General features: G+C 29.0%; 18 protein-coding genes, 1 long non-coding RNA gene and 2 pseudogenes across 42 annotated transcripts; 14 read left to right on the top strand and 7 right to left on the bottom strand.

The window, feature by feature from the left end:
• The first annotated feature begins 2,936 nt into the window (after positions 1–2,936).
• Positions 2,937–15,921, top strand: LOC107168110 (esterase FE4-like). Its single transcript, XM_015517409.2, has 11 exons — positions 2,937–3,216; positions 11,244–11,384; positions 11,823–11,963; positions 12,033–12,183; positions 12,301–12,486; positions 13,237–13,436; positions 13,917–14,079; positions 14,704–14,864; positions 15,002–15,167; positions 15,244–15,376; positions 15,525–15,921. The coding sequence occupies exons 1-11, from the start codon at positions 3,127–3,129 to the stop codon at positions 15,697–15,699; spliced, it is 1,707 nt and encodes a 568-aa protein (XP_015372895.2). The 5' UTR covers positions 2,937–3,126; the 3' UTR covers positions 15,700–15,921.
• On the bottom strand, positions 15,700–20,375 carry LOC107168109 (pre-mRNA-processing factor 39-like). The gene is made up of 2 exons (XM_015517408.2): positions 20,057–20,375; positions 15,700–18,490 (listed from the first exon to the last, which is right to left on the bottom strand). The coding sequence occupies exon 2, from the start codon at positions 18,475–18,477 to the stop codon at positions 15,946–15,948; it is 2,532 nt and encodes an 843-aa protein (XP_015372894.1). The 5' UTR covers positions 18,478–18,490; positions 20,057–20,375; the 3' UTR covers positions 15,700–15,945.
• Positions 20,376–22,426: 2,051 nt separating this feature from the next.
• Sgt1 (suppressor of G2 allele of skp1) lies at positions 22,427–24,271 on the top strand. The gene is made up of 2 exons (XM_015517406.2): positions 22,427–22,675; positions 23,442–24,271. The coding sequence occupies exon 2, from the start codon at positions 23,447–23,449 to the stop codon at positions 24,023–24,025; it is 579 nt and encodes a 192-aa protein (XP_015372892.1). The 5' UTR covers positions 22,427–22,675; positions 23,442–23,446; the 3' UTR covers positions 24,026–24,271.
• A 3,019-nt stretch (positions 24,272–27,290) lies between these two features.
• RpL10Ab (ribosomal protein L10Ab) lies at positions 27,291–28,480 on the bottom strand. The gene is made up of 4 exons (XM_015517398.2): positions 28,323–28,480; positions 27,986–28,243; positions 27,586–27,834; positions 27,291–27,521 (listed from the first exon to the last, which is right to left on the bottom strand). The coding sequence occupies exons 2-4, from the start codon at positions 28,217–28,219 to the stop codon at positions 27,351–27,353; spliced, it is 654 nt and encodes a 217-aa protein (XP_015372884.1). The 5' UTR covers positions 28,220–28,243; positions 28,323–28,480; the 3' UTR covers positions 27,291–27,350.
• Positions 28,481–28,613: 133 nt separating this feature from the next.
• Positions 28,614–32,949, top strand: fy (fuzzy planar cell polarity protein-like protein). Its single transcript, XM_015517404.2, has 9 exons — positions 28,614–29,008; positions 29,428–29,549; positions 29,729–29,870; positions 29,961–30,074; positions 30,158–30,361; positions 30,673–30,839; positions 30,943–31,058; positions 31,171–31,291; positions 32,586–32,949. The coding sequence occupies exons 1-9, from the start codon at positions 28,934–28,936 to the stop codon at positions 32,635–32,637; spliced, it is 1,113 nt and encodes a 370-aa protein (XP_015372890.1). The 5' UTR covers positions 28,614–28,933; the 3' UTR covers positions 32,638–32,949.
• Positions 32,950–33,545: 596 nt separating this feature from the next.
• On the bottom strand, positions 33,546–38,903 carry LOC107168105 (RNA-binding protein 28). Its single transcript, XM_015517403.2, has 11 exons — positions 38,697–38,903; positions 38,466–38,636; positions 38,161–38,329; positions 37,607–37,871; positions 37,283–37,535; positions 36,915–37,083; positions 35,846–36,060; positions 35,401–35,550; positions 35,093–35,335; positions 33,796–33,936; positions 33,546–33,724 (listed from the first exon to the last, which is right to left on the bottom strand). Exons 2-11 carry the CDS (start codon positions 38,556–38,558, stop codon positions 33,611–33,613), a joined length of 1,812 nt encoding a protein of 603 aa, XP_015372889.2. The 5' UTR covers positions 38,559–38,636; positions 38,697–38,903; the 3' UTR covers positions 33,546–33,610.
• Positions 38,904–41,350: 2,447 nt separating this feature from the next.
• LOC149056279 (E3 SUMO-protein ligase ZBED1-like) lies at positions 41,351–44,721 on the top strand. The gene is made up of 4 exons (XM_089227049.1): positions 41,351–41,568; positions 42,299–42,404; positions 42,859–44,274; positions 44,354–44,721. The coding sequence occupies exons 2-4, from the start codon at positions 42,308–42,310 to the stop codon at positions 44,719–44,721; spliced, it is 1,881 nt and encodes a 626-aa protein (XP_089083175.1). The 5' UTR covers positions 41,351–41,568; positions 42,299–42,307.
• Positions 44,722–57,188: 12,467 nt separating this feature from the next.
• Positions 57,189–58,116, bottom strand: LOC149056278 (uncharacterized). The gene is made up of 3 exons (XM_089226569.1): positions 58,010–58,116; positions 57,901–57,939; positions 57,189–57,825 (listed from the first exon to the last, which is right to left on the bottom strand). Exons 1-3 carry the CDS (start codon positions 58,107–58,109, stop codon positions 57,614–57,616), a joined length of 351 nt encoding a protein of 116 aa, XP_089082695.1. The 5' UTR covers positions 58,110–58,116; the 3' UTR covers positions 57,189–57,613.
• A 5,624-nt stretch (positions 58,117–63,740) lies between these two features.
• On the top strand, positions 63,741–69,420 carry LOC107170846 (uncharacterized). 9 transcript variants are annotated; one of them, XM_089225457.1, is made up of 6 exons: positions 63,741–63,873; positions 63,947–64,040; positions 67,730–67,894; positions 68,571–68,661; positions 68,767–68,885; positions 68,958–69,420. In XM_089225457.1, the coding sequence occupies exons 3-6, from the start codon at positions 67,744–67,746 to the stop codon at positions 69,095–69,097; spliced, it is 501 nt and encodes a 166-aa protein (XP_089081583.1). In that variant the 5' UTR covers positions 63,741–63,873; positions 63,947–64,040; positions 67,730–67,743; the 3' UTR covers positions 69,098–69,420. The 9 variants fall into 9 exon arrangements, with proteins under 9 accessions (XP_089081583.1, XP_089081584.1, XP_089081585.1 ...); XM_089225458.1 differs by having other exon boundaries at positions 63,756–63,877; XM_089225455.1 differs by lacking the exons at positions 63,741–63,873; positions 63,947–64,040 and adding exons at positions 66,532–67,000; positions 67,078–67,167.
• LOC107170850 (uncharacterized) lies at positions 69,352–71,328 on the bottom strand. The gene is made up of 5 exons (XM_089225451.1): positions 70,895–71,328; positions 70,683–70,817; positions 70,430–70,509; positions 70,187–70,338; positions 69,352–69,628 (listed from the first exon to the last, which is right to left on the bottom strand). Exons 1-5 carry the CDS (start codon positions 71,015–71,017, stop codon positions 69,438–69,440), a joined length of 681 nt encoding a protein of 226 aa, XP_089081577.1. The 5' UTR covers positions 71,018–71,328; the 3' UTR covers positions 69,352–69,437.
• Positions 71,329–71,494: 166 nt separating this feature from the next.
• sws (patatin like phospholipase domain containing sws) lies at positions 71,495–90,480 on the top strand. 4 transcript variants are annotated; one of them, XM_015521054.2, is made up of 23 exons: positions 71,496–72,022; positions 73,179–73,254; positions 73,354–73,451; positions 74,097–74,210; positions 74,376–74,473; positions 74,584–74,824; positions 75,468–75,677; positions 76,640–76,712; positions 76,826–77,034; positions 77,382–77,590; positions 79,005–79,136; positions 82,587–82,710; positions 83,247–83,403; positions 83,550–83,929; positions 84,100–84,282; positions 86,471–86,626; positions 86,702–86,821; positions 86,957–87,143; positions 88,199–88,315; positions 88,638–88,754; positions 89,174–89,385; positions 89,477–89,566; positions 89,964–90,480. In XM_015521054.2, the coding sequence occupies exons 1-23, from the start codon at positions 71,921–71,923 to the stop codon at positions 90,069–90,071; spliced, it is 3,513 nt and encodes a 1,170-aa protein (XP_015376540.1). In that variant the 5' UTR covers positions 71,496–71,920; the 3' UTR covers positions 90,072–90,480. The 4 variants fall into 4 exon arrangements, with proteins under 4 accessions (XP_015376542.1, XP_015376540.1, XP_089081576.1 ...); XM_015521056.2 differs by lacking the exon at positions 88,199–88,315 and having other exon boundaries at positions 71,495–72,022; XM_015521055.2 differs by lacking the exon at positions 88,638–88,754 and having other exon boundaries at positions 71,498–72,022.
• A 3,675-nt stretch (positions 90,481–94,155) lies between these two features.
• LOC107170847 (eukaryotic translation initiation factor 4H-like) lies at positions 94,156–101,409 on the top strand. Its single transcript, XM_015521051.2, has 6 exons — positions 94,156–94,494; positions 95,590–95,695; positions 95,840–96,047; positions 97,185–97,256; positions 98,084–98,287; positions 100,202–101,409. Exons 1-6 carry the CDS (start codon positions 94,454–94,456, stop codon positions 100,363–100,365), a joined length of 795 nt encoding a protein of 264 aa, XP_015376537.2. The 5' UTR covers positions 94,156–94,453; the 3' UTR covers positions 100,366–101,409.
• Positions 101,410–102,850: 1,441 nt separating this feature from the next.
• On the top strand, positions 102,851–105,054 carry LOC107170848 (aurora kinase C pseudogene; annotated as a pseudogene). The gene is made up of 2 exons (XR_016191466.1): positions 102,851–103,055; positions 103,469–105,054. The product of XR_016191466.1 is annotated as an aurora kinase C pseudogene (transcript).
• A 3,997-nt stretch (positions 105,055–109,051) lies between these two features.
• Positions 109,052–109,865, top strand: LOC149056277 (uncharacterized; annotated as a pseudogene).
• Positions 109,866–110,186: 321 nt separating this feature from the next.
• Positions 110,187–140,051, bottom strand: LOC107170849 (uncharacterized). Of its 3 annotated transcripts, none has more exons than XM_089226566.1 (4): positions 139,924–140,051; positions 117,892–118,102; positions 117,307–117,512; positions 110,187–114,817 (listed from the first exon to the last, which is right to left on the bottom strand). In XM_089226566.1, the coding sequence occupies exons 3-4, from the start codon at positions 117,475–117,477 to the stop codon at positions 113,096–113,098; spliced, it is 1,893 nt and encodes a 630-aa protein (XP_089082692.1). In that variant the 5' UTR covers positions 117,478–117,512; positions 117,892–118,102; positions 139,924–140,051; the 3' UTR covers positions 110,187–113,095. The 3 variants fall into 3 exon arrangements, with proteins under 3 accessions (XP_089082692.1, XP_015376538.2, XP_089082691.1); XM_015521052.2 differs by lacking the exon at positions 139,924–140,051 and adding an exon at positions 124,960–125,201; XM_089226565.1 differs by lacking the exon at positions 139,924–140,051 and having other exon boundaries at positions 117,892–118,251.
• LOC149056276 (uncharacterized) lies at positions 121,630–129,685 on the top strand. Its single transcript, XM_089226567.1, has 7 exons — positions 121,630–121,666; positions 127,450–127,658; positions 127,860–127,899; positions 127,976–128,145; positions 129,018–129,086; positions 129,212–129,371; positions 129,493–129,685. The coding sequence occupies exons 2-7, from the start codon at positions 127,581–127,583 to the stop codon at positions 129,570–129,572; spliced, it is 597 nt and encodes a 198-aa protein (XP_089082693.1). The 5' UTR covers positions 121,630–121,666; positions 127,450–127,580; the 3' UTR covers positions 129,573–129,685.
• LOC149056275 (uncharacterized) lies at positions 133,317–135,681 on the top strand. Its single transcript, XM_089226568.1, has 5 exons — positions 133,317–133,386; positions 133,463–133,629; positions 134,397–134,465; positions 134,540–134,696; positions 134,818–135,681. The coding sequence occupies exons 2-5, from the start codon at positions 133,555–133,557 to the stop codon at positions 134,898–134,900; spliced, it is 384 nt and encodes a 127-aa protein (XP_089082694.1). The 5' UTR covers positions 133,317–133,386; positions 133,463–133,554; the 3' UTR covers positions 134,901–135,681.
• Positions 140,052–143,160: 3,109 nt separating the features above from the next.
• LOC107170448 (helix-loop-helix protein 15-like) lies at positions 143,161–153,386 on the top strand. Of its 6 annotated transcripts, none has more exons than XM_015520569.2 (3): positions 143,161–143,281; positions 152,293–152,387; positions 152,483–153,386. In XM_015520569.2, exons 2-3 carry the CDS (start codon positions 152,299–152,301, stop codon positions 152,736–152,738), a joined length of 345 nt encoding a protein of 114 aa, XP_015376055.1. In that variant the 5' UTR covers positions 143,161–143,281; positions 152,293–152,298; the 3' UTR covers positions 152,739–153,386. The 6 variants fall into 6 exon arrangements, with proteins under 6 accessions (XP_015376055.1, XP_015376058.1, XP_015376056.1 ...); XM_015520572.2 differs by lacking the exon at positions 143,161–143,281 and adding an exon at positions 149,831–150,025; XM_015520570.2 differs by lacking the exon at positions 143,161–143,281 and adding an exon at positions 151,958–152,113.
• A 7,348-nt stretch (positions 153,387–160,734) lies between these two features.
• On the top strand, positions 160,735–166,660 carry LOC107170446 (tyrosine-protein kinase CSK-like). 2 transcript variants are annotated; one of them, XM_089225121.1, is made up of 11 exons: positions 160,735–161,029; positions 161,449–161,578; positions 161,684–161,853; positions 162,140–162,359; positions 163,533–163,667; positions 163,732–163,868; positions 163,952–164,113; positions 164,193–164,388; positions 164,472–164,558; positions 164,631–164,723; positions 164,791–166,660. In XM_089225121.1, the coding sequence occupies exons 2-11, from the start codon at positions 161,543–161,545 to the stop codon at positions 164,875–164,877; spliced, it is 1,323 nt and encodes a 440-aa protein (XP_089081247.1). In that variant the 5' UTR covers positions 160,735–161,029; positions 161,449–161,542; the 3' UTR covers positions 164,878–166,660. The 2 variants fall into 2 exon arrangements, with proteins under 2 accessions (XP_089081247.1, XP_089081248.1); XM_089225122.1 differs by lacking the exon at positions 160,735–161,029 and adding an exon at positions 161,042–161,171.
• A 726-nt stretch (positions 166,661–167,386) lies between these two features.
• On the top strand, positions 167,387–171,438 carry LOC149056274 (uncharacterized). Of its 3 annotated transcripts, none has more exons than XR_016191299.1 (4): positions 167,592–167,813; positions 169,924–170,273; positions 170,772–171,009; positions 171,149–171,438. It is a non-coding gene; the product is annotated as an uncharacterized LOC149056274 (long non-coding RNA). The 3 variants fall into 3 exon arrangements; XR_016191298.1 differs by having other exon boundaries at positions 169,924–170,281; XR_016191297.1 differs by having other exon boundaries at positions 167,387–167,813; positions 169,924–171,009.
• Positions 168,238–217,212, bottom strand: LOC107170447 (phospholipase A1). 2 transcript variants are annotated; one of them, XM_089225123.1, is made up of 10 exons: positions 216,743–217,212; positions 216,307–216,497; positions 194,363–194,471; positions 190,472–190,617; positions 187,498–187,743; positions 173,597–173,854; positions 171,558–171,605; positions 169,957–170,122; positions 169,286–169,360; positions 168,238–168,496 (listed from the first exon to the last, which is right to left on the bottom strand). In XM_089225123.1, exons 2-9 carry the CDS (start codon positions 216,368–216,370, stop codon positions 169,303–169,305), a joined length of 1,095 nt encoding a protein of 364 aa, XP_089081249.1. In that variant the 5' UTR covers positions 216,371–216,497; positions 216,743–217,212; the 3' UTR covers positions 168,238–168,496; positions 169,286–169,302. The 2 variants fall into 2 exon arrangements, with proteins under 2 accessions (XP_089081249.1, XP_089081250.1); XM_089225124.1 differs by lacking the exon at positions 171,558–171,605 and having other exon boundaries at positions 173,657–173,854; positions 216,743–217,203.
• Between the last annotated feature and the right edge of the window lie 3,275 nt (positions 217,213–220,487).

The following is a 220,487-nucleotide window of genomic DNA, read 5'->3' as shown; positions in this document are numbered from 1 at the left end:
TCGAATTGCCTACCATCTAACCATCGAATTAACTCCCGTGAATTCCCCCCCCACGATTTCAAAATTATCATTTACTTGAATTGCCTCCTACTTTAGGTAGTGATCCCTTATACTAGAATCGTGTGCGATAGTTATAATGAATCGATTTAGAGGGAGATAGTAAACTGCGACAAAATTAACCTTTTTCTAAAAGTCGATATGTAAACTGCGGCAAAAAAAATTAAGATTATACAATCTGCGGCAAAACCGATAAGATACATTATGCAAACTGCGACTATTTATTTTATATACCTTCTATGTATAAACCTACCATATACGTATATCGTTTAATTTGTCTTGCGTACAAATTGGTAAGGTAAATCCAAATGCATTTTTAAGATTTAACGAAACATATATCGGTAATATCGATTCCTTTACATTTGATAATACTAGTGGCTTAGAAAATTTCAAAACTTGGGTCTATCTAAACTTTACATTGAAGGAGACACAGATGAAGGAAAATTTTTAAATTATATTTTTGGATTCCCGTTCCTTGACCCTGACGAAGTTGAAGATTCGTTTGTTTTTGATTTAATTGCAGATATGCCATCTAATAATAAAATAGAAAAATTTTGCGATTATTTAACAGAAACTTATATGTAAGACTTATTCCCTCCTTGTTTGTGGGCATTAAAAGAAGAAGTTATAACAAATAATGTATGTGAATCTTTCCATTCAAAATTTAATGCGTATTTTTATCATCATCATCCATCACTATATAAATTTATAGATGCTCTACAGGATATTCAAGTTGACACATATATAAAAATTAGAAGTGTAGAAGAAGGGGTAATACAAAAAAGAAATAAAGCGACAACGCAAAAATACAAATTTATTAACGAACAGCGAAAAATGAAAGAAGATGGACGAATTTCAAGATATGAATTTTTGAAAAATGTATGTTTTAAGAACAGACGACAAAATGTTAATTAGGTACCTATTGTATTATTATTTTATTTTTTAAATTAAGTTTTTTTTTGATTATAAGAGCCCTATACGATCTTTTAAATATTGTTTAATAAAATTAATAATATTTTTGAATTTTTTTTTTTTGATTATAGGTACGATCATTAAGATCTCTTAAAATAATTTTTAATAATAATAATAATATTTTTCAATTTTAAAAATTGGTTTTTCTTTATTTTTACGCCTAATACTCTAATAGTCTCCAGATAAATAGATGTCATAACTCATATTATACACGATATGTATGTAATTTAGTATATATAGAAGGTATATAAAATTAATTTCCGCAGTTTGTATAATGTATCTTATCGTTTTTGCCGCAGATTGTATAATCTTAATTTTTTTTTTGCCGCAGTTTACATATCGACTTTTAGAAAAAGGTTCATTTTGACGCAGTTTACATACAGCCGATTTAGATAGGAACCTATATATTATAACGTTACATTATAAAATATAAATTAACTATAGGTATACACTGTCAAAAAGTTTGTATAATATAATAAATGTCTTCAGTCAAACAGACCGACATAACAATAATAATGAATAATAATTAAATTCATAAACACTCAATATATAAAATAATCTAGACGAAATATCAATATATTAAAATATCAAAAACTTAAGTTTGTATATAAACCGACGCTGCATATACTACACATACAACTATCCATATTATATTACTTAATAACCAGGTATATGGGAGGTAATTCTAGTAGACATTTTGGTTATAGTAAGCTTAGGTAAGTCTATTTATTCAATATTTTAACCACGGGGGTGGTGGTGAATGAGTCCGCATCCAATGAGAGATCTAGAGAACCTTGAGTACGGTGACCGGGCCTGTAGGCGAAGTCAAATCCGCTTGGTTTTGACGAACGGAGTCACTTTATTTGTGATAATTTAACCAATAAAGTTAAGTTTACTTAATAGGTTTTCCGTCTGCGCGAAGGACAGGATTGCTCTCCTATTCGCGACCCCAAAGGGGTCACTCTCTCCTTACACCTCCCCAAGGTTTGCTATTTTAGCCCTGAGGGGCATGAGGGCTGAGCCCCCATCCAACTCGTGACCGATTCTGATAGGCGAAAGGAGCCAATATAATATACTGACGTTGTATTTAACAGACAAGGTTACAAGTTACAATTCTTTCATTAATCTGTTGTTTACTTAAACATAATTACAAAACAACTTAATATAGCATTATAACTTATTCTGAAAAATCAATAAAAAAAATCATACGTGTTGTGCGTGGTAGTAGTGTTCCGCACGTCGCGCATGCGTTTAAACGTAAAATCACAAACTTTGGAAAGCTATAACTTCTAAAATAATAATTTCCGGTAAAAATATTTGCACCATCGTTTTAAGCATAAAAAAACAAGTCGTTAAATAAAAAAAATTTAAAACAAGAGAGGGTTGGTAAAGTGCATTTATATCTTAAAATGTAAATATTAAATGTATAAAAGCCTTCATTTATTTTTTCAATTAATTTACAGATATTAAAAAATAAAAGAAAGAATTGAACACCCGATGAATGGAGAACCACAGATCATCACCAGCATTTCAATTCTTAACTTGATTTTAATTGTAACATTTTTTTTCCTGGTGTATTATAGTATTCAACTTTTTTTATATATATCTCTTACCTGGTTAAAAGCGTAGTGGCTCATCGCCACTTTTGAGTTGAATTTTTCAAGGAAAAATGAACACGCCAACACGGCGAACACGCAGAGCGAAACGAATAACGATGAAGCCGATTGAAATTAATAATAATAATAATGTTATACCACTACCTAGGTTCCTACCTCGGAGTAAATATCTATACCCAGTGTACAATTTAAAATAATGGTAATAACAGAAATATCGTTTGTGGCGGCGGTAGCAGCACGATGGAGGGGAGAAATGCCGCGCATGGTCGACATTCGACACAGATCCTGTGAGCAGTGTGAGCTGTGACAGTGAGCAGTGTCAGCAGTGAGTGCATCTGCTTACCGTGGTTCGGTTCTCCGCCGTCGTCGTTGTTCGCGTCGGTATACCGCAATTGTGTCACACAATTTGGATGGCCCACCCGCACAATATCGAATAATAATATTAAAATAATCAAATATTCACTACTGTCACGGTAATATCATGGGCAGATTGTCGTCAACGTTCATCATATTCCGCATCGGTGCGATTGTCGTGTTCAACAAGCTGATGGTGTTTTTGACCAGCATCATTGTAAGCATAACATTATACCTAAATTAAGTAAATTATTATTATATCGTACCAATATACCTATAGGCTATAATATTATTATAATAAATTATTAAGAATCTTATCGATCTTGTTCCCTGATAAAACGCGTCTGACCGCCTAACGTGACTATCATTATTATCTTATTTTATCGTCACCACCCAGCTTACAGGGTGTTGAAAATGGTAGTGACAATCCTCTACGGCCTTATCAATATTAATTATGTGGTCGTTGTATTATTTTATTAACTTCCCCGACAATAAAAATAATATAAATCAAAGTGTTTCGTTACGGTTACGGTCTTACGGAAACGTTCAAAGATGCATCACTCGTATTATTATTATTATGAGTATCGTAATTAATAATTTTACACAGTTCTCACATAAAAAAATTATTACGCATTCGAAGATAGCAAAACATCTGATTTATTATCTCTGCGCTCCGCCACCAAAGATAGTCAGTTGTAGTGTAGATAATGGTTTTTTTTTAATGTCTGAGATCATAGAACATAGAACCGGGTTGCGTAGAAAATTGATTAATTTAATGGTAAAATAAAATATAATGCGCCAGTCATGAACCATTAATACATATTTAAAGGACCATTAGCACTATTGATTCGCTAAATGTTTGATGATTGTTCATGCAACCGACAGTCTACGTTCGAGACATTTATACTATACGTCATAATGGTATTCAATAGTTAATATCGTACGGTTCGTGATAGAAGCCCCGAAGCATAGCTCGTCAGTTATTACTGTTATCATCAGTAAACGTGATATATATAGAAAATAATGAACGCTCCCTCCCCCGCCTTCCATAGGGCTCTTCATTTTTATCCTTTGACGACACCAGCTGGTATACCGTGGCAAAGCACCATCTATATTATATTATTTTTAATAAAAGCATATATTAAATGATTAAAAATTCAATAAAAACAAACATGACATGCTTAAAATTGTTCGCGAGCTATATATAGGAATGATAAAAGCATAGGCGCCAAGTACATGGGTGCTCGGGTGCTCGAGCACCCATTGAAAATATTCATTGGGTGTGGAGCACCCAATATAATTAAAATAGGTAAACCGTTATCACCACGTTCATTGTATGATATCAGTGGCTACAAAGAAAAACTACAGGATATAAAAATCTATTTCATCTATAATTCTGTGGCAAAACCTCGGAAGTCAAAATTAGAAAAAAAAAATTGGGGGTGGGTACAACCCATTACTCCCTCCCCGCCAATGCTTGCGCCACTGTTGTTTTACATTGGTAAGAGCACCCAATAGCTTTTTGAAAACCTGGCGCCTATGGATAAAAGAGTATTAGACACAAAATATGCATCTAAAAGCATTAGAAAAAAATATAAATTAGGTAGGTAGTTATAAATTAAATTTTTTTGAAAAGTGATAAAGCATATAAACATGTAAGTATACAGCTTTGTAGGTATCTATTCTGCCATCAACGAAAAATTACAAAATTATTTTAAATATTTTTAAGTTATAGTATCCATAGTAGTATGCGATGGGGAGAAGAGCTTATATATTTTTATTTGTTCCAACCGTTATGAGGACGTTATTATATTCTTATAAATATAAATATATTATACCATATACACACGTATTATTATTGTATGTTCTATCTTATATCCATTTCACTGAGAGTACCTACCTAATAATCTAAAATGTTTTTATGTTAATAATGTTACGTCTGTATTATATGATAATTTGTAATTAATTCTATCGTTTTATAACTCTCTATATCCAACACGAGCAATATGCTTACAGGAGATAGATAAATCAATGTTTAAATTAATATGTTATTCTGTCAAATATATATTTCTGATTTAATAAAAAAAAATTATATTATATTATACAAATTATACACACAATATGATATATCCATCGTACGTATGATTGTAAAAATTACCTAAATTGTGCCTATTTCTATATTTCTCGGTAAAATAGAAAGTAATTTTATTTTTCAATCATCTAGTCTTATGACTAAAAATGTTTGTGTGTAACACGAACTCGTTATTAGGCATAACTCTCTACTTATACCACTGTACATATTATATTATACTGCTTTATTGACTGTATTGCCACCTAAATCGCATAATATTACAGCACCAATGTATTGTATAATTACAAGGTATAGTGTTACTGTATACCTATCTATAAAATTTTATGTTACGTATAAACATCATATATAGGTATGTAGGTAATATTATAAAGATACCTCATTCATACTATAGGTACATATCTAAAGTCTCCATCATATTATGATGTATACGCCTGGTTACCAATAAATAAAATAACATAAATAATTACGTATTGTGTCGTATAAAATTACACTGAAGTAGATACAATAAAATTGGAAATAACTTAGATTCTCTACTACCAATATACATAGATCAGGTAGGTATATATTTTCGTGCGTAATGTGTAGGTTTATCGCAAAATCTAATATAATTGTGTTAGGATGTGAAGTGCAGAACTGAATTTGTATATGTTCAGTAAACAATAGAAGTACTTTTGAATATTGTTTGGAAGAAAACATGAGTAAGAGACTCGGAGCGTGAAAAATTAAATGGAATTAGAAAAAAATACTACGAATCGCTGGATATCACGGGCAAAACTCTTAAGATTAAATATAATATTGTATTATGATGTTGTTTATTGCATGACTTATATTCAGTGGTAGATTTAGAGGGGGACTGCTTAGGATCTGAACCACTCACAGTTCCGCATATTGAACTTTTTACTTATAGATATCATTTATCGCGTTGAACTGAACGTGTTAATTGTAGATCACAAATATATAGACTATAGACTACCTACTTACAAAAAATATAGGTTGATTATTTTATTCCTACCCCTAAGTTGTGCATGATAAATATGGGTTATAGGTACTAGGTACCTATAAAGGCGCTTTATTATCAACATAGCACCAACCAAAAAAGATTTTAGATACACCACATGACTATATCAGTAGTAATAAAACATTTTTATTTTTAGATGGTAAACACTAGACCCACTTTTTGACACTATAGATATATATCCATTCAATCTTTATTTTTAAAAACCATTAAGCAATATCCATTACAGCACCATATACTATATAATGGATTTATACCAATTGACTTTAATGACTAAACTACTAGGTAAAGCTTGATGTCTGAACTCTGAAGTTCAAATTAATACAAAATTCAAGATCTAGGTATGCATACGTAGAAAAACTATTTTTGTTATTTAGTTACAACTTAAAAAATATTAATAGTATTAACTTGATACATACCACCATTCTTATAAATTATAATAATTATTTTTTATAGAATGAAAGTTACAAATAATATTTGCGGTGACTTGAAACTTTTCACCATTGTGTATATTATTATTTTTATTAAAAGTTGATATGTAGTAAATTATATTTTCAAAATATTAGTGCAAACTATATCCTACGATCCTCCCGTATAATATTAATATAAAATTAGATATAAAAAATGTATATATAAGCACTGAAGTTACAATAAATTGTGTCCACGCGAACATATCTAGCTGTATATACAATACGAAGGCTTTCATATACTTTTTTGTTATTTTTATAACGTATCACCAACATATGTACATAATATCAGTGGCCGTTAATATAAGTATTATAACCGAGTAGATTTTATTATACATGCACCTTCGTTTTAATTTTTTCTTAAATTCACGTACAACTAAACAAGTACAAACATTATTACTATACAATTCATTTTCGATATATTATAGTGGGAAACGACCAAGGTGATCCGGAGGAATGAGAAAGGAAAAACGTAATGAACACTGAACAGATATTATTATGTCCAGTAATCAATTAATTATAAATCGCGTAAACACCCGATGTTAAATTTAAACATAATATAGGTATTTAAACACATTAGATATATATTGTATATATATAAGTTAAAATTATATCTAAAATTACTATTTTTGTCTAATTTAGCATAATATAGATTTTTATTTTTGGGTATAATCTACAGTTACTTATCTGCTCGTAAAACTCAGTAAAAAGAATGCTCTAAAAATGTTGTTTGACCTCTGCATACTTATGGAAACAGGTCACAACTATTTATAAAAATATAGGTACAATTTTAAATTTTTATACGGTAAACCAAAAATGTGTGTGTTACGAGTAAACTGAAAATAAACATAAATTTTTCAAAAAGAAATTTCAGAGAATCAAGCATTAACATCAATATAACATTATAATGTTATAAACTTAAGCCCCTCCCCCTTCCATTATAAAAATTAAAAAGACGTGGAGGCTACTCTACAACTATATTTTTGTTATCGATGTAAAACAACAAATTATTATTAAAAACATTCAATATTTATTTTACACGATTGAAAAAATGAGAACATCTGTGATAAAATATTTCATGATCGATTCATATATTATTATACTCTTACATTTTACCACATTTTCTAACGGAAAATGGAACACTTCTTATCGTCTGTGTATACAGTGTATATATATTATATATTATTATCTATTTTGAAAATACTATACCAGGGGGACCAACATGAATACCTACGTCTACGAGCTACATGGATAAATACATTGATATATCAAGAGCCAAAATGTTTATAAATACATTTTATAATTTTATCGTTAATCAGTGAATATTAGTTTGTTTATTTTAATAAGACGCGATCCGCATACAATAACTATGACGAAAGCCGCAAGTTGTCCACTTTTGCACTAAAAACAAAATCTTCAATCTTGAATGATATTTATTAATTATTTCACTTGCCCGATGGAGACTATTGATTTGGGGGGGGGGGGGAGTATCTTGGTGTAGATTTGTGTGACTTAATGACTTAGTGACTCAATTTGTTTCCTACATATGAAATATTTTGTGATATCATTGCCGAGAAACACCTATCGGATACTACTAAGTCTCAGGTACCCAAATAATATATGTACAGCGCTATACGTAATTTATGTATTTTACCATATTATTATAATGTCCTTAGACCTTAGCAACATATTATTACGAGTATAATACAACATCATCAATAAGTCGGTCATTGCTAACGGATTATACAAGTAATAATTATTGTACTCGTAGGATAATAATAATATATAGATGCATACACATGCAGTATATGATGTACATAATATGTATAGGTATATACTGCCACAGTGGCGGATTCTTTATAGAATTGAACCAAGTCAGTCATCGGACTTGCCAAGGCAGATGCCTTCTACCGACATCCACATTGCACATACCGACCATCGTCCAGATGGGTGCACGAATACGAGTGAGCAATAGCCCATTAAGTATAACCGTGCAAGATAAAACTTACAGTAATTTTTTCTAAAACCAAAATGTGTAGTAATAACTCTGGGCCAAAGACCGTCAAGTCCGCCTCCGATATTATGCAAGTACCTATATATAGGAGGTACATAATAATTAACAACGATAATAATACTGGTATTTAAGTGCTTTAATAATATGTACGTGTCAATAGGTATACCTATTGGTACGTTTCGCTACTATTATACAAATTATAAATCCATGATTGTCGTAAATATGTCGAAGAATAACAACGAGCCTAGAATAACATTATTATTCGAAACGATTTCGAGTTCTAGATTAACCATTGAGGATTGAGCTATAACTGTTATACCATCCTAACTACTTACCGCAACCTGTAGGATAGTCGGTATAGTCTGCACTACAACTGGCCTAATGATAATATTCTCTTGTTAATCGTATCTACCTAGAACCTAATTGTATTATGCTCAATTATAATATTAAGTTATACATTATCGACGGTTGCCGTTTAAGGTTATATTTTAATTGCTTTGATAATTGTGTAAGTACTACAAACATTTTTTACTTGGAATAATCATATGGTTTGGTATAATATTCATCAATTCGTGTGACCCACATAGGTATACCTATTTATACAGTTATATTTAACTAATACATTAACTACACTTAATTATCAAGGCCTGGATTAAAAATGCTCTGATAACTATTAAATGCTCTAAATAAAACCCAAAAATGCCTTTCAGCACTTAAAATATAACATAAAACATTACAAAAATTATAAGAAAAAATGAACTCTTCGCTCGAACACAGATTAGGTTACCTACCTATGTTTTTTTCTTAAAATGTTTATCTGTAAACATCGTCTTGTTGCTGTAATCCTGTATTCGTTTTAAACATACAATACAATAAATTATAATAAGTAGGGTTCAAAAGTTATAGGAGCTAAAAAAGGCAAAATATGTATTTAAAGAATAAAATGTAAACAAAAAAATTACAAAATATGCATGAAATTGCGAAATATGCAAACAAAAATTCTATAAATATGCAAAACAAAAGTTGGTACATTAATCAAAAAAAATATAAAGTCGTTATTACTAATGAATTATTATTTATTAATAAACAAAAGAATTATATTATTGAAAGTTAAAATATGGCGCGTAACCGTTTGGCATTTAATTGAATTAAAAAAATTGGTAGTAAAATAATAATATGTTTTCATTATTTGTGAAGTTAAATACGAAATTACTATTAAATAAATAAATACATATATGTTTTATAATACATGTTAAGTTGTTGCATTGAACCATTTTATTATTTATTATATCAGTTTATTTAAAATACTTAGTTTAAGAAAGAAAAAAAGATCAATTTTATTTGAAAATATTAAATATGCCTGCATAATATGCGTATGAAAACCTAGAAATGTACATTTATCTCTTTAAAAATCGATGAAATATGCAATCTATTTATTTTTTATTTTTTAACTCAACATTGTATAGCTTGGATTTAAAGGTTAGTCTGCTATAAATCTAAAGCATACAGAATAATATGCAACTCCTAAACTTCCGAACCCTAATCAATAATCATCATCAATATCTACTATCTACGATATTGATAAGCAAATTGAGATAAAAACTAAACAATGATAACTGTAAATAACCAGTTTTAATTTTTACACTTTTACAGTGACACCTGTTGAACTTCAAATATAATTAATTTCAAATTTAATCAAACAAAAGTTCTAATTTAATATTATCGTCAATTATCGTAATGTTATTAACTATATTGTCTAGGGTTTTATTTAAATCCCAGTTTATTTCTGGTTTAGTTTAAAAAAAAAACTGCTCAAAGATTCAAGCATTCAAGCCAAATTGGAAATTTCTACCTTAGTGTAATTTATTAAAAAATTACAACTTAGGCAATATTACCTATTCTGTCATTCATGTAACTTTGTTAATATATTATTTTTTGTGTACTTTAAAACAACACAATTTCTTTTTTTATTTCAATGGCTTCAATTAGGTACTTACTAGTTTTATTTACAAATGTGTACCTATTAATTTGTATTGCCTGAGGGCTGAGGTACAGGTAGGTAGGTACTTAAGAGACAAGAGTTTTAAAATCATTAGATATTACCCTTGATATTACAGTGGATAATTAATCTTGGGATTTGGACTTTAAATTAATGATACCTGTGTTTCATTTCTATTACTAAGTACTTGCAGCAGTACCTATTCTGTTTATGGATAAGCAGATAGCTATAGATACAACACTTGTTATATTTACAAATATCAAGCTACTCACAATGAATAATGATTTTGATTTATGTACATAATTCTGTCAATGATTAGAGCTTAAACACTACTATAATAGAAAGACCGTACATGATTAATGAAGTAAATTACCCATGTTCACATTCATGTAAAAAACCTACAATAATGAATAAATACTACCTGTATTCATGAATGAATGAAATGTATTATTTTTATTCTCTATTATTATTCAAATGAAAATTGTAAAGTTAGGTGTGTTAATGTATTGTTTAAAAATATAATAACTGTTTGTGAATAATAAAAGTTTCTCCTAATCCATACATCTTATAACAATTATATTATTGTCTTATATGTTTATATATTATATATGCCACTTATTATTCTCATTTTATAATAAAAATATTCAATTTTTTCAGCCCAGAAAAAAAATGACAGTCGTTATTGATCAAGGTACTTTACAAGGACTTCACTACAAAACACGATTATCAAATAAATCGTATGTCAGTTTTTTAGGCATACCCTATGCTTTACCACCAATTAAAGACTTAAGATTTAAGGTGAGAATTTTCAATAGCATATAATATCAACAATCAAATATATTATAGATTATATATTGCTTATAACCAGAATGATTATATTTCTAAAATAAATATTAATAAGTTTTCTTGGTTATTGAATTCTACATAACTTTAAGAAAACGAAATACCTGAGAGTTACCAGCAACTCACACGATACACACATAATGACGATTTGTGAGTCCCCCGTGACTCTCATGGTAAATAACCAGAGATCGTCAAAATTATATCTATTGCATCATGGTGTGAGAGTGTGAGACACTCGTGATACTCATGGTAGCCAACGTGTTAAATTAAATACTTATATATTAATTATATAATAATCAAAACAAAATACAATGTTTAAAATGTAACATATTTTTTACTCAAATAATAAATAGCTGAAATAATAATACCTAAATTAACTTAATTTTGTTTTAGCCTCCAGCCAAACATCCAGGTTGGTCTGGAGTTCTAAAAGCATTTTCATGTAGTAAAGTATGTATGCAGTATGATGTTTTCATGACCAAAAAAATTGTTGGAAGTGAAGATTGTTTGTACCTTAACATATTTGTGCCACAGGTTGTAGAAGAATTTTGTTATATTATATAGATTATAAAGTAATAATTAATTTTTATCATTATTTATTAGGAGGAAGTGGATGAAAAAAAAGCTGTTATGGTATTCATACACGGAGGTGCATTTAATTATGGATCTGGATCATTAGATTTTTACTCACCTGATTATTTGCTCGATGAAAATGTAATTGTTGTGACGATCAACTATCGATTAAATATCCTAGGTAAATATACACAAAAATCTAGTTAATAGTTTTAATTGATTACTGTTATAGGATATTTCAATTTATATAGGTAGTTAACGAATTCTGAATAAAATTGAAAACAGATTTTGTTCTTAGGATTTCTGAACCTTGGAATTGATGAATGTCCAGGTAATATGGGCTTGAAAGATCAATTGTTTGCATTTAAATGGATAAAAGCCAATATATCAGCATTTGGAGGTGATGCTAACAATATTACCATTTTTGGAGAAAGTGCAGGATCTGCTTCTGTTCATTGTCATTTACTTTCTCCACAATCTACAGGTTAGTTTTTAATTTATTTAGTGTACTGTTATGTACAGTTAAGTACTGTACTAAAGTATAGTGCTCTATTGAACTATGATCATATTTTAGTGAACTGTAGTCTATAAACCATGGTTCAATTTTTGAACAATGGTTCAAAATGAATTTACGGCTTTTGGGTGTAATACTTGTTACAGAGATTAAATTACTCTATAAGTTAAATCGGAATGATTCAAGGAAATTATTTGTGAAACTTATTCAGTTCTAAATTATAATTTTTTTTTTCTAAATCCAATTCATTAAGACAAACTACAACAAAAGAAATAAAATATCCATAAACTTTTATCATACAAATCTTTATCTTGTTGTTAAACATTTAAATCAAATTATATTTATATGTGATATATGCATCAATACTGCCATGGTCTTAATATAATATGGTATGCTCTTAAATGGTTATTTAACATTTTAGAATTCAGTTATAATTAATTTCAGTATTCTAGTATTACGAATTGTAGAATTTTCAATGTAGTATTAATTTCACGAATTTGGTCTGTAGAAAAACATGCATATAATATTTTGTATTATTATTTTTTGATTTATATTGTTATGATCGCCAAACTTTATTAAAAACTATATTTGACAGTATTGACACATAAAAAAAGTTAGTTTATATCATTCATTTTATATTGGGTTTGATTTTTTCTATGAAATCACTATTTTAATTATGATCTAAATACCTATATAATATTTAGGAATTTTTTTTTTAAGGATCATTTAACAAAGCTATAATGCAAAGTGGTTGTGTTTTTAACCCATGGGCTTTTAATGTAAGACACACTGAAGTAGCCTTTAAGTTGGCAGAAAAATTAGGATGTCAAAAAGACAATCCTAAAGAAATATTAAAATATTTACTAAATCTTCCAGCAATTGATTTAGTTAAATGTTCAACATTGAAGATAAAATTTGAAGTATGTGTGATAGTAGATTAATAATTTACTTTTTGTATGTATAATACATTATACTCAGCCCACGAGAGTCTGACCGTAAACCACACACTTCCTACAATAGGCACCATTCCCACTAATCTGCAATGTGTATGCAGTGGTATGGTTTGATATGTGGGAAGGGGACCGATGCGCAGTGACGGACAGATTTTTGTGGTAGGTTTACAGTCAGACTCTTGTAAGCCAGAGTATATTTAGTTTACTTTATTGGATTTTTATGCATCTCAATTCAATAATTTGTAGGGCAAACTGTCCAAAACCATACAAAATTGAAAACTAATTTTTTTTTACAATTGTGTGAATTTTTACTTTCCATCATAAATTATATATTTTAGCACTGATATTATTGATGAAAAATATAAATCTATCTAGATATTTTTGGTTTATGAAGTTTATTTTTATAAATAGTTTTAATACTTATTTTGTTTTATTTAATTTTAATAGGGCCAAAGGGATTTGCTAAATTTCCAGTTCGTTCCAACTATTGAAAGTGAAGCTGTTAGTGACAGATTAATACCGGCTCATCCAGACATTTTAATCAAATCAGCATCGCCAGTGCCTTTAATTACTGGAATTAACAATATGGAAGGAATGATAGTGTTTGGAGGCAAATTATTTTTTAGTTGAATTACCAAATTAATGGCCATATATTTAACTAAACAAAGTAATATAGTAAAAGTAATTTCGGATAAGTTTTATATACAATTATAACAATTAGTCACTAAATATTTCAATATCATGTTACACACATAATCATTAAACATTTAATGAATCAATAGTGAGATACTGGTTTCTTAAACATCATTCAGTGGTCCATGATTGGTCCACTAATATTTAATGAACCGCTGATTAGAAAATTATTTTCATAACTCTACCTTAGACAGCTGGTATTTGGGTATTCCAGAAAACTATTCTGTTCTGTTTTTTTTTTGCAAAAAAGTAAAAGTTTGCTTGTTAATCAAAATATATGTACATTTATATAGTGTTTTTTAGAAAACTATGTTTAACTTACCTTCAGTTTTCTTCAAGTTTGAATGAATGCGCTAGGAGGAACAAAATATTGTGGAAAATGATTGCTGTCAATGTTGTTTTTTTTTTAAATTTAAATGAATATCATAAATTTCTGTTTATGTACTGACCTTAAATATATAGAGTTTATTTTTTATGGCCATTTAAATAAAAATGTGGAAGTTTATTAAATATAACTAATAATTATTATTGTTATTTTCAGAACACAGATTAGGAAAGTTATTTGACTATCACAAATTAGAAGAGATTAGTAAATTATTTGAAAGTGATTATTCTGAAGAAATCATTCAAAAAATAAAATGCTTTTATTTCAACGAACACGAGCAATTTAGTGATATAATTAAATTGGAAAATACATGTCGTGTAAGTATGCTTTACTTTTTTTTTGGAATACCATATTTATTCCTAATGAATCTATACATATATTCATAGAGTTTCATTTGATCTAATGTGATTTTTCAGTATTACAATCTAATGAAATAAATAATACATTTTTTCAGTTGTTTACCGATGTATTCTTTACCAAAGACTTTTATCGTGGTTTTAATCATTTACTTAAAAAAAATGAAACGCCAATTTACAACTATGAGTTCAAATATGATGGAGAACTCAATGCTTGCAAAAAACTCTTATTTGCTACACGGCCAATATTTCATTCATTAAAAGGTAAAGTATTAATTATTTAATTGTGTATATTTTTGAACCACTTTTTAACCTCACTTAAAAATAATAAAATTCATAGGTGCGTGTCACGCAGACGAATTAAATTATTTGTTTTACGGACAATTGTTTGGATTCTTGCCCAAAGCTGATACCCCAGAATACAGAATGTGCAGAACAATGAGTAAACTGTGGTGCAATTTTGCAAAAACTGGGTATGTTATAAGAGAATGAACTCAGTCATTTAATTGATGATCGATTTAATTTTACTTAAATGTATAATATACACATATTGGTACATTTAAATCTGTGATTACGATTAACAATGTCTTATAAACGTTTGATATTTTTTTTTCATTTTAGAAATCCAAATTCATCGGATTTGAACATTGTGTGGGATAATACAAATGTGGACAATCCCAAATATTTGTCAATAGACGGTGATAACACATGCATGGTCGATGGCCTAATAAATGTTTCCAGTACACACTTTTGGGAAAACATATTTGAAATCATGCAATTGAAACAAAAACTGTGATTTTTCATACTTAATTATGAACATTTAATTAAAGATAAATATACTTACAATTATCTTACAAAAATGTTGTCCTTAACATCAAAAACAAATAACATGTGGATTTTTTTTAAAACGCACTTATTATTATTCTATGACATAATTGTTTATACTATTATTTTTTTTTTGTATAGATTATACATATATATTTTATTCATACATAAAATCATTATTTAACGTGTTAGACTTAAAGAGTTTTTACTATGTACATTAATATCCTCCACTTCCACCACTTCCAGTTCCACCATAATTGTACGATCCCCACGTCTGATTGTAGTTAGTTGTCGCTTGCGGGTAGCTCCAATTTTGATACTGATACGAATAATCTTGTCCAGTAGGAGTGTACTGTTGATAAGCTGTCTGGTTGTATCCAGTGGTATATTGTTGAGGGTAATATCCGGTTGAATTATACGGCTGGTAGTTGGTGGTCACTGTCTGAGAATTCGAAGATGCTGCAATCTCTTGTGCCTGTTTCACTTTCATTTCTTTTTCGATTCTAGATTTTTCTTCCTCGACCGCAGCCAATGCTTTTTTCTTCTCTTTGGCGAGCAACTCTGTGTAACTCTTAAACTCATTGGTGGCTTTACGCAATGATGTATAATCGCAAGTATAATCCTCAATAAATTCCAATTTGCGTTGAGAAAACAATATTTTTTGCTCTAAATTGACACTGCTCATTGATAATATTTCATCAAATATTTGAATAACTGATTTTTCATTTAAGGGTTTTACACTCATTTTCAGCTCAACGAGCTGTAATAATAGCCTGGCATTGTCTTGCATGTTATCCTTATCTTTATTTATTATTTCTGCAATCAATTCGATGGCTTTGTCAATTTTATTTGCACATTTCCAAAGGAAACGCGCATATTTTATAGCAATATTAGAAGTAAGGAACTTTGTATGGGAAGTATTTATATAATGTTCATACAACTCACATACTCTATCTAATTGGTCTCTTCGTTTTTCCAAATTAATACGCCTGTAAATAATTTGCAACATATGTGGAACAGCTTCGTCGAGATTCTTTAGGATTTCAGCGGCTTTATCCAAGTTACCTTTGCTTTCTTCAAAAGCTGACCACTTCAAATGTAACTCTGGTGACTTTCGATGATGAACCAAACAGGCCCGTACATATAAACTTTTTAATAAATCACTTACATCAAAATCTAAAGATTCTAAATAGTCCAAATAACTCAACCAAAAATCTTCATACAAAGCACATGGTATTAGACATCTTTCATAAAGAACAACAATTCGTTGATGGTCCCCAGCTTCCTTTTCTAATGCGATATAATTTTTCCAATTTTCTATTTGGCATTTTTCTAAAGGTTTTACATGGAAATAGGGTCTCTTAATACCTTCTTCAAATGTCTGACGCTTAGCTATTTCTTTACCAGTTTCTTTATTAATTTTTTGTTTTGACTCAATAATAGTTTCTTTTAATAATGACAATTCTTTTTCTGACACATCAGATAAGAAAGTGTTTTCTTCTTCTCCTGGTGGTGCAGAATCATCGGTCAACAATTCTCCATTTCCACTCAACCTCACTCTTTCAGCTACTTGCTGTCTTAGTTCGAGATATTCTTTAGCACTCAAAATCTTATCAGGTGCATTCTTGTTCACAAACTCTTTAAAATTTTCAAAATGTTGCAAATATCCCAAAGTTTGTGTAGCAAGAAGACGACTATAAATGTTAAAAGCATTGACTAACTTATTCTGTTCGATTTCCCACTTAATGTAATGATCCCATAACCGATCTGAACGATACTCGAGTCCACACGTCTCTAAGCCTTTCTCAAATTTGCCACGAATACGATCCACATCATCGGAATGCTGCGTTTTAAGGTATGTCATGTAATGAATCCATAAATCAACACTCAGTGGTATAGCAATCAAACCACGTTGAAAGACTTCTTCACACTCCTCTTTGTTGTTGTTTCTTTTTTCAAAATCAGCAAATTTTCTCCAATAGCCGTAACAGTATGGATATAATTCCAAAAATTTATTATAAGCTTCTCTTGCATTTTCAACATTATTCTCTTGATCAACATATTGTAACAGATAAGTCCATCCAGCAAAATCTGAAGGGTCGTCTTTAACTGCTTGCCAAAACTTATCTAATTCAGTAATTGGTTTGACTTCTTCAGTTTTAATCTTTTTTACAGGCTGTGATTCATTTTCATCTTCTTTTTCCTCAGGAATTTGACATCTTTTTGTTTTTGTTGCACCATTTTCACTAGGCAACTCTTCATCAGATACTATTTCAGTTTGGTCAGCTAAAGTGGTTGGTGGCAATTCATCTTCAGATACAGCTTCAGTGTCAACAGGCATATTGTCAACTGGCATTTCATCTTCTGATATCACTTCAGTTTCAGGTTCTTTGGGCTCCTCTTTTAGAGCTTTAATTGTTGGTGTATCTTTAATATCATCAAAATTAACTTCAACTTCACTAATTTCATTAGTTTCTTCCAAAGTTTCATTTTTATCGCAAATATCATCAGTAATATCAATAATTTCAGTCTTGGGTAAGATAATCTGACAATCATCTGAGTCTTTGTTATCAGATTCTTCACTTGGCTTTTGTAATTTATTACTAATCATTTTTATAGCCATTGTCGGAGGAGCAGTAATTATAACCTTTGGTGGTTCAGTATCATCTAATTCTGGAACACTATCATTCATTTTACCGTTTTCTTTAGATTTTTCATTTTTCAACACTGTTTCATCTTGGTCAGCCATAATTCAAAATATTCTGCAAGTACATAAAAAAATTTATATAATTTTAGTTACATATTGTTTAATATAACCATAGACCTATTACTAGTTAATCTTAATAGGTCTATGAATATAACACATAATATGCCCTACATCAATAAATAACTAGGTACAAGTATTATTATCTGTAATCATAGCATTACATTTTTACAAATAAATAACTCGATTTTCAAATCTTATTATTAAATTATTCGCTTATTTTAAATGTTTAGATTAGTACTGACCTAATAGCAAAAATGTAAAATGTAAGTAAAATAAAACACTAAGACACAGATAATTAGAGGTCGGATTTTTATGATTCTACATATTTGTTTCTAGTCTATGCAGTTAAATGGGAGTGAGAAATCTTTACGATTCATGAAACACAGAATTCACAGTAGAACATTTATTTTGCATAAAAAAGCATATTTTAGGGGTTAGAGAATATTTAACACGTTAGAGAATATTTGAGAATATTTTTTTAACATCGGCATATAATGAACATATTTCACGTAAATCAGCACTTTGATAAATACAATGTTCACTAAATGATTTATTTCTGGGTTTTAATACAAATTAATCTCCATGTATTCCTTATCGATTGCGATACCAAATCGATTATTTCGTTAGCTGTCACGACTATTCTCGTCGTCTACTAGTCGTCCGTCGTGTCTCGTCGAGTGTTGATATCTGAGTGCGATATATTATTGCATACATACTATTTTCTTTCTACTCGTCTCATATTACTATAACTGTCTATAACATACAAATATGCCGAAAACTTCAAGCAGTTTAAAAAGTTTATTTGCTCAATGGATTTCGTCGTACAATAACCAACAAACAATTTTCACGACAGATGGTGCAACAATTTTTTGTCAAGTTTGTGACAAAAATATTCCTTGCACCAAAAAATCACAGGTAACACAACATGTACATACTAATGTCCACATAAATGGTTTAAAACGTAAATTAAATACTTCATCAAAACAATTATTTTTATCAGAAGCTACTCCCAATGAAAACAACTTAAATGATTATTAATTGTTATTGTAAAATTAATTAAATTAAATACATTTAAAACCAAATAATAAAATATAAATTTAAACTGAATTTTTTTTTTAATATTAAAAGAATATTTTGCATATTTAAAGACATAAAACATCATATATCTGGTAATTTAAAAGAATATTAAGAGAATATATTGCCTATTTTATGTGACATAAAAACATCATATTTTAAGGATTTTAAGAGAATATAAATCCGACCTCTACAGATAATGTTCTCAATTTTAGGGCCACCAATTAATCAAGTTGATAAACTCCAGAATCCCTTGCTGATGTTGGGAAAACAAGTAATATATAGATAAATTAGATTTAAGATCAGAAATATCTAGGTATATGCGTGCATATTAACTTATTCAATAATCACCAACGATATACTTTTCTACAAAATATGTTTAAAATGTTTATTGCTAGATCCAATTATTTTATTGCGATACAATTTGTTTCTACTCAACAACCTTCGATATGAAAATTATAATAATATATTATAAATAAATACTTACTTAGAATTTTGGTTTTGGAAAATAAATCTAATACGTTCTCATTATAAATGCGAGCAGCCGCTGAATCGGTGCGATAGGATATTGTGATAAACACAGGCCGGAATAACGTAAGATATTATGCTTAGGTTTTGAGACTCCAGGTACAAAATAAAAAACATATAAATACTACCCCTCTGTGCTAGCATAAATATAAATATTATATTTATTATTTAATCGTGCCACAAAACAAGGATAGAAGAATACGACAGAATACGGTTCGCGACGTTCGCGTAGGACGCCAAAAATGATATTTATTGTATATCTTCTGCACGGTATCGCTGTCGAGTGTCGACTGTTATCAGTATTTGTCAGTAAATAATAAATAAATGATTTGATCAATTATTATTATTATTATGGTGACAGTTTGTCGGTTTAGACGTAGTGAACCTATAGAGTAAGTAAACACTAGTTACTATTATAGACTTATAGTATATAACTACATGGCTCTATGAGCGAACAGAACTACAGACTAGACATTTAAATTAAAAAATAAAGTTTTAGATCATCACCATATTATACACTTCAAGATTTAAGAAGCAAAAAAAAATCTTCGACTGGTTGAGTCACTGTTTTACTGGTTGTATATATAATATATTATATGAGACAGAAACAATTGGATAGATGAAAATGAAATGGTGAAATTGCATGTGCATGAAATATTGAAAAATCATCGCGTTTATGACCTCGTAAAATGAAGAAATTATATCTTAAGAGGACGCTACACCCGCATGTATTGTCTCCGTCTTACAAGTGCGTAACATTGCAAAAACTGTTTCGCGCGGGAAAGAACCGAGAAGGCTACAGCTATAACTAAGAAACGAAATTTTCACCACATAATAAGGAGAACATTTACTGTGCAACGTTGTTTTCAATTTTTCGATATCACAAATAGAAAAAAAGTTCTTATTGTTTCAAAATGCATTATTTTTGCATTTTTCAAAATCGAATAACTTTTTTTTCAGTTCTAATATCAAAAAAATAAAAACAACGTTGCACAGTCGAAATTCCCTTTTATCTGTGGTGAGAATTTCGTTTTTTAGTTATGAATGTAGCCTTCTCGGTTCTTTCCCGCGCGAAACAGTTTTTGCAATGTTACGTACTTGTAAGACGGAGACAACACATGCGGGTGTAGCGTCCTCTTAAAACAGAGTAAATACGTAATTTTTAAAGCGTGATTGCATTTTTACGGCCGATTAAGATAGCGGTTAAGGCGATTTGGCTAATTTAAAAAAAAAAAAATGTTTGTAATATTCCGATGTCCTAATGAAATTTTATAATAAAAAATATTGAAAAAGTTGCCTGGAAATTCGGGGATAACTTTATTAAATTTTCAAGTTTTTTTGGTCATCCAACATTTTTTTACCGGCACTTCAAAAAAATGTTCTCAAAAAAATTGAAAATTTCAGTGGTTTATAAATAACTTTAAAAAAAGTCAAAAATGTTTGATAATTAAACTGTATATAAATATCACTAACATAAACATTTGGTGAAAATTTCAAGTATTTACAGTGATTAGTTTTTGAATTACAACCATATAAAAATATCGATTTGTTCGAAAACTGGTTTTGCGTAAAAATTCCCGTTTTTCTATTTTTTTTTTTGTTTTTCTCAATTTTTTTGAAAACTGTTAGAAAATGTTTACTTTTGACCTTTAATGCACCAAGGATATTCACTTTTACATCGGAAACCACCCCCAAAGTTTGAAATTGAATCATTATTTCGACTAGTTATGCTGTACACAGACACAAAAAAAAAAAAACACACATCATTGTAAAATCAATACATTCATCACTTCGTTCAGAATCCAATACATCATTATAAAATTAATGAAATTAAGTATGTATACAATAATTTTACAAATATTAAAGATTTTATTGAATAAAGTGCATTTACCCAAATATAAAAAATTTCATTTTTATATTTTGACTTATTTGCTTAAAGAAATTAGTAATTTTTTGCCTTAAGTATCACAGTAACCAAGGGAATTTGATATTTTGTTTACAATATTTATTTTAATTATTTAAATTATAAGACTGAAACACCCCTAAGCAACTAAGCAATAAGCATCCCTCTGGCTGGCACAACTACCTATAATAATTAATAAATAATTGCGATAACACATCAGAAATATGCAGTTTTGCTTTTGGTACTTATAACTCTGTATATCTGTGGTATAACTACGGAATATAATATAATATAAATTGGTGCAGAAAGATATGTTATTATTATTACTCTGAGATGTACATGAAAATTCTAATTTTTAACTTGTTATCACCATAGAATTTATCACATTACTTTAGCTGTTATCTCACATATTTGTTTATATATTCGTTGTGTTCTAGAAGATTCCAATAATCCATGTTCGATTGCTGTAGGGTTGTTGTTCTTATTTGTTACTTTATTTTAAGTCGGTAAATGTAAATAATATATTCTTACGAACAATTGTTAAGGCTGTGATTTTAGTTTTCCCTTTTCTAATCAAATTATTATTTGTCCGTTGCGACCGAAGAAAAAGCTGCGTCCATTGTATTTTATTAAACTACGTAATTAAAATCATAAGAATTCAATCATTACCTACAGGTATGTCTACGTGTGTATAATACCAAGACCTACTTTAAATATCTAATTTTATAATTATATTTAGTTCTAAAAAAACGTATAATACTTTGGTATTCGCAAGAAAAAAAATTCTAGCTTCAACCAATACATAAACGATTAATTTATATTCAGTATACCCATTACAATTTGCATTTATCATAAATACTGCAATAAGAAATAACATATTTTCAAAAAAAAAGTATTAAGTATTTCTCCTTATACTAGAAAAATAAATTATTAAGAGTATAATATTACATTTTCCCCCGTCTTACAGATACATAATAATAAACAATAATATTCATTACAATTTTTAAAAATATAGCTGAATTACTTTGATAATGTAATCACAATGAAGAATGAGTGAAATACAAAAATGATTTTTCTATATTTTAGTTAGTATTACAACAGTTTAGTTACTGGTCCAATATAAAAATCCTTGTTGCGATTCTGAATATAATATTAATTGTCTTTTTGTTTTTTTCACTAAACAAAAAAAAAACACTTATGGTATCGTTAATTGATTCATATAAATCAGTTTAATGTTTCCAACTGGTATTGTAATGCCTTTTAAAATATCTGTTATTGATTTTGTTGTAATAGATTTTCAATTATTTTAATAAAAAGGAACTTATAACTTTTTCAAGTGGGGTTTATTGACTTTGATTTAGTGAGATAGTGTAGATTATTTTATCAAATAATTTTGTCGAATAAAAAAATAATAGCTGTTAAATATTTATTTTGGTTTTAGTATTTATGATGGCTTCTTGTGTGGGTGAAGAAAATAAAGTTGTCATCAAAAAAGATTGGTACCAGTCAGAATCCCAAGTGATTGTTAGCATTTTGGGTAAACATACATCATCAAAAGAAGACTGTAACGTAAAATTTGATACACATGAAGTAACTGTTCAAGCCAAATTTGCCACTGGTCAACCCTACACTGTTCATTTAAAACTTAGCAAACCTATTGTACCCAACTTCAGTACCTATAAAGTTCTCTCGTCTAAATTGGAGATACGCCTTGCAAAGACTGAAGGGGGAATGTGGGACGTACTAGAGAGAACTGTAGTTAAAACAACTAAGCCTTCCACTATTCAGCCCCGTAATTGGGATAAGGTTGTCAAAGAAATGACAAAAGAAGAAGAAGACGGTGATGTTAACACTTTGTTCAAAAAAATTTATTCAGACGGTTCAGATGAAGTGCGCAAGGCTATGAATAAATCATTTTTGGAATCCGGAGGCACTGTTCTAAGTACCAACTGGAAAGATGTCGCCAAAGATAAAGTAGATATTAAACCTCCGGAAGGAATGGAGTGGAAGAAATGGGATGAATAAACAAAACTGTATATACTATTATGTTAATTAAGTGTTTGACTTTCTCTGAAAATAATATAATAAAAAAAATGATTTTTTACTTATACATAACTTGAAAATTATTGTTATATTATTTACATATTACAATATTATGTTTTTATGTGATTATGTGAACAAATCATATTTGAATTTATTAATTTTTCAAATTGATCTATTAGTCTTTATAGTCCTTTTTTTTCTTAAATAAATTATTTGAAATTAAACATAGATGACAAGTTATCTGTTGATTATTGTATGTTAGTTTTATCCTATACAATTAAGTACTTAACCTTTTTAATACATTCTTACTATCTTTACAAAGCTTATGGTAAATTTGTGTCAACCCTTACATGGTTCAACTATCTGATAAAATTTATTAGTATTTATTTTGAAATAATGTTCAGTTACATAAAGGGCTAAAAGTTAATGATCTATTAATGTTCAAAAATCCACTCAAAACATTTTAAATTCATAGAAATACTTAGGTAAATGATACTTTTATGTAAGTACTTTAATACTTCAATAGTTTTTAGAAACAACTAGTGACTAACATAATATTAAAATCATTTTTCTACATTTTCTAATCCTTCATATGTTTAGGTACATATTTTTTAGACAAATTACAATTAAAAATAGTTCCAAAGGTTAAATTTGAAACAAATCCAAATTTTGAAGAATGTGAAATATTAAAAATAAACATATATTATAAGATTCACTAACATGGTGCAACTAGATCAAAATCTTCATAGGGTACACAAATTGTAAATAATTTCTTGCCCACCTTTAAAACTGTATATCTATTAACAATAATTTCAAATGTAAATTCATATAACTTATTATATGAGTGAAACAGTAACATATTAAGAAAAGAAAATTTTACAAAACAACTATTTTAACATGATTTTTCTATCAATAAATATTATTTATATTTAAATTACTGCTAGTTCAGACTCCAAGACAATATGATTCGCCTCTTTCAATTGCATCCAAATCAATAATGCCATTACAATTTTATTCAGTTGAGTACTTTTTAAATCTGACTGATTTGAACTAGAAGTAGAGTAATTTGAAATTAGAAAACTTGGATCATTTATTTCCTGTGGAATTATATAATATGTACTTATAGGACCTATAGGCTATAGAAGTCTAATTATTTTTTTCATATTATTATAAAATGTTGATATTAACATAAAAATTAAAATGTTTAATATTCATAAAACTGTTTTAACATTATTTAACTGTTAACTTATTTCATATAAGTTACACCTAACAAATATTATAAGCAACAAAATAATGTAACCTGTAGACACTCTCACATTAATAGGCCTTTCTGCATCTTGCCATTGCAATAGATAAATAAAGTATTTATATTATATTTTCTAAGTTATTTTATCAATTTATGATATAATTATGATTATTGTTACATAAATAAATACTGTGGCTTGACCTGCTGTAGTGTTGAATAGGACATTAAAAAAACTAAATATAATTTCAAATAAAAAATAAAATTTTATAACTTATACTTGGGAGCTAACAAAGCTCAAACACCGAATAAACCTATTATATTTTATTTCTCAATATAGGTATGGATAATTTTTACTTAAAAATAATCAAAATATAACAAAAAAAGGCTTTTAATTTTTAGGTGTGCATTATCTTAGTTGCGTAAAATAGTGTTAGTCAATGAAAAATTTTAAATATAAAGCACAATTAAAAAAAAAATTGGAATGACATGAAACTATAATATTGTGTCATGATATAGAAAATTGTAATTTTCATCAGTATAGATAGATATAAATTGCACTGACAACTGACTAGACATTCTAGTAAAAAATGTTTTGTAGTGTTGTGTTATGTAATGTTGAGTACTAGTTTGAATTGAGCTTTAACAAGACCATATCTGAGAAGGAATCCTTGTGGGTACTAGAGTGCTATTTATACGTTTTTAAAATCGTTAACAGCCTAAATATTCTTAGTCATTTATAGGAGTTTTCAAATTTCAGTTACATAAACTACTATTACCATATCTTAATTATGGGTATTCCCGAATATATATATTATACATGAGTACTAAATACGAAACTTAAATTGTCCGGATTAGCGGGACTCTACTGTATTTACTGTTTTTTATTATGACAGTATAATTATATTGTTATTTAAAACTAATTCAAGACATGTAGATTTGGTGTTATTAGTAACTAGTTAGTTATTGCCTCAAAAGGTGTTAATTATTTTTTGGATATTTTAGCAGTACATCAAATACAAATTTAATATTAAAAACGATTATATTTTATAACATTTATATAATTATTTTTTTATAAATTCATGTATGTAAATGTTCGACATAATAAAAAAGAAGTGGTGTTTTAGAGGGTATATGCCATATGCTTATGAACTATTTGGTAAACAGCGTAAACACTGTAAAAGTAAATAAAATGTACCTACATTTTTATTTAAATCTAGTGATACATATTTTGCGTTTTTATTATTTATTAACATTCATATTAAATTTATTAACCATCTATAAATATAAGTTAGAACCTTATAACAAATAATTAATATTGGTGATTACCAAATGTCAGTGTATCTATGGGTTTAATTGATCATTGTAACCAAAAACCTATAATTATTGATATTTGTGGATAAAAAAATGTTGAGTAGCTGCCATCAGAGTAAAAAAGAATTGACATGAAAATTATGAAGTTCATTATCATAAAATGTTAAATCTGCCTTATAAAATAGTTAACACTTATTAGGTGAATGAACTCCGTAAAAGCTTAGTAAAATATTTAATCACGAATCATAAACAGCTTTTAGAAGAGTTGAATCTCATTAGTTGTGTTTATAAAATTTGGTTATTTAAGATAACTTAATGAACCAACAATGAGCTCAGGACATATGTAATAATGCATTCTGAGATAATTTTTAAACCTTATAACTAACCATTAATAAATTGTGTAGATATATTAAATTTACAATTATTTGACGCTTCAATTGAGTTAATATTACTAATAGTTGGTTATATAAATTAACTTAATTAAAAAAAACTAATACAAAGTCAATTTCATTAATAGAAAGTAGTTTCACAAACTAATATTTAATACACGGTTGACAGATTTGGATTTCCAAGGTAACTGAGAAAACAAAAATTTAATAATTGTTTCAACTAAAATTTTACTAACTTGTAATTGTCAAATTATAAAATCAAAAGAAACATCAAGTAGGTAGAAACAAATTAACTGAACGATTATTTCAACTTTGATATTAATGTGGTCTTTATTTAAAAAATTAAAAATAGAATTACACATTAGTACAAACGTTGTGGGGCTCCCATCGTTGATTTGATGTGCAATGACCTAACGTTTTGCCAATGTTTCTTCAACAATGAAACTAAGAAATTGATTGAAAGATGAATGTTGTGAGCCAATTCATCAGATTTCATGTCAACATGACCAACGGCAACACACAGACACAATACCTATAAATAAATAATCACACAATTAAGTAACGAAAAAACGTTTAAGTGAACAGTAATATAATACCTTTTTCATTTGGAATTTAATGGTGGCTTTTACTTCATCGATTTTCATGTTCATAGATTCTTGATGGGACAAAAGACCAGGAAACTTGCCTGCTTTGTTTAAACCGGGTCCTAACAAACGTGGGATTTGTTTGATAAGAGCTTCACTGGCTAAGAACGCATCATATCGTTTGGCCAATTTCTTCACCAACTTCTTGTTCTTGTTGAGCTTCTTCAAGGCTTCAACATCCATGAAAGGCACCTTGTTTACCTACAACACACATACATAAATTATTAAATGCAATTTAAAAACGCACCAGCATTTAAAATCTACATGACAGTTTTTTGTTAACATGACAAACGAGAATATCGTTGTCTAAAACGAGTCTGGTTAAAAGTAGCAGACAAAGAAAAGCGTTTACCTCGGCTTCGTCGCAATGCTGTTGGTCACCAAGAATGCACACCTTCATCTTGGGCCTGGGGATGTGCTTCAATTTGATAGTGCCGGAAAAACGTTTGTCCTTTTGGGGGTCGTAGTTCTTGAGACCAATTTGCAATTCGACCGTTTGCAAGAAGTTTTTCTTGTTTATCTTGGCCTGGCTCAACACCTCGTTAACGGCCTCGTAAAGCGTATCCTTCGATACTTTTGACGACATTTTATGTTTGTGTACTGACGTTCACTGTGAGAAATTCAAAATGAATTTTGAAACGTGGACGTCAGGAAACTACAGTAATAAAAGTAATGATCAATATACTTACCCAAAAGACACGAGTGAGAAAATGAAAGAGTCGACGAGATACTCTTCCGAAAAGAATTTTTAGGTTATAGACTAAAGAGTATCTACTCAATTTGATTCGATAATCTACCAAGCGCCAAGTTTAGTAACCTGGTATAAATCACAGCAGGACCGTGGTTTAAAATCCTTACCGTGGTCACAGTGGAATGTGCACTCCCAAAAACTGATAGTGACAGTGATAACTGATAATGGATTTAGTATTATTTACCTGGTATTTATATAGTAATTACTAATTACTAATTATTAATTTACATCAAATTAATATGAATATGAAAAGAATTATTATTTCTTATTTTTAACAATTGATTTTAATTACATTAAAATATATTAAATAGATAATCAAAATTTGAATTTAAAATTCAAAAAAACGCTATATTCTACAATATTAATGTATTTTTGTATTTTAAAATGCAATATAAACATGAAGTTTCGAATGAAAAATTCATGTCTTTAAAAATCTAAATCCTATACCAACAGCATTAAAAGTTAAGGTTCAACCATTTTCAATCGCATTTTTTTTATGCCAAAAAGTATAAAATACACTTAAAGTATAGAAATAAATATATTCTAATAATGTTCGACGTGGTGTGCACTACAGTGAATGGTGGAATTCCCATATTTTACCGAAAAAATAGTAAAATGGATTCAGTAAGTGATTAAACATGACAATCAGTGTTCATCATAGTCGTTGTACTCTGTTAAATTTTATTGAGTTGATAATTTGTCAAATAAATGCAAAGAAATAATAAAAATAGACATTTGAATAACACATTTATACTGTTCAAAGTACTAGGTATTTGATTACTAAAAATAAAATTAAAATAACTTTTTCATCACAGATATATTTACTAAAATACACGACCTTCATCTTTTTCTTTAATTTGGTACTTAAAATTTTTTATTAATTTAAAGCTTATACTTTTGGATATGTCTAAAAGTTACAATAGTCTTTTCATCAATTTTTTTTATACTTGAAATTCATCAGTATTTACTTAAATATATTAAAGAAAAAATTTTAAGTAGAATGTTTAAAGTCACTTAGCTTACAATACTTTGTATTCTTTTAGGTACCATTTACTACATTTTCAACACTGAATGCTGTTATAACATTTGCAGATGTACAAAATGTACAATTTAAAACTATTCATACAGATAAACATTCTTTTATTTGGCATGCCATTGGAGATAGGTATGAAATTATATAATAAACTTTATCATTATAAATTCTATACCATAATGTATTTCTAGATATTTTGTTAAATTACCTTAACAAGTATATACATTAAAAATTATGTTCTGTATGAATTATGAGTATATAACTAATAAGTTTTGTTCGTATTTTTATTAAACTTAATCAAATGTTTATAGTTTAATTATGGCAGGCATTGGTGATTTGAAAGATTCTACTATAAAAACTGGTCTAGAACTGATATCAAATTTAATAAAAATGATTATTGGGGATGAAAACATTTACAATAAAAATGCAGATAGAATAAAACGGGAAATAAAAGTATGCTCATAACCAACTTACATTTAATCACTCTTATAGGTAACTGAGCTGATTGTATAGCTTGAAATATTATATTTAATTATTTTTTAGCCTTGTTTACCTATTATTGATTATATATTAAGGAGTCTTACATCAATAACAATAGAAACAAACTTAATAAACATAATTGAAACACAGTCTATGAAGGATAATAAAGCAATAAATGTAACTACTAACTTTTAATAATTCTTTAAATTGTGACTTATTGCACATTTTTAAACTCTTGTAAATTTTTTCTACGTTTTCAGAATTGTTTATGCAATTGGTCTGAATCAATCTGTAGTGATCTTTGTTGGGTTATTGTGGATAAGAAATTGTGCGCAGCAACAAAAGATTGGTGGGAATTACATATAAGCGATAGAAAATTATTAATAACAATTATTTTAGCTAATTGTTATGACCAAATTTCATCGGCTGATATTCCAATTTTCCTACCTCATTCAAGTACCAAGGTAAACAAATTTTCTATTAATATAAATTTAAATACCTATATTAATATGTAAAACCATTTTTTTAGGAAACCTTAAAAAATTAAGTTAATATTGGCCTTTTAATATCTTAAAAGTATTGAATTTTCTCACAATCTCTTTTATATAATATGTATTAACAATACTTTGTAAATAATTCATTGGACTAATTTCCTGTATAAACAAATTTTACCAATAGGTATATCCTAAAGATAATTTTGCATACAACAAGTTTTTCATGTCGAGCCGTGTAAATAATTATTCTATCTATATTTCAATAAATTCTGTATTTCTAGGTTCTTTTAAGGCTAGTATGTTGCATGGTAGTACAGGGTGTTTGGACAGCAGCTATTTGTGGACCTACTCCAAATCTCGATGATGTTGAAATGAGTGCTGCTAAAAGTTTTAGAACAGTTATCAATTATTTTCGACCTAACTGTACTAAATTTGAATTAACGTCTGGGTAAATTAATAGTTGTAAAATATTAATATTTTGTTTAATAATGTATTAAGCAGTTTCTTAAAACTTATTTACATTAAGTTTATTCTTATTTGTTATAATTTAGATATATCATAGTAAACACAAACTTGTTTAAGTTTATGCAAAATTATTACTCAAATACTGATGTGCAACGTGGAATCGTACAGTTTTATAATAAAATTGCATCTCGTCTAATGAACGGTACCTATTAATTTACCTATTCCATTTGTTATTTATTGAGTTATTACTGACAATGATTTCAAAATATCTTTTTTTAAATTTGATGCATACATATTGTGTTTTTTATGTTTAGATGATGTAATGGGAAGTGAAGTCTCGTGTATGGGGAAAAATTATAACTATTATGCTATAAATTTAAATGGTATCACATTATGTTTAGCATATCCAAGTAAACATAATATGGTAACAATCAAGTAAATATGTTTTAAATTTTTAATCATTATAATATAATATCACAGATTATACAAAATATTATAAAATCTGTGATACCATCTACAAGTTATTTAAATTTATTCTTATAATTTAATTATAATCACAGAAAAACTTATATTATAACTTAAATGTTCTGATTGATAATTAACTATCACTAATCATCATATTATACCACCATTTGATCGCTATTTTATCATTAGATTAAATTAGAAAATTACTTTAAAAAAAATGATTTTAGATGATTAATATTATGGTAAAATAAATCAAAATGTTTAATATTATTACAATTCGTAATTATTATATTAAAAAAACCCAAAATGGCTGTACTTTTGATGGCGGTGAGTAATGAAAGATGGAACACTATTACTAGTGTTAAAAGATGGTATAGTAAAATATATACCTCCCAATAATTCAGAACAAGATATTTTATTGAAAATTAGATTATAGATAAAAAAAGATTTCAAAATATTTTCTTCTCAATAATAAGAGTAAATACCTAGTTTAGAATTTAAAATAAAACATACAGAAAATATGATTTTGGACCAAATCTAAACTATTAATTAGCATGAATTGATAGGGATTCCATTTAACCAAACCATACTTAAAAGTTAGATGTTGGTATATTTATTTCTGACAGGCCAGATCATTGAAATCATATAAATCTCTTTGCATATAAACTTAGGATTCACATTAGCTTAATATATGTAACAGTAATGGGCCTAGGGCCAATGAACAAATCAATTTTTTAGCACCGAAAGTGGTTGAATGCGTGCTATGCCGTATTTGTGGTGCTACTTAAAAAACAACTAACTTAAATGTCAGACGTCTGCCGAAAATATATTTTTTAATAGAGTTATAACAAGATCCTTTTCATGATTTTCTATTTTCAAAGTTTTTTAGATTATGTTATATTTGATTTGTCTGCATACAACATTAAAAGCTTAAGTGAAAAATAATTTATCTCATAACAGCTATGTAAGTTATTTAAGTTATCTAAATCTAGTTGCAAATTCAAATAGTCATTGTAATCATAAGTTGCTTAATACTGTTTTAAATCTTAAGTGAATAAAAAACATGTACAGTGACAAAAAACAAAATTTATATCATTAAAATAATAAAAACAGTTAAGTAGGCAATTCCCTCCTGAATGAAGTTTATATATTGGCATTTTTATTTTATTTGATTATTTCACAATTAATCTGTAATCTCTGTATCTTTTCTTGTACTTATATTTTGTTTGTTATAGAATAAAAACTTTGATATTTTCTTTTATAGATACTATGCAAAGCAAACATTTCAGCAACTTTTATCTGATATCAACGCTTAAATAAGTATGATTATATATATGTATATGTATTATACATGGTACATTCCACAAACTTTATTGTTCAATTTTAACAAGTTTAATCTTTAAATTTATTCCGTCCAAAATGTAAATATGTGATTTCAAATTAAATATTTTCTGTTAAGTTGAATGTTTATATTTTATAACTTATGATTAAGATGTAAGAAAATTTATTTTATAGTAAATAATTGTTCATATTATATTCTAACAAAATATATTGTGTATTTATTTTATATTTTTTTTATCATAGATGATAGTCTAACCCAAATAAAAGATTATCATAAATATTTGTCAGCCGACTACGTTTAAATACTTTATAAGTTAACAATTACTCGCCAAATATCAATAGCAGGCCACATCATAGTTTGGGCCCCTGTACTAAATGATTTTGCAGGCCCTATAAAATAAATATTCCTATCAAGATTCTAAAAATTACAAATTAATTTTAACAAGCCCCCTAAACTCCCAGGCTAAACAGCCTCCTAAGATTAAAACATCCAATCTTCATTTGAAATTTAAGAGAATTCATACTCGTGCATGTTGTCTCCAACTTAGAAATAGATAAAATAACAAATTTTCAGATTCCTATTTTGTTGTTTAGAACATTAAAAATATCTAAAATATAGCTATCATATAAGAGCATAATCTAAATTTTTTTATGGTTCTACAATGTTTTGATTTTAATCGAGTTATGAAAATTTTCAACTATTTTTATTTTACTTGTACATGAGGCTTATATTCTGATATTAAATATTTTACAATATGCAAAAGTATACATATATTTTATAACTTCACACAACCTAATAGAAATATTTTTGTGACCTAATTACAGTTTGAGAACCTCTTAAATTAACTACAATAATGGCAAAAATAAATAAATTAGATAAAACTCGATTTAAAGAGAATTATATTTAATAATATACAAATATCCAACAGAAAATAGACTAAATTCTCATTATGCTTCATACCATTTTTTCAAAGTTTCTGGAGCTGAAATTTTATTTTTATATTTGTTGACTAATTTTGAAAATGATGCATCATTCTTAGTATTTTTCTTTTTGCTCTTTACCTTAAATACAAAAAATAAATCACTTAAATTATACCTCGTTTTTGTTATATTAAATTATATATTGAACATACTTTTGGTTCTCTCTTCTTCTCGTTCCTGATGGCTAAATCACGTTTCTTTTTCATGGTGATTTTCTTCTTTGTTTTGACGTTTTTTTGGTGAGCTTCAGATTGAATTTTAAGTTTGAACTTAGATCGAATTGCCATGTGACCCTGATTAAATTTGTAACATATATAATTAATATATTGAAAACGATTAAATTGAATGTTTGATTATTATGATTAAATTTATTGTGTTGAAATTATTACTAATAATCAGGGCTCAAGACTTATAGCACTAAAATATCATGAAATATGCGCTATTATATGCATCGAAAAAATGTAGAATATGCACCTAAAATATGCTTTAAAAATTATTTATTAAAAATTTTTATTTAGACATTTATGAATTTATAATTATTAAAATTTAAAGAAAATTTTTTATATAATTTTACAGTTATAATTTTCTACAAATTAAAAACTCTTTCCTGTTCTCATTAATTTGTATGTGTCAAATTTTACTGATTCTTCTTGTTTATGTTTAATTGCTTTTATATGTTTGTCAGTTTTAAGATGTTGTGTTACATTGAATTTTTTTCACAATTTACTTTAATTTCACAGTATTTGCAGAAAAGAATAGATGAATCGAGTGAAAACGTATCTGAACCGAATTCTTGTATATAGCTTCTTAACCGTCAGGCTAGTGATAATTTATCTTTTGGCATGGTATGAAAAATATGTTTTAATGAAGCACCCAAAGCTGAACAAAGAAAAATTTATAAATTCACTATATGGATAAAAACGTACATACGAGCGCAATCAAAAGTCGACATTTACTAATCGATTACGTCGTTGTAAATCGGAACAGTCTATAATTATGGGGTATATAAACAAGTATGGTCGAAGTCGATAACAGAAACAACATTAAGATAAAAGATATGATAAACACAATATTGTCTTGCATTGGGATATTTTAAGATATATCTATAAATTATTATCTATTTAAATATTTATTTTTTTCAATCGACAATGAGTTTTATAACGTCCCGAAACTGTCGATCACTGATGAGTGGCCGAAATATGTATTTTTGCAGGACTGAGTTTTCGATTTTTACATTAATTGCCAAATAAATAGCAAAATAGTCGAAAAAATAGCAAAACCTCTAGAATATGCAAAAATATTTAAAATATGCACTTAAAACTTTTGGTATTGAGTTCATTTTTATCTGAAATGGATTTATTGCTTACTCTGCTATCTTTTCATAAACTATAAAAAATATGCAAATGCTACAAGTCTCAAGCCCTGCAAATAATGTTTTTTTTAAATTACCTCTTTCGCTGTTATACCAGTATATTCCGGGAGATCTGCTGTTTTTTTTTTAGATAATGCAGTACTTCTATTATCTTTTCTATTATTATCTGCATTAAATTTTTTATTTTTATTCTCAACAGTTGATGAAGTACTTGGTAGTTGTTTGTTGAATAATGGATTACTAGTTTTACTTTTGTCTATTCTCCTTTGTCTAGCTTGTAAAACTAACCTATTTTCAATAGAAAACGCCACTATTGGTCTCTATAGTTAAAATATTAATTAATTATGTTTATACAGAAATATAAAATAATATCTGAAAATCTTACTTTATTTGAATTGAAAATCTTTGGGTTGTTATTAATGGATCTGAGTGCTTTTAAAGCATCATCGTGTTGCTTGAATGTTACAAAAGCATATCCTTTTGAAATTGCTACTCCATTGGGGTCAACTTGTTTTAAATTTCTCATAACAACTACCTTAAATATTATAATATTATAAGCAATAGTATTATTAGATTTAACAGTACTACATTGAAAAAGTTTTTTGAAATACCAATTAAGAATTACTATTATTAACTATTAAGTATTAATTTAAGACCAGACAATTAAATTAAAATTTGAGAGAAAATCATAACTTAAAGATGTAGAATTTGCAAAACAGTTTCAAGATGGTCATTGGTTCTTAGTAGGAAAATTGTTCTTAGTAATAATGTTATTTAAATTTAGTACAACATATAAATACTAAATAGATATGAACGATATCTTTACTCACTTTCAATACAGCTTTGGGATGTGTATATTTTGTAAATAAATCTTTTACGGATTTATTATCCATGTTTGTTGGTAAGTTGTGGATGATAAGTCGGTTACGTGCCACAAACATGTTTAAATTTTTTAAAACTTGGGATTTCCATTGTTCCAACTCAAGTCTCTTGTTCATATCATGAACAGATACACCATTTGCAGCAGCTGTACCAGCAATGATGACTAGAACATATTAATTCCAAGTATTTAATTTCATTAATTGTATAACAACAATAGTATGTGCTTATATCAGAAATACTACCATTAGGTTACACGAAAAATTTACAAATGTAAAGGATCAATTGTGGGCCACAGGGGATTACTTGCAGAGAATTAGCTCACTAGGCAAAATATACTTTTGGTATAAATATGCCACTGACCATTGAAAAATTTGTTTCTCCCATCCCATCCACATAATATAATACATTTTTATGAAATCCTTTAATATCAATGATAAGGAATGGATTTAACGAAAGGCATAATGAAAAATTGTCCAGGACCCTGATTTTTTGAAGGCCTAAGCAAAATCACCTTTTTTTTTTAAGAAAAGATTTAAACAATAATTCAAAATATTTTAATGTATTATGATTGCCATGTAATAGAAATATTTTATTTATTAGTAAATAGTCAATATGATTTTAATACACTAAGTCAATCATAATGATCATATTATATTATCACATAACACAATTTTCTAGTTTATTTTGATGTCAACATTAGTTAAGTTAAAATCTCTGCAAAGTTATTTCTTTCACTTTCATGACTGTACCTAAGGTAACATCGCACAGGGTGACAGTTTTTCAAAATTTCACCATTTTGGCCATAATCATAGAAATTAATTAACACAAAAGGAATTTTTTAATTTATTTTAATAATCCAAGTTAAAAAGAAAAACTTTACCCCTTCTGGATGTCCCTTATGGGCTACCGTGGTGCTAAATCATGATTAAGGGATCATTAGCTCATTATGGATTCATTAAATGTTTCGTGATTGTTCATGCAACCAGACTTAAAAAAAAATAAAAAATATCACAATACCTCCTTCTTTGATTAAATACAAATTCCTGTTATCCTTATGAGTAATTTTGTCATCTTTATTTTTATCTAAAACTTCTTTATCAATTGCCATTTGTGGTTCCATTGTAGATCCATTAAGAGTTAGATCTTCAGGAGAACTAGACATACAAGCCTCTACACTGCCAGCATCCTGATTAATAAAACCAATTAATTATTACTACTATTTTTATTTAAATTTAAATATTTATAGGTAATGCATAAATTAAAACTATCTTGAAAAGACAAATAATGCTTTACACAACTTAAGAACTTACATCAATTATGTATTTAACATATATATTAATACCAAATTAATCTTATATAAAGTTATAGTTTATGTTAATATTTACCGTGAATTTGACAAATGCTGTTCCTTTAGAATGTTCAGTCAAACGATCTACGCAAACAAGTGCATAATAAATTGGTCCAAATCGTTCTTTAACAAATCGCTTCAGTTCATCGTTGTTGACACTAAATGAAACATTCTTGAAAAATACTGTTAAGCCTTCTTTAACATCATGAGATTTAAAACGTTTTTTGTTTGATGTAGAAATTACAGACTCATTGTCATCAATGTTTTCTCTTTTTCGTTTAACATCATTTCTAAAATGATACATATCAAATTTATAATTTTTAAGTTATTTGATAATTTAATACATATATATATAACTTACTCAATATCTGTAGTCTCAAAATCTACCAAATTGTCATCTTCATCTTTTATTGAGTCAAGAGTAAGATAATCTTCAATGGTTTTTGAAGGTTCTTCTATATTGACTTGATCATTAAATACATTTTCTTTAATTTCTTCTTGATCTTCAACAATAGCCTCTTCGACATATTCTTCTTTGACAGAGATATTTTCTTCCTTTTCTTTAGTAGTATGAATAGTTTCATACTTATTTTTTGGTATAGCCCAATCAACAACAATACATCGACCTTTGGATATTTAATAAAACAAAGATAATTAATAATAATACTTGAATTATTTTTTAATATTCATAATATTAATTAAAAAATATCACCATTCTGGTGTAAATATATAAATATTTAAAAATGAGATAAAAATGAAATTAAATATTATAAGTGAGTTAAATACAGAGAAAACATTTATAAGCTTTAGAAATATTTTAAGTACCTAAAACCTAACTTTAACTTTTAATTTTTGGTTATAAAATACCTTTTAGATATCCATAAATGCATAATTAATTACAAAATCTATACTTACCACCAAAGTCTTTGCCACTAGTGTGGGCAATCGCTTTAGCAGCGTTTTGTTTAACAATAAATTGTACAAAACCACAACCAATAAGTTTTCCATCAGGTTTACGTAGAAGTTTAATATCATTTATTTCACCAAATTTGGAGAAATGTTCTTTTAATTGTTCTTCATCTGTCTATAAACAGTATAAACAGTAACATATTATCTCTGGTATTTCATTAAGTATGCTCCAATATTTTCACAAATAAATATATAATGTTAAATTTCACATGATTTCAGGCAAAAATAATTGATTGATCTTGAACACTCACTGTAAACGGAAGATTTCGAATGATAAGTCTCCCACGGCGATTGTTTGGACATTTCGAAGCTTTGTTTTTTGCAAAAAATATTTTATTTTTCATGATTACGTCTCGGTATCGACGGAGTATCAGTTCATTTGCTGAACACTTTTCAAGTTGGGTTGTAGTTGTCACCAAATACTAAAATTTAATTAGTATAATTTACCAAATACTATTTGTTGTCACTAACACTCGTCTCACGTCAGTCGAGAGTGGCACATAGCAGTTTTGCCTGTTTTCAATCCTTAAGCCCACTGATCACTAGTCACTAGTCAGTTAGTACTTTACTACTTAAGTAGTCGAGTCTCGAGTTCACAACGACGACGACAACCGGACAACGCACATGGTACATGTCATAGGAATTATATAGATATTATATCTATATTATGTCTATGGTACAATACATATTATAGTCATGTAGATTATCTGTTGACTTCTGCATCTTTTAGTGATAATGCTTATCATCACTTAACCAACATAAACCATCACAGAACGTTGGTATAAATCAAGGTTTGATAGAAGGTTTGATCGTGTAAGATGGAGAATAAATAACAGGTGCGGGGTAGATAATAAAATGACGTCATAATAGTACAGTTTTAAATATTAAATGCAGCCATACTGGAATATATTATTTAATTTATTATTTTGTATTTATTTATATCAATAACAGAAGATTTGTATTTATTAATTTAAAATATAAAATAGATAATAAAATATGTCCCACTGTATATATTATATTAACATTATTAACCTTTAACGAGTTTAACGTCAATAAATTAAAATATTATATTAGTAATTAGTATATTACAAGGAATGAGATTTTGCCGATTTTGGTATTGTTATAATACTGAAATTAAATAAAATACCATATAATTTTTTTTATTGAAATTGATTATTCAAGTAATTAGTATTTATGACTTTCAACAAGTTCTTCTCATTAAGGCCCTATTTATATTAACCTTGGGTATAAATGGTAAAATTAACAAATCACATTATCACTAGCCACCGAATTTGAATATTTTTATTTTTTAATATTTTAATGCGTTTTAATACTACTTATAATAAGTAACAAATTATTTATTGATTCATTTATTCGTAGTCAATAAACAATGTTTGATGAAGTTTTGGGCATACATAAAAACAAAACGCACACATCATTGTGAATACAAATAATACAATACATTCATTCGCTACACTCAAAATCTAATAATAAAAAAATAATAAAGTACCTCGCAATAAATAGAATAAGAACGTCTGGGTTTTAGATGGTTACATATTATACCAACCACTGAGAGCGCTTTATTCTATACATAGGTTAATATTATTGTCCTACTTCATATTTTTAACATGGAAGTTGCTATAGAATGCCTCTTACCTATCCGTAGAGGTGGGCAAAATACATCGATTTTTTTAAAAACATCGATGTTTCTGACCGATACATCGATATTTTCATTTCAATATATCGAGAAAAAAACCGATTTTTATCCCGATGTCCGATGTTTTTTTTTTTTTTCAAAAACGTATTTATTTAAATTTTTTAATTATATTCATAGATTGCCGATAATATTGTTATTTTTATTAATTATTTCCATGATGTCCTCGCCTCTCGGGCATAAATTTGGGCTTCTAGTGAATTGGCTAGTAAATTTCTCGGCCTCTTCAGTAAATTTTTCGATGTTATCGTCTGCTGTACAACATCTCCAAAACCACGAAATTATACCTTTATCGTGCATCATTCAATTGAATATATTAACTTTTGTACTACACTACTTCCTAATTCCTATTTCCTATATAAATAAGTACTTAGTAGTTAGTACTTACCTTATACATACATAATATTATTATGTTCCCACTTCCCAGCTATACAAATATTTTGTATTATGAAGTAATTATATTTATCTAATGTCTGTATTATGTACAAATATATTATATAATATGATACAACTTTATAAGTTGTAAGTTATAACATGTCACATATACATAGTTATTTGTGGTACAACAATTAACAATCATTATTATATATTTATACTTTACAGCCGAACATGCTTAATTCAAACTTCTTTCTCGAAATCAAGAAATAAGTGGTGTGGTGGCAAATCTGCCACGGGTCTGTGAGTTCCTCACTTTTTGTGCATCCACAAATTATTTTTTATTATAATTGATTATGACATCATTATAACACTTAATATCGGACATAACTGTTGTTTATACAATATAATATACGAATGGTTTTTATAATAATAAAATATAATGTAATATGATATAATTTATTGACTAAAATTGCTATATTTTTGTATATAGAACAGTATAGAAAATTATCTATATGGTTATAATAAAATAATAATTTTGTTTTATAATAATTACACAAAGTACACGATATAGGTATTGTCCATTTCATGAAATGGATTTCCAAATAATGTACCTATTTTCGTCAAAATTCATGAACTGGACAAATTTCACTATCTGGATATCCAATTCATGAAATGAGCAGTTTCACTATGTGGATGCGACATATACATATTATTATTAGCTATGCGTAATATTAAGACTTTTAGAATTCCAATTAATAAATACCTGGAACACACGACTGTAATAGACCGCTATTGAATTCTTATAACCGGGTGCGGGTCCAATTATATACGTACTATATATGTACCTGAAGATTATTGTCCCTTTAATCTTTATTGACTCTTTAGTCTTTTGTCTCATTGTCTCTACTGAAATACTAAGAAGTAAGAATAAGAATATTCTATATAACACTAGTATTACATTTAATTAAGTGGGGTAAATTGTTTCATTATATGCATATTGCATAGTATATTTATTATTTTGTAATTTTATATTTTATAATTCATTTTATCCTTCGACTTCGTAGTTCGTGCAACATGCGTCGCTCAGTAAAAAACGTTTATATTAAATAACATTTAGTATTCGTGATTTCTGTGTGAACTATTTCTAGTTCCAAATACTTTTCAGTTTTTTTCATTTTCTTCAGGCATCAGAGAGAGAGAACACAGTACATTTTTGTTACTACTTATTTGTTATTCTAACAAATTTTGTATAATACCCAAAGGTAAGTAAATAAATAAAAATAATTAAGTTAGTTTAAAGTAAATGAGCACAAGTTCGTTATATTAATTGTTGTATTGGGGTTTACCAAAGATTAGTAGGTGCACTCATTTTTTTTTCTTTATATTAGGCTATTAAAGTTCAAGTACAGGGTCCTTATAACAGTTTTCGCATCAGGGCCCCACAAAACCTAATTAAGGACTTTTCTTGACTTTTATAAATGATGTATGAATGTTGTAGAAGTTAGGCCTGTTAGGGAGTAATTTAATTTATTAATTTAAATAAAGTAAGTAATTTAAATGTAATTTAAGTAATTATTTCTAAATTACTCGTTACTTTTTTTTGGTTTGATACATTTTTAGAACTTAAGCTCCAGTGATATTTTTGAAGAAATAAAAGAAACTTCTTTTGTAATTGAGATTCTTTTTTAACTCAAAAGTAATGTAACTTGACCAGATAAAAAAGTAACTTAAAAATAATTTAGTTACATTTTGATAAGAAATTAGTAGTGTAATTTAATTACTTACCCGAAATAAGTAACTACTAACTACTAACTTTCTACACTGGAGAATGTAGAATGTATTAATAACAAAATTTAATGTACACTTAATTTAAAATTTAAATATTTAATACAAGGGATGATATATTGTAATGTATAATACAAATCTTAGTTATAATAATTATTTATAAATAATATGTATTTAAAATAATATACATTGTAAAATACTTTTTAGGTAAATAACATGACTAATAGAACTAGCAATGTGTGGAAATTTTTCACTAAAGACAATGATAAAACTGCAACATGTTCACTATGTCAAAAAAAGATCAAAACATCAGGTAAAGTATCTGAATTTTATTGTATAATCAGAAATCTTATGAACACTAAATTCCTGCTTATTTTATAATTTTATGCATTCTTAAATTAATCAATTTACTTTTTTTATCTCAGCTAATCTTTTTTTTTCTATGGAAAAATAATTTACATATTTAAAATAATTTGTATTTTAATAATATTAAATATGTTTATTTATTATACAGATAATTCAGATAAATAGTTATATTTTTTAATTATTCATCAATACCTTCTTGACTTTATAAAACGATTTTTGAATATTATAGAATGTAGACTAAATTAATAGGTAACAACTGTAATTAATTTTTTAATTGAATAATATTATTATAATAATATTCAATTAAATTTTTTAATAAAAAATATCTTTGTTAAAATAATTAGGTATTTGTAAATTATATTATAATGTTTGTAATAAATAATACTGATTAATGATTTTAGGTAACACATCTAATTTGAACGGCCATTTAAAAAGCAAACACAAAAATGCTTTGGCTAATATTGCTAATAAGGATAATCTGGATAATCCTGAACCTGAGGCATCGACTTCTAAGATCCCTGATGTACCTAGTACACCTAGTACTAATGAAAAAACCAAGGACAATCATGTATCAAATGAAACGTTTATGGGCTCATTTAAGCGGCAAAAAACAATTGCTGAATCATTTGGTGTTATGACAAGTTTTAAAGAAGGTGGAGTAAAATCGGATAAACTTATTCATGCTATAATGTATATGATTTGTAAGGACAACCAGCCTATAAGTATTGTTGAGGATGAAGGATTCAAGTACTTAATGAAAACAGTATCTCCAAATTTCAAAATACCTAGTCGAAGATACATTTCCCGCAAAATTTATGACAAATATGATACTATGAAGGAGATTGTTATGACAAAATTCAAAAATATTCAATATTTTACTCTTACAACCGACATTTGGACTGACATTCAAACCAGAAGTTACATTGGTGTAACTATTCATTTTGTTGAAGAATATACACTAAATTCTGCTTTGTTAGGAGTTTATGAATTAGATGAAAGGCATACAAGTGAATACATAGCAACCAAATTAGTGGAGGTCTGTAAAGAATGGAACATTTCCAAACAAAAAATAATTGCTGTGGTTACTGATGGAGCAGCTAATATGTTGAAAGCAATTGATTTATCATATGGAAAAAAACGCCATATATTATGTTTTGCTCACACGTTAAATCTTGTTGCACAGCATGCCATTTCAAGTGTCCCTGAACTCACACATTTAATTTCAGATGTAAAAAACATTGTGAGATGGTTTAAACAAAGTGTTGTAGCAAGTGATGAATTAAGGAAAGCGACCCAAGGTGAGGGAAAATTACTCCAAGAAGTACCTACAAGATGGAATAGTACTTTTTACATGCTTGAACGTTTCATTAGTTTAAGCAACATAGTTAATGATATTGTGCATAGACACATTGCAGCTCCACCTATGATTTCAGCCAAAAAAATTAAAGATATTTCTGAAATAATCGACATTTTAAGACCAATAGAAGCAGCTACCAAACAACTTTGTGGCCAAAAATTTGTGACAACCAGTATGGTTATTCCCATGATCTACATGATGACAAAAAACATTAATCAATTTAAACCTACACAGCAGATAGGTACTCAGCTTAAAGCAGAAATTTTGTACTGCTGTGAACAGAGATTTCGTGCAGTGGAGAATGTTGCTCTTTTAGGCATGTCAACAATTTTAGATCCACGTTTCAAAAAAATTTATTTCAAAGATCCATTAGCTTTATCTAACATGCTAAAATATATTTCTGATGAGATAAAGCAAAACAATTATGTTAGTGAGAGCTCTTCTGATGATGACATCATAGGTATAAAAAATTCAAGTCAAAATAATAAATAAACTGTATTATAATATATTTAATATATAATATATATAATTTTTTTTAGAGCATGATGTGGCAAAACCATTCGATTTGTGGCAAGATCATGAACAAATTGTACAACAATCTTCTGGTCGCAGGGGACAGCGACAGTCAGATGAAATAGGATTCCCAAGCGAACTTAATTTATATTTAAAATCCAGTGTTGCACGGTTATCTGACAACCCTCTCCAAATTTGGAAAGAAATGACAAGCGTCTATCCAATTTTATCAAAAATTGCGATCAAATACTTATCAACAGTAGCTACTTCTGTTCCTAGTGAGAGATTGTTTTCAAAAGCTGGACTGACATTAAATAAACAAAGAAACCGTCTTACTTCCAAACACCTGAATAAATTATTATTTTTGCAATCCATTGATAGCGCATTGTGGTAATTATGAATAGGTAATTGTTTTTGTTTCACAAATTAAATAATATAATGTTATAATTTTTTTTTTTATTAAAATGTTTTTGTAATTTTTAATACATTTATGAAAATCAGCTATGTTTTAAATATAATAGTATATTATCTTTAAAAAAAATGTATTTGTGATTTTCTAATAAATTTATATTCAAGAAGTTATATTTTAATCTTTAAAAAAAATTTATTTGTTGTTTTCTCATAAATTTATATTCAACCAGTTATGTTTTAAGTATAATAGTATATTATATTATTATCTTTAAAAAAAATGTATATTTTGTTTTCTTATAAATTTATATTCAAGGAGCTATATTTTGAATATTATGTTATATTTTAATCTTAAAAAAAAATGTATTTGTTGTTTACTTATAAATTTATATTCTAAGAGTTAATATTTTGAATGTATGTACTAATATTAATATGAAAATTACAATTAAAATACAAATTTTTCTTTCTTATAAGATGATGACTATTCTTAGAATTTTTAAAATTTAGATGTTCTGTGCATTTTTTATATTAAGTAAAACATCGATGTTATTCCTATGAACATCGATGTTTTCACTATTAGAATCGATTTCAAGAACTAATCGATGTTTTAAATTTCGATATATCGATACATCGAACATCGATGTTCACAAAATGTTGCCCATCTCTACCTATCCGACTATCCAGTATCCACATGCCTAAGCCCCCCCCCCCCATATCATATTTTTGACTCTAGTACAGAACTCAATCCGGGCCCCTCTTAAATAACAATTAATTTTTAACATTTTTATAATATATATTGAAGTAATTATTTGTATGAACGCGCCCCTCAAAGATGCTGGACTCAGATCCTATTGGATCCTGCTGACCTTCTTCTGTAGTGGCCCTGCACATCAGTGTTTATTTCAGACCTTCTATCCCGGGGGGGTATCGTAAATTTTCAGCGGGGTATGTCTAACTATACCTAACCTAACCTATATATAATCGCACCATCAGGCCCGTACTGGTCCACCGGGACACCGGGAGTTTTCCCAGTGCGCCCCATGATCAATTTAGAAATTAGCGCCCCTCTTGGCCTCTTCCCATTTTTTTTATATAATTTTAATATATATTTACTATAAATTAGAGCGTACCTATTTTGTTATGTGTGTATTATATTATACAAATTATATATTTTGTAATTGTTATGCATAAGTATTAGTATTACTACTGTTACAGTAATATTATGTAAATAATTGTTTTGTAATCATTTATTATATTATAACTATTGAGCTAGTTATAGATATGACTTGTGAAATCCAAACACCGTAATCGATGTAAGACGTGTGTGTACATTGATTATTGTGTTTATTTCGGTTTTTCCACTGACCATATAAAATAGAACCATGAAGTACGTCGTAATTTTGTTTTGATAGTACTATTTTATCATAATAGAAAATATTATTGGATTATTGACAGTTGTATTTTTGTCCCATTTCTTCGTGAACTATCGTCAAGCGACAACTACGATTATTACGATTTACTGCCTGTAAGACGTTATACTTATACGTAAGGTAAGAATATACTTGAAATAATTTTTCAGGTTAGGTTACCTGACTTCGCCCAAGAAAAATGAACATAATAAATAAAACACAACGTTGATTTATCTCGTTTTTAGTTAGGTACCTCAATTATAAAATATAATATTTACGTTCAATAATCGGCGTAGATACACCTCATTTTTTGGAATAATTCGACTGACATGGCACTTGGTATATTTTCAAACGTGATTCAAACTACTCTTTAAACTTTCCCGATAACTCGATGAACAAAATCGGCCTAATACTTTTAGAGTATATTACAATCTACAAGCATATCTAAATCTGTATTATGTATTATAATTATAATCCGACGTGTCCTTACTGATTCACTGATCAACGAAGGGTTTAAACGTGATATAGCTAGGTATTTTAAATTTTGACATAACTTTTTAACAACATTTAGTTGCATTAAAAAATGGATTTTCCAAAATTTGCGTTTTTAAAGGAGTACTCAATGTGGCAAAATTCATAGGAAGACTTGGATATTGTAATAGTAAAAATGAATATTTTTTTTTTATTAGAATGGTTTCCACTGGTTACTTAAAATAAAATTGTTATACGATTATGATTGGATATATCATTTTAACCTGTATGTTTTATAGCTATATTTTGTACCTGGTGAGTGTATATTAACATATACTAAAAAATAAAAACATTCTTGTTCTTATAATTTTCACCATTTTTTCTTCGACATTCACCCATCCGTACAAAGTTAAAAATATAACCGTAGGTACTATTCAGACTAAATTGTATTAAGGTTAGTCTTTTTAAATGGAATTAACTTGTTTAAATTTATCCTAATTATAAATTTGACCATGGATGAATAATAGTGGCCCAAGATGGACTAAATAAGTAAAACGCAATTTACAGATATGTATGTATATTATAATAATTTATTATGTAGATTAGAAAATTTAACATACATCTGAACATGTTTTGTACTATCAATTTTTATATAAAACGTCTCATTCAATGAGTATTAGTGTAAGTTTTTGGAACTTTTCAAAACGATAGATATTAGTAAAAAAAAAGAATTAATAAAAATTAATACTTACGTTGAAAATTTGATGCTGCGACACTTGCAAAATGGTTTTAAATATTTCTAAGATAACAACATAATACTTGTCTCACATTAATTAATTTAGAAGAGACCGTTATGGAGGTAAAACTAAAAGATAATATTTTTGCCTCAAGTTAAACATGCGCCCCAAGTTGGCCTGTTTGATGGTAATTATAAGGAAAATTAAAATCTATGCATGCAAGGTTTAGGTAGAAAAAAAAGTTACCTACTGATAACTATCCGTTGATTTAAAATCGTAAAATAATATTTTCTTTTTCTTTTTTTCTAAATTTTTTTTTAATTTTTGATCACCCGAGTTTTAAATATCTTACATACAACTAAATGCTTGGGGCAGATAGTATAATATGTATATAAATTATATAAAATTCTCTTTAAAAACCAATGACAACCTTTTAATATATAATATATACATATATACATATATACATATATACATATATTTATGTATAAAAAAACAATATTCGAATTTGTGAGCCAAAACAAATATCATATGTGAACCACAACTTATTAGGAGTTGAAAAACGAAGGTATGAACACTCTTCGAATATCAAGGAATATTATGTGTGCAAAATTGAATACCGCGGTTAGTTCTTATCCAAGGAAGGTAGAAGGTATAATATGGTGGTAGTCAGTTACCAGTATTTATGAGCTTCGCATACAAACTTACATTAATGTATATTAGATATTTGGATATGTAGGTATAATTTGTACATATAAATATTGAGAGACCACGAGGTCAAAACAAAAACAAAAACTGATAGATCGCTCCACAGCTGTTGATGGTATTAAACGAAGTTATAAGGATTGTGATTTTTTTTTTTTAATAAACAATATTTGCGTCTAATGTGATTAATATGTTGTATTTCATTTAAAGTGTGATCGCCACCATAGTTCGCAATGAATTCAAAAGCGGAGTGATAATATTGCACCGTAGTTGCTTTTTCGCCGAAACACCCACACGCACATTATACGATCGCAGAGGAGTTATTACATCTGAGGAGATACGCTCGCGCCTGAACAAGCGCTGATAGCGCAACAGCCCACATTCGTGTGCGTTAATGTTTACTACAGTTCCTCGCACGTTTCACGTTTATATTGGGTGGGTACCTCACCTATTAAACGTATACGTAATGAAAACGGCCACGGTGTAACGTCTACGGTATTTTTTTTTTTTTTTTGCAGACCGTCGTACGAACCGGTAGTAAACGATTGAGAACGTTTTACCTTTTTAGCAACGCGATTGAGAACGATTGTCGGCAGATCAAAGAAACAGTATTTCGTACCTTAAAATCAAACGATTGAGAACGATTTTTCGAGCAACGTTGCCATTTATCTTAACTGTGATTTTGATGCGTTTCATTTTTTGCATTTCTTTGACAAAATTCACCTTAAATGCATTTTTCACAATTTGTTTATAAAATGAACGAAAATTCTTGTGATTAACAAAACACTTTCAGAAAACTGTCAACGGTTAATAATAAATTATTATATAGCACGACAAGGTATCATCGATGACCATTTTATCATAGCCAGGCCTTTCCGCTCAAATTACAACCGTTATAAACATATAAACCATACATACATACATAGGTACAAGTTATCGTCGATAACAACAGCTAGGCCTCGACAAGTATTACTGAATTAGTAACCAATTAGTACGTCCAGAACTAAGCAAGTAACAATACTATAAAATATAAAACTTAATATACTTATTTAGTAATAAAGATAGTAAATACGAAACGCGGTTTACGTATCTGCGTAAAACCAAAATATTGCCAAATTCAGTTGTTTGGTGGACAGTGAGCGCGGTAACAACGCATTATAGGTAGTGTTATAGTGTAGGTATGGTATAGTGTCGTATAATGGAAAACTTTAAAATCATAACGTCTGAATGCGGAAAAGATCTTATATTATTAAATAATGATAAATATTTATTCGCAAGAACACGCAAAGACGGATTAATGAAATGGAAATGTTCCAATAACAGTTGTAGTGCCGTTTATTAACGGAAATAGATAAAACTTTTCATTCGTCAAATGGCGAACATGTAAATCATGCAAGTAATAACAATCAAAAAACTGAAAGACAGATTTTGAGGGAAAATTGTAAACGAAAAGCTGAAGAAAACACATCGACAAGACCGTTAAAATTGTAATCTTGAAAAAATGCCTTAAGCTGAAAAATAAGTGATAAATGTATTGATTTTACAATGATCCGTTTGTTTACTTTTATTTATCAAATTAATTTAATTTATTCTGTAACCAAAAACTCAAAGTAATATAGTAATTGATATCTTTTATATACATATATTGTATATTTTATTTCTATTTTGTATTTTTAACTAGGAAATGTGGCAACGTTGCATAAAAGTTATCAGGTAAAAACGTTCTCAATCGTGTTATTAAAAAAGGTACTGCCGATAAGGACCGTTCTCAATCGTGTTCTACCCGTACGAACCTCGGCGCAAGTCACCGACCTCCCTAAACCCACAACCGATGACCCACCCACCCGCCCGCGCGCACAGTACCACCTATACAAATATTATAATGGTGCGCAGATATATTTTATACGAGCGTTTTATTATTTATACGTGAATCGAGTCCACTGGCGTCCATCGCACCCGCAACGGAAGCGATGGAATAGTACCGTGTAGGTATTATATCGTAAGTTGGTCACGGCTGCAGCAATATTGGGTGGAGGGTAGATGGGTGAGTGGTGGAAACGAAAAGAGCGGTTTGCCCGCTTAGGTATATCCAAACTGCAGTCGTGTTCTACCTACCCATGATAATGTTATTAAATTGTGTGCGTGTGTGTGTGTGTGTGTGTGTGTGTACCTACGTCGTCGTAAGTATACTTACCTATTATATATTAATATAATATGATTCCGGCCGTTGTTACGGACTCGGGGATTTCCGCGGTATTCTCCGAATCTCCGGTCAGAACTTATTAGACATTTACCTACCCGTGTTTATTCCACAACAATCGGCGTAATATGTAAACAGCCCTGCAACGTTCTTATGCCGACAACGTCGACATAAATCACAATTATATTAATCACTAAAGGGCTGTGTTTAAAAATCGTTGTAAATGGAAATAAAATGGTTGCCTTTGCTAACCCGCGGAATGATCTGCAGTCCAATACTAATCGCAGTGCCTACTCTCCACATTGCCAATGATCCTCTGCCAAAAACATGAAAATTCAAAACATCATCCGTAAACGAAAAACAACTACAAATACACAACAAAATTGGCCGAAACGAATGACGCCATGACTTTTGTGGGAAAATGGGTTCGGAGGCACTAAATTAATACAAAATTGATATTTAAATGGCCGATGATGAGCTATGCAGCAATTATAAAATTGTCCATTACATATTATTTTGAACTTGACGTGTTTTTTAGACAACTTTTTTATTTCGACCGATGATTGAAATATGAAATGGCCTTTACCTGTGCATATTATATCGTACCGTGTGGATGATTCGGGCTCGGTGCGGCGGCGGCCACCTATAGGAGACGAATAATAAACAGCTCAGGATCGATTTTCCGTATAAAATAATAATAATATCATGTTTGTTATTTCAACTCATGATCGTCTTTCGTTTAGGATGCAACATAACGAATTAAAGGCGTTTTGGGTGCACAATATACGTCGTATTCGTCTATTATACTGTGTTTTTATTCTTTACATCGGCTACCGCTACTTCACCACCCATATAAAATTCACAAAACAATTATCCCCCGAGAAGTGATATCCGAAATAGTTCGTTTCCGATAAAATAAGCTCTATATAATCGTCACAACATTTATTCCCGGTAATTACATATTCCGTGAAAACCGATTAAAAAAATAAAAAATCCAGGGCCTAAAATACTGTGTCCCCTGACACACATTGTGTCCCCTGAATGACAAATGTGTGTCCCAAGTTTTATGACACGTTTTTAGTTTTAATTGCGGAAATAAGTAATGATAACAATTCAGGAATTTCAACACAATTTTATTATAACTTCATTTCAAAATTTATGAAGATACGCTCCCCGAAGAGTTATTACAAAAGGGACGATAATTTAATTTCTCAAGTATTGAGGCATAATTTTTAAGCACAGGAGACGCAACGATGTCTAAGCGATTCAACCTTCCGCACTCAGCCATTGTGTGTCAGTTAATCAAGAATTTATTGATTTAATTCACTGGTATCAGCTTTCCCGTTTAATTTTCGTAGGTAGGTAATATAATTAATAGTTACGCGAATGACAGATCAAAATATGTTTGTCGGAATTATATATGTTGATCACACCAAATTTCATCCACAGCCACAGAACACGTATATGTTATAGAAATAGAACTTGGTCAATACCCTCCAGAGTTAAAAGTATGCATAATATCAGTAGGTAATAATTAGTTTTCATAAATGTGCCGTAAAATTCAAATCAATTTACTGCTTCTAAATATTTTTCATTTGCGTGAAATGATATTCAAAATATAATTATAAATTCATGCACAATATATTACCATATTTTTAGAATAAAATAAGATACTGTTAAAAAAAAAAACAATATAAATAATTGAAGTAAAAATGAATTGAATTAGATAGAGAGTTTATTATTATGAATTTTGAAATACATTTTATAGACGAATTCAAAATAAATATTAAATAATATGAAATGATAATTTACTCTACAATTAGACAAATAGAAAATAATGTTTTAGGAAAATCTTGTTTTTAACCTAACCTATTATTGTGATATGTTTCAATAAAAATAATTGTATTGTGTCAACGTTACAACCTATTAAAATGGAATATTCAGTAATTAAAACATAAATTCTACCCTTACCAATCCAAATTCGTCTAGTCCTTGTTTTCTCTACCCTCTAAATCTCTCAATGCATGTGGTGATTAAAACGTCTAAAACCGTAAATAATCGCCGGCAAAAGTTTTATGTCTTTGGGATGGTTTAGGTGAACCGGAGGTATAAAAAGGGGAGAATGCAGATACTTTTCGTTCGGATAAAGATAAAATAAACACTAACTGATAGGATTTGAGAGCGTACAGGATTTATGTAAAAAGGAAAACCCAAAGGATTCCCCTTTTTTCAGTCACAAAAATAATATTCAATATTATTTAATTTTGAAATCAAAATAATAAAATGTTCAATAATAAACTTTACCTTACGATTTAAAATATTATTTTTAAAAAATGATTTTTCTTCACATTCAACAACCAGAAGTAAGGTATAATATATAGTGATATATTATTAACATATTTACATAATATTCAGAATTATTTACTTATACTATCTCAATATACATATAACAGTATACATCAGATAATTATCATTATTATTATTATTTTGTTGGTTAGCTTCAACTACACAGATTATTAGCTTTAACAAAAGTATTAAATTCTTACAATGCTACATGTTATTGACTTATTGTACAATTCGATTACAATTATTATTATATTAGTTAACAATATTGTAAAGTATCCATGTTTGGGCGTTGTGAGAACGTCACACCCGCATTTAATTTATCTGTCTTACAATTGCTTAACATAAGAAATTTGCATTCATCAGTTGTAATTACTAAAAGACCCATGACGTGTCGCCAGTTATCGTTTACACATCACTATTATTAATTTTGACCTATTTTGTAAGACAATTGATTTTTAGGTCGTGCATAATCTGTGCATCAATATTATTTAAAAATAAAACGAAAAAAAAGCAGGTAAGTGGGTACTGCTCTGCTGTACAGTAAGGGATGGGGTGGACCTCTAACTTGGGTAAGTTAGATTTGAATGCAATGATAGGTATCATTGTACACGATAAACCATTCCGAACGGAGATGATTTGTCAGTCTAGGATATATTATATTTAAATATTGTCCTAAATTCTATTTTGAAACAAATATTTTATTTTTCAATTAGGACGCATTTTGCTTAAGGTATGGTTAATCAATTTTTCCAAAAACATTGCATGTAGTTATCATAATTCATAATACCTTATATTATCATAGACATACATATACCTAGTTTGAGGATATTCGTTATCGTTACGCGATTTCATAAAAATTTAAAACCCAAACGCTCAAAACATTTTTCCTATAATGACGCTTCGAGTTTCACTATACCTAGCTACTTGAAGGAAAACTTAGTGTTGTATTTTTAATCCTTAGTTATAAACACAAAAAATTTTATGATTTTTAAACTTAAAAATTACTTAAAAATTTTCGCGTTTACGACAGATTTCGTAAACATTTGAGCTATAAGCGCTTATAAAAAAAAAATTGTAACTAACGATTTTTAATTTCTTTTAGCCACAATAATAACAACTCATAAAGAACCTTGTATTAAATTTTCAAGTTTTTTTGGTCATCCGAATTTTTTTACCGACACTTCAAAAAAAAATTCTCATAAGAATCGAAAATTTCAGTGTTCTATAAATAAAAAAATATATCAAAAAAAGAAAATTAAACTACATATAGATAACACTAACATAAACGTTTGGTGAAAATTTCAAGTATTTACAGTATAATTAGTTTTTGAATTACAACCATATAAAAAAATCGATTGGGTCGAAAACTGGTTTTGCGTAAAAATTCCCGTTTTTCTATCATTTTATTTTTGTTTTTCTCGAGTTTTTTGAAAACTGTTTGAAAATGTTTACATTTGATTTCTATAATACACCAAGGATATTCACTTTTACATCAGAAACCACCCCCAAAGTTTGAAATTGAAGCATTATGTCGACTACGACTAGTTGTGTTGTACACAGACTCAAAAAAAAAAACACACACACATCATTGTAAAATTAATACATTCATCACTCTGTTCAGAATCTAAAAAAAAGATATGATCTTGTATTCATTTATTTTTAACTAATGTTTACCTTTGTGTTCAGTTCAATTAGTTTTAAATTTTATTGACCTGTTATTTGCATATTCAATGATAACAACATAATCCAAGATTTCCAACGGTTTTATTTGAAGCTTTAATTGAAAATCTTAATAAAAGAAAACGTATATACACTTGAGATTTTTTATTTTAATTTTCAAGCTCGACAACAAAATCAAATTAGCTAACATAAATATTGTGATAGGTACGCTATATTCTTCTCTTGTTAAGTTCAATCAATAAATGATTTAAAATAACTAAAAAGGTATTAATTTAAAATTTTTCTTTTCCAATTAAATCATTATTTCGAGTTTCATCGCGAAAAATAGATTTTGTTTTTTTGTCTTTATATTCTTTTAAGACAGATTTTTCAAGTGATTTTATTTCAAATTCATCAAAATGTTTGTGAGTAATTTGTAATTTGCCGAATTAATAATCATATAGCTCATTCACGAGATTACGATCTATATTATATTCAGCTCTTGGTTACTTCTCATTATCTGCATAATAGTCCTTATTACTAATATTATTAATAATAAACGAAACTATATAGAAATAAATATGGTGTAGATTGTCAAAACTTATTGGTTAACCTTGTCTATCACCCTAATAACATTTTTTTTTTTAAACATTGAATTTGAAAGGTACATCTTACCTACGATATATATATATACATGCTATATGCTATACCTATATGCTATAGGACTACATAATATTTTAATATATGATATTATATTATTGAATAATTTGACGCACAGGTTTTCAACTCTGAGAGTCTGAGAACGTAATAGTATTTTTATTATATCAAAGAAAACTAATTAGTAGTATTAATATGTATTATTACTACAACAACTGTACAATATAATAAATTATGGGATTATATATTCTCTACTTCATCTCTAGTAAAAACCATAAATATTTAGCTTAGGTATTAGCTTGGTAATTTTGGCATATTTACTGCAGACTGCAGCAGTTATGCATTGCAAGTTTCCACACCACCTTAGCTTATCAAACGATGACAATCTACGTCGTGTTTAATATCACATGAGGTATTGCAAAAGGCGCGTTTTTTTTAATGTGGTGTCCCCATGTAGGCCTATTCCACAAAGAGGAGACTGGGAGTTAACTGCCGGCCAACGATAATAAGAGAAACTGAGAAACCGATTTATTATATTATTAAAATATTATTTTAGCCAACATAATAATGTAGGTTAATATGAATATAAAGACTTGTAAATTTAATAATTTATCTTTTCGCTAACCGCAATTCTCCCAATGTCCCCTGTACTGTATTAAATTCAAGACGAGGATATCGTCATCGGTAATCCTTAAAACGAGACTGACCCCAGATCAAAGAAAATAATTACAAAATAAATGTATTCTATATACAAAAAATAAATGATTAGTTGTTTACTGAATTTAATACAGCAGTATTATATTTCTACCTATACATAATTTAGATTATACATTGAATACAAAATGTAATAATAGTAGCTACTATTTTTTTTTATTTTTTTTTTTTATTGAGCATGTTTACATCGGCAATAAAGGCCATTAGTTACACTTATTTATACAGTAATTATATAATGTAATATGTATTGATATAATGGAAAGTTATTAATTTGGATAAAACATTTTTAGTAGCTACTATTATTTTATACTTTATCTAAATAATACTATACTACTTATAGCTAATTGTTGTAAATTACAGTTAATAATATTATTTCTGGGAAAAACAAACCAACAATAACAATAAACTCAAACAAATGAAACCATCTACAAAAAAATGGCTAAACCAATAATCAAATTCACACGACACGAGAAAATCATGGTTACCAGAGTACGCATTGGACAAACTAGGCTCACACATTCCTACTTAATGTGTAAGGAAACAGAACGCCTGAACACAGTCAAATATTATAAACACCATCTCAACCAAAGAACCATTCGGCCCCGGACAAGAAAAAAGAATAATCGAACTTCATCAAGATTTTTGAGTTTACATCGAATATATAGGACCACGAGTCCACGGATCAACGATAACTCCACACGACTAGTTAAAATTTAAAAAAAAGGAATGTTCAAAAGTTAAATTAGTTAAATGTAATAACACGTATGTAATAATTGTAATCTAATAAACTATGTAATTATTTTAAGACTTAATAATAATAAAAATAAATAAATATTATTTCTATTAATTATTATTTCTAATAAAACCAAACATATAGCTGACTACCACTATTATCACCGTCAACTGCTTTTCTTTAATTCTGCAAATCTTTACAACGATAGTAAGTTATATAATTTAAATTTTACTCACGCACCGTTTTTAATCCAGTGTACATTTTTTGAATATATATAACTATAGCTTGATTTGTATATTTATAAAACGCAATACATCTGAATTATAATCTTGTCATATTATTATATATTCTTGTATGTGAGAAATAATTCCCTACAATAACTGAATCAGAAAACATTAAAATACATTTTTATAATATACAATATTTAATATATTTATTATATATACCGGGTGATTCTTTTATCATTGAACACTCATTATTTCAAAAATTATTAATGTTTTTGAAAATATTATTTTACATGGTTTATAGTTGTTAAAAAACCAACGTTTTTATTAAAAAATTATATTAAAAAATATATTAAATATAATTTTTTAATAAAAACGTTGGTTTTTTAACAACTATAAACTATGTAAAATAATATTTTCAAAAACATAAATAATTTTGGAAATAATGAGTGTTCAATGATAAAAGAATCACCCGGTTATAATAATAAATAATAATCATATACCTATATATTATATATTATATATTATATAGGTATATGATTATTATTTATTTATTATTATTAATAATATATAAGTAGTACTGTATAATAATGTGAAAATTATGTACAATTAGTGTTTCTTACAGTTTCAAATATTATATAAAAATGTCAGAAATAAATTTAAATAAACGAAATCGAAACGACGAAAATGAGAAATGCTCTTTGTGCAATAGTATGTTTAGCAATATAGGTAATAGGGATAAACATATGCAAAAACCCCATGGTGTGGATAATAGAAATAGTGTCCGTTTGGTGAAATGTCCTTATGCGAAGCATACTTTAAAACTCTCACAAATGTATGTGAACATATTTCCAACGAACAAAATGTACAATTAATAAAAGAAACTACAGCGTTTGACTCTCTCCATGGTATTAATATTAATTTTGTAACTTATTAATAATTAATATTTTACATGGTTTACATGCTAGATTATTTTGTAATTTTCACATTATTATACAGTACTATAATAATTAATAATATAAGTTATTGATAAGATATTATGTTGATAGTAGGAATTGGGGCGGACGCGCATGCGCGTGCGGAACTCGGAACTAGCTGCAGTGATCCGCTCGTCAATTTTGATGGCATTTCCAATATTTCCATGTTAGTTGGTTTGGTCGGTTGATGGATTTGAATGCGTGAGTTTGGTAAATCATTGTAGAAGGGAATTTCAAGTATTTTCCTCGATCCGCTTCCTAGACGAACGTTATGTTAAAAATATTGTTAATTACTATGTAGGTAGGTCGATATAATATGTATTATAATATTACTTTTTTTGAATTCCACTTTATTCCAGGATAATTTTTTATCTAATATGAAAATATGTTTGGTTAAAATATAATCAATACTCAATATATTTTATGAATATGAAAAACTAACCTTCTACAAAATTCAATCTTTGTTTTCTTATGATATTATTTGAGTTTTTATCTATTATTTTAATTCTTCTTCCGGACTTTGTGTTATAAGATTCGACCATTCCCCTATCATCCTATTAATACAAAAAGTTCTATCAATATTTAGTTGTATAAAATAAGTAATCTCATATATACCTACTACATTACACATTATAGTTTTTACTTTAAACAATATATTTACCTACCTATGAAGCTATCTTAAAATTAACGAATAACGAATCATATTATACATTTATATATCAGATTTAGATAGTCAAGAATTTTAATTTTAAGATACTATTCAAAAAGTACTATAAAGTATAAACTTTCTATTATAAACTAAAATCAATTGTTACCACGAATAATGGAGATGAAGACACTGGTCTTGTAATCTTTTCCACTATGGTCGATTCTGATGGCATAACTATTTCCACGTCGGTTGGCTTGGTCGGTTGATCTATTTGAATGCTTGAGTTTAGTAAATCCTGGTGAAATGGAATTGCAGGTGTATTTTCCGATTCGCTTCCTAAACGAACGTCATGTTAAAAATATTGTTAATTAATATTATAGGTAGGTCGATATAATATGTATTATAATATTACTTTTTATATATTCCACATTGTTGGTTACACCATCGTCCTATTAATAGAAAAGTTACTGTCAATAGTTAGTTTTACAAAAAAAGTAATCTCATATTGAAAATAAGAATAATGCAACCACCAATAATTAAATCATGTAATCGCCGGCTATTAAGATAGTCAAGAATTTTAATTTTTAGATACTATTCAAAAAGTACTATAAAGTATAAACTTTCAATTATAAACTAAAATCAATTGTTACCACGAATGTTGGAGATGGAGACACTGGTCTTGTAATCTCTTCCACTATTGTCGATTCTGATGGCATAACTATTTCCACGTCGGTTGGCTTGGTCGGTTGATCGATTTGAATGCTTGAGTTTGTTAAATCACCATCTTTTAACAATTTCTTCTGCTTGGTTATATAATTATACAAAAATCCTACTGCACTAATAGCGCCAAATGCAAGACTTGCACAGATAATTCTTCTTGACATATTTTTTAATGCTATTTTCAAAGTAAACGCATGTATTGAAATGAACAATAATATTAACGTTTCAATTGAATCAAATAATGGCTCATTCGTTGTTATGTATTTAATATAATAATATATTTTGTCTCCAATCAGCGTTGCCCGGACAAAATTTTTTTTTGTTTAAACGCATAAGCATTTATTATAAATAATGTACAATAACATTATTATTTTTTTTTTTATTGATTCTTAGTTCGAGAACTATAACAATTATTCAGGTGGTGGGGACAAATATGAAAAGTGGAACTATCCAAAGTGGATCACTTTCTGTAATTAGGGATTAAAATACAATAATGTATCTTCCTCCTATGACAATTATATTCCATAATCTGTATGCCGTATCCAAAAGCAACTATGGATTTTCATCTTAAATCTTAAAATATTATTTCTTAAACGTTCAATAAATACATTGAATGTCACCTATCGAGGTTAAGATTGTTATGACTTATTATTATCAGTGGATTTGTAATTGTATGTTCCCTTATGTCTAAAATAATTTTTTTTTATTAGCTCAAAACATAGAAGTTATTAAAAATTAAAATTACACACACACACACACACACACATATATATATATATATATATATATATATAATACAATAACATGTTATCCGCTTAATAATTGATACTTCTTTTCTTATAGAAGTTAAAGTCAGAATTATTATGATAATCAATATTTACTTTAAAAGTAAAGCCTGGACAAAAATAAAAATAAAAAAAAGCGGGTAAGTGGATGTCGCTCTGCTGTACATTATGTGGTGTAGTGGACGTTTGACTAGGGTAGGTTAGATTTGAATGCAATGATAGGTATCATTGTACACGAAAAACCATTCCGAACGGAGATGATTTGTCAGTCTAGGATATATTATATTTAAATATTGTCCTATATTCTATTTTGAAACAAATATTTTATTTTTCAATTAGGACGCATTTTGCTTAAGGTATGGTTAATCAATTTTTCCAAAAACATTGCATGTAGTTATCATAATTCATAATACCTTATATTATCATAGATATACATATACCTGGTTTGAGGATAATTCGTTATGGTTACGCGATTTCATAAAAAATTAAAACCCAAACGCTCAAAACATTTTTCCTATAATGACGCTTCGAGTTTCACTATAGCTATTTGAAGGAAAACTTAGTGTTGTATTTTTAATCCTTAGTTATAAACACAAAAAACACTTAAAAATTTTCGCGTTTACGACAGATTTCGTAAACATTTGAGCTATAAGCGCTTATAAAAAAAAATTGTAACTAACGATTTTTAATTTCTTTTAGCCACAATAATAACAACTCATAAAGAACCTTGTATTAAGTTTTCAAGTTTTTTTGGTCATCCAAAATTTTTTTACCGACACTACAAAAATAAATGCTCATAAGAATCGAAAATTTCAGTGTTCTATAAACAAATCAAAAAAATTAAATTAAACTACATATAGATAACACTAACATAAACGTTTGGTGAAAATTTCAAGTATTTACAGTATAATTAGTTTTTGAATTACAACCATATAAAAAAATCGATTTGGTCGAAAACTGGTTTTGCGTAAAAATTCCCGTTTTTCTCGAGTTTTTTGAAAACTGTTTGAAAATGTTTACATTTGATTTCTATAATACACCAAGGATATTCACTTTTACATCAGAAACCACCCCCAAAGTTTGAAATTGAAGCATTATGTCGACTACGACTAGTTGTGTTGTACACAGACTCAAAAAAAAACACACACACATCATTGTAAAATTAATACATTCATCACTCTGTTCAGAATCTAAAAAAAAGATATGATCTTGTATTCATTTATTTTTAATTAATGTTTACCTTTGTGTTCAGTTCAATTAGTTTTGAATTTTATTGACCTGTTATTTGCATATTCAATGATAACAACATAATCCAAGATTTCCAACGGTTTTATTTGAAGCTTTAATTGAAAATCTTAATAAAACAATTAAAATAATAAAACAAAACGTATACACTTGAGATTTTTTATTTTAATTGCATTTTAGGTATTAGTCTTAAATATAAAATATAACAGTTACGTAAATGCATGATTTATATATAATTAATTTATTTGTGACTTTTGTATTAAGGCTCCGTAAAGTTATGCAAGCTCTAATTATCTTTAATTTTTCAAATAAAACACAAGTCATGCAATATCTCTATAGATCTTAGCTCGTTAGACTGAGATTAATTGATCATTTGCTCCTGATCCATTTATTACTACATGACTATATTGCTAATTATTTAACCAAATCATTAACCATTGATATCAGATTTTAAAAAACATGAATTTTTTAACAAGTATTACATTATTCAATAGGCTGATGTCAACTTTCATTATTCAAGAATTTAAAATTTATTTCATCAGTAAAAGCTTAAGTTGTTCTCTTTGAATAGTTGTAGTTGCATTAACTATTAATATTTTTCATCATATCAATTAATTTTTATAGTATTTTTTTATACCTTCATTTACCTACCAAACTGATAATTAACATAAACACTTGATTTTTAAAGTGCATACCATAACAATATTTCGTTTTTAATCGTATCAATTACTATTATATTTTTTAAGATGTAAATTTATAATAATTAAGTTTAATGAGATGTAGTCGTAAAAATAAATGACATGAGAGATTACATTAGAGTACCTTTAACAATTTTTATCGGTACCTACCCAGCATATTAAGATGTTGTTATTAACTCAGAGTTAATAAATACATTTTTCAGAAAAAGGCTAATTTCAGCGATTCTTACTCTGAATTAAATAGACTTTTTGTACAACAATTAGATTATAAATTTATAATATATTTTATAGATTATATACATATATATGATTTAGACAGAATATTATTGCGCCTTCGGTAATACAACGCTGTGGATACGTATTGCCATCGAAATGATAAAACATGTTCTAAAATGCAACGTATTTTCAAGCGATAGTGTTCTGAAATTCAGCGCATCGAATGCGTTGTTGCATCAAAACATCGTAGTTTCCATCATAACTAAAACCCGATTTGTCTGATGGATATGCGCTTAAAATCACTGATAAGGCCCGTTATTATCACTAACCATTGTCATAATTATTATTATTATTTATTGTATTTATCATGTAATAATTGCCTTGAGTCTTGACGTCTGATATTATAGTTTAGTTAAAATAATTTTGATTTCGGAAACAAGCATTCTTCCAACTGTTTTTCTGTTTCAGTCGTTTGAATAAAAGTCACTATATACTTTTAGCAACAGCAGCTAAAACTTCATTACTTGAGTTTATTCTAACGTTTATTCAACAAATACTAGGTATAACCATAATATAATATACTTAAACGTAATTATACGTTCCGAGATCGAGCCACGGGGCAGTGAGTTTTTCATATTCTTGATAAGAAACTCTACCGCCGAAATATCAGACCTCGTCGCTTAACCATGATTCGATGATTCTATCTTAAACCGTGCTTTTCCAGATAATAATATCTTATATTCTTATCACATTAACATTATAGAATGCAATTGATATCACGTGTTATCAATTAATAAATTATGTTTCTAACTTCCTAAGTCTGTATATAACAGATGATGTTTGTTTTCACTTACCGTGGCGTATGAAATAGAAATTACATAAACCCCAGGATAAAGCTACTGATAAATTAAAATATGACGTCAGTTACGCCTATAAGACTCTATTTATTTGAGAAATATAATTTTAAATTTCTTGTATAATAAATCGACTGAAGCGATGGTAATTTTCTTGTTCTTGATGAAAATCACTCACCGCACAGTTTCTTATTTACTTAGTTAATTGTTTTTTAACACTTGCTGCATATTTACTATATTTGCCCTTTATTGCTTATAATTATTTCATGAATAAAACACATATGCATATTTTAGAAATTAATTTTATAAGAATTTGAACCTACAATGATATAGGTATAAGTTGAAAATGTTATACTTTATACTTCAAAAAGTGTTAAAATAGTGTACATTTTTTTATCATGAAAGGTAACGGATTTAGGTTGTATTTTATTATTTTACGTAATTACTAATAACGCAAACCAAGTTCGTGTATGATGAGTCCAAATTTAATTTTTCTTGCATTTTTATTTTCGTTAGGTTCGATACTTATTCATAATATTATAATATACAATAGTTAGTATTGGTACTAGATTAAATGTTTTAGATATATTTATTCAATATTTCAATCATTTAATTATACTAATAAACACTAAAACTGCACCATAATATATTATTTACGTAATAATGTCATACTTTTTTTCGGGGGGTATTACCCCCCCCCCCACCCGGTCAACCCTCTGGTCCCTCTGAAATAAACACTGCTGCACATGCCACAGCGCACACATCACAATGGCACAATGTCGTTTTATTACTCTGAGATTTAGATTATTACCTGCATCGTGCCGCAGAGGCGCAGACTAAGAATCAGTATGCCTGCTGCCCATCTCATTGATGCCATAGCCCACAATAATACAATTTCGAATGTTTATACTCAGTTCAGTGAAAGAACATTCAAATTCTACGCATATCCCCGCGTCAACCTGCTTTCGAAATCTGCTCCTCTACTGCGAGATGGTGCGTGGGGAACCAGTTTTAGTCGGTGGCTCAGAGCGCTGGTGTTCTCTCGCCAAACAGAGAATAATAATTTACCATATACTATGGAAATATGGAATATACGCTAATCAGTAATCTAATTTGTGATAATATCACAATAATACTGTGTAGGTACTTGACTCTGTTTATACGTTTTTTTGCAAATAGCACATTAGCATAGCATTTTGTTTTGATTTTCAGTGTTAGTTCTGAAAATACACCTACGATGAGTGATGTACCTTCAACATCTGCAGATGGTTAAATTATACCAATAGTGAATAATCCAAAAAAAAAGGTAAGACGTGTAACAATCAAAGATAGTAGTATTAGTATAGTTATATAGACCTTATACAAGTATAAGGTATTAAGTTCTATGAGAGCGATACTCTTTTCGCCCAAAAATGACCCTTCGCTTTTCGCCCAAATATTTTAAAACTACTTTCCCTTTTCGCCCAAGAATATTATATAGCACTTTTTGACCAAATTTTTATAATACACACTTTGGGAAACACTAACTTTAAATTATTTATATCTAACATAATAATAAATTTGTTATATTAAAATTATTAATTTTGTTACGAACCATCAAGAAGGTTTGTGCACAAATAAAATAACGAACACTTTACTTTCAATATTTAAAACTCGAAAAGAAAACTTACAATTACAATAACTGAATTAATATTATGAATAAAATGGTCTGACAATTAATAAGGTTCTGGTGAGAATAACAATGTTCTGTCTTACTACTCTAGAATCCAACTTCCACAGTGCCACGGCTTGCTATACAAGCCGTGACTATATAGCCAGCGCTTGCCTGGAATTGCTGACGCAGCCATCCTTCCAGACAGTCGCCGTCTTACAATATTATTATCTACTATTTGTTTTTATATTATAATATAATATATACTAACTAATATAGCCAGGGGTTCATAACAATTTGTGTTAATTAATTGTATAAAGCCATTTAGCATTACCCAGAGGGCAGAGAGTACCACGAGGAGGCGGCTTCTGTATTACTCTCCAAAAATGTATTGTGTTTTTGTACAGTTTTTGTACATTAATATCATTTTTATATAATATAAGAGTAAGTTTATATCAAAAATATAAATCGTCAAAATTTTAAATAGAATAGTTAAATGAAATTGATTTAATAAAATCATACCGATTAATTGTTCCTGCTTGACCTGTTTTATATTTTTGTATTTTTAACTAACGCGTTTGAACCTTTTCATTCTTTTTTTAACAAAAGTTTTAATCATATTTCTCCACTAATAAGTGCCTGGTTAAGTGTTATTAATGAAATTCAAACTGAAGTCTACATCAGTGGCGGTTATAAGGGGGAGGGGGGATAGGTGGATCGCCCCCCCCTTGGTCCGTGTTTTTTTATAATAAATTATTATTGAAATTTTATAATAAATTATTGAAAGAAGTATTAATCATGGTACTATTTTTTTGTGTTTCTAATTTATAGAAGTATCAGCAATTGCCAATTTGTAAAGTTGTCTTGCGCATTATAATATGGTATATTTTTAAATGATTGTAGTACATTTTATTAATTTTTGTTATTATAGTATATGTACGCACGTATTATGTTATTCGGAACGTCGCGTGTCATTGTTTATATATGTATATATTATATATATTATATATATGGCTGCTATAGGAATAATCTCAATAATGTAATGGATTTCCCATTCTGATATTACAATAATTTTAAGAGGCGCGTAGCCAGGGGGGAGGGTGTTACAGGTGTAATAACACCCCCCCCCCTCTAAGCCGTGGTATAGTTAATATTTTTTTATCAAGATAAAGATGCATCATAAGCACGAATATATATTAAATCGTAATTTACACTTATTTATCAAAATTAAGTATATTAGTAGTTTATATTACGATAACAATAATGTAAAGCACTAAAGCCGGGATCCGGCATTAATTACTATTTTAGACCGTTCTGAGAGTTTTATCGATTACTCGTTCCATGCACGATTTAATATATCTTTTTATGCAGCGTGTAAGAAAACGTTTACATCTTCTTAATTATTGATTATCATGATTAACTATCGTATACCTACGTAAAGTTATCAATTTTGTGTTTATAATTTTTTCAATTAATTTTGAATAACACCACCCCTTAGAAATTTCTAGCTACGCGCCTGCGGCGGGCCGTACCCGACACTCGTATGTGTTGTCTCCGTCTTACAAGTGCGTAACATTGAATGGTGATGAACTGATGAATGATGATAGAATTTTAATGTTTTAACTTGGTTTGTCAACGTAACATTTTGAGATCGCTCCTGAATTTTTTAAGCAACATTATAAATATCTAAATGTCGCTCTGCAAAGCTACAAAAATATTTTTTTGGAATCCTTATGACGAAAAAAATAATTTAATATTAAAAATATATTTTGCTGTTTTTATCATTTGTGTCAATTGAGAATAATTGACACCTAGAAAATTTCATAAACTTGTTATATTATATACTTTATCGGCAATATAACATAAAGATAAACCATATTATATTATTATAGTAATATTATAGAAGACAGAAGCAGATTGCCTTTAAATAAAGTTTACGTTAATCGTTAATCTAGTTTAATAGGTATCACAGAAACATAAACATTATAAATCTGTGAGTATCGTTCAGTGTTCACAGACTTGTCAAACTTCTATTTATATTTATAGAAATCTGTGGTATCGTTGGCCAATCCCGGTGACCGTGATAAGCCGAAATCAGATTCGAAACCCTTAACCAGGGTAAAGTAAATAATAAACATATCTAAAAAAATGTATTGTAAATACTGTTACTGTTGTTACTTGTTAATGTCGTTCATAGTATTTCCGAGCAGTTGATTAAACAGTACAAAATACACATTCAATATACATATTCTGTTAATTTGTTTTACTCTACCACTCATTTCACATTCGAATAATAATCATATTAATTGATAATTCGTTGTCGGTGTGACAGGCCGGCGCCGGCGAATCTCGGTGTGGTGCAGTTGCAGCCCTCAATTGCTCAATTCTTTGATTCCGAATTGCTGTTGCATCCGGATTCGGTGCATCGTCATTCGTCATTTGTCAACAACATTACACAATATAAATACCTAACACATATCACAATAATATTATCATATCATGTCGTGCGCTTCCGCCTTCGCATTTCAGCAAGACGATCGATGTCGGCGATGTTGCTATTGTTGCTGACTATCGACTCGCCGCTGTATTTGTTTGTTTTCGTCCGGCAGTGACGGGTGAATTTTTATTGGCCACAGAAATTAATATGACGATCATACCGAAAATTAAATAACAAATTTACATAATATTTTAGGGAAATAATCCATATCTGTGTGTATACTTGAGACTGTCGAGTGTCGGGCGTCAGCGTGTGCCGTGTGTTAAGGTGCACGCTAGCCACTAGGTAGTAGGTATAGTACGACATTTAATAATATTAATCAGTAATCACGTAGTGCCGTAGTAGTTACTAGAAAAGTAGTCTACAGAAAAATAACAAATAGTATTAAGACGTAAGTCACTCTGGGCAGGATTAACCAAAGCACAGTGTCTACGACTTAAGACATAATATTACTGTCTGCCTGCCTACCTTAATATGAAATAGAAAACAATTTTACGCTAGACACCTACAATAAGCATATGTGTTGTAGGCATTTGTTTATTTTTAAGTAATTTAAAAATTTGACTCAAATTGGTCATCATATTTTAACTAATGAAAACGACTCGATAGTTGTTTAGCTACAGTGCTCCAAAATGTTCAGGGCCTAGCTCTTACGAATAGTTTAATCTGACACTGTGGATGCTGATTATAGTATATTATGTATTAGATGTCAAAAAATCGAACCAAGAGCGTTAGTCGCTAGTACACAGACCAGGTCTGCTTCTATTGTTCAAAACAGAGTCTAGAATATTATTTACACTCGTAGTAGTATCTTCATGATTGTGTTAATGTATCGTCATTGTTGTAGTTTAACTTGGAATCATGGTGGAAGACAAAATCCTGTACACTTTCCGGGGGTGGTTGGCATTTGTGGCTTTCATGGACCTTGGCGTAACGTTTCGATCATTTTTTGAGAACAAATGTATCATTGGGACGCAGACAAATTTACAGGCAGATGAACACTTTATACACGGTACTTACATTAGTTTTTAGATCTGACTAACAGCATTGATAATAAATGCTAATAGTCTACTAAATCTAAAACTAACAGAAATATTATTTGCAATTTGGGTATTTTTAAAACACGCATATTTTTTTAAAGTTTATGTTGAAGAACCTAAATAAAAGGATTGGTATAGTCGGGAGTAGCTAATCTAGTATTTACAATGATGTAATTTCTGTCAATAACGGTTGATATTTTAGAGAAAATGCAGGTTAAATTATAAAATGTAATTGTCACTGAATACTGATTAAGGGCAATGCACAAATTTTGTAAAAATCTATAATTATATTTCTTTTATTCTACACTAAAATAATAATAATTAAGTTTAACTGTAGTGAATAATAAATTATTCAATAGGTAATTATTGAAACTCAAATGAGAATTTTCAAAATTATTCAATGAATAAGAAAAATTTTAATTTATAAAATATCTTAAATTTACATTCATAAATGCTGAAATAAGTCAATAGAACAAATTGAAAACAATTGATGAATAGTTAGGATTTATTATTCTATGAAGAACAACTTTGAATAATATTGGTAGATATGGTTTTGTATTATAATTATATATTATATCTATTTGATTTAGAATGAAAATATATACCAGATGGAATATTAATCTTATTTTTTATTTAAATTATTCACAGAGGAATTAACATTACCAAGAGTGCTGGGTATGTTTTCACTTCTTAAAGCTCTATGTTTGATACATTGCTCATTATTTATTCACTATAAGCCGTAAGTACTAAAAAAGTAGTAATTTTGTACTTAGTATTGAGCACATATTTTTTACGATTTTATACTGTTCAATAGAATTAATTTGTTTGTATCATTGATTTGTAGAATGGTCAGTATTGGTGCTATGTCTATGGTTTTATCAATTGTTTTGTATCTCAGTGAAGCAATACATTACCGTTCAACTACTTTAAATTTCTTTATTGTTTTTCCAAGCATTTTAAATGGTAATGTAATACTTTTGAAATAGAATATTGAAAAAAAATCACTTAACCTATTTTTTTTTTAAATTTTCAAAGGTTTAACATTGATTGGTTTATACTTAATTGTACGCAAGATTAATAAGCCACCATCAGAATGTGTTGAAGAAAATGTTGAAATGTTAATGAGTAAACTCAAATATCAAAAAAATAAAAAATATATTTGTAAAAAAAAATAATTTATAGAATACAAGAAGAACCATTCAAAATTTGTTTTTTCAATTTTATAAATTTTAAAATATTGAACTTTCTTAGTTTTTAATTGTACTTAATTAAGTGTATTTATATTTAATTAAATGCATTTCAGTTTGTAATTAGTTATGATTCAATACTTCTTAGTAAGTTTTCTCAAAGTTATTAGTTTTTTTACTCAGTTTTTGTCAAAAATAATTTAAAAAACAACCTCTTTTAGACTTTTTGAAAACAAAAATAATTAAAAAAATATTATTTATGTAATAGAAAATTCCAAATAAAAATTTGATTTATATATATTTTTTTATAATTATATTGTTTATTTTCTTATGCTGATTGTTTCTGAGTATTTTCTGCTTTGTTTTGAGCAATAACAAATTCTGGATAATCTATAAAACCATCAAAATTAGTGTCATCCATAGTTAGTATAGGATCAATTAACTGCATTAATTCTTCATCAGTAAAAATCTTTTCTTGAGGAGGTGTTCCACCCACTGCGGGATCATGACCACCTTGAACTAAAATTAAAAAATAGTAGTATTTAATAAAGTAAAATTGAAAGAACAATATACATTTTTTAACAATGTTTATTCTAAAATGTACTACTTATTTTTTTGAAACTATTTGTTTTTGGGAAATCTAAGATGGTATGTATCTTACATAAGAAATTCTAACATTTTATATTAATTTTTCAACACTATTTTTGTTTGTGAAACCGTTATCAATTTTAAAATGGTAGCCTACATTTTGAATTCTTCGTCTTTGAAGCAGAGTTTTCTTAGAAATATTTTTGTATAAAATATAATGATTAATTTTTTTTCTAATTATAATTAAAAATTTGGAGAGTATTATGTAAGTGAAAAAAATGTGATTGGTTAAGTAAAATTAATGAAATTGAATTTTTCGATTATGAAAATTTCGATCTCGAAAAGAATTGACGACAAATTCAAATCAGAATTTTTATCCTTTAGTAGATCAATAAATATGTATGAATAAAATACGTCTAAATTTCATTGTGTGTGTACAATCAGATTTAAAATCACCATTTCCAACACTTGTAATCAATTAGTAATTACCATGCCAATGTATAAGAGACTTGATAAGTTCACATCCATCCAATTTATTGTTATTATCTGCATCATGCATTTTAAAATAATGAAATTGTAATTCTTGCTCAGACATTTTGCTTGTGTCTAATGTTGGTATATCTAAATGTTTTTTTATGTGCCTAAAATAAGGTAATATTATTAAAAAAAGCACTAATTATATCATAAGAATAAACAGTTTACTATTTGTTAGAGATTTTAAATTATATTTACTCGCTTTCTTCTGCTAAATTTGGATTATGTAATACTTGTTGTGCATGGGGTTGATGTCCTTGGGAACTGTGACCATGATTCTAAAATATTATTAAATATCATAACAAATTATTGAACAGTTTTATCCCATATATATTCGCATAGATTATTTATATAACTTATAAAAAATATATAATTTTTCTTATTTATATCTATACTTATTTCATCTACTATGATTAATTTAAATATTTTATTGTGTAAATTTGGTACCTACCAATGGTGGTTGTTGTTGCTGTTGTTGTTGATGATGTTGCTGCTGCTGCTGAGGCGATGGCGGTGAAGGCGGTTGCTGTTGATAAGGTACTTGGTGAGGAACGTTTTGTTGTGGAGGTAAATGTTGAATAGGTACCTGGAATAAAGCAATTATTCAAACAATTTTATAATGTACAATTTGTTTACTTGCAAATAATTTATTAATCTATTTACTTGTTGCTGTTGCTGATACAATTGTGGATTCACACCAGGCGGTGCTGGTGCATATTGTGACAATGATTTAAGACACAATACTACAAGAATAGAAAAAGTAACTAAAAGCGTCTTGGAAATCATTTTTAGTAGAAACACTCATGTACACTTTTTAACGCCGAACAACATATAGTATAAATAACGAATGTATTATGTATTTGAGTTATTTTTTTATGTACCTGAAATGTGTCATCGTCATTTGTCACCAACTTATGTAATTTAATCTAACAAATAACAATATCGTTTCAAGCCATGTCATATCATAACAATTAGTATTTATTCAGATAATTTCACTCGGACTGCCAGACGTCATTATCAGTATTCAGTGGTTGGAAGGTGCCCCCAAATCATCGTACACCACGTCCTCAAGTCACTTGTTTCCATGTAAATCGTAAATGTGATACATAATTTTTACTAAATTTTCTCCTATCAATGATTTCCCTACTCTTTTACAAGAACGGATATTATCACTATAAATGGATGAGTGATAATAAAAACACATGTTCGTTATCATTGTGTATTTCTGTCATCTAAATATAGTATTAATAAATAGTAAATACAACTTACTGATACATAGTTAAAAAGTAAAGAACTGTTTAATGACAATGACAGTGAATGACTATAATCAGTATAATCTCATCGTGCTATCGTAGTTTTACTCTGAAGATGTCCTCTATGAGCTATAGTTATTGTTAGCTCTATTAAGTGTGAAGTTACAAATATAATTAAATCTTACGACTTACAGTAGTTGAGCAGTAGTGCCGTAGTGGTAGTCAATAGTCAGTAGTGAGTTGTTTTGAATGTTCCCTTGAATATTGAATTCAATTTAAAAACATTAAGTTTTACACACAACAATAAATATTTCATTTCATGTCTTAATATTTGACTTGTAATTCGTTAATAATGTGATGTAATAATTAGTTTCGTGGATATTAAATGTTTTTAACTATTGTAATTTGTCTTACAAACCATTGACACGTTTATGCGATGGAATTATTTGACTTCACTAATTCTTTCCGGGCTATAATTTACAGTCCTTCTTTTCAGCAATGGATAACATCCACTTACTCTTTCATGCTGTTAACAGAAGTAAGTATCATTCATAATGTTTTATTTAAATATACCATTATTTAAAATACAATGTATTATATTAATTGCCCCTCCTGTGTTATATGTTACTTAGCTGTTAATTATTGTTGAAAATCACAAAGGAATACATTTTTGTAATTATAACGATTTTTGGGCCAGTTTATAATGCAATCCATAACAATTGTCTATAATTACATGTTGTGACACATTTTATGATTTTAAACTATAGTTGCTGGGTACCTAATCTCTTCTGTCTTTGTATTTAACATAATTTAACATTATAGGTATAAGTAGAATGGACTTTTAAAAATGAAATGTATGTAAATAACTATTATTTTATTATTATTCTTGATAATTAGATGAAGAAATACTTGAATAATATTAGGTACAATTTTAAATAATTATGCTAATTAATAATTTGTTAACATTTGTATAATAATTTTGACCCATATTTCTCATTTCATTAACAATAAATACATATATCGTTATACATTTTATTAACTTTAAAATTCTTGAATTAGATTTGTACTTTTGAACTATACTCGTTAAATAACCAACAGTAGCGTATACAGGATTTTAGTTTAGTTTGGTTAAGGTTTTACATGAGTAAATAATTTAAATAATAATAAACAATTTAAATAATTTGCCTAACAGTTTTTGTATAATTAGTTATAACAAATTAACAACAATTTATGGACTCTGTGTATTGAAATAGTGGTAAATAAGATTTTTTTGTAAAATGAAAAAATTCCAGCGAGGTTAGAACCCTAAAACACTATGTCACTACCCTCCCGCATATGCCACGTATAATTCAAAATGAGTCACTTGACAGTTTTAATACTTTTCAAGAGAGAAAATATATCAAATGTGTCAAGAATTCAAAAATTTGATGAGAATATATAGTTTTATTCCAAAAATTAAGAATTTAACTGTTCATATTGATGTTTTGTATATAATATATTAAATAAAGCTCAGTCCATGTAATTTAACCCATCTATAAGTACCTACCTATTTAATATATATTTTTTTAATTTTTTTATAATTTAGTGTCACGCCTTTGAGTAGATTTGTAATTAAATGTTATTCAGATTTAACATATAATAAGATGTATTTATACATCTAATTATTTATTATTATTATTTTTTTTTTTTTTAAGAACTTGTTGATAATAGTTGCATGCATAATAGCATCAATGGTTTTGAGATTTGCCTTCTACAAATGGAAATCAAAATGTAAGTTATTTGCTAAAAAAATAAAACTGTTATTCAATAATCAATTATTGAATCTTTTGACCAATAATTATTTGTTTACACATTTATATTTATTTATAGTTCATGTGATTCGAAGGAGTGACATCTGTGCCGTTCCGAAAGCAAGGTTTCGAAAACGTGATAGAGTTTTGTTCTATGGCAGAAAAATGTTGAGAAAGGTATATATTTATGATTATGATTGAAGTACCTAAATTAATTTTATGAAACATGGAATAAGTTGTTATAATTTACAGCTTCAAATGATTACTACAATCCACCCGTTAATAAAGATAAATAAATAGCGAAATATACATATAGGACTGTCCTTAGAGGCAGCGCACCCTCGTCTTGAGCTTCCTCACCACAGCTAGTCAGCCCCTACTATTATAAATAAGTACAATAAAAATGTCAAGCTTTTGAGCAAAAAAAAAATGTTTACAAAACATTTATATTTTATACAATATATTATTGTATTTTTTACTACTTACTAACCATGTTTTATTACATTTATCAATTTATTTTATTTGTATTACTAAGTATACAATGTCTATGTCTATTTACTCATTTGTGTAGGTACAAGGTACTTTATTTTTAAAGTCTATTTGTGCCTTTGCCTCTTTATTAAGAGACAACTGGCAATAATAACATTTTAGACCCTGAAATTTTACTCTGCCTTGAGCCTTGTAAATCTTCAGGACAGTCCTATATACATACTTCTTTTCAACGTGTATTTGTACAATTCTTCATAAAAAATACTTGAATTCCTTTTTTCCAACAACAATAATGCATGTTTATTATTTAATTTTCATATTATTTTGTTTAAGGTGAAAAGTATATCTGGACAAGTACACGGCCAGGGAAAAAAAAGAAAATTGGTAATAAAATTTGCTAGGCGTTTACTACAAATGAGAAAAGAAACATTACCTCAGAGATTAAATGTATGTTTTTATTTTATCTTTACTCGGATACAGTATATATAATTTAAAATTAAGATGTAGTAGTAATTAGATAAATTTAAAAAACTTAAAATAATTAAATATTTTTTTCAAGATATTAAAATTGTATATTTTGTTAATCAATCTCAATTGATTTTTCTGTTATAGGTATTGGAACCACCTGCTGAGTATTTAGAGGAGGAATTAATAACTAAAGACGGGCAAAATGTTCCTCCTGATGCTTTTTATATGCTTCAAAGTATTAGGTTAGTTTGTCTTTTTTGTTAAATGTGAATAAATCACTATACCTAATATTTAGATTTTTTATTCAATAGTTTTAATATGTTTTAATTATTTTATTTTATTATTATAACAGAGTTTTTGGCCACTTTGAAAAACCTGTATTTTTAAGACTCTGTCGTCATACTGAAATCTTAAATGTACATGCTGGATCACATTTGTTTAAAGTTGGTGATTCAGATGAAAATGTATTTATTGTCCAAAGTGGTCTTATTAGTGTGAATATCACTTCAATAGATGGCAGTATTATACCTCTGAAATTAGTAAAAACAGGAGATTGTGTTACATCATTATTAAGTTTTACTGATGTTCTCACTGTAAGTAACTATATTAGCTATACAGTCACTCGAGAGAACAGACCCGAGTATTGACTTAAACATGTCAATCTAGCTTTTTTCTCACTGTGATCAGTTGTGTAACAAGGGTTTGAATGAGGATGACAATGTTTTTAAATATTTAACTGTTATTCAATATACATACAATCTATAACTTTGATTTTAATTTACAAAAATATTTTGTATTATGTCTATTTTTATTAATAGATAATAATAATAATAATAATAGCTAATTACATTTGTTTTTAATCAGACCCTCCATATACATCTTGATATTTTAAAAATAGATGAAGCTTTCTATAAATGTTTTTTTGTTCCAAAACCATAAATATTCACTAATAAATATTCCTTTAAAGTTTAATTCGTGCAATAATTTTATATGACTCAAGGTACCACAACTCAAATGTCTAACTCCCAAGCACTTTGGATACACCATTAATACCTCTCTGCTTTGTACTTAGTATCAGTAAGTGATTACATAAATAATTAAAAAAGACCTTATAAGGCCAAGAAGCTCTTTATTTAACTAACACCATGTACAAAACGGGTCTGTTCTCCTATGACATTATGAGAAAAAGTATAATAAATTGTTTATTTAATTTTTATTGAATAAATATGTAACTAGGGGCATAAAAAGAATTATAAAACTGTTAGTGCCCAAGCACTCGAAGATAGTACAATAGTTAGATTACCAGTTGCTGCATTTCAAGAAATCTTTCATGATGATCCAGATTCATTAGTCCAAATAATCCAAGTAGTTATGGTCCGTTTACAGAGAGTTACGTTTACAGCGCTTCATCAGTATCTGGGACTATCATCTGAGTTGGTTCAAAATGTAAGAATAAATAATGGTTCAATTAGATACAAAATGTAATTTGTAGTATTCAGTGTAAGATTCTAAGAGGAGGAATGAATATATTGCTTTTGCTTTTACAATAATGAGCTTTGTTTTAATTTTAAGATTAGATCTAGTTAGTACTTAAAATAATTATAATTATTCATTAACTAGAGTGAATCAACCTATTATAAAACTTGAAAGTAAGAACATTTTTTTTTTTGTATATTTTTATAGGATAGTTAAATTTGTAGTAATTTTTGCAAATATTCATAACTCACATATAAACTACTGAATTATCTTTTTAAAAAAAACATGTATAAACACAACTAACATTCTTAGTATCAAGTTTCATTATAGGTTGATTCACTCTACCTTTTAAACTAATGGACCTAAACGTTGTCTGAACATTATTTATTGTAAATTTGTTATCACTCATTTCTAAAACTGAGATAATATCTGTACCATCCTTTTAAGAATGACACATTTTCAGGAACTTGAAGGGAATCAGTGGCGGAAACTTTCCAAGGAGTTTGAAATAAGAACTTTTATATTTTAACTTTGTATGCAAGCAGATATTGTAAATGTGTGCATGTATAAAGCATGCTATTTAAAAATTGATTATTTGAATTTCTTTCAAAACTGTCTCCCACCAATCCCCTTAAACTAGAGTCCTAATGAGTGATATAACGGTTTTGATTTTTTTCGCTACTTTATCTGAAAAACAACATATAATTTCTTTGAAACACAGAATAAGTTCCAATTTTGTATACTTGAACAAAATTGTATGTATTATATACAATATTAAATATTATAAATTGTAAATTATACTTTTTATAATTATATCCTGATATCCTGAATAGTAATAAAAAATTATAGGATTCAAGTTGTTCCTATTTAATATATTAGTAACTCATATTAATATTGATATGTGTATAAAAATAAAAATATTCATGTTTTAGGGTCTTGAAGAAAAAAAAATGAGTCCTTTCATTTCAGCAACTAAAAATGAGTCTTCCATGTTTTTAGAACAAGGTAGGTTTTAGAAAAATAATTTTAATCTGGTTTACATATGAAATATTACGTAACTATTTTTTATAAAAACTTATTTATCATTTTGATAAGAGTACACATTTTGACTTTTGTAGAAACTTCTATAGACGACAAAAAATTTGAGTCAATTTTAAATCAGCCTAAGACTGACCCAAAAACTGAACCAAAAGATTGGTACCTCAAAATTGCTAGGAAAATGTTTGTAAAAAAACTTCAACTTGACAATGAAGATTTATTATTGGGAAAAGTGGAAATTCGCAAAATACCTACCAATACATTTGTAATGCAAGAGGATTCTCATAAGGTATGGTTCTTGTTATTAATTTATCCTTAAATTCTAAAAGGTGTTATGAAAACAAAACAAAAAAGAGAATATATTATATTTACAGTAAAAATAATATATATTTATAAAAGCATTAAATATCAATAGTAACAAAAACATTTTAATATTTAGAATTTAAAATTTCCTTTAAAACAGATATCTTAATAGATATTTAAAAAAAAAAGTTATTTTGCATATACAAGCATTCCTTAGTTTAATATAAATTCAATTTTCTATTTAACTCTTATTGGGTTTCTATATTATTATTTGTAATTGTAATCTAAGCAATCTTTTATCTTGGATAATCTATAAAATCAATAATTTTTCAGGATGCTGGATTAGTTTTGTTGTTAAATGGATCAATTATAGTATCACAAAAAATGGACCCTGAAGGATTAACTGAAGCTCATATGTATTCAGTTAATCCTGGTGAGGTTATTGGTGGATTAGCTGTATTAACTGGAGAACCTGGATTTCTAACATTTAGAGTCGATCGCCCCAGTATAATTTCTATATTATCAAGAAATACTGTTTATGAGTAAGATATTAATCATTGTGACATCAATAACTGTATATAAGTTATTTTAACACCTAGAAGTTTGATGATTGGTGTTTTTTATGCAAGTTACCAATTTGAAGCATATTTTAAATTGACTTTTTGAAGAAATAAATTAATAATGTTGTAATTTAAATTTTTATGCTATTAGACTTAAGATAAAAAAATATAGTAAATGTTGAGTATAATATGTAGGGAATATGGTTTGGGACTTGTTGTATTAAAAATCTTTAGAGTGGTAAAAATATGCAGTTAAAATTATTTATTAATTTGTTAAAACCTAAACTACATATCGTAAAAATGTTAAACACATTGAATAGTTAAAAATTAATTATAATTGTGTATCTATGTCCCCTATATGTGTTTTCTCCGTCTAATTGATGCATAGTATAATAACATTTACATTCAGCTGTTAGAGAAACATAAGAACATTATTTGTACTGTTTTATTGATTTCAACGTTTTTTTAATTTTTAAGTGAGTTATTTGGTTAGTCAAATTAAAAATTGAATCCATTTACATTGCTTATGAAAGGAATTTGTTCATGTTGATACTTTTTAAAATGAATTTGTTGACATTCTTTGAAAAGAGATTACATTAATGCATTCATTTGGTCATTAATTTAAATTTTTGTATTTTATTTTAAATGAAACGTTTAAATACTATTATTAAATCGTGAAAATCATAATATAATTGTTATTTTATGCCGAGCCGTGCTCACTGAAATTCCATGTACAGTGAAACCTCTAAATACCGGACACTCTCGGTCGCTTAAATGTCGTCTGTTATTTGGAGTTGTCCGCTATTAAGAGAGGAAATACAGTGAGCACACATTTCACCGTTTCCAAAATTCCATCCATTATTTGGAGGTGTCCGTTAAAAGAGGTTTCACCGTATCTTATTTGTATAATTTGTAATCAAATAAATATAATAGAAAAATGTTACTTCATAATATTATAATATCGTTATCATTATTTACCTATTAAATGGTTAGTAAAATTGAACATCATCGAAATATTTCAAATTCATTAAAAATATATGTGTCATTCATATGCATGTTTTATTTGAAAAAAACGATAAACATTTATGCATTTTTCAATAAATATGAACATAAATGTGTATTCATGAAAATCTTCTTTCCAAACACATAAAATATGCAAATTCAATCTTTGTTTGATTTTTCATTTCACAAAACCATATTTCTTAACATATCAAGATCTATTCCACTACAAAAAAAACCTTGCAAATACTAGAAGTCCTGAACCCTAGGTCCCTAGTTATGTCATATTGGAATTTTTGTCACTATTATTATTACATTATAATTACTTCCCAAAACAATTTCTTGAAAAGTATATTATATGATGTACAAATAATAAATTGTTATATTTTTTTGACAGAATTATGAAAATAAAACCACAAATTGTTTTGCCTATTGCAAATACAGTGGTTACTCGGTTATCATCATTTGTACGTCAAGTTGATTTTGCATTGGATTGGTTGTTTTTTGAAAGTGGACGAGCAGTTTATCGGTGAGTTAAACAATATTTTTTTATTTTAATAAACACAAATAGATAACAAATAGTTTTTAGTGGAATCCTTTTGTAATATCCCTAACCCTAATATATGGCTTATAATTATCAATAATTATTTTATTCACCTTAGTGTTGTTTAAATTGAGTTAAATTCTACTAAGTATTATATTATAGTTTATTGATTATACACCAAAAAATATGTCATAATGTTCTTACATTTTAATTTTCATACTTAATAATTTTAGGCAATGTCATTTTCTCACTTAAAATAGTATCTCGGTTGAATTGAATAATCTCTTCATATTAATTTTTACTATTTATTCGATAATCAAATGAACACTTTTAGTTAAGACTTAAATTAATAAGTACACAAATAGTCCATAACTATCTATAAAACTGCAACTGTAAAAACATATGGTAAGTACCACAATTCACAACTAATTTATTTAGAATACAATTATTAAGAGGAGAATTATTTATGACTGTTGAAAATGAGATTGTCAATCAGCAGTTTAAAGTAAAAATTCCTTTATGATCTTTCAGTCAAAAATGTGGTTGTCAATTTTTAATATAGTATGAAGTATGACAAATCTTAATGTAGTATTGCTACTTAAATATTTTAGCATTAAAAATGCAACAATTGATATACTAAAATATTATATAGTTCATATTTCAATAAAAATATTGAATCATAGAAAAAGAAATGGGTCAATTAAAAAGCTAATATTTTTTTCATTTAATGTATAATCTAAAATTTTAAATTAATTAAGTATAAATCATGGTCATAATATTTTTCTATTGTATCTTATTTTACTCTTAACACAAAAATAAAAGAAGCGGGTAAGTCGTGGATGTCACTCTACAGTAGGTTACAAGTGGGTTACTGTAATGGATGAAATTAATTTTGAATCCAATGATATTATATCATTACATACGAAAAACGATTCTGAGCGGAGACAGTTTATCTGTCTAGGACAGTGGTTCTCAACGGGGGCAATATCGCCCCCCAGTGGGCGGTAAAGTGTCACCGAGGGGCAATGAACTAGTTTTGGGTGGTAGGGGGGCGGTGAACTAATTTTGGGTGGTAGAGGGGCGGCAAACGGTTCACGCAAAAACGTTGTAGATGGTGTCGGTGTGACCTAAAAATAATTCATACTTGATAATCCATATAATAACTATCAGTCACTACTCAATCTATGCAATACACAATAACTTATCTACAAATTTGTGTGTCGTGACAAGAGGAGATTTACGACTTAAGTTAACAAACATCGAACCTAATATAAAAAAACTTGCTAAAAACCACCAAGTTCAACCATCTCATAGCAATATATTTTTAAAGAAACTAAAAAATGTATTTATATTTATATTTTTTTAAATAATTAATTTAATTTTTATTTATTTATTTATCAATATTTATTTTTTTTAATTAATTACCATAATACTAGAACTATAAATAAAAAATATATCAAATATAAAAAATAAATGAAAACATGAGTTATTAGATAATTTCAATTTTTTCTTTTAAATTTTCCAAATACCCTTAACCTAACCCTTATTATAGAATTCTCACATTGTAGGGGCCGTTAAAAAAAATTTTGACACTCAAGGGGGCGGTAACTTAAAAAAGGTTGAGAAACACTGGTCTAGGATAATATTATAGATTAATAAAAATTTTCAAATCTTATACTTAAAAAGAAAATTTTTATAAATTTCTAGCATAAAATAATTTGCAAATTTTTGTGATTTTTACGTATTTTATCAAAATATTCAAACTTTGAATGCTTATAAAAAAATGTGACTATGAATTTATTTTATTTTTCAACTGCTATTGTGAAAATATGTTAGGAACCTTGTATGAAGTTTTCAAGCTAGAAAAGCTTGATAAAAATTTAAAAAAAACTAATAATGATTGAAAATTGCATAATTGCCTATGAATAGTTCAACTTAGTCGAAAATTTTTGAAAATTGCATGGTGGTTGAATATATATATATATATATACTTATATAAACATTCGGTGAAAACTTCATGTATCTATGGTTATTTGTTTTAAAGTTACATCAAAAACCAAAATTGATTTTGTTGAAAACTAATTGTGTGTAAAATTCCCGTTTTCCCCTTAATTTTAGATTCTGAGCGGAGCGATGAATGTATTGATTTTACCATGATGTGTGTTTTTTTTTTTTTTTTTTTTTTTTGTGTCTGTCATCATGTTTTGGGGCAGTAAAAATGCTTCGATATTTGACTTCAGTACCTCGTTCGATCAGAAAGTGAATCTAGTTGGTACTTTGGGGGGTCAAAAGTAAAAAATTCTTAATACTTTTCTAAATAATTCAGAAAAACAAACTAAAAATTAAGGGAAAAACGGGAAATTTTACGCACACTCATTTTTCGACAAAATCGATTTTGGTTTTTGATGTAACTTTAACACAAATGACCATAGATACATGCAATTTTCACCTAATGTTTATATAAGCATATTCTATCCACCATGCAATTTTCAAAAAAATTCGACTTAAGTTGAACTATTCATAGGCATTTCAAATTTTCGATCATTATTAGTTTTTTTAAATTAATATCGATAAAAATTTATTTGTTAGGCAGAAAAGCTTGAAAATTTAATACAAGGCTCTTAACATATTGTAACAATAGAAGTTAAAAAATATTAAAAATTCGTAGGCACGATTTTTTTTTATAAGCATTTAAAGTTCAAATTTTGACTAAATACGTAAAAATTACGGCAATGTTCAAATTATCTTAGATAGAAATTCATAAAAGTTTTTCTTTTTAATTCTAAGATTTGAAAATTTAATACAAGGCTCATAATATATATTTTTACAATAAAAATTGAAAAATAAAATAAATGCGTAGTCACAATTTTTTTTTTACAAGCATTCAAAGTTTGAATTTTGACAACATATGTAAAAATCACGAAAATTCGCAAATTATTTCAAACTAGAAATTCATAAAAAATTTTCTTTTTAAATCTAAGATTTGAAAATTTTTAATAATCTATAATATATCCTAGACAGATAAACCTTCTTCGCTCAGAATCGTTTTTTGTATACAATGATATAATATCATTGGATTCAAATTTAATTCCATCCATTACAGTAACCCACTTGTAACCTACTGTACAGCAGAGCGACATACACGACTTACCCGCTTTTTTATATTTGTGTATCTTGATTATTTAGAAAAATATTGAGAATTTCTTACTTTTGACCCCCCAAAGTACCAACTAGATTCACTTTTTGATCGAACGAGGTACTGAAGTCAAAAATCGAAGCACTTTTACTGCCTCAAAACGTGATGACAGACACAAAAAAAAAAAAATAAAAAAAAAAAAAAAAAACACATGGTAAAATTAATACATTCCTCGCTCCGCTCAGAATCTAAAATAAGAAATTAATGTGATGAAATTGTATTTTATTTATTTACTACAGACAAGGTGAAGAATCAGACAGTACATTTATTGTATTGAGTGGGCGGTTGCGTTCAGTTATCACTCATGAAAATGGTAAAAAAGAGTTGGTTGCTGAATATGGAAAAGGAGATCTAGTAGGAATTGTGAGTTAATTTTAAAATGTTCGTTTGATATTGATTATAAAATAAGCTAGAATGTTATTAGTCTCCCTCAAATAAATAAAGTATAAAAAACTATAATATAACCATTTTATGAGTCTGTATTTTAACCTAAATATCAGGGTATTCAAAATTATTTTTAGAATTTTCTTTTTTAATGTTATGTATTACAATTTTAGGGTAAAACCTTTACTCCGCAAAAAATATAAAATAAATGATCAAGAAAATTAATGTATCAGTTATAAATTGACTATGTATTAATTTAGTATGTAACAAAAATTCTATATTAATATTTTTAGGATTAAAAAAACTAAGGAAAGTTTTAAATGAACCAATCTCTAAGGCTCATATTTTGAATAAACCATGCCTGTCACACATAGATTTGTTTTTGAAACTGGTTTGTTTTTATTCCTAACATTTTTATATTTTTAATTTTTTACAAATTAATGAAAATGTTATTTTGTTTTATTTGTATTTATTCTTTCATAATCTATTATAGTTACAATTATTGATCTTTTCAGGTAGAAGTTATCACCCAAACACCAAGAGGAACAACAGTCATGGCAGTAAGAGATTCAGAACTAGCCAAATTACCAGAAGGATTATTTAATGCTATTAAAAAACGCTTTCCCGGAGTTGTTTCTACACTTATTAATCTTTTGGGACATAGAATTTTGGGTAATTTAAAAAAATGTATATTTTTTATCCTGTGTAACCTTATTCTTTATAATAATATGCTCTTTTAATAGTAAACCAATAATTAATTTTATACTCAAAAATGAATTTGTTAAATTGTTGTTGGCATTAAAATAATTAAATTCCAGGCACTTGGCAGAAGCCTACAATTAGTAAAACACTAGATACAAGACCAACACAAAGTAATTTTTCAACTATTGCTATTGTGCCTATATCAGATGATGTACCACTAACAAGTTTTACATATGAACTTTACCACTCATTATGCTCTATTCGATCAACTGTACGGTTAACTTCTGAATTTGTTAGAAGTGTATTAGGAAAATCAATAATGGATTTGAATAATGAGTACCGCTTGACCACATGGTTAGCTCATCAAGAAGACCAATATAAAATTGCACTTTATCAATGTGATTATTCATTTTCCTCTTGGACTCAACGGTGTATTCGACAAGCCGATTGTATATTGCTTGTCACACTAGGAAATAAACAACCTATTTTAGGAAAAGTAAGTTTAAATGCTAAATCTTTTTTTATATTTTATAATGTTCATTATTATAAAGGTCTGGTTACTAATAGCTGTTAATAAATTAATTTTGATTATTGCTGTGAATATTTTTAACTAATATTTCTAATCATTACCTGTTGTATCAAAAACAATTTATTTTATGTTTTTAGTATGAAAAAGATATTGAACGCCTAGCATTACGTACCCATAAAGAATTAATTTTGATACACAAAGAAGATTCAGATTTGCCATCTAATACAGTTGAATGGTTAAATATAAGATCGTGGGTATCTTCACACCACCATGTACAGTGTCCTAAACGAATATTTTCTAAACGTTCTGTTTCAGTAATAGTAAGTGTTTTATAATTAATGTCTATACTCAGTCTAGTCAGGCTGACTAGAGAATATGCCTATTTTATACTCCCCCCTGTATACCCTGCCATTGTGACAAATTTTACTATGGCAAGGTACAGTTAGGTAATTTTTGTCAGGTTGCTGTGTATTTTCTCTCGGGACAGAGTGTAGTATGCATTGCAATAATTCACATTTCTATCTACATTTTATCTAATTATTATTTGATACCTTATAAACTAAATAATATGCTATAAAATAAAATTATATATAATGTATGTTGGGGCCTGGTGTGGCACGGTGTTTGTCCATAGCCATCAACCAGTTTTGAGATCAAACATCAACTGACATTGATAGCTCCTGGATGAATGGCGGACATTTTCCCCCCGGCTGTTTTCGGCGTAGTAGGACATTTTCCCCCGAAAAATTTTTGGATGCGGACATTTTCCCCCCGTATTTTTTTCTATTATTTACCTTCGAATATAAAATTATTATCTTTAACACATATTTTTTAGCTTTTGTTCATATATTTTTTTTTTATTTTTGTAAAAACTGTACGTTAACTAAAAAGTCTCTAATCTTAATTTCAATAAAAAAATAATGAATAATATTTAAAACAAGTTAAGTAAAAATATAATTTTAAATAGATTGTCTAAATAATATAATATAGTACAATACAACTGGCCAAAAAATCCGACATAAAAATAAAAAAAGATTGTATAAACAATATATAATTAGTAACTAAAAATCCGACTTAAAAATAAAAAAAGATTGTATAAACAAAATATAATTAATAACTAAAAATTTCGACATAAAAATGATACAGTTTGTAAAAAATTCTTTATTTCTGATTCATTGGTTATCCCTAAACACATATTTTTTAGTCTTTTTTCATATTTATTCTTTTTTTTTGTAAAAACTGTACCCGTTTGAATATTTAATAATTTAATATTTGGGTTTGGACACAATTTTAGATTTCAATGTTAACCATCTAATTCAATATTAGTATACTACAGTAGGGTCTCGATAATCCGAACGAGATTGGGGAAAGGGGTCGTTCGGATTAGCGATTTGTTCGGATTACCTATGGCTTAAAAAAAAAACATCAATTTTATTTTTATTTAAAATATGAAATTTTATTTTTATTTGTATTAATCGTGTAAAAACTCGTTATTTCAAAAGACATTGAATACATAAAAATATTAATATTAATTATGAACTTTACCATTTAAAATATTGATTTTTTTTTGTACATTGGTTCCCGTTATGAATTGGTAGCCTTGTCCCACATAATTGAAAAACTTTATTACCGGAAAATATTATTTATAAATACATACATAATATGTACATATTATGTAGTATGTACATATTATGGCGATAAGATAACTCTCAAGCCCGTTCGGATTACCGCGTCTTTCGGATTAGCCTGTGTTCGGATAATCGAGACCCTACTGTACTATTTTACTTTTATTTAAAATTATATTTTTACTTAACTTGTTTTAAATATTATTCATTATTTTTTTATTGAAATTAAGATTAGAGACTTTTTAGTTAACGTACAGTTTTTACAAAAATAAAAAATAAATATATGAACAAAAGCTAAAAAATATGTGTTAAAGATAATAATTTTATATTCGAAGGTAAATAATAGAAAAAAATACGGGGGGAAAATGTCTGCATCCAAAAATTTATCGGGGGAAAATGTCCTACTACGCCGAAAACAGCCGGGGGGAAAATGTCCGGATACCCTCCTGGATAGGTAACCACTAGGATTTTTAGTGATAAATCTTTGCCCCTTAACATGTGATTCAAACCAATAATAGTAAATCTTTTTATCTAGTTAAATGTCTTCATTGTCTTAGTAATAAACTGATATGATTAAATTTGTATGTCATCCCCGCACAATTCAATTTTAAAAACAAAGAAATAGACAAACAAAACATTGCTTCTCAGAATTGTTATCATTGAATTCAAATATAACACACCCATTACAGTAATCTACTCAATTAAGAGTAATAAACAGCTTTTATACAGTTTAATGATTTCTCTGCTTTTCAAGAAATACTTAATTTTTCTAATTTGCTAAATAAGAAGTATGATTAACAACCTACTACATTTTAAATCTACAAATTATAACATATATAAAATCTTGATAAATAAATAATAAAACAAATTTTAATATTTTTAGTGTGATCAGTATGAAAAAATATTACAAACAGAAGTCAACATACATTCAGATTATTCTCGTTTAGCCAGATGGTTAACAGGGACTTCGGTGGGTCTAGTGTTAGGTGGTGGAGGAGCAAGAGGTGCAGCTCATATAGGAATGATAAAAGCTATACAAGTATATGATTATTTTATTTTTCTACTTAGTGTTTCATTGTTTAAGAAAATATGTTTGTATTTTTTTGTTCATCAGGAAGCTGGTATTCCCATAGATATGGTTGGTGGTGTGAGTATTGGTGCTTTTATGGGAGCTGTATGGTGTGGCGAAAGAGATATTATTGGAATGACTCGCAAAGCTAGCTCTTGGGCTGAGGTATAAAATACCCTAATTGAAATTTATAATACTATTCCTTGGATAAATTATTTTAACTAACCAGTTAATAATAATAAGAATTTGGCATGCATTAAAAAAAAAATGTTTGATATTAAATTCAAAATTATTTTATAGTCAATGACAAATCGGTGGAGACAAGTATTGGATTTAACTTGGCCATCTACATCTATGTTAACTGGTCAATATTTTAATCATACATTGATTTCTGCTCTTGGAGAAACACAAATTGAAGACCTGTGGTTGCCATATTTTACAATTACTACTGATATATCAGCCAGTAAAATGCGAATTCATACTCATGGTATCATTAATTTTTTATTTAAACATATTTATTTATTATATATAATGTTTTTGTTTGATAATAATTAACTATTAATGACAATTATGTATAATGTGTGTTAAACATATTTATTTGAGTTTATTCAAACAAAATTAGATATGATTAATGATTTTATTATACTTATACTATGTTTATTCATTGGATTTATAACTCTGCTATAAATTGTTTAAATTTTCTTAAAAAATAACTTTTATTTTAATAACTTACAAAATACTTATTTGAAAAAATTTAGTATTTTTTTGAAATGTTGATTTGTTATTAATTAAAAAATAAATTTTTATATTGATGCTAATGATAGTTACAGGTTAGTCACATGCACTTATCATTTTAGATCATATACTATATAATTTATATTCATGTATAATATATGGATGGGCTTATGTTCCAATAACTTGAAGAACATATCAGCGAAAAGTCTCTGACTGAGATGCTTGACTTACACATAGAAATGTCATATATTTATGTGAATTAATTTATTATATATATAAACCAACAGTTAAATATGTGATGATTCGCCTCCAACATCAAGCATCTCAATCAGAGGCTTATCGCTTATGTGTGCTCCAAATCCTTTTCATGGGCGAAATGGACATGGCTGCATCCATAGTATATGATCTGACTGATCTGAGTTTATAATCTATGATCAATTATTATTGACACACATATATATATGCACACAATATACTGTGTACATAACAAACTAAACAAACTAAATGTTTTCTTGAAAATGTAAGCTTAAGCAATAAATATAAATATTTTTTATATGGTAAAATATTGCAGTTTACGTATATTCATGTTTTTAAAACATAGATTAACACATAAAAATGTTTATCGCACATACATATTTACGATGACTTAAATTTTATTATTCTTCTACTCAATTAATTTACTGAAATTACTGTGATTCAATTATACAAAGTTATGTCAAGTTTTGATAATGTAAATTATTCAAAAAAAAATTAACATTATGTTTAAGATAATTCTTTTTATTTTGAATAAGCGGTTTTATATTCTAGGATCTCTGTGGCGTTATGTTCGGTCATCAATGTCTCTATCCGGTTACATGCCACCTTTATGCGATCCAATTGATGGGCACTTATTATTAGATGGTGGATACATAAATAATTTACCAGGTATATTAATCACTAGTTTTACATAAATAGATCATTTTAATTAATATAAAGCAAACAGGTTTAGTATATTAATTTAAATTATACAGATGGTATAACATTTAAATAACATTTTATAATACTCAAATTTCCAATATGTAACATGGACACTATTTAAAATTTTTAATTAACTTTTAATTTTAAAACTTTAACTTCTTGCAAAAATTTCTATAAGTATGTATGTAGCAATTACAAATTTGATATTGGAGAAATGTATGTGCGATAAGCATTTATGGTTAGTCCTAAATCTTAGCCAAGATGACCTTAATTAGTGTGTGGTAAATAGGTTATGTTTGGAGGTATGTGCGAGCAAGTATGTCAATTGCTGGTTTATTTCCTCCCATGTGTAATCCTGATGACGGACATTTACTTGCTGATGGCTGTTATGTAAATAATGTACCAGGTGAGTATTTAATAGTCTAATCTTAAATATCAATTATATTAGTTCATATTTTTGAAGATAATTGGACTGATCTATTTTGAGAATAAAAAGTACAAAAATGAAAAAAACACCCTCTTCTCATATTTGGTGAAACTATAGACATTGTATATTGTTCGATTGCACCAATGTGTTATTGAAGTCTTAGATGATTGCACATACTTACTCCAATAATCAAAATAATATTTAAACACAGTAATACTGTATATATATATATATATATATTTGTCTAAATGTTTAATGTATATATAATTTATTTTTCATATTTGATTAAATATATTTCAATTAGTAATTTAAGTAAAATATTACTGAATGAAGTACCTATTTTCATGTTATAATATTGAATGCAAACTGCTCTTGATTAAAATGTGTATACGATTTAGCTGACATTATGCGTAACCTCGGAGCAAAGCATGTTCTTGCTATTGATGTTGGATCTCAAGACGATATGGATTTTACTAACTATGGAGATAGTTTATCTGGGTTTTGGTTAATGTGGAAAAGATTTAATCCGTTTACTGCATCAGTTAAAGTTCCAAATCTGGAAGATATACAATCTCGACTTGCGTATGTCTCTTGTGTTCGTCAACTTGAGGTAAAGTTTTACTGTTTTATTTTTATAAATATTTTGTTATAATTGTTAACAAATTTATTATTGAAATGTTGTTTTCCATTTTTAAATAAAGGTGGTAAAAACAAGTGATTATTGTCAATATATAAGGCCTCCAATTGACAAATATAAAACACTTCAATTTAAAAGTTTTGAAGAAATAAAGGTAATTATGGTGTTATAAATTAAATAACAATAACTCAACAACAAAAAGACATGTGATGTAGCTCACAAAGTTAAAAATATCCAACAATAATAATTATGTGTTAACAATTTGATGAAAGTCACATTTTTTTAGAATTTTCAAAAAAAAAAAATTATTTAAAAGTTCTATTACTTGGAAAAATGTGTTGATTTATTTTTATCAACGTCAATCTCTATTTTTTTGATGGTATGGGTTACATCAACTGTCCTTTACACCATAATTATGTAAGATTAATACAGTAGTTTAGGTCATTAATCGTAAATTATTAATCTTTGATTTTTATACTTATTTTACTTGTAGTTCTTACACTTCAATGAATATAATGACAAATTAACCCATAGTTATGTTTATTATCTAGGAAGTAGGTTATCAACATGGCAAGACATATTTTGCAGGTTTAAAGTTGGCAGGAAAAATTCCGTTTGGAAAACAAGAATCCATGATGTCACATATTAAACCTGAATAATGTTTGCATCTAGATATTGTTCAAACAATTCCATTCTGTTACCAATTAGTTGAAAGTATTTACAATTTTATCATCAAATTATTTCTATTTGGATAATTTATGTATAATATTATGTAATTAATGAATCAAAAAGAATTATAAGTGATAAACTATTGTGATACATAAATTAATCTTGTTTCATCTATATCCTTACATTAATTTAGATGTTAATATTGTATATATTTATTTCATGACTGTGAAAGTTTTGTATGTCAATGAAACTTGAAAAAAAGAAGAAAAAATGTTTTTAATTTATCAGTATGTGGTATTTTATATTTATATTTTTCTTACTTCAGATTGTAAACTTTTATGGTTTTATTATGATAATGTCTAATTTATATATATGTGAAATATAAATCTTTGTCAAGCATGTTCTCAGAAACCACTTATCCAAACATCCAATTAACTTTATCCTTTTTTTAATGAAAGAATACAATGTGAAGAAGGCACAGAATAGATAAAAATAGATTTCATCTATTCTGTAGAGGATCTTTAAAGCATATTTGTATAGGCCTAACTTCTGTTCATGAAATATTAATAGAGATAAAATAGAAATTAACTAATGGAACTATCTGTCCAGTAAAATAAAATTAGAATTTTTTTTATAAAATAATTTTTATCGGGTAACAAAGTGCATAGAATCAACTAGTACTTTATATTATAAAAAAATATTTTAAATATATTATGTGGTACAGAAATTTTCCCAGAAGACTGGAATGCTGCAGTAATATGTCCAATTTTTAAAAAGGGGGACCCGATCAAAGCTGAGAATTATAGAGGTATATCTTAGACACATGCTACAAAGTATATATGTCATTATTATTAAAAAGGATTAACCCTTAGTCCCTTACGTTAATAAAATAGTCTGAGACTACCAAAGTGGATTGAGAAAAGGAATTCGACTCATTACCATATTTTTACATTGCGACAGATAATGTAAAATTTCTTTGAATTTGATAAAGGGTTTCACCTTATATTTATAGACTATAATATATAAGCTTATGACACTGCAGGGGCAGATTGGTGAATTTTTTCGGCTCGGAAAATATGGATCAAACTGGCCATGCACCTTTGTGTTAAATATATTAATAAACTTATCTGTGATGAAATCAAAAAGTGTGGCATTTATAGTATTGAGGATTGATGAAGCAAGGTAATATGAAAAATATGAATACAAATCAAATATTCCAAAAACAAGTTTTACAGGTCTATTAAAGCTCAACATTATCATTATGTACCTATAAGATTTACAAATAATTTTAAAGAAGTGGAACAATTTTTAACTTTTATTGATGTATCACAAAAGCAAGATGGAAGCTCTTTATGCTCATTTATATTCAACTATTTGGATCATAGAGTAATATTACTCTATGATTTGGATACAATTTCAATGTTCGATGTACCTATTGTAGCACAGTCGTTTGATGGCGCCAATGCCCATGTCCGCCCGTTGTCCGGACAGTTTGTGGCGTGCAACAAAAAGTGAAAATAAATCATCCATTTGCAATCTATACCCTTATTAGACGAAAATTGTAACACACGATTCCATTATCTGTTTAGCTCATCTGAGCCTTGTATTTAAAATATTTATTATTTAGGTATTTTTATCATCTTGTGTAGAGAGCGCCGCCCACCTTTAATATTATTAGTTATTATTGAATGTTGTCATTATACGTTTTATACGCATTGCGATATATTTAAATTTGGCATTGTACTTTTCATATATTAGGTATATTTTATTGTCTGGGTAACCTTTCTCCGTCCACAACATTAGCGTGAGTCGCTGCCTCTAACCGAATAGAAAAGTAGATGTAGAGCGGCGAACAGTTTTGGTAGCAGAGCGTGATTCCCCGACTTTAGTGTGACAGTGTGAGGGCTTGGTAGCGTTGTGTTGTGGAATTTTTGAATTTTTAAACGGTCTCCTACGGTATACTTAGTATCAGTCTCAATGGCGGGTGATCAAGAAGTCGAGCATGAAACTCGTGCTAAAGCATTCGCTTTAGTTAAGCGTTCTATCGCGGAGTTGAACATTAGGGAAATTCATATGACGCTACGCGTCAAAGACGAACCGGAGTTAATTCCCCAATTTTTGTTAATAGGTATATTTATATGTTATATAAGGGTAAGGGCGTAACTAAATTATCTATAATAGTATAATTATAGTTTAATATAAGGCATGTCGTAACGGGAAAGTCCTTGCGGACTGCGGTAATCTCATCTAATGTTATATTCATTTTTGTTGCATTTGAAATATAACAATATTATTCCTTCTATTTTTTTAATTTTTTTTCTGCTTGCCCCATGTACCGAATATTGACAACATGGGGCATTCATATTTTTCTTATTTTATAATTTACATAAACCAACTTGGGGCACTATTCTACATTTAAAAAAAATTCTAGACAATTTTCTGAATTTAACAAATATACTTTGTATATTTGTTAAATTATATTTGTAACCCACCTCTATTATAATCACGTATATCCATTATCCAATCAAAAACAAGTAAAAAACTTTATAAATTGATAGCAACGTAGGTAGTAATGTGAATTAATTTTATAAATACTTATAAGAATATAAAATGTAAAATGTTTGAGTAGTAGAGTAGTTTGACCATCACGGCTTTAGAATCTTTAGATAGAATGGTTGCGCGTCGACGTATGTTAAGCTTACTCTGCTTACTGAGTACTGACTTAAACCGACTAACAGACTAATTGACTACTGACTAGTCTGACTATGCAATGTACTCACATGAATTGACTGACAGTTAGTGGCATCTAGCGTTGACTTCTATATGTTTTACTAAATTGTGCTAAAAACAGTAATTTTATTTTTGGGTATCTCAAATCTCAATTATTCACTGACTGTTTCACTTTACTTCGTTGCACATTATCAACCATTCACTATTCTATGGATTACAGTGTTACACATTTTTATAGTAGGTAAATCGAGCAAATAAATTCCTAATATATTTAATTATACACTGAAATACAAGTTATAAGTGCAACAGTAATTATTAAACATTTTGAAAAATAATTTAAATATAATATACACTGTGTTAAATATTATATAGTCAATCTATAACTCAATAATACAGTTTAAATTAATTAATTAAATAGGTACCAAGTAGCTAGTCATGAGGACAGTTTAAGCTAAATTATAATCTACTAATCAAGATTTTTTTTTATAATATTTTGATAATTAAAAATTAAAAAGCGATTTTGGCAATAAAAAAATCGTGGTGCACATTCCATGCAGAAAATAAACATTATAAATAATAGTAATATCCTATAGTTTATAAATATGACCGCTAGATCGCGTTAAGAGGTAGTCAATTGATGTAAGCACTTTCTCTTGCCACTATTTTTCGCCTTTTCGGTCGACGCGCAACCATTCTATCGAAAGCCGTGTTGACCATAGATAATCTTATATGCATAATATATTATCTAAGAGTTTGACATTTAATTTAATTTTTTATCGTTGTTCAGTTATCACTAGCCATACGGTCTACGACTCATCACTTATCACATAAAAGAATTTAGAAAAACATAAATAAAATAAACATATACAAAAAATTGCTACTATATTAGAGTGCAGTTACGTAGCGAACGTACGACCACAGAATAGATGAAAATATAATATACCTATTATATTTTATATTTTATTATAAAATTATATATAATTATTATTAATAATTAAATAATTATTTTTTTATATAATCTGTGCCTCTGTGGTACAACTTACTTTGTAGCCATCTTATATTATCTATGGTGTATTTTTTTTTTTTATATTTGGTCACGGACTAAGATCACAGACTTCTATAATAAGTATAGAAGTCTGTGACTAAGATAGACTTAAGTTGTAGTTCGTGATATTTGTGGCATTTGTGCGTTTCCTTATCTACTATCTAGTATTCCTAGTTATCACAAGTGTCTGTTCGATCGTTTCATCCATGGAATAACGCGCTCACACAACCGTTCACTCCATGGTTAACCTCATGTTTCTCTACTCGTACGATTATTATTATTATTATTATTGCGTTGGGCTTTGGTTACCGTGTGCTTATAGGTACTGCTATTAGTTATTACTATAACTTGTAAGCGAGTTTCACCACTCGCCACTGCTAAAACGCGAAGCTGATTCTGTTACATTTGCGTTACATATAATTATTTTGTACTGATTGTGGCGATAATTCATTCGTTCATTACGCAGGCCACGTGTGTTCTGCTTTTTTGTGATCTCCGAGCGTCCCGTGACCATCAGATCGGCGGCGCCAACGTGTGTGTGTGACACCGTATTTTGTTTGATTTATTCGATATCGTTCCGAACCTCACCGCGTGACCATGGCCGGCAGAAGTGCGTTCAGCGACTTTGACAACAGCAGGTATTTTATGATCTTATTGTCGAACACTGCACAACGTTCGACAGCCGCCCATTAATCATTAGAACTCCTTTACCGCTGTCGATCGCTGCCTTGTCGTTTTTCCGTCTCAAAACTCATATAGATCCGAACGGACTCCGAGTGGCTGCTGAACGATTTCCGATAACCCATTCGGTGGACGGAATCTGTCGGCTGGTTTCTCGGTGGCCGACTGATGCTAAGCAGTATTTCTTACTGTTACGTAGGGTCCCTAAGGTTCACCAAAACTACAACATTTTTATCAACGATTTCCAACCATCAGTTATTATATTTACTGAATATTACAATATTGAATTTGTTTCATTATAATTATTGGTTTTGTAAGTACTTCGTTATGAAATTCAATTACAACACATTGTGCTTTTTATATAACGCAGCAATAAGCTTATTTTGTGACAGGATAATGACATAGTTGAATTGAAAATGATCTAAAGGCTAAATTTAATTGAAATATAAAAAGAGTTAAGTTCAAATGCTAATAAAAGATAAATATCAACCTAAATTGTAGTTGAGAATTGAGTGCAAGTTAAGATAACACGTCTGTTTTTTTTTATGGACAACTCCCTACCTATGTAAATACAACTTATTTTAAATTTCAAAGAAAGGTTATATACCTACACCATTTATATAGTAAAACATAGGTCTTATTTTAATTAATTAGGTAGGTAGATAGCTATGTAGCTTTGACTTGGTTTTATCTTAAGAATATTTATGTATAGGTAACAAAAAAAAACATGTATTCTATATTGCCACACCTTCAAAATTTTGTTATGCTATTAATAACTATTATTAAATATCATTACTCTAATCAATGTTAGGTATATTTTTATAAAATTAATCCACTACATTTATCTAAATTAAAAATATCTTATATAATTTAATTTTCCATAATTTTGCATAGTTATATAATAAATGAATACAATTAGATAGGTAGCTACCTAATACCAATAATATTCCAAAATATGCACGTTATATATTAACTTTCATTTAGATTATCTTATTTTTTAAATCAATTTTACATCAATACAATGTGTTCATAAATTTTTTTTTTTAATTTAGTTTTAACAAACCATTACCTAGTAGTCCACCATTTGTGGCTTATCTGGGAAATCTACCACAAGGAATAACACAAGGAGATGTTGAAAATCTATTTCTTCGAAGCCAGGTATTGCCTAGTACAAGTATTTTAGGTTTTTAGTAGTCGACTAGATAAGTGTTTTGTATTTTACACTATACTAAATATAACTTACCTATTCAACTACCTAAAATATTGATTTGTAATTAAGTAATACATTATTGTTGTTTTTAGTTGCAAATTAGAAATGTACGATTAGTTCATGACAAAGAGACTGATATGTTCAAAGGTTTTGGGTATGTTGAATTTGTCACTCTAGAAAATCTGAAAGAAGCACTTCAATTAGAAGTCTTTATTGAAGGACAAAAAATTAAAATTGATGTTGCGTCTGGAAAACGAAATGAACGATCAGGATTTGATAGAGGTGGCAGGGGTGGCAGAGGTAATTATTAATTCATATTACACATATAATATTTCAAATCATCTTTTAATCATTGGTGTATCTAATATAATTAATATTAGAGATACTTATGTAAAAAGTTAGAGTGGATAAGATTTATATTTTCTTTCTTTTATTTTTATATAAGCTACAAATTATAACATTTATACAAATGTAACTTATGTATGTTTGTTTTAAAAATAAAATAAATTTTATCTTCTAATTGTTTCCATGATAGGCAGTTCTTAATTGACAAACATTAAGTTACAAGTGCAATATTATTTAACATGGACTTGTAAGGTCTTTGTTTCCCATATACCTTCCATCCTTAAAATGTTGATTTTACATTTCAGCTTATATAAAATTTTAGCTTTTTATATTCACCCAACTTATTTGACATTTTTCGCAATAACATTTCATACATTTAGTCTTATAAAAAAAAAAAATGTTATATTTATTTAATTATCATTTTGACAGAAATACCTTCATGTTTCAGTAAAAAATAAAAACAATCCAAAAATATTTGATGGTACAATAAGCTATTCTGTGCATCTGTGGACTTACTTCATTAGGCAAAAAATAAGTGTTATATAAAATAAACAAGCTATTATAAATTATATATATATATATTATACCACTGTCAGATTGTCTAAAACCTAGGAAAACTAAGCTGATATTAAAAATTTAAATCCACAGGTTGCTCCATTCCCTTGTGCATCCCCAACCAAAATTGAGCACTTATATTAATTAATTTTTAAACATAACCTACTATGTGTATTTGAAGCACATTCAAATGTCCCAAATTTTCTTAAATAGAATTTGTCTTACACATATATATGGTTAAACAAACTTCACTCATGATTAAATACATTTTAAGCAAAACTAGATCAACATGATCAAATTAATTAGTACAATTGTTCACCTCTTCTAGATTATAACCATAATATAATTATCTGTTAAATATGGCGAATAATATTTTACTATATAACATGTGTGTATGACAAAACTTAACATATTGTTGTGAATGACAAAGCTTAACACATTGTTGTGTCATCTAACACATTAATTTTAGAAACAAACGAGTAGGTAATTAATAGACATATAATCATGGCTTTAATATTGATTTAAATATTTTTATAGGTGGTGCGCCAGGAAGTTTTAGCAATAACCCCGGAATGCGCAGTAGGTCTGATGATTTCACTCAAAATGCAGGTAAATATTTTAATTTGTTTTATTAGTTATTGAGATATATTTTTCTGTATTAAAATGTGTTCATAGTCTTTGTAAGTTGTAATGTGTTTCATGTAAAAATTATTTATATATTTAATGCTATATTTACTTACAAGTTACCACAGTTTAAATGCAATGATTATTACTCAATGCTGTTCACAAGCTGAATTAATTTGCTGAGAAAATATATGAGACATTTTACTGAAAAGGAATAAAAATAGAATAATAATGCAAATATTAATAATTCAATGATTAATATTTAATGCTGTTCACAAACTGAATTTGTTTGCTGATGAGATTGTATGAGGATTTGGTTATTTGGTATTCTTAAAATATAAGATTTAATATTTCTATGATTAATACTCATTGCTGTTCACAAACTGAAGATATTTGCTGAGGAAATTGTATGAGAATATGTACAACATAATTAATAATTATTACAAAAGATAAAGGTACTAAATGTTACTGTGATTAATATTCATAGCTGTTCACAAACTGAATGTATTTGCTGAGTAAATTATATGAGAACATTGTACAATTATTTAGAATAAATGTTTCTATGATTAATACTCATTGCTGTTCACAAACTGAAAACATTTGCTGAGGAAATTATATGAGAAATATTTTTATAAAAATATAAAACTTAGTAATTCTTTGGTTATTATTAAATTCTGTTCACAGTTAAAATTTATTCAATGTGTTGAATTTTGAGAATTAAACAGATAACTTTATCATTTCAAAGATTATTTTTTACCTACAGTAATAGTTGTACTTTTTTTATAAAACATGAAATGTATAAATATTCTTAGGTTTTTCTGGTGGTAATTATCGCAACCAAAATGGCGGTGGAATGGGTGGACGAGGTAATTTCATGGATCAATCTGGAGGAGGCATGAACAGGTATCCAGACAGTGGTTCACGAGACTTTAATCGACAAGGAAATGCTTCGCAATTCCCAGGAGGAAGTCGTAGTGACCGTAGACCAGATTTTGAAAGTTTACCACCACCACCAAGTAAGTGTTAAATGTATTTAATATTTTATGAGATAACTCTAATATTGCTACCAATCTAATCATTGATGCATGTTTGCAATATTTCATCATAACTTAATGTATGTTTTATATATAAATTTATGTTATTCATTAGTTTAAAATGTGAATTATAAAATGTAAATATGAATTGATATAATAATTCAAATACCAACTAAGTTTTGAAATGGTAATTTGATTTTTTTATCTGGTATTCATAACTTTAGCACCATTTAAATTTTTTTTTTAAATTTTATTAGATATAAACAATCTGTGCAATATAAGCACAATAAGTTTATTTGTTGAGAGCATAGACAAAACACACATTTTAAATTAAAGAATAAAATATTGTTTATAAAATATATTAGTGGTTCCTAACTTGTTTGGTTGTGCACCAATTTTGTAAAAAATAACTTAGAAGCCCACTTACTGTTATGCAGGTAAAAATATATAAACATATCATGTAGCAATTATTTATATATATATAAATTCCTTTAATCAGAAAATGATAGTATACAATAAAAATTAAGATATTCTAATTTTATAAACTTGATTAGGATCAGACTATTCCCTAGTTGTTAAGATATATTTTCTTAACATTTCTAAAACTAGAAAACCCATTAAACGATATAATTTTTAAGAAATTCAGGTAAATTGTGATATATTTTCCTTTATTAATTTTGTTTTTTTAGGTTTTTAATAAAAATCTATATTTAAAGTAAGATATTTTTCTAAGTTATGTGGACATGTAGGCATTCATTTATTGAGATTTATTTTAATATAAATGTTACAATACTAAAATAGTGCACCATAAATTGTATCTAACTCCATAAATTAAATTCGCAAATTGGCATAAAATGAAACAATAACAATTGTGTAAATATTTTATATCTAATAAAAATAATGATTTAAATTAAGTTTTTTGACATTTATCATTAAGATATTTTGCTTTAGAATATTAAATTGAAAATAGGTACTGTTTGCCATTTATAAGGATCAACTTAAGAAAGTCATAACTCATAGGTACAGTGGCGTAACTAACAGCAAATGTTTGGGGTAACGAACACTTTTAAATACTTCACCTTCTCCAATAAGCATAATGAGTGATGAGTACCACTTATACGCATAATTTCCTCATAAATTATTTTAAAATAATCATTATACTTATATATTATTATTATACAGTTTTATAACACGAAAATTCCGGTAAAGCACGATTGCGTACGATTTTTATCTGCAGCTTTGAAGCACTGTTGCCATTTGCTTTGAACTTATAGAACAGGGGTTACTTCCATAATTTTTTTTTTTATTATTATTGAATAACTATTTTTTATTATATTATTTTAACATTTAATTATTTTATTTTGTGTACTATATTATTGTAACATAGGTATTTATCGAAAATTGAGATTTTTAAGTGGTACCATAACTTAAGTCATTTTTCCAAAATTTAAATTTTACTGATCAAAAATAAAAACATTAATTTAGCAACGATGCACAGTAAATCGTACGCAATCGTGTTTTCAAAAAGAAGCATCGTACGCAATCGTGTGGTACCCCGAAAATTCACAAATAACGTATTTTTTTCTTGATAACTATTTAAAGATAAATAAATAGTAAATACTCACTGACGCGGATTTTTTTTACTAAATTATATAAAAAATTTTGGGGTAACAAAATGATACTCTTGCCACCCCATAAAAATGTTTGGGGTCACGACCGCTACCCCTCGCTACCCCATAGTTACGCCACTGCATAGGTATATTATGTAATATCAACATTTTATTTTATTAGCACAAGTTTGGCGTTTTATATAATTTAGAAAATGATTAGTGTGTATTAGTTTATCGTTAAGCTATTTCCCTAAACATAAGTACTTAAGTCATACATTTATTTTAGATGATCCAGGCAGACCTAAATTACAGTTGAAACCAAGGACCATAAAAGAACCACTGAATCAATTGGCAGATTCTACTCAGCATACTAGTATATTTGGAGGAGCAAAACCTCGTGAAGAGAAATCACTTCCTGACGTTGTGAAGAAAACATCACCATCACATTAATACAAATATATTTGTTTTGTGCCAGATTAACATTCTAATGGACATTGCTTTACTGTTTACAAGAACTTGTGGTTTTTTTACATTTTATCATTTTTTTTATACATACCGATAGCAAACAATAAGTTTTTATGTGTATGTTGGCAATAAGTTTATTACCTTCACATATATTGTTGTAAAATGTTCATAAGCATTTGTGCTCTTTGAGCATAATGTTCACTTAAAGTATGTATTTATATATATGTACACTATAATAACGAGTACAATTATGCCCTTAACTGTACTAGTATAGATAATAGTTTTATTTTATTTATATTGTATGTGATTAGGTATTACATATTAATTAATTGTAGTTATTAAGTAGTTTTCATTTATATTAATACATTAAGAAATTTGTATAAAAATATTAATAATTGCTTAATAACAATTTATCTTATATAATTTAAAATATTTTTTAAAATAAATACACAGTTTAATAATTCCAATCATTAAAAAATTGTGTTCATAAATAATATGTATAATATTAAATTGAATCAGTATTGTGTAGTTTTGGAAAAAATGTCCTTAAAAGATAATTATAACTAATAGTTGTCCAAATTTTAGGAATTTGTGGTATGCCTACATATTATATGAACAGAAGTGCTGATTCCATTTTTGCATGCTAATACATGTAATGTAACAAAAATATCACAATCTCCCCTAAATTATTACTGTCTAATTGTTATTATTTTTCTATGATGAATTCTTTGATTAACACCTATATAATATAAGTTCTTGAAAAGTAGAATTTGTAACAGGTTGAGGGTCTTCATTAGTAATAGCAGAGTTATTCAAACTTTTTCATCCCTCAACGTTTTTGGGTGTTCATAATATTTTGATGAAATCCAAATTATTAAGAAAAAATTGAAATACAAATACAATATAGCAAATATGCGTTATAATAACAGTGACTTTAGCACTAGAAATATATACTAATATACTATATAGTCTATTTATTATACACTATAAATAATATTTACAATAATTATATAATACTTAGCTACAATATTAGTTTCCGGTGCTTTGATGCAGCTGCCTTCGCAAACTCTCGTGACGCCCTTGGGAGCCACAATGCATAGTTTGATTCACCTCTGGGTTATAGTAAAAATGTTATGTACTCTCAATTTAAATTATTGAAATAATTCATATTATTCGTTTAACGAGAATCATTTAATGATTATATTTTAAGATCCGGTACTTTATATTGGAGTATGTTGTAAATCTTAATCATAAATGATTCATTCCTGATTTACATATTTCATTATTTTCATTTGATATCTAGAGGATTTACTAGTTAATAAAGTACAATTTATATAATTTATGGTGTGTTGCAACAATAAACTCAAAATATTTAATTCATCAATTTTTAGCTAATGGCCCTCTAAACGATGCTTATAATAACTATAATTCTTGTTTTTACCAATTTTAGTGAATCAATTTTTGTTTTTATATAACAGCATAGGTATAATAAATATTAACATTTATATTTGCATTTTAATGCATATAATATTGTGTACAATTAAATAATAAAAATGGAAACAAAATTTCACTAAATAAGAGGAATACATAGACAATTAAACTAAACTTAACTTTAGTCTATGCCTATGCTTGACAGCTTAACTTCTCTAGAATTTTAAGTTTTTGTGTTAGTAATTTAGTGTACCTATATTTAAATAATGATTAATTATAAGTATCTAAGTAGTCTATCTTCAGTGGCGGCTCTAAATAGTTATGTTTGAATCAGGTGATTCGCTAAAATATAAATGGGTCGGTGTCCAATAGAGATGAAAAAGATGGTTTGAATAATTTTTAAATTTACGACTTAAGTATGATCACAAACAATCGTTAAATCACTATTTGGAAAGCAAATAGTGAAATAGTACTTAAAAATGTTGTGGGATGGTAGTGCAACGACTGCAACGTATGTAAAGGGAATCTACGAACAAAAGTCCGGTTTATTTATATATATATTTAATTATAAGTAAATTGTATGTGAATGTAGTATGTACACAATTATATGTATTATACTTTTACATGATATATAGAATAGAATAGATTGGATCCGGGAGCAAAAAAAGATGATATAGGGTATGATAAAACATTTCATTTTTAAGTTTGGCAAATCATATTTCAACTCCTTGAACACAGAACAATTTATTTGCCTTATTGCCTTTAGTCACAAACAATTTCATATTGGACTTAATATGTGGCCTTGGATCAAATATAATATAGTAATGAATTATTTGTACACGATCGTGGCTCATTAACTAGTAACTACACATATTTAATACATGCACAGTAAGTAGTAAGTTGTTGTTGAATTTATTATTATTATTTATTTTATGGTACGGATCTATTAAATTCCATTTCTTTATTCTCTTTGGAAAACAAATTTTATCACAACATTGATAACCACGTCCGTTGAACTCCGTTATATATTGCTATAATTTTCCATTTGAATTCCTTAACGGCATGTTGGCTTAACAGTGACTTGTACTTACTACTTTGTAGGTTGTACTGGTTGTAGTCTAGTCTTGTACTTTGTAGACAGTATCTATATTATGTCTATGATAAAAACAGTCAATCTGCTGCGAAGGTGACTTGATACTTTTCATCTCAAAGTAAAGTTGAAGGTTCATCTCTCACGTTAAACGGTAAATAACAGTAGCAATTAATTATTTTATTAGTATTTAGTGATGAAAACACTAGTGATTACGAATCAGGTATAAAAAACCCACCCGGGTTGGCTTTTAACCATTTTTTCCTATAAAACATAAACACGTACTCATTTAATATTATATAAAACGTATGAATAAAACAAGTCTTTAGAATAAAATAACATGTATTTTATCATAAAAATTGATATATTGTTATTTTCGTAACTATTTTGATAAATTTAGTTTTATATTTTATTTTTATGGTTTTTACCGGGTTAGTCTCAATACTTCAAACCTCGACGCAATGTTTTGACTTAACACTCTATGACTGCTTAGTCATAAATATAACATACTTAACATCAATAGTATTTAATTTATCAATTCTAACAGATTTTTTTTTGTCGTTTCAGTTTGTATTTTTGTTAATTTTCGATTATATTCTTGTGATGGCTGGGATTGGAGAAAAAAATGAAGTTGCTCAACACATAGAAAAAACAATGAAAGAAATTTATTCCAAACGACTTTCAAGTCCTCAGTGGAAAATAAGTGATTTTGAAATTGGTACACCACTTGGTCGTGGAAAATTTGGTCGTGTTTATCTTGCAAGGGAAAAAAATACTAAATATATGGTTGCTTTAAAAATGATGTTTAAATCAGAATTAGTAAAAGATCACATGGAACATCAAGTGCGACGAGAAATTGAAATTCAAACACATCTTAGTCATCCCAACATTTTAAAATTGCTGACTTATTTCTGGGACGAAAAGAAAATATATTTAATTTTAGAATTTGCCCAAGAAGGTGAATTATTTAAAGTATTGAATGCACAGCCGCTGAAACATTTTGATGAACCAACAGCTGCATATTATTTACGACAAGTAGCTGAAGCTTTAAGGTATTGTCATTCACAGAGTGTTATTCACAGAGATATAAAACCAGAAAATCTTCTATTGTTTAGTCATCATGTTATTAAGTTGGCAGATTTTGGATGGTCTGTCCATGCACCATCCAAAAGTCGAAACACCATGTGTGGCACTATTGATTATTTACCACCAGAGATGGTTGACTCTCAAACATATAACGAATATGTAGATAATTGGTGTTTAGGAGTGCTATGTTACGAATTTTTGTGTGGATCTCCACCTTTTGAGAGCTCAGAACAAGCAGAGACTTTTAGAAAAATTCGGGCTGTGTCATATGGTTTTAAACCTCATATGAGTGAAAGCTCTAGGCATTTGATTTCAAAACTTCTGCTTAAAATTCCAAATTCCAGATTACCACTAACTGATGTTATTGAACATCCCTGGATAAAAAAATATGGTGAAATATTCACTAAGACTAAACTACAATTAAAATAGTTTTATTAGTTTTCTAATACTAAAGGGCTTTCTACATAAATTTTTATATTTTTTTTCAATCAATGTGTCATTTATATAATCATTAAGTATTTTCTAATTAATTAATTTTGTACATAACATACTAGTGTATTTTAACTATAATTTAAATGTTATCATCTGTAAGTATTGTAAAAATATGAAATGCATTACATTTTTTCTTATGATATGAATGCTGTTTTATGGAATTTCAGAATTTAAATTATACCTTTGAATAAATCGTACTCTATAATTTAATAACAATAATAGCTAAGTGTTTTAATGTATTTGCTGCTAAGTTTTAATACTCTGTCTTTTATATTAGTTAAAATTATGTAATATTTGATTTTATTTAATTTTGGTTAAAATGTTTAAATTATACAAATTGGTTTGTCACGCGCTCGAGCATACTGAAGAAGCTAGATATTACTAGACTACTAATTATTATACTTTTTATATTTTACTAATCTAGCTCATGTGATGTATTTTATATTTATTTTATTTGTATTATTTAGATTTCTTTAAAATTATTTGATGTATGTTGTATTAATTATTGCGATTTAAATATTTAATTGCAAAGGGCTCTGCCCATTAATGAATAAATAAATAAAATAACTCAAAAACTTTGTACTTCCATTATTTTATGAAATCTAAAATACTTTGACATCGACATATAGGTCAAATTATTAGGTAGATAAGTATCTAAAAAAAAACCTAAAAACCTTAAAAACTCTAAAAAATGAACGCAAAAATGACTAAGTAATACTAAAATTCAAATATTATACCATCAATTTATTCACAAATTTTTTTTTTTTAACTCAAAAAATACAGATATGCAAAGAATATAAATTCGCACTTGCAATATGACGTGGTATAATGTAATTTTTTCTCCACGAGGTACTTTATATAATATTAGAATAGCGCTAAAACATCTGTTGAAAATACGTCCTTCCCAAAACTCTTAAAACAACCTTGTGTAGTCGAACATTTCAACTGACCGAACACGCAGCAAAGAAGACGAAACAAATGGCGGCAATCTCAATCTCACTAATCTCTTGAGTGACAAGTGTCATTACCGTCAATTCGGCAAGTGTCATTACTTACGAGTAACGATTCGGCGGACGACGAATACGTCAAAACTTGTAACTCCGTGCAGGATGCGACAGACGAGTAATTTAGATCTCCAATGCATCGCCTGAAGAATTTTTCTGTGCCACATTAGGCATCGATTTATATTATCGTCTTTGCGCTTGCGTACTCTTGAGATTGCGACTTTTTCCGGAGATCGTCAAAAACCTAAAGCAAAATTTCAGACTGGATCTTGAGATTCGACGAAGAATTCTCCAGACTCCTGAGCTGCGATAATCGACGTATTGATCTGATAAACCTATAGGTAAGTCGTAGGCGCGAACAATATATTTTACGAAAACAACGTTATAAGTTTATAACTATATAGAGATGTTAAATTGTTACGAACTGTTCGATTTTCGTACTGGAAGTTCCAAATAATCGAACCGAACCAAATATCTAATAGTTCGGTTCGATAATCGAACCAGAGAAATAAAATTTAGTTAGTTTATATTATTAGTGTAAAAGTTAAATTATATGAAGCATTTAAGTAGACATGGTTCTTGCTTAAAAATTCTAAAATCAGAATTTATACAGGTAAATAATATGTGTTATCAAAGGAAAAGTGGCATACTGGCATCATTGTGCATGCTTGTCGAGTATAACTGTATTATAATTTATAAATTGTACCTAATATAATATTGGATTTTTACGAATCTTAATATTTCTCAAGTTATTGTACTTTGTACTGCTATAGCTGGTACTATAATTTTTTTTAAAATTTTAAATGAGCCTCAATAACAAAGGTTATTGGCCTTTAACATTAATATTTTTTTACACAAGAATGAATCATTAACAATAATATATACAAAACAAAGGTAATAATATGAACAAAAAAGGATTGAGATATATCTAGGTTAAATAATTTGATATAGTTTAGTTTGTTTTAAGTAACTGATTAATTTTTCAATGTTGCTTGGCTGGGGACTTAGGGCTTCTTCCAGATTGTCTTCTGTGTTGAGCTTGGTTCTGATGTCGGTGAATTTACGGTAACGCAATGTCCCACCACACCGCTAACACAGACGTGGACATAGATCAGACCCACCTGAGCCTGGCCTCTCACGTCGGACAGCCTGTTCCGAGCCAGGTGGACGCCCACGCCCCGAACCTAAATGCTCCGTACGGGCAGGCGACTAAGAAATTCAAGTCCTCGGAATCTTCCGAGGACAGCTTGGAACTCCCGCTGGTCAACACGAGCAACTGGAGTGTCAACCTCAGATTCCAGCTGAACAAGGCTAGGTCCACGCTGAAAGCGGCAGCCTCCAACACCAAGAAGCTCATTGATAACACATCGAACAGTATTTCTCGTGATCACCTTTTTTGCTTACTTGGCCAAACCGATATTACCTTCCGCGTGGTAGATGCTCTTCTTACCAAGAGCGGCAACATAGCTAACTTACCGAACTTCACACACAACCGAAGCCTACTCCAGCAAAAGCGTCTCTACGACTGACGCCTCCACGGACATGATGTTGACCCCTGGCTATTGAGATAGCGACACGGTTATCGAATCTAAGGCGGCATTTTTTCGCAGAAGAGCAAGCAAAATCAAGGTGCCAAGCAGCCAGCTCCCCCAGGATACTGAGGCGGACGCCGCTATGGAAACAGATGCTGAAGATTGGTCAAAAGTTGTTAGCAGACGATCAAAGTCCGGGAAAAAACAGACGACCACGGCGAAACAGCACACCGCTAGCCCCCGCCCACAGTCGTCAGGTTTTTCCAATAAACCACCAGCGATTCTGATCAGGAATTCAGTGGGTAAGAACTACAATGACACAATACTGGCGGTGCGCAACTGTGGCCTTACCAGGGAGGAGATCGGAACCAATGTCACCATGAGACAGACGCGGGATGGATGCCTCCTACTAGAGTTGCCCAAAGGGGGGAACTCAACCACAGCAGCGAAGCGTATTGCATCAGCCATGTCCCTCAGACTAGGCGATTCAGTCGGCAAGGTGTTGCAGCTTGGCGTACTCGCGGAAGTCGAGGTACTGGACATCGACGCAGCCGCAACCGCTACGGAAATCTTGGAGGCACTTCGAGTCGCAATTCCTGGTCAGGAAGATCCGGAAGCCAAGATAGGCGGACGTAAGGAGGCGGACGACCGGTGCATTGCATGCGAGATCACCGGACTGCAGAGGGTCCCACACAAACCAGGCTCAGGTGCGTGCGCTGCTAGGAGACAGTCAGCAGGCACAGGGCTCAGATGATTAGCTTCCTCCAAATTAATCTGAACAGATGCTGGGCGGCGGAACAGCTTATGACGCAGACGGCGAACAAGATCGGGGCGGACCTCCTCATCGTGTCAGAACCTGCTTCACAGTACGGTCACGATGACAGATGGTGCTTCAGCACGGACCGTAAAGCCGCCGTGGGAACATCGCAACACACCGCACTCTGCCACGACGGTTGGGGCTCGGGCAACGGGTTTACTTGGCTATCCTTTCGCGAATTGACCGTTTTCAGCTGCTATTTCAGACCTAGTGCCACGCTCCAAGAATACCTTCACTCTTAGACGACCTCGAAGCGTCAATCCGCGCCAGGGGAAACGCTTCGATTGTACTAGCAGGGGACTTTTACGCTTGGAACATGGAGTGGGGCTCGAGGACTAACAACCTAAGAGGCATCACACTGTCCGACCTTGCCCCCAGCCTGGGGCTGATCTTGGCCAATACAGGATCCACTCCCACCTTTGTGAGAGGGGCAGCGAACTCCATCATCGACCTAACTTTCTACAGAGGACTGGATCTCACTGAATGGCGCGTATCCGAGTCTGAGTCACTAAGCGATCACAACTACGTCTGCTTCCTGAAGGGAATAAGCACGGAGTCAGCAGTCAGCAAAGTCCTGAGCATTGCCACACAAACAGCCGCTATGCCTGGAAAGAAGAACCTATGCGTCCTCGTGACGTCGGACGTCAAGAACGCGTTCAATTCTCTCAGGTGGCAAGTCATCGACGCCGCCCTGAGGAGCATTAACGTCCCAGAGTACCTGGTGGAAATGCTTCGATCATGGTTATCAGACAGAGTGCTGCTGACAGGCGAGGATATGGCATCTAGGTCAGTGACCTGTGGAGTCCCGCAGGGGTCGGTACTCGGACCGACCTTATGGAACATCGCCTACGACTCTCTCCTAAAGATGGACGTGCCGCCAGGAGTGCAGATGATAGGATTCGCGGACGACCTCGCTTTGGTGGGAATAGCCGTGACAGGTCAGCTTTTGGAGGACGCAATGAACCCTACTCTTGAGGCCGTCGATAGCTGGATGGCAAGCAGGGGCCTTGAGCTGGCTCACCATAAGAGCGAGGCGGTTATTCTCTCGCGTAGACGTGCGTTCGTCCCCCCACGGCTGACTGTCGGTGGTCATCAGATCACAATTTTCAACAAGATAAGATACCTAGGGGTTATATTAGACAAAGGGCTCACATTCGCGGCACACGTCGACACCGTTGCCAAAAAGGCAACCCCGACCGCGGCAGCGCTGGCCAGGTTGATGCCGAATGTAGGAGGCCCAGGGCAGTGGAAGAGGAAACTGCTTGGCTCAGTCGTGGACAGCCAGCCGCCCCAGTATGGATCAATTCGATTACCAATGTCACCAGAACTATAGGGCGAGCCTTATCCGCCCGCAGAGGTCCGCCGCCTTGAGGACAATACGGGCCTACCGAACCGTCTCGAATGACGCCGCGCTGGTTCTGGCCTGCACGCCGCTGGCAGATCTGGCCGGGCTCGAGAGAGGGAGAATAAGGTCTCGGCTGAACGCCACTTTTGAACCAGGAGAACTGCGTCCGTCTAAACTAGCGGTCAAACTCGAGGAGCGAAAAACTAAAATTGCTCTATGGCGGGCAAGGTGGGAAGCGACCTTAAAAGCCGCATGGACGCGTCGCGCCATACCGGATATAGGTAGATGGTTAAGCAGAACTGTTCCGTTAGTGCCTCTGACGTTCCACATGACACAGGCACTAACGGGCCACGGATGCTTTCAATGGTACCTGAACCGGATGGTGAGGGCCGACAGCCCATAATGTTTGGGCAGCTCCGACACCGCAGAGCACACACTGTTTGAGTGCACCTACTGGGACTGATTCCGCGACCAGCTGAGCGCTCAGTTAGGTCATCGACCGACCGTGGCTGATCTTCCTCGGATTATTTGCGGTCCAGAGTTTGAGCTACTCCCGGCGGATCTCACTGGGAAGTTCGTGATACTAAGAGACGCCGAGGAACAGTTCAGGCTGTTCTATGGTATGGTGGAAGGCATCCTGTCCGCTAAAGAAGAGGAGGAAAGAGCCCGGCAGACTACCATAGCCTGAGACGCGACGGTGGAAGACGGGACCTAGACTATTTATAGTAAAATATAAAAATATAATGTGATGTGATAGTAGTGAGTGGGAGGCTGGCCCACCACTGCTAATAAGATTTTGTATTGATTATTCAATAAACGATGGTGGCCGGAGGAGAAGTATTGGCAACATAGTTCCTTCTCCGGTCCTCGATACCATGAAAAAAAAAAGGTAAGGTATAGTAGCAACAGTAGATAAATAAACAAATGACAATAGTAATAATTAATAATAAATAATAATATATAATATACATAAATTGGATATAAATTATTAAAATAATTGGTAGTAAGTTACGTATATTATTGATAACAATTCAATATAAATAATATGATTATAATTTATGATTAGGTACATCATTATAGTTCTTTACAAAAGCGATTGTGCGTGTGTAATATTATTATATATATTCTACCGTTGTATATATAGGTAATAATATTCGAAATTCGACTATATAATTAATTCAACCTACCTAAACCTATAATATAGTGTACCGATTACGTTTACGGTATAATTGGTTTCAAGTTTACAACCTAATACCTATATACGTATAATATAATATATTGTATATTATATTGATACAATTTAAATTTATTGAATATTATTGCTATATACTTTCTATTAAGATATGTATATCATCTACCTAGACACATCACATATATAATAATATTATACCCATTATAATATTATGGCATTTTTTATATACTTAACTATTTTTTGAGCGAATAATGCGCGCAATTCAATCATTATTGGTACTGGATGGTACCGCTGCGTGATGACAATTATTATTATGCGTTTAAGTATAATAATAAATTATTTGTTATTATTAGTACTCATAGCTTTATAATAGGCTACCTGTCATCGTTGTATGATGGCACATTGCATTATAATTATATTGTTATGATGCACACAAGTAGCAAATTATTACCTACCTAGTACAACACACGCCGATTAAAGTCATCCGTGTTGTCATTTCGCGCACATTTCTTGAAGATTATAATAATACTATGGCACACAGATACTATAATTGGTTAATAAGTTATACTGATATTGGTGGTATTGCAGTACGCTCACAAATGTCGTGACGTTTATTCGTAAAAGATACATTTTATAATACATATTATTATTATTGTTTGCCGTTAGGTGTGTAAGTAGGTAAAACGTAAAAGGTAGTAGTTAAATGTATAGTATGATAATATGAAATAACTTATTTCAAGTAAGGCAGTCTTGAGAATTGTGCTAAATATGTATAAAAAACAATCTTTATTGTTATAGACATGAAAATTGTGTATACTATCTGTGTTCACGTAACTTCGATGTTGTTATAAATGTTATAATTTATCCAGCCATCCAGGGGTGACCAAAACCGTATGTCTCGCGTCTTATTATAGTAATAATAGATGCAAGAAATTTTTAATAAAATTATAATATTATAGACATATATATACAAAAAGAAAAATATTATTCCTTTCTATGTGTCTATACATTTTATTACACTTGATATAACTAATCTTATTCTCGATAATTTAGATCCTTTTTTTCGGGATGGCTACCCACCGGTGTATCCGTTTTCCTCCAAAAATGGGATTCCGTTTTCCTCCACTGTCCATTTTCTTCTTCTTAAAAAAAAAAAGGTTGCATTCTATTTTCTTTTAAGTTCCAAATATTAAAATTTTTCTAATATTTCTTTCAGGTATGATGGTCGTTCCGGAAATGTATGATTAAAAAAAAAAAGTACCTACCTTTATGGCTTTATGTTGATAATTTAATTCAGTTTTTATTTGTAATAACTATTATTTTTGCATTTAACATAAACACCATACCAATTTTTATTTATAGTTCCTCTTTAGAAGAACATTGACAGTGAGGAGGAAACAGAATCGAATTTTCGGAAGAAAATGGCTATGGCATTTTTCAATGTGTAAGAGCCAATATTTGTCATTATACTGAGCAGTTCTTGACTCTAATTAGCTGGTCACCTTTGATTTTTTCGGGGAGTGAGGGTTATGAGTGGGCAATACGCACATATAGCCGACGTCAGCCGCACAAGATTTATTGATCGATGAGGGAATATTTATCGACTGTCAACGATTTTTACGAATATTTTTCCACTTACCTACACATTCACCATAATACGATTGGTTCTTAAATAACTAATAAGTATAATGACAATGTAGATGATGTGTGATGTCAGATCCGTCTTCATGACTTTATAAGACATAAAAAAAAAATAAAAAAATACTAGCTGATCCGGCAAACGTATTTCCATTTTCCCGTAAATAAATTATTTTAATTATTTTTGGCACTTAACCAAAACAAAACCAAATGGGACAAGTACAAATAACCAGTAATAATACTAAGTACTAATACGTGAACATTGACTATTGAGCTTTTGTGGCTTCCGAACAACGCACAATCACTTTTATATATTATATATATATATTATACTAGATATCGGTACTTACTCAGTAAGTATATAGGCGATGAACTTGTAAAGTATTTAATTGTGGATAGGGGGGGGGGGGTGATTTAAGTATTTGATACCAAACATGGAAAGGCCATGTCCGTAAACCCGGTTCACCAGTCTTACCGTTACAACCCTTAACTTAAGACGTCAAGTCTCAAAACTATTATTTTTGGATTTACATCTAAATATATAAAAATAAATTTCATATGATTTGACAAATTTACAGATTTTAGTCAAATTTTTACAATCGAGCAATTATTTTAGACAACAGCTTTAATAAATTAATAAAACAATATAATTTTTCACAATTTGAAAAATAATTGAAAATTTAAACTTAGCAATTAAGCTTGACTGTTATTATAACTTCATAAATGGCCTCTTTAAATCACTAAGCTATATAAAGTATAAGGCAATTTTAATTAAAAAAGAAATAGGTCGGTATAGATGAATTTGTTGGACCCGAAAACGTGTGCACAGAAATTGGTAAATAAATATCATTAAACGAATAGAAATTAAGAAATTCATTCACTGGAATATTATTATTATATTAGTATTATTTGGTTTTTTTAGGGTACTCTGGTCTCGAATAAATTATTTAAAAGGGGCCAAGTTTACCCGATCACCACCTATGCATGAGTCTTACTACTAACATTATTAAGATAACATATACTTACTGTCCCCCCCCCCCCATCATCTCTAATGAGAATCTTCATTCACCGAACCGCCGTAACTGTCTTCACAGGTAAATGGTCTGGAGCAGAGGCTGTTTGCGCAGCTCAAGCGGCTTGAACGCTTGCCTGTACACGGACGTCAGCCTCCAGTGTTCGGGGTAGTCACGGGCTGTGGTGCCCGGCCACATGGAGAACGGCGGCAGCAGCGTGCCGATGACGTACTTCTTCTTGTCTGAGTTGGTGGTCTTCGGCTTGGGCACTTTGAGGTGCTTGGCCGGTTTGCCGGCTGCGGCAGTCCGCAGCTTGACCGGCGTGCTGACCGGCACGCCCGCCTTGAACGCCATTTTGTAGTGCTCGCACTCTTCGTCCCTCTTGAAGTTGGTGCCCGCTGCCACGTTCGGGTCGTCACAGGCCAGACAAGGCCGGTAGGAGTGTCGGCCATGCCACTTGGGTTTCGGTTCCTTTTCCTGGGCGGAATTGCTGCACTGTTGCGCCGGCCTGTTATGACGGCGCCGCCTGTCGGATGGCGAACCGACGTCGGGACAGTGCGCTGCATCGGGTTTATTCGACTTGCGATGATGGTCGTCGTGCTCATGTTGGTGGTTGTTATCGTCGTGGTCGGAGTCACGGTTGTTGTCTTCGGATTTAGATACGTCGTCTTTCCGGTCGTTTACATCCAAACCGTTTTTGCCGTGACGCGCGGACGTGGACGACGACGACGACGACGATGGTTTGTTCGAGAGAGAAGTTCGGTTCGGGGCTGCGGTGACATTGCTGTCTTCCACATCCGCTGCGGCCGTGGGTCTACGGCCATCCTCGCGGTCTTTATTTGATATCAGTTCCATGACGGCCGACAGATTGCGATTTTTCATCAGACACTCGCGGGTCTGCGTCCGTCGCGCTTCAGGCACCATTTCTCCTTCACCGTCGCCATTGCCGTTGACGTTACGGTTTTCGGTCGTCCGCACAAAGCCCATGACGGCCGACGAATTTTGCGGTTTGCCCGTCGCGGGTCCACCTTCACGCGACTGCTGCAGTTGCTGTTGCAGTTGCTGCCGAACCTTGTGGAACACGGCCGGCTCGTCGGGCGGCCGCGGTGGCCGGTTTCGGTCGAACGGCGCATCCAGATCCCAGCACAAGGCCAGCTTGATGTCGGTCAGCTGTTGGGCCGTCATGACGGGTCCGCACGTTTTGGGCCGTGATAAATTTTTGTTGCGCCTCCGGGCTGGGTCTTTTTTCTCGCCGTCGCCGCCATCGGCCGATGACTGAGTCGGCGACGACGTCTTTGGCCTGTACACCCGGAGCTTGCTGCACTGCGTCGGGCCCGGGTCGTTGAACGACTTGTACGCTACCGCGGAACACTTGGGCCAGCAACCGTTCAGACCCAGTCCCGGGTGTTTGTGTCTTTTCGTCTGCAGCGACCGGTACACCGCGTCCTCGATGGCGTCCGGAAGTCCGTGATGTCTCTGCGCGTCCCCGAACCGGCGTCCGGTCGGCTGTTCGTCATCTGCCACCGGCGGCCTTCCGCCGTCGTCTTCGTCTTTCATGCCCGTCACCGGCAAGTGGCCACAGCTCGCGCTTATGCGGCTCAGCGCCGGGCTGGACGGTGATTTGGCGCCGCTGCAGCCGTTGACCGCTCCACGTTGTCTTGTCCTGCGCGCATTATCGCCGCCGCTGTCGCAGTCGTCATCGTCTGCTGTCGAATTCAAAGGTCCACGGCCGTCCGCCGAAGCGCAATTCCTGACCGTCTCGATCCTGGAAACGTTCGGCGCCGGCATGTCCGAAACCTGAAATCAAATTGATACGTTATAATTAGAGCATCGATTTATATTATGCATTTGCATATTTTTTATGGTCGATTGTAGGTATGCTAAATGAGTGTATAAAATTTGTTTCATAGCATAAAATGAAACTGCTTTGGCGCATATTTCAATGATTTTTTGTTTATTTAGAAATTTCTTGATATATATACTATATTATAAGAAAATAATATCATATTTTTATAATTTCTAATAATATCAAAATAAATTAGTAGATGTAATTGTGGGTATAAACGGTTTTGCCAAAGATCTTAGACCCTAAAATTTATATCAATAATTGGTGAAATAAAAAAGGTATACCAAGATAATAAAATATCGATTACGACCATTCCCATTAAAATCATTTCAGAAAAAAAAATTGAGAAAAGTATTATTTGTAGTAGGGTTCTATTATGATTTAAAATATGTTGTTTTAATTAGATGTTCAAAAAATATATTTTTTTTTGTTAATTTTTTTACGCATATTTTTTATTTTTCATGCATTTTTTAACGTCTTAGTGCATGTATTATTTGTGCTTATCCAAGATTTTTAGCTCTCTTCAATTAGTAGTCATAATATTTGTATTACTTAAACGTTCACTACTTATTAAGTAACATTTTGACTTTGCTTATATTTTGCTCCAGAGCCGTACCGAGCAATTTTTTTGTACTGAAGCAGAACTCTAGCAAAGCATATGCAGGGTTGTGGGGGTATTTTTAATATATTTTAATACGATTAATACGAAAAAATCAGAAAATTTGTAATTATGTTTCGAGCTCAACAATAAATAACATTTTTAGCCACAATTATAGAATTCTCAATTCCTTGTATATAATATATTATAGTGAACAAACAAAATTTAAATTTATAAATTATTTCGTATTTCAAAATAATGGTTAATAATAATAACCAGAGTCTCAAGAAAATCAATCATTCAAATGTTGTTGTTGATAGTTTTATGTTTTAAATTGCTTTTTTTTCTTAATACTTCGATTTTCTGCTCCATTTCGTCCATTTTGTTATGAATCATTTTTAAAAGAATACGATTGTGTGTATATGGTTTAAAAATGCATTAAGTCATATAAAATTAATTTAAATAATCGATTCTATATATACCAGTTTTTTGTACGAAAAAAAGCTACACATCTGCGATCTGCCCCTAAAGAGGACAACATATCTGCATATTGTGTTGACTCAGTCTTACAAACGTTATAAACAAAGCAAAAACTGTTTTGCGTGGGATAGTAACACTCAGACTATAGCCCAAGCTAAGCAACCAAATTTGGATTGTTTAGACTAAATTTAAAATTATGTTAAATCATAGACGCTATTTCATTTTTTGTGACCAATGGAAATAATAAATGAATCAAAAAATGATTTTTTTTCAGAGGTAACTTTTAATCAATCACTGCAGCGTTTTCCGTGACAAATTAAATAATGTCAGCGGATTTACCCTATCTTAAATCCCATCAAATGTAAGCTACACGCATAGTTTGAATACGTTAATTTGGATGTTTTTAATTAAATATACAATACTTTAAAATTGTATGCGATCCTAAAAACTTTTTTAATTTTCTGTAACTGTCAGCAACCCTATATACAAACAAAATAATATTAGTTTTCGTGAGCCTACTAACACAAAAGACGTCCTATTTTTTAGAATGCAAACATTTGGTTTCGAGGTACACGTCCTTGGCATTCGGGTAGTCAAGTTGGTATAAGATTGCCTACTTACCTAATATACTAAATTTCAAAACTATTGTTGAGATAGACTGGATGTTAATTACTTAAACACTGATCGATTGTAATCTCGGCTTGGTTTTTTCATTTAAAAATAATAGACGAGTAAATTCGGTCCGTATAAAAAGATCTTCTTATATCTAATTAATAATTTTCTTATGATATTTTTAATTTAAGATTATTACTCATACTATGGAATTCATCATATAAATTTAAGTAAAATACGTATTTCAGTGTTGGATTTCATTTGAGTATTTAGTGCAAAAAATATAATTAAAATATATTTACCTATGTAAAAATAAGAGTAACATTGTAGAGCAATAATGTAAGTAAAATCAATTATTTTTATGCAAAAAGCCATGTGTTTGACGTATTCACTCATCGATATTTCTCTGTTCTTACATTTTTTAAGTGCTGTTTCTAAAAATTTTTTTTGAATTTTTAAACTGTTATGGTTAAGATGGATAAAAATTATCGGGTCATATTTACATTTACCTTTAATGTTATCTTGAATAGCCGGTTTGAGTTTGCAATCTACCTATTTTATTTCCTAAAATGTCCTGTCCGAGTTGACCAAATTTCCTGTCCCTTACACACGCACATACACAATCATAGCCGTTTATTAATATAGATTATTGTATTGTCATAAATTATTGTCAGTGTCATTGTCATTTAATGGTTTTTCATCTTTAACACAAGGATCCACTCGACGCGTCGGCAATCGGCAATGACTCACCGAAGACTTGACGGACTTAATCGAATCTCTGTCGGTTTCTTCGTTGGCTTTAAGTTGTTGTCGTTGTTCTTTATTGACGTTAATTAGCTCCAGTTTGTTATTGTTCTCGCCTTTCTCGGTCTTGTTTCGTTGGCTACGGTCGATAAACGGGTGGTGATATGAACGTTTCATCCACGTCTGACACTTCGGACCGGACAATTCTGTAGCTGTGTACACAGAGTAAGCGCATAGTGAATAATTATATACGACATCGTGATTTTGGTAGTCGTTTAAAAATACCACGGAAAAATGGCTGACGGGAAAATATGCCAAAAAAATAAATACACCAAGTCGAAAAATCCTATACTCATGACTTAAAACTTAAAATAATACTTATGTTTTTTTCTTTGAAGGCCGTACAAAATGTCTGGAATTCAGTCTATTTGAAAAGTGGGTAAATTCATAAATTTTAATAATCAATAAATTGTGTAATTATTCAGATATCTATTATGATCAGAATATTATGCAAATCGGTCACCAATAAAAGGTGTATTATATGATATATTTGTGCGGAAATCCACGGCACACTAAATAATAATATATTACCGATTTCTTTTGAGATGCGTTTCGGCAACTGATACGTGCCCAAGTAAAGTCCTGCCCAGTGCTTCTGATCGGTTTTTTGAACCCCGGGCAGCAAATGTCCCCTATCGTTAGCAATGACTTTTGTGACGGTCGAACGACCTTTTGGACGATTGAGATGCCATTTCGGAACTTCCCAATTTCCCAATCTCGTCGGTTGATACGCTTTGTCGAACTGAAACCAATATAACATAAACACGACGCATACATACATTTATACTATTTCGCTGTGCGCGGATATAAAACGGTATATCGTATTATGTGGTGTGTCACTATATAATTTTCTAGGGAACATATTATGGTCGACCAATATTTATATCCGAAATTCCACCACCTACATACCTACATTACATCCGAATTGTCGTCAAATCGAATTTATATTGTCACAATAATAACAATAATATATTATATAACTATGTAATTTAAATATATCTTACTATACATTCATGTCTGTAAGTATTTACGTCCCGTAATAATATTGTCATACACGCACACACGTTTAAAAAAAAATCTATTTATGTCAAAAGCTGAAAGCCAAAAAACAACATCGTTTCTATGTATAGTGTATAATATCCATATTAAAATAAGCGTCATTCATATATTATTATAATATTATTCAAGGACGTATACTCCTTTTTTAAGTGGTCAATTCCAAAAATATGGAAATATGGAAATCATTTCAATCGTATCGACGTATCATATGTGTTAAATATTTTGGATTTTTTAATTGGTGGACATTAAGATTTGAATGTCATATAGATAGATTTCTAGCTATTGTGTCGCCATAATTCATAATATGTGTCGATTTGGCTGTCTGCTTCGCATTTGAAACAATCGGAAATTGAGTTTCGGTTTTTTTTTTGCAGTAATATACATACGTAAAGGAGCGCCATTTCTCACATCTAAATAGGCATTGAGGTGGTTGGGATGGCAAAGGAAATAGAACATTTTTTTCATCTTAAATTTCAAGTCTAACTAGTAACTATATGAATGTTGGTTTAAACCAATTCAAGCCAAAACAAGAAAAGTTTTAACCAACTTTTATTAGGTATGCTGTCGTGAAGATAGCATCAGCACAATTGCACAAAAATACAAATTACGATCGAAAATAAAGTCGAACAACTTTTTGTGATTATAAACGATTTTGTTATAATATAGGTGATATCTTCTGTTGGTTCACACCTAAGGCACATTTATGTTTATTGTATATGATTTATGTATACTAGCCTTGGCACAAGTTGTAGATACATAAATGTAAATCGTATTAGTATCTTTTGATTTCCGACTTATATAGCTGCAGCAGTCGTATACAAAAGAAAAGCACACGCGCACTACCTATTCACTTTTCACGCAGATTGAACGTATGTCACGGTCTTTAATATACATAATAGCTGTACGTCATAATTTCATAATATTCAACCCGCCCAAATCGTGATTATAATAATACGTACACGGTACACATAATTATATACAGCGTGATAAATGCATATGCGTACATGTTCGACACACGTACAAATGTACAATAATGTGACATAAATGTATGTAATATGTATACTAGTATACAGAACGATATTCGCAGAAAACCATTTCTGCAGCTCACGTCGTCATATATTATTATTTCGTTTATTGTAAAATATGTATCAAATATTAATGCAATCTAATATTATATAATACCCATCATTGGTTATTACGGACTCAGATATAAATGCCCTTAAAAATACAGAATAACGCCCTTTCAAAAAATGTATTTATGGCTTAAAAACTCTAAAAAAATATCCTATAAAAATATAAAAAATACTTTATTTGTTAGATAAATTCAAATTATTATGTAAAAAAATGTAATATAAAATTAAGTTGCATTTGTGTAACACTTTTTTTAGGCATTTTAATTTTAATATTTTTTTCGTTAGGTATAAATAAAACGAGAATTAAATAATATTCGTAACATATGAAATACACTTGGTGTACCTTCAACGTATGATAAGCAACATAATAAAAGTGTTCGAAAATCAGCTACATGAATACGCATCAACGATATTATAATATTATCACTCGTTTAGAAAAATATGCTATTTGTATTATATATATATATATATATAATATTAATTTCATATTTCAAATCAGAACGTAATTTGGAGTTATTTCGATCTATATAAAACAAATTCCGGACAAGTAGTTTATTATTATATAATTATAATCAGGGTCCCTTCAAGGAGAAGGGGCTGTTGGACCAGGATTACAAGGATACAACTATTTTAGGGGCTCGTTGAAATTATTTGTAATTTTTGAAATTACGAAATTTTGATAGTAATACTTATTTTGTATTAAAATATATTAAGTAAAAACCAGGTGTGGGACACTCGTATCGCTTGTAATGGATTGTATTTTATTGGAAATTTTATATAATATGGCCAACAAAAACATTTAGTAAAGGGAATCATCACATTTTAATGTGGGGCCCTGGTTATAACTTATCTAAGTATTGGTTATATTATATAACTTATAAATTACTCGTCTAAAATTAGATATTCATGCATTGAAATAGGTATCTTCAAAAAATATTAGTTCTGGAATAAATGATTAAGAGTATTATTAAAATAATTTTTAAAATAAAAAAAAAAAAAAACAACGATGAACAATAAAAAATAAATAAAATATTTTCTTAGAAAAATGTTGTTTTTGATAAATTAAAAGTTGAAATGATGTATAAAAAAAATATTTTCAAAAACGTCAATAGGTTTTTAAAATAATAATGATAGCGTTTTGATTTGAATGGATCACCCGGTATACACTACACATGCCGCCGCGTCTCTCACATTATTTTGTGTTGTTATTATTTATTATACGCGTGCACTGCATAGCCGGTCGGTCCTTATATTATTATACTATAATAATAATAATAATAATAATAATGTACACTGGTCCACATGCATTGGGATTATTGTAATTATTGCAAGCATTGCAATAACCGCGCGCGCTTGGTGTGTGCCGCGTCGTCTGTGACAATGACAGACGGCCGTTCTAATTGTTTGTAAACAACAGATTAGTGTATTCAGTATTGTAATATATTCATATCGTCCTCTACAAACAAACACAATACGTAATAATTTAACGCCGCCGCATTGTATAATAATATGATGTATATTTTGTATTCATGGTATTGCGAAAACTACAATACATTGCTATGTATCTAAACGCAAACAAAAATTAGGTACATTAAGTTAAAAAAAAAAAACATGTCTAAAAATTGTTGTGATATAATTTTATAGATAGTTAAGTAGTAAGTCATTGAACTATATTATAGATATAATTTATATTAAAATTTAAAATAGTCTGCTATTAGTCTTGCAATTATTAATTGAACTTAGTTTGGTGACTTTAAACTGTAAACCACTTGATTAGTAACGCACCAATACACTATTTCAACGATGGACTATTAATTATAGGTAATAATTTGTAATAATTTAATCATTATGTTATATATTATTATTGTTATTATTATTTAATGATAATAATTTGTACTCATAACTCATTATGCTATAGTTAGTAGTTTTTAATTTTTAATTTGAGCTGCATAGCTAGATTCAATTATTTATTAGCAGCCATTTGTCAATTTTAATATAAATGATATTTATAAAGATGGCTCAGCTGAGTGGTGTTTTTTTTATAGTAGGCCTTTATTACATGGAGTTTGGAGGAATATTTTTTTGGGATTTTTTTGGGAAAATAAATACAAAACGTAATAATTTATCACAGCATCGTATTAAATGCATATATTTATTTTTTTTTTTTTTTATTATTTATTATTCCAAATATAATATTGGCTATTGCTGTATATATTATATTATTATTTATATCCAATCGAAAATAAATATAAATAATAATATTATACATTATACTCGTAATTCATATTATATTCTCTAAATTCTAATATGTAGGTACATATTTTTTTTTAGGTATAGATAATATCATAGGTTCAAATAGAAGGGGGTTGGGAGGCTTAGTTTCCTCTAGAATTGCTATAGCCCCTCCCCCCAAAATCTTATGATTTTACAACATAATACATTGGACTTGCCCGAGTGTAGATTTTGCTAACCTGAGTTATGCCCCCCCCCAAATTTCAAACACTATTTGCGACTAAATATTTGTTTCTGCCCGTATAAAGAAAGTGACGAAAAATATATTTTTTCAATAAAAATTGTTGCGAAATGCAAATGGTTTATAAAAACTTGGTAGGTACTAGCATTACTAGCTAGCATTGGTTATTATAGAACAGTCTATGGTACTAGTTGAAAGTTGATCAGACAAAGTAAGTGTGTCAACTTCAGACACATGCCTCGTATATATCGATTACAAGTTTAAATTTATCGACTCTTATATAATTATCACACGCGTTCCTATATAAAATTATTAGACACCTACATTCAAAGGGATGATAATAACAAAATAAAAAGACGCGACGCGAAAGACGAGAAATGGTGAAAAAAAATAACGTACAAGAGAGAACGGAGAAATTGATTGATGGCTTTGGAGTTGCCCATTGATATAATCCAATCCCACAATCCCTTGTTTGTTGACATCGTTATATATATATATATATACACGAGCAGTGACGCAGTGCACGTGTGCTGTGGCACAAAAAAAACAACTCCCTCCCTTACTGGGCGTTTCGCACGCATCGGTCATGTCGTCATATACGCACGCACCTACACCACGACACGTCGATGTAAACTAAAAATCTGTTCTGTTAGGTTTGAATAATAATATGCTCATTGCTCAGACATTTTTTTTATGACGCACAATGAAAAGTGTGAAAATAATCATTAAAAAAATATTTCCCATTTCATTTGATTCATATTAAAATAATACCTTTCGATATTAAACCCTCAGCGAAATTGGCAGTGACTCAGCCACTCAGCGTTTTTCTCGATTTTGAGATAATTACCCATCAGCTAATACCAGTACTATCCTTATTTTCCCACAAAAGAGTAGGTAGTTGCAATACTTATTTAAATATCAGCCAAAGCTATTGTAGTGATGAACGTCTATGCCTACTATTTAATAGGTATATAAAGAAGTAGTTAAACAAATACAAATTCTTAAAAAGCGAGAGCAGCAATTACAGCTTTGATTTAGAAAAATTCTTAACGACACCACAAAGTCGTACAAGAATTTTTACTATACAAAAGAAAGTTTGATATGTTTAATTTCACCGTATAATTTACGATACGCGCAAGAAGTAAGATTTTTTACTAACAAAATAACAAGTTCAAAAAATATAATAACTTTTTAAGAAACCATAATTATATATGTCATATTATAATTGGTTTTAGACCATCTGTGCTAATATCGCCATAATTGCGCAAAATAATAGGATAATAATTCGCATAAAAAGTGTTAGGCATACGTATATTATGATTTGTTTTTTATTCCGCTTTTGTTTTGCTTATTATTATTTATAAGCATCGACTATAGCTGGTCCCTAAAAATACGAAATACACCTGCAGCAGCGCAAAACTCTGTCGATCATGGCTTATACTTGTTTATTATTGTTATTTTCTTTATACGTGTATTGTTTGTCATTATTGTGGATGGGTTGTTCGAGGGGGTTGATTAATGATCAAAAGGGATTATGTTATCCCTTTGAATCTGCAGTATATATACACACACGACTCGCTGCAGCACATTTAGCCATAAAGATAGTTATTATATATTGCTAGTACGCTTTACATTATAAAACAGGAGGCGGAATTGAATATAAATTGTTTTTATATTTTTTAGTTAGTTCCGAAAACAAATCCAACACAGATTATAACGCATTTTTATGGCAATATTTTTTTTCCGATAGGGTATTGACCGGCAAGCGTTAAAACACTACAATATGCATAGCATATAATAGCGGATCTGCAGAATACACCAACAATATTAGATATTATGATATGATGTATGCAATATTTATTTTTCAGTTGAAACTTGTACACATATAGTCATATAGAATATATTATAGGCGATATTATGTCCGATAAGAACAAAAAATAACAGTACACTTAAATAATTGGAGTACAGGTACTGTACGAAATCGAAATTAAAACTGTCGTCATACAATATGATGTATTAGATTATTAGGTCCTACTTATATAGGCAGTCACACTGCAATTAATAATGGCTGCAATGCAAGTTTATATTATATAAGTAATGATAAGAAAATGAGAAGTAGAACTCTTAGTTTTAATATTAAAGAAAACAATATAGGTATTATACTCATGTGTACAAGGTATTTAACATGATAATATAATATAATTATAAAATATAAACATACCTACATACATTTGTACATACCTATGTATATAATAAAATATAGTGCATACTATAGAATCTACAAAAAAGCAATTATACATAATATAAAAATTTCTATTCGAATCTCAAAAATATCATAATATACTATATAAAGTTGCATTTGAAATTGTGTTGTAATAGTTGCAGTAAGTCGAACAGCCTAGTAGGTACTAGAAAATAGAGAAAGTTAAGTGGTTTCTTCATTTACAAAATAAAACATTAATTAAATACTTTTTCAGTTGCAGTTTAACTGTAGTTCAATAATTTTTTTTTTATTTATCATTGTTAACATACTAACATAGTGTAGGTATAACAAAGATGGATTTGAATTACTTTTACGATTATTTGTTTCCTTAATCATGGTTGATAATTATTTTTACTCAATAGTCAATATGATATGCGATTCATACTTAGGTACCTTTGAAATTTTTAATTAATGATTTTAATTCTTGTAAAATGTACCTTTTGTAGTTTAATTTTCATCAATTTCCGATTTATATAATTAAAAAAAAAATACGAGTACGGCGAAACATCATGTTTCTAAACAATGTCTATAATTTGTATTAGGTAATTATTTTCTATTTAAAATGTCATTACTATAACTAATAATTACTACCAAAACAATACCAATCATATGATAGTAATAGTAATACTATATATTATGTAATATTATTCTTTGTTTGATAAATCGCTTACTTGATTACATGTGTAGTTCATGGACATACTTTTGCGCGTATAGTATTATAAATTTATTATAGACTGATCGAATTACAAGATAAAAAATTTGTTGTCGCTTTTAAAATATTCAAAACACAAATAAATTCTTTATAAGACTGCAGTGGTATTCGGTATTACTTTCTTCTGCCGTGACAAGCACTCGTAACAATTGTTTTCGTCCCTATGGATACAGATGTGACGTATACACAGGTTTTATCAATTAAAATACAAACGAAAGTTTTGCAAACTGATGAAATATTAGCATTAATTTCCGAGATATTTCTCATTTAATTAGGAAAAATTAATAATGTCATAATATAGTACAAACATATATTTTGAGACGGACACATATGTTATGACGTGTTTATTAACTAATAAATATTATTCATATCTGAATATTATAATACACATATAGATGTACTTAGAATTTATCAATATTTAAGTTCAAAAGTATCAGTTACGTCTTTATCCAAACATTTATAAATATCCGACAAGTATGATCATATTTTACATATTCACTGTATTTCAATGGTGTACCTATATTATATATAATACATACTATAATTCAATTGATAACAAACAATATTATTAAAAACAACTACATAAGTAGTTCGACTGCATCATATATTATATAGATTCGGTATATTTATTTATAATATTCGACAATATTATATTATAAAATATTTCAAAAATTTGATTTTCTTCGCTATAATAGCTAAATTCAAGTATAATATTCTAACACACGTCGTACTGTAGTTGGTAGGTCGTAGCACGTATCACCCAGAAAAATATGTTTTATTATTAATGAAAAACGACTATAAATTTAATGGAAAACGGTATGATTTGGAGCCTTTGGAATTCACTCATTAATTTATGAATATAGAATCTTTTAAATTAATTAAATCGACTACACGTCAATTATATTATGTTTATCATAATTTTTAAACTGTTTTATTTTGAAAAAATGATACGGCTTCCTTAAAATTGTGACAAACAAGTACTATAATCTATTATATTCATTTTAAACTCAATAACATTGTGGTATTAATTTAAGGTATAAATTTGTATTTACTCTTAAAAATAATTAACCAATATAGTTAATACTATGACACACGGTATCGTTTTAATGGAATATTTTTCTTATAATTAATGGAACCATATGATTAATAATAAAATCGAGCTTATACAATAAACTGTATACGTATACTCAATATTATTATGGACTAGCATCATTTTAATGGAATCTTTTTCTTTGTTATCATTGCCATAATTGAATTATTTTTACATTTTTAAGAAAAATCCATACTATAAATAACACACAAATTCCATTAAAATTATTATTTTAGATTCTGAACGAAGTGATGAATGTATTGATTTTACAATGATGTGTTTTTTTTTTTTGTTTTTTTTTGTGTCTGGGTACAGCATAACTAGTCGAAATAATGCTTCGATTTCAAACTTTGGGGGTGGTTTCCGATGTAAAAGTGAAGATCCTTGGTGCATTATAAAGGTCAAAAGTAAACATTTTCCAACAGTTTTCAAAAAAATCGAGAAAAACAAAAAAAAAATGACAGAAAAACGGGAATTTTTACGCAAAACCCGTTTTCGACCAAATCGATATTTTTATATAGTTGTTATTCAAAAACTAATCTCTGTAAATACTCGAAATTTTCACCAAATGTTAATGTTAGTGATATCTATATACAGTTTAATTTCCAAAAATTTTCGAATTTTTTTGAGTTATTTATAGACCACTGAAATTTTCGATTTTTTTGAGAATTTTTTTTGAAGTGTCGGTAAAAAAATGTTGGACGAATTATGATAACTACACTAATTGATTAACCATGCCTTATGCAAAATGCGTCTTAATTGAAAAATAAAATATTTGTTTCAAAATAGAATATAATGACAATATTTAAATATAATATATCATAGACTGACAAATCATCTCTGTTCAGAATCGTTTTTCGTATACAATGATACCTATCATTGCATTCAAATTTAATCCCATCCATTACAGTAACCTACAGTACAGCAGAGCGACATCCACGACTTACCCGCTTTTTTTTGAGATTTAAGATGAAAATAAATAGTTGCTTTTGGTTACAGCATACAGATTATCGTAATATAATAGTAATAGGAGAAAGATAAATCATTATATTTTATTCGCTAATTGCAGAAACAAATAGTTATAGTTCCCGGACTTAGGATTAATAATAAAAATTATATCATTGATTATAAAATATACTGTATAGTATTTATAATAAATGGTTATGCCTTCAAACAAAAAATAATTTTGTCCAGGCAACGCTGATTGGAGACAAATATTATTATAATAATAAATAAATACATAACAACGAATGAGCTATTATTTGATTCAATTGAAACGTTAATATTGTTCATTTCAATACATCCGTTTACTGTGAAAAAAAGCATTAAAAAAAATGTCAAAAAGGATTATCTTTGCAGGTCTTGCATTTGGCACTATTAGTGCAGTAGGATTTTTGTATAATTACATAACCAAGCAGAAGAAATTGTCAAAAGATGGTGATTTAACAAACTCACGCATTCAAATCGATCAACCGACCAAGCCAACCGACATGGAAATAGTTATGCCATCAGAATCGTCCATAGTGAAAGAGATTACAAGACCAGTGTCTCCATCTCCAACATTCGTGGTAACAATTGATTTTAGATTATAATAGAAAGTTTATACTCTATATTGTAGTTTTTGAATAGTATCTAAAAATTTAAATTCTTAATAACTATCTTAAGAGTCGGACATTACATGATTTAATCGTTAACTGTATAAAGCAGTTGGTATATGAGATTACTTATTTTGTAAAACTAAATATTGACAGTATCTTTTCTATTAATAGGACGATGGTGTCACCAACAATAATGTAGAATATATAAAAAGTAATATTATAATACATATTATATCGACCTACCTACAATAGTAATTAACAATATTTTTAACATAACGTTCGTTTAGGAAGCGGATCAGAAAATAAATTAGAAACTCCCTTCTACGAGGATTTACCAAACTCGCATATTCAAATCGACCAACCGACCAAACCAACCAACATGGAAATAGTTATGCCATCAGAATTGTCCATAGTAAAAGAGATTACAAGACCAGTGTCTCCATCTCCATCATTCGTGGTAACAATTGATTTTAGATTATAATAGAAAGTTTAACTTAAAGTACTTTTTGAATAATATCTAAAAATTAAAATTCTCGAGTATTTTAATAGCCGGCCATTACATGATCTAATGTTGGTAGTTGTATTATTCTTATTTTCTAATAATTAATTTAATGTAGATACAGTAATTTCTAAATGGCTGTTATGGCAGAGAAACAATGATTTATAATAAAATAATAATAGTATATTATTTTTATAAAAATGTTAGATTATTTCTGTGTATAACATTTTTGACAAATTAATACATAAACATAATAATTTTGAATACCTAATAAATAAGTTTGGTACGTATAATGTTTTGTTTATTCTGTAAAATTACTCATGCAAACATACAGGACTGCTTCGTTCACTGTACAGCTCACCATCTGTGGACGATGACTTCTAAAGCTAATTTTATAAACCTATATATATATAAATGGTTTTCTGTCTGCTTGTCCTATTTTGTATTTCTAAATGGCTTAATTAATTGCTATGAAAAAAATTTGGTACAGAAAAATATTAGATTTATGGTCTGAATAAACATAGATTAAATATAAATATCGATAGACCTAAATATCTTTCAATCGAATATTTGAATTGTCCATACTGTTCTCGATAAACGAATTAAATTACATTATGTTTAACTAAATTGAATATCGTTGTATATATTATACATATTACTAAGTATATTTTAACCGTTATCTTTCTATATATATATATATATATGTATAAAAATATACGCCTATCAAAACCACATGAAATGAATAAGAGATAGGATTTAAAAAAAAAAACTTGTGTAAATTATCAAATTTATTGCACATATCATTATAAATGGTATGTAATCTGTTTTAGAACATTCCGGACGATATGAAATCATTTACGAATATATCGACCAAGAGACCAAGAAAGTCGATATCGAAGGTAAATAAGAATAGACTTTGTATAAGATTAAGAATATGAATGTTAATTCGTAATATTAATTTCCTGTTTGTTGTTAGGAATATAATATAATAGTAAATATTATAACTTGAGCTCTTTTATTTTAGAAGATGAAGAACATTGATGATAAAAGAAAGAACCACCCGGTGCGTCTTTTAAATGAGTTATCCCCCTGTCTAAACATTATTACAACTCTAGAGGACAAAGATTATCCTCCACAATACAAGGTTGAATGTGTGATAGATGGACATTCTTTTTGTGCATACGGTAATATTTTTGTATTGTATCATTACCACCAATAAATATTGGTCGGATGAATTTTAGTATTGATATTTAAAATTGTTCTATAATAATTAGTTAACATTGCCTTTAATTTTTAATTTTGTAGAACCATCAAAAAAAGCGGCGAAAAAGAAGGTTGCCATTTTAATACTTAATTATTATTTTGATGAAGAAGATGATTTGTAATGAAAATATTAAAGACTATTAATCTGTATACTTATACGTGTACAATTCAAATTTAATTAGGTAAGGTATCTACTCTGGTGTATGATATTGAATTCATGTAGCTGCTTTTATTTTATTGTTAATTACAACTAACAATAAAATAAAAGTAGTTATGTCAATTAATGTCATACACTGCAGTATAATATCTTACCTAATTAAATTTAATTGTACATGTTATTTATACAGTTTAATAATCTATAAATTCATTTAAAAAAAGTACCCGTTGGTAATCCAGTTTTTCAGTGTATAAAAATCGAGGTTGTGATATTATTAAAAAATAAATGTTTTGTATCAAGTCGTTGTGTTATTATTTTAAAATATTTTTCCAGGTTTGATTATAATAATGTTGCTATGTAGGTACGCCTAATTTTGATAATTATAGAAATAGATTTTTTATATCGTTGCAATAGTCAACGATAGTAAACTATGTATTTTTAATTGAAGTTTTTTTTTGATTTGATGATTCTAAAAATAAAAATATTTTAATAATTAATGGTGCAATATAAATTAGGAGTTTCAAGGCATTCTTTCGTAATGCTCCAATAAAAGTTCATGTATTAATGGTTGAAAAAATGAAGTGAGACTCACTCCACCCAAATCCACAGTAATATATCACATGCACGTTTGAAAGTGTGGTATCGTTTAGCCCCTAGTGATTTAGTGTTAGTAGATTAAAATCAGTGGTTAGATTTACTGTCTATAAATTATATCAATATATCACACCTATTATGAAAGTATAGTTTTACTCTAAAAAATTCATATATTGCCATTTGTATATAATTTATGAAATATTTATAACACAAAAAAATAACTATAAATATTTTAATAATTATGTATATTAGTATTATATTTTTAACCTTATTCACTTCAATTAGTTCTACTTATGGAATCAATTACATTGTCTAGTTTAATAAATGTAAATGCCAGCTCTATCATTCATTGTACTTATATATTAATATTCATGAAATATAATATATTATGTAGGTACCTATTATTAATAAAACATTTTTTTTTTTTTTTTTTAAATAAGTTTTTCATTGCTTTTTAATTAATTTTCTTCGATAACCGTTATTGAATTTGAGATTTCTTAACATGCTTAACGAATACATATGTTTTTTTTGTTATTTGTTTGATAGTTTTAAACATTTGTTTGACCTTGCTACAGGACACATTTAATTGTTTTTACCAGGTGGCTCAAAAATGATCCATCAAACTCTAAGGCGTAAACAATAATTGTAATGGTTGTTTTTCTGTTTCCATAATTCAAAATGATTTTTTAAATTTGTATGATAGTATTCAAGATTTTCTGAAGGTGTTATTACATATTCTATACATACCACATATACACTTTATCTTTTATATTTTTGTATAGATACTCAAAAATTCAAAAATTAATAATTGGAATTAATTAAATACTAGAGAACAATTAGAAGTTTCCATATTTATTTAATCATTTAATTGTGATACATTAAACATAATATTGCTTAGTGTTACATTTACTTTTATATAAATTTTAGTTCTTGCCTCTTATATAAAAATGTAGCTACTAATTTTTATATGTGGTCATAAAAAAAAAAATGTTTTCAATGATCAATGATTTTAATCCCTGATTGCAGAAAGTGATCCACTTTGGATAGGTCCACTTTTCATATTAGTCCCTACAACCTGAATAATTGCTATAGTTCTCGAACTATGAATTAATAAAAAAAAAATAATAATAATGTTCTTATACATTATTTATAATAAATGCTCATGCATTTAAACAAAAACGAATTTTTGTCCGGGCAACGCTGATTGGAGACAAAATATATTATTATAATAAATACATAACAACCAATGACCGATTATTTGATTCAATTCAAACGTTAATATTATTGTTCATTTCAATACATACGTTTACTTTGAAAATAGCATTAAAAAAAATGTCCAGAAGAATTATCATTGCAAGCCTGGCATTTGGCACCATTAGTGCAGTAGGATTTTTGTATAATTACATAACCAAGCAGAAGAAATTGTTAAAAGATGGTGATTTAACAAACTCAATCATTCAAATCGATCAACCGATCAAGCCAACCGACGTGGAAATAGTTATGCCATCAGAATCGACCATAGTGGAAAAGATTACAAGACCAGTGTCTCCATCTCCAACATTCGTGGTAACAATTGATTTTAGATTATAATAGAAAGTTTATACTCTATATTGTAGTTTTTGAATAGTATCTAAAAATTTAAATTCTTAATAACTATCTTTAGAGCCGGACATTACATGATTTAATCGTTAACTGTATAAAGCAGTTGGTATATGAGATTACTTATTTTAAAAAACTAAATATTGACAGTATCTTTTCTATTAATAGGACGATGGTGTCACCAATACTGATGCGGAATATATAAAAAGTAATATTATAATACATATTATATCGAACTACCTATAATATTGATTAACAATATTTTTAACATAACGTTCGTTCAGGAAGCGAATCGGAAAATACACCTGCAATTCCATTTCACCAGGATTTACTAAACTCAAGCATTCAAATAGATCAACCGACCAAGCCAACCGACGTGGAAATAGTTATGCCATCAGAATCGGCCATAGTGGAAGAGATTACTAGACCAGTGTCTCCATCTCCATTATTCGTGGTAACAATTGATTTAAGATTATAATAGAAAGTTTATACTCTATATTGTAGTTTTTGAATAGTATCTAAAAATTTAAATTCTTAATAACTATCTTAATAGCCGGCGATTACATGATTTAATTATTGGTGGTTGCATTATTCTTATTTTCAATATGAGATTACTTATTTTGTAAAACTAAATATTGACAGTAACTTTTCTATTAATAGGACGATGGTTTAACCAACAATGTGGAATATATAAAAAGTAATATTATAATACATATTATATCGACCTACCTATAATATTAATTAACAATATTTTTAACATAACGTTCGTTTAGGAAGCGAATCGGAAAATACACCTGCAATTCCATTTCACCAGGATTTACTAAACTCAAGCATTCAAATAGATCAATCGACCAAGCCAACCGACGTGGAAATAGTTATGCCATCAGAATCGACCATAGTGGAAGAGATTACAAGACCAGTGTCTCCATCTCCATTATTCGTGGTAACAATTGATTTTAGTTTATAATTGAAAGTTTATACCTTATAGTACTTTTTGAATAGTATCTAAAAATTAAAATTCTTGACTGTCTTAATAGCCGGCCATTACATAATTTGATGTTGGTATTTGTATTATTCTTATTTTCAATTAATTAATTTACTGTATATAATAGCATGGCGTATGTTATCGACTTATCGTAGACCATGTTTGTGGCGGGAAACGGGTAGAACGTATTAAACAAGGGTGATTAAATCTGATATATAAATATTATATAATATGATTTGTTATTCGCTAATTTTAAGATAGCTTCATACGTAGGTAAATATATTGTTTAAAGTAAAAACTATAATGTGTAATGTAGTAGGTATATATGAGGTTACTTATCTTATACAACTAAATATTGATAGAACTTTTTGTATTAATAGGATGATAGGGGAATGGTCGAATCTTATAACACAAAGTCCGGAAGAAGAATTAAAATTATAGATAAAAACTCAAATAATATCATAAGAATACAAAGTCTGAATTTTGTAGAAGGTTAGTTTTTCATATTCGTAAAATATATTGAGTATTGATTATATTTTAACCAAACATAATTTCATATTAGATAAAAAATTATCCTGGAATAAAGCGGAATTCAAAAAAAGTAATATTATAATACATATTATATCGACCTACCTACAATAGTAATTAATAATATTTTTAACGTAACGTTCGTTTAGGAAGTGGATCAGAAAATAATCTTGAAATTCCCTTTTACGAGGATTTACCGAACTCGCGTATTCAAATCGAACAACCGACCAAAGCAACCAAAATGAAAATAGTTATGCCAATAGAATTATTGTCCATAGCGAAAGAGATTGAAAGACCAGTGTCTCCATCATTCGTGGTAACAATTGATTTTAGATTATAATAGAAAGTTTATACTTTATAGTACTTTTTGAATAATATCTAAAAATAGCCGACCATTGCACGATCTAATGTTGTTAGTTGTATTATTCTTAGTTTCTAATAATTAATTTAATGTAGGTAATTTACGGTAATTAATAAATGGCTGTTATGGCAGAGAAACAATGATTTATAATAATATCATAATAGTACTCTATATTTATAAAAATGTTAGCTTATTGCTGTGTATAACATTTTAGACGAATTAATATATAAATATAATAATTTTGAATATGTAATAAATACGATTGGCACGTATAATGTTAGGTTATGTATATAGGTCAGTGTATAAAGCTGAAGCGGTGGTTAGTGAGATTAGAGTTACACGATTTAATGCTGAAATTATATTATGAACCAAAAAGGAATAATTTATTATTTTACTATAAATTAAGTAAATATTTTAAGACGCGAATCGCGTCTCGATCATTCCTGCTATTTTATAAGTTTGGATATTTATATGTATGCGGGAACAATCTACATGAACCTTTGGGTACTGCAATAGTTGCGTATGGAATGAAGGTACAGTTAAAAGAAAATAACAAATTATATTATTAGACGAAATAGTTAAAGTAACTTATTACTATTCTATCGATAGACCTAAATATCTTTCAATCGATTATTTGATTTGTCCATACTGTTCTCGATAAAATGAATTAAATTACTTAATGTTTAACTAAATTTAATATCGTTGTATGTAATCTGTTTTAGGACATTCCAGACGAGATGATGTCAATTACGAGTAAATCAAGCAAGCGACCAAGAATGTCGATACCGAAGGTAATAAGAATATACTTTGTTGTTAGGAATATAATATAATAGTAAATATTATAACTTGAGCTCTTTTATATTAGAATGTGATATACTTTGCTGACAAAAGAAAGAGCTATCCAGTGCTTCTTGTTGAAGAGATATTCCCCGATTTTAACTTTATTGAAACCCTACACGAAAATTCTCCACCAGTGTTCAAGGTGAAATGTGTGATAGATGGATATACTTTTTGTGCATACAGTAATATTTTTGAATTATACCATTACCACCAACAAATATTAGTTGGATGAATTTTAGTATTGATATTTAAAATTATTCAATAATCATCAGTTAACATTGCCTTTAATTTTTAATTTTGTAGACAGATCAAAAAGAGCAGCGAACAGGATGGTTGCCAAGTTTATACTCAATTATTTTTTTGATGAAGAAGATCATTTTTATTAAGAGCCATAGTACAATAATACATGTATAATTCAAATTTAATTAGGTAAAGTATCTACTCTGGTGTATGATATTTAATTCATGTAGCTGCTTTTATTTTATTGTTAATTACAATTAACAATAAAATAAAAGTAGTTACATCAATTTATGTCATACACCACAGTATAATATCTTACCTAACTAAATTTAATTGTACATGTTATACAGGATGATTTGTGAGGCGTAAACACTCACTATTAATAAAAATATTTACTTTTTTCGAATTTTTTTTTTCAAAATTTTAGATCCATGCTGTTCTAAAACTATATACATTTTCAATAGTTTTTGCCCTTATATTTATTAGGTAAACCACTATCAGCTTTTGATTTTTAAATGGCAACCTATATTAAAAATATCATTAATTAATAAGGCTATTTTTTTAATGAATTTCACGTTTAAATTTCAATTTTTCGTAAATCCGTTGACGAGATATTAGTCTCCCAAAGTTTGATGGTTTCTGTCTCTCAACCGCGGCCGCAGTTGAGATTTTTTTACTCTAGCGTAAAAAATAATACATTTTTCAAATATATTCAGTAAGTACGATAGTTAAGCCTGAATTGTGCCCCAAAATAAGTAAACATATTTACACAGGACAAACACCACCCCAAAACCATCCAATTTTTTGAGACTATATCTCGTCAACGGATTAACGAAAAATGAAAATTTAAACGTGAGAATTCATTAAAATAATAGCCTTATTAATTTATGATATTTTTAACATAAGTTGCCATTTAAAAATAAAAAGTTGATAGTCGATTTACCTGATAAATATAAGGGTGAAAAATATTAAAAATGTATATAGGTTTAGAACAGCATGTTCATAAAATTTTGAAAAAAAAAAAATTGAAAAAAGTAAACAGTTTTTATAAATAATGAATGTTTACGCCTCATGAATCACCCTGTATATGCAGTTTAATAGTCTATAATTTCATTAAAAAAAGTACCCATTGTTGTTCAAGTTTTACACTTTCTAAAATCGAGGATTGTAATGACCACCATGAACTGATGTTTGTGCCAATATATAATTATGCAAGAAAACTATCATTCAACAAATGACTGTCTCGTTCGCGTACGGGAAATCGAACGGCCTGAAATTGTTTATTTATGGGAATGAGATCGGTATGAGATACGCGATGAAACTATCGAAGAAAATTATGTCTAAGGCGTCACAAACTTCTCGTGAAAAAAAATTGTTTTTTTTTGACCCGATAAGGTGGAAAACGCCGCTAAAGTTCCAAAATATCAGCCATATACACAGAATGAGTTGTTATGTTTAGGATATCATCATATCATGCTATAAATGTTTTTTTGAAACGATGTGTTCACACATCAATGTACCCGTTTGTAAAATATAATATTATAATATTCGAAATAAATTGTGATTAATAAATACTATTACTTAATATTATTGCACTTATACAGTTGCATTGTTTATGTAAAAAAAATTTTTTGTTGGCAATACTTCTTCGGTAACTACCACTTAAATTACATACTGCACCTCTTTAAAATTATCAACTTACTTACAACTATCGTGCATTTAACTGTTGTGTCGTATTTTTATATCATCCATGTTAAAAAAAAAAAAAATAAAATATTTTTTCATTATTTCATTAATATTTACCATGGTTCAAAGAGCAATAAGTATATTTTAGAATATAACGTAGTAATAATTCGATATTGCAATTTTCTAGGCAATATAATTTATATTACCTACCTACAATATATCTATTATATTAAAGCTTATATTACTTTTACTTACCATTTTTTTTTAAATTTTTACTACTACTGTATATTCATTAAATGGATTTTATAATGTATATGTATGAATTGGTTTTTATTTTAGATTCATGTATTCAGAAGGTTAATCATTTAATTTTGATTTCAAAAAATCTTCAAATATTATGGACTAAAATAAAAACTTATTTTCCGAAAATGTTTTATTACTAAACAATATTCTCAAATAGGTACTTGGATTATTTTTAGTTTAACAAGTGTTATCTTCAGTGCAATCATATTTTATTTGTATAAGGAACATCATTGTGCACTATACGTACGATTTTTAGTAAATGTTTGAAATTGTTTATGAGATTTAATATTTCATATATTAAGAATTATATACTAAAAATAGTTTATTAATGGTACGTATTCTAGTTTGCTGTTTATAATATTGGGAATTTTTCTTTACTTCCATAGAACAAAACCATAATCTGTTAAACTGTACAAAATTAGGAGTTTCAAGGCATTCTTTCGTAATGCTCCAATAAAAGTTCATGTATTAATGGTTGAAAAAATGAAGCGAGACTCAATCCAACCAAATCCAATGTAATATATCACATGTTTGTTTGCAAGTGTGGTATCGTTTAGCCCCTAGTGATATAGTGTTAGTAGATTATTATCAGAGGTTAGATTTAATGTCTATTAATTATATCAATATACTACACCTACTATGAAAGTATAGTTTTACTCTAAAAATTCATATATTGCCATTGTATATAATTTATGAAATATTTATAACACAAAAAAATAACTATAAATATTTTAATGAATATGTATAATAGTATTATATTTTAGATTCTGAACGGAGTGATGAATGTATTGATTTTACAATGATGTGTGTGTGTTTTTTTTTGAGTCTGTGTACAACACAACTAAGTCGAAATAATGCTTCAATTTCAACTTTGTTGGTGGTTTCCGATGGAAAAGTGAATATCCTTGGTTTATTATACAACTCAAAAGTAAACATTTTCCAACAGTTTCCAAAAAAAACGAAAAAAACGAAAAAAAAAGTGACAGAAAAACGGGGATTTTTACGCAAAACCAGTTTTCGACCAACATTTTTTTATATGGTTGTAATTCAAAAACTAATCACTGGAAATACTTGAAATTTTCAAAATTTTTTGACTTTTTTAAAATTATTTATAGATCACTGAAATTTTCGATTTTTATGAGAACTTTTTTTGAAGTGTTGGTAAAAAAATGTTGGATGACCAAAAAAACTTGAAAATTTTATACAAGGTTCCTTATGCGTTTTTCTTAATGTAGCTAAAAAAAATTTAAAATCGTTAGTCACAATTTTTTTTTATAAGCGTTTATAGTTCAAATTTTTACGAAAACTGTCAAAAACGCGAAAACTTGCATTTAATTTTGAAGTTGAAAAATCATAAAATGTTTTGTGTTTATAACTAAGGATTAAAAATACAACACTAAGTTTGCCATAAGCTTTCTTTAAGTAGCTATAGAGAAAACTCGAAGCATCATTATAGGAAAAATTTTAAGTGCGTTTGAATTTTAAATTTTTTCGAAATAGCGTAACGATAACGATTTATCCTGAAACGATTTTAAATATTTGTTATTATTCAAAAAGTATAAGTCGTAGATACTTGAAAATTTTATCAGTTATTTAGATTGGAATTTTCTTTACATGATTTAATTTTCAAAAGATTTTGACTTTTTTGAGATATTTATAGACAACTGAAATTTTCAATTTTTCTGAAAAATTTTTTTGAAGTGTCGATAAAAGTTTTTGGTCAAATCAAAATACTTGAAAATTTAATACAAAGTTCCTCATAAGTTATTCTTATAGTGAATAAAAAATTATAAGAATACATAGGCACAATTTTTTTTTATTAGCATTTGAAGTTCAAATATTGACAAAAATTCGTCAAAACCATGAATATTCTTTTTTTTGTGTGTTTGTCATTACGTTATGGGGCAGTAAAAATGCTTCGACTTTTAACTTCAGTAACTTGTTAAATCAGAAAGTGAATCTAGTTGATACTTTGGGGGATCAAAAGTAAAAAACTCTTAATATTTTTCTAAATAATCGGGATTAACAAACTAAAAATTAACGGAAAAACAGGAAATTTTACGTACAATGAGTTTTCGACAAAATCGATTTTGATTTTTGATGTAACGTTAAAACGAATGACTATTGATACATGAAATTTTCACCGAATGTTTATATAAGTACGGATATTCTATCCACCATGAAAGTTTTAAAAAAAATTGTCTTAAGTTGAACTATTATGAGCCCATAGGTATATGCAATTTTCAATCATTATTAGTTTTTTTTTAAAATTAAAATCGATAAAAATTTATTTTTTAGGTAGAAAATCTTGAAAATTTAATACAAGGCTCTTAACATATTATCACAATAGCTGTTGAAAAATAAAAGAAATTTATAGTTACAATTTTTTTTTATAAGCATTCAAAGTTTGAATGTTGACAAAATACGTAAAAATCACAAAAATTCACAAATTATTTTAAGCTAGAAATTCATAAAAAATTTTCTTTTTTAAACTAAGATTTATAAATTTAATATAAGATTCCTTACAAGTTTTTCAATCTTTATCACAAAAAAAATATCCACCGGAAATGCAAATTAAATTTTTATTAGCATTTGAATTTCAAATATTGACCAAAATTCGTCAAAACCATGAATATTTGCGAATTATTTTGTAGTTCAAAATTCATAATATTGTTTGTATTTTTATCTAAGGTTATAAAATTTAACACCAAGTTTTCCATAAGTTTTGCTTCAAATAGCTATAGAGAAAATTTGAAGCGTCATTATAGTCTACCCTAGTCAGAGGTCCACCCCACCACCTAATGTACAGTACAGCGACATCCACTTACCCGCTTTTTTCATTGTTGTTAAGGATATTTATCTTGAAACACGATTAAAGACCTTGAATCGTGACTTGAAATAATTATAGTTTTAGTTAATAAATTAAGCAGCCACTTGTATTTAATTTAAGTATATATCGTGGTAATATTAAATAAATATATAAATAAATATAAATATAATAAACTATTTGTATATATTATAATTCCCGTTGTATTAATAACCCCAAAACATTAAAATGAAACTATTATTTCATAATTTTAAAGTATTAATTATTTAATAATATCAACGAAATTAGAGATTAATTTAAGTCCATCATATACAAACATTTTATCCTAAATCTAAGTACTTTCGTTTACTTACTTTAAATAATATTTATTTATCAATTTGATGCAATTCAGTTGATTCAATTTCTTTTTTTTTTCATTAATTTGAAATAATTCTTATGTAATTGAGTATAAACTAGTGGTTTTAATGAAATTCGTAATTAATTGAAGAAAACTCGAATATCAAGAAATCAATGTAATAAAAATGTTTTTTCTGAGTGATATTTTAAAGACATTATATAATATATAGAATTGTATACTTTTATATGATTGTGTATTCTTATGTATTGACGTCAAAGTAATTTTATGATAAACGCGTTCAAAGCAGATTCGGCATTTATCATAAAATTATGATAAAAATTAATATTATTTATTTCTGAGAGTTTATTAATTATTGTATCAAATAAATAAAAATATATAATACTGACTTTTATTCCTTCATACATCTCTCATATTATATGTATACAAATAATATACGCAATACGCATGGTGAATTAATATGAATTATATATTATGCTTGAATAAATTGTGTACACCTCTAAATTTCTATTATTATTATTATAATTTGGTGACGAATATTTTATTTTGAAGTTTTATAAACAATTTCGAAAAATAATCATCCCACTAAATAAATGTATATCATATTATATTATTTAGTTTAAAAAAATTATGTATGTACTTACCTATTGTATTAATGAGCATTGGGTATGTTAACTCATTAGCCACCAATTATAAATTACTTAAATATTATTGGATTAGGTTAGGTTAGATTATTTTAAGCTATTTTAATATTTCGATATGGCATCATTTTCTGTCTATTCAAGAATGACAAATCTGTGGCTCGTGAAAAATTATTTATTTTAAATTGTATTATTTATCGAAACACCTTTTCATTTGAAAAAGTAAACTTAAAATTGTTTGAATAATAGTTGAACTTAGATGAGTTTTAGATGCAGTTGTAAATTTTCAGTTAAGTATTATATGGAAACAAAAATTTGTTTTACCTACAAAAAAGGCATTGGAAGACTTTTGGAAAAATTGTAAAATATTTGTATAAATCATTTAATATAATGTCACATAATATATATTATGATGTAAATATCTCAATTGTTACTATTTTTGTCAAACCGTTTGTACTTTTAATGTACCTAATGTGGTATTTATACTTTATACTTGGTAAATAAATTTACAGTTAGTATTAATAATAAAATATCTAACCGAACTTAACCTATACATTTTTGTCTCGGCACTCAAAATATATAATATAGCTATAGCTTAATAAAACCTGTAATTTATTGTATGTACACATTTGCTCATAATGGCACGACAAACAATTATATAAATAATAAAATAAAACACATTAGTATAATTTTTTTTTTAGATAGGTACTGAAAAAATATAAAATATATATAGTATAAAACAATTAGAAGTGTCGGTGCATGTTTTTATTGTTGGCAGGCCAAAGAAGGCGTTTTAAAAAAAGTGGGTACAAATGTACATCTTGCAACTCCACCCCCCCCCCCACCTTTTTGCATGATCCCCAAAGCCCCTGGAAGAAATTGAGCGTGATGAAGTTCGGTTGAATGTACAGGAAACAAGATTTTGAAAGCGTGTGAAATACTATATATTCCAGAATATTTTATGTTATTCCATTACTATTATTCAGTATAGCTTTGCCGCTTTGGTCATTTTGTCAACATTTCCTTCATTTTATCAATGCGAGTCAGAATGATTTGAGTGAATGAGTATTTGTATATAAATATTGTTAATCAAACAATATCCATTTCATATTTGTAGGTTAGTGCAATATTTGGTGGCAGGGCTGGCATAGTCCATTAAAAACAATGTATTTCCACTTCGAGGTTTTACCAAAAATAAAATCATATATATCTTCGCATAATAATTTTTTACATATAATTTATAACATGGATTTTTAAAAAATATCTCTTTGTTTGTCAATATTACTAAAACCTATAACCAACTGCAACATTACACCTATAGTGTTACCACTGACCACTGTTACCGCTGTAAACTAAAAACATCGAGGTTAACCGTTGATTATTTATATAATATGTCATTAAAAATGTATATGATTGATTAAGAAAATTTCAGTGAACCATATAGTTATTAATTATGTTGTTCTCTTTCGCTGAAACACATTCTACTACCTGTAGACAATTTATGTTCAGAAGAACCAATTTCGTGATTATAACTTTTATATTAAAGTTAGTTAAACTATTATCAAACTTACAAAGTTAATTATGTATTATCAGTATTATCTGTGTTTGTAATTTGACTCTTTTTTAATATAAAATAATTATATGAATGCTTTAAATAATATAATTTAAAAATATTCATTATATTATTAGAAAAATTTAAATATCGTGAAAAAGTCGATGCTGTACGAACACTGCAGTTTGTGTTTACTATACCTATGTTACGCATGAGTTTGAGAGGGGAAGACCAAATATAGTGTGCTGCACTGATTATCCTCTATCTTTATAATATTAACCATCTTAATAAGAGGTGTTATCCTTTAGCTATTATTTTAATTTTTATTTAAATTATCATTATTATCTTATCGTTTCTATAATAATATATGTTACTGTGATTAATTTTGTTTTAGGGTTGTGTGCTGGGTGTAGATTACTAGTGTAGGAGAAGCATTGCAGGGCAGACTTAAGCAATAATGTGTCAAAAAAATTTGTCATAAAATTCGTGTGTAGGAAGTAAAAATTGTTAAAAGTAATCTAGAAGATGGATTCACCGTTCATCACCCCAGCGTGCAACAGTTCTGTTTTGGTAAACATTTTTAGAGCCACCTCCCCCCACCATCACAACAAAAATTGAATTTGAGCATAAAGAGGAATTTTTTAATTGAAATTAAATTAATAATTATTATTGAAATGTCATGTCCTTATATAGGTATTATATTATTATATATATATACTATATTATATAGGTATTACCAATATTATAGATCACACCAACACGGAACAATTATTTATATATTAAGTTAACGGTTTGCTTTTATTTTCACTATAAAAACCCCTTCACAAGAAATCGAAAATTAAAATAAAAACAATTTTGAACATATTTCAATAATAATAATGATTAAAGTCTATATTAGGTATTTTGAATTTATTTTATAGAAAAACCCTGTCCGCAACAAAATTTACATAATAAAAGGGATAACCTAAACTCCGCCCATGCGAAGGGGACTGTAATGATTTCCAAAGGGCGTATCTGTTCTGATTGGCTAGTCATAGTTCCGCATCTCCGGATGCTGAGCAAAGGAGATTTTCGTGTGCATTCTGATATTTGCCTTTGATAGTTCGGTTTATCACAGCTGTCGGTGGTTCCAGATTTTCTTCTAGTCTTGTTGGATACTGAAGGTAAGTTTGAAATACAATTACATACTGATTTACGTGCTGGTCATTTCAATAAATCTTATCATAATATTATATTAGACTAAATTACATATCATTAAACACGTAGGTGTATACGAATATTATATCCCATCATGAGTTGTATAGGTACACTGTAAACTATTAAACAGTATGCGCATTATAGTTAAATTATATTTTACGGTACCTATATCAGTTAGTTGCATTGGTTACCTACCTTTTTGTACAAGATACAATTATCTAAAACAGGGGTGTCCAAATCGCGGTTCTTTAAAAATAATCTCTTTTTTTAGCTCCCCTTAGAAATCTGAAATGCTGACCAATAATAGTAAATGATATTAATAATTATTTATCTGTATTGTGATAACTGACAAAATTTTGTTTGTCATAAAATAGAAAAACATTTTTATTTTTTTCGGTGAGCGCCATTGTTTATGTAAATGTGTAAATTGCTTTGCCAACTATATGCAAAAACCACCCCAATCTAGAATATAAAATTACAAGTGTATAATTCTAAAAATGTTCTGTGCAATATTTATTGAGTAATAGATCTAGTTGACAGTTAATAATAGTATTTTATTTACATATTTTATCTCTATCTAATTAATTATAGTTTTTAATATTAAACTATAAGATGATATAAATTTTTAGTATTATCAATTATTTGAATCTCTCATCTGTAATTCAATATTTTGTCAATACATTGTTAAGAATTTATTTTTATTTTTTTTGTTCTCGGTAACACTTCAAGAAAGTTTGAAAATTTAAAAAACCTTCAGAGCATAATTGTTGTATTATTAAAAAAGCTAGTTATAAATTAAAATCACATAATTATTTTAAGTAACTAAGATATAAAAATTGTTTCAGACGACTTTAAAACTTATCAAATAGTGACTATTTTGATTATAATTTATAATAATTAAATTAACCAGCAGGGCCGTATTTACGCCTAGGCCGGCAAATTTTTTGGGGCGGCAAATTTTGTAAGAAATAAAAAAAGAATCATATGAATGCATGAAATATTTATATGATTTTTTTTTAGATATCTGTATGTAAAATATACGGGCGCATGAAACTGAAAATGTCACTAACCCGAAATCAATTTTCTCGTAATGTGAGTTATAAAGATAAGATACCTACCTAGGTATATAATAATATAAGTTGTTCCTAAAAGTAATTACGATAAAAATATAATATATATAGAAATTGGCTAAAGATATTGTGTTTGTGTATCCACATCGCACACGACCACAATTCATTTCAGTTTATTGTTCGTCATTGTCGGGAGTGCATATTACAACATAATATATTTAATAAATAATAATTAATAATTTACAGTATTTAGCATTTTTTCACTATGAGTGACGGTCGTAAACGTTTTAGTGGTTCAGAGTATAAAAAGCGAGCCACAAATGATTTAATAGATATTTATCCGAACGTCACAACAGCGTTACGTATGTATTTGTGCACGTTTGCAACAAATTGCACAGCAGAGCGGTCGTTTTCAGCATTGAAAAGAGTAAAATCGCATCTTCGTTCAACTTTGGAGTCAGATAGATTAAACGCGACATCAATACTACACATAGAATCTGAGATGCTTCGAAGTATAAATTATGATGATATAATCGACGATTTCGCGTCTAAAAAAGTTCGTCGTAAAATGTTATAGATAACATAGGTTATGATTAGGTATAAGTTTAACTATTAAGTATTACTAGGTATAAGATTAAAGATTATTAAGATTATTTTAAGATTAAGATTCAAAATGTATACTGATAATGCCTAATTAGGATTTATAATTATTATTTGTTTTGTTTATAATGACTATTGACCTAATTTCTTTAAAATGAAATAAATTTATTTGTAATAATTACAATTTTTTTTCTTGGGGTAGAGGCGGCATATTTAAAAGGGCCTAGGGCGGCACTTGTTCTAAATCCGGCCCTGTTAACCAGTGAACTACCTACTAAAATGATCTTAAAAATTCTAGAGTAGCATTGAAAATACTTGAATTGATTGATGCTTCAAGATATAAAACCAAAAGCTTTTAAATTTTGAGTGAAAAGATAAATGTATTGATTTTACAATGAATGATGTGCGTTTTGTTTGTTTTTTTTATCTGTCTAAAAGTAGAAAAAATTCTGTGATCATAAACTTTGATGGAGATTTTTGATACCAAATTTGATTTAGTCAGTATTTTGAGTAGGTACTTTTAAAACTAATACAAACATTTCTAAACATTCAAATATTATTATTAAGATAAGGCTACCCTGAGACTAACTAAAATAAGTTAGTCCATCTTCGACTACTTTTAGTTTTGAATTTTGATTGTGGATTGACGCTTAACTTTTTTAATTCCGATAATAATTAAACTTATAAGCAAGGTTCGAATTTTATAGCATTTGCTACTTATTATAGGATAGAGATAAAAATAGCAGAGTGGGCTGTAAATTTGTTTAATGCACCACGTACTCTAAATATGAAATTTTATTTTGCTATTTTTTGCATATTTGAAGAATTTTAGAATTTTAGTGCTACTTTTAAAGTTTTGGTGCCATGTTTTGCTAATATTCTTAATTCAACGCTTTATTTTATATTTTTCATAAATCTCATGATAAATGGTAATCAGTAATGCGAATCAATAAAAATTGAAATTGTATTCTTATTTACTCAGATAATTTTGAATAGTTGCGTACAAACGATGTCATCATTCAAGGTATCAATAGTTAATCAGTACATACAAATTTTTTTAAACTGAATACGGAGATTTTAGTTTTTTTTTATAAATATATGATTTAATAAAGATATAAATGATAAATTGAATAAAATTTTGATATGTATTTATTTTTATTTGTTACTATTTTTGATTTTTTAGGGAATATTTATAGAGCATTTTTTACGGTTTTTTTTGGTCATATTATAGCACATATTTTAGGATTTTTGATGCTATAAAATCCGAACCCTACTTATGAGGAACATTGAATTACATTTTTTGACCGAGTAAAATATTTTTCATCAACCATTAAAGAAATAAAAATAAGAAAAATTTCAAATGTCTTAGTATAATAATAATATTCAACAATAAATTTAAAAAAAAATCATGAAAATGTACTTAGTAATATACAACCTGACATCTTGACATCTGGTTTTGGCAACGTATGAAACAATATAGGTATCAATTAATTTTAATTTAACTAATTAAGTACTTAATACTAACATTAAAGTTACCTACCTAATGACTATAGGTATACTCAACACGTAATGTACCTACAGCAGATCACTACTTCTACTTTTCACGTATATAAATATATTTGCCTGAAAAAAATTGATGAAGATCGATGTTAATTCATATTTAATTTTATGTTGGAATGTGTTTTTTAATTAATATTTTTAGCATTTTCACAAGACAGTACTAGTTGCAATTGTAATCAAGTTATACCTATAATTAGTATAATTTACAATTAAAAAAAAAACGTCGATTTTAGTTTCTATACACCTAACCATACAGTTCAGATGTCAGTAGTTACATATTATAATAATTGAAACCATACAGTCGATGCACAACACCGCCTTTCAAATCTAGCTACCTATATGGGTAGGGGGTTTTCTCCAAACTTCCTCAGGGACAAATAAAAATTCAGCAGCTATGACCATTAGTTACAATTTAAGAGTATGGCAGCCGGTAGGTATTTACAGTTTTTATCAATATATATACTATTTTTAGAGTTCAAAATTAAAGGTAGAAAAAAAAAGGTTACATTGTATACATATACGATATACTATTTACAGATAGGTTACATATTTTTAAATTAGATTGTAAAGGCCTTTTGCTTTTAAAAATTGCATCATCTTCCGATTTTCCTCGGTATTGGGTCTCAGAACAACGTCCATGATACTATCTAGCCGGATGGTTTGTGGATATTGTTCGTACGTATTTGAGGCATTCAGTTATTATGTGTTTTATAGTTGAACACCGCAAACTTCACATGGGGGGAGGGGGTTTTTCCTTTGTCATTAAGTAAATTAAAATATTGAATATTACCATATGTCCATAGATATTTATTTTTGACAGGCATAGATCAGGAAATCTAAAATGAATAATAATAATGAAGAGTACAATTTTTCTGTTTAAAATTGCTCAAATCTTTTTCATCCACATAAGATTTGATAATACAATATTATGATATTGTTTTTAAATTTGTGGATTAATATCCAAGTAAGTCAGTGGCGTTTTCGCGTTTTTAATAGAAGGGGAAAAAATTAGAACCTACTACCTATCTAAAAAAGATATAACTGAACTAAAAAAAATCAGATTGCTTCGCTCAACAGCTAAAATGTTGTTCTAAGACTAAGATTAAATTACAATATGAAATACGGTTACTAAACATAATTAAGAAATTTAAAACTTTTATACAGGTTTTTCAAATTCATGGATAAATTGAAGAGTTATCGTTTTGTTTTTCTCATTGTATCTATATAGGCACTATAGTATTAGAGTCGCTCACAATTATTTATTTCAACAAGACAATTTACAAAGTTTGACATACTAAACAATTTAACCTTAAGAAAGTACAAAAACAATAATATGCCATAGGTACTTAGAACATTTTATTCTAAACAAAAATAGCATTAAATTTATTTTATTATTAAGTTATTAAATTAATTGAATTATAAGTTATAACCAATTTAATATAAGATGTTAAAACAAAGAAGCCAAGTATATGGCATAAATTGAATTTACTAGTACAGGGGTCTCCAACCTTTTTTTACGGCGGGCCAAATTTGATATACGCTTTGGCATCGCGGGCCAACATTTTTAGAAATGTGTTGTCTAAAAAAAAAAAAAAAAAAATTTTGTCTATCTAGGAATCTAGGATAGGTTATGAAATTTAGAAATAAATAAGAATAGATGAGATTTATTTAAAAAGATGTATGTTTATTTATATAATCTTTTTATTTTATAATTCAAAATTTGTTTTATTATGATACGAGTAAGTTACTTAGTGAGACGTTTGGAACTGCTTGTTTTTTATAAGTTGTTATGAATAATACCTACCAAAAGAAAATATTATAAATTAATTTTACTTTATTAATCAATTCAATAAAAAATAAATTAAAAATAATGTATTATTTTCAAAACATTAATTAGCTTGGCGGGCCGGATCCGATATTATCGATTGTGGTGATATTGTTTGTGAAAACCATTTAACTATATAATAATAATATATATTAATTATATTATATAGTTCAATGGTAAAAACCTGCATGATAAAAGTTAAAACTAGCATATTATTACCTAACCGTTTATACGAAAGAGGGACGACGCGACGCGAACGACTGCTGATAAACAACCAATGCAGGTGTAATTGTTTATTATTAATATTACATTAATTACGATCGTTCAAAGTTATGACAATAAGTAAAATTTTAGGAATTAAATTTAATTATTATCATAGAATATTTTTTTATAATTTATTTTGTGATTCAGATATTAAATATGCATTTTTTAATTAAACTAATTATTATATATTTTTATATATTAAGTCACATTAAAATTGTGAGGGCCAGGGGGGCTAAGAACTGTACTTTAAAATTCTGAGGGGGCTTAGTCCCCTATAGCCCCCCCCCAGATTTCCGCCTATGATGATAAATAAATATAATGTATTCAAAAAGTCCTCACTTGTTCCTTAAGAAACTTAGAGCCTTAAATCTCAATCCTAATTCGATCAATATTGCAAATATAATTTAACCATTGCAGATAAAAGATTTACAATGGATATTGAATATATATTATTTTTATACTTCGTTATACCTATTGTAATGATATAAATAATAGTTATCTACCATTTTAATTTTGAATTTGATTTTATTGAAAAAAGCAACAACATTAATACATATTTGGATGAAATTGTACTAATTTTTTTCTTTCATCTTCAAGCATCGCGTTATATTAGAATAGAATTCCGAATATATAGGCGCATTTTTTTTGTTCTATAAGTTAACGAAAATAGTTTATTCGTTGCAAGGAATAACAAAAGTTTGTTTAAAAAATCAATTCACTGTAGTCTGTATAGGTATACCGTATTATACGTCACATAATCGTTCCAGGCTGAATTGGTCAATGGTCACGAATCATGATAATTTTATAGAATATAAATATCGCGATTTACGATATAACTCAAATATAGTATCTCAAATCAATAATCAATTTATTAATACTTGTCTTGTACATTAAGAATATTCAAGATTAAGTTGCATCTTCACTGATGTACCTAATACAGACTACAGTGATACGTACCATTGATTATAAAATATAGTATTTACATAAATGTATTATCATTATTATTAATATGTATACGCCTAAAGGTTTGGCTAGCAGATTTTTCGCTGAAACTAAAAAATAAAAATAATAGAAATTTTATAATGTAATACGAGTATATAATATGTAAATTATAAATTATTGTTGGTAGTGTTGGTACATGCATACTAATAGTATTATATATTATATTATTATGTGACTATTGGGTTATTGTTATTGGTATTGCTCTCGGTTAGCGGCTATAACGCAGAATCAAGTCATCCCAACAAGCACGTTATACATATTTTATTATCCAATAAGAACAGTAGTTGTTATTGTTTGGCACGTGTCCGGCCGGTGGTTGTCTTCCCGGGGGAGTTGGCGGAACGCCGAAAACGTGTCGACGTGTCGTCGCCAATATCTGAAGTAAAAAAGTATGTATCTATATTGTGAAACCTCCTCCTTGTAGACACACACACGTCATCAATATAACATTAGTATCTGTTGTGTTATAATCGGAATCATCATCACGTTCTAGAGAAGTGTGTTAAATTATTCACAGAAGTTATAATATGAAAAAACTCGGAAATCGATAGCGCACATAACGCACACACACATAAAATATGTAATATTTTTGTTTGTTTCTCTTATACATATCCAAAAACAATAAATATTATTTCGGGTTATGCATTTAGATCACCTAACTTTAAAATACATTTTAGATTCTGAAGGGAGCAAAGGGGTGCAGATTTCAGAACACGCGATTCTATTATAATATAATATGTTTGTTTGTTTAAAAACAATTTTTGCCTGTATTGGCTGTATTAACAATTTTATGATAAAACGTAAAAAAAAATATATAATAGGTTTATCGAATTTGTGAATACCTTACGCTATAAAATATAGTTAGGTATGTGTATCAGTCTATAATGTAACAATAACTTAAAATTTATTTAAACATTTTTAAAGATAAGAATAAACAAAAAAATTACTCTGGGACTATGATTAATTGTACAAAATAGTTTTTTCTATAGAAATTAAAATCGTATTCATTTTACCACCAATAATAAATCAATAATTTTATTGTATTGATATTTAATATATTTATATCTATTTTAAATTATAGGTGTACATAATCTTAATAAATTGTAGTCATTCGAGATTAATAACAGAGTTAAATATTTTCAAAACATTTGATTATATTTTTAATGGATCATTTTTTTCAGTAGTTTTAGTAAATGTTATTTATAACTGTAAGGTTGAATTGATGTTGGTGAATTTTTTTTCGATTATTTTAGTAAATTATAATTATAATAATTTAATTTTTGGATACTTTTAAATAACTATCTGTATGAAAAATCGAAGATACCCATGATCCATTCAACTTTTATCAGACTTTATATTAATTATTAATTATATACTATTTATTTATAATACGTATAATTTATGTAAATTACATCCATAAATAAATTTCTAACCTTAAGAGGACGCCACACCCGCATGTGTTGTCTTCGTCATACAAGTGCGTAGCATAACAAATTTTACGCTCAGCAGATCACGTTTATCTCCGTTATTTTAAAATTTAGAGTGAATTGACCCATTATAAAAATTAAAGGCAAGATTATTACCGAGTGCATCTCATAGGCTTTTTATTATATTTTAATTTTAAGCTGAGTTATGAGTATTTTTAGATATAAAAATTATTTACAATTTTAAAATACTCATTACTCGCTTTAAAATTAAAATATAATAAAAAACCTATGAGATGCACTTGGTAATAATCTTCCCTTTAATTTTTATAATAGGTCAATTCACTCTAAATTTTAAAATAACGGAGATAAACGTGATCTGCTGAGCGTAAAATTTGCTATGCTACGCACTTGTACGACGAAGACAACACATGCGGGTGTGGCGTCCTCTTAAAAAAGTAATTCATACATAAGACATAACCCAGAATATAACTACTACCTACCTAGTATAGCCAGTATAGATTACTATTAATTAAATCCAGATTTTCCATAAAGATAAAATTTTAAATTGTTTACTATACCTATACATAATATACCTATTACCTATAGCTAGCATGTGTAATAATAATATATTATCTATACAATTAAGCAGTATTATTCGATTATTATATGAATTAAACTTCTGCGCATTGTAGATATATGTACAATATTGTTATTCATACACAACGTCAATTATCTTCTTTTATAATGCATTTGAAAAACTAACCAATAATTATAAGTAAATTTCAAATATAAATAGATTATAACTCATTATTATTCGAGAAGCAATCATTATTGATTATATTAGATTTAAATAATTTGTCTGGTTACAATAATCATACATTTAATTATTCTTCTGACGTACAAAATATATTCAGATTAACCGTTTACTTTACTTCTAGTTACATTTTAAGCAATCGAAAATAGCAGTGATAGTACATATAATAACATATTATTTAAATGTAAAACGCGTATTCATGAGTACACATAGTTTTTTCGCCCATTCGAATTGCAGTATATTATATTATATTATTATATTAATAATGTATATATTAGAGACAAATATAAAATAATATAGAATAATGTATATTATTTTGTCCACGATTACATATAATTTATTTTTTGGTTATTTAAATTAATAATAACAACGTAATTTATAATTTGAATTAATTACATTGTATTGTTATTTGTAGGTTTAGATGGATTTTTTACCTTGTGGTATGTACTCAATGGCGGATTCGACGCTTCCAGACTCCGTGGACGGGCATGGTTCACTTGCAAAAAAAAGGTGAGTACCTTAAACGCACGACTTATAAACAAAATATAAAAAATTAGCGTTGAAAAAAAATATCAATAACCATCATAAAAAACGATGTTTTTTAGTCGTGAAAAAAGTACTGTGACAGGAATGGCCACTTTAACTAGGGAAGAACGTCGGAGAAGACGACGGGCCACCCAAAAATATAGAATGGCTCATGCTACACGCGAACGAGTCAGAGTCGAGGCATTCAATGTAGCTTTCGGCGAATTGCGAAAACTTTTACCCACAATACCACCCGACAAGAAATTGTCAAAAATCGAAATATTAAGACTCGCTATATGTTACATAATGTATTTAAATCAATTTTTGGAAACGTAAAGTGCTGATAATCGGATACTCGTCTAAAATAAGGTTTAGGTACATAATATTAAAGGTACTATAAACCTCCAAGAAGAATTGAATATAAAGTATTATAGATTTTAACATTTATAACATTATAGCTTATATTATATTAACTTCATATAGTTATGAACTTATTATCTTCAAAAGGTTACAACACGAGTAGGTTCTATAGATTTTATAAAATTATATCATACTATCATTTATTATTATATTACGCTGTTTAATTTTGACAAGATTAATTATTCTCCCGAAATTTTTGTATTTTACTTACTTCGTCTAAGATATTATATTCGTAATTATTGTATAATATACAAATGTGATAGTGCTTAAACGTTATCGTTGACTTCGGATCTTTATGTCACAATGTCATAAACACGATTGATTATGATAATAATATACAATTTATTTACTATTTTTTTTTTTATATTATAATATATTTGTTTCATTATTCAAATCTATTATCATCGAATTTTTATTGTAATATATAATATTTATTTCCATATAAACATGTAAATTATTATAATTAATTTTTATGTAGATATAGAGTACACGCGTAATATGTATAGGTACTTGTATTATAATATTATAACCTGTAAATAAATAAATTGCTATCATAGGCGACAAGTGAATTTATTTTGACTCAAAACTAATCTTTAGAATATTTTTGTTATTTAATGGGGCACTGATTTTATATAAGGGTTGAAGGATGACGGAACTACTAAAAACGTTTCTCTTGGCCAAATTGGCGAAACTGTTCAAACCTGTCTATGGTTATAAAGTTATGATAAATTGAAGATAGTTTCGCTATCCACATATAATAGGAACCTATACTCTATAGTATAATACGATAATTGCCTAAACTTAAAACTAATAACGTAATATGTTTTTATCAAACGTATAGGCTGAATAAGTGCAATATAATTAATATCGTTGTTAATGAAAATAACAATTAATATAGGTATGGACATAAAAGAATATATGACTTATTATTACCAAACATTTTTTTTTAAATGCAAGAGTAAATCTTCCTATCTAACCACTTATAATAAAAAATATAATATATATATATATATATATAAATTAAATATGAATCTTAACTATAATTTTCATTCCATGTAAATATAAATAGAAATTACAAATCATTGCTATTATTATATACATAGTATGTATAAGTATAATTAAATAAATAATATATTATGCATTTAAAAGCTCTATATTATATTATTATATAAATATTATTGTATTAATTATAACTATTATATTTATATTGAGTTTAAATAATAAACGATGGCAATATATATATTCTATTTTGTAATAATAAACACATATTATAAAATCTCAATAGCCAATAGCCGTAAAAAAATTAAATCATATTATTTATATATATAATTTTATTTTTTATTGTTTACGGTTTTAATAAAGACCAAATAAGTCGTATTATTTACTTGAATATTTTTGATCTTAAAAACCTAAAAAATGATTTAAAAAAAATATACATGTATATATTATTCTATTCTGTGGTAATAATAACTCATTTTACATTTTTTCATATCATATTATTCACATACACCGCGATTATTTTATTAACTTTTACAATTTTAGTATCGAGTTGACTTGTACGATTTGTTTGAGCATAATTACACCAAACATATAATATCATGTGGATTGAAAATATCATCCATATTATTCTGTAATGTCTTATTGCATATTATAAGTCGATTTATTCGCACGTAACAACTTATACGTATTGCGAAACGCGTTCGTAAACGTATACCAACATTATATAATATATAATATATGTATATCCATTGTAAAAGTATACGATTGTATTATTTTCCAAATTTTCATTCGACTCTACATCGATTATAAACCATCTACTCTCCTCCTTGCCAAGGTTTTAAATAAAATTAGCTTTATCGGAGCAATATAATAATTAATAAGTCCATATCTTATATAATAATATAGTGCGCCTATACCTCTAACATTATATTTTATAATCTCATTAATTTATTTTACCTTTATAAAATTATCTTATATAGCTTATATTATATATTTATTAAGGTAAACAGTTTAGTTCCTATATAGTATATACTGTATAAATGCAATTTTCTAGTTGTAATATGTTTTTGTTAAAAGCTAAAATAAAAACACAAGGAAAAAACGTATCTACAATCCGACGAACATCAACCCGCACGAGCAAGGCCGTCTTATATTTGTTTCGATAAAACGTTCGGCGGGAATTGTATAATTCAATGGTATAATATTATACTCTTATAATGGATAAATAAAGTTAAATTGCAAGGGGCAGTATCCCGTGATCGTCGGACCGTCAAATGCAATCGGTTTCGGTTGATCAGTTATCTATATGCGTAAAACGATCATAGACTATATAACATGTAAAGTAAATACGATTTGACGCTCTTCTCTGTTTATTATTATGTAGGTGAGAATATAGCGATTAGGTTGCACTGCACATGCGCATATCGCATCTAAAAAAATGTAATCGGGATGATTCATTTAACGTATTAAACTCTCAGAATGTCAGAAAACAATAACGTTTATGAAAGTATTTTACATGATTTTAAATCGTTCTAAAACACAATTCTTGGGGAAAATTACAATTTTCATTATTTTTTAACGCTACTTTTCAAAGTTTTACTTATTTAAATGATGACACGTCATTACAATTTCTTGTTCCAAAACAGAATATTATTCAGAGTATTTATAAACTATAAATATATTTATGGAAATCGTTTAAAATAGTCAAATTTTTGACAAGTACCTTATTATAGTAAAATTATAACTTATAATAGTATTTAAAATTAAGCTGAGTAAATTACCTAGTGTAGTAGTGTGGTAGTGTACACCAACATTTTGAGGGGTACACTTTCACCACTCCACTCCATCTACTCCGATTGTCATAACTTTTAATACTTATAAATTAGTTAGGTATAACTTATATACACGTCCAAAATTCGATTTTTACGCATCGAAAAACTCCAAAAATATTCTGCCTTGAAATAAGGAATTAAAAGTGTATGTTGTCACTAATAAATGTTAACGGTAAAAAATACTAAAAAATATATTTTATATAGAATAATATATTTTTGTAATGACTTACAATTATGTAAAATAAATATCTTCAAAATTGTTGCAGGTGTTTTCTGAAATAATGAGCTTCTTGCGATAAATACATCACTCGGTATTAATATATGAACTATATAGAGGTATACTTTTTGACTTTTTAAAATCGCAATTTGTTTTTATCATCAGTAAACGTGATACATACGCAGTGTCTACCGTTATTATTATTGATATTATAAATGCCAGAGCCGACGCGCGGCGGCGGTCCCGTCTGCGGATTCGAATTCGAGCTCTGCGCGTAATGGAATCCGGTCGTCGCACACCTGAGGCCAGTTTTCGCCGGGTCTGAGGCTGCAGCTGCACCCCACCGATCCTTATTTTAAAGTTGTCACTGGATCGATGGTTTACGAGTGTGTATGAACACGGCCGTAAAGTTTATATATTATTTAAGATTATATTAACACACTGTTTCTCACTTTACCTCTGCGCAGACTTACGCGTGACATGGAAAATATGCGATCAACAGAAATTGTAGTGATATATTTAAGTAGGTATTTATGACTTTAATAATATTAGAGCTGTGAATTGACCCAATCATAAAACTTAAAGTTTTTTTTTTTTAAATAAAAATGTCGTTTATTTGTAAAAATTTACAATCTATACACAATAAATGGTACAAAAAGTAAAATGTGAATGTAAAAATTAAAAAGAGTCGGTGAGAAGAAGGCAATGAATAGAATTTTTACATTGGAAAAACTTTAAGGTAAAAAAAATTTCATTTTTTGTGTTTAGTGCATTGGCTTTTTTTATGATATTTAAATTTTTATACAAGTCATGAATATACTGTATAAGTATATAATTTAAAAATGTTCATACATATCACAAGTATATAATACAAATAAAATCCGTTTGTGAATTAATTTTTTGTCGTTGAAATGGTTTTTTCTCTGAGGGAGGGAAGGCTGTCAACTTGTTAGGCGAGGCTTAATTCACTCCTTCCTAAGCTTAGTAATGCTGATACCATGAGTATATAACGTTTTAGACTACTTTTGCTTAACTATATATATATATAAAAATTATGGTTATATAGGTATTATATATACATATAATACCTTCACAACTAACTTGCACTACTAACCCCTGCACCCCTCTAACGGCTCTAACTATACGCAATTGTAAATGTATTTACTATTTAGTCTTGTTTATTATTATGTTTATGTAGCTTTTAAGCATTTCTTCTTTTCTAATTTAACAACAATAAATTTCAACCGAAAAGCCACGCATCACCGATATATACGAGCCGGCTATGGTGCAGTAAAATAAAATGTTCCCGTTTTAACGCGATCGGTTAAAACTAAATTAACTATATAATATGATATATTATATATTAGCTATTGCTTGGAAGATAGGGTGAGTGTGTGGAAAACGAGAGGGCCCGCGTGCGCACATAAAAGTGTGAACAACCGCGAGGGGGTGCGAGAGCGATCGAATCCCCAAGGAGGGCAGTGCACGTACGCGGCTCGTACAAAGTATATAACGATTATAACGTCTATAATACATGTATATCTATAGGTGTAAGCATTATTACATTATATATATATATATATATAGTAGTATACCAGTAGTCACCCAGCAGTTCTATATAGTTCGTATATATATATGGTTATTACACGGATCGGCGGACCTTTATAAGAAACCGAATTGGATTAGAAAAACGGATCCGGCGTGTATTTCAATGATTTGATTACAGTACAAAACTATATACATAATGTACCGGGTTGTACGTACTTGCAGTATAGTTGCTTATACGGTCGACTGTCGACAATCATCGCCTCGCAAGTGCGCAGTCGTTCATATGACGCTTATATCTAATTTATTGTATTTATTATGTAATATATTAGTAGGTACATTTTAATATATTATAACATGTGTCTAGGGTGCTGCAATTATTGTAGACTGTAGTCAACCGATCGGAATATGTTATATATTATTATAATATATAGATAGGGTGCTATGTGGAGTTCACACAATATCTTATAGCTTAGTCGATATATAGGTACACGGTGTTGAAACTCTTGAAATGATTATAAGAATCAAAAGTATATAAAGTTGATTTACCATAATTCATAATCACACGGTGGTAGGGCCGGATTAAGGTATTTTGCGCCCCGGGGCAAACCTACCTAAAATTAAGAACTACTTTTTAATAATACATAAATATAACATTGTTTTAATATAATTTGGCATTTATTAAATAATATTAGAAATATATTAAAATTAAATGATAATAATCTTTTTAATATTACCATTGATTATAGAATTCTATATTCTATAATCAATGATATTACTATACAGGGTGATTTTTTTTATCATGAACCACTCATTATTTCAAAAAGTATCAATGTTTTTGAAAATATTTTTTACAAAGTTTCATGTTTTTAAAAAACAACGTTTTTATGAAAAATTATATTTTTTAAGTTTTTACTTTTTTGAATGGCAACCTAGAGTTTTAATTTCATATTCCAAAGCAGAATATTTTTACGTAAAAATCAAATTTTGGACGAGTAGTTTATGAGTTATAAGTATTTAAAGTTTAGACAATCGGAGTAGTGGACAAACATTTTGCGGGGTGACCCCGTACCACTCCACTCCGCCAATCTAAACTTTAAATACTTATAACTCATAAACTACTCGATAACTACGTATCAAAATACTTAGAAAAATATTCTGCTTTGGAATATGAAATTAAAACTCTAGGTTGCCAATCAAATTTAATATTATCTATTACAGTGATGACCCACTTATTGTAATCTACTGTACAGCAGATGAGTAACATCCACTTAAATATTTGTTCCCAAATCTCCATCTGGCATCTACGCTCCTATTAAATAGGTTATGCCTTATGCATTCTATAATGTATATTGCATCTCAAATTATTTAAAAAAGTTGCAACAAAACATTTGATGAATATTGCAAATATATTATACACCCTTCGTCAGCCATTAAATCATTAAATATGATGTACAATAATATTATTTATAAATCTTTTATTACATTTAATTTAAGTAAAAATGTAAAACATTTAAATATATTTTCAAGTGCCATGCTGTCCGTAGGTACTTGTTAGTTGTTTATAATATTATGAAAATAATATCATTAATATCACCAATAAGATTATAATATAATATTATACATTATCCACATATTATACAGGTAGCCAGGTAGGTAACATAATATACGACAGTAGTACGACTATAATAGATATAGCCATGCAGTTACTTTTTAATACGAGCGCCTTCAGTTTACCCTTGAGACACCAAATAATTAAATTGGATATACTTGAATTTTATCATATTATCGGTCATCATTAGCCGAACGGACAACTACGCAACTGCAAGTCTGCAGAACTGAGTCGTACGCAGTGGCACACCGCTATCTCACTATTCTCACTCATATAATCGACAATAATAATATACACTGGCGCATTATTATAATAGTATTAATAGTAGTAAGTACACATAGCCTTTTTATTATTATTTACGCGTACCTACGTCATACAATTGTTATTATTTATGATCGTGTACATATTATATTTATAAGACGATCGATCGTAGTGCGAAACGTTTGATAGAATTGTTTGTTCAGGGAAAAAAAGTGTGGAGGGGGAGAGACCTAAGAGTTATAAATTTTCCTAGAATGTGGCACGGCGCCTTTACCGTAGTCAGGCTCGGAAGAACGATCGAGCACTCGACTGACCGAAGTATTTACGCTTTAACGTGAAGTCGGGCGCACCCGATTGTACATAATTATTAAAATTTATAATAATATATTATAATATACGCAAGTTCACTTTGGATACATACACATACCTATATTAATATATACGTTTAAATATTTTTGTAGCATCGAACGCGCTCTCTTGGACGAGTTGGACGTGTATTTTTATGAAAAATCTTCACGATAATATAGGTAGTCGCATCAGCAGCAGAGAGCAGTTTGCAGTTTGTCATCGTATCAGGTCGGCGAAGAACAGGCTCCGAAATAGTGAAATCTCTACAGCATCATATTATTTTAAGCAATTGATCTTTGTCTTACCCGAATCAACATTCATCATAATTTGTATTGATTATAAATAGTTACTATATACCTGCAGTGTAGAACGATGCGCACACGCGGGCTGTGCGGGCCTAGCAGTCTCGTAATTATTATTATTTAGTCGTGTTTGGCTTGATGTTTTTAAGTCGTTAACGTGATGATTTATGCGTATAGCCTGTATAGGGTACATCCGACATCGTAAACGAATCCAGAAGACCCTAGACAGTCCATCGTCACACGGTCGTTTTGATCGTTCCACGATGTTGCCGAAAAACTGAACGTTACTTCAATTTTTGATCCTCGCATTCGAAAAGACGTTTACCCGTGTACGAAATTGTATGTTTTGGTCGTTTTGGACTGTTGAGACGGACAATTAAATAGATCGTGTTCAAGGCACAGACCCTATTAATATCATTAATTGGTTTATGGTTCCAACTTCAAAATAATAACACATTCTTGTTATTCCATTCTATGGTTCTCCATTCGATCTTCTGCGGAAGAGCTGAAGACGAAGACCGGAAGACGTCGACGGCAGTGTGACCATTTATCGGGCGCTCGAACTCGTTTCGGTCCGTCGCGCGTCGACAGCGTTGACCGTGGCCTGCAGCGTGCGTCCGCCAACGATAATATTATTATTGTATGCATCTGTTTTCGTGGTGTACGCGCGTGCGCTCAAGTGTGTATATCGTGTTTACCATAATAATATATCGTCATTATCAACGCGTATCGCCCGATTATCATTTCATTACCAATAATAATAATAACAATACAAAAAGTAGTAATAAATAATAATAATAGCGTTTTTCGTTTTGTGCACGCAAGCGTTGGGTTAAATGTCATTTCGCGAACCTCTCCGTTCGATCTTCCGATCAAAAAACTAGCACGCGCGGAACTGGTTTCACGACTTCGCCGCCGACTACGATTACTGCGACGACAACAGCTTAATAATTGTATCGCAATTTAGCAAAAACGAATTCCGCGATTTGTGAAATTTTCGTCCGTCGCTGTTATGACGGATCATCGTCTGACGAGATCCCGATTCGACGAAAACCGTTCCGGTCATCCACGATAACCCGGGAATACCGGTGGTAAGCATCTGTGAAATTTATGCGTGTCATCATCGTTCGATGCTCCCCGACGATCATCCCAGTCTCTAAAAAGTTTATTCGTTTGATCGTAATGTAATATTCACATAACGCACGTTCTCGAGTGCCTGTAAGCACTCTACCCGTAAGCAGATCAAATTTTAGATTTAAATTTTTTTCCCTACGCCCACTATAATAGTTGTTTTTATGATAGAGACCATAATGTTGTGTGTATATCAGTGTAGGTGTGTGTTGTTTGTATGTATCCGCGTGTTTGTGTGTGGCCCAGTGTGGGTGTGTGATGATTCATACTTACTGCAATATGAACCAATCCTAATGTTGCAATAACATAATACAACAGTCCTAACCTACTGTTACACATTTTATTAATCACTGTTTCATAATTTATTATGTGTGCACAGATCAAACGGTCATCTGTTGCAATTAATCAATGTTCTGTCACGGATAGATTGGATCAAATGGTCGTTGGTCAATTGTTGAACAAACACTGGAAAAATGGATCACGGGTATCAAAATACTGGCAGAACCCATGTAAGTTCCTTACGACTTATACTTAATAGTCTACATTCTCATTATTGAATCAGAATAATGTCGCGTAACTGATTTTTCTGACAAACCATCATTGGTAATTTTTAGTTTGGAACAACTCCTCAACAATTGGTTACTCACTCGTTTTGCGACAGAGCTTCACCAGTATCACCCGTCACAAACTTTGGAAGTTACACTTCATTTGTGCAACATGTAAAAGATGACAGCAATATGAATTCGTTACAACGCAAAGCTCAAGTGAAATTAAATGCCATGCCGTGAGTAAAAATAATTATAATATATAACTATATAAGTATATATAATTTTGTTTTATGCTCTAAAATAATTATAGTCTCAGTTGTGTGGAAAAAATTTATAGGGAAATAAAAAAATTAATCAAATCAATTTTTAACAAATTAAATTACACAAAATATACAATTTTAGAACAAAGTTCTCACATTCCATTTTAATAACATTGTCTGTTTGAATAATTTATATTTAAGCTCTTTTATGATAATATGTTGGTTTGGTAAAATACATTTCTAATTTTTTTTATTATGCTAGATGGTTTCATGGGAAAATATCAAGAGAGATGGCTGAAGAATTGTTAACACCAAAAGAGAATGGTCTATTTCTGGTTAGAGAGTCCACAAACTATCCGGGAGATTATACACTTTGTGTTTGTTACATTGGTAAAGTGGAACATTACAGAGTAAAGTATAAAGACAATCAACTTACGATCGATGATGAAGAATTTTTTGAAAATCTATCGCAATTAGTCGAAGTAAGTAATTTATCAAACTACATATTTCTTGAATTCTTGACATTTATTATTGGTTATCTGTCATCATTGGCACAGATAAATATTTAACCCAAACAAACTTAAAATGAATGTATATACATAACCTCAATCAGTGGCGTAGCCAGGGGGGGGGGGTGTTATAACCCTCCCCCTCAGCCGTATTTATATCAAAAATATAATGTTTTTAATATAGGAATACAATCATTTGGTCGTGGTAAAATGTATTCTGTTATTAAAACCCCCCCTAAAAAAAATCCTGGCTACGCCACTGACCTCAATAGTACTGTGACTATTACATTCAGTATCATCTAATAATGTATTGATGTATAGGGATTTGAAGTTATTTGTTATTTATTCTCTTATACAGGATGTCCAACGAGGATCTACCCATTGCGATACCTCACAAAATAATAACGATATACAAATTCTGGTTTTATAATAAGACTCAAGGGGATAATAACTACAATTATTTCATGTTTTAATTTAATTATTTCTAACAAAATTTAAGATAGCCATTTTGTAGAATTTATTTTTCTGAAAATATTGACATTTCAAAATTTTATTTTCATTATTTAACTTATTTTTAATATTTTTTTTAGTTTTGAAGAAATAAAATGTGATTATAACTAGACACACTGAAAACGTTCGGCTGGCCGTACGAGTATGTGCACGGCACAGAGGGTAACATGTTTGATAACACTACGGTGTTAAATAATTCACAATTTTTTCGAAACTAAAAAAAAAAATATATAAATAAGGAAATTAATGAAAATACAATTTTGAAACATAAATATTTTCACAAAACTAAACTCTACAAAATGGCTATCTTAGATTTTTTTTAAAATAATGAAATAAAAAAATATGTTCTTAACTTTTTACCAAAATATTAAAATAAATTAAAATATGAAATAATTGTAGTTCTTATCCCCCTGAGTCTTATTAAAAAACCAGAATTTTGATATTTCAATTATTTCAGAAGATATTGCAATGGATAAATCCTTGCGACACCCTGTATATATTCTAGTATAAAAAATTATGTGATAAATTATTATGTTGCATAAGTGAATGTAGTATCAACTATTATGCGAATGATTAGAGATTAATTAGACTTTTACTTTTACAAAGCATAATTGTGTATGATGATTAATATTTTAGCACTACCAAAAAGATGCCGATGGATTATGTACACAATTAACCAAGAGTTTACCTAAAAAAGGCAAACAAGAATTTTGTATTGATACAAAATCTTTTATTGATGCCGGATGGGTTATACAGGAACAGGAGTTACAGGTTCTATTAAGCAAAATCTATTTAATTAATTACTTATTATATTAAACTTGTTTTTATTCTCTAGTTAAATGAAACAATTGGTAAAGGAGAATTTGGTGATGTATTATTGGGAGTGTACAGAGGAGAAAAAGTAGCTGTTAAAATGTTAAAAGACTCTAGCGTAGAAGCTCAAAAATTCCTAACAGAAGCTTTACTTATGACGTAATTTATTAAATATATTTTATATTGTGTAGTTAATTTAGTAAAAGAACAAAAAATACATTGAAATTTATGTTTTGTATCAGGTCTTTGAGGCATGAAAATTTGGTTGAACTTCTTGGACTCGTATTAAATGAAAAACATCTATTGCTAGTTACTGAATACATGGGTAAAGGTAGTCTCGTTGAATATTTACGATCAAGGGGAAGACTCCATGTCACCAAAAAAGATCAAATTAATTTTGCCGTGTAAGTTCTATACATTTTTAAATAACGTATTTTTTTGTTATTTAGTTATTAATTTTATGATAAAAAATAAAAAATTTAGTGATACGTGTAGCGGTATGGAATATTTAGAGTTTAGAAAAGTAGTGCATAGAGATTTAGCTGCTCGAAATGTTTTAATATCAGAAGCCGGAGTAGCTAAAGTAGCTGATTTTGGATTGGCACGTGAAGAAAATTATATTGTGGATGCTGGAAAATTGCCCATCAAGTGGACTGCCCCTGAAGCACTTAGACAAGGGGTAATTTGAAATAGGAAATATTTATAATGATTAAGATTTATATTATTATTAAATATTAAATGGATTTTTAAAAATTGCTTCAGGTGTTCTCAAATAAATCAGATATGTGGAGTTTTGGAGTTCTACTATGGGAAATTTATTCTTTCGGCCGAGTTCCTTATTCTAGAATAGTAAGTTTTACAATATTTTATCTGGTTTATTTATCAAACAATATTAATAATCAAAATGTTTATGTTTACCAGCCTTTAATTGACGTAGTAAAGCATGTAGAAAAAGGTTATCGTATGGAAGCTCCTGAGTGTTGTCCTCCAGAAATATATGAAATTATGAGACAAGTAAACATAGATTTATATTGCTATAAATACTAAAATATTTTGTTATTTATTGTTTTTAATTTAATAGGCATGGGACTTATTGCCTGATCGAAGACCAACATTTAAGGATGTTAAGACCAAATTAGCACAGTTAAAAGTTGTAACTATTAATTAGGAGTGACACTGACTAATTTCTAATGTATAACAATATATCTGTGCACTAACTTTGTGTATATCTGTAAAGTATAAAATTTAATTAATGTTTATGAGCTAGTCTTTATTTTATCAACCTTCAGTATTTTTTATTCTTTAGTGTTTTTTTTTTTAAATTATTATTACTATTACTATTATTATTGCATATTTAATATTTATACAAAATAAATGAATTTAGTATTGGTCGAGGTAGATTTTCAAACTTTTAATCTAGTTACATATCTGCTTCAATTTTGATATTTATTAATGTTTGGTACTACATATTAAGTATAAATATTTTATAACATGATTAAATTATTTATATCTATTACAAATATAATTAATATCATTGAATTTATATAAATTGGAATCTTTCTATTAAATATCATATAAACTAAATTAATAAACTAATAAGTAATGATAAATTAATATGTAATCATATTAATAAAATTTGGGGTATAAAATTTTTAAAGTAAATATACAAATATTAATTTTCTTTCAAATGCTTGACTGTTTAAAACAGTGTTATGTATGGTATATGCGTGTAAAAATGAGTCATATTAAGAATTACTGAACGTTTGTCCTGTTAGTTTATTTATTGCATTCTGATTAACATAAAGTATGTTTAAAAATGTTTCAATACTTCACCAATACTAAGCATTTTAATATTAAATTAATTTTGATTGTATTTTGGGCTTAATTGTGTTTTCTGTTTGTTTTAAAAAAAATTTTTGTTATTCAATTGATAGGTACACAATATTTTAAAATACTGTTTTGCTAAAGAAAAACATCTAACTCTTATTCTTGCAATAAAATTATTTAATTTTATACTTCAGAAAAATACATAACTTAATATGATAATTTTGTTATATGGTATGTAAAAGTTATTTTTTCTAGTAAACATATTTATTAAATTATTATTTATTTGTCATTGAATTTGACTGTTATGAAATACATTTTGCAACAATTCTAATCTATTGAAATCGGTTTCAATTCTTATCAAATACTTTTTATAATGCTTAATGTAAGAATTTGCATGGTTTTTACTTTTTAGTTTGCTTTATACTTATGAATCTTAACTATAAGTATGATATAATCTATTATTGGTATTATTTTCAAAACACCAAACTTAAATACTATCATTCCATTACTTACTAATAAATAATAGTACTGACTGATTAAAATAGTAAGTTACTATTAAACACTAATATTGTTGGAAGCCCATACTAAGTTTTTAAATTTACACTGATTACTGCTAAAAAAAATATATTTCTAATAAATGTTAAACATTTTTTTTTTATTTGTGAAAGTCATTTGTAATAATAAATTACAAACACGAAATTATGATGTCACTAATTAATTGTATTAGAATAAGAAATAATAATCAACTATTTGTGTGTTAATGTTTTATTTAATTGTTTATGTCAAATCTCTTACCGAGATGTATCTTAGTTAAATTGCCTTATTTGACATAAAATATACTTGGGATTTGGACGTGAAAAATCTTTTAATATTTGATTTGTTTTAGGTAAAGGTTTTATATTTAAAACTATGTAAATATTACTGTATTTTACTGGTGTATTTGTTTGTTTGTTTGTTTTTTTTTTTTATTTACTTGGGTAGCTTTATTTACCGAAAAAATTTGGTTTTGTACTCATATGTTAATAAGTTTAAAATTATGATTTTTATCTAAACTATATTTTTTTTTGCTACACTACTATATATTTTTTTTATCTAAAATAAATTGATTTTCATTCAATCAATAAGTATTAACATTTTTAATTTACTAAATGTGTTATGTTGCTGAGTGTCTACTTATTTGTTTTGCTTGTATTATACTCACCTTTATTTGGAAATACTGATCAATAGATTTCGGATATATGTAGTATGAGTAACATCATTTGTCAATCTAATTTTACTAACTATTTGACAATTTTATTAAAAGGAAACCTCAAACACATGTATTGTCCAGTTTTACAAACATACAGCATAATAAAAACCATTTTGTACGGGACCACTTTAACTCCCTCTATATAATTTATTGCAGGATTACCAAAATTTCACAATGCATAGGGAAGAACTTTATCTGTGTCGTGGTGTATTTATTATTTGGATATTATAAATACAATATAAGTTATCAGTCTAAAAAAATTAGATTTTTTTAAAATTAATTATTTAAAATTATTAGTTAGTGTTATCAAAAAAATCAAAACGCTACGACACAGACAAAATTCTTCCCTATGCGTTGTAGAATTTTGGTAATCCTACAATGAATACAGAAGAAATAAAGTTGTAATACGTAAAAGTAATGCGACAATTATTATTCGAAGTAATAAATAATTTATAGAATATTGCTAGACATACGAGTATTTGAATTTGACTATGAATTTATTAAATATATTGATTTAATTATAATCAACTTAATTTAATTCAAATTCAAATTTTTGAAATGTAATCCTCGTGGTGCCGTGGTGGCCCTGGGTAACTTTATAAATGGTTCTCAAACTATAACTTATAGGTACATGTAGGTAGAAAAAGATTTGATGGAAACAAAAATCGAACCTTATCCGGTTTGGCGGAAACGACTGACGTCATCATTCTAAGTTGACATAGGATGTAAGGAAGGTTCCTAAGGATATTATAGGTCATAGGTGTAAGGTGATGAAGTGCGTATGATGGTTGTATATAATATATCATTATACATAGCGATGTTACCAATATTTCCTGTCACTATAAAACACCAATTATTTCACGTATTGTTTTACGACGAAAACAAATCTGTGACCGCAGTAATGATTTTACTGCAGTAGGCTCTGTGACAATTGGTTTGGGAAGGAATAAGAAAAATAGGAGTGATTTATCGACAACATATTATTCAATATTTCAATATCGATGGTTAAGAAACAAAAAGTTACGAAGGTACGTGCATTATTTTTCAAACTATAGTTGTGAGAGAGTACTTAAATGAGACGTTTTTAAATAATTCAGTAAAATTTGCAGACGAAAAATAACTACACCGCGCGTTGTTTCAGTGTTTTACAAACAAATAACATAGCAAATATTGTACATTCTAAATAATTCATTTAACTCTAGAGTTATGTGATTGATTTTAGAGTGAATTGACCTATTAACAAATTATAATAATATATTATCTTGTCAACGAGATAGACTTTTTTTATATTTAAATTTCTTATCGAGTTATGACTAATATGTCAAAAAAGTAAATTGTTTCTAATGTTTCTATACGTTTTAAAATTGCATATTTGTAACCTATATTAACCATCGATATGGTCATAGATAATACTGCAACGTGATGACGTCGGTGTATTTATTTCACGCAGTATTTTCTATCGTATCGTATATTATATTAATAATCATCACTACATAATATTATATTGTATTGTACACGTTGTTATAATACATAATAGAAACGGTGTGTAGGTGTGTGTTATATTTAACTTGGTATACGGCAACCAGTCGCACACAACAATCTTTGGTTTAGTCCGGATTTTCCGTTTCTTGTGACACGCATTTTTTCTTTCGTGTTTTTGTTGTACTTATGTCTTAGTGTCATTTTCTGTTTGGTTCTACGAACGGGTCTCCTGAAATTCAAGAAACCAACGATAAGCACGAATAATATTACAAAATATAAGCAGGAACAGGGTGATTGTTTTAACGCAGAACAATCGATATTCCTTATAAGTTATAAGCTAACCTGTGACATTTATGCGTCTGAATGGAATTACATTTTTAAATATGTAGCTTTTCTTTTAATCTTATAAAGGGAACAAAAATCGTTAAAATTATGCGTAAAATTGGAGCTAGTAAACTTATGATATTTGCTGTACTATCATATACTGTGGTATCAAAAATATAAAAATATCGGATGGTTAAAAAAATATATGTATATCTATTGCCTTAATAATAAATCTTTAGGTACCTAGCTGTTCAGTTATATATTTTTTAATCGGTTAATGGAGATGAATAATAATATATAGGCGTATCATTTAACATGGTAAATTTTTCTTGAATGTTAAGAGCTTTTTTTTTAATTTTATAGAAAATGGCTACTTAGAAAATTCCAAAAATTGTATGTCACAAAAAACATCTTATATTAATATAAAAAGAAATATATATATACCTATATAGGTACTTATTTAATTAAATTAAAATTGCCTACAATTGATCATACATGGATACTTAAGTAGTATGTATAGTACCTACAATTGCGATGAATCGGAACCCGAACTTGAAATTCAAATATGTGAGTTTACTGATTAGGCGTGTTAGGACTACGGAAAAAGAGCACCTAGCACCGGAATGTGAAATTTTGGTTTTATTTATTTCGATTTTTTTTAAAAATATATTATATATTATAATTGATATTATACCTGTTGGAGGTTCTGGTCTAATCGAATGGACACGCTTTACTGTTACGCATTTGAATGCAGTACGTTCCTCGAGCACTAAAACACAACATAAAGTAATATTTAAAATATACATTTACATAATATATAAACGTGTTCATTGTTTATTGTATTGTTGACGATTTGTTGTCAACAATATTTCATGTTTTTCAGACGAAAAAGAAATCACTAACAAAACAGACCGTTTTTTCTATATAAAATTCAATATCACCACAATAATTATGTTAAGTTTTTAATTTTTCATCAACGTAGTCAGGTCTAATAGATAAAACAATTCTTTTAACTATAAGCATTAATTTTCTCGAAAAGCAAAAGACCAACACATTGGCAGTCAGAGGTACGTATTTAGAATTTTTCTTCTTTTTTTGGGGGTAGGTATATTTATTCAGTGTTCGCCAACTCAGTGCCTCATCACCCCCTCACAATCGACTTAAATAGCTTCATATTCCGCGATTAGCCCACTCTTACTCCATACGATATCGTTAGGCCAGTCAGACACGAAGCTACTTAGAACATATAAAAAAAAGCAAAATATGACTTCACGAATTCTGGTCACAAGACACACAATATTGTGATGATAATAATAATAATATGGTTTATAGATTGTATATATGTAACATGGCGCTCGCGCATACTTGTCCGGAGTGTGGAATCCCATGGACACGGGCACGTCTTTGGCGTACGTCCTGGACAGTGGTTCGCAGGTGGACGTGCAGGGGATGCCCTGGTGGCGCTTACCCCGTTCCGAGACGGAAGCCGCGAAGAAACAAGCACTGAGGAAGTGACTGCACCGGGCTCGACCTGCACAACACACACGCACACGGACGACCGACTCTCATTAAAGACGTGGATCGATAAATACAATAACATTAAAACACTATACATTTTTATAAAAAGAAATAATATATATATATATCTACAGCTGTATTGTATATATAATATATATAGGCGGGTATGTAGGTACTATAATAGTTATTATTATATTATATTTTATAAGCGAACGATTCAACGACGTTTATTATATGAGCGTCGTTTTTTAAGAGGACTCCACGACCGCATATATTATCATATAAATAGCACATGTAGTCTCCGTCTTACGAAACGTACCTACCCGGTATAGGTACAACTGCAGCAAGATTGGAAATTTGTGTTCCAGTAGTTCAAATGTAATTAGCTCTAGTATACTACGAATAATACACAAAATTGGAGCTGTATTAACACACAAATTTGCCATGTTATACGTTCGTAAGGCGGAGATAACATATTTAATAATAAGTGGCTGTGGCGTCCGCTCATAATACAGATTGATAACTTTATCGCTGTCTAGTCATTTTATCGATAATATAAATTTATGTGCGTGTTCATAAAAATGATTTTAATTTGCATAGTCTTTAAAATGAAATAGAACTCTTGTTAAAAAAAAAAAAATACTCTGCTTTAATGATTTCAGATTATGTATTAAAATAAATTATCAAACTGAGAAAATGACAGCATAATTGTGATGAAAAAATCACTCTGTATAGTATACACCAAGCTCAACTAAAATACAGTAAAAGCCACCATTTAACCATATTATGTATATTCATAATCGAATTTACATTTTACAAAATACTAAACGACAAAAATACAACATTATACTATTCTACGAGATTTGTATACAGTCGGACACACTACTGACTGATATTATGGTACTTATTTTATTATATCATACATACCAAATAAATATAATATAATTTATAATAAATGTTATACGTACTTACCCACACCGCAAATCAGCCGTTGCAAAATTATACAAACGATATTAAAATACGATTTATTTTGTTTTAGAATTCATATTCATATTATTACCTGTACCTATCGAAAAATACGCATGAAAATCATTTTTATAATCAAGAATCAAGAGCAAAGAATAAAAAAATCATAATTCAAATAAATGCATTATTGAAGGATACCAAAGTGGTCTGGAGTGGTTATAATATCCTAGATAACCGATCGTACAGCGTATATTTTCTACATTTTAATGCCGTTTTTCTAATATTTCTAAATAATACACAAATATTTCTAATATTACGCGACTTATATTGTATGATACAAATATAATGGAATGTTTCACTAAATATTATTATAAAATGTACAATGCACGCGCCAACAACTACAAAAAGCGTTTTCGCGACCAAAATCTTTTAAGCGGAATTGAACACAAAAAAAACCTTTTCAAAAATTATCTTATACACACCGTCAGTCACTACTATACTTCGTCGTCCATCAGGTATCCGCAGTTTACCTACCGCGAAAACATAAAATATTTATGAGCCACTTAGTTCAAAGCTGAATTTATGTGTAATTTAATATATAATATAGGTATTATGTTAAATCGTCAGCCGCCTACCTACGTTATTAATTTCCATAGGCGCAAACAGCTTAAATATTGTCTAGAAATAATGCTCAGCCCCCTCCCCTCTCCCTGTTGGCGACAATGTTAACGTATGGCTATTATAGCGTTGTAACGAGGTATAGGTATGCGAATATTATATAATATTTAACTTCTGGACAACTACACTGCGGCGTACGAAGCTGTTAATATTCCTTTCTTAATCTTTTTCTTCGTTTCAAAAATGTATCGTTACATTTTCCAAGATATTTATCTAAGCGCCTAAGAGCATTAACACAATAGTTTTTATAGGACAAGACGGTTGACATGAAAAAGCCTCACATGTTCAGAAATCTAATTTTTAGAACACTCGAAAACCTTACGAAAAAAAAAATGTTAATGATCTACAGAAACAAATTTTAAAATTTTAAAACTGCCTATATCAAATCTTATATTGAAAAAAAACTGAAGTCAATATTGTGAAAACATGAATGTTCAATGAGTTTAGCCGCATTGAAGAATTTATTGCAGCTAACGTTTTCCATCAAGCTTATACGTAAAAGTTTATTGGATGATTCAACTTGGTCGTGTAGTAATATTTAAAATTTTTAGTCACATAAAATATATTATAACATAAACGATTTATAGTATAGGATGTGCACCGTATTGGACGTTTTATTTATTATTTTTCATTAATATATTATATGATAGAGATACTTGAAAAATGTTAAAATTTTAGTATCAAATTATAGCCTAGTTTTTTTCCTAGTTCTGAGACATCAAAACCTAAAACTCTCAAATTTTTTGGATCAAATTAGGTTTTTTGTGCCAACGGTAACAAATGATTATAATGTCTTCCATTAACGGGTATTGTTTATATAATTTTTTTCCTGGATTCAGAGCGAAGTGAACGTGAAACCGGAACGTGTTCTTATTTTCGGGCAGTAAGAAAATCTTCGTAAAGTCTATACTATTTTAAACCTATACTACCGTAGAATATTAAGACCTCGTACTCGTACTGCAGCTGAAGGTATAATTTATTGACCAAAAAGCTGAAAAAATATTATTCGCAATGTGTCGCACCGCCTTTGTCATCGTCGATAAATTTTTCGTGAGTCTAATAACACATAAATGTAGATGCTGATTATAGTGATTTCAATTATATATGAATGTTTTGAAAAATAAAAATTGTTGATTCAGGGTTTTTTTAAACCTGAGATATTATACATGGATTTATGACAAGTTTTTAAATGGTACTCATATAGTCACAGTTTTAGGTGCTGGTTGGGCGGGATTATACGAGAACAAATACGATAAGAGGCGTTGTATAGTTTATAGTTTATACTTTAAGGTATGTGTCAAACGTCATTTCAGCCAGCAAAATATTACGATTTAAGGGTGCCGCGACTGCTGCAGGATATTAAATTTATTCCAGAACAAAATTTCCGATCTTTTCTCGTAGAGGTTACGAAAACAACCGTTATCAAACCGCATTTCAATAACTACGAAAAACTGATTTACAAGAAAAATGATCACGTTTCATAGATTAATCGGCTTTTGATCGTTTCTGTTTTTTTTTTTTTTTTAATAAGGAAATAGGTGGCGTTTATTTTTCAAACGAAAAATACAAATAATCGAAATTTGACTATAATATATATGCACGTGGCATGAGAGCTTTTTCTGCGAGACAAGTTTTTGTTATAAAATAACGCATTGGTACGATTAATAATCGTTGCAGTATTATAGCCGCAGGTATATCAACGGGTGGTAAATAAAAATCGTTTTTAAGACCGTTTGTATGTCTTGGTAACATTGTAGTCGTCTGTATAATATAGTCGTCGTATATATTAGGTATAGTACGTATTTCAGTGTTTGTATTTAATATAGGAAAATGGTGACCCTACATCTTAGTTGTGCTAATGGATGGTTCCGCCAGATCGGCGACGAGCAATAATTATTATTACGGATATTCCTGGGCTCCTTGGCGCAGCTCGGTTGCAGACGACCGCCGTTAACGCAAAAGTCGACGTGTCCCACTTGTGGTGCTTCGCCGAGGAATCCAGCGTTCGTGTGTATCACCTGAACAGTGGTCGCGTCGTCCCTGGTCAACCGGAACTCGGCCGAACCGTACCTGTCCACAAGCGGCCTGGCCGGATCTAGACCTGCAACGTGCACAACAACGCAAAAATTAATTCAGATAAAACATCACTATCATAATATAATATATCATCAGGGTGGTTCAAAATTTTTGTAGTTGTGGGACAACTTACACATTTATATACATTAGGGGGGGGAAGGACTAAGGAGTCACCAAAAGAAAATAATATTTTTATTCATATTTTATTTAATAACAAACATAATATTATTGTAATAATATAATATTGCTGGCTCACCATCTATCATTGTCTCAGTTTAATTTTTAAATTCATTATAACATAATGTGTGGATGACGGATGTGAAGTGGAAGAGGTGAGAATCAGGTACTTTGTGATGTGACTGTAAGAGGTGACGCCGTCGAATTAAAAGTCGTAGGATTTTATACCAATAAATTATGAGGGTAGTGATCCAGTTGAATGAATTATCGATGTGTTCATAATACCGGAATGTCGATGCTGGCAGTGACCAATGAACGCAGTAAATTATAAAACACAGCACAATGACCAGAATATAAGTGTAGCAGAGATGATAATGCTAAGGTGGACGGTAGTATACCTAATACCTATTGTGTGGAGTGATTTTAGTGAGAACAGAATAAGAAATCAATTCATTAGTGATTGGTACCGATGGTGGACAAGACATATGCTGAGGGAGAATAAGTTTATTAGATGGTTCGGTCATAATAAGCCATGACATATGGAGAAAATGTGACTCTAACATCTGATATTTTTATACCTATACCTAAGTATTTATTTTTACTATAGCATTTAAAGTTAAATTAATTACAAACATTGATCATTTAAATTAGTGTAGCCGGTTATTAAATGCTTATTCACTCTGTATAATATTGTACACAAAATATATAGGTGGACCGAGATGGATCCAATGAGATATCAATCCACTATGCATACACCTTTATAAATAAAATCATATCACTATAAATTATATAATAAACACACACAGATATAGATAATAAACTAGATTGCTAACTAGGGATAACAGTCGACGCCAAAAAAGGTCATGGTGGTTGTGGGCTCTTTAGTGTTATCATAATAAGTAATATGATTAACGTGATATCTAATATATCATTTGGCGGGTATTTAAAATCCAATCATAAATATGTTTGAAAAATATATATTTAAAAATGAATTATACATAATGTATTATGTATAATTATATATCATTAATTAAAATGAAATTAAAATATGTTTGTATAAAAAATAAAAAAGCATTTAATAACTTGATAAATGTAAAAAACCGAGGAGGTCTTCAACTAGCATCTGAAAGTGTTATCAAAATCGTCAAACTAACTGAACAATACTTTAGGTGTATAATTATTGACTAAAAACAATTAAGTACTTATAAAAAAATATGGACCAAAAAATAATGGTAATGGTTCAAAACTCGCATTGTGTACAAATATACTTGCAGATACAGATAAATGTTTTAAAGACACTGATGTGCATTCACGTCCATACAAGATAAATATTATTAACCTAGTAAGTTGTATGTATTTAAATATTCTTATACACTCTTACAGAAAAATTTAAGTCCTTCTATTCTGAAAGCTTCAGTCAACAAAAGACAAAGTCACATAAGTCAATTTTTAATAACTTGTAGTTATACATTTTTTGTTCATCGGAAATCGATAAATATTACCTGTGTATTATATTGCTTATATATACATAGTTCAAAGTTTTTTTTTATGGGTAAATCAAATATAATAATGATTGTTAATATTTCCGAGTTCATGGACCATAATAATAATAATATTAATTATTTTTAGTATTATCATAGAATAATATGTTATGGTATTATCACAACGATAAGAATTGATAAAATACCATAGCCCACAAGCGACATGGCGGAAAATCGGCGTCCCCCGGATTACTTGTCAATTTATACAAGTTAGCAATCTAGTTTTCTAGTTTATTATCTATATCTGTGTAAACACATGAACAATCTAAGATTTCGTGTATTATATCAAAATAGTCGGCACTGCATGAAAGCATCAATGGACTGTATATTGTCATATTGATGTAGATGACTTGCTCTATACAATATGCAGTTAATAATGGTTTAAATGGAGTTTAATAAACAAAGCGTTATGAAAATCGACTTCGTGAAAATCAGTTAAAATAAATAAAAACGCGTTGCCTAAAAATATCTGTATTAAAAAGTTTTGTCGCCCTTGGCGTATAAACTCCATTGTACAATTGGATAAAGTTTATTATATTATCCGGGTAAAATACACACTTTCCGTTTTCTGACCTTACTATTGTAACACATTATAATTAATGTACCTTATCATAAATTATTAGACGTAAATAGTATTTAATTTATCGCGTTAAAAGATTTTTATAAATAATAAAGTAATTTAACATTGCAATATTCCTGCAGTTGGCTCTAAATGAAAACTTGTAATTATCATCAAGCCATACTATATAGCGAGAGGTGTGACGGAGAAAGGTATTAGGTTAGACAAACTATGAACTGTTTACGAATTACAAATATTTATAATACAATAATAATATAGAAAGTGACGAAATATCGAGTTTTCTTGTTTTGTCGTAATTATTTTTAAAGTTATTATTAAAGCTGGTCACAGACTACGGTTTTAATTGTCCGTGTACGGTGTGCGGTGTAGTTCGACATTTTTAGTTCGTATACCGATGAACGATACACACTATTCATTTTAAATCTTTGTACGGTGTTCGAACAATACGGACCGTTTTTTTAAAAATTACTGAATCGACCACAAACTATCAACATTATTATCAACGTACTAGTCGTACTTAAGAGGACGCTACACCCGCATACGTTGTCTTTGTCTTACAAACGCATAACATAGTAAATTTTACGCTCTGCAGATCACGCGTATAGCTCCGTTAGTATAAAATTTAGAGTAAATTGACCTCTTACAAAAATGAAAGGTAACATTATTATCGAAGGCATCTCGTAGGCTTTTTATTATATTTTAATTTTAAAGTGTTATGTGTATTTTAAAATTGTAAATTGTTTGTATATCTTAAAATACACATAACTCACTTTAAAATTAAAATATAATAAAAAGTCTACGTTCATAAAACGGAGACAACATATGCGGGTGTAGCGTCCTCTTAACGTACTTAACTAGTTGTATTTGATACTAAATAAACCAAATTTATATTGTACAATAATTATTATTGTTATCAGTACAAAAATAACATCTTGAAAATAATAATATTGAAGTTATTTATATATTATGCTATTTATAGTTTTTAAAACTACGGTTTTAGTTCGAACACCGAACATGGCACACACCTTCGGCTTTGTTCATTTCAAACACCGAACACGGACAAAAAATCAAACTCCTCAGTTTTCATTCCGTCTCAGTGTACTCAGTACTGTGTTTTTCATCCGTTTATTGCCCACAAACTATCGTTGTACGTTGTACGAACTACACCGTACACCGTTCACGGACAACGGACAAATAAAACCGTAGTGTGTGACCAGCTTAACTGACATTATATAAATGGGTAGGTACAACAGGTTTTCAAAATCTAATTTGCTTATTATTCAGAATCATAATAAAAATGACCGAAGATTCTAATAATACAACCCATTTTTATGATACCATTCTAAATGTGTTTGTTTGTTTTGTTTTATATTATATACAACAATCTGTATAATTTGATACGATATAAATATTAAATATAGGCTAAAAGTATAACAAAATATATAACTGGCTTACATTATTTTGATGAAAGAAACCACACAATGATGACAAATTATATGGCTATTTAATTGTGATAATATATTTTTTGTTATTATTATTGTAACAGATCACGAGTCACGACACAACTTGCGCGTTAGGAGTCTTGGAGTATTACCTGTAGTAAAGTCTACATTTTTAATGAGGGGATTCGAATTAGTATATTTAGGGTGTTGTGGAATATTTTGTAGACACATTTAGTTTCATCATTTTAGTTTTTAGTTTTAGGTCTGAATGTAGGGAATTCTAAATATCAAGCAAACAGCCAACTATCGATAATTCGAAGTCGATGGGACTTATGGACAATTTCAAATTACTGCAAATAGTTCGAATTGTTTAGTGTTTTGAAATATCTAGAGGGGGGGAAAACAATTCGAATTACCGAGTTATGAAAAACATTTCGTACCTACGATAATAATTAAATTGTCACATGAAATCATTAGCTAAATATATACACAATTATAAGATAAATTATTAGCGACAAGTTTATAAGAAATGGTGAATACACGCACTAAATTGCCAAACGTTGAACTTCAATAATTGTCGTGTGTTCACGGCTAGTTTTCCCTAAAATTTTACAACGAATTACCGAGTGTACGTTTTAAATATTTTTTTTTAATTTAAATTACTGTGTGATTTTCCAGGGAATGAACAAAAATAATAATTACTTTGAATTACCGAAAGTAACTAATTATCGACATTCGCGATTATATGTAATTTATTCGGTTACTCCTAATACAGTTTTAATTTACACACATTTTAGGTGTTAGTAGTCCCTATGTCCCTAGTCCCTGCATATTGTTATTACTATTATTGCTATTATTATATTTATTTTAGTATAAAAAGTTAATGGTAAATATAAGTAAGTTAATTATAAATATTATAAATTACAATGGAATACGATAGCCAAAAACATTGTTAACATTTTTTTAATCTTACAATAACATTTATTTACATCTGCTATATTTTTAGTCTTTCATAAATAGTTCAACATTTCAATTCATTCTTTTACTATAAACTTTTTGTATACCTATCGATCTTATAACACAATATAATATATTATTAAATTGTTTTGTTTAACTCAAATTCACACGATTTTGAATTTTTGAAGCATTATATTTCTGTAATAATTCTCTATTTTTAAATAATTAGGTATAGTAAATGTACATAAACATAATCTAATAATAGTACTTACAAATTACAAGTACATATAATATATATACTTATTTCATGATTTTTTAGTGCATTAAATGCATAACCTCGGTAATATACAAATTTATTTTTATTTTTTATTTTTTTTACAAAATAGTAAATACCAGGCATATATTTTAGTTAAGAATTAATTATTTTTACTTTAAACATTATATTATATTAAAAAACTTAGTTATTAATGACATATTATGTATAATATATATTATATGTTTGGTTTATCAGTAAAAAAGTTATTTTAAGAAATTTTTAGAATTCTAAAACTAGAATTATTTTAATTTTAATGGTAATATTGATGACGATGCGTAATCTAATGTTTTTTTGACATAGTTAACCCCAAAATAAGTTTTAAAACTTTAGAGTAACAATGTTTCTAAAATTTAGTCTTAGTCTTTCAGATAGTTTTCCAATGTACCAGCATGAAGTCGATTTAACAGACTCGACTACTCGAGATCCTTCGCATTTTGATAACTTCTCGAATAGGTAAGATTTTGTATATTTATTTAAAGATAGTTTTCTTTACAACTAAGCATTTATATGCGTATAATACACAGCATATTCAGTTTACAAATCTTATAATTTGTTAATATAAAAATGTAACTTGGTACGTAAAATGTGATTATTTATTTTGAAAAATTCTTTTAAAATGTATTGAAACTTTTAATTTTGTATTTTAATCATTCTCAATATCAAATAGAATTCACCTTTAAAAAATATCGCCTATTATAGACTACACCTAACTATAGCTTTACAACGACATAGTTTTTGAAAATCACTTCGTAAAATAAAAATTTTTTAAAAAAATTGACATTGTTCCAAGAAAACTCGTCTCCTTGTCGTGTATGAGCAATTTAATTTAATAATACTATATTGATAACGACGGCATAACGACACTATATTACGTTAAATTGTTAAATACATAAACATTAGACTAATATTGAATTGCTTTAGTGTAATTATTAAATGAAAAACTTTATTGATACATAATATGTGCTTGTATCGCTACTCATAAGTTTTTTTTTTTTAATAAAACATATATTATTTAGGTATAGTTCGATTAGGTTTTTTTTCGGGTAGAGGCAGAGGGCTTAAAATTTTAAAAGCAGAAATTGAGTGACCCTGATAACTGACCAAAAAAAGGTAATTTCAGAAAAATTGTCCTCGTGGGATATGATACCCACTCCTCTCCACTACATTAGAATTTAGTACGCCATTCATCACCCCTGCAGGCATGACGAAATTATATTGGTATAAGGTACATGCAGATAGTCGATATTATATAGTTACTTATAAATCGGAGTCGTCGTCGTCCTCGTCTGCACATGACTATATGATAATCAGGGAAAGTCACTGAACGCGTGTACGAATGAGTAGGAAGAGAAAATACCCACGAAAGGAATCTGTAAATTATTATTGATACTTAAATGAAACCAAACGCACTTCTAGTAGTATAGTCTAACGTATTTCTGTGTATTATTATTTATTATTATACGTTTTCGTATGCATTAATACGGGTCAACGATGTAGGCAGGGCGTATCAGACGTATAATATATTAATATATTATGATGATGATATTATACCTATATGTAGGTACTTCATGTACATTAAAACAAAGTGTTTTTTTTTACCGGTAAACTAAAGTCTCTACTATATTTTATAGTTGATACTTTAGAAATAATATATTATACCTTATAATTCTTCTTCGGCGTAATCTATTGTTAATTATTATGACACGAAAATAATTATAATTATTATACTCAATAAATGACAGCTAGCGGTAAAGTTACAATAGGAAGATGATTATTAATTTAAGCGTAATAATATAGCAAAGCAAAAATTGTAGAAAATTAAAAAAATACGGTATTTATAAAGGTACGCCGTAAACTTACTTCGACGGTTAACTTTATAGAGAATTTTTGATGTTTACTAGACAGACGAAGTTACGAATAGTTATGACTTATGACTATATAGTCTATACCTATATAATTTTTGGAAGGTTAATAGTTCTAGAGAGTATAAATACATATAGTACCTATAACTGTAGTCCACATATATATATATATATATATATATAGTAAATATTACGCAGTGCATCGGCGGCGTAAATTTCAGAACTTGGCGTGAAATGCAAAAAAAAATTCGACGTCGGTGATCCAACGAATAATATATATGATGATAATAATATTAGGCAATAGGCACCAAGGCACCAATCTTATACATTAAAACAGAGCGTATTTTTTCTGATAAAAAAAAGTCTGCACGATTATATTATTTGATTGTCACATTGTCAGTTTAAGAAATATTATAACCTTGTAATTTTTCATCGGCGTAATCATTATAATATGTTGTTAATAAATTATGCCACGAAAAGAATATATACTCGATAACGGTAAAGTTTCAATATGTATATATATATTAAGTATTAAAATTTAAACATAATAAAAAATTGAAAAATAACAATTTTTTAGGCATATATTGAGCCAGTAAAAATATTTAAGTACCTATAAGTACAAATATATTTATATTCATCGTATATTGATAGTGAAATGTATGGAGTATTATTTTCAATTTCACGAACTTGTAAAGTAACGTGCTCAAAACTCTACAATTCGTATTTGCGAGTACCGGAGTACATATAATATATAATAGGTAAATTAGTATACATATTACCTAGTAATATTACGCTATATTATATCAGTGGCGTCAGTTCCAGAATTTTGCGTAAAATGTTAAAAAAATTACCAATAGTCTATTATGCATGAAGTATCGAATACCATAAGAGGTATCATATGATATTATAATATTATACTATATTATTCATGACTTTAATACAAAGTGACCAAAATGTGTTCTTTATTATATAATAATTATAGGTTCTGTGTTTCCTAATAACTTAATGTTCTTAAATATTTTTGAAATAATAGCAGTGATGACCAAGGTAGCCACCGGACCATCATTTTTTTCCAATCATGGAACACTGATACAAAATACTTTGTCCAATACTTCAATACATCGGAACAAATATTTTTGGGAACAAAATGTTGTTTTAACAGTTTAAAATTAAAAAACTCTTATTATCTATAAACAATAAACATGTACTAACAAGAAACAAAAATAATTTAAATTTAGGAAAGTTTGGATTACAATAAGTGATTTATATCTCAGATTAAAAACCGTATTCTAACATCTTCTTTCACATTCTTCACCATGGCAATGTTTGAGATGAAAGCAAAATTATGGTTCATACATGTAATTAAGGTATAGATTCGTGGGTTAATGTTTTTTAGCCGCGAGTTAAATCTCGTATTATGTCCGTATACTCTTAAATCGTTTAGTTTTGTTTTTACACACCGCACGGTATAATTTGGTGTCATTATTTACTAATTAACGTTTCGCCGTGATAATATGTGTACAGTGCACACCTAAATACCAATTTAATGTCATATTATATCCTGACCTGTTTGTGAACTACATAATATACCTATAAATAGTAAATCTTGACAGATAATATTGTTAGGTTTATCTTAACGGCGTTCGAGAATACATCATAGTAAGCCATTGAACATATTATACGTTAATACTTTGAACTTGACTCGTATAATGTAAAGTGAATTTAAAAATATTTCACCAAGTTAGATATTTTAAGAATAATAATTCAATATATAAATTTAAATATTTATTATTATTGTTGCGAGTGAACCACAACAAGTGATACTAAATATCACACAGGAAAAATATATTGAAAACTACTAAAAACGTGAAAAGTAATACAAATTATTATGCTTATTTACCTATAGAAATTATTGTAGATACTGTTTAAAAAAAAAAAAAACAAAACAAGACAATATTTTACAATCTGGATACCAATATGACAATAAATTAATGACATGAATAACACGAAAGTAAGTCACCGATATTATTGATAGGCAATATACTAATGACTCTAGAATTAGGTTTTTGGTAAACGTGTGTGTTTTTGGCAGAATTTCTAGTGGGCACCCCCCGTACGTAGCTGGTTTCTGACATGCCCGTGAGGGGGGCGGCAGTCTCCTTTCCAGACAGCGTGAACTGCCCGGAAAGCGATGATGCCCATGACCACCCCGGTCATGACGGTGCGCAATGAGATATTTAGTCAAATATTACGACACTGCTTATTTATTCCAATATTGACTTTAGTCCAATCAACATTGTCTAATGTCTAAGCAGTATAAGTCTATTTGTCACAAATGTCCATTACATGAACCATATTATACAGATAATTAAGTAAAGCTCGATGTGGAAGAAAGACGGATAACACATTATACAACTTTTCTAATTTGAATATTTTTTTTAAGATAACGAAAAAGCAAATTTTTTTTAACCGAGTTGGTGGTGTAGTTTTTTATTTGCACTTGACATGCATAATATAACAAACCAGGGCTTTATACCAGTAATAAATAATATTGTATTCACAGGTATTGGAGCCACGAATTTTATAAAATATAAATTATATGATAAATTCAATAAAATTTTTATTCTTAATTGGAATATTTATTTGTATCTTTTTTTGAATTAAAAAATAGAAATCAGACCTAAACGCACTTTGGACATGATGAAAGCATATTGGACGCATTCACTGGACCTAATATCCTGAAACCATTACACTATATTACTGATCCTTGACACTGGCTTTCTCTCTGTCACTAGCTCTATCTGTCTCTCATATAGTCATGTACAGCTATAAATACAGGGAAATTTGTTCATGTTAACCGGGTAATAACTAGAGTTATTATATTATGTAAGTATACGGTTTAAAAATAGGATATAGAATCGTTTGATAATCTACGAGTATAATATAATTTTACTTTTGTCGAACAATAGCTACATTCGATAATCGACCAATCTGAAGGAGTATATTTCCGTTAGCCTTAGCTAGTGCAAATGCATACTAAAAACAGTAAAAACATTACGATTGTGCACGTCGTCGAATTGAAAAAAGAAGTTTAAAAACTCCCATCTCCATCACGGCGGTGAAACGAAAATATTATTTTCTAACTATATTATGCATATAATATTATACATAAAGTACGTGTAACGTATGATGACGAATTTGCTGCAAGCCAAGAGGAAACTGGAAAGTTATGAAGAATGCCGTGCACAGAAATCCCACTGCCAAATTCACGGTCACGGTCGTTCTATGTATATAGGTGGTACTGAGTTATTATGGAAACGAAAATGAAAAAAAATTCCAACAGATATCTTTCGGAATAATAATTATACCTATACGATAATTGGCGATACACATATTGAGATGTCTATTATACATGCATAATATCATGTATTCGATAGTAGGTCACGTCTTCTGCACACTCGTGACCCATTTATCCGGAGGAAAGAAAAACAGGTTTTACCAGAAATCTTCTTCGTCGGGACATAATCTTCGCGTTTGGTATTATATAGGTATATATAGGTATATATAGGTATATATAGGTATATATAGGTATATATAGGTATATATAGGTATATATAGGTATATATAGGTATATATAGGTATACGAACAATATACGCGAAGCGGTAAACCGTCATATTTTAATTTTATCTGACATTGTACCGACTTCTAACTTTGACCCTTTGATAATATAATATGACGTGTATTATTTTTTTTTTTGCTGATTCAAGATCGCTGCACAGAGACACTGGAATGATGGTTGGGAAAAAGCGGATTGGATACAAATTTGAAAGCAATAGAATTCGGCAGGTACGCCGCATACCATACGCACACGCTCGTCAATTTGCAAAATATGTATGAGAAAAGTTTTATCATTTTGAAACATTGACGTATTGTATTGTATTACGGCTTCTTTTTTTTTTTTTATTCCCGCGATGACCCGAATAACGATAACGTTATCAAATCAGAGCGCCAACTCGTCGTAGCCAAACTATTGGTAGGACATGTTTTATTTGAAAATTGGCTTCACAATAATCGAATACTGTAATAGTAAAACGTCTCGGTCGCGGATAATATATAAAACAGTATAATAATAATAATAGTACAATACCCAATAAAATATAAGTACCAATACTGCATTCGCGGTCTAGCTGTCCAGTGTCCATACTCCATAGGCCACAATAAAATATTATGCAGTCGATCAATTTACATAAAAGCGAAACGGCTTTGTTTCGATGGCATTTCAAAACGCAAATCAAGTTTCGGTGAAACTATTTTTATATTATTATAAAATTATGCTGACGTATGGAAATTATGTATATAATTTTTTATTAGTCATATCGATGAGATTTAAACAAAGAAAAAATTGGTGATATTTGTTTTAAGATTTCAGTATGATGGTGACACCCGACAGGTACCTCTTAGTCGCGGACTATTATAAATATAATCTAATATAATATCTGTTTATGATGTCGTTATGATAATTAATAATGTAAGCCGAGTTGTAGACCTAACCTGCAGACATCCATCGTGACCATCGGTAAACATGCGTATAGGTAAATCACAAATTATGTATGAAACGATATTAAGTGTTACAAGTTCAAGTGCATTCTCTGTTTCTTTCAAAACGGTAAAACGCGTATAATCTTATATGCATGTTATAATATTGATCTGCATATATAATTTATATACATGCATTTATGTATGCAAGTACCTAAACGTAAGTGTCAACTGCCAAGTGCGACGTTTAACAACGCATTAATGATTACATTATATTAAATCATATCATATTATACCGTGTGTCCGTGTTCACCGCGAATTTTTATGAATCAGCTATATGGTTCTAAATTAAAAATTTATTGAATAAGAACCATTACAATTTTAATAAATAATGAAAATGTTCAAATCATTAAAATACATAAAACCATTTATAAACATTTATTTTTAATTATTTATTATTGATAACGTTTAGAATATTTTTACGTATTTTAAATTTATAAACAAGATTAACTACGGTCTATGAGTATAAATAACTTTATATATACTCATATTATGTTAATCTTTTTTATAGCACATATAAAAAAAATATTTAAAACAAACCAATAATAAATAATTATAAATGATTTTAAACATTTTAATGAATCTTAAAAATGTATTATTTATTAAAATTGAAATCGCTGTTATGCAGTCAGTTTTGAATTTAGAACCATTGTTGATTCATAAGAGTTAATTTAAACAATAGGCCTATCCAAATATAGCGTTCAAAATAGGTGTTGCTTACAAAACAACATATTTTACAGCGCATGCACATACCGAAATGATGAGCATTTTGAAATATATGTATAAATTAATCTACTTAAATACCACTAACTTGTAAAACAAAATTCGATTCATTCTAATATAGTTCGGCATGCTGGCCGATAAATTCAGTGTTCCCTAAATTGTTGAACACGTGGTTTATCATAATATATATATATTGTATTGTTAGCTGGTTTTTAGGAGCACGATTTACTTACCTATTTTAGAACTCTTCGTGGAGACTTCAACGCTGACTATATTGGCTATAATATTATTATACGCGATATAGTTACCGGAGAATACCGAGAACGTTCGTCCGGAAACGCGGTATCGTGTGATAAACAAAAATACGAAATAAGTAGGTATACTTATCGTAACAATAGAGAAGAATAAACAACGTACCTATATATGCATTCAACCCAATCGGCAGAGGTACACCAGTCGCGTTCGTGAGAAAATCTCATGCCCATATTATATTATATAAAGGTACCTGCGTTTGATACCGTGTATACCTATACTAGTTAAGTAGATTACGCATTTACGTTGTGCCATTAATAATATTTTACGTGTGTTAGAATTCGGAAGACTCGCCGAGAAATCCGTAGACTTTATAATAATATGCTAATATGCTATTATTATGTGTATCGTGTAAAATTATACGAATGTACACTGTATAATATGTCATGTGTGTGTAAAAAGTGGCATATTAGTGGTTAATAAGGCTAAAAGAATCTATGTGCGGTTGCTATACTGCCTATACTTGCAGGTGTATTATTTTTATATTTTTATAAGTTTTCCGCGCGACTACGATACGGTCGAAACAATAGTAATTTCCTTCGATCACGCTGTGGTACGCACTATATAGTTCACACAATATGAGTGATACAGTATTTTAAAAACTTATATTTTTAAAAAGTATAAATATTATTGAGGTATTGAATTAATTAATTATATAGTATTGTACTATTTAAAAAAAACTTCTATAAATATTCATGAAAACTTGTCTATCATTAAAAATAAAATTTTGATTTAAGTAATATTGTACTCCAATGGCTTATGTCATCGAGGGTAAATTTTATGTACTTAAAAAAATATAAACTATTTTAAACAATATTATTATTAAGTATAAATTTTACTGAAATCAATAAAACGTTTGCAGGCAATTTTTTATTTACTTTAACTTATTGCAAATAATTTATTATATTATTATTGTGTCCAAAACCTGAGTCCAATCTAAAACTTTCATTTTTCTAGAGGAGATGTTTTTTTCAATATATAATATATATATATATAAGGTCAGTATTTCTATTTTTACATTGTCATCATATTTTTCAATAAAAATACATCCGACGGGGGCGTGTCCCTTCCGGATACGTCACTGACGATTATATATTATAATATTATATGCGATGATATAATAATAATAATAATAATATGTTATGTGTAATATATACGCACCAATGATCTTGTGCTGTCTGTGCGTCAAGTGGTTGCTGATCATGCCGCATATGTGGGCCCCGAGACTGTGGCCGACGCAGTGTATGTCGTACGCCGATGCCCCTGAATAGGTGAGATGGGCGTAGAATTGGGCCGTGCACTGGGCCACCAGTCTGGTGTTGCTCAGCGAGGACAGGTAACACGGGAAGAACGTCAGCGGCTCCCAGTCCACGGTGAACACGTTGTAGTCTTTTCGGTTCAGATACGCTGCGACAGACGAAAAAATATGCAAATAAAATACATGGATGATATAATTACCTTTACCAACACATTTCTTTTGTGAGATGCACAGTTATAGGCTTACCACTTCCGCACAATGACACACAGTATTATATCGAGGCATAGTGGTGGAGGCCAATAAAAAAATCACACAAATATAATATTATGAATCCTGAAATTTTCAATTAATATGCAAACAAATTATTCCAAGCACTTTGTTTTCAATTAACTTCTCAGTTTTTGTGATGTGTTGTGTGTACAATAATCATTTGTAACCGAATACGTTTAAAATAAATAATACAATATTTTTCATAATTTAATTTAAACATTTTAAGAAGAAGTGAAAGTTATTTCAATTGAAAATATTTAAATTCAGAATCCTGTCTGCTATATAATATACAAAATACGATACAACCATTGAAAGTATATATGGTATATAGGTACCTATAATAAATAATAATATGACTGTGAAAACCAACACTACCGATCAGCATATATATATATATTATACTTATGATGGTTCCGAATGATGAACAACAATAGACGTCGGAATGCATAATATTATTATTTATTATATTCCGACTACGGATGATCTGAGATTTTGTCACGTTAAACGTGGCGCCGTGGCGGCAGAGTTGCTTGTGAGTTAGTTGCGCTGCGATCGGATGCCGGTGATGTGGATGAAACTGTGTTATGTCAGTCACGAGTCACGACTACACTTACTACACCTATTAAGTGGGTATACGCAAAGATGTACACTGTACGGTCAAAGATGAGTACCTATAAGCGTATAATACGCACGGGCTGATCATAGAAATTTTCATATGTCGACAACGGTGGGGATTTCGTGAAAATCGTAAGCTCTCGTATCAGCACAGTGTTTTATTTTAAAACTAGAAAACACAATGCAACATAATATCTTAAGAGCTGCAAGATGTCGGTGCGCACTACTATTTATTTTCTATCTATGCTCATATGTATGTTTGACCGCGTGCAATATAATGTACTTATACAGAACAACACACGCATTCACGCAAAATCATATTTTTGTTTTCATGAGTAATCTAGAGTCAAATCACCCATTAAAAAAATTATAGATTTATGAGGTTATTTTATAGTATATCGATTTGTCTGAATAATTTGCTCAAAACAATATTTTACTATATCCATTTAAACATACACTGACAATTTTAATATAATAATAAAACATAAAACCGATAGGTATGTCAAACCCTTAAAAACATTATATTTATTATGAGCGATTTTACTCGAAGATTAATACTCAAAAATCATAAAAAAAAAACAATTTTACAAAAAAAAAAAGTTTTATCTATATGTCACTCGTCGATTGAGGGTTTGAGAGATAAAAAAAAAAAATTGCGCGGACGTCCTCAAGTACGATATTTTCCTTTGAAAATGCATGATAAATATGAAAGTCCATTGCAAATCCTTTGCTCTTTTTCATTGTCCGGTGATACGCACAATTTTAAAAAGAAATATATTATATAAATATTATAATATTATATATTACGAATTTTTCACAAAATGTGCGATAATACAGTGGTTTTACACAGCAGGAGAAAAACTTTAGAAACTGTACCCAAAGTCGTGTCAGCTTTTGCATTTCGGGTCAACGGCGATCTCCGCAGAAAATATAGTTGAAACCTTGAAACACACTGCGGCTAAAATCTTTTTTCGAATGCCTACGATGATAGTGCGTAAATAATATTATATTATATTATATTGTCACGATTGAATTTTTAACATTTTACTTTTCCACCTCGTAAATACTGCACCTAAAGTCGATTGAAGCGAGACGAGTGGCTGGTATTGTGTTTAAGAATTCTACCGTCAACTTTTTAATTAAAAATATACATTCGCTGACTTTTTATAAATACAATACTGGACGGTATAATTGTTCATACTGCATCAATACTGCTCATTATTGTATATACTTTTAATATTATCATGATTCTTTTGTCTTTTCGTGAAATAGCTAATATGTACAATCTTTTTCCGGTGGTCAAGGTTTTAAGAAGTGTTAATGTAAAACTAAATGCTTAACAAATAAATGTAAATGCAAATCTGGGGGAATACTTTGTAATTCTAAATGTCATCCGAACTCAAATTGTTCTAATAAATAATTGCACTTCATTTTTAAATTTTAATTAAGTAAATAGTAAAATTGTTCAAATATATAATTTATAGTTTAATAGTAATAATAATAAATAATTTTTTTTCGAATTAGTATAATTTGGTTTTTGTTACTAGAAAGACTGTATAAATGTATAATAATCTGTTGATCTGTACCATTTTAAGTGTAGTTTGATGCGTTGGTCATGTTGTACCGACGTTATAAGTTTACGATTACAGTTATACGAATACTTTATCCACAGCACACCGGATAATGTATAAATTAAATTGATTAGATACTACATATTTAATGTGGATAATGCACATGTACACACAATGTATACATGTATACATAATACATACAATGTATACATTGCACTTTTCATATGGATGAGGTTCGCATTACCCGAGTATTATGTACACTAACCGTTTTTGTACTTTACCCGTAACACATACGATATACATCATACATAATAGCACAGGCGCAATGATATAATAATAATGATGATCACTATAAAAATACCTACTAATAATCACTATAGAATATTTAATATTATTACATTATTTATTACGGATCACTAACCGTTTCTTATGATTGTCATCGGGGTCTTGCTTTCTGTTCCGTTAAAACCGTGAATAATGATGACGTTTTTTTTGCTAGGATCCCAACCGCTGTACCGGAGTGTGTTCTTGTTTCGGACATCGATCAATTTTTTTCGTTTAGCACCGCTGTAAAAATGTTCAACGTTTATATTCCGCAGGATAGTTTATAATATATAATTATTATCTATCAATGTACACAACAGAGTTATCAAACATAATGTTTAGAAATTACCTGTGTTTGTAGACAAGCGTTTATTTTTTTACAAAAATATAATTTTCATTTTAGTTTTGAGTACCGTGCGCAATTTAAAAAACTCATATCGTGGAAAAGGATAGAACGATAAGAAAAATGAAGGAAAGATATTGAACTATCGTATAAAATTCAAACTCAAAACATTATTGAGATTTAGTTTGATTCTCAGGTAAACCCACTCTAATATCAAAGCTAACAACACAATATGATTGGGTTTACTGATGAATGTAAATGTTCAATTTTGCATGCGTACCTGCACAGAGAGAGAGAGAGAGAGAAAGATTACAAATAGTGCGCTAATATCATCCTTTTGAGGTATTTTTATTATTTTGATTTTCTTGCGAGTGTAGATTGCACATAAAATAAATACGTGTGACAATGACTGTTATATTATTATTATTTCAATCGTTAATTTATTTCAATAAAATTTCAGTCATATTAACGCAACGAAGTTAGACGCGAGAACAGCTGCAATTTAATTATACAGCAATCACGTTGACATTTAAACAATTTTAATGCAGTAAATAATTTACTCAATTTACTGTAAATTGTTATCCTACTTGATTTTTCATTGGCGGTATATACCTCTTGACATTCTTTAAAAACGAATATAAGATTATTGTATGGTTTTTGTACGAAATTCTTCGACTGTGAAATTGAAATCCACACCGTATATAATTATAATTATACATGAGAACAGAATCAATGGCAATTTCTAATTATTATAACAATATATAAATATTGTCTGATTGATATTAATAATTATTACAGACAATAAAAATGTACGTTTTTTGTTTTATTTTCTCGATAATATTATGATACTTTCTAATAATAATATATTGTCGACCGTCGTCCGCGGTGTTATCACACGCTTTCAAACTGCTGCAATATACCTATCGATTTTTTAGATTATAGCTTTAGTTTATTTATCAGAAATATTCGAAAGTTTTCGTTTGACTTAACACTCAAGCATAGACACTAACATAAAATAAATAAAGTATTGACGAAATTCCGTTAAATTTCAGCAGGTGCAATAATCATAAATACAGATATTTGAAGTCAATCGATTTGCTCGCATATATCTACTTTATATTTTTATATTTGGTTACATACATATACATCTATAGATATAACAAACCAACTGTACGATATGTTGAAATCAGTACCAGTAGCAATCTTTATGAAGACGATACAATAATTAGACCACACAATGAAAAGAGGCGAGAACGTAACAGAGAAGCATTGAAATGGATATCACTTGACAAACGACCTAGAGAAAAACCTAGGAAATGGTGGATTGACATTGGTTGAAGAGTATTTAAAATCTTAGTTGAGGATTGTAGAGAGGCAACCCGAGACAAATACAAGTGGCAAAGAGTAGTAATGGTGGCAAAAAATCTTAAAGAGTAGTCATGCCTCATGCCAGAAGAAGAAAAAGAATCACATACAAATATAAAAATCTGTTAGTTTAATATCCTATGCTTATAGTATACCTGCTAGTATCCTAACCCTATACACAAATAAAAATACAATATTTATGTCAAATAAAAAATATTTTGTTAAAATTATGATATTATAATCACGATAATGATATTAACAGCCATAGTTGTAGATAAGTGCGATAACATAATTACTACTCAACGTTATTTTTATTCAGTTGTGTCATACTTTATCAAACAAATTTAACAATCCACTCAGTAGATAGTAGGTACTATATTAATTTAATAGTCTTAAAGTTCAGCTTCAGCAAATGCAAAAGCATATCATTTACACCAACTACATAACACCAGGTGGTCCAAGGGGTAAAAGTGCTCCGTCGTGCCCCTCCCCCCCCCCCGTAATTACTCCATTGGATTGAAATAGTTTATGAAAATAATTCATAACGCATACAATCTTTCATGGTGCGTAAAATATACATAATAATATTCAAAGCACCAGATGACTATTGATAAAACATTCGCAAGTGACTTTATTTTCATTCGATTCGCGTAACTATTTAAAAAAGAATTATACGGCGCAATGCAAAGGTGGCATTTATACTCAAATTAAATTGTTTCTTTTCGTTTTACCTGCACCAGAGTTCCTGAGAGTAAGTATACTGAGAATCTGTATCGAATCGGAAACTGTTTGTTCTGCACCAGTGTCCGTTATTTTCACGGAACCGTGTATTATGGTAGTTGGAATTCTTACCGACGAAAGTATAATAAGTAAGTAAACAATATCACTCTCGTTTATATGGATCGCACAGTGATTGATTTGTTACACTTCTTCGATCACACAATGCACTCCATCGATAAGTGTTGATATTGATTGCGCACGAATATAATAATGTCATTTCAATAGCCAGAAATGACAAGATCGGATTTTCTGCAATTGACGTCGTCGTCGGGTCGGCACAATATAATATATATAACACCATATAATATATTTATATATATATAAATATATACATCGTACACATACGTAATCTAATTGACTGTGTCAATGTATACAATTTTTCTACTATTACAAAGTCACATAAATATTTTTATTATTTTTTATTTTTTCGCGGATACGTATGTGTTGTATGCACTTATAACGTGAAGTTAACAAACACGTACCACATCTATGTTAACACGGTGTAATCGTTTTTTATTAGATTTTTTATTTTTTAGGCATTTTATTCGCGGAAGGTTTATCTACTGAAAAAATATAAAACGAAATGTTATAAATGACCACGATGGGTGACGTCAAGTAATATTATAATATAGTACCTATAGTAACCCATATGTTTTTGAGCAAATTTCAGAAAACGGTGTACAACAACGGTGGTTGTCCTATATATAGTAAATATTTTGGCTCATGCACCCTTGTAAGGGATGGAACACCCTGAGTAATGATGATATTAAATGTTAAATTAACGATAGTTTTGTTTCCCACTTACCGTGCTCTTGCTGGGGTGATATTTAATTAATATCAATATCTACGTGTATTATAATTTATTATAACTATTATGTATTTTAGTCCACAATATTAATTTTCCAGGCACTATAATTTTGTTTATTACAATAGCTTACGTTTAAATTTGATAAATAGGTGGGCTTTAAATTTTAATACGCACGTATAATAATATTACAGACAAAATTAATGAGTTATCGTTTCTTGTTAAACTGTCTACGACATAACCATTATATTATGTAAGTTACATAGTAATAACGTTAAATCTTTTTTTTTAATGGCTTAATCATTGTTTTACCCATGAATATAATGCAATATTAATTCACTAAGGCATCAATAATCTAACTGTTTAAATTTTATTGACAAAATAATATTATGTTTTGTATTTTATACTACCTACACATTTTTTTTATGTAACTATAAAGTTATTATTATTATTATTTTTTTTTAATGGCCTGCAGGTAGTTATTCAGGTTGAAAATTATTTGTCACAATCATATTTTAATTTAACCCAAATATTGTAGTCCTAGTATAGTATAATATACGTGTCAATAATTTTCGAAAGGGTTTGATTAGTTTGAATGTCCTTACTCCTATTTGCCTTGAAAGTATAGACAATAGGGAATTGGTAAAATTAAATAGTAATGTGGGATATTCATTATTATATTATTATTGTCTTACCTGGAATACAAAAATATTTTGATATCCATGTCTGGACATTGATCCGTTCTCTTCATTACACATTGCCAGTAATTCAGATTTAATACGTTCTGCATTAGACACAATGAAACTGAAAACAAAAACAAAAATAATAACAAACGCTTTAAATGCATTTTATACTGTGTGCAAAATACATAGAATATATAATATTTGATGACTTAGAAATTTAAGAAAAATACCAAAAAAAGGAAAATAATGATTATAAAACAATTTAATATTCTACATTTGTATTAGCATGTGTCATGTGATATGCTGTGATATACTCAAATCTTAGATTTAAAAAGAAAATGTTTAATGAATTTCTAGCTTAAAATAATTTACGAATTTTAGTGATTTTTACGCATGTTGTCAAAATTCAAATTTTGAATGCTTATAAAAAAATTGTGACTATATTTCTTTTATTTGTTCAACTGGTATCGTAAAAATATGTTAGGCGTCTTGTATTACATTTTCAAATCTTAGATTTAAAAAGAAAAACTTTAATGAATTCCTATCTAAGATCATTTTTGAACATTGCCGAAATTGTCAAGTATTTAGTAAAAATTTGAACTTTTAATGCTTATAAAAAAAAATTCATAAAAGTTTTTCTTTTTAGCTATAAGTTTTGAAAATTAAATACAAGGCTCCTAACATATTTTTACAATAACAGGTGAAAAATAAAAGAAATATATAGTCACAATTTTTTTTTATTAGCATTCAAAGTTTGAATTTTGACAACATACGTAAAAATCACGAAAATTTGTAAACTATTTTATGCTAGAAATTCATAAAAAATTTTCTTTTTTAAATCTGAGATTTGAAAATTTTTAATAATCTATAATATATCCTAGACAGATAAACCGTCTCCGCTCAGAATCTATTTTCGTATACAATGATATAATATCATTGGATTCAAATTTAATTTCATCCATTACAGTAGGTACCTAACCCACTTATTGTAACCTACTGTAAAGCAGAGCGACATCCACGACTTACCCGCTTTCTTAGTTTGTTTATCTCGATTATTTAGAAAAATATTGAGAATTTTTTACTTTTGACCCCTCCCCCCCAAAGTACCAACTAGATTCACTTTCTGATCTGACAATAGGTACTGAAGTCGAAAATCGAAGCACTTTTAATGCCCCAAAACGTGATGACAGACACAAAAAAAAAAAATATATATCATTATTGTAAAATCAATACATTCCTCGCTCCGCTTAGAATCTAAAATTGGACCATAATATGTATTATATTACATAATGTTAGTGAACGCACTAACATGGCCACACGGGCCCAGAACAAATGTCTATTTTGTCCGTGCGTAAATATGTCCCTCCCTATAATACCATTATTTTCCAAAAATAAAAATTACACCATTCAAATCTGTTTGGGATGCATGTAATACTGTCAGTAGAGCAAATGAAGTAATACTTTATTATTATTATTATGATTTATATTTAAATAATGTGCGTTTTTGTCGTACAACCCATCAAAGGCTTAACTACGACGTCGTGTATAAGCAATAATAATAATAATATAATATTAGTTTATAGAGACCGAATGTTGCAACTTTTTTTTGGAATATCACAGACGATGCTTCCTATTTCCTAACCGTTTACTTAATTATTTGCTATTACGTACTCATCATACCTCATCACTTGTTATGTTTTTATATTTTTAAAAATTTACGTGTACGAATAATACTATTAAACTCAATTTCATTTTACCTATACATCACAAAAAAAATACTTGAAACAAATTTTTCAATTCTTTTATAAATTGAAACCAGTTATGAATTTAAAATCGATATCAAAACCATGTAGGTAGGTATATTCGTAAATTGTAATTTTTATTATTTAAAAACAATAAATAATTTAATGATTGTTTTTTAAGAATTTAGGTCATGTATACCATTTTTAAAAAATTCATTAGGGCATTTTATAGGTTTTTTGGGGCATCAACATCCGGGCCCATACGGTCGACGCACCGACAAGCTATTGCAATCAGTAGGTATACTGACCTATAAAATGTATGATTACTGTGTGTCTATGTATATTATTATCACGCCGACGCCATTGATACTTTCCTAAAACAAAAAATCTCTTTTTGTCGTTCGTGGAATTCGGCTGATCTGTGGTTTTATGTATCGTATATTTTACCACATTCACACTCATCGTCGATTGTATATATTTATGATGATATAATTAATCTTAATAATATGATATATGTACACATCTGCAGAATGATTCACCAGCAAGCATATGATATTCACGCTAATTTTTTCCTTTAACAGATTTGTTGATTTTTTTTTGTAATTTTTTAATAATAATAGATGTTTAAAAACTATATCTACTGAAAAAATTCTTAAGATTTTTAGTAGTTCCGTGTCGACACTCGATGTACACACGGTGGAGCGCTCGTTCGTACTTTCATCACTTATTCTACCGTTATATTAAATACTTTTTTTTCTTCTTTCTTCGCGTTTGTTTCTACAAAACAATGTCTTAGTAAAATATTAAATAACATCCACTTGTCTTAGTTTAACTAAATTAAGTGAACGAGTGAACGCGTAATAGTTCATTTTATTTTATTTTAAATAATTTACAACGCCGTTGCAGCCAATTGCGAATCGTTCTTATCTGAAGGTCAAGCCTACAGGTAATTACCAATATCGACTATCTTATTAAATGTCTAACAGTAATGATGTTCAAAATAAAACCGTTGCCCCTATCCATCTTATCAACAAGAAAAGTAAAAACTCATTAACGGCCAGTTCAAGTTCAATGAATGACCTAGATAGCGACTGGGAAATTAAAAATAATAAAAACCAAAATAAAAGAAATATCTCTACGTCATCAAGTGCAAGTATGAAATCACCAACACTACCGAAAAACAAAAAACCACTATTCATAACTACCAATCGTATTGAAGCCTTATCACAAAATGATGAAGTTTTCGTCACTACGCCACAAGCAGCTATACCCAACGAAGTTATTCCGGACGAACTAATTAAACCTCCACCTCTAATTTTCGTCAGAGGTGTATTAGAGTTTAAAGACGTTTGTAATGAAATAAGCGAACTTATTGGCAAAGATGAATTTTTCTGCAAATCTTCTACGGATCAATTAAAAATCCAAACTGCAACTCCAGAGGCATACAGATTACTAGTTCATTATCTTAAAAATAGCTATGCACAATTTCATACGTATCAGCTAGCACAAGATAAACCGATCAGAGTAGTAATTAGAAATATTCACCCTTCCACTGATATCAATGAAATACAAAAAGAATTAACTGAATTATCCTTTGTTGTTAAACAAGTGACCAATGCTTTACATAAAACAGCTAAACTTCCCCTACCCTTATTATTTGTGGACTTAGAAAAATCTGAAAAGTCACTGGACATTTTCCAATTAACTTCACTTCTAGATACGAAAATCAAAGTTGAGGAGCCTTATAAGCCAAGAACAATATCTCAACGTCAAAATTGTCAAGACTATGGACACACTCGTTCATACTGCGGATACCCTCCTCGCTGCGTCCGATGTAGAAATTCACATCTAACTTCAGACTGCACCAAACCAAGGGATAGCCCAGCCAAATGTGCCCTGTGCTCTGGCAATCACCCTGCCAACTACCGAGGATGCAATGTCTTCAAGGAACTCCAACGACGAAACAAGCCCAACAACAAAAGTAAATTTCTTCATGATAATGTTAACTTAAATCATTCTAATAATAATAATATCAATGTAAAAGAAAATCACCCATTACCGACAAATAATAATCCCAACACCCACTTTCCTCCTAAAACATATTGCCCAAGCTACATATAATGAAACAACGAATACAGGTCACAGCAATGATGACGTTAGACATTAACAAAACAATGTCAGATTTTTTTGACAACTTTAAATCATTAATTAATCCCTTAATTGCCTTCTTAACACAAGTTATTTCATCACTTTTAAATAATAAAAATGATAAATAACTCACCCACAAAAACGTCTCTTGTCATTCTCCCTTTTAATGCAAACGGCTTAAAAAACCACGTCAACGAAATACAAACTGTTTTATACGAAAAACGTATCGATATTGATTTAATAACCGATACACACTTCACCAAATATTCCCAGGTACATATCCCAGGTTATATTACATACAAGTCGAATCATCCAGACAACACGGCTCATGGTGGTGTTACCATCATCATCAAATCTACCCTGTCTTTCTCACCACTACCAAACTTTAACCGTGATTACCTACAATCTTGTGCTGTCACAATTAAGCTAAATAACATACCGATCACTATTACCTCAATCTACTGTCCTCCGAGACACAACATCTCAACTCCTCAGTTTAATGACTACTTCTCAACAATTAACTCCGATTTCACAATTGGTGGTGACATAAATGCGAAACACCAAAGCTGGGGGTGTCGCGCAACCAACCCTTACGGTAATGTACTCTACAATTTTACCAATGCTAAAAAATACAAGGTATTGGCTCCACCGGGTCCCATATACATTTTACTACGTAAAAAACCTGATATACTAGACATATTTGTTAGTAAAAGGCCAAGTAATTTATACTGCACCCCGGAAAATATCTTAGATCTAAATTCCGACCATTCATCAGTTCTATTAACGGTCAGTGCTTCTCCAACAGTTAAAATGACACCTCCTAAACTTTTCTCTCCACTAACAGACCGTATCAAATTCCATAACTTAGTAGAACAAGAGATAAATCTTAATTTCAAATTAAAAACATATGACGATATTGATAATACAGTGGATAAATTCACTTCTATCATCCAAACAGGGCCTGGGAGTCACAGTCGAGTTCAAAAAGTTCTCGGACTCCCGAAAACCCTTTTCTCCCACAACACATACCCTCGCTAACAGCTGAAAAAATGAAAGCCAGAGCACGGTATCAAACCTCTCTCCTACCTTCTCATAAAATAATATACAATAAACTGGCCAACTTGCTTAAAAAATATCTTTCAAAATATAAATCAGTTATCCTAGAACAAAAATTAGCAAATATATCCTCCTCAGACGGCAGCCTGTGGAAAGAAACAAATACACTTCTACGGTATAAGATTAGCTTACCACCCTTAACAAAAAATGACACTACTATTGCTATAACTGATGAAGACAAAGCCGAAGTTTTCCGTCAACACCTATCTGAAATATTTAAACCACACCCTGATATCTTTAACCCGATTCTCAGAGCATTAATAACTCAGTATCTTGACTCTCCCATGCCTCTTTATATTCCCGAAAAAAGTTTTACACCAAACGACATTAAATCTACAATACAGAAGTACTCTCTTAAAAAATCACCCGGCTTCGACTTAATAACCGCTGAAGTCGCTAGGTGCCTACCGAAAAAAGCTATTCTATTCCTAACCCATTTATTTAATTCAATCTAAGTCTATCATACTTTCCACTCCTATGGAAATTCTCCAATATAACTTTAATTCTCAAACCTGACAAACCACTGGACTTACCTTCATCATACAGACCAATACAGACCAATAAGCCTATTGCCATTTCTAGCAAAAGTATTAGAAAGACTAATACTCAAAAGGCTTTTACTCTACATCGTCACGAATAAGATCCTACCAAACTCCCAATTTGACTTCCGCTCGGCGCATAGCACAATACATCAAGTACACAGATTAGTTGACGCCATCTCATTTTCTCTGGAAAAAAAATATTACTGCACTTGTGCATTTCTCGATATAAGCCAAGCGTTTGATAGAGTTTGGTATGAAGGCCTTCTCTTCAAATTAAAAAAATGTCTTTCCCCCTCTTTATAATTACTGCTTAAGTCTTATCTAACTAACCGCCATTTCCAAATCCAGTTTGGATCTTCTGTCTCGGGAATTGAAAAAATTTTCACTGATGTCCCTCAGGGTGGAATCCTCTCACCTATTTTATTCAATATTTACACATCAGACCAGTCTGTCTCTCAAAATACTATAGTAGCCGATTACGCGGATGACAAAGCTATAATCTCGATCGACAAAAACCTCCAAATTGCATCTTCGAACCTTCAAATTCATCTGAATTTAATGTCAGAATGGTACATGAAATGGCGAATTAAACCAAATCCAAATAAGTGAGTACATACAACTTTCACTTTATGTCACTCCTTCTGTCAAATTTTCTCTTTAAATAATGTTCCTATTCCAACGTCTAACAAAGTTAGATACCTAGGACTCAATTTGAATAAACGCCTTACTTGGAATGCCCACATCCGTATCAAAAGACTTGCTTTAAATGCCCGACTCCGCAGTTTACGTCCCTTGCTTACAAATAATAAACACTCTAAGCTAAATAGTTAAAGTTCTTATGTATAAAACACTATTAAAACCAATGTGGACCTACGGTCTTCAATTGTGGAGTACTGCTAAGGTATCTAATACTAACAAAATCCAACAGTTTCAGAATATTGCTCTTAGAAAAATTACAAATGCTCCACCTTTTGTGTCCAATTATACTTTACATAAAGACCTCACAATGAAAACTGTGACAGAAGAAGCTGTAGATTTTTACAAACGCTTTCATAATCGCCTACAAACCAACCAAAATCCATTGATAAAGAGCCTCTACACTCAAACCATACCGGGAAACCCTCGGCGTATTTTAAAAAGGAACTGTGAACGTGACTTGTTATAAATATATATATTTAAAAAAAAACGAAGTTTTAGACTCCAGACAGCGTTAATTCCCAGCCAAGTGTCACCAATGGGTGATTTATTAATTCAAGATATTCATGTTACTATTATAATATCATATATACTTATTGTGCTATGTTTTACAGATTGTGTGTTTCAAATTGTAAAATAAAAAATAAAAAGAATTTTAGTAATATTCTATGGAATGCATAGAGGCGATGAAAACTTCTGTTTTTCAAATGGCGAGAACTAGACAATTTTTAAAATTATATATTATGTTAAAAGATTAATTATGTATGTGTTAAGTATAAATTAAATAATTACTTACATTTTCATATTACGTTATATTATAGCATTCGCACATCTTCCAAACTCGTTTCCGTAAATCAACAATAATTTTAGTTAAACAAAGTTAAACAACCAAAGAACTAGTGGTTCGGTTTTTGATTTTGTACGTCAACGTTTTCAAAAAAAAAAAAATTATCCACCAAATAATTTTTTAATAGAAAGATCTACTATAATGTCTTATATCATTTGAAGAACAGAAGTTTGTATCTCCACAGAATGCTTGTCATGAAATGGAACGAAAAATCTCAACAATTTAAAAATATATATAATCTACAAGGATTAATAAAAGTAAGCAGATATTTAAAATTTACAAAAATAAGATTTTCAAAGATTGAATTATTGATGATAAAAAAATTGGTGAGCATGCACTCTGTACAACTCACCGTCTCACCATAAACGCACGCCGAGATACACGAGATAACAAGTTGAAAAAAACAACCGCTCGTCTCGTTATTACGTTATAACTTATAAGTTTATAACGATCTCCTCTGTTTATTAATACTACAATATTATAATAATATATATGTGCCTACTGGTACCGTGGTTACCAAGTAGAATATTTATATAGAACGTATAATAATATTATGATTTGAGGCAGAACTATCATTACGCCAAGAGAACTGTATAATCGTATGACGAACTAGAGCGCGACTTTTGAAAACCAACACAATTACCATCGCAGCTGCAGAGCCCACAAGCGTAGCGTGATGAATTTGTGTGTAGGGGGAGGGGTATAAATCATGTCTATAATACACAAACAATGTTTCGAGAAAACAATTTATTTATTATTGTTTTCTAAAAATGTGTCTCAAAACTTCTTTTTAATTTACTGCTCGACAATGTTTGTCCTTCCTACAATAAAAAAAAATGTGTTTGAAAAATAACAAAAAAAAAAAAAAAAAAGGATGAAACTGTACAATAACTTTCAAGTTCTAATTAATTTGGTTATTAATTAAAGGAGGTAGATTTTTACATATCTCATAGGAGGTAATAAGGCACATAAATTAATAAAGAATAAATTTAACTTAATAATTTTAATTTTAGCTACTAGAACAGTATCAAAGTATCAACGGTTTTTAACTATAATTTTTTAGATGATTTAATAAAATTTAAGCTTTAGTGAGAATGCTAAATATTGAAACTAAGTATTAAAATAGTAGAAATGTAATATTTTCAAAAACGCTGCTTTGGAACGATATTTCCAAATATACGCTATACTTTTCGAGACAACAACGAGTGTTAACATTTAAGATAATCACCGTGTTTAATACCAACGCACTTTGAATGGTTTTTATTTGCATATTGATGGAATGAGATTCCTATTTGCTTCAAATATTCCAGTTTAAACATATTCTTATAAATAAATAAATTATGCGTATAACTATATTCATTATAACTATCAGACTGACAAAATTATGTAATTTGATATAACAGTTGAATTTTTTTAAGTTGTATGGTTTTAAAATTTTTCTTAAACATTTGGTTTACTTGTAATCTCAAATATAAATAAAAATTAATTTCTCAGTATTTTTAAAAAATAAGTAGCATTTTTTTTTTTATTAATTTTTAGTTTGTTTTAATTTTTTGCACATTGGTGCATATTCAACAATTTTTATTGCTTTCAATTCACAACTCTGATGATTAAATAATAGTATAGTGGCGTGTCACGTATTTAGCAGTGAATATTGTTATGCATAATACTATACAATTATATGACTGTAGTAAGTGTTTTTTGTCGGATTTTTTTAATCGATCTGGAAAAAAGTGATGATGACTTTATATTTTAACATCATGACACATTGTTTGCAGGTTTGGGGCCATAGACTTACGCTTAGGGTCTTAAATTCGTAAGACCCATTTTTTGTTAAATTTCTCATCAGTCACTATATATTTGGTGATATCATTCGTTATTATGATGATGAAGTAGTACCTAAATAATAATAATATTATTATAACCATTAAACAAAAAATTCTGCAAAATACATGATCTAATATAGTAATATTATAAATTTTCCAAAAACATGGGGTAATTTATTAAGATTTTTTTTCACATTTCATCTTTTATAATCATTAAGCACGTAATATATTGAACAATATTTCCGGAACAAAAATCAGTGTCCACTATTGGGAGTCTACGGTCGTACGTCCGTTCGAGAAACGACGCATATAATAATATGTAGTTTAGTATTGCATGCATTACTTGAACGATAAGCACGTTTCGTCAACGCCATTATTGGCTATTGCAGGCTAGACAACCTGTAGCAAGTTCTGAATCCTGTTTGACATCGCAGTTCAATCGACCGGCTACACCGCACACACATATATTTTTTATGTGCCGTTATGGAATATGTCTAAATACGTATTTAATATAATTACCGGGAGCACAGTCTTGCAAAGTACTTGGGTTAAAGAATTATTTGTTAAGCACTCAAATACGTATTTTAAATATTTTTAAAAACTATCTGAATTTAAATCAAATAATCATATTTTTTTTCTATTTTAATAATTTAGGTAAGTTAAAAATAATAAAAATCGAGAATCTATAATAGTTAACCCAATTTAAAATATTTTCACAAAGAAAACAGATGAGTATTTTATAGTTACACCAAATGTTTCATTAAACATTTTAAAGTAGGTACATATCCATAAATATTTTTAAAGTATTTGTATCTGTATAGCTCAAATACTTTTTTATGAAGTATATAAATTATTTTAATAAAATATTATAAAAAATATTTAATACATTTTAATAGAACATTTCAAATACTAAAATAATTTTCAAAACTAGAATTTTGTCTGTACTTGAATGCTTTTAAAATGTATCTTTTACAAGACTGTCGGCGGTTTCAGAGTGATAAGTTCGCACATAAACGTCGATATTAGAGAGGTGATACGACCTCGTTTACGGATAGCTCATATAAAAAAATACCATATAGATGATGACGGTTCATAAGAAAAAAAAACGAAAACCACTACGTCAATCAGATTATAGTTGGTGCCTAATATGTTATAGCAAATTATATTATCCTCCGATCGTGTATAGAACATAGTCTTCAAAAAGGTTTGTTTTCATATCTCGTCGTTTATACACGCGAACAAACGTGTAATAAAATATATCAGTGTCCGCTATTGGGAGGTTGCGGTAGTGCTACCGTTCGAACGCGTTCGGGAGACGACGTACCTTTACACTTAGATCGGTATTTTATAAATAACTTAAACGACCAGCATGTTTTGTCAACGAAATATTTGTACAGACGAGACAACCTGCAATACAAGTCCTGATCGAGATCGCAATCCAATCGACCGGTTATACCGCACACACACGCCCGACGGCTATATTTTTAATTCACCGTTGTGGAATACGTCTAAATCTATAAAAAAACAGTTTCCGACGGTGTCAGAGTGATTAGGTCACACATAAACGTCGACGAGGCGCGCTTACGTTTAACTAGTATTTTTCACTCATATAATCGGACAAATATCATCATCGAGTATTGGTGACGATTTATAAAAAAAAAAAAACGAAAACCTAACCGCAAATCAGACGATAATAATAAGTTACAATTAGGACCCATAATTGTTGATGCCTTATAAAAATGTTTATATATGTCATTGACCTAAATAATTTTTAAAAAAAAACGCTCGTAAAACTGTTTAATAATGATCTAATTATTTGTCATTAATATATTTTTATATTTTCTACCCAGTGAATAAAAACACAAGTTTATTTATTTTTAATACCTAAATATCTTAATTTTTAATTTCAAACACAATAAATAATTGTATTAACTTCGATCTAATTTAGATCGTCATTTTTCACTCATTTGTTAAAAAAAAAAAGTAAAACTTTCCCCAGGACCCCAGCATCAAAGAACGAACTTAAGACGAAAAAACAAAAACGGAAAATAAAAATTAGTTAAACTGTTAAATAGATTCGTGTGTTATTGAAATTTAAAACATATTTTATGCTAGAAAAGCTTCATCTATGATGTTCCAAAAAAATATGCGAAAATCGTCAACATCCCGGCCCTATATGGTTGTGAATCATGATAATATTGTAAAATTAAGTTCTTTCCCGATGACGGACGGTTGTGATGGACAAACTTAAACAACAACGACCCTCGTTTGCGTGAAATTCGTATTTTTCGCCTATAAAACACGAGTATTGAATATCTTCAACGGTTCATAAAAAAGCGAAAACCACACGTCAATCAAACGATGATATAGTAATGTTGAGCTATTATAATTTTTGCACGACGACGGCGATAACTCTAACACACGTAGGTACGTACCTGCGCGACGGCACATGATACAAATTGTACATAATATGATAGTTTTGAAGAAATGCGTGCTCGTCGTCTCATAAGAAAAAAATAATTCCACGCGAGAAGAAACAACCGCGATGTAGGTATTCAATACGAATCTAGGACGTTTCCCCCGTGCCTCCCCCCCACCCCGATTAATTTCAAAAACTTATTAACTGCTTTTTAACAGAGTTTATAATAGTTAATAATACTTTGCTTCATATTATATTTAAACTTTTGGTATTTAACACATAGTATATTTTTTAACTATACGCTTAGCGACTTATAGCTTATAATCCTTAACATTTACTTGACTCTAGTAATATTTTTTCATTAACTTGCTCGCCTTTTGAAAATCGGGTTCCAGAAATTATTCAAATAATATTCTTCTTCAACGGTGGCGCAGAGTATTCGTATCGCAAATCCAACTCCCACTTACCCACTAACCTCAAAGCCATTAGTAGATAGATCTTCGTAGAGTTAGAATTGTAATAAGTAATATTCTATAGAGGGTGATTCGCCAAGCAAGGTCGCCCTCCTATTTTTTCCTTTAATAATGAAATATTATAATTTTTAAAAGTTTTTAATAGCTGAGATAATTTGTGTACTTGATCCGCACGTTGTAAAACGATTTAACTATAGCTTAGTAATAATGATGGTTTTCATGTGTTTCCAATGCGTTTCTATATCGTTTGAAAATGTAGTGCAGTTGTTGGGTTCAATGAATTATGGATCCACACGGATAAAATATTATTTTGTTTTTATCGTAAAATTTATTATAATCTAAATACTGTATATTATAATGTTGGTTGTGAAATTATAGAGTAAACCCGAAATATATATTAGCATTCAGTATGGATGACTTGGGGGCTCTACCACCCTGTTCGCTATATGCTCACCACCACCCGTTCATCCCATTAGGACTTGGCCCCGCCCACGTTCATCTTGAAATCGTATTTCTCTAATTTAAAATACTTAAAAATGAATTACGTGGAAGATAAAATATACAGTAAATTTCTTAAAATATAATAGTTAATAATTATAATAATAATATAATAATTATAATAATTAATTTAAAAATTGTCATTGCAACTGTACAATAACTGCTATTTTATTGTATATACCTACTATGTGGAAGACGAAATACACAAAACTTTTTTATAAAATTATAGAGGTTACTTATCTATAAATTATAATATAATTTGGTGTATAAATTACACACGAGTATATAATATTAAACCACACGTATATACCTATTATTATTGTATTATCTGTGTGTGCGTTTCTTATTCGGATGACCCGATTTTGTGCAGACGCTGTGGCCGATCTTCCGCGAGCCAGGAGGAGGGTACGCGCGTTTCGCGTCTGATCATCCAAAATCGGAAGACTACCCATATATTATTAATTATTATGCCCACGAAAAGTGAACGTTTCCGGAATTCGTTGCCTATATTAATCGAATAGCATGTATACGGTGAAAATAATACTTATGCCCTTTGGGTTCATCACACACACACACACACACACACACACACACGCACGCAAACATATATACATTCGAGCACGCGTGTAGGTACATATACACATATTATAATAGGTACTTTTCTTCTTTTGCACGACTAGAGTGAAATCAAACCGGTCTTATAAAATGTATCCGTTTGACCGAGAACCAGTCGCTTCCATATAATATTATTATTATTATTATACTGCGCGCATAAACGACGACAAAATACAGCTGCGATTATAATACCTATATAATATATAATAATATTATATACCTAGGTACCTAGGTACCTATCGGCTTTTAAGAATGCCCAACCTTGGCGCCCGATCGGATGAGCGGGGGAGAGAGTCGAATTTCGATACATATTTTAGGCGTTTACCTATATCCACGACCTTTCGCGTTAATAATAAATTCCGAGTAAACGTTTACCTGTTACACCGGGTACACCTCGACTACACACAAAACGTTTTATTGAAATAAGATATCCGGCACGTTATTTACGGTGTTAATTATCCTTCGACAATTCCTTCATTATTATAAGTATATCATATTATTATATTATTATTGATTCGGGTTCGAGTGTAGCGTTTGTGTGTACATACCGCCGTCGCCAACACGGCGCCACAAAACCAGAATTTTATATACAATAATAAAATCGTTAAGCATCGTGTTCTATACGCGATGGTTTGACACAGAAAGCCCGTGATTATTATAATAGCTATATTTTTTTTTCCATAGTGTTATTATTTCCGCCGAGTAGAAAACATTTCCGTTCATAGGGTTTGAGACAGATCTTTTACAGCCGTATGATTACAATAACCACACCGGTGTAGACGATTCTTTTGATGTCACAACAATAAAACGATCCCTATCCCTGTATACACCCCTTAAATAAACCCTCTTCAATTTATGATCTACACCTGAGACCTATATAAATATTTCTTTTCGGTAGAACAGATGAATAATAAAGAATATTACTAAGTATACATATGTATAGCTGACTCGAACTGCAGTGCTCGGAATGCTCTGGTAGTACGCGAAAATGCACTTATCAGAGTATATACCTCATCTCCAATTGTTCTGCTGCAGACCTAACCCAATTCGAGCAATCACCTGCAGGACTGTACTTGTACATTCGGTTTGATGTGGCCGTCTAATATAAGTGAATCAGTGTCATTTTTATCGCTTTAAAAAAAAACATTTATATACGTCCAAATAACATTCCACTAACATAATATTTTTATTATATACAATGTAATATGTATATAGATGCATTACGATTTTAATTAAATTACTCAAATTTAAATCAAACCCTAAAATTGTTAGATTTAGCTATGCAGCTTGTCAATTTGGTAAGAAGAATCGGAAATGTCGATACCTATGCCTTATTCTTCTATGTTATATTCAAATATGACGTGCACCTATATTATGTGGTAAATAAAATGATTTGAAAGACCAGTAAACTCACGACTTAATGATAATTATTATATGAAATATTAATGGTGAAATTGATCTGATCATTTTATGCCAATCAATTCGGATGCAGTCTATAACGCTATACTTGGTTTATGTATAACATATTTTGAATGCACAACTGTAAAAATTAATAATAAAAAAAATGTGAAATCGCAACTGATAGGTACCTATTAACAACTACTACAACAGTGGTCTTACTTTCGTTGTATATTTTACTATATTATGCATACTATATGGTTGAGTTCGCCTCTAAATTCGTATATAACGCGTTACATTCGCGGTAATTTTAAATTGTTATTATAATTCGTTGAGCACCTATAATCTTAATTTTCACGCACAAATTATACCGTCGTATACGGTCGACCGATTGTGGCCCAATGCGCAACGCGCCAACTAATGTGTGTGTTCGCCTCAGTGTCACCATACATATTATATTATTATATAAATATACGATATGCCAAAGAATTGCATCTATATTCTGTTCCGATATTTTTTTTTTATTTCACCGTACATACCCGCCACCGCGCGTATACCACGTTAAATATGGTGAAACCACAACCTAGTTGTTGCGTGTATTTACCGCGGATACCTTCTTGTTATGACTGCTGCAGCGGCCCACGGCATATTATAATAAACGCATCTGATTTAAATTTCGAACTAGAGTCAATAATTTTATTATACGAGCACTCAAGTTTTTCGTACACAATCAAATGGCTACAAAATGATGACTTACCAGCATAAGTTATGAATCATAGGCGTTAATAGTTTTAATTATTTTGGGCCTGAATTCTTCAATAACATAGAAATAAAAAATAAATGGTGCTATTTCATTCCCTCACACCACCATCGGTGGCCACTACTAGTGATCGGTTTAATAAAAAAATAAAAATAAACTGTTTTTCAGTACCTATGTATTTATATCTTCTATATATCTTGATAGTATTAGTATAAATCAAAATTCGAACAAGAAGTTTTTGTTTCAAGTATATAAATGTATGTACTAAGGAATAAGGATAATATGTGGTGATGGGGATAGTATGGTAATGAGTTCAGTACGAGTAGATATGGAGACTTAAATTATTTGCAATGTTAATCGCTACTATTGATCTATCCATAAAAATAATGGACAATGGTATTCATGTCGTATGCGGTCTACCGCGCGCCTGTTTCTACACGTCATATGCGGTCTACCGCACATTTGTCGTATACCACGCATGCGGTGTCTACCACATGGTTAAAAATATGAATGATGGAATACATAAATGTAGAATTACAATAAATTTATTAATGTAGAATTTCAATATAATACCTATTTAATAATACAAAAAAATATATAAAACTATGTAGGTAAATTTAATTAGTATATGTATTAAAAACTAACTGACAAAAAATGTAAAATTATATAGAAATATGCTTTAATCGATATTTAAATTAGGTATAAGTACAATATAATTTAACCTCTCTTGCTCTCTTAAAAAAATAATCAAATGTGTTGTCATTCTTGTTTTTTAGACGCCATCGCCACCATTGTTCCGCCAAATACGAGGGCAGCAATGATGGAGATGTACCATGCATTTTTTTAATAATTCGATGTTTTAAACCAAAAAAATATATATAGATACGCGGCAGTATACCGCATATGACGTGTAGAAACATAAACGTGGTAGATGACAAGTGTGCGGTAGACCGCATACGACATGAATACCAAAATAATTTGTAAAAATAATCCACCTAATATTATCTACATTTAATGGTTTATATTTTTGTAAAACCATTTAGAGAATGCCACATCAGTATTTTTTGTCTCAGTCTTACAAAAGCGTAACATAGCAAATTTAGGCTGAACTGCTGGTTCACGTTTTACTCAGTTAGCTTACAAAATAGAGTGAATAGACCTTTTATAAAACTTGATGGCAAGAACATTATCTTTTCTTTGTTGGAAGTATTTAAGTATTTTTATAATGATACAGTTTTTAAGTGAGTTATGAGAATTTTAATTTTACAATTTATTATACGAGCGTAGCAGTTCAGCGTACATTTGTCATGTTACGCATTCGTAAGACTGAAACAACAAATATACTGATATAGCGTCATCTTAATATAAGCGTTTTAATAATTAGGAGACAACCCATATTATTAGAATTTAGATTTAGATACGTGAACATTTTTAAGAAAATGATCTGTAAAATATTTTGTAGTAAAAATGGGTATTCTCATTTGAAATAGAAATTTGTATCGCCTCAGTACATTCTTTAAGTGGTACAAAAAATATCAGAAATTTAAAAATTAGGATTTGAATAATTTTATTCAGGCGCAGATTCAGAGGGGGGCTATGGGTGCTCAGACACCCCCTGTCATCTAGACACCAAAAAAATAAATTTATATTATAAATTATATAATTTGTTATTTTTCAAAATAAAATTAATAATAATAATAATTTCGGTGCTTTTTGTTATCGCCGTCACTACGACAATAATAACTATTATTGTTAATTGTTTTCGAAGTATACTCGTGTGTATAACGACACGCGTCAACGGCGGAAAGCACCGATAACAATTATTATGAAAAAAAAGTTAGCACTAATAAATCAAATAGAAAATGGTAATATTTAAATAAATAGAAAGGTGTAACAATTTTTTTTTTTTTGAGCACCCTCTGTTAAATTTTTCTGGATCCGCGTCTGAATTTATTTATTATTAAATAAAAGAAAATGTGGTGAGCATATTTAAAAAATCACCGATATATATAGTTGTGTAAGGCGTAACACACACACACATCTATATATATAACAATAATAATTTAACTACGAAATCACAAAAAAAATTGTCTGTTTTAAAAATAAATAATTTATAATAACTATGGAACTAGATTGGTATATTATTATTGTTGTGTTGTATTGTGTGCGTTTATACGTTTATTATAGTTTATAGTTTAATATATGCAAGTCAAGCGAGCTCTATTATTTAACGTTATATTACTAATCGTCGCTGGTAAAACGAAAAATAGTAAAAACATTTAAGGATAGTTAAATTTGTAAGCAATACTTACAATAGTAAAATGTACCTATTGAAGGTATTATATTATTACGTTGGTGATAATATCTAATCAATAATAGTAAAATATTATTGACGGGGAACTAATTTCTATTCAAACGATAAAAAATTGTCTACTGACCGTAAATATGAAATAAATATTAAAAGTAATAATAATAATAATTGCTATAATCAAATAAAATCTCAGTGTGCATAATATATAATAATATACATAATATATTACCTACTATTATTATGGGTAAACGATTGTCGATTAGCCATAGATAATAGTACCCCGCACTAGTGGTTGCATGTGCGTTTTGGGTCAAGGTCAGCCTTAAAGACCGTAAATAATAGGTACATACGTTCATACCTATATAGTTATAATATCAATATGTAATGTGCATAATATAGTATAGGTAAATACATAGATATCTGCAACAATTGTTTTATTAGTAATAATAGAACAAGCGATATTCATTATGCTTTGTATATTAGCATCAACCCTATGTTCATACCCCTAAAATGTAGATGCGTCGGTAAGAAAAAGTATTACAACCGATTCGAATACGACAGTCGATAGGAAGGCGCTTATACGTTGTATACTTAGGTACTCTCACCTCGTTATCGTCATTCGTTTTATATTGTATCATAGAATTTATTTTCATAAATATCAACTATTGAGCTGTAGAGTAACTATATCATCATTTTTTAATAAACTGATTAAATTGATTTGCTGGTCAGTTTTAATATCACCGTAAATGCATAAATTAACCGTTGTTATCTTGTCCATGTGTACCGATTTTCTACTGATAATTTTAGAATATTTTATCAGTTCACGAGAAGTCATTTCATAGTTCAATAGAAACAGGTTGGTAACATATAACTCTTTGGCTGTTTAGGGCCGTGAAACCAACACATCTTTACACTTTTCTCATAGGCACATATTACATTGTGAAAACGATTCATTGAATCAATTGCATATTGAATAAAATTTATTGTAATACGATATTTATTATTTACGAACGGTTCGAAAAATAATTGACATGTGTTTGTGAAACTCATAATTCTAAAATATATTGTAAGTATTTGATTTTTGATGATTGAACATGAATATAAATTACGTATAATTTAATCGTTTATTATTATTTTTTATTAAGATTCGGAACTTATTGTACGCAAATTATAGGAAATATTCATACAAATATTCACTTAAAAGTTAAAATAACCGAAATATGCAACTCAATATTTTTTTAATAGCCGTTAAAATTTTTATTTATTTATTTAAATTATAGAATAATTTTTTTAATTCATATTTTTTTAATATTTTGTACAGTTATTCATTCATTAATTAATTAATTTTTTTTTTTACAACAATAAAGATATTATTATTTATTAGTTAATTGATAAAAATGTATTTATTTATGTATTATTACTGTGTATGTTCGATAGGTATATTGACCGACGCATGAAAGTAAATAAATAATGTTAACCTTTAAAATAAATTTACCTAACATAAAACGAAAACTGTGCAAATATGCTATAAATAACAATTAAATTGCCAAAATTGGTCAAATGTGCGTTTTGCCTAAAAACGGTAAAATATGCAAAAATATGCAAACAAAATTTTTGTATTTCAATCCGTTATGTCTTAAAACAAATGTGTATCTTACTTAGATTATTCTGCAGTCATTATTAAAAAATATGCAAATACAACAAGTCCTGAACCCTATTTATTATAATGCTCATCACTGCAGTGACTAATTATGTAAAATTTCAACTGGCCCAATGCCACGTGATAATAGTAGGTAGCTGAATTCGAATCGATTTTTTACGAGAAAAACTAACACATTTCAAATATTTTGTGATGTCACATGCCAATATTAAACGTTTAATATATTTCCGCGTGTGTTTTCATTTTAATGTTGTTACATACGTACCTATATTTAAACACAATGACTGACTATATGAATAAGAAAAAAAATAAGTAAATTTGTCACCATTCTGTACTTAATATCTATAAATAATACATCATATTATATAGTTAATAGTTATGAAATATTTGAAACTAGAAATTCCTTATTCAAAAAATGTATTCATTTTTTTCACAAGCAAAATTTAATATTACCATTTTAAACATTCAAACATATTATGTATGTACACCAACACCTGTCACTTACCTATGATTTAAAATAAAATGGCTACATTTAGAATATAAAACGTTGATATAAATTATTATTGGTTGTTAAATCGATGTTTGTAATTTTATATTATGCAGTAGGTACATGCGTGTCTCAATTTAATGAAAATAAGTTTTTATTTAAGAGCCATATTCGATTTCCCCTCGTATGTTACTCGTTAATTTTAATCCATCCTGAATGTAATAACATAATAGGTTTGCGTTTTTGTCGATTATATTTACACACAAAAATAAAATTTAATATTCACGTTATAGTGACCATTCGTGTGCTCTGTGTCACAGCCAATAAGTGCAAAATCTAGACGCGTAATATTTGTATCAAATCATAAAACATTTTTTTGTTATCAATTTTTAAGCGAGCCAACCTATCTATTATACTCTTCTTTCATATACTTAGTTTAACATTTTTGGAATTTTCATTATTTATGAATACTTATGATTTATTCATATAACTTTAGAATTATTATGTAGATTTTATCTACTCGTAACTAATTTTTTTCCTAATTAGAACCATTCATGTTAACCGTAAATTGTTAAGCAGATAATTCTACGCAATACATATCTAAATAGAATTTCGAACGAGTAGTTTTTTAATTTTTTAACTTTATGAACCAATATGATAATACTTATTATAGTTCTTAATTATGATTGTAAATAAAATATAAAATAGATGTTATAATGTGAAGTAATTGACAATTGTTATGTTAGGAACTTTTTCATAATTTACATTTTCAAAACTCATTTCCTAAAAAAATAGAAAATGTTGATAACGATGTGAAAAAAAAATAAGTTTATTTCATCACAGAATAATCTATGACAATTTCATGAAAACCATTTAATTATAGTAACATGAAAATAAGGTTATAAGTAAATTTAATTAATTTCAAAATCCAAATTTGAATAAATGAATTTTTTTAAGAGTAAAAAAGGGCGATTATGATAGGAAAATCTCTATGTATATGACACACATAGCTGTTGTATATTTAAATGGGAGTTACCCGTTTCCGCTAAAATAATATTGGCCGTTTCCGCCATAGCTCTTTTCCGCCAAAAACGAAAAAGGTACGATTCCCGTTTCCGCCAAAAGACATTTCCGCAACAAAAAAGTTTAGAAACCAATGGTCTTAATTTTTAAGCAATATATATGTTGTGGTATATATAAAATAAAATAGTAATGTAAAATGCAGGCAATAGCAACGTGCGTGAAGTTGGCCCACCCATTTTTATTTTGCTTGCTGCTCATAAACGGCTAACTCACAAATTCTAAAAGTGAACTTGCAAATTCTCGCAAATAACTCGCAAAATATTGGTGAAGATTTTAAGTCGCTACTCCAAAGTGGGTGGGCCAACTCGCCAACTTCACGTACGAGTAATAGCAATGACATTTGAAAATAATTGCGAAATTGCAAATAGGTACAACAATATATACAGCGATAATCTTCGATAATTGTTGATAATCGTCGATAACGGAAGGAAGTATATACTGTATTACTGTATCATAGTTTATTTAAATTTGCACACAATAATTATCTGATTAATGTTAAATTCTTATATTCTAATTCAGTATCTGTTCTGTTCGTCATCAGTTTAACAACAGTTAATACGATTTTCAAAATGGAATTTGTTAATAATTTTTGTGGCATTTTTAATTATTTAAAAATAACGATATGTTTTTTCAAAACTCTATTGAGACTATATTTGACCTATACTTGTATTATAATTTGAAATAATTTAATAAAATGTATTATTATTATCTACTTGTATCATTATAATTTATAATAATAAAAATATTTTTATATGATAAGAATATATAATATTTGTACATGGTTCCCAAATTGACGGTAACCTCTTTTCACAAAAATAAATTTTGGCGGAAACGGGAATCATACTTTTTTTGTGTTTGGCGGAAAAAGGCTATGCCTAAATCAGGGAACCGGTTTTTTGGCGGATACGGGTGATGCCCATTTAAAAATTAACCTTAAATTTCCATTATTTAAAATATTATTCTCAAAGTAATTAATATATTCTTCTAAAAATTTCGTTGCACTAACGAGTTTTAGTTTCTAAAATATCATAACTTAAACATAATTTTAGGTCAAAATATATAAAACTAAGAAAACTATAAAATGCCTTTATTATAAAAGTGTATGGCAATTTTCACGAAAACATTCAAAAAAAAATTGTAAAATATGAAATATAGGAAATTCAAATATTAATTATAAAATACGTATTTCAACACGTCAGAATCATTATAATCTACGTTGATTGAATAATGCACTCATTAAACTGGCCGAATTGGTTTGTTTAAACTAATTAATATAACTATAATTATTATCTACTTAAATTAATAATTATTGTGTTTCATCAATTCTTAATTTACCTGGTATAAAAGAGAGGCATATAAAATACGTTAAAACGTTTATTCCTCGGCAATCGCATTTCATCTTCGGTATTGTTATGTTCTAATTGTATTATATTTGAAGCCATTTATCGAACTTCAGAGATGAAAAGAATACATCGATAACTTTTGTTTTTCGGATGACATGCCGGCTGAATGTATTTATTGTTCACCTTAAATCACAAATGAACAAATCATCAACAATTTTAATATTAAATATTAATTTTTTAATATTCAAATTATTATTATTATATTGTAAATTATTATATAAAAATCGAGTATATCAATATTATGTCGAGTTTTGCTCGAAATGAAAATTAAAAACGGCATACAAATTTATTATTAGATTATTATATAATATTAAAATTAATAAAAAAAAAAAAAATGTACGCTTATGCAGAAATAATATAACGTTTACCTGTCGATTAATTTTATGATGTTAACTGCCTCGGCCAATCGACACTATACTCGGTACGGACCGAATAATAAACAACACAACACTTTGTACTATAAAACAATATATATTAGTATATTTATTCGCGTAAAACTGGCACTTTATAATATTCTAACGATATTATTATTTAATATTTAATCATACGAAGTATCGATCCGATCGCGACTACTCGAGTACGACGTCGAAACGTTTCACGCGCGTGAAAAACCGTGAGCGAAATGTTCGGAAAAGTATTCGGTACCCGGTTAGATAGTTATTAATAGTATCAACAATTATGTTATACCGCGTTTCGTACGTATTATTTCCGTTCTCGTCTGAGCGCGCACTCATGCAGGTCCGCCGCGGCTGAATGTCAAACCGTTTGTAAGAGCGGAAAAAAAATATTCCACACCATCGTGTTGTATCGCGTGACCGGCACATGGACGCGCGTGGACGCTATCCGCAGTAAGTGGGCTTCTGGTCGTACGCGCGCAGCGGCCGATTCAACAGGTCTCGGTCAAAGAGTTTCGTGCACTTAAACGTTAAACGCACGTAGGTTAGGTACAGGGTGATGCACTGAGCTTACTCACCCCCGTTTTTTCCTTGTTAATTAAGAATTTATTCGAACTCCAATTAAAAAAAAAAAAATAGTTTTTATTAGATCACACGTTAAATTCTTTAGATTTTTAGTACCTAATACTTAGGAAATGACCAGTGTTGATACAATGTTCAAAGTTCTTGAGCATGGTACGAAAAACCTCAAGAATTTAAAAGTAAGGTTTTGAAGTTTATTTAGAGTTCTGAAAATCAGATTTTTTACAACTGTATTATTAAAGAAACAATAATGGGCGCACGTGATTGATAAGGAACATTATAACATTATAAATGATAATGTACAGGATGTTTCACCAAGCACGCTCAATCCCCTTTTCGTCCCACTGTTTATTTGAATTCTTATTTTTGAGTAGTCCAGTAGCATAATAGTATTATAAATTTTCAATCAGATGATTTTAGATTCTGAACGGAGTGATGAATGTATTGATTTTACAATGATGTGTGTTTTTTTTTTGTGTGTCTGTGACTCTGTGTATAACTATTCGAAATAATGCTTAAATTTCAAACTTTGGGGGTGATTTCCGATGGAAAAGTGAATATCCTTGGTGCATTATAGAGGTCAAAAGTAAACATTTTCCAACAGTTTTCAAAAAATCGAGAAAAACGTTTATCCTTAAACGATTTTAAATTTGTTATTATTCAAAAAGTATTAGTCGTAGTCTCGTAGATACTTGAAAATTTTACCAGTTATTTAGATTGGCATTTTCTTTACATGATTTAATTTTCAAAATATTTTGACTTTTTTTGAGATATTTATAGACAACCGAAATTGTTAATAGTGTCAATAAAATTTTTTTGGCCCAATCAAATTACTTGAAAATTTAATACAAAGTTCCTCATAAGTTATTCTTATTGTGATTAAAAAATTATAAAAATACATAGGCACAATTTTTTTTTATTAGCATTTGAAGTTCAAATATTGACAAAAATTCGTCAAAACTATGAATATTTGTAAATTATTTTGTAGTTCAAAATTCATAAAATTGTTTGCATTTATATCTAAAGTTAAAAAATTCAACACTAAGTTTTCCATAAGTTTTGCTTCAAATAGCTGTAGAGAAAATTTGAAGTGTCATTATTGGAAAAATGTTTTAAGCGTTTGAGTTTTACATTTTTAAGAAATCGCGTAACGATAACGATTTATCCTCAAACCAAGTATAATATGTATATCCATGGTAATATAAGGTATTATGAATTATGATAACTACATGCAATGTTTTGGAGAAATTGATTAACCTTGCCTTATGCAAAATGCGTCCTAATTTAAAAATAAAATATTTGTTTCAAATAGAATTTATGAAAATATTTAAATATAATATATCCTAGACTGACAAATCATCTCCGTTCAGGATCATGATACCTATCATTGCATTCAAATTTAACCTACCCTAGTCAGAGGTCCATCCCACCCCCTAATGTACAGCAGAGCGATACCCACTTACCTGCTTTTTTTTTAACGTCTTCGTTAATGAGTACCTAAATTAAATTTGAAATGATTAAATTTTGATTTATAAAACTTTTTTAAATATAATAGGTAGATGGCAGATCGTAGATTAAGTTTTACCAAATCTATCGTTGCAAAAAACATTTGTTCCAGCATATTTTTTTTAACTGCTAATTAAAAGACATATACTAGATATCTATAAGTATTTGAAAGTTTAGTTTTTAAGTATGTATAAGAAACCGATAATTTCAAATATCAGTATTTTAAAAAATTGATTAGTAATGGAGAAATGGGGGTGATCGTTCTATAGTTCTATACCTAACCTACTATAATTGTATCTACTTACAAGCCGATTACTTTCTTTTTATAATATAATTATTAAATAAAAATGAGTACCTACCTATCTGCAATCTAAATCTTTTTTATTTTTTTTTATTATACGATTTTAATAAATAACAATGGATTAGCTTTAAAAAATTAATATTGCACATAAAATCAATTTTAGTGTCTGAGTAAAGATCTATATAAATAAATAATGTGTATTAAGATATTTTGAAAACTTTGCGTAGGAAAATCATATTATTCTTTTTTTTTTTGTCACTTACATCTGACTATTGATGAGGGGGTAAAATGTAGGTGATTTCTAGTTATATGACACGGTTAGGTTAGGCCAACAATAATCCATGCGAAAAATTAAAATCAAATCATTTCGCAACAACCAAAGATGAAATTGCATGAAAAACTATCAAACCTCTTAGAATAGTAGGATTTTTTTATTTGAAAAAGGATATATATTTATTCAGGGCGGATTGAATTCAAATTTTATAATCAATATTAAATAACGCCTTAAAATACTTTTAAAATATTCAGCAATATTTGTGATATTTAGACATTTATTACTTCTGAAAAAAAGATTTTTTTTAAATCGTGGTGTTTAATATAATCTACACATAAAGTCTTCAACTTTTTAATAAAAATAATTATTGAAATCTGACTATTTTACTTATGGCGTGAGAATCTGAAAATCGCTCCGATCCAATATAAGTCCGCACATTCTAGGTATTAGTAAAATCGTTGAAATATATTTGTTAGACAAAAAGAATAAATAAATAAATACACTCATGTATGATGCGCATTGCGCAGGTATAATATAATATACATCCATTTTAGTACCTTTTGCATAAAAATTTAAAATTATTTAAGTTTTATCCCAATGGATCTGTGAATCATGGATCAAGACTTTAACAAATATAATAAATTAATAACGTATATTATAAAGCGTCCAATAAATTATTATGCAATTTTAAAAAAATGATAAAATCAGTAAAATTAATTAATTTCTATATATTATTAACACGCTGAAACGTCTCTGACTGAACACTGAAAAACAATATTTAGCATGTATGACCCCTTCCAAAAACCAAAAATTAAAAAAATTATGCCATCAATGAACATCCAGAGTAGTTCCTTCTAGATGGGTGACACCCGGGTTTTTAGGGACGAATTCTCGTCCCACTACATACGTCTTTCTAAAGCGTAATCACAGATATATAAAAATACTAGATAGCCAACTTCGATATTATTATTGTCGCCAGTAAAATGGCCGCCATCCTTATCTAAGAGGTGAATGTTTATGTTTTATATTATTGATGATAAGCAATTGAAGAACAG

The sequence above is a fragment of the Diuraphis noxia genome, unplaced genomic scaffold (genome assembly GCF_037042655.1).
Source record: "Diuraphis noxia isolate RWA-SAM2 unplaced genomic scaffold, SU_Dnox_SAM2 contig0004, whole genome shotgun sequence".
Classification (NCBI taxonomy): domain Eukaryota; kingdom Metazoa; phylum Arthropoda; class Insecta; order Hemiptera; family Aphididae; genus Diuraphis; species Diuraphis noxia.
This window is presented reverse-complemented; position numbering and strand designations above follow the sequence as displayed.

What these genes read in the sequence shown, in the direction of transcription:
- LOC107168105 (XM_015517403.2), bottom strand. Translation starts at nt 38,558, where the DNA reads ATGAAAAATAAAATATTTTTTGCAAAAAACAAAGCTTCGAAATGTCCA. An exon ending in AGATTTTCAATTCAAATAAA is followed by an intron (nt 35,336 to 35,400) that starts GTAAGATTTTCA and finishes TTTTAACTATAG; the next exon opens with AGACCAATAGTGGCGTTTTC. An exon ending in CTGGTATAACAGCGAAAGAG is followed by an intron (nt 33,937 to 35,092) that starts GTAATTTAAAAA and finishes AAATTTAATCAG; the next exon opens with GGTCACATGGCAATTCGATC.
- Sgt1 (XM_015517406.2), top strand. Translation starts at nt 23,447, where the DNA reads ATGATGGCTTCTTGTGTGGGTGAAGAAAATAAAGTTGTCATCAAAAAA.
- LOC107170846 (XM_089225457.1), top strand. Translation starts at nt 67,744, where the DNA reads ATGGTGGAAGACAAAATCCTGTACACTTTCCGGGGGTGGTTGGCATTT. An exon ending in TTATTTATTCACTATAAGCC is followed by an intron (nt 68,662 to 68,766) that starts GTAAGTACTAAA and finishes ATTGATTTGTAG; the next exon opens with AATGGTCAGTATTGGTGCTA. An exon ending in TTTTCCAAGCATTTTAAATG is followed by an intron (nt 68,886 to 68,957) that starts GTAATGTAATAC and finishes AAATTTTCAAAG; the next exon opens with GTTTAACATTGATTGGTTTA.
- LOC107170847 (XM_015521051.2), top strand. Translation starts at nt 94,454, where the DNA reads ATGGCCGGCAGAAGTGCGTTCAGCGACTTTGACAACAGCAG. An exon ending in ATCTATTTCTTCGAAGCCAG is followed by an intron (nt 95,696 to 95,839) that starts GTATTGCCTAGT and finishes TGTTGTTTTTAG; the next exon opens with TTGCAAATTAGAAATGTACG. An exon ending in AGGTGGCAGGGGTGGCAGAG is followed by an intron (nt 96,048 to 97,184) that starts GTAATTATTAAT and finishes ATATTTTTATAG; the next exon opens with GTGGTGCGCCAGGAAGTTTT.
- LOC149056275 (XM_089226568.1), top strand. Translation starts at nt 133,555, where the DNA reads ATGAAAATAGTTATGCCAATAGAATTATTGTCCATAGCGAAAGAGATT. An exon ending in CAGTGTCTCCATCATTCGTG is followed by an intron (nt 133,630 to 134,396) that starts GTAACAATTGAT and finishes AATCTGTTTTAG; the next exon opens with GACATTCCAGACGAGATGAT. An exon ending in CAAGAATGTCGATACCGAAG is followed by an intron (nt 134,466 to 134,539) that starts GTAATAAGAATA and finishes CTTTTATATTAG; the next exon opens with AATGTGATATACTTTGCTGA.
- LOC107170849 (XM_089226565.1), bottom strand. Translation starts at nt 118,141, where the DNA reads ATGTATGTATGCGTCGTGTTTATGTTATATTGGTTTCAGTTCGACAAA. An exon ending in ACGCATCTCAAAAGAAATCG is followed by an intron (nt 117,513 to 117,891) that starts GTAATATATTAT and finishes CTGTGTACACAG; the next exon opens with CTACAGAATTGTCCGGTCCG. An exon ending in TTAAGTCCGTCAAGTCTTCG is followed by an intron (nt 114,818 to 117,306) that starts GTGAGTCATTGC and finishes ATTTGATTTCAG; the next exon opens with GTTTCGGACATGCCGGCGCC.
- LOC107168109 (XM_015517408.2), bottom strand. Translation starts at nt 18,477, where the DNA reads ATGGCTGACCAAGATGAAACAGTGTTGAAAAATGAAAAATCTAAAGAA.
- LOC149056279 (XM_089227049.1), top strand. Translation starts at nt 42,308, where the DNA reads ATGACTAATAGAACTAGCAATGTGTGGAAATTTTTCACTAAAGACAAT. An exon ending in AAAAAAGATCAAAACATCAG is followed by an intron (nt 42,405 to 42,858) that starts GTAAAGTATCTG and finishes TAATGATTTTAG; the next exon opens with GTAACACATCTAATTTGAAC. An exon ending in TTCTGATGATGACATCATAG is followed by an intron (nt 44,275 to 44,353) that starts GTATAAAAAATT and finishes AATTTTTTTTAG; the next exon opens with AGCATGATGTGGCAAAACCA.
- fy (XM_015517404.2), top strand. Translation starts at nt 28,934, where the DNA reads ATGTTCGACGTGGTGTGCACTACAGTGAATGGTGGAATTCCCATATTT. An exon ending in TGGCATGCCATTGGAGATAG is followed by an intron (nt 29,550 to 29,728) that starts GTATGAAATTAT and finishes AAATGTTTATAG; the next exon opens with TTTAATTATGGCAGGCATTG. An exon ending in CATAATATGGTAACAATCAA is followed by an intron (nt 31,292 to 32,585) that starts GTAAATATGTTT and finishes TTTCTTTTATAG; the next exon opens with ATACTATGCAAAGCAAACAT.
- LOC107170446 (XM_089225121.1), top strand. Translation starts at nt 161,543, where the DNA reads ATGGATCACGGGTATCAAAATACTGGCAGAACCCAT. An exon ending in GATCAAATTAATTTTGCCGT is followed by an intron (nt 164,114 to 164,192) that starts GTAAGTTCTATA and finishes TAAAAAATTTAG; the next exon opens with TGATACGTGTAGCGGTATGG. An exon ending in GAGTTCCTTATTCTAGAATA is followed by an intron (nt 164,559 to 164,630) that starts GTAAGTTTTACA and finishes TATGTTTACCAG; the next exon opens with CCTTTAATTGACGTAGTAAA.
- LOC107170448 (XM_015520569.2), top strand. Translation starts at nt 152,299, where the DNA reads ATGGATTTTTTACCTTGTGGTATGTACTCAATGGCGGATTCGACGCTT. An exon ending in GGTTCACTTGCAAAAAAAAG is followed by an intron (nt 152,388 to 152,482) that starts GTGAGTACCTTA and finishes GATGTTTTTTAG; the next exon opens with TCGTGAAAAAAGTACTGTGA.
- RpL10Ab (XM_015517398.2), bottom strand. Translation starts at nt 28,219, where the DNA reads ATGTCGTCAAAAGTATCGAAGGATACGCTTTACGAGGCCGTTAACGAG. An exon ending in AGCATTGCGACGAAGCCGAG is followed by an intron (nt 27,835 to 27,985) that starts GTAAACGCTTTT and finishes TGTGTGTTGTAG; the next exon opens with GTAAACAAGGTGCCTTTCAT. An exon ending in TTAAATTCCAAATGAAAAAG is followed by an intron (nt 27,522 to 27,585) that starts GTATTATATTAC and finishes ATTTATTTATAG; the next exon opens with GTATTGTGTCTGTGTGTTGC.
- LOC107170850 (XM_089225451.1), bottom strand. Translation starts at nt 71,017, where the DNA reads ATGATTTCCAAGACGCTTTTAGTTACTTTTTCTATTCTTGTAGTATTG. An exon ending in AGCAACAACAACCACCATTG is followed by an intron (nt 70,510 to 70,682) that starts GTAGGTACCAAA and finishes ATAATATTTTAG; the next exon opens with AATCATGGTCACAGTTCCCA. An exon ending in GTCTCTTATACATTGGCATG is followed by an intron (nt 69,629 to 70,186) that starts GTAATTACTAAT and finishes TTTTAATTTTAG; the next exon opens with TTCAAGGTGGTCATGATCCC.
- LOC107170447 (XM_089225123.1), bottom strand. Translation starts at nt 216,370, where the DNA reads ATGAAATGCGATTGCCGAGGAATAAACGTTTTAACGTATTTTATATGC. An exon ending in ATGCCTCTCTTTTATACCAG is followed by an intron (nt 194,472 to 216,306) that starts GTAAATTAAGAA and finishes TTTTGTTTTCAG; the next exon opens with TTTCATTGTGTCTAATGCAG. An exon ending in CAGACAGCACAAGATCATTG is followed by an intron (nt 173,855 to 187,497) that starts GTGCGTATATAT and finishes TGCACGTTGCAG; the next exon opens with GTCTAGATCCGGCCAGGCCG.
- LOC149056276 (XM_089226567.1), top strand. Translation starts at nt 127,581, where the DNA reads ATGGAAATAGTTATGCCATCAGAATCGTCCATAGTGAAAGAGATTACA. An exon ending in CTCCATCTCCAACATTCGTG is followed by an intron (nt 127,659 to 127,859) that starts GTAACAATTGAT and finishes TTCTATTAATAG; the next exon opens with GACGATGGTGTCACCAACAA. An exon ending in TAATGTAGAATATATAAAAA is followed by an intron (nt 127,900 to 127,975) that starts GTAATATTATAA and finishes ACGTTCGTTTAG; the next exon opens with GAAGCGGATCAGAAAATAAA.
- sws (XM_015521054.2), top strand. Translation starts at nt 71,921, where the DNA reads ATGGAATTATTTGACTTCACTAATTCTTTCCGGGCTATAATTTACAGT. An exon ending in CTACAAATGGAAATCAAAAT is followed by an intron (nt 73,255 to 73,353) that starts GTAAGTTATTTG and finishes ATTTATTTATAG; the next exon opens with TTCATGTGATTCGAAGGAGT. An exon ending in TTATGTAAATAATGTACCAG is followed by an intron (nt 88,755 to 89,173) that starts GTGAGTATTTAA and finishes TATACGATTTAG; the next exon opens with CTGACATTATGCGTAACCTC.
- LOC107168110 (XM_015517409.2), top strand. Translation starts at nt 3,127, where the DNA reads ATGGGCAGATTGTCGTCAACGTTCATCATATTCCGCATCGGTGCGATT. An exon ending in AGGAATGATAGTGTTTGGAG is followed by an intron (nt 14,080 to 14,703) that starts GCAAATTATTTT and finishes TGTTATTTTCAG; the next exon opens with AACACAGATTAGGAAAGTTA. An exon ending in AATTGGAAAATACATGTCGT is followed by an intron (nt 14,865 to 15,001) that starts GTAAGTATGCTT and finishes ACATTTTTTCAG; the next exon opens with TTGTTTACCGATGTATTCTT.
- LOC149056278 (XM_089226569.1), bottom strand. Translation starts at nt 58,109, where the DNA reads ATGGTCGAATCTTATAACACAAAGTCCGGAAGAAGAATTAAAATAATA. An exon ending in AAGATTGAATTTTGTAGAAG is followed by an intron (nt 57,940 to 58,009) that starts GTTAGTTTTTCA and finishes TTTTCATATTAG; the next exon opens with ATAAAAAATTATCCTGGAAT. An exon ending in TAAAGTGGAATTCAAAAAAA is followed by an intron (nt 57,826 to 57,900) that starts GTAATATTATAA and finishes ACGTTCGTCTAG; the next exon opens with GAAGCGGATCGAGGAAAATA.